The sequence below is a fragment of the Erythrolamprus reginae genome, chromosome 4, assembly GCF_031021105.1.
Source record: "Erythrolamprus reginae isolate rEryReg1 chromosome 4, rEryReg1.hap1, whole genome shotgun sequence".
In the NCBI taxonomy this organism is placed as follows: domain Eukaryota; kingdom Metazoa; phylum Chordata; class Lepidosauria; order Squamata; family Dipsadidae; genus Erythrolamprus; species Erythrolamprus reginae.
In genome coordinates this window covers 61,402,296-61,612,066 of record NC_091953.1, presented here as the reverse complement: position 1 = coordinate 61,612,066, position 209,771 = coordinate 61,402,296, and the positions used below count along the sequence as shown (strand labels likewise).

The following is a 209,771-nucleotide window of genomic DNA, read 5'->3' as shown; positions in this document are numbered from 1 at the left end:
AACAAGCACTACAAACTAATGCCATGAAAGCAGAAATACAAAAACCCACTAACATCCAAAGTGCCCCCTTTGCAATGACAAAGTTGAAACTGTTTCACATTTAATATGTGAGTTAAGCAAAATCTTGCAAACTGATTACAAAGCTAGACATGACGGAGTTGCTAAATTAACCCACTGGTCATTATGTAAAAAATACGACTTATTTGCATCCAAAAAGTCATGGGAACATGAAGTGGAAAAAGTTGTCAAAAATGAGAAGATGAAGATCTTGTGGGACTTTCAAATACAGAAAGTCATCATTTGGAACACAACACACCAAATATCACAGTTGTTGAAAACTGAAGCATACAATTTATTGATATCACCAAAGAAAAAGAACTGGAAAAAATATTGCAGCCTGGCCATTAAAACTACACTATTATGGATAAACATGTAACAGTGGTACCCATTGCCATTGGGACACGTTGTATCATGTCCAAGAATTTTACAAAATACATCAAGAAATTGCAGCTTCCTGCAATAACACCAGAACTGCAAAAAAAACCTGTGCTACTCGGAACATCGTACATTTTAAGAAGATATTTGGTTGATACCTTGGATGTTAGGCATCAGCATCAGTGATATTTGTGATACATTTTAAGAAGATATTTGGTTGATACCTTGGATGTTAGGCATCAGCATCAGTGATATTTGTGATACATTTTAAGAAGATATTTGGTTGATACCTTGGATGATAGGCATCAGCATCAGTGATATTTGTGATACATTTTAAGAAGATATTTGGTTGATACCTTGGATGTTAGGCATCAGCATCAGTGATATTTGTGATACATTTTAAGAAGATATTTGGTTGATACCTTGGATGTTAGCCATCAGCATCAGTGATATTTGTGATACATTTTTTTAATGTTCAGTTGACTGAGTTTCAGGTTTAATGAATAAAAGAAAATAATAAAAAATATATTTTTAAAAAAGGCTACACAACATTGCAATTCCATTTCTGTTCCCAGCTATGGAAGGCAGCTATAAGATGCAGTGTTTCCCAATAATCTTAGCAGCTTTAAAATGAATGCACTTCAATTCCTTGCTGGCTGGGGAACTCTGGAGTTGAAATCCACTCACCTTAAAGCTGCCAAAATTAGAAATATTGCGTTAATAATTTGCAAACAGGTAATAGTTTTTTAAGGATAGGTATTTGTTGCTAAAATTACAGTAGGAGAGGTTTAGACCTCCTTTTCTATACACTATAGTTCTGCAAACACTGTTCATTATAATGTGTAGTTTTTGTTTTTATTTTTATTAGAGAAGAGTTTGCATCTGTTATTCATTTGTTTGTTTTTATACTGTGTCTGGACAATGTACCTGATGCAAAACCATGTTATTGTTATTCCAATCTTAATGGTAAAATTGGCTTAATAGCAAGATATGTGTTTAACAGCATCTCCTTTGGGGTCTGACAGGGCACAATAATGCATATTTCAACAATCATTCAAATCAAATAATGGGTGGCTTGCATTGCTTGGAGATTTCAAATGTTATTGGGAACACAAGTCTTTCAGTTTTAGATAGCGACATAAGAAGCACTATGCTGGATCAGATCAACACTGACAGTCCCGGTCAATGCCTGAAATGCACTACCTGACTCTGTTGTTACATCCCCAAACCCCCATAGCTTTAACCTTAGATTGTCTACTGTTGACCTCACCTCATTCCTAAGAGGTCTGTAAAGGGCGTGCCTGTCCTACTGTCTCCATTTTTTCGTACCTATTTTCTGTTCTGCCGGCGTGTTTCAACTGCCTGTAATTACAGGGTAATTAGTCCAGAAAGACACACACCATATGATAAAAGGAAAACCCAAAAGTTTTTATAAACAGAAAAACAGAAACAGCTCCCTTTTTAAATGTCAAAGGGATTTTCTGGAACACATAAGGCGCAGGTTAAATCCAATTGCTCACCCAATAACAGGGAAATTGAGTCCAATTCTAAAGTCCAGAGAGTCCACACACAATCTTGAACAGCACAAAAACCACGATCTTGACGAAACAATGACTCAGATAAACTGTGCCAGGCAAACTCCTTTCAAAAAATTACATACCGGTAGTTATCTTCAGGAACTTCCTTTAATATTACTCTTCTAAATTTCCTGGGTTGGGGATAATGGAGGAAGAACAAGCTCCCATTGTAATTGCTTCTTTACCAGATCTAAAAAGTGATGTCTCAATTACCTTTTTCCTAAAACGAAAATCTACCAAACATACTAATTTTTCTAGTTTGGCAAGTTGATGATCATTTGGCAAGACATTTTCCAGCTTTGTGGTAGCCTCTTTGAAATACATTTTTTTTATTTGTGTGGGGGGGCATATTGGGAAAAATGCTCTCAGGAAAAGGAAGAGTCTTCGGAGAGGGACGGCATACAAATCTAATAAATAAATAAATAAACAAACAAACAAACAAATAAATAAATAAGAGTTACATGCTATAGCAGGGGTCACCAAACTTGGCAACTTTGAGACTTGTGGACTTCAACTCCCAGAATTCTCCAGTCAGCTATGCTGACTGGAGAATTCAGGGAGTTGAAGTCCACAAGTCTTTTTCTTAAGTTTATTTTTATTTTTATATTTCTCCTCCATACATCAAATAGTTACATCACCATAAACAAAGCATAATTTACACATCACCAAACATTGGCATCCTTTGGCATCAATCTAAATCATTACTATCAGTGTCTCCCAGTCTGAACTTCCATTATCTTTTCACTCAACCCTTCTTTTCCCTTCCTCTTCTCTTCTCCCATCTACTTTCTTTGACTTTCAATCCCCCCCTTTTCCACCCTCTCCACCCCCTCTCCCCTCCTACCTTCCTACTTCCTCTTCTTCTTGCTGTGCCCTTTCCTGAGTGATATATCTCTAATTCTAACAATCATTTATTGAAACAGACTGACAGTTTCTTTCTGCAATCTTATAGTCTTGTCAAAGCTTTTATTATTATGTTACTATTTTTAATTTAACATTAAAATTTACCTTGGGTATATAAACTTTATCGATGGTGTCTCCCTGCTCCCTGCTATTCTGGTCACCTGAGTCAATAATAATAGTTATAATGCCCCCTTTCTTTTTAACCTTTTATCAGTCTCCTTTTCTAATTAAATTTCTTATCCAGCCACACTTAGAATTTCACCCATATTTTATACTATTCAGAATCTTTGTCTTCAATCTTCATTGTTAATCTATTCATCTCTACCCATTCTAATATCTTCCTCAACAATTCTCCATCTGTCGGAACCACCTTCAATTTCCATTTTGGGGCATATGCTATTCGGGCAGCATGAAGTCCACAAGTCTTAATGTTGCCAGGTGTGAAGACCTTCTGTGCTTTAGTCTTGAATTCCTATGCACAAAAACCTCCCTTTTAAAAGACCTTTGAGATAGGAGGCAGGGGGATTCTTTCTTCTGCCTGAATTACTTCCCATCACAAAGGATTTTCCTAGGGAAGCTCTGGAATATGAACGGTCCACTTGCATTTTTAAAGGCTCCTGAGGGAGAGAGCAGGATCTAAGTGCTTAGCCTGGTTGTTGCACTATTATGCAACTGGGGGTTCAGTTGAATGACCTCTCTGATTGCTTTCCAAGTCAGTGATTCTTGACTTTGCAATTTCTGTGAATGGCTTTGCTTGGAACTGAAAATATGCTGACAGCATTCTCAGTGGGGAGATTAGCTGATAGCTTTTTTGTAGTTGGCTGAAGAAATAACCAATAACTGCTCAGGATAACAGCATGCCTTCTGTTTCCCTGTCATGGTTAGAGATTCTACGGGTGTAAATGTGTATGCAAACAGCAGAAAATGTACAGTTCTAGAGCTGTGAAACTGCTAGCTTTTCTCCTAGACATATGATTTGCAGATGTTGATTTGAATATCTGCTGGGATGTTCAATACTCCATTTACATTCCTTCCAATAATATAATATAAATATCAATTTATAGAAAGGATGAACTCACATTCTGTCATACTTTTTAATTTGCAAAAAACATTACAAAATACATATGCAACACAATAGGAACCTGAATACATCTCAAGAAAAATGATATTTGCAGCTGTGCAACTCAGGAATTCTTTTAAAAATAGTAGACAACATTGTCCCTTGCTTGCTATTTGCTGAGGTCTGATAACTGGCCACTATGGAGGTAGGAAATCATTATAGGAAATCATTGTTTTAATTGAATGCAATAATTTACAGGACAAAAAGACTACATCTATTAAATGGGATTCCCATCCCCCACAATTTTGTGTGCAACCTTTCCTAGATTAGAGCACTTATTGATAAAATCTCCTGTTCTGTAAACACATATTTTTTAAAATATTTTATTAATATTTTATTAATATTGCTTCTTCATTGCTTATTTGACCCCCTATGACAATCATTAAGTGTTCTACCACATGATTCTTGACAAATGTATATTTTATTTTATGTACGCTGAGAGCATATGCACCAAGACAAATTCCTTGTGTGTCCAATCACACTTGGCCAATAAAAATTCTATTCTATTCTATTCTATTCTATTCTATATACCGTTGTACAGACACAAAACAAATATGCTCTTCCTCACAGAAACAGATTAGAGAGCATGAAACATCAGAGAAAAAGCCCTGTGCTTTATTATTCTATACACTTTCCCAACCTTGGAAATTTTAAAATGTGGATTTGAATTCCCAAAATTCTCCAGCCTGCCATGTTGGCTGAGGAATTCTGGGAATTGAAGTCCACACTTCTTAAAGTTCCCACAATTGGCAAATATTGCTATATACAATATTCAATGACTGAAGACAGCTTTGGTTAGCAAAGCAAATGACTAAAATTGAGCAATGTTTACTCATTTCCCAAAAATTAGATTAAATCGGAAATGAAAATCCCGTGTTTTCACATTACATTTAGTTCACTGCTAATGTTAGTGAGACAGCTCATTGGCAAGTTATACAGCACACCTGGGCTTGGACATACTTTGTTTAGGACACATATAATATAAAATAATTATAATTTAATATTTAAGCATAGCTATCATGTAAAAGCGGATTTCACACAAAGTGATGGACAAATTTCTGTACATCTAAAATTGTGAATCTATTATAAAGTATATTCACTGTTAGGTAATAAAATTGGCATGTACCTAAAAAACCATTTTTTCCAACTATTAACTGGCTAAACAGCAAGTTAGTTAATAACAAAAAACTTCAAATAAGTAAAATATATAGGGATATATCTAAAGTAACTATATAAATTACTGAAAGGTGAAGCCATAATAGTTGCCTTGGCAATTAATGTACATTTTACGGATCAGTTATGTATGGATTTAATATAACAATGTATTATTGTGCATATCTAAAAAAATAATATATTGACTATGTTCAGTCTGATTGATTGCTTGAAATGAGAAGCTTAGAAATAGGGCTGTATGATTGGTTTAATTCAACTGAATGGTAGATTTATAACAGCCCAAATCCTGTAAGAATAACTTAAGAAGGATAGATAAATTAAGCTTGAAGCCTGAATGGCATGATCAGCACTTTCAACTATAGAAACACTGTCTCATAGATGAAGCAAATTTATTTTCAATTGTTCTAAAGAATCACCCAAACAATGAGTTTAATCTGAAAGGAAGGAGATTTTCACTAAATATTAGGAAATCTTCCCAATGGTATAATCTGTTCTACAATGGAATGAATGTAGTATTAGGCTGATTTGCAGAAAAAAGCAGAATCCGAGGAACCACACAAACACTAGTGTTATTGTTAAAATATGTTTGTGCTAGAAAATATAAGTAGCATGCATAATTTATTTATGTATTAAGGATTGCTTAGGTTAATTTTGTTAATTTAATATGCAATAGAGACCCATAATACAGCAGAATAGTTAAAGTGTTATTTTAGAAGTAAGGAGACCCAGGTTGTAGTCTACACATAGCCACAGAGTTTCACTATATGATTTCAGACTACACACTCTCTCTCTATTTCCCAGATGATCCTATACTGTATTACAGAATTGGGGCAGAGGGGAGTAGGAGGAAAAACTGCAGTGTATACTACTTGACATCTCAGCAGAAAGGTGGGGTATAAATTTCACTAAGAATTCTTAAGACCGATTATCTTAACATAAATATGGAGTGATACTACTAAAACTGAAATGTAATAAAAGATTTCTAATTATAAAATATTATACAATTATCATTTTAGGATTTTTACATGTTTTCTAATTAATATTTTATAATCTGGAGATAAGAGAATGCTTCATATTTTATTATGCAGTATAGAGTAATCCAAATATATTTACATAGAATTATTAATTTTCGGGGAGTATAGCTAATATCACGGTGCCATGAACATTTCCCTTGGAACCTTCAAGGGAAACTCAGAATTCCAAGCTGTTCGGGGACCTGGAAACAGGTCAGAACAGGAGCAGCAGAGGTCAGTGGGCTGGGGTGATCTGCAACCCCCCCAGGGAGCTGGCACCAGCCTCTCGACCAACAGCTGTGGAAAAGCAACTTGTGTTGCCATTACTGGGATAGCCACAGCAGAACCATTGGAACAAAGAGATTGTGGATTGCCTGGGTGAAAAGATCTAAGCATTTATGCATGAGCAAAATGTAAGTAAAGTGTTAAAACTGGGTGAGTGACTGACCAATTTAAAGATAAAAGTAAAAAATATAAAATGAAACAGTAAAAGATATCCTGGAGCAGAGATTAGTGGCTATCTAGCAATTGGGAAAACCATAGAGAGAGTTGGATAAATGGAGCTTAAAAGTCCAAGATGTTTGTGGTTGTTTTTACACTTGGATTTGGTGGAAATCAAAGAGATTGAAAAAGAATAAAGAATTTGAAGAAAATATTCCATACGTAGATTTAAAGCATTTTGGAGAGTTTTTGTTAAATAACTAGTTTGTTGCATTGGAAATTTATTTATTTATTTATTTATTTGTTTATTTGTTTGTTTGTTTGTTTATTTATTTATTTATTTATTTATTTGATTTTATGCCGCCCTTCTCCTTAGACTCAGGGCAGCTTACAACATGTTAGCAATAGCACTTTTCAACAGAGCCAGCATATTGCCCCCACAATCCAGGTCCTCATTTTACCTACCTTCTGCTGGTTGAAAGAAAACTTTGCAACAACTTATGGCAAGTTAGAAAAGGAAAGGAAAAAAACATATTGGCAGCTGTGGCGATTGACCTTGCTTATAAGAAAAGATAATTCTGAAACTGTGAGAATTTGAAAGGCATGTATGCTGCACTATGGAGTTTGATCTTGACTTACTATAGTGACATAAGACAATAAGACTGTGAACTGGAATAGAATAGACTAAAACTGGATTCCAGAATACGGAACTATAAAGAGACTATATGGATTTAAGCTTTAATTATGAGAGATTTAATTATAAAAAAGGATTAATAGCCATTAAGCTGATAGTATGGCAGTGTGTATGTATGAAGAATTAACTGCTATTTTAAAATATATTTGTGAAGACATAAACACTTATTTTTTTGAAATATCAGAAAAACGCTCACTCCTGGAAATTAGAGGTAATAAGGAAGCAGAAACAAAGTTGGAACATATAGAACCCCCAAAATGTACAGTGCTGGAAAATAAAGATGAGGAACAAGGAAAGTATATTGAAGAAAAAGAGATTGATAATAAAAAGCCAATAGTTGATTCCACTGGGATTTACAGTGACAAGAAAAGAGTAGATAGGGGGAGTATCACTTCCAAAAGAACCAATTGAAAGATAGAGGGGATAATAGGGAGAAGGGATTAGGAGGAATTGTAAGGAATGTTAAGCAAATTACATATTTAAAAGTAAGAAAGGAATCCAGAAAAAAGAATGTACCTGTATAAAAATAAAAGAAAGAAAAAGAGAAAGTTAAGAAAAGGGGAAGAAAGGGAAAAACCCACAAGAGATGGAATTTCTGAGAGACCAAAAGAGAATGGATGAAGAGAGGAAGGTTAATGGAAAGGAAGAGGGATAACAAGATATATGTTCATAGATTTACTTGTATTAATGTTATTAGCTGTGTATACTTAATTATGGTATAAGATTTTTATATAAGAATGGTATACAATGATATATATTATGAACAGTGAAAATTAAACTTTGATGATGACTTAAAAGGTGAGGAATTTAGAAAGGGAAATAAGTTATAGTAAATACAATTGTTGGGATGTTATAAAATTTGTATAATTATTTTGTTAAAAGATTTTTATATAAAGCTGGTAATGGAAAGGAAGAGGGATAACAAGATATAAATTAATAGATTTAATTGCATAAATATTATCAATTGTGCATAATTAATTATAGTATAAGATTTTCACATAAGATTGGTACATGATGATATATATTATGAAAAGTGAACATTAAATTTTGATGATGAAAAAGGAGATGAACCTAGAAAAGAAAAAAGGAAATAAATTATACTATAGTAGGTGAAATTGTTGGAATGTTATAACATTTGTAGAATTATTATTTTAAAAGGTTTTATATAAAATTCATATAATTTTTAAATTTTGAGAGAATTTTGATAATTAGTGGGTTTTTGTGTATTAGTGGTAATGGCATTAGCCAATGGATAGATATGTAGTGGCAAAGTGAGATCTTGTTTAAATATTGAGGGTGATTTAAAATAATAATAATAATAATAACAACAACAACAATAATAATAATAATAATATATTAGATTTGTATGCCTCCCCTCTCCAAGGACTCAGAGAAATTGAGAAATTACATAAGAGAAATTGAGTAACAAAAGTGAAGAGGGGCGGGTTGTGATCCAGGTGTGGGTTGCTGCCCGGACAAGGGGGAACACAGTGGGGTGGTGAAAATGGAGCTCCCCCCCCAGGGAAGGAATAAAAGGAAAGAATAGGAAGTAGAGAATGGAGGGGAGAGGAGGAGAGAAGGGATGTAGAAAAGATGGAGAGAAGGATAAAGAAGGTAGAGGGAAGAGAGGGAGTTAAAGGAAGGGGAGTGATATGGAATATTGGAGAAAACGACAGACACTAGAACTATAAAAGGTGCAAAATTAGGATGTTTGATTATGGTTTATTGGCTAGAAATGTATAACTATATATATCTTGATATGATTTATGGTATATCTATGAATGTGCATGTGGAGATTGTGAAAAACTAAAATGGAAAAAAAAAGAACTATTCGCTTCATGTAGTAGTCTAAAGCAGCTGCCCCAGCTGAATAGCACCTCATGAAATACTCAGGTGTTGATTGATGCTATCCAGATCATTGCATACTGAAGTTTTACATTCCCTACTTGAGTGAAACATCTGTTGCCAAGCAGGTTTATGTATAACAGCTGAAAAAAAATCTGAGAGCAACTGAAAATTTATAGCATATCTTTTAGGAAGAATGAGGAAGTCTGTTTATGCAGAAACTGAAGCATAGCATTATAATATATGGTTACAAAAGAATAACAACATTCAGGCATCTGTCAGTTCAGTATCCCACACAAAGAAACAGAGCTTTTCAAGGCTACTAAGTTTGCCTGAGGTAACATTGTTCATCTCAGTGAAGTGCTCGGCATCACGTCAGAGATCTCCAGAAACTCCAATAGCGCATGGAGGGGAGGCTGCAGAAAATTCACAGATACAAATTTCAGACACACACACGTTTGAAAATTCAAAACAATGTTCTTTATACCGAAAATTCAAATAAACTAAGCACTCTTTTTGTATAGCAAAGAGCACTCATCTCCAAACAAACTGGTAATTTGTACAAGTCCCTTATCAGTTCTGAGATACTTAGCTTGCAGCTGTGAGGCAATTCACAGTCCTTCTTCTTGCACAAAGGGAAACACACTTGGCTCTGGTTTAGTTTCAAAGTGGGGAAAAAGCAGCCCACAAAGGTCGTAGTCAGCAAGGCAGGCACGAAACACAATGATCAGATAAACCTCCACAATGACCAAACCCACAGGCTGCTCTTTATAGCTGCCTCACTAATTACCACAGCCCCACCCAAACACAGGTGGCCTCATTTTCTTTGATAATAATCTCTCAGTTGTTGCTGCCCATGCATCGCTCTCCGCATGCATGGCTGTATCATTAACTCTTGTTCCGAATCCAAGAAGCTAGATAATCCTTCTGAGCTGTCTGCCACACTCTCCTCCTCCCTGTCATTCATGTCTTCTTGGTCAGAGGAGCCTTCATCAGCAGATTCCACCGGGAGCAAAACAGGCCTGCGGCATGTGGATGTCTCCCCCACATCCACAGTTCTTGGGGCAGGAGCTGGGCCATAGCTAACCACAACACAAAGTAAAAGTATGATTATTTCAAATAAAACAGATAACACCTGTTATTTCTATTGGTAAGAAATGGTAAGTTCTAGTAATTTTCTAGCAGTGTTAAAAAATATTTCCGATGCTTCATGTGACTGATCAAATCTTATTTGCATTGTCATCATTCCCATTTATTTCCTCTCTCTCTCTCTCTCTCTTTAAATAATAGCTAATGTGCTGGAAGGAGACTCAATGGAGCAGGACGTGGAAAGCCCTGTTACAATTCATCCAGTCAAGTTGCCCAAACAGGCCAGAGAAGATTTGCCAAAGCATTTAAGCAAAGAGGATGCCAAAAGAAAAATCCAGAGGTATGTTAGGAAAGACGGAAAATGCAACGTCCACCATGGAAACGTGAGAGAGACTTATCGCTATTTGACTGATATCTTCACTACCTTGGTCGACCTCAAGTGGAGATTCAACCTTTTTATATTTGTCTTGGTTTATACGGTGACTTGGTTGTTCTTTGGATTCATCTGGTGGCTAATTGCTTACATCCGAGGAGACATGGAGCACATAGGAGATAAAAAATGGACACCGTGCGTTAGCAACCTCAATGGATTCGTCTCAGCCTTTTTATTCTCTATAGAGACAGAAACCACAATTGGGTATGGTTATCGGGTTATCACGGACAAATGTCCTGAAGGAATTATCCTGCTTTTAGTTCAGTCTGTTTTAGGGTCTATTGTGAATGCTTTCATGGTTGGCTGCATGTTTGTAAAAATATCACAGCCCAAGAAGAGAGCGGAAACTCTGGTGTTTTCTACCAATGCTGTAATTTCTATGCGGGATGGAAAGCTGTGCTTGATGTTTCGAGTCGGGGACCTTAGAAATTCACACATTGTGGAAGCATCAATACGAGCCAAGCTGATCAAATCAAAACAGACAAAGGAGGGGGAATTTATACCGCTCAATCAAACAGATATCAATGTAGGTTACTATACTGGGGATGATCGACTGTTTTTGGTTTCGCCACTGATCATCAGCCATGAAATAAACCAACAGAGTCCTTTCTGGGATATTTCCAAAACTCAGTTGCCCAAAGAGGAATTAGAAATTGTTGTGATCCTAGAAGGAATGGTGGAAGCGACAGGTAACACTTTTTATTCTCATATTCTATATAAATTAACTTTCTTTTTTTAAGAGGCGTTGTATGGTGTTTAAAAAAAGTTTAAGTGTAACCATTTAAGTGTAATCAACTTAAGTATAAGTATCCAAAATTGTCTAACGTATATCTATGCAGTCCCGATGGTGCAAAAGAGGAATGGAATAAAATGAAGCAAAACAGAGATAGTGCTGTGACATTCTCAAATGGGGTAATAAGACCTTTGTGGTTATAGTTTTCCTAACATTGTTTAATACAGTGTTTTTCAACCAGTGTGCCGCGAGACATGGTCAGGTGTGCCGCGAAGCTCAGCAAGAGAGAAAGAGAGAGAAAGAAAGCAAGAGAGAGAGAGAAAGAAAGAGAAAGAAAGCAAGAGAGAGAAAGCAAGAGAAAGAAAGCAAGAGAGAGAAAGCAAGAGAAAGCAAGAAAGCAAGCAAGAGAGAGAAAGAAAGAGAGAGAGAAAGCAAGAGAGAGAAAGAAAGCAAGCAAGAGAGAGAGAGAGAGAAAGAGAAAGAAAGCAAGAGAGAGAGAGAAAGAGAAATAAAGAGAGAGAGAGAGAGAAAGAAAGAAAGAAAGAGAGAGAGAGAGAAAGAAAGAGAAAGAAAGCAAGCAAGAGAGAGAGAAAGCAAGAGAAAGAAAGCAAGCAAGAGAGAGAGAAAGAAAGAGAAAGAAAGAGAGAGAGAAAGAAAGAGAAAGCAAGCAAGCAAGAGAGAGAGAGAGAGAAAGAGAAAGAAAGCAAGAGAGAGAGAAAGAAAGAAAGCAAGAGAGAGAAAGAGAGGCAGGGAAGGAGGGAGAGATAGAAAGAGAGCAAAAAAGAGGAAGGAAGGAAGAGAGAAAGAGGGAGGGAGAGAGAGAGGAAGGAAGAGAGAGAAAGAGGGAGAGAAATAGAGCGAAAGGGAGGAAGAGAGAGAGACAGAGAGAATTTTTTTTGTCCAAACTTTTTTTAGCCCCCCCCCTCAAGATGCCCCATTATTTTGTATATGTAAAAAATGTGCCGCAGCTCAAAAAAGGTTGAAAATCACTGGTTTAATATACCAGTAATTCTCCTATCACTGTTACATGGGAATGCTTTACAGCAGGGATCTCCAACCTTGGGAACTTTAAGCCTGAAGGACTTCAACTCCCAGAATTCTCCAGCCAGCAAAGCTGGCTGGAGAATTCTGGGAGTTGAAGTTCCCCTGGCTTAAAGTTCCCAAGGTTGGAGACCCTTGCTTTACAGAACAAAGATGGAACAAAAAATGAGCTTCCCCATTATCAGCACATTTTAGAAACCTTGTGTTATTATGTTTACTGATCTTATTCTTATCAGGAAAAGGAGATCGGATATATTTACTAGAAGCATGAGGCACAAGAAAGATTTAATTGCCGATCCAAGACAATTTGACAGAAATTACATTGTTGCTTTTAGTTTAATGTCTTCTCAAAATAGTTTCACATTTTCACAAATTCTCCAGGCTTAATCAGGTGCTAATTTTTCTCTATCGTAGTAGAACCATGTAATCCTGAACTCAAGCCCTCAGATTAGAAACATAGAAACATAGAAGTCTGACGGCAGAAAAAGACCTCATGGTCCATCTAGTCTGCCCTTATACTATTTTCTGTATTTTATCTTAGGATGGATATGTGTTTATTCCAGGCATGTTTAAATTCAGTTACTGTGGATTTATCTACCACGTCTGCTGGAAGTTTGTTCCAAGGATCTACTACTCTTTCAGTAAAATAATATTTTCAGTTCACGGATGGATTGCTCTTAGCTGCTGCTACCGGTGTGCTGCGCGTGCAGGATGAAGAGTTGCACACATATGCACACTTCGCTCATGTGCGTGCACACAACCCTAGTGTAATTTTGCTTCCGCGCATGCACAGGAAGCAAAAATGCACTGTAATATTGTGATGGAACGCATGCATGAGAGTGATTTTGATGCATTCCCCTCGTGAGATTTTGTTTCTGTGCATGGACAGAAAGCAAAATATACAAAAAATAAAGAAAGTAAAGAAAATAAAGAAAAAAGATAGAAACATAGAAACATAGAAGTCTGACGGCAGAAAAAGACCTCATGGTCCATCTAGTCTGCCCTTATACTATTTTCTGTATTTTATCTTAGGATGGATATATGTTTATCCCAGGCATGTTTAAATTCAGTTACTGTGGATTTATCTACCACGTCTGCTGGAAGTTTGTTCCAAGGATCTACTACTCTTTCAGTAAAATAATATTTTCTCATGTTGCTTTTGATCTTTCCCCCAACTAACTTCAGATTGTGTCCCCTTGTTCTTGTGTTCACTTTCCTATTAAAAACACTTCCCTCCTGGACCTTATTTAACCCTTTAATATATTTAAATGTTTCGATCATGTCCCCCCTTTTCCTTCTGTCCTCCAGACTATACAGATTGAGTTCATTAAGTCTTTCCTGATACATTTTATGCTTAAGACCTTCCACCATTCTTGTAGCCCGTCTTTGGACCCGTTCAATTTTTCAATATCTTTTTGTAGGTGAGGTCTACAGAACTGAACACAGTACTCCAAATGTGGTCTCACCAGCATTCTATATAGCGGGATCATAATCTCCCTCTTCCTGCTTGTTATACCTCTAGCTATGCAGCCAAGCATCCTACTTGCTTTCCCTACTGCCTGACTGCACTGTTCACTCATTTTGAGACTGTCAGAAATCACTACCCCTAAATCCTTTTCTTCTGAAGATGGCAGTGCCCAAAGGATTGGCACGTGCAAATTGCACAATCTGTCAGTCACTACCAGTGCACAGTCGCCTACTGCACTGTAGCAACCCCCCCCCCTGATTCAGTCCCCACTATGTGAAATTCAATTCAATTCAATTTATTAGATTTGTATGCCGCCCCTCTCTGAAGACTCGGGGCGGCTCACAACAATAATAAAAACAGTATAACAATGGAACAAATCTAATAATAAAATTATATAAAAAACCCCAACAAATTAAAAACCATACAGCACATACATACCAAACATAAAATATAAGAAAGCCTGGGGGAGATGTCTTAATTCCCCCATGCCTGGCGATATAGGTGGGTCTTGGATAACTTGCGAAAGACAAGGAGGATGGAGGCCATTCTAATCTCTGGGGGGAGTTGATTCCAGAGGGCCGGGGCCGCCACAGAGAAGGCTCTTCCCCTGGGGCCCGCCAAACGACATTGTTTGGTCGACGGGACCCGGAGAAGGCCAACTCTGTGGGACCTTATCGCTGGGATTCGTGCGGTAGAAGGCGGTTCTGAAGTTATTCTGGTCCAATGCAATGAAGGGCTTTAAAGGTCATTACCAACACTTTGAATTGTGACCAGAAACCGATCAGCAGCCAGTGCAGCCCACAGAAAAGTGAAAAATTTCAGAGAGTTTTACATTGATTATTTCATAAACTCTGAAAACTATTGCGAATTGGATTATACCAATGGATAGCAACTGCTAATTAGTGTCAGACTACATAGGCCAGGGGTAGGCAAAGTTGGCTCTTCTATGATTTGGGAACTTCAACTCCCAGAATTCCTGAGCCGATCATGCTAGCACAGGAATTCTGGGAGTTGAAGTCCATATGTCATAGAAGAGCCAACTTTGCCTACCCCTGACATAGACCAATGATCTGATTTAACAGAAGACAAATTTTATATACATATTGCTAGTTAAGTCATTCTTGCACAGATGTGATCTCTATTTGTGTGACACCATTATCTCATCTGTATGGGTTGACGTTTGGAGGCAGAGCCAGAAAACAGATCACCCTATTCTCTCAGTTTAAGGGAGTCATTTAAAAGATGATTCTTGTTGAAGTTCTGGTACTGAAGAGACTTGATGACAGTAGTAACAACAGCTCTTTAGTAGTAAGATCCAGCAAAGGAACCAGCTGGGAAGCTCTCTCTTTAAATCAGTGTTTCCCAACTTTGGCCACTTGAAGATATCTGGACTTCAACTCCCAGAATTCCCCAGCCAGCGAATTCGGGGAGTTGAAGTCCAAATATCTTCAAGTTGCCAAGGTTGGGAAACACTGATTTAAAGAGAGGGCTGCCGACTGGTTCAACCAATCCAAGGTTTTCATTTTCCCGCTTTGGAGAGCGAACCTTGGAGTAAACGGTTACACTTTAAACCTTAATACATAACAATCTTGATAGTCTATTGCCCTCCTCTGATGCAATAGTCACATAAATTAGTGGAACGAAAGGCTATTGACATAACGATACCTTTAAACTACAACACATGTAACCATAAGCTCAGATTACTACAGCCAGAACATGCCATGCTTCAAAGCAAAGTAATGATAGAATACTTTTTTGAGATTCACATCTCTAATGCTTAGGAAGAAGTGAATTGACTTCAGCCTCACAGAAGTTCAGGCGAATTGCTAATGGAATCTATGGATTAATTTGTTTCAGATAAATGCCCATGTCAGTAAACTAGAAATGAATATAGTGGCCCAAATGATTGACGTGCATCAAAAAGACATTGCGAAGCAGAAAGCACGTGTGGAATTACTACAAACTGCCCTTTCCAATAAAGAAAATTAATAGGTTTTTGAAATACAAAAGTTCAAAAATTCATAAAAAGGACCTCAGGAAAATGATGGAAGTAATCTGGTGTATTTGCAGTAAAAAGAAAAGCAACCACAAACACCATAAATTAGGATATCAAGGCATATATCTGGAAAAGCAGCCTTGTTGAAAAGAGATGTTGCTTTAAAATTGCTGTCAGAAAATAAAAATGTAATAATGTGTACAGCAGAGAAATGGTGATAATTATGGTAAATGTGGTTTGGAAATCATTGTTTGTTCCATTATATCTTAAAATATGTATTCCATGACATTAGTTCACACTGATAGGCAACTGTATTGAAATAAATTACAAGAAGATACTCTATATGCCCAGCCATAACTGTATTATTTATATTTAATTCTAGTGCTCTATAGACCAGTACTATTTCCTGAATAAACACCATTCTAAATAAATTTCTGGCATGAAGCATCTAGCTGCAAATAAAACCTCTCAAAATAGGAAATAGAGTATAATCTAAATGTTTGCTTTTCAGTAGATTTTTTTTTTACATGAGTGGCATAATTGGCATAATTAAGGAGCTCTTTAAGGAGCTCAGGCCTGGCAACAACGGCTGAAGACTAAATTCTTTCTCAGCATCAAATCTAAGAATCTGGAAGTGTAGAATTTTAAATATCAGTGTTGGAACTAATCTCTATAATTTCCATCTACCAGCTGATTTCCCAAGCAATAAAGTATGTCATCATTCTATGAATGAGCTTCAACCATCTGAAATTACAGGAGGTCACGGATTTAGTTCAGAAAATGTCATTACATTTTATTCACTAGCAGAGAATGAGTTTAGTTCTGTTTAAATGGAGCCAGTAGTTTGATGTCGCTCCCGCTGGAGAAAAAACAGTCACATTCTTGTCAGGCTTCCTGATTATTACATTATGTAAGCCTTCCCCAAGAGCAAAATAGAAGTAGTATTCTGAACAACCCTTTCTTCCCCACAAAAGAAAGATGTTTACACACTGTAAAAGAACAAAATATCATACAATCCTTACAAGATAAATTCCTCCTTTATAGCTAATCCGTACAAATCTGTTTGTGATTTCGTTTACGCTTCCAACAGATGAACAGTTCAAGTCCAGTGTTTGCAGAACTATTTCTGCTTACCTTTATAAAAAGAAAAGCACACTTTAGCAGCTGCAGAAAATATTCTGAGGAACAGTAAACTACATAGAGAATGCTATTTAGATATTTAATGAGACTCTCAAACAGATTACCCTTTACAAAGCTGTTTTGACTTCTAGTTTTATGGATTGATTGTTTAGTCATATGCAGGCTACATTTAATTGTTAGACTCAGTGGTATGCTTTAAAAATTCACAATATCTGTAGTACATTCAAATTCCACCAACTGTATTTTATGCTCAATTTAAATTCTGATTTATTTTGTTTTCGCCATATGAAGGAATAGGAATTTATATATAACTGAATATCTCATTATCTAGAGCAGGGGTGGGCAATTAATTTTGCCATGGGGCCGCATGAGAAATTGGGATGGTTTTAGAGGGCCGGATTAATATAATTAACTCAGTTCTACCCAATACTGTATATTATTGGGTAGAACTGAGTTAATTATATTATAATTATAAATTATAATTATATATTATACATATTATATTATACATTATATATTATATTATAATTATAAATTAATTGCCCACCCCTTCCTTCCTTCCTTCCTTCCTTCCTTCCTTTTCTAGATGGAGAGAACCTTCTGTCTCTCTGATTTTCTAAGCCTTTTATTTCTGCTTTTGGGCAGTTCTTTACTTCTCTTTCAAAATATTCCTTTCAGCTGCCTCTCTTCAACTGACCTACATTGTCAGTTGAGAAAACATAGTGGAGGCTTTGCCTGAAAGTAGCTTTGGATTCCTCTTCTTCCTCCTCCTCCTCCCTTTTTCCCCCCTGAGAGGTGCATTGGGGGGTTTGCTTTAAATTTCTTGTAAGGGCCAATGAAACCAATGAACAATTAAAAAATGAGAATTTATTGGACTTTTGCAAAAGGGCATGGAAAGAGAATTTATCTTTCCTTCCTCCCTCCCTCCCTCCATTTCTACTTCCTTCCTTCCTTCCTTCCTCCCTCCCTCCCTCCATTTCTCCTTCCGTCCTTCCTCCAATTCTCCTTCCTTCCTTCCTTCTTTCCTTCCTTCCTTCCTTCCTTCCTTCCTTCCAGGCCCACGGGCTGGTCGCAGACAGTGGGCGGGCCGCATGCGGGCCGCAGGCCGCCCTTTGCCCAGGTCTGATCTGGAGGTATTTGGCTCACACTTTATATAGTTTATTTTTCTAATATAAAGAGCTATAAAGGTGAGTCTATTTCACAGAAAAATTGTTCTCAATATGCAGAAATTGTCTTGTGTTATTAAAACATCATGTGATTTATTTTCTATTTTTTATTTTTTCCAACATTTCCACGTGAACATCCATACATATACCATAAATCATATCAATATATATATATATATATAGTTATACATTTCAATCCAATACACCATAAACAAGCATCCTAATTTTGCATCTTTTATATTTTTAATCATCCGTCTGTTTCCCCCAATATTTCATAATACTCCCCTTCCTCTATCTCCCTTTCTTCCCTCTACTTTCTTTTTTCTTCTCTCCCTCTTTTCTACTTACCCTTCTTCCTCTCCCCTTCCTTCGGTGCTTCCTCTTCTTCCCTCTTTCCCTTTATTTATTTTATTTATTATTTATTTATTTATTAGATTTGTATGCCACCCCTCTCCGAGGATTTGGAGCGGCTCACAACAACTAAAACATCTTATATAAATCCAATGTTAAAACAGTCTTTAAAGAACCCCCTATTAAAAACAGTCATACAACCCAAACACACCATCCATAAAGTCAAAGGCAGCTAAGGATATATTAGTTCCTCCATGCCTGGTGACATAGATGAGTTTTCAAAAGTTTGCGAAAGGCAAGGAGGGTGGGGGCAGTCCTAATCTCCAGAGGGAGCTGATTCCAGAGGGCCGGGGCCACCACAGAGAAGGCTCTTCCCCTGGGTCCTGCCAGACGGTATTGTTTCATCGACAGGACCCGGAGAAGGCCAACTCTGTGAGACCTAATCGATCGCTGGGATTCGTGCAGCAGCAGGCAGCACCAGAATATTGCGAGGGAATGCATGCACTTCTCTATAAGTGTTATCTACGTCCAGTCCCAACTGAGTTTGAGAATTCTGTTGCTTCAATCTTCATAATGACCGCAAACCTTAGCAGGTTGATTGATTGATTGATTGATTGATTGATTTGATTTGATTTGATTTGTATGCCGCCCTCTGTAGACTCAGGGTGGCTAACAACAATAGTAAAACAACATATAACAAATCTAATATTTAAAATAATTTAAAAGACCCTAATTTAAAAACCAAACATACACACAAACATACCATGCATAAATTGTATAGGCCTAGGGGGAAGGGAATATCTCAGTTCCCCCATGCCTGACGACAGAGGTGGGTTTTAAGGAGCTTACAAAAGGTGAGGAGGGTGGGGGCAATTCTGATCTCTGGGGGGAGTTGGTTCCAGAGGGTCGGGGCCGCCACAGAGAAGGCTCTTCCCCTGGGTCCCGCCAAACAACATTGTTTAGTCGACGGGACCCAGAGAATACCAACTCTGTGGGACCTAACTGGTTGCTGGGATTCATGCGGCAGAAGGCGGTCCCGGAAAGGTTTACCTATTTACCTACTTCAATCTCACCACATAAATCAGGATATAGCTGTAGTGAGATACAGTATTTTAAAATAGGCTGTTTAATCTGCTTCCAGAACCAATTGTCATAAATGTAGTTATTCTAATGAAAATATTTGACAACTTATCAGGAGGAGAAAGTGTTGTATAATATATCCACAGCAGTAAAATTTATCATTGGCGTAAGTATCACCTATTTGAAACACACCATCTATTTGAAATTTATCATTGGCGTAAGTATCACCTATTTGAAACACACCATCTATTTGAAACTCAAAAAAACAAAACCCCACCACTGCAGGAGGTGAATTAATATTAAACGTTTCAGAGAAAAATAATTACTGTAAAAGGAGCTGACAGAACTGTTCTGCATGTCAAAGATTATTGCTAAGCATAAGAGAGTTCTTCAATGGGAAATGTGCCCAGGTTTGCCAGTCCAACATTGCCACCTATCTGTTTCAGAACCTAATGTATGGTTTGGAGACCTCCTCCTCTGTTCTTCAAAATTACCAGAAGCTAGTAATCAAGTCTACTAACTTAGAAGAATTATATGGAGGTTGGAACAGGATAGTTACATTGCAATGTCAGGCAAAATCTGGAATCAGGGAAAAAAATCTGAATACTTCCAGTCTAAGGCAGAGTGCCTGGTTCTTATACATATCCAAATATTTGAGGTGTTCTGCTGTCACATCTGGTGATGTAATAACAGAGTTTTCTACTGCATCCTAAAATGTCCCTTTGCATCTTACAGTATTTTATATTTAACTCTTGATTTTTTTCACTTACCATGCAGCTTAGATATATATTTCTGCCATTGTTTAAATGGTACATTGATTTTCATAATGGTATTGTTTTTTGTATTGTTTGAAACAAAAATATCATTATTGGCAAAACATTCATTTTTTATCACAGAAATTCTACTCAGCCATGGCAACGGTAATTTTCCACATCTTTAACCTGTTCTTAATTTCATTCCATGTTGTAAAATAATAATCCGGTATAACATTTTAATGTTTCCAAATGTAAAATAATGCACTTGGGGAAAAGGAATCCTTAATCTGAGTATTGTATTGGCAGTTCTGTGTTAGCAAAAACAACAGAAGAAAAGGATTTAGGGGTAGTGATTTCTGACAGTCTCAAAATGGGTGAACAGTGCAGTCAGGCGGTAGGGAAAGCAAGTAGGATGCTTGACTGCATAGCTAGAGGTATAACAAGCAGGAAGAGGGAGATCCCGCTATATAGAGTGCTGGTGAGACCGCATTTGGAATACTGTTCAGTTCTGGAGACCTCACCTACAAAAATTGAACAGGTCCAAAGACGGGCTACAAGAATGGTGGAAGGTCTTAGGCATAAAACATATCAGGAAAGACTTAATGAACTCAATCTATATAGTCTGGAGGACAGAAGGAAAAGGGGGGACATGATCGAAACATTTAAATATGTTAAAGGGTTAAATAAGATCCAGGAGGGAAGTGTTTTTAATAGGAAAGTGAACACAAGAACAAGGGGACACAATCTGAAATTAGTTGGGGGAAAGATCAAAAGCAACATGAGAAAATATTGTTTTACTGAAAAAGTAGTAGATCCTTGGAACAAACTTCCAGCAGACATGGTTGGTAAATCCACAGTAACTGAATTTAAACATGCCTGGGATAAACATATATCCATTCTAAGATAAAATACAGAAAATAGATAAGGGCAGACTAGATGGATCATGAGGTCTTTTTCTGCCGTCAGTCTTTTATGTTTCTATGTTTCTATATGTAATTCATGTAAGATGTAGCAATACCCAAGTATTTCTCAAAATTTTCAGAGTAACATAGTTGGAAAGGATCTTGAAGGTCTTCAATCCCTTGCTCAAGGAAGTGATCACCTTGGGGTCCTTAGCAACCTGCCGGTATATGTGACATCAAAACTCCGCCCCAAGAATCTCTTTGTGGGATTCCCCAGCTCCTTTTGCTTGCGGCACTGCAAACAAGGGAGGTCTTTTCATGTAAAAATAAAAAAAATTATTTTTATTTTTTATTTTTACATGAAAGGACCTCCCTTTGCTTGCGGCGCCACTGCGGCATCCTTTTTCGTAAAAATGAAAATAAATAAAAATAAAAAATCCGTAAAAATAAAAAACAATGGGATTCCGGCTGCGGAGCATTGATGCCACGGACCGTTCGGGTTCGGGTTCGGCCGAACTTTGTGTGAAGTTCGTCCGAACTCACCGTTGGGTTCGCCCATCACTAGTGGTGATTTTACTTGATTTATTTGATTTATATGCTGCCCAATCCTGTGGGACTCAGGCAGGGGTGGGCTGCTGCCTGGACGAGGGGGGGGAGAAACGCAGTGGGGTAGCAAAAATGGAGCTCCACCCCAGAGCACCCAATTTGCACTGAAAGATGTTGAAAAAAATGCAGGGCATCCTGCATAAGCCACGCCCACAGTGTGGTAGTATAAAAATTGGTAGCCCTTTACTGGACTCAGGTGATACTTCTAATTCACATTTCTCTATCTTATCAAGTAGGAAACTGTGGTCTATTTTAGAAAATTCATTACTCAAGTACAAGACTATTATATCCACAGCATGTTCGCTAATTTAGTCACTTTGTCACAAAAAAGCAATAAGATTTGTCTACCATGATATTTTGGACAAACCCATTTTTTTTCTCAATCTTAAAATAATTTTTTCCATCAATTCCATTGGGTTTTTCATTTTCAATTATGTTGTTAATCTTTTTGTATGTAGTTTATTAATTTTGAAAACAGCTAACCCCCAACACTGTTTTCCATTAATACAGTATTTCTATTTCTTTCAGGGGATTTTCCAAAATTATTACTGGATATGCTTGAGAAAATATAGAAAGCATTAGCATTAAAAATCAAGACAATATTTTGTCTTGGAAGTACACAATGGATATTTTTCTCTGTCAGCCAAAATGTTGGGATGAAAGATTTTTGTCCATTCTAAGAAATAAGGCTGTGACTTGGTTTGAAGCCATTATGTAATCTCAGTGCACCCTAGCACAGCAGGTCACAATAATTTGCTATACACATTATTACACACTCTAGCCCTCACTCCCCATTTACTCTCTTGCAGCAAACCTTAATACTTCTATCGACTCACTCATTTTGCCAGCAGGCTCCGCACAGCTGAGATTTTCCTTCTTCTCCCTGCAATTTCCACATCATGGCAATGCAGCTCATTTCATTCAATATTGTAGGAGCCCCAATCATCTTGACTGTAAAGCCAATGCAATCTGGGAGCTCTGAGAATTGAAATCTCAACAACTAAATAAAGTTAGCGTAGGGATAGTTGGATAGACTACACCCAAACTAGTCGGAGATATAGATATATTTACCCACTGAGTGATCCTGCAGTCCTACAAGCATCTTTGAAATTCATCATCTATATTGGATGAATTGCTATGACACCACTACTAATGCTTAGCTAGAAACATCCATTTATCATTCTAACTGCTAAAAATGGGATCTGTCAACAATGTTCCTAGGACATCTGGAAACAAAAAAGTTGGGATTATTCTATAAAAGTGTCTCTCAGTTTCCCACCAAAACACAAAACCATCTTTTTGAAAATGACAAAGATAAACTTTTAATCTAAGAACAGTACTTTGATCAAGTTAACCACAGGAGTCAACAGAAAACATTTTGCATCCCGAGTATTTTCATATTACAGTGCTAGGATAATGTCAAATAATGACAAATGGACAAGTCCAGCCATAGTTACATGTAGCAACCCATATATCATTGTGTTCTAAATTAACATTGCTTTAGCAACTGTAATGAAATAATGAGGCAGAAAGCATATAATTTTGGGCATGTTTTGTCTTTAAGAACAGTGCTATTTGTTCTCCATTTCTGTGAGAAAAAGAAAAAAAGAAAAGCAATTTGAAGAAAGTGAATTAAAACGGTGAAGGCAACATTTTGTCATCTGTCTCCTACTTTAAATTCTACTGATTTAAATGTGCAGTTTTTCAATGCTATCCTGGCTGGGATATTTGAGGTTTGGAGGATTGCCTTTGGCAAGTAGAGAAATAAGTTAATAATCTTTACTTATTACCTTTTTGTAGGCATTCTAGTCCTCACTGAAATTAGTTTAGAGCAGGGGTATAAAACTCATGGCCCACGGGCCAGATACGTCACACACTGGCCATGCCCACATCTGGTTTAGTGAAGGGGGGAAAAGTTACAGTACGTCACATGATGATACTGTGTAATGGTGGTATTCAAATTTTTCTGTGGGTGTAGCTTGATGGGTGGGTCATGTGACTGAGGGGCAGCATCTTGCTGTCAGTACACCCACTCTGTCACATGACCCCTCCCACCAAGCCATGCCCACAGTAAACCGGTAGGGGGGAAAAGTGAATTAATAGTATATTTTTCCTTAACATCACCCATTCCCCAGGCCCCAGAATCTCTGCCCACTTGCCTCCCACTCACCTTTAAGTTTATTTATTTATTTATTTATTTATTTATTTATTTATTTATTTATTTATTTGTTTATTTATTTATTTATTTATTGGATTTGTATGCCGCCCGTCTTCGGAGACTCGGGGCGGCTAACAGCAATAATAAGACAGTGTACAATAATAATCCAATACTAAAAACGATTAAAAACCCATTAATATAAAAACCAAACATACATACAGACATACCATGCATAAAATTGTAAAGGCCTAGAGGGAAAGAGTATCTCAATTCCCCCATGCCTGATGGCAGAGGTGGGTTTTAAGTAGCTTACGAAAGGCAAGGAGGGTGGGGGCAATTCTAATTTCTGGGGGGAGTTGGTTCCAGAGGGCCGGGGCCACCACAGAGAAGGCTCTTCCCCTGGGTCCCGCCAAGTGGCATTGTTTAGTTGACGGGACCCGGAGAAGACCCACTCTGTGGGACCTAACTGGTCGCTGGGATTTGTGCGACTCATTGCCCCATTTCCCCTCCTTCAGGGGCCCCAGCCCTTAATCTCTCCACTTCCTTCCCCAACAATTTCTTTCTTGTCCCGTGGCTGTGACCTGACCTTCCTCCTGCGGCTGGCTGCCAGGGAAGGCAAGCAAGGGCTGAGTCATCACTGCTGGGCTCCCCGCCAGCCTGCATCTTGTCCCCCTTGTGGTGAGATGCCTGCAGCCACCATGTCTTTTTTTGGATGTGATGTTGGTGAGGTGACTGATAAGTCAATTAGCTGGGCTGAGTGGTGAAAGCAACATACATAAGATGGGCTGAGTGGCCAGAAGGGGTAAGCACTAAGTGGGTGGGAGGGGTGAGTTCCGAGGTAAGCACTAAGTGGGTGGGAGGGGTGAGCAAGTGGCAAGTGAACGGGTGGGGAAAGTGGTGACCGGGCAACCGGGTTAACTGGCAAGCGGGCAAGCAGACAAGCAGGCAAGCGGGCAAGCAGGCAGACACGAGGGCAGAAACGGGGCCAGCCAGAGGTCATTACCAGTTTGGCAAACACGATCAAATTTCCCTCCCATCTCTCCCCAAATGGTGCAAACCAGCTGAATACCACATCTGATGCCATGATGGTGTGAGTTTGACACCCCTGGTTTATATGGTTATTTCTATTGTACTTTAAAAGCCTCCTAATAAGGCTTTCATAGTTAAAAGTAGCACAGTGAGGTCATTTCAACAAACCCCTGAATGTTATTTGTGCCTGGTCTATCATTAACAGAATAACATTCCTCCATCTCAATTATTTGAAATAACTTTATGAATCCTGTCCTGTGCCCTTTCATTTTTTACAGGGTTGTCTTACTTCAAATTATACATATACATACATATATATATATGTGTATATATATATATATATATATATATATATATATATATATATATATATATAGAGAGAGAGAGAGAGAGAGAGAGAGAGAGAGAGAGAGAGAGAGAATATATTTATAAATATAAATATATAAATATATAAATATATTTACAGCAGCACAAAGCTTACAACTTCAGCCTGATGATGGTGAGTTACAGCCCACCCATCTTAAGGTAGCTAAGATTGAGAAACACTGATTTATACCACTGGTCCTTCCTTACAATAATATGTAAGCATGGACAGAATCAGGCTCTGAGATACTACACAACGTACTTACCAAAAGAAATCACTAGGAACAAAAATATGGGATACACAGAAGAAAGCACTATGAAGTGGAATATAGGTCTAAGTTCTATTGTTATTGGGAAGTCACCTTTGACCCACATTTTAGATTTGTGAAGTAGAAATAGCAATATTTCACATTAATACCAATATTTTACATTTTCTATTCATTTTGATAAGTGACACTTCAAATAAATATGCTAAGATTTCAGTACAGTGATCCCTCGGTTAGCGCGGGGGTTACGTTCCAAGACCTCCCGCGCTAACCGATTTCCGCGTTATACTGGATGCGGAAGTAAAAACACCTTCTGCGCATGCGCGCCCTGGCCGCACATGCGCAGAAGGTGGAGCGACGCAAATTCGGAGGCTGGCAATGCAATGGTGATTTTTCCGGGCTCCTTGCCGCTACCCCCCGCCCGCCCGATTCGCCCCGCTCACCGGCTTTCTTGGGGCAGCGCTGGCGGCAATGGCAACCCTCCCTCCTTCCCTTCTCTCCTTCCTCTCACCGGCTTTCTTGGGGCAGCGCTGGCGGCAATGGCAACCCTCCCTCCTTCCCTTCTCTCCTTCCTCTCACCGGCTTTCTTGGGGCAGCGCTGGCGGCAATGGCAACCCTCCCTCCTTCCCTTCTCTCCTTCCTCTCACCGGCTTTCTTGGGGCAGCGCTGGCGGCAATGGCAACCCTCCCTCCTCTCCTTCCTCTCACCGGCTTTCTTGGGGCAGCGCTGGCGGCAATGGCAACCCTCCCTCCCTCCCTCCTTCTCTCCCTCCCTCCTTCCCTCCTTCTCTCCCTCCCTCCTTCCTTCCCTCCTTCTCTTCTCTCCCTCCCTCCCTCCCTTCTCTCCCTCCCTCCTTCCCTCCTTCTCTTCTCTCCCTCCCTCCCTCCTTCCCTCCTTCCCTTCTCTCCCTCCCTCCCTCCCTCCTTCCTTCCCTCCTTCCTTCCCTCCTTCCCTTCTCTCCCTCCCTCCCTCCTTCCCTTCTCTCCCTCCCTCCCTCCTTCCCTCCCTCCCTCCTTCCCTCCCTTCTCTCCCTCCTTTCTCAAAAAGCACTTAAACTGTAACTGTACTGTACTGTACTGTGTAATGACAGAATAAAACCCCCCAGCCCTCACCTGTGTTTGAATTTCATTCATTCACTCAGTCATTCATTCATTCATTCTTCTGTACAGACTGTGTGCCACTCAGTCCCAACACTTTTAACCCATAAATTACCATTTCCCATCCCCTTAATTACCATTACTGTACACATTGAATAAGACTCTTAAGTTATGAACAATAACATATTTATTTACATTTTTTGGGGTGGGGTGGGGGTTAGCATAACTGGGATAACTAGGGATCTTCTTCTATCACCATTTCTACAATGGACGCTGCAGGTGATGGTGTGACAGACCTCTTGGTTTTTGTGACAAACATGGTCATGGGCAGTTGTTGGCGCCGTTTCTTTTTCTGGGCTAACATGGATCTGTATGGTGCAAAGATGTTGTCAAGGGAGGCGTTAAACTGTATAGAGCGAGTCATGTTGGGATCCCAAAGTTCCACCATGCGTTGTACATTTGAAGTAGCTCTGTTCAGTTCTGCAAGCCGCTCAAGCGTTAGGCCAACATCTTCTTCTTCCTCAGCTTGTTCAGCTTCCGCTTCCTCCTCTTCTTCACTCGCTGACCTGGTCAGCTCCTCCAGATCTTTGTCTGTCAGCGGTAGGCCATGCTCATCAAGCAAACCATTGACTTCCTCTGGTGTCATGTCAACGAAGCCTTCTCCACCCAGTGCCTGTGCCAGCTTCACAGAGGTCTGGACTGCAGCATCTTGGATTTCTTCGGGAGCAAATCCCTTGTAATCATGCACCACTTCTGGCCACAATTTCCTCCAGCAGGCATTCATTGTCTGTGTCTTCATATCCGTCAAGGCATTCTGAATGTTCTTCAGACAAGATGCAATTGTGTACTGACGCCAGTAGGCCTTCAATGTGAAGTTGTCATCAGCATCCATTGCTTCCACGATGCTTCCAAGAGAATTGCGCGTGTACAATGCCTTAGATGCACGGATAATACCTTGATCCATCGGCTGGATAAGCGATGTGGTGTTTGGTGGCAAGAATTCAACTTGCACCCCATCATGTTCATGGTCCAGGTGATCATGGCCGCCAGCATTGTCCATTAGGAGAAGCACTTTGAAATCGATTCCTTTGCAAGCCAAATACACCTCCACCTGTGGGATGAAGCAGTGATGAAACCAGTCCCGCGTGAGGGGTTTTGTAATCCATGCTTTAGCATTATGCATCCAGTACACTGGCAATGCATTCTTATTTCTGTTCTTGAGGGCTCTTGGATTTTGTGACTTATAAATTAGCCCTGGCTTCAGCAAAAAGCCTGCTGCATTCCCACACATGATCAAAGTCACTCGATCTTTCATGGCCTTAAAGCCAGGGGCTTTGGCTTCATCTTGCATCAAGAAAGTCCTTGAAGGCATCCTCTTCCAGAACAGGCCTGTTTCGTCCATGTTGAACACCTGTTCTGGAAGGTAGCCCCCTTCTGCAATTAGGTCTTTAAACGTGCGCTGGACAAAGTTTTCTGCTGCACCTGTATCTGCTGAGGCAGCTTCTCCGTGCAATGACACACTCTTCAGGCCATAGCGCCGTTGAAATTTCTCAAACCACCCTTTGCTTGCTGTGAATGTGGCTGGGGCTGAGGCTGAGGCTGAGGCTGCAGAATGACAGGAAAGGGAGAGAGAAGTGACTTGAATGAAAGCATAAAGAGTAAATGCCCACCTCCTTCCCTCCTTCCTTCCTTCCCTCCCTCCTTCCCTCCCTCTCTTCTCTCCCTCCCTCCCTCCTTCCCTCCTTCTCTTCTCTCCCTCCCTACCTCCTTCCCTCCTTCTCTTCTCTCCCTCCCTCCCTCCTTCCCTCCTTCTCTCCCTCCCTCCCTCCTTCTCTTCTCTTCCTCCCTCCCTCCTTCTCTTCTCTCCCTCCCTCCTTCCCTCCTTCCTTCTCTTCTCTCTTTCCCTCCCTCCCTCCTTCTCTTCTCTCCCTCCCTCCTTCCCTCCCTCCTTCCCTCCTTCCTTCCCTCCTTCCCTTCTCTCCCTCCCTCCCTCCTTCCCTCCTTCCCTCCCTCCCTCCTTCCCTCCTTCCCTGCTCCTTCCTTAAAAAACACTTAAATACAGTATCTAATGACAGAATAAAAAACCCCAGCCCTTACCTGCGTTTCCCTCATCTGCATCGCCTTCTTCTGTGTCTTCAAGACGGTTGTACAATTGTTGTGCCTTGGTCCTTATAGTGTTGGTATCCAAAGCAATGCTCTTTTTGCGGCAGTCTTGTACCCACAGGGACAAAGCAGCTTCCATCTTCATAAGCCGTTTGTTTCTAGGCGTCACCATTCTTTTTGCAGCCTTGTTGAATGCCATCAGAGAACTTTGCCTTATCTTTTTCTCGTCGTCACGAATGGTTCGCACACTCGATTCGTTGATCCCATACTGCCGACCAACATCTGCATAAGAGCGTCCCTCTTTCAGCATGTCCAAAATGTCAATTTTCTCTTTAATTGTGAGTATCCTCCTGGTCTTTTTAGCGTCGCCGCCAGCACTCCGTGCACAACGTTTAGGAGGCATCTTCCAACAAGTCTGAACAAGTTCCAAAAGTTCAGTTGCAAAGCTTTTTTTTGCGTTTGCAACGATTGGTCGAGATTTTGGCCAATCAGCAATCAGTATGACGTCATCGGGCGGGAAAAACCGTGGTGTAGGGAAAAAAACGCGGACTTATTTTTTAATTAATATTTTTTGAAAAACCGCGTTGCAGCGTTTCGCGCTAATCGAGAACGCGTAAATCGAGGGACCACTGTATATTGTTACCTCACAGCTTATATCTTTGGTACGTAAGATACCTGCATTTTTAAAATTTACTGTATATCCCACCTTTATTATTTTTATAACTAATTCAAAGCAGTGAACAGACCTAATATTCCTTCCTCTTCTTATTTTCCCTGCAGTTACAATCCTTTGAGGTGGATTAGGCTGAAAGAGAATGAAGTGGCCTAAATGGAGTGGCCTAACCACACCAGCACACAACAGATACAAACTTAAAGTAAACTGCAGGAAATACAACTTTAGAAACTGAATAGTTAATGCATGGAACTTGCTACCAGACTCTGTAGTATCATCACCTAACCCCCAGAACTTTACCCTTAGATTATCCACTGTTGATCTCACCCAATTTCTAAGAGGTCAGTAAGGGGCGTGCATAAATGCACCAGTGTGCCTACCATCCCTAATATTTCTCTCTTACTAGTATCAGGTATATAAACTTTATAATATCTTTGTATACTACCAATATGTACTTGATAAATTAAATCAAATCAAATCAAATATCAAATCAAATATCAAATCAAATATCAAATCAATTAAATTAAAATTACCCAGCCAGCTTTCATGCCTAAAACAATACTAGAATTCACAGATATCCACCCACCCCCCAACCTTTCTAGCCTTAATCACTAGAACAAATTGACTCCAGTTTATTACAGGTGTTCTACATTTATTGGGAAATCATTCTCTTTTTGTCTTGATGTTTAAAGCCACCTATTAAATCACATGAAAGCAACATGCAACCCATGAGTGGAAAGCAGCTGCTCCCCCTGTTGATGGACATGAGATAGTACAGTGTAATTAAGCAAAGCACAATCTCATTGCAACATTATATCATCAAGGCAAATGGAATTTGAATATGGTCTCCCCGTTTCTCCATTCCTTCACTTCCAATATAAAAGTTAATTCTGCTTGTCTCGTTACCTGAATCTTGTAAGGCTGGTATTAAAATTAAAAGCTATATTACTATAACTAAGTGATTTCCAAGTAATAAAGAAGGCAGCCAAGTTAGAAATGCTGGCAATAATCAGAACATACCTTGCTGCATTCACATAGCTGCACTTAGGTAAGGTTCATTTCATTCTTCTGTATTGCCTTAGTACAGGGCTGTCAAACTCTTGGCCCGCAGGCTGGGTGCGTCATGCCCTGGCCACGCCCGGTTTAGCAAAGGGGGGGGAGTCCGAAAATGTCACATGATGCAATTATGTCAATTTCACACCACTGCCTTAACATATTTTATTTTTGGAGGCACAGTATCATCTAATGAAGATTAGAGAACCATGAAAAAAATAAATAGTTATCCCAGGAAAAAAAATTAGCAAGGCCCTCAGAATAGTTGTGTGAAACATTGCACCATAAATTAACCCACCAACCTTTAGCTAAACCAGTTTGGGAATCCAAGTAGTGAAGTTAGTTTATGGTTCAGTACATCAAAGAAACCCAGAGAAAGGAATTAATGGAAAGCACCCGAAATAGTTTTACTATGGGTAAACATGCTTTACAAATACAGTGCGCCCTGAAGTTTTTGCCTTTCTTTCAAAAGGTATTATTGTGAAAAAATGAATGTGGTTAGGGATAGAAGGTATCATAAAAGGAAGGATGATTATACACATGTCTCTTCCCACTATGAGACACTACTCCTAATGAGAGGATGATTTCTAAGTTTACAGTCAGGATGATTGAGATTCAAACTGAGATGGAAGAAAATGATAGCCTCGTTTAACTAAACTTCACTTCTTGATATTCATAATCAAATTTACAAGATATCCTTGTAAATTTCTGAAGATTTTTCAGAACTCTTTTGAGACTGAGGCATATGTGCTCCAATCATCCATCATTGCCTTTGGGAGTTATGTTCTCCTTGCATTGCTTCTTTAATCAAGCCAGCGTCCCATGACATCTTGGTTATGTTTTGCATTCATTGTCCTCCTTGAAAGCCACTGAAAATTCTAATTTGCCATACTAATAGAAAATATTGTTGTATGGTTCAGCTATCTAAGTTGAAAACATAAACCATGATCTTGGTTTTATGCCACCTGTCAAGGTATCATTATTTCATTAATAGCTGTCTATTTGAATGAACCCTTCACTACATAGAATAGATTAAAGCCGACTGCTATAACAAGACACAGAAAGACAAAAACAGCTTTAAAATATAATAGGAATCAAAGATGCATCTCAGTTGTTGCTTTTTGACAACTAGTAATTACTTGAACTGTTGCTTTTGTGTATACTTCAAACATTATATAGAATTTATCTTTCTGATATAAAAAACTGGCTATATATAATGTAATTATTTTGAACTACATAACAAGCTCACCTGCTTTCGAACCACTTGCTGTATAAAATTTGAAAACAAAAGTTCTGATTGAATCTGTAAGTACCAACCACTTTGAGAAGCACATCTTCTCATAGTGGCTAATAGCCCTTAACATTTCTAGAAGATAAGAGCTAAGCACATATTCTCTTCAACTAATATAACTGTATTTGGATGTTGCTTTTATAGAATTACATAAGAGGTAGCATTTCACTCAAACCTAGCATCTGATGATATATTAACATTATCTTTATGTATTTTTTGCTTTCTTCTAATCTAGGAGAAGCAAGTGTTTCCTAGTCCAGTCTACAATCTTGCAAGATAGGTAGGTAGGTAGGTAGGTAGGTAGGAAGGATGGATGGATGGATGGATGGATGGATGGAGGGGTGGGTGGATGGGTGGATGGATGGATGGTGGGGTGGGTGGGTGGATAGGTAGATAGATAGATAGATAGATAGATAGATAGATAGATAGATAGATAGATAGATAGATAGATAGATATGGAGATGCTTTTACAGTTTTTTTCCCCCCTCTCCTTCTCCCTCTCCATCTCCCTCTCTCCAATCAAATGTGAAGCAACATTAAACTGACTTGCCAAAAAAGCCAACACAGTCCTAGGCTCCATTAATGGAGCGATACAATCAGGCTCACATGCAGTGATAATGCTACTTTATAATGTCTTGGTATGACCATACAGTTTTGGTATGACCATCCAGTTTTAGTTGCCATGATATAAAAACGATTTTGAGACTATAACAAAGATGATTAGGGGACAGGAAAATAAAGCATACAAAGCATGGTTCAGGAATTAGGTATGTCTAGGAGTGATTTGATAGCAGTGTTCTAATGTCTATGGGATTCTCACAAGGAAGAGAGTGTTAACCTATTCTAATCAAGGAGAGAACCAACCTAGATCTAAGGAGGAATTTCTGGACAGAGCAATTAAACAGTGGAACAGCTTGCCTCCAGTAGTTGTGGGTACTTCAACCCCTAAGATTTTAAAGAATTTGGACTACCATTCGTCTGAAATAGTATAGACTATAGAGATTCCTGCTTGAAGACAAGAAGACCTCTAAGTCCCTTTCAACTACGTTATTCTTTATCCTGCCTTTATTATTTTTAACTAATAATTCAAGGCAACAAACATATCTAACACACCTTCCTCTCCCTATTTTACCCACAATAACAACCCTGCCCGGTGAGTTGGTCAGAGAGACAGTGACTGGCTCAAGGTCATTTAGCTGATTTTCAGAGCTAAGGTGGGACTAGAATTCACTGACCTCTAAACCACTAAAGCAAACTGGCTCTCATGTTTTAATGTTTCACTGGCATCTTATTAGTTTTAGTTTTGAAAGCGGGAATAACTAAAGTGTCTATTTATTTGTGTTGTTTAACCACTTACCAAATCATGATAAATCTCCCTCTTAACCTACACTTACTAAATTTATTTCAGTATTATTTTGCACAATTGCTCATGTATGGAAATTTGCATCTGCATTCAGTAGGGTTACCCATTATTTGAATCTGCAGGTGTACTGAGTCTCCAACAAAAGAAAGGGGACTTGAGTAAAATCAACCTAATATTGATTTTTATGAGTAATCCCAAGGATTCCAAAATTAGACAAATTTAAACGGATGGCTGAAAACAGGAACATTGTCTCTCTTTATTCCAAATATTAAAGGCAGTGAACCATTATCATCCTGGCATTACTATATTTTCTAATATGTAGACATTTACAAGGAAATGGGTTTGTACCTCATGATTCTGCAAGGGAAATTATGACAGATAAAATATTTAGTAGAATATACTATTTTTTGGAGTATAAGACGCACCAAAATATAAGACAGACCTTAGTTTTTTGGGAGGAAAATAGGGGGGAAATACCAGCTATTCATCTGGCTTGCATCCTTAATCTTGTCAGCTTCACCACATTATTTTATCCCCTGCTTAGGGCTTTAAAAAACCTTATTTGGAGCGACTAGCAATGAAAAAAAGACTGCAAAGACTTAGGGCTGGGAAAAAACCCTTCTTCGGAGATATTAACAATGAAAAACCCTAAAAGCTGGTAAAAGCCAGGAAGATCATTATCACCTTGTTAGGGCTGGAAAAAAACTATTCAGAGAATAGCAATAAAAAAAGGCTGCAAAGTTTTAGGACTGGAAAAAATATTATATTTCAGGTTATTGGGGGGGTAAATAAAATAATCCATCACTGGACTTTAAAAAACACATTCATGGGGAGAAGAAAGAAGTTTGATAAAATAAAAACCATACTTTTAAAAAATTCCACAAGATATCAGACCAGCTACTTCTGTGTATAAATATATAATTAATTATAGCACTATATGTACTTTTATACCAGTCGGGGTTAAAGTTACTTCTAAAAGCCATTACAGAATGTAGTCAGCATTCTGTAATGCTGACATTTCAAATGCTGACATTTGAAAAGGCATTACTGCTTCTATGAAACACCCAATTCACAAATACAAGCATGCTATGCTACCTGAAATGGATTGAAACCTCAAGGAGAAAACATAGTAAAGTTGTCTTGAATCTGCTTGGTCAGCAGGAGATTATTAGAGGGTGCTGTTATCCTCCAAAAAGGATTATTGGGCTATTCAAACAATATGGCAAGCAGCCCTATCTTATTTACTTGTTAGTATCAACATAAGAATTGAGAGAGGGGGAGAACTCTTTGGCCTGAATCTATGTCCTAAAGTTGCATGGTAGCCAAATATAACTCAACCATCTGTTTTTAATTGTTAAAAAGTCTATAGAGTGGGGCGGCACACAAATTTAATAAATAATAATAATAAGAAGAAGAAGAAGAAGAAGAAGAATAATGTAATCTTTTTTCACTTATTCCTCAATTTATTTTAGTCAATGTTAATCAATGTTTAGTTGTGGCTACTTTTAAAATATAGTACATTTTATCACTTTCTATTGCTTTTGAACTAATTGTGTTGTTAATTGCTGTATTGTATTCATTGCTATTACTCTTACTCTACTAGGTAGAGTATGCTAACTAAACCTGTATTAAAATTTCAAATTCTTCTTATTTCCCACACTACCAGTACCTACAAACGCCTCTACTTACAACTTTTCTAGATAAGAACTGGGTGTTCAAGATTTTTTTGCCTCTTCTCAAGAACCATTTTCTACTTACAAACCCGACCCTCCAAAACTGTAACCGGAAAAGGCAGGGAAAAGCCTCTGTGGGGCCTCTATAGGAATCTCCTAGGGGGAAACAGGGCTGGAAAGGTGGGGAGAAGCCTCCGTGGGGCCTCTCTAGGAATCTCCTGGGAGGAAACAGGGCCTCCACCATCCCTGTGGTTTCCCAATCACACACATTATTTGCTTTTACATAGTTCAGGAAAAGTTAAGTTTCTCCAGCTTATTACTGCTTTTAGCCATTCTCAGATTTGGTCAGCTGCATTTCAGCAGTAAACTCATGTACAGAAACAGAAAGCTTAGTTAGAAAAAAAAAATAAATGTGCATTAACTATTTGCTGCTGGTGTATCGTTTACTAGAATGAAATACCAGAGTTTCATCTTCCCAGTAGATAATGATGTACTTCATGCATCAAAATGGATGGGTTCCCGAAAAAAACAGGTGGCGATTCACCTGATCTTTAGACCTTATGGAGTTAAGTCCCTGGGCATAATAATAGAGGACAGAAATACTGGAAACAGTGATTATTACCATATCTACAGCAATCTACAAAGAACAATTATATGTTTCCAATAGAAGGGAATATGTGTAGCTCAGAGTTGAACTGTAGAGCCATTGGTGCTCTGATCTTGTTTGCTCACTTGCAGATGTTTCATTCCTGTTCTGTCAGGCTCTCTGGTAGACTCCTCCCAAAAATTCACAGGTACAAATTTCAGACACACACACATTTGAAAATTCAAAACAATGTTCTTTATAATGAAAATTCACTTAAGCCAAGCCCTCTTTTGGTATAGCAAAGAGCACTTGTCTCCAAACAAACTGGTAATTTGTACAAGTCCCTTATCAGTTCTGAGATACTTAGCTTGCAGCTGTGAGGCAATTCACAGTCCTTCTTCTTTCACAAAGGGAAGCACATTTGGTTCTGGTTTAGTTTCAAAGTGGGGAAAAAGCAGCCCACAAAGGTCGAAGTCAGCAAGGCAGGCACGAAACACAATGATCAGATAAACCTCCACAATGACCAAACCCACAGGCTGCTCTTTATAGCAGCCTCACTAATTACCACAGCCCCACCCAACCACAGGTGGCCTCATTTTCTTTGATAATAATCTCTCAGTTGTTGTTGCCTATGCATCGCTCTCCGCATGCGTGGCTGTATCATTAACTATTGTTCTGAATCCAAGGAAGAGCTAGATAATTGATCTCCTTCTGAGCTGTCTGCCACACTCTCCTCCTCCCTGTCACTCATGTCTTCTTTGTCAGAGGAGCCTTCATCAGCAGATTCCACCGGGGGCAAAACAGGCCTGCAGCATGTGGATGTCTCCCCCACATCCACAGTCCTTGGGGCAGGAGCTGGGCCAGAGCTAACCACAACACATTCCAGACTAAGTATCATTATTAGTATGAGTGAGTGTGGTGTTTGCTCCTTGTTTATATACAGTAGCGTTGGTGGAGGTGATCGTTAGTGTTTTGGTTTCAGCTTGACTATTTGCTGAATGTTAATCTCTATTTGGGTATAAACTGCTGGAGAGGGTTTATTTTGGTCTTTTAGTTTCCTTTTTAACATTTCTCTTTTGAAGGTATCAGAGGTGGGTTCCTCCTGGTTCGGACCGATTCTTTAGAATCAGTAGCAGGAATTTTCCCTCACTCACCAAACCAGGAGTGATGGCCAGTTGCCATGCGCATGGACCAGCTATCTTGGTGGCACCATAGGCACCCCCATCTTGTTTTTCGCTTCTGCATAAGCGCAGAAGCTGTTTTTTGCTTCTGTGCATGTTCAGAAGCTGAGTTTTCAGCAGTGAGCATTCACGTGCATGAAAAGTGCAAGAGCATCCACAAGTTGCAGGAGAAAGTAAACCAGCAGCAAGGTAAGTTAGAACTTACCCCTAAATGGTATGTGTGGTATAATATGTGTGTGTTGTGCTATTGGAAGCCACAAAAGATGAAGAGGTGGAACTAATACTTCATCTCTAATGAAGGGCCTGCTGGGAAGAGAGAACTGAGTAAAGGCACTCTGTAAAATTATTGGCCAGAAAGAACCTCACGCACCAGAGGAACAAGTCCGAAACTCACCCTGGCATTTTCCAGTACAGGATAATTGTCTTGATCTGGATTTAGAAAAGAGGCATGTTTTGAAGAATCTCATGATAAGTGACAAGAACAATGGGAAAAAAATTAAGTTCTATGGCACAATTTGAAGGGGCTAAAGATTCTTGGTTAGAAGTAACACAATATATAGTTGGCTTATTTAATCAAGAGTAAAATAAATATATTATTATCTTTGGTAAATCTTTGTGAACTTTTGCCGGCACAAGAACTCAAATGACTGTGGAATATGGAAAGAAGAAATCATCAATACAATTTGCTCAAAAAAAAAAGCCATGAATGAATGAGCACTATATGTGGCACTTGCTAAACAAGGACTATCTGTAAAGTTGTTTGTTTTAATTGAATATAAGACATCGTTTTTGCATGCTATTAAACCTTGAATTTTTAAAATCTCTCACACTTTTCCTTGGAGTTTAAACCACGGTAAGTATAATTATTATATTTAAAAATGGTTTTTATCCCACTTTTCCATGAAAAAGCATTTTAAGTAGCAAAAGCAATTAAAACAATGATAAAAGATGTACTCGTACACTGCCCAGAGTCATATTGTGTGAGAGGGCCAGTTATATAAATGTGATTAATAAATAAGTAAATTTAGTACCACCGTTAATCCTTCTAATTTCTCTGTTCTTCTTCTTCTTTTCTTCTTCTTTTTTGCAGGGATGACATGCCAAGCCCGAAGTTCTTACATTACCAGTGAAATTCTGTGGGGTTATCGTTTCACACCCGTTCTCACCTTAGAGGATGGATTTTATGAAGTTGATTATAATAATTTCCATGAGACATATGAAACCAACACCCCATCTTATAGCGCCAAAGAATTGGCAGAGATGTCCAGCCGAGCAGAGTTACCCCTTACTTGGTCTGTCTCAAGCCAATTAGATCAGCATGCTGAAATGGAGGCTGGAGAGGAAGCTAAGAGCCATGAAGAACAAGCAGAAAGGAATGGTGATGTGGCCAATTTAGAGAACGAATCCAAAGTTTAGAACTGAATGAGGGGACAGAAAACATTAACACTTTCAAAAGAGGGGGAAAAACAGTCTGAAATGTTTACTGTCTGACCTTCCATCAATAAGATCATTGAAGATTTGGATTGAAGCTGCAATATTGTATATTTTCCTATTTTATTTTACCTTTTTTGTTCCTCTTTTTAGTTGGCGAAATCAATATTCTCATGCATAAGCAAGTGGCTTTTGTTTTGTTTTGTTTTTATGATAAAAAGCAAAAATACATAGATCAGGGCAAACATGAATGGAGAATCTGTAGGTAATAATTATTACTGACCTGAGCTTTAACTCCAGATTTTTATATATATATATTTCTCCAAAATAGATTTAAATGATATGCCTTTATTGCAGCTTTAAGATCCAAGATGTGCAGAAAGATCTGCAGATCAATATGATACTGTACATATGCCTTCTGTAATTTCTTTCTCTTTCACTTTAATAATAAATCCAGCATGTACAAAAGTACTGTAGTAAAGAATCTTTAAATAATGTATATTTGTGTGTAATTAATTTTAGACAGATTTAGAATTTAGAAAACAATGAGATGCAAAAAAAAATCCTTTAAAAACTCACTACTAAGAAGGCATTTCTGTTTTAAATCAATTTATTATTAGATTTTGATTGGCACCTTTTAAACTGCCCGATTAATGCATGCCATTTTCATCATAGCAGACTGGCAGCTATTTAGAGTACCTCACTGTTTTCTTAAGCAACTATTTAGTTAACTCTAAAAAGCCATAGGTCTGAATTGGGGTGGGGTTGGGGTGGGGAGTGGGCAGAGATGTTATAAAATGATTCCTGATATACTGTGAAACTGTTTACAAAATTATCTTGTTTTGTTTTGTTTTTAATGTTAAACAGTGAAAGCATTTCATGCTTAGTTGGGTCATGCAACTTTGGCTGATTCCTGTCAAAAGCAGGAGTTCTTGTATGACATTTGTCATTCACAGAAGTTTGTCTGCACGCGTGTGTGTGTATTGATCTGTTATTTCCCGCTAAGTGCAATACTTTTAGGAAGCATTGACTTTAAAACACCTGTGTCATTTTAAATATGCTGGGGAAATGGAGCAGTTGTGTAAGCACTGGAGAGTTTTTGAACATTATTTATAGCTCATTGGAAACCTCTTCAGCTGAAGTTCTGTCTGAAAGAAAATTACTGAGTGGACTACTGAGTTTCATTATTGTGGTAGAACATTGTTCGTCTTAAGTAATCTTCTGAATATATTCGCAGCTTGACAATCTTTGAAAAGGTTTGTCTCGTGAGATACCGTTCTATCTGCCTTGAACCAATATTGTTTCTGTACGTTAGTGAGCATAGCTTCTAGGCCTCATTCTGTCATCTTTACTTATAAGTAGTGCCTTGCTTGACAGAATCAGATTCTTCCAATTACTGCAACTGAATTGACCCAAAATCTAAATATGTACCATATAGCAACCAGCATATGAGTTCATCCAGTCACTAAACCTGCTGAGGCACGGTGAGCAACATCAAGTGCTATTCAATTTACACTCATACTGGTCCCATTTTTTAGCTCCACAGAAAATATTGTAAGAGTAATTGTAAGAATAATGTTGTCATTCTGTGGAGAGGGGCGGCATACAAATCTAGAGAGAGAGAGAGAGAGAGATAAACAAACAAACAAACACACAAATAAATAAATAATTAAATAAATTTCCAGCAGACGTGGTTGATAAATCCACAGTGAATTTAAAGATGCCTGGGATAAACATATATCCATCCTAAGATAAAATACAGAAAATAGTATAAGGGCAGACTAGATGGATCATGAGGTCTTTTTCTGCCGTCAGTCTTCTATGTTTCTATGTTTCCAAATAAATAAATAAATTAATTAATTAATTAATTAATTAATTAATCTCACCACATGTAGTCCTCAACTTACTACCACAGTTGAGCCCAAATTATCTGCTGCAAAGTGAGACATTTGTTAAGTGAGTTTTGCCCATTTTATGATCTTTCTTGCTACATTTATTAAGTGAATCACTGCAGTCATTAAGTTAGTAATGCAGCTGTTAAGTGAATCCGACTTCCTCATTGACTTTGCTTGTCAAAAAAGCTGGTCACACTGCCACAGTACATTGCAGACATAAATATGGGTCAGTTGTCAAGCATCTGAATTTTGATCATGTGACAATGGGTCATTAGTGTGAAAAAGAGACATAAGTCCAGAGGTGGGCTGCTAAGGTAGAACGGTGACCTGTGCTTGCCGCCGTGGCTCTGAGTGCTAGCAGAGTCCACCACAATTCTGCTACTACACCTGGACAGGTAGCGAAATCACATGCGGACACGCAGGTGTCACCTTAGCAGAGCCACAGAGGCGAGCACAAGTCACTTTTTTTCAGTGCCATTGTAACTTTAAACGGTCACTAAATTAACTATTGTAAGTCAAGGACTACCTACCTCTTTTTCCACAGGAGCTCAAAGCATTTTCTAAGAAAACAATAAAATATAATCAACAAACCTATACATAAGCTAATGATAATAGTAAAATACAGACAGGTCCCAAAACAGAGTGCTGTTTTCTTACAACCAGCAAGAATAATTGCTTTTTATTTCCATTTCAAAGAATGAAGTATGAGACCTGAAATTGAGATTTTGCTACTGAGAAGAACTTGCTCATAGGGGCTGCATCATGAACAGAAATAACCTATGAGGCTATGAAAGCGTCTTCCCAGGCAATGTTAGAGCACAGTTTGAATTATTTGGGGACAGTTATATTTTTAAGCATTTAGTTCATCTGATTTTTCCATAGCAATAATTCTATTGGCGTATCTTGTCTGATTGACACCCATTGGTGAAGACCAATGGGTGTCAATTATATTTCAGTATAATATTTGCAGCTATGCTTCCTAAGCCTGCCTCATGTGTGAAAATACTGGGAAATGCTAAACCAGGGAATGCTGAACCAGGGGAAATGGTATATTTTTCCTAGGGATAAAACTATGAAGAGCACCATATATAAATCTAAGCAGCTCCTTATGGAACTGTTCTCATCTATGACCTGTAAAATGACATCCAAATTTATTTGTTTGTTTGTTTGTTTGTTTGTTTGTTTGTTTGTTTGTTGATTGATTGATTGATTGATTGATTGATTGATTGATTGATTGATTGGATTTGTATGCCGCCCCTCTCCAGAGACTCGGGGCGGCTAACAGCGACAATAAAACAGTGTACAATAGTAATTTGGTATTGATTAAAAATCAATTAATATAAAAACCAAACATACATACATACATACATACATACCATGCATAGAATTGTAAAGGCCTAGGGGGAAAGAGGATCTCAATTTCCCCATGCCTGGTGGCAGAGGTGGGTTTTAAGTTGTTTACGAAAGGCTAGGAGGGTGGGGGCCGTTCTAATCTCTGGGGGGAGTTGGTTCCAGAGGGCTGGGGCCGCCACAGAGAAGTAATTCCCAAGTCAAGTGAGGTTAATCTAATGCTGTACCCTAAAATAATCCCAATTGTGATCATTTACACTTCAACTTTACCATAGGACAGTTTTGAGCCATTTCCCACCTTTTATCTGTTGCTGAATATTTTTACATAATAACCTATTGATGCCTTGCTGATAACCATATCTGCTGCTGGCATATGGTACAGTAATCCAATTTTTGTGTATTATGGAAAGGAAATTGATGCATTAAATGCCACATAATATTGTACTACTACAGGAACTCAGTATCACAAGTATACAATTTTTTTACCATGGCTAAGCAAGATGTCTGAAGACTTCTAACGATAAACTGCAACCAAAATTCTTGTGGATGCCTCTTTCAACAGAACTAAAGCAGTTTGATTTACATTGACATGTTTATCCCAAATAATCCCCAATAAATTCAGTAGCCATCAGTCTTCAGAGTAAATAACTGCTCACTCAAAAGAAGGCTGGCAGAAAATAAGAGAGAATTGTGATTATAGAAGGCAATTGTTGGAATTCAATAGCACGAAGTGAGCCAAAACGAGGCATTTCTGTCAAAAAAGAAAACTAATGGCAGCCTTAGTTTTTCATTAATTCCTGCCAGTGATTTTAAAAAAAAAAAAATGACAAAACTTTTTTGTACAAAAATACAGCACCATTTAACACAAATAACTCAGGTGAAATCTAGTAGGCAGGCAGAATTTTTTCACTGTGATAAATATTTCCCATTAATTTCACTTGACTGTGCTGATTTTCCCTGAATGTAGTTACAGTTGTTTTCATGAACTGATTGCTTGCAACTCCTAGAAGCCCTGCTCTCTTCTAAGCTAAGGATGCCCTACTGAATTGGACTGAACACCAGCTACACTCATTATTTAGTGTATTTCAGAAAATGTTTTATTACAAGGTGACTCCATGTGACTTGCACTACTTTGACAATTCCCCAAAAGGCATTTTGGTGTTCGCTTTGCATAAGGAATGTTGAAAAGTTTTAACAGAACACATACACATTACTTTCTTTAATTTCATCTTTTGGAATAAAAGCTATTTTCATTGTAGATAGTATGAATATGTAGTTAGATATTCTTTGTGTGCATCACTGTGTCAGAATATGCTGGTTATTTTTGTATATATAGTTTTTCCTGACCCCATAATAACTCTAGAATTGTCTTGAGATGGGCAACAAGAAGGCATACTATAGATGGGTATCTGCCTCTATCAGAGGTATCTATGGTGGATTCAGAAAGAATTTCATAAACACCAACGTTAATTTACATTAATTGCATTATGAATTTTCCTTTTATGATTGGGACACCTTTCTGTAAGGCTACAAATAGAAGCAGAAGAACATTCACATGTCAAAAAAGTGTATAAACAACATGTACAGTGTTCCCTCAATTTTTGTGGGGGATGCATTCCAAGACCGCCTGCAAAAGTCGAATTTCTGCGAAGTAGAGATGCGGAAGTAAATACACTATTTTTGGCTATGAATAGTATCCCAAGCCTTCCCTTAACACTTTAAACCCCTAAATTACAATTTCCCATTCCCTTAGCAACCATTTAGAGCATTACTCACCAGGGTTATTTATTAAAGTTTATTTAAAAAAATGTTTTTTAAAGGCAGACGAAAGTTTGGTAATGACATATGACATCATAGGGCGGGAAAAACCGTGGTATAGGGGAAAAAACATGAAGTATTTTTTAATTAATATTTTTGAAAAACTGTGGTATAGATGTTTCGCAAAGTTCGAACCCGCGAAAATCGAGGGAACACTGTATATGTAAGAAAGAAATCATTCAGATTAAAAATGATATTCAACTTTAGGTGGAGTAGGATCAGAGGGCAAAAGAACATGATAACATTTTTTTCCTGTAATGTCCGCTTTGAGCATAATTTTAATTGTTCACACTTCCAGGCACAACTTTAAGGCCTGAGAATGAAGAGCTTCTCTAAAATGGCATGGTAATGCAATAAGACCATTCATAGATAGCCTTAAAATAAAGAGGTTCAGAGGGACAAGAGGTTAGAAAGTACAGAAAGTCCCCAACTTATGAACATAATTGAGCCCAAAATGTATATTATTAAGTGAGAAATTTGTTAACTGAGTTTTGACCCATTTTACGACTTTTCTTACTACATTTGTTAAATGAATCACAAATGTTTTTAAATTAGTAACATAATTCCTTAGCAAATCTGACTTCCCAATTGTCTTTGCTGGGGAGGGTATTCATAGACAGTGAGAAGTTTCAACGCAGAACGTTTTGACTTGCAAATGAGAATTTCTATAAGGGGATAAAAGGTAAAGGAAAAACCTTGTTTGGGATAATCAGCTTTTGTTTCTATAATTTTTAGTGGGCTTCCAATATTTAACCAATTTAATAAGAAATATATTAAGATCTATAAACAAAAAAAAAAGACTTTTTAATTGAAGTTACCTGAAAACCCCATCATTTTCTTTTGGGTTCATAAATACAGAAAAATAACCTGCTTCATTCTGGCACATGCATGTGTTAAGCTGTAAAGTTGTAAACAGGATACAAAGCTTAATGTCTCTCTTGCACTGTCTTTGTTTATTAACAATTAAGCACCTGATGTAAAGTTTATGGAATCTCTTTTTTCTTTTTCTTTTGTGTAATATAAGCTGAAGAGGTCAACATTTCAGAAACTTTCAGTGGGGAAGTTTCACCAATATTTTGTACTAAGGATGCCCCACACACTTCTATTTTTTTACAATGGAGTTTAACAATGTATTTTGTGACAGTGATTTCCACTGAAATGTTGAAAACAAGGGAAGAAATAGAATGTTATTTATTAACAACAGTTTTTAAAGCTGATCAACACCGAGTAGTGTTTTTCATTCTTCATAGTGTGTTGTTACTAGTTAAACTGTTACCTATTAAAATATGAATATTATATCTTTTGGATCCTCTCCCCCTTTCCCAAGTAATTCATGTCTTCAATAAAGATGAATAAATAAATAATCAAATTAAAAGTCAAAGCCAGGTATTCAAATGACAGATTCAAGAAAAACAAAATCAATTCCAGGTGTGGGAAAACCAAAAGGAATTGCTAATCATTCTGTTTTTTTAAAAAATGGGGAAAAGTTTTTTAGTCTTTCTATCCCAGATATAAAATATTATTATTTATTAATTGGATTTCTATGCTGTCCTTCTCCGCAGACCCCGCCCTTCTTCTCATCAAATAAGTGGCCTGTAAATTATTTGTATTTAAATATGAAATGTCTAATGTCTTACTCCAACACAATTTCCACTGGATTGGAAAGGATTGGTTTTGAAGAATCGCATACAAAATTTAAAAATAAATAAAAGGGACTTAATGAAACTTAGATATGATTAAGACTATGTAATTAATTGCAATTATGCAGATGCTCAATTTCAGGATCAGGTTGAAATACCTACATTTGTATTTCCTGCAGATGTTGTTCACTGATATTTTGATTATTACGTGTGCAAATTATAAAATGCAGGGAATCAATATATGAAATATCTGAAACAGACTGTTCATCTTTCATATTCATTTTTGAGGCTTCTGGATAAAATTAAGGTTCTTTTTTTGAAGCCTTGGATTCATTTATCAATCCATAGAACTTTCCCTTTGATTTTAATGAAAAGAGTATATTATTTATTAATTGCCAACTCCATTTGCATCCTGTACAGAAACTTCTAGAATTATTCAAATTAAACTTGGGCAGGGGGACAAGCCAGACAAATCTCATTTTAACATTAAATTAAATCAAATTACCTGATATTATAATGTTAGAAATACTTATTCATGTCTATGAATTGTCTGTTTATATCTTATCATTAGAACAACTAGTCACATAACTCAGGTTCAATAAGCTTAACATCTGCAGGTTCAAGACCATGGAAGACCTGAAAGATTTCCTGGTGCACACTAGAAACATTTTTTTAAAATTAAATGAATTGTACATTGTTGATTTTGGTGCAGATAATGGTTACTGAAGTACTTCCTATTAAAATTATGTGAATAATTGATTGCCATGACAGTACTGAAAAGACGTTTTAATACCAACGATGATTCTAAGAAAGTCAAATATCTTCACAGGGATTTTTTTCATGTTGATTTCTTTTAAAAAATAAAAAATAGTTAAGATTCTGGACAAGCTATCTGGTGGTCCTGGAAGAATTTTCTTCATTTTCTCAGGCACGAAGAAACATCTTAGTAGAATTCTTAACTTTTCTTTTATTATATGAAAAGTAATACTTTGGCATAGTTACAATTTTTATCAATTAATGTAACTCAAAGTCAAAGCTTGTGAAAACTTTATATTGTCATTACATGTGCTATTCACACGAGGAAACAAATTAGCAAACTGAAAAAAGGTTCAAATAAAGAATATTTGCAGGGTTGAAATGAGGAATCCCTGTGATCTCTGAGCTTGCTTGTTATCTTACAGACATTTCATTATCCTAATTAGGTAATATTATCAGTGATAGAATAGAATGGAATGGAATGGAATGGAATAGAATAGAATAGAATTTTATTGGCCAAGTGTGATTGGACACACAAGGAATTTGTCTTGGTGCATATGCTCTCAGCGTACATAAAAGAAAAAGATAAAAAGATACATTTGTCAAGAAACATGTGGTACAACACTTAACGATTGTCATAGGGGTCAAATAAGCAATGAAGAAACAATGTTAATAAAAATCTTAGGATACAAGCAACAAGTTACAGTCATACAATCCTAAGTGGGAGGAAAAGGATGATAGGAATGATGAGAAAAACAACTAGTAGAAATAGAAGTGCAGATTTAGTAAAAAGTCTGACAGTTTTTAGTAGAGTGATGGCGTTCGGGGAAAAACTGTTCTTGTTTCTGGTTGTCTTGGTGTGCAGTGCTAGTAAGGAATGCTATTTTTCAGTTCAGATTAACTGCAAGATCAACTTCAGATTAACAATTAAGTAAGCAATACCCCAATCACGAAACTACCAAACAGCCATTAATAAAACAGCCCAACCAAAGAATCCTTAAGACCACTCCCACCCACACAGATAGGCAAGACACCCGAATATAAACTGACAGCAAACAGCATTCCTTACTAATACTGATAACGTTACATAGTTAGGGTAATGAAACATCTGCAAGAAACTTCTGCAAGCCCAGAGTGACTCACAGACCCCTGAAGAAAGGTTATTTGAGTTAAAAACCTGTAATACCACCTAAACTCTATATTAAGAAGATATTTTAAGATTTCTTAATTTTGTAAGTCTAGTACCATTCTGTTTCTTTTTTTGAGGGGGAGGAAAAAAATTTTTTATTCTCCACATACTTTTTCAATACATTTCAAAATACCTTCATATTACAATAAACCATTCTGTTTCTTGTAGAATAACCAACATTTAACACTATTCTACATCCCTTAGGATTTTAATATATTCTGACATTACACTCAATTCAAAGTAGCAAGCAATAGACCCACACGCTAGTTATGTCTCATTTGTGAAGAGGGGATGCACGTGTGAAATCTTACATCTGTGTTGTCTATAATTCTTCCTGAGGATCAGATATGTTGATCTAAGGATCAAAAACGAACTCTTCCTTACATAATGTTTCAGGCACAAAACCTTAAGAGGGCAGACGTTAGGTTCTTCTACAGCAGGGGTGACAAAGTCGATTTCATTGAGGGTTGCGTCAGGATTGTGTTTGACCCAGGGGTAAAAATCAAAATTTTTCTCTGCCGGTTCTGTGGGCGTGGTTTGGTAGCTGTGGTAGGGGAAGGATACCACAAAATCTCCATTCCCAAACCACACGGGGGCCAGCCAGAGGTGGTATTTGCCGGTTCCCTGAAATATTCAAAATTGCCACTACCGGTTCTCTAGAAACTGTCAGAACCTGTTGAATTTCACCCCTGGTTTGACTTCAGGAGGCCAGAGTGGGTGTGCCATGGTGGGCATGGCCACTTCAATATCATTCTTGTTGAGGGTACCTGTGGTGGCCCAAGTGCTTTGCCGAGTTTTTGCAACTGTCTGCCAGCATATGGTACTCCCGAACACCGGTTTTGCTGGTGGGTCAGTCCTTCCAGGTGGCCCCAGGGGTAGATCTAAGTATCACACAGCTGGATTCCCTCCCCCCCAGGCCTTGAGTTTGACACCCCTGCTGTACAATATTCCCTTCAACTTCTCAGAATGCTACTTATCATGCCAGCTGATCTGTCTCCCGTAACACACACCCCACCCAGTGGCGGGCAGCAGACGGTGCGCCCAGGTGCGTGGCTCCAGTAGAAAATCCAGGATGTGTGTGAGATTTGGCTTCTGCTCAGCAAGCCAAATCTTGCATGAGGGCATGTGCGAGAGCTAGATTTCTGTGATTTTCACCGATTTTTTGCTTCTGTGCATGCATTGAAGCAAAAATATCGATGGAAATCTCCAAAACATCGCTCTCGTGTGCATCCTCGTGAGAGTTTTCGCTTGCTGTGCATGCACAGAAGCCAAATTTCACACCGATGGGAGTGCGTGCAACCAATGGGCACTCCCGCACCTGTGATGGCCTCCAAGGGAGCTCCGGTGGGAGATAAGAAGAGTGGCCCTTCACTGACCCCACCCCATTCTCCAAGCAGGTGGGCATACCTCCAAGGAAATTGCAATGCAAGAGCTATCTTTTTTTTAAAAAAATGGGCATGTGCTCTTTTTAAAACTATTTTTAACTACAGATATGAATAAAAGTATCTCCTTATATTAAATAAAAAATTCAAATTGCACTTTGATCTGATTTATTCAATTCTATAGATAAAATTCTGTTTATAATGTCAGAGATGAAAGATACAAAAGAAGGAACTATTTTTCTTGAAGAATATCTTTGCAACTAGAACTTTCTATTGTCTTGTTCTTTACTTCTATACTATAAAAATGTTCAAAATGTTGACTTGGAGACAATTTTATAAAATTATCTCTTTTATTGAATGTTCTAGGCGAATTGCTCACATGGTGTATCAAATCATGTTTTTGAATTAATTTGAACATTTAATGGACATGCAGATGCACACATATTTTTCCGACTCTTTGGATGAACTATTTTTAACTACAGATATGAATAAAAGTATCTCCTTATATTAAATAAAAAATTCAAATTGTAGTTTGATCTGATTTATTCATCCATAATATTAGTACTTTTAAAGAGAAGTTTCCCCTATAAAACCTAAGGAAACTTGGGAGGGAGGGGGAAATAGTGGTCCATTAGACTGGTTGAAGTTTATCTTAAATAAAGTTCAAATTAAATAACTGACCAGTCCAGCCTGACTGCTGGAATTATCTGCCTGTACATCCACTTTAGTGCAATGTGGAAAATAGTCACATATTGAAGCAATTTATGCATGATGTGAAAAGAAGCTGCTCCCATGCCTAAGGGAGGATTAGGTCTGACGTTCCCTATTTCTAATCTAGCACTTTAACACCACACTAGCTGTCAAATAATTAGAGACCATTGAGCCAATTTGGTGTAGTTGTTAAACTAGAAACTGGGAGACCCTGGGTTGTAGTCCTGCCTTAGGCAAAAAATCCACCTAGCTAAACTTGGACCAGTCACTTTTTCTCAGCAATGTTAAGTCAGAAAAACAAAACTGCAAGTATTAGTCCAGGCTGTAGCCAGGTATCAAAAATTGATCAAAACCACATCCCATTCTCCAAAACTATTTATTTGTTTGTTTGTTTGTTTGTTTGTTTGTTTGTTTATTTATTTATTTAGTCCAATACATAATACACATTGAAGAGAATAGATACTGGTATGTAATAATATAGATAAAGAAAACAACAGAAGAAAAGATATAAAAGTATAGGTGAACATATTTGAAAGGAAGAAAAGATAAATGAGATAAGGAGAGACAATTGGACAGGGGACGGAAGGCACACTGGTGCACTTATGCACACCCCTTACTGACCTCTAAGGAACCTGGAGAGGTCAATCGTGGATAGTCTAAGGGAAAAATGTTGGGGGTTAGGGGTTGACACTACTGAGTCAGGTAATGAGTTCCACGCTTCGACAACTCGGTTGCTGAAATCATATTTTTTACAGTCAAGTTTGGAGCGGTTAATATTAAGTCTGAATCTGTTGCGTGCTCTTGTGTTGTTGCGATTGAAGCTGAAGTAGTCATTGACAGGTAGAACGTTGCAGCATATGATCTTGTGGGCAATACTTAGATCGTGTTTTAGGCGACGTAGTTCTAAGCTTTCTAGACCTAGGATTGATAGATTGATAAAATCAATAAAGGAAACAAGAATGATAAGAGATTTTGAATGTGCCACGGATTATTATTTGGATAATGTCAAGAGTGGAACTTGAGGGGGGGGGGAGGAAAAGGAAGAAAAGAAAAGGAAAAAGTGAAATTGAAGCAAAATAGAATGCACAGAGAAAAAAAGTATCGGTCCAGCATTTTTTAAAAATAGAAAGAATACATTTATCTTTTCAAAGAATGAATGGATAAGTGGATCATTTTAAAAAGAGAGAGACATTGAAAAATGTAGCCTAGAATGGAATGAAAAGAATTTTGTTACAAACTGTTACACAAATATGCAGCCTAGAATGCTAGAATGGGTTAAATAGTGAAAGAGGCAGGAGATTAAATACATATAAGAAAATGATTGGTACAAAGAAACTGAGCCTGAGAAAAATATATACTAATGTGCCCCGGTGGGTGGGTTGTAAAATGTAGTATGAAAGAGCAAAGAAAAAGAAAAATAGTTTAAAAAACATGATAATCTTATGATTTTTAAAAAATTAAAAGTGGATGACGAAAGCTGGACAAGGCTGAATGGAACAGTGATAAAATGATTTGGGGTGAAACTAAATTGAGGAATCCTATTGGAAACATATGAGGGAATTATATGTTAAAGAGGAGAATTGGTTCAAAAGCTATTGTCCCATTTAGTTGGTTCCAATAAATGATTATATTATAGCTTCCCCCACTCCACCCTACTGCCTTTGTGGATTGTGAGAGTGTGAAAATAGGGATGTTTTCTAATAAAAACTCTAGAGGGTGAGCTCTCCAACTCTCGCTGCTTCTTAAATTAAATTTGGAGAATTCTAGGGCTGAAATAATATAAATTTTGGTTTGCTTGTTTTTCTTAAAGTGGGGGATCTGTTATATGTTTTTACATAAATATCTAATTAAGCCTGTGTATTCCATCAAAAAACATCTGATTTATACAGATACTTCTGTAACTAGTGTGGATGTGTTTATTTATTTAATTCTGCTTTTTTAATGTCAACTACTAACTAGGTTTGCCAGAAATAATAATAATAATAATAATAATTATTATTATTATTATTATTATTTATTAGATTATTATTATTTATTATTATTATTATTTATTAGATTAGACTCGGAGCGAGCGGCTCACAACAATGCTTGCTTTGGGGTAACAAAAAGAAATTCTGAGATCAAAGTTGGAAGTTTGCTTGTACATTTTGATTTACATTGTAGTTTGTTGCTACTATTAATTCCACAAGGTATAGTTTATTATAGGGATTTGCAATGAAGCATTTGCTACATCTCGAAGATAAAATCCCCCTTAGTAAAATTTTAGAATGTTAGAATGCTAAATCTTATGAAAGCTCAATTATTTCTTTCTTTGGGCGCTTGGAGAGGGAATAAACCACTTTGCTGTAGTGACTCCCTCGCGCTGCCTCCCACACACCCAGCGCAAGGTTGCCTCCTAGAGCACCTGGGTGCCGAAAGTCAAAAGGGGTCGCTTTGCCCCAGCCGAATGAACTCGGCTTCAGCCAAACTAAGGAGTCACCCCAGGGAAGGAAAGGCACCGACTACAAAGCGAGCGAGCAAGAGAAGAGGGGAGCCCTTCAGCACGGGAAGGAAGAAGAAGCAGGTAGCAGCAGGAGCTGCCTTTCAGTCAAAGGGGTGGGAGGTTCCCCCCTCTCGCCTGCCTGGGTTTTTCTCTCTGGTGCAGTGTATGGGAGACAGCCTCGTGCCGGGTGTATGGGAAGTGCGTGCTTTTCCCCGCCACCTCAGAGTCCCTGTTTTTTTTTTAAAGCATTAACGTTTTGGATTTTTTTGATTCCCCTCCCCTCACCTTCTTCCTTCAGCAGTGACTGTCCTCCTCTTCTTCCTCCTTCTTCCACCCAAATTCCGAGCTTTTGTTTCCTAAAGGGTTTGCATGCATTATTTGCTTTTACATTGATTCCTATGGGAAAAATTGCTTCTACTTACAAACTTTTCTGCTTAAGAACCTGGTCATGGAACGAATATCACCTCCTTCTGAAACTTCTTGCTTTATGCAAAGACCTATTTCAAAATTTTGAAAGTGCAACTTAGGATCCCAGCTTTCATATCCACTACTTCCAACAGTACCACCATCTAAAATTTTGAGGTGAACTTCTCAGGGTCAGCCTATTGGTGTGAACTGAGAGTAAAAAAACATGGTGGAACTCAAGTGGGACTTTGTGGTTTAATTAGCATTTGTCACTTGAACAATTGCTTTTCATCAAAACAAGTGTGGTTTACTGTTCAGTTCACTAACTCAGGATTGCCTTAATATATCTCTACATATTGACAGCATCTATTAAATGTAATGGAAAGGTAGTCAACAAGTAGAAACATAGAATTGCAGACTTGGAAAAGAACACAAGGATATTCTAGTTCAACTATCTTTATGTGCAGGGGAGAAAATTAACCATTCTTAAAAATGGTTCGCTAGCCTCTTCTTTAAGGACAGAAAGCCAAAATCTGCATCAATGGTAAAATATATCAGGAGCTTTATTCTTATATTTAAATAAAATTGGGATATTTTTAATTTCTATCCATTATTTCTAGTCCTAGTTTTTCTGGCAATGGAAAATATTTCCTGAACATCTTTCCTATAGTACTTTTTTATGCACATGAGCACTGATACCATGTCTCCCTTCGATCTGTTTTTTACCAGGTCTTTTCATCCTTCATCATCTTTCTAGTCCATCTCTAAACCTGTTCTAACAATTCTGGAAATATGCCCAATTTCCAGTCGTTTAGGTCAGTGTTTTTCAACCAGTGTGCTGCGGCACACTAGTGTGCCGCGAGACATGATCAGGTGTGCCGCGAAGCTCAGAGACAGAAAGAAAGCAAGAGAGAGAGAAAGCAAGAGAGAAAGAAAGCAAGAGAGAGAGAAAGAGAGAAAGAGAGAGAGAGAGAGAAAGAAAGCAAGAGAGAGAGAAAGCAAGAGAGAGAAAGAGCAAGTGAGAGAGAAAGAGAGAAAGAGAACAAGAGAGAAAGAAAGCAAGAGAGAGAAAGCAAGAGAGAAAGAAAGCAAGAGAGAGAGAAAGAGAGAAAGAAAGAGAGAGAGAGAGAGAAAGAAAGCAAGAGAGAGAGAGAGAAAGAAAGCAAGAGAGAGAGAAAGCAGGAGAGAGAAAGAGCAAGTGAGAGAGAAAGAGAGAAAGAGAACAAGAGAGAAAGAAAGCAAGCGAGAGAAAGAGAGGGAGGGAAGGAGAGAGAGAAAAAGACATAGAGGGAGGTAGGGAGGGAGAGAGAAAGAGAGCAAAAAAGAGAGGAAGGAAGGAAGAGAAAGAAAGAGGAAGGAAGGGAGAAAGAAAGAAAGACGAAGGAAGGGAGAGAAAGAGGGAGGGAGGGAGAGAGAACTAAAGCAAAAGGGAGGAAGAGAGAGAATATTTTTGTCCAAACTTCCCCCCCCCCCCACTCAATATGCCCCAGGGTTTCGTAAATGTAAAAAATGTGCCGCGGCTCAAAAAAGGTTGAAAATCACTGGTCTAGGGATTGCTCAACTTCACTTGGAAAGGAATAAATACTTCATATGACTTCAATCAATGCTGGTACTGGTGGAGCCCAAAACAGCCTTTCTGGAAGCTGTCGCATATTTTTGACTCACATCCAATTTGCTCGTAATTCATCTCTGATGTTGTGCTTCCAAGTCAAAATTCCCCATATTATATGTGTGCTCTATATTTTTCCTCGCCAGATGAAATATTTTAAATTTCTCCCTCTTAGAGGGTATTTTGTTCCTGTCAGCATACCATATGTTTTGGAGTATAAGACGCATTGAAGTATAAGACATAGCTTAGTTTTGGGGAAGGAAAACAAAAGAAAAAATCCTGTCTCTGTCTCCCAGCAATTTTGCTCTGTATTTCTGTGCATGTGTGCCTGACTTATGGAAACAGCAAAGATTTGGAGAAATGTACATTATGGCAATATATTAAGCCAGAAAGTTTTCTTAAATGTAATCACACTAACTCCTCCCAATTATTTAAATAGATCTACTCCGAACATGACTAATTCAGAGTTTAACTCAGCTGCCTTATCTTAATACTAAACAGGACACTGTTACAATTCAGACTATACTTGCACAGATGCAGTTAAAATTTATGTGGATTTCTGGAACTACAGTGTTCCCTCGATTTCCACGGGGGATGCGTTCCGAGACCGCCTGCGAAAGTTGAATTTCCGTGAAGTAGAGATGCAGAAGTAAATACACCATTTTTTGGCTATGGACAGTATCACAAGCCATCCCTTAACACTTTAAACCCCTAAATTACCATTTCCCATTCCCTTAACAACCATTTACTCACCATTATTACTTGTACTCACCATTGAATAAGATACTTAGTGATCCTGATATTTATAAACATAATTATTTATGAACAATAATTATTATTTTTGTTATTTATTTGCAAAAATTATTAGCTTGGCGATGACATGACATCACCGGGTAGGAAAAACCGTGGTATAGGGAAAAAAAATGGGAAGTGTTTTTTAATTAATATTTTTTGAAAAACCGTGGTATAGGCTATTCGCGAAGTTTGAACCCGCGAAAATCGAGAGAACACTGTATAGTTATTCTGTACTATTGAAAAGAAAATACAATAGCACCGGGCTGTTCATATCAAGCATTTATTTTAAAAAGCTTCTTCGTTTTGTTAAGTTACCTAGAACAATAATAAAGCCGTCTTTAAAAAATAAATCTTAATAATTTGAACATTCTACAGATATTTGTAGTTATTGACTTTACCTCCTTGCATCCAGTTTCAGCAATTGACTAGCAGAAGAAAATAAAATTCTGCCTCTCCCTCCCTGCAATTGGCTTCCTTGCAGCTTTATTTTCACTTCAATTTTAACAGGTGGCCAACCGACCTGCCTCACTCAGCTGAGGGTTGGGAAGCTAATAATAAGTTGCTTGCCTTAACAGGCTCTGTTCTGTTTGCTGCAAGGAGGTAAATTGCTGGGAGGCAGAAGCCAAAGGGTGGGTGGGTAGGGGTTACATTAGGTGTATAAGATGCACCCAAGTTTTCACCCTCTTTTGAGGTGTAAAAAGGTGTATCTTATACTCCATAAAATTATTATTATTATTATTATTATTATTATTATTGTTGTTGTTGTTGTTATTGTTATTGTTATTGTTGTTGTTGTTATTTATTTATTTATTTATTGGATTTGTATGCCGCCCCTCTCCGCAGACTCGGGGCGGCTAACAACAGCAGTAAAACAGTACAACAAAATCCAATACTAAAAAACAGTTAAAAACCCATTATATAAAAACCAATCATACATACAAACATACCATACATTAAATTGTGAAGGCCTAGGGGGAAAGTGTATCTTAGTTCCCCCATGTCTGGCGGCATAGGTGGGTTTTAAGCAGTTTACGAAAGGCAAGGAGGTTGGGGGCAATTCTAATCTCTGGGGGGAGTTGGTTCCAGAGGGTTGGGGCCGCCACAGAGAAGGCTCTTCCTCTGGGTTCCACCAAGCGACATTATTTGGTTGACGGGACCCGGAGAAGACCCACTCTGTGGGACCTAACTGGTCGCTGGGATTCGTGCAGCAGAAGGTAAGTAGTTTTCCAATCTCATTGATTTAAATTACAATATTATTCTGTCTTCTTTGATATTGGCTAGATTTCCCAATTTTGTATCAACTGCATATTTTGTAAACATCCCAATAATCCCATTATCTGGATTATTCATAATAAAATTAAATGATACTTGCCCTAATCCATGTCTTTACCTGACCCAATTGGTTATTGCTTTTCAACTGTATATAGAGCCATCAGTGCCATTAGCCAGCCATTTGTGGATCTGCTACACTGGATTACTATACTACCATCTGAGTCAATGAGGATGTCATATGGAACCTATAGATTTTATCCACAGCATTACTGTTGTCCATTAATGTAGTTATCTTTTCAAATGTGATATTCCTCACATGACATACTTTTGAGAAAGCTATGCTGAGTCTTGACAGTCACCAGAATTGGTGTAAGGTTAATTGGCTGATTATTGGTATCTTTATCTTTTCCCCCCTCATTTCTCCTCATTTACTTTTCTCTGGTCTTCTGACAACTTTCTTGTTCCCCTGGACTCCTAAAATGTAATTGACAGAGGAAGACCTGATAGCTTTTCAGTATTCTGGGATATATTTCATCGGACCAGGAGAACTAGATTAGCTAGAAGATCGTTTACCATGCTCTAACTGACTTGTATCCCCCTTTTGTTCATCTTCCTTTTTTATTCATTCTGGCTATGCTACTCAAATCACTATTCTGCTTGAATGTATAGAAAGAGGCAAAATAGAAGTTGTTGTGAGTGGTCCTCGACCAATTCTGGTAATGATAGATTCTGAGGAGGAGGAGGAGGAGCCAGGCCCATCTTGGTATCCTGGGCCAGTGGTTTTGCTAGCTGATGCAGTGTTGTGGTTAGCTCTGGCCCAGCTCCTGCCCCAAGGACTGTGGATGTGGGGAAGACATCCACATGCTGCAGGCCTGTTTTGCCCCTGGTGGAATCTGCTGATGAAGGCTCCTCTGACCAAGAAGACATGAGTGACAGGGAGGAGGAGAGTGTGGCAGACAGCTCAGAAGGAGCTCAATTATCTAGCTCCTCCTTGGATTCAAAACAAGAGTTAATGATACAGCCACGCATGCGGAGAGCGATGCATAGGCAACAACAACTGAGAGATTATTATCAAAGAAAATGAGGCCACCTGTGGTTGGGTGGGGCTGTGGTAATTAGTGAGGCTGCTATAAATAGCAGCCTGTGGGTTTGACCATTGTGGAGGATTATCTGATCATTGTGTTTCGTGACTGCTTTACTGACTTTGACTTTTTGTGTGCTGATTTCCCCCCGCTTTGAAACTAAACCAGAGCAAAGTGTGTTTCACTTTGTGAAAGAAGGACTGTGAATTGCCTCACAGCTGCAAGCTAAGTATCACAGAACTGATAAGGGACTTGTACAAATTACCAGTTTGTTTGGAGACGAGTGCTCTTTGCTATACCAAAAGAGGGCTTAGTTTAAGTGACTTTTCATTATAAAGAACATTGTTTTGAATTTTCAAACGTGTGTGTGTGTGTGTGAAATTTGTACCTGTGAATTTTTGGGAGGAGTCTACCAGAGAGCCCGACAGAACATGCAGAAAATGAGAATGAGGGAGAAATAGACCTGGATAAACCTGAAGGACCACCAGAGGTGGCAGATATGCCAATGACAATAGGTCTGACGTAAAGGAAGAAGAGGAGGAGGAGAACCATGAGCCTTTGCTATTCTTGCTTTAGACTACTAAGAAAAATACAAGAATACTTGCATGGGAAAAGGAAGTAGTCTGTAGTTTGTAAGGGAATTGTTGACCATTCTCCATAGGTATTTAAGGGTGGCAGATGGGAAATTCAGGATGGAGTTTCAACGTTTTGTAATGGAGTCAGTTGATGTTTGAGATTTCAGCCAGGTTATGCTAAAATCCTTGGAGTAAAAGTGCCCTGTCTGCGGAGATGCTGGAAAGCTGTAAATGTAAGTCAGTGAAACTGGAGACTCCTTATCTCATAAAGGAATTCACAATTAGTTTTGATCTTTGGCAGCAACCTAGCTGCAGGACTGTTATCTTTTAACTCCTCTCACTGAGAAGCTGCCAAAATGAACTCACATGCATGAATTTGGCTTGTACGTATAAATGAGGCTTTCTATATAAAAAGATTGATTTGAAATATCAGCACGTGGATTCTTCCTTTGTTTTCAATCTGCCTAGGACTGGGATAGAACAGACGTTGTGTCTCTTTGCTTTCTCTTGATCATCTATTACAATTTCTCTATTTGTAACAGGTCATGATCCCAGCATCTTTCATGTCTTCCTCTATCTGTTGACATATTTGAAGACATCCTTATTAGATTTTGGTCCCCTTGCTTGTGTTAGCTCATTTTCCTCCTTTATCTTCTGGCTTCATTTCTACATTTCTTAGTTGAAGCTCTGTAGATTTCCTTGGCCATTAGCCCTTCCTTCAATTTCCAGCACTAAGCATCCTTGTCTAGTCTAAAATCTTTTGAAAGATGCTTATTCAACCATATTAGCTTCATAGATGTCTCCCAGTTTTCTTCCTCAATACAGTGATCCCTCGAGTTTCGCGTCCTCGAGCATCGCGAAAGGGCTATATCGCGAGTTTTCAACCCGGAAGTAAACTCCACCATCTGCGCATGCGTGCCCTTCCACGCATGCGTAGATGGTGGAGTTTCCCCGCCGGGCAGAGGCTTCCCTGGGTCTTCCCCCTCTTGCCCCGGTAAGACCCCAGCGGCGGCGCGAGCAACGGCGTGGGCTGGCGGGCGGCACGCGCGCGGGAAACCCCAGCTCCGCTTCCCAGCTGGGAAGCGGAGCCGGCAACAGCGTGGGCGGGCGGGCAGCGCGCGCGAGCTTGGGGACACCCCACCTCCGCCTCCCAGCTGGGAAGCAGAGCTAGGATGTCCCCACGCGCGCGCGCGTTGCTGGGGAAAGCGCGCGCGCTTGGGGACACCCCACCTCCGCCTCCCAGCTGGGAAGCGGAGCTAGGGTGTCCCCACCGCGCGCGCATTGCTGGGGAAAGCGCGCGCGCTTGGGGACACCCCACCTCCGCCTCCCAGCTGGGAAGCGGAGCTAGGGTGTCCCCACGCGCGCGCGCGTTGCTGGGGAAAGCGTGCGCGCTTGGGGACACCCCACCTCCGCCTCCCAGCTGGGAAGCGGAGCTAGGGTGTCCCCACCGCGCGCGCGTTGCTGGGGAAAGCGCGCGCGCTTGGGGACACCCCACCTCCGCCTCCCAGCTGGGAAGCGGAGCTAGGGTGTCCCCACCGCGCGCGCGTTGCGGGGGAAAGCGTGCGCGCTTGGGGACACCCCACCTCTGCCTCCCAGCTGGGAAGCGGAGCTAGGGTGTCCCCACCGCGCGCGCGTTGCTGGGGAAAGCGCGCGTGCTTGGAGACAGCCCACCTCTGCCTCCCAGCTGGGAAGCGGAGCTAGGGTGTCCCCACCGCGCGCGCGTTGCTGGGGAAAGCGCGCACGCTTGGGGACACCCCACCTCCGCCTCCCAGCTGGGAAGCGGAGCTGGGGTGTCCCCAAGCGCGCGCGCACCCCAGGCGCGAGCAACGGGGTGGGCGGGCGAAGGGCGGGCGGCAGTGGAAGTAAAAACACCATCTGCGCATGCGCAGATGGTGTTTTTACTTCCGCACCGCTACTTCGCTAAAAATCGATCATCGCGTGGGGTCCTGGAACGGAACCCTCGCGATGATCGAGGGATCACTGTAGTATTATCTGAGACTGCGCTGTTGTTTATTTACTTTTAATGAAATCCCACCATACTTTTTCTTTTAAAATTGTCATGCAATTTTCTTGTCTCCTCTATTTTAGAATCTTCAATCAAATCTTCCTTGTTAAAAGGATCAAGTACCAAGACAGCATATTCCCATGTTCTGACTTCAATCTTTCAAAACAGATTATGACATTTCAAATCAGACTCCATCACCAATGGTTAAATCAGGATGGGGAGATAAGTTATTTAATAACATGTGACGATCAAAACTTTTTGGAGATCAAGAAATACTAATTAAATGTAAATAGCTACATACAGTAGTGAGCAACAGAGTATATAATCCCATTCATATTGTATATTTCAATGAATCCTTAAGTGAAATAGAAGGTGGCACAATCTGTATAGGATACAAAAGGCATTCCAACATTGTTGTCATTCTTTCTTGTAAGCACCAGAGGTGATTTGGAAGTATGCTTTGGATTGTTGTCTTCCTGAAGTACTAAGCCTCTTTTCAGCTTTATTTTTTTTTCCTGATGGTAAAACATTAGCTGCCAGGATATGTTGACATTCCACTAAATTAAAGTGACCAAGTTTTAACATTGGTAAAGCAGGACACCATTGATTGGGGGGGGGGGGGGAGTTGTTCTTGATTAAAAATGTGGTCTAAATTGTAAACGCCTCTGTAAAAGCCTTCAGAGGCATGCAAGAGTGATTGGTGGTAAAGAAATTTGATAAGTAAGTCAAATCTAGATGATCTTTGCATTTGATAGTTAAATGTTAGATTTAAAAAAAAAGATTTTAAAAGAGGTACAGAACAATTAGAAGGACCGTTGAACTTACCTGAACGGTCTTCTCGATGCACTGCGAGGAGAGTCCAACATGGGTGATACTTCAGCCTGATTGGTTAGGAACTGAGTTAGATTAGCATAATAATTAGCTCCGCCCTGTAGCCACCCCCCTATAGCTCAGTCAAAAAAAACGAAGGAGTAGTGCAATCAACACAACTTTATTAACTCAACAAGATAACTAGACTGAGCCCCTGGGCCAAATGGCCGGGATGGGTTTGGACTCTCCTCGCAGTGCATCGAGAAGACCGTTCAGGTAAGTTCAACGGTCCTTCTCCATTGCACTGCTGCGGAGAGTCCAACATGGGATATACCCAAGATCAAGATAACAGGGCGGGAGAAGGCTGGACCAGGGGCGCATGCGATTCACACACCCTCTGCAGCACTCTTCGGCCAAAGGCCGCATCAGAGGACCCAAATGAGTCCAGTTTGTAGTGTCTAATGAATGTGTTTGGGGTGGTCCAAGTCGCAGCTCGGCAGATGTCTTCCAAGGGAGCCTGCGTTGACCACGCCGCAGAAGTTGCCGCACTCCTGGTTGAGTGCGCCGTAATATTCTCCGGTACTGTCCGTGATTTTGACGTATATGCAGTCGCAATACAGGAAGTCACCCAGCGACTAAACGTTGTGGGAGATATTTTGGCTCCCATCGTGGATACCGCAAAGGACACGAAAAGGGCCTCCGTCTTTCGGAATGTGGCCGTCCGGCGGATGTAGATTTTAACCGCCCTCCGCACGTCTAGCTTGTGCCAGCGTAGTTCCAGCGGATGGTTCCCCTGTGCGCAGAAGTCAGGGAGGACAATGTCGTTGGACCTGTGAAACAAGGTGTTCACCTTTGTCAGGAAGGTTGGGTCCAGGCGTAAAACCACTCTATTGGGGTGGAAGCGACATAAGTCTGGTCTGACCGAAAGGGCCGTAAGTTCGGATACTCTTCTGGCCGATGTGATGGCCACTAAGAAGGCCGTTTTGAAAGACAATAGTTGAAGTGAAACATTACGGAGCGGCTCGAAAGGAGGCGCTGTTAGAGTGTCCAGGACGAAGGAAAGGTCCCATGATGGAAATCTGTGTACTGTTGGAGGCCGAAGATTGGAGGCTCCCTTGAGGAAATCTCTCACCCAGGGATGATGGGAGATGGATCTCCAGTCGTTAAGTTTGACTATGGTGGAGATAGCTGCCACCTGTCTGCGAAGGGTATTCGGGGCAAGCCCTTTATCCAGACCTACTTGTAAGAAGGACAGCACGTGGTCCACTGATGCTGCTTGTGGATCCACTCCTCTAGCCCTGCAGAATTGGTAAAAGGCTGACCAGGTAGCCTGGTATATCCTCGTGGTGGAAGGTCTCCGGGCTGCCTGAATTGTAGCTATTACGTCCTCTGGAAGTGATGCTGCCTTCATCCTGTTCCCCTCAAGTGCCACGCGGCAAGCCTCCACCACTGGGGGTCTGGATGGTAGACTGACCCCTGGCTGAGGGAGACAAGGCTGATTGGAAGCCGCCATGGTGGTGATATTGACAGGTCCATCAGATCCGCAAACCATGGACGGCGTGGCCAGTAAGGAGCAATTAATATTATCTCGGCTCTCTCTGCTATCAGCTTTGCAATTGTCCGATGGATAAGACATACTGGTGGAAAAGCGTACAATAGGCCCTCCGGCCATGGGCTCCTGAGGGCATTGACCCTCTCGGCTCCCGGTGACGGGAAGCGGGAGAAAAAGCGTTGCAGGTGAGTGTTGTGTGACGTGGCAAACAGGTCCACTAGCGGTTTTCCGTATCTCCTTGCCACGGCCTGGAACGCCTTCCTCCCCAGGTGCCACTCTCCTGGATGTAGGGTGGACCTGCTGAGCCAGTCTGCCTGCACATTGTCCACCCCCGAGATATGCTCCGCTCTGAGGGATAGCAGGTTTGACTCTGCCCAGGACATGAGGGCGTTGGCCTCCTGCATTAGCCTGCCCGACCTCGTTCCCCCCTGATGGTTGATGTGGGAACGGGTGGCCACATTGTCCGTGAGGATCAGTATGTGATTGGCCTGACACTCCTTGTGGAAGGCTTGAAGAGCTAGGAAGACCGCTCTCAGCTCTAGAAGATTGATGTTGGTGTCTTCTAGATCCGCTGGAGTCCACAGCCCCTGCGCCACTTGCGTCTCCGAGTGTGCTCCCCAGCCCGTGAGGCTGGCGTCTGTGGTGATGACCAGTTCCGCTGTCCTCAGGAAGGTGGAACCTTGAAGCAGGGCCGACGAGCGCCACCATGGGAGGGAGCGTCTGACCGCTCTCGGTATTGACACTAGGCGATGAGAGTGGCTGGATCGACTTCGTTGGTAGGGAAGAAGAAACCACTGTAGGGGCCTGGTGTGGAGGCGGGCCCAAGGAATAATCTCGATGCAGGAAACAAAGGTCCCGAGTACTTGAGAAAGGAAGGCCAAGGATGCCTGCTTTTGTTGACAAAGAAGATTCACCATCTCCCTGATCTTCTGTCGACGTTCCTGGGACAGAAAGACCTTGCCTATTTGGGAGTCTATTACTGTTCCCAAGTGAGGGATACACGTAGTAGGCGTCAGATGGCTTTTGGGGAAGTTGATTGTGAAGCCATGGTCCCTTAGGGTTTGAATGGTCACCCGCAGGTCTGACTGTGCCCTCTCTGGATCCCTCGATAAGATGACTATATCGTCCAGATATGCCATCAGGCGCACTGAACTGGATCTGAGGGATGCCGTTAAGACGTCCAAGAGCTTCGTGAAAGCCCGCGGTGCGGACGACAGACCAAATGGCATTGCCTTGTACTGGTAGTGATTGTCGTTGATGCAGAACCTGAGGTATTGCCGGTGGTTTGCGTGCACTGGTACGTGGAGGTATGCCTCCTTTAGATCTATGGAGGTCATCCAATCGCCTCTTCTTACGCAGGCAAGAATAGTGCGGAGGGAATGCATTTTGAACCTGACATATTTGATGTACAGGTTGAGCTGTTTCAGGTTCAAGATCAGCCTGCATCCCCCCGAGGCTTTTGGTACTACAAAAACTATCGAATAATACCCCGTCCCCCGTTGATCTGGGGGGACCGGTTCTACAGCCCCAATGTCCAGTAGGTGAAGGACCTCCTGTTGCAAGAGAGCCCTCTTGTGGGGGCAGCTGGTCCAGGGACATTGGATAAAACGTTGAGGTGGTGGGTAAAGAAACTTGAGCCTGAGCCCCTGGTAGACTGTATTGAGGGCCCACGCATCCGTAGTTGTACCGCTCCATGCTGTGGCAAATGCCTGGAGACGGCCTCCAATAGGGATCTCCAAATCCCAGTCATTTCTGGCCACGGAATCCCCTCTGGTTGGTGTTTCCGAAGGGTTTCCTGGATTGCTGATACTGTCTACCTCTATTGCCGTATCCACCTCTGTTACTCCTGAACGTGTTCTGGTTGTATCCACCAGAGTAAGGTCTTGGATTTTGTGTGCCCGCCGTGGCAGGCTCCTGGCGAAAGGGCTGGCGGCGGTAGAAGGGAGTCTGGCGCCTATCTGCTCGCCTGGCTGATTTTGGAAGGACCTTTTTCTTGTCCTTATCTTCGATAAGGACCTTGTCCAATGACTGGCCAAAAAGTTCTGACCCATAGAAGGGTGCTGAAGCCAGGCGCCATTTAGACTTAGCGTCGGCTTGCCAGGATCTAAGCCAAAGCAATCTCCTAGACGACAGGGTCGCTGCCATTGCTCTAGAGGCGAATTTGGCTGCGGTTAAGGTGGCATCCGCTGAGAATTCGGATGCTAAGACCAGTTTGCTTAGATCTTGTCTAAGCCGTCCATCCTCTGGCCCCACTCTGGCTTGCATCTCCTGTAACCAGAGGATACTGGTCCTGTTGAAGAAGGAGGCGGCTGCAGTCGCCCTCAAGGCCCATGAAGCCATCTGGTGGGTCTTGCGAATGAGTGTCTCTGCCCTCTTATCCTCCGGCTTTAACCCTTCAGCCAGGTCCGACGGGACCATCGCGTTGGAGACTAAACTCGCAACTGGTTGATCAATGGTTGGGAAGGATAGCAAGTCCTCAATTTCCGGATCGAATGTGTAGAATCTACGATCCATCATGGAAGGCCCCTGTGCTGCCGCTGGATGTTCCCATGGGCGTTTGACGCTTTCCACAAATATCTGTGAAGATGGTATGTGGTGGGATTCCTTTTGCGGTTCGTTGAATAGTCTCGCAGCTGGTTGTAAGCCTGCTGCTGCCACGGGAGGCTTGGAAGCATCTGACACAGTGGCTACTAGTTTCGCCTTCCTTAAAAGGACATCGTAAAGGGCTGGTTTGAAAAGCATCACTGAAACAGGCTGATCTGGTGGAGGGGCTTCATCCTCCGACAGTTCGCATTCGTGATCTGTGTCCACCTCCTCCTCCTCCTCCTCCATTTCAGCCTCTTGTGGAAAAGTGGAGGCATGAGGTACAGACCAAAGGTCCCTCCTAGGTGGCCTGTTTTGCGGTCCATCCTTCTGTTGGGAACCAATGGACACGCCATGCGTATATGCAGTGGTTAACATGTCTTGCAAGGCAGGTGGCATAGACTGCCAGGTCTCATTGGCCCTAAGCCCCGCTGCTGAAGGGGTGAATGTTGCAGAAGGGGGCGCATAACGTGGTGGAGGAGGTTGGTACCATGATTGGGTCTGAGGCATCAAAAAGTCAGACCTCTGTGGTTCAGGTAGCAGTTGCGAAGCCTGTCTGTCAGGAGATAATTCTGCGCTGTGCACTGAAGCCACTGAATCTCTCTGTGCCCCTGGGGAGCAGCTAGGAAGCCATTGTGGCAAGGTTGGCTGTGTTGGGCAAGTAGTCAGTGCAGGAGGCGAAGGGATCAGCGGGGCCTGCCTTTGGGTGGCCTCCAGCTGCGCCTCTAAGGCTTTAATCTTCTTTTCTGCTTCCTTTAAAGATGAGGAAGCTTTGGTCTTGGCTCTAGAGGAATGGCCCTTGGTGCTTGACTTCGGGGCCTCCTCCCTCCCAGTTGCAGCCTCGGTAGGAGCGCTGGAAGCTTGATCAGCCATCCCCAATTTTTAATTTACTCACAGTAAGTAAGGTGAAAAAATCCGGTTTCTCGATTGCTCCTAAACTGGAGAAATGTAGACCGACTTAGCTCCGAATTCGCAAGAAAATGGCTCAAAGGAGCTCGGAAATGGGCAAGTCGCCCTCTAGGGATGCTGGGAAGTGAGGTAATTTCCGTTGCTGAAAATGGCGGGCGAAGCCAAGCGCGGGAAAATCCAGGTGGGCGTTGGTTAATTCTTAACGCCTAGCCCTCCAAAATGGCGGGCGCAACCAAGCGGGAGGAATCTGTGGCAGGCGTCCCGTTTTAATGCCTAGCCTCCTCTCCGAAGACAACGCTGTCTTGGCTGGCCTCTCCCATTCCCCGCTGCGTTATTTGCTTCTCTTTCCCTCAGCGCCGAAGCTGCAGGCGCGCCGCTCCTAAAAAGCCGACGAACAGCTGATAGTCGGCTTTTTGAATCTGCCGCCGAAATCGGCGGTCTTTCCTGCGGCGCGCAAGAGGGAAGCCTCGGGGATTTCCCCTTTAGGCTTGGAAAACGCTAGCGGTGAGCTCCAGAGGTTGAGGGAGGGGGGTGGGGTGCCACTGGGGCAGCTGTACCTTCGCCCCTCCGAGCTCGGTGAGGTTTGGCCTCGGAGGCTAGGGACCTCAAATAACTCCAACGGCTCTGGGATTAACCACTGGGCATGATGGTGGGGTTTGGCCACGGAGGTCAGGGACCCAGCCCAGGGAGAGCCGTACCTCTGGGCTGCTCCCACGGAGGGTGCGAGCCCTGAGGAGGTAATGAGTTGCAGGTTATACCCACGGAGGGTAGACACCTGAATCCTCTTGTCCTCTTCTGTTTCTGTAAAAAAGAGAAAAAGAGGGAAAAAAACAAATAGGAGAAATTAATGCATTTAATACATTTAATACATTTAAAAGATTCTCATGAAACATATATACAAATTTAACAGAGAAGTAAACTCTAGTCCCTATCACTACGACTGAGTTTTTAAGACTGAGCTATAGGGGGGTGGCTACAGGGCGGAGCTAATTATTATGCTAATCTAACTCAGTTCCTAACCAATCAGGCTGAAGTATCACCCATGTTGGACTCTCCGCAGCAGTGCATTGGAGAAATAGAAAATTACTTGGAAATCTAAAAAGAAGCAGGGATAGAAACATTCAGAAGGAACCAGAATTTAGGAGTTAATACTGGGAAGTTTAAAAACTGCATCCATAAAACCAAGGATGAATCTGGCCAATGTAGTAATAGCTTGTCTATGATAAGATGTGGAGTTGATTTGGCAGTATCAATTCAAACTGGTGATTTTTGCTTTATATTGCAAACATTACAAACATTTATATTTTTTTAAAACCTAAGAGGGCCAATCTTATTTTATTTCTGTTACACACTCTCTTAAGGTAAACCTACAAGTCTGCCTGGATTGCAAAAACCCACACGACCATTGCAAAGAGCTTAACTTTCCAGCAGTCATTCGGATTTTTTGAAATCCAGATCTTGTCACTTAATTTCGGCAGAACACTCAGAACAGAAGCTTCAGTTGACTAAACTCATAAGGCCCTCACCTCAGAGTCTTTACGCTGGTTACGATTAGGCTCCTGGCCTTTCCCTCCAGGCGACGGTGAGGGTGTGAAGCCCAAGCCCTCCGCTTCGTTTGTTGGCAATGAGCAACCTGCCGCCACCACCGGAGTCCGGCTCCATCACAATGAGCTCTCGTGTCAATCAAGAGGCATGGTATGGGAATCGCAGAGGAAACGTTACCATCTTGGGTGTGGCGGTTGAGGGGGCGGCTTTGTCAAGGTGCATCTTGAGTGTTGCTGCAGTTATCGAAGGTACTGTAGGGAGCAGAAATCTTGGTTGCCTCACGGCACCCTCAGATCTCTCCTCCTGGGGTTTCCCCGGAGCATTTTTAGGTGGAACTGTTGCTGGTCTCCTGATCTTAAAATGAGATTTATTTCTGCGACAGGTTTCTATTGGATGAAGCCCTTCCCATTCTGTAGATGTTTCCTATCTCCCCCTGACAACCCCCCCCCCAAAACCCAAATGAGCAAGTCAGCCCAGGTGAGGTGGGCGGGGGGAGCGGCGTGGACTTGCCTGCTCGCCACTTGGGGAATGATGCCAAGAAGCCTTGAGGGAGTGCCTCCCCCCCCAATGACTTGATTTGGCGGTGGTCTCTTAAGTCGTGAAGGGGTGAGCAGGGAGTCCTCATTCTGTTTACGAGCCTGGGTTTTTATTTAACAGTCTCTCTTTCAAAAACCCCTCAGCCGCCTCTGCGCTAGTTTTGCCTTCCTTTGCTCTTGACCAGGTAGCCCCTAGAATAAGGTGACCCAATCTTTCCAAAGATCGGTACATTTTTGAAGTGACTTAGGATCCGGAACAAATTATTAAAAAGCAGGACTGTCCCGCCAAAAGTGGGACGTCTGGTCACCTTACACTAAAACCATTCTTCCTTTTCTAGGTTTTCTGTACAACTAGCTGCAATAGAAACCCAAACCATCTCCTCTCTTAATAGAGGAACTCTTTTCTTCAAATGCTTCATCTTTTTTTCTGCATAATCCGAAGGGGAGAACTTCTAGACATCGTTTCCTTTTTTTAAAAAAATGTTAAGATTTCAGAAGGAAACATAGTTAGTGAAGGAACCTGCAAGTTTTACAATGAAAACACATAAGCTGTTCTGTTCTGCTGGCTCTCTGCATGAGTCTCTAATTAAATGCAAAGGTAGCAAAAACAGACATACACACGTGAAAAGTCAAGAATACTTTCTTTATCCACAGAAAAATAGAAGCAAACCCCCCTTTTTGTAGTCAAAGGGCTCACTTTCAAAGCAAACATACTTGAAAGCAGTGAAAAAACAAAAAAACCCAAAACTTAAAGCAATTAACAAGTAGCTGTGAAGTCGTCACAGCTACTCTCCTTCAGACGTTGTCCAACTCACACTTCTAACTGTGATTTACGTTCAGAGTCCTGGTATCAAAGCAGAGTCCTTGGCATATCCGGAGAGTCAAGCCACATCCACTATCACAAACAGGTAATCTTCCACACTGAGAGGCCAGCACGCTGCCCATTTAACAGCAGCCCTAATTAGTTGAACCACACCGAACCACAGGTGAACTCTTTTATCTCTTGTAATACCTACGTAGCTGCTCTCTTCTATTCATGGCCCTTCGCATGCGTGCGTCTATAACTGCTTCTTCATCAGAGTCCAGCAAAGATAAGGAGGAGGATGAATTGCTTCCTAATCGGCTGTCTGCCATGACCCCCTCTGAGGGTCCCATTTCACAGTCACTCCCTGCTTCCAACGATACTTCCCTGTCCGAAGCAGTCGATAGTAAAACAGGCCTTTTACACTGGGAGGATTCACTCACATCCACCCCCACAGTCTGTGGGGCAGGAGCTGGCCCAGAGCCAACCACATGTTCATTTCAGGAACATGTGGATTAATTTAATGTTAAATAGCTGGAATGGACATTATTCTAATGGGAATATTCAGTAAAATATAATCCCAGCTTTAATAAAATGGAATTTGATCAAAATGTATTTTTATAAAATATGAAATTGAATCATATATCCTCATCAACAGTTGCAGTATTCAGAACATATAAATAGCTCTCACATCAGGAATTCCACCATATGCCTTTGACTTTCTTGCAAGATGAAGATGAGAATTCATTGCTCTCCTACCATTGTTCCTCTGCAACTATTTAACAGCATACAGCCTCCAACTTTCCATAGTAATAGACCTATCTCTATGAATGTATTAATTTATTTTAATGCCATTAGAAACCCAACTACATTTTGTCATAATAAATTTCACCAGCTAATTCTGCACACATGGAATGGTTCTAAAATTTCTTTCAATTTCATTGGGTGAGCTTGCAACAAGGATATAAAAAGAAAGAAAAACAATATGTGCACTTTCTCTATCTCATGTATAATTTTCTACAAATTGATAGCTTTTGATCACTTTTAATTCCACGCTGGAGTCGCTCAGATTTTCTACTAAAATATGGCAATATTGGCAGCTTCAATTTCAGTTCTTTTCCTAATGATTAATATAGCAAGGAATTTTCCTTGTTCACAGCTGTTGAAACTGTCTACACTGGATTATAGAATATGTCTCCAAAACTATTTTTCCTGGTTAGTTGGTGACAACCCAGGTTCTATCATGTTCAACCCATTACTGTTTCTGTGAAATAATACTTTCTAACATAACTTTTGAACTTCCCTCCTGTCACTTTGAGGTTATGCCTGTGTTCCTGATTTTTGCTTAATATTGAAAATACTGCTGTCTAGAACCTTATTCATACCTTTAATATATTTAATAGTTTCAATCATGTTGCCGCTTTCCCTTCTGATTTCCAGTTTTACCTATTTAGTTCCTCCAATCTCTCGTTTCTTCAGGCCTTGCACCATTTTTGTTGCTCATCTCTGAATTTTCTCAAGCTTATCAATATATTTTTAAAGTTAGATCTCTTCAAATGGGGTGTAACTAAAGCCCTGTACAGCAGGATTAAGATCTCCTTTTTCCTGCTGAGTGACAGGGTTAACTTGCTCATATTTAATTTACAAGAGATTTGTTAAAGTTGTAATAAAAATTACAGAAAAATGAAAAGAACGTTTTAAGGCATTTATAATTATTCATATTTGTTACAATGGAGAGATTTAAGTTCTTAATCATTTTTTCTATTTACTATATTATTTTTCTTTCTTTTCCATTTTTTCCTTCTACCCCCCCCCCCTCCTATTTTTTTGTAGTTTGGCTTATATTAATTTTTACTAGGTCTACTGAAAATGTTAACATATTTTCTTTTCCTTTTAAAAAAAAGAAGTTGCAGTTGTTCCTGCCCAAAGGAAGCACCCCAGTTACTGAAAGCAAAGGGTCACATATTTGATATGTACCTTTGGATCACTTTCCTCAATGAATAAATGAGCAATAATATTTTGATTCCTTTATTTCTCATTTAATTCATTTTTGGACTCGGGGAGACAATGTTTTAGGTCATATTTATGCATAAATGTTGAAGAGGGTTCACAAACTTTTAATCACCTAAGTTCAGATAGATCCACAGGAATGCTATTAGTGGATGAATGGGGCAGGAAAGAACAGTAGCAATGAACAACTTCTGACTAGCAGCCTTAGCAAAGGTTGGCCATACTGAGAAATTGGTGGTTTTTGGTCAAGAAGACATGCTGAGATGGATCCCAGGTAAATGATCTTCCTCGAAGACCTTGGAGGAAAACAATCTGGAAGACCAGGAATATTTCCTAGATTTTTCCAAAGGAGGGGCATTGTAAACCAGATGGAGGGTTGCTGGATGAGGAAGGGGAGGCAGCTTCCCCTTTAAAATTTGCACTGGCTTTGAGCCAATTGGAAAGTTGCCTGATCCAGTAGTTTGTTTTTGTTTTATGTCCCAGATATAAGAAGTGATGGCACCAACAGTAATTAACTCATTTTGTGCTTCATGTGAATTAAACATCTAATTGCCAGAACTTCTTTGCTTTGTTTTACTGAAGTTCTTTTTGGAGTGTATTTATTATTTGTATTCTGTGCCACAAAATTGGGCAGATTCTCATTTAATGTAAATTTGTAAAATTTAAATAAATAAAATTTATTCAATAAAATAGCCTTTTTTTCTTATCTGAAGTAACCAATTCATTATTGCTTCAGAGCATTTGTAATTTGACATTTTTTCTTATATCATTTGTCCATACAAACAAAGCATTGTTCTTTGTAGTTATCACTTTTTTTTTTGCTGTTGTTGTGAATCGTATCATATTGAGCAAAATGAAACACATTCCATTAGATTAAATTTTATTCTCTCATTTATAAAACTGATCTTCCCCCTATTCCTTGGATGAGCTTCTTGGATGAGAAGTGCGATATCTTCAAATAAAAACTAGGAAGTCCAGTTACCTCTTGAAAAAGTACTTCTGGGACAACTATGATCTGGATGACTGAGAATCTCCATAGATATCCCTTGAATGTCCAATGTGGCCTTCAGACCTGGCCCTCAACTTCCAAATGCTTGTAGACCCCTGGCCTAAAGCATGATTATCTAATGGCATCTGAAAATATGGATGGTCTGTTTCATATCTTGGGCTGCCCAGATATAGATGCATTGATGGAAAGCTTAATGCTGGAAGGACCAAGCAGAATGGATACACAACTCACGCAGATTGACATTGGAGATGACCTGTAGAAACACAGTAAGCATAATGTAGACAACAATGTCAGTGGAATGGGAATATTGCAGCTCTGACAATTCCATTTAGGGTTGTCTGGAGCACTCATGTGTGATTTGGTGAAATCTTTCCAAGATGGATTTCCTTGCCTGAAGATGAATCAGCAAGGTTGGAGAATTTGAATCAGGGCAGCACAATACAAATTGAGGAATATGTGTGAAATTGCAGAAGACAACAACTTTTCAATGCTAGTTGAAATCAGACCTTCAGTCTCATGTGGGATTCTAGAGAATCTTTGCAATAGCTGTTGGAATTTATACCACTCCAACCTTTCCTGGCAAGCTTATTTCCAGTGCAAATGAGATCAATTATGATGTACCTGCTTTGCTGCCTTACTTAAATAAACATAACTGATGAACTTCATCAAGCTAAAAAAAAAAAACATTTACACCCATCAGAAGTGAGTGTTTCATCTGTGCAAACAATTTAAAGCAGTTCAAAGAATTGGAGGGAAGAAAAAAATCCAAAGAAAATCAGAAAGACTATTCTACTTTAGGTCAAAGTGTTAACACCGTACAAGCTAAAAAGAGATTGGAAGCTCAGTAGTAGCAATGCATAGTCAAAAAAAATCTTATAGATTTTAGCAGATTCAGAACAGATTTTGTTGTTAGCTGCCCCGAGTTTGTTATTAGCCGCCCCAAGTCTACAGAGAGAGGCGGCATACAAATCTAATAAATAAATAAACAGGTTTCTGTGCAGATGCATAACCCAAAAGTTCAAATCAAACTTGAATGAAAACAACAAATACGTTGTCATTTGAACTTAGACATTCTTCAATTTAAGGATTTAAACCAGTCTTCAATGAGTCAGATTATGCTGCAAGCACAGAACTTAATTTCATTACCAGTAATCTTGATTGGGGCAAGAAATAACTTAACTCCTCCTTCCTTAAACAATATTAATAAAAACAGGTAATGTGAATTTGCAGTTCTGCAAACACTTCCAGTTCGTATGGTTTCTTCTTTGTCCTCAACTTATTAAAGGACTTTTACAAAGTGTTTTTTCCTCCTGTGTTCAAATAGGTGTAGTTTCAGGTCGAATCCTATCTCAACATTATCGGTTATTTACATTTAAAACAATAACGGGAAACTGCTATACAACAAAAGCTAAACTGAATTCCCTCATCTATTTTTTGTGACCAATCCCCATCTGAATGTGACAAAATGTAAACTGACTGATAACCTTGTAACAATAATACATCAACTAGCTATGATCAATCCTCCTGTGGTTTCATAGGTCCTTTATGTGTGCAAATTTGGACATACAAAAGCAATGTATTGTGCAGCCTTGCATTAAAACTAGTCATAACACATATTACTTTTTAAAAGTTATTTGGGCACAATGAGTAATTGAAATAAAAACCATTGGTATAAAGTCTTTTATCCTAAAAAAGGATAACCACCATTTCACATTCTTAACATTTTAGAAGAAATTAGGCTAAAACCCAATTATTCGTGATAAATTTTGCATTATTTATTAGTTTAGACCCTGTTTTGTAAAGATAAGCCCATGCAAGTATATTTGCATGGAAAGCCTACAAACAGCCTCACCATAGTTATGTTCTACCCTTCTCTTCTTGCTACCCACATACTACATAGAGAAGAAGGGTTTCATGAAGAATGTACTTGCTTCTTGCAGCAATATCCATACATACTATAGCAGGCAATTGAGGGAGCGAGAGCTCTATTGATTTCTTTGCCAAGTGCTCCAGGTAAGAACAAAATTTGGTCCTGTATGGCAGTGGTCCCCAACGTTTTTTCCACCAGGGACCAGTTTCAGCAAGACAATTTTGCTATGGCCCGGTGGGAGCGGAAAGGGGTGTGGTTGGGGGCGGGATTAAGCATGGGGGTGCTGGTCCTCCCCACCCCTCTTTACCGCCATCGCTCTATGGCTGGCAGAACCTACTCCCAAGCCCTCGTGCCCAGCGGGAGCTAAGCGCTGGAGAGAGGGGGTCAGGCTGGCCCTCCTGCCTCTCCCCAGCCAAAAACGCAAAAGCGCCCCGCGGCAGAAGCCAAAAGAGGCTTGAGCCTCTCGGTCCTTCCCGACCCTCTGTCCCGTCCATCGTCCTGTGGCCGGCAGAACCTGCCTCCTGAAGCCTCTTGCCCGGCGGGAGGCGAAGCGCTGGAGGGAGGGGGTGGCGGCATGAGGGCCGGCAGCTGCTGACTCCACGGACCGGTGCAACATGCCCCGCGGCCCGGTACTGGTCCGCGGCGGTGGTTGGGGACCCCTGCTGTATGGGGCCTAATTTTGTTCTTAATCTTTCTTCCTGATTAAGATATGAATACTGAGAATGTCCATGGCCCATTTTCTGAACATTGCATACAAGAGACTAAACAAGCATGTTTTGACTTTTGGTTTAACAGCTTCTCACAGCCATAAACAATACAATGATGCAGTACAATACGTCCCTGCACATTACCTCATAATGAGGTATCAAGTGAAAAAGGATCATCAATTTTAAAAACCAAAGAAAATTACGATGAATGGATTAAGAAATTCTAAATGTATCTTTTTTTTCCAAAAATGTATTTCTAATTTAATACTTTAACTTAGTTCGGGGAAGTACATTCCTGTAGTGCTGTGGCTGGTTTGTAAGCTTGTTGGCAGTATCAGAACTGTTTTACAGTTTTGTACAGCTGTGAGATCACTCTTGTTTAGGCACTATATAAATAAAAGAAATATATGAAAAGTACTTAATGTAAAAATGTATACAATTAAAAACTAAAAATTATGCTTTACAGTCAGAATAAAACAGAGAAGAGGTGTGGGCATTTCAAAAAATGTCTTGCTATTTGAATTAAAAACTCAAAATAATATATTACACCTCCAAGTTTTACTTCCATATTCTTAAAATCTGTCTCAAATGTTTCTAATATTTACATGTTACTATAATCATACCTAGCAGACCAGGCCTTGAAGTAGGTTAATTGCATAGGAAGATTTTACTATGTTTACATTTTATCTTAAGTTATTTTTTTAAAGCACAGTAAAGAGTCTGAGGACAAATTATTCAACTGTTTATCATACATAAGACTGCATGACTATAATACAAAGGGCTTGTCTTTTCATTTAACGTTACAATATACACAGCAAGTCCGGACTAGATCTTACAATCTGAACACAGGTATTTAACCTTTTTTCCATGCTGTTTATGTTTACAATGCACAGAAGTCCTGTAACCAAACTGTGTAGTAAAGCACACAAAACTGGACTGTAACATAACACAGTATGCAGAAGCACTGGAGTTTATGATTTTTCTTTATGTAAATTTAAAAACAGAATTTTTGGTGCTTGTTAAGGTATGGCAACCAGCACAAGAAAAATTACCCATATTTGTTACCCTTATATTCCTAGACAGCAGTACATATTGGATTCTGTTTTGTATTGCTAAGCTCAATGCTCCACTGTTGTGACGACAGCCTTTTGCCCAGCAAACATTTTTGAACTGCAGAAGTTCAAAAACATCAATTCATAGGCTTGAGATCGCAATATAAAATAAATATGGATACCTTGATAAAAAAAGTTGCTTTACAAAAACTCCTTATTTCTAAAGCATTCTTTCATACTTCCACTGCATTCAGCCTCTGTTGCCAATATAAGGAATGATTATAAAAAAGAAAAAAAAAATTGTTCAGAAGAACCGACCTAGTTTGCTATAAGGATTAACCAGTCTGAACTCCATAGTATTTTGTTTAACGGCCTTTTTAACTGGTTTACTGGCAGAGGTAGATTACTGCTTCTGTTCGTGTAAAGGGCGAAAAGTGTTAATCTGGAAAGATAACCACTTTATTACCCTAATTCCTCAATTTTATTCACAATGTTCGTATTAGTAATTTTAAAAAAATCTTCCAAAGGGTTCTGAAATTTAGCCAACTGCCAAGCTGATTATGTTAAATTAAGGCAGCAGACCTCCTGTTAAGTACAGTCTATTCAGTCTCAGATTTCACTTAGCCTTTTTGTTTTTTTTACTTCACTCATCTTAATGTTTTGGATCTGTTCATGCAATCAAGGTCTTGCCTTCAGGTATACATTTATGCTAATAAGGGATACAACAAATTAACTGCTGGTTTCATAGCTTCTGGCTTTACTGTCCCTTTTACTTTCAGAAGCTTGAACACATTTATAATGCAACAGATGTTATAGTGTTGAATTAGATGTCCTATCTATCATGTTCAATACACAGACTGTTGTAAATGTATTGGCTATGAATAAACAACAGTTCCAGTTTTGTTTAAGCAATAGTACAGCCATAATTTTCAACTGACATTTAAAAATGGTCTAGTTACACCTTGTGTCAAAGTGCAGAACTGCTACATTATTGGTTACAGACATCTATGTGCTATAAAAACAGCTTTGGTACAATAAATTATCAAAAAAGAAAAAAATTTGTAAAATTCACAGCATAATTGTGAGGCAAAAAAGCAGTCACATAAAATTCTGCATTTTTAAAAATGTTCAGGTTGAACAGAAGACATCTTTGTGCAGAAGTAACAGTGGAGAAACCACGTGCCCAGAAAAAGCAAAAAGAGGAAAAAGACTTAGGAGGAAGAGGGGAAAAAAAAGAAAGTGAAAAGCAGAGAGGAACACAGTTGTAGCTATTTTCATCAAAAGCAAACCACTACTCCTGTGACCTTCAACCAATAAGGAAGTCAGCTTTATGACACACGCAAAGTGACCTTGCAATACCTTACAATAAGTGGGTCACAAAGTCTATTTTAAAAGAAAGGCCTCTTGAATTACCCATTCTCTGTGTTTTCAGCATTAAGGACTATCTGCAAAAGCATGTCCAAAAGTGATTGCATCTGAAATGGTAGGCTCTTCTAACTTAGAGTCCAAATCCATAAGGCCAAAGGTTATCCCAAAGACCACCACTTAAGACTTCCCCTGGACTGGTCAAGACCAACCTGCTGATTGCTTCTCAGTGCACCTTACTTACAGGACCAGTCTTATTTCAATACTAACTGATTGTAGCCTCAAACATGAGACACAGAATCCCAATATAATTGCTGCTTTGATTCTCAGTAGGTTCAGATAAGAGTCTTAATCACCGCCACTTAGCATGCTTAATGTGTCTCATGAACACCATTACAACCATCCTTTTTACAGCTAAAGATTCTGTTTTGTAATCTTAGGGTCCCTCTTCCTTACAGTACTGCTTTTTGTGTTCATGTATGTTTGGGGAATGGAAATTCATTATTACTCCCCACCCCTCCCCCTTTAATATTTTTTTAAAAAGAAAGAAAAACCTCAAAATGCCCATTTATATGATTCTGGGCATGCCCTAAAATATGCTTGCAACTAAGATCAACTCTTGAATGCTCATTCTGTTGAACAAGGGGAAAAATATATGTGACTTGGTTGTAATAATTAAAATGGGCAAAAAGGTGAGAAATCTTCTCAAAGCTATCTAGGATAGGTATGAACATGGCTCTAAAAACTTCACTGCAATCTGTTCAAGTTTAAAAAAATAGTTAGCTTTGCCCTTCTGTAGCGGTTCAATAAGTCTATCTCCTCCTGATTCAAGCAGCTTTGCACTTTTTTTTTTTTTTTTTGAAAAACACCACTTCTATAAAAACACACAAGAAACAAATCTGTTTCAGTTTAGTCACGAGCTGGCCACAGGACTTTGCTGAACACAAACTCCTGTCATGGGAGATTCTTCCCTATCAATTCCCTGTCTCATTGTAAGATGTCCTTCAGTCATGTAATGAGCAGGACCTGTGTTAGCAGAAAACTGGTACGTTGGGTGTCCTGCTATGCCAGTTTCTTGATGTGGATTAGAATAGACCGTTAAATTGACGTCCATAGCTCCATTTTGTCCAAAGTCTAACGCGTTAGCAGCCACAGGACGGTTCTGATAGGCCTGATTGCCTTGATTACCAGTTGAGGAGGAAGATGTAGAGGAAGAAGTTGTTGAGGAAGACAGGGATGTCATGGAGTGGTGACCATGGCCCACTTCCATGGAATCTTGGGTGGACGAGCTGTTTGTTGGAGAATTGTAGACCCTTGGCCTGGTCCGACTACCTAAGGCCTGCTGTCCATGATGATGGTGGTGATGAAGGTGGTGGTGATGGTGGTGGTGGGAATTATTTCCATGATGATGGTGTAATGCATTTTGTTGCTGAGGAGGAACATGGAAAGAGGTTTCTTGAACTGGATGGGTTTCAACAGTGACTTGTGTAGGAGCTTCACTTCCTGGCCAACCAAGAGGAGGAGGAAACGGCTGTCGAACCTATAACAACAATACATACAAACACACACACACACACACACACACAAAGGAGGAGTAAAGTTATTTTATGTCATAAAATCTAAACAAAGCAGTTAATATTTGTACTACACTGAACTTGATTTATCTGTTGCCAAAAGTATAACTTAAAACTATGAAAAAATGAAATATGATCATTACTTATTAGTATCAACTTCTTGCAGTATTACAAAAATTCTTAGATCTGATTATCAAACACGCATAAGTCAACTCTTCAAACAATTTTAACATTGTGATTTTGGCAATTACAGTGATACCTCGTCTTACAAACGCCTCGTCATACAAACTTTTCAAGATACAAATCCGGGGTTTAAGATTTTTTTGCCTCTTCTTATAAACTATTTTCACCTTACAAACCCACTGCTGCCTCTGGGATGCCCCGCCTCCAGACTTCTGTTGCCAGAGAAGCACCTGTTTTTGTGCTGCTGGGATTCCCCTGAGGCTCCCCTCTATGGGAAACCCCACCTCCAGACTTCCGTGTTTTTGTGATGCTGCAGGGGAATCCCAGCAGTGCAAAAAAAGGTGCTTCGCTGGCAATGGAAGTCTGGAAGTGGGATTTCCCATGGAGGGGAGCCTCAGGGGAATCCCAGCAGCGCAAAAATGGGTGCTTCGGCTGGCAAAAGGGATGAATTTTGGGCTTGCACGCATTAATCACTTTTCCATTGATTCCTATGGAAAACATTGTTTCGTCTTACAAACTTTTCACCTTAAGAACCTCGTCCCGGAACCAATTAAGTTTGTAAGACAAGGTATCACTGTATTTCGGTTTTAACTAAATTATCAAATAATTATCTGAACAATAAAAATAATAGTTGCAGAATTGGTAAAAGATTGTGGATCATGAAGCAGAACTATTTGGGTATTTAAGCATACCAATAATTAGTTAACAGAGACATCCTTTCAAAACTACCTGAGGACTGTGTGTTTCACAATCCATAGCTTGTACAGCAGCAGTGAAGTGTCCACTACTATGCCGATGCTGGTGTGTTGGATCTGACCGTGCTCTTCCACTGTTGCTTGTCCCCGAAGAGCCACCTTTAATCATAAGCAAAACAAACATGTTGAAGATGATATAATCAGAAATTTTGATGTTGACAACGGGAAAGCATAATAAATATGTTCATTACAAAAGGAAAAAGTCTAGCTAAAATTTTTAAAAGGAGAAAGAGAGCCAGATTTAAAATAATATAAAAACATTTTATGCATATAATAAATATTCTTCTAATGACTTCATTTCAAAAATGTTGTAGGAATCATGAGTGTACCTGAGCTTGAAGATGTGCTAGAAGTGGTTCCTGAAGACTGCGACTGTTCCATAGCAGGACTTGTAGAGACACTGTTACTTGTGTTTGTACCTTCATCTGCTGTTTTCTTAAAGAAACTATGCTGAAGAGCATAATAAGGTTGAATTCGGGTTTTTGGATCATAATCAAGCATCCTTAAGATGAGGTCTTTAAACTTCAAGTAGTCAGCTACAGTATGACCCGACTCCCCAGCACGACGCGCTCCTGGTCCTCCTGTTTCAACTCCAAGTATATTGTGAAGTTTACGGGTTCCAGGTGGTTTGTACTCCTGTTAAAAAATTAGAAATTATTTACATTTTTAAAATATACAGTGGTACCTCGGTACTTGAACGCTTTGGTTCTCATACATTTCGGATAACGAACAAAATTTTCAGCAAAAATTTGCTTCGGTATCTGAACAAAAATTCGGATACCGAACAACCACAGAAAATTTTGTTCATTATCTGAAATGTTACTGCCAGGGGCTGCTGCAATCCCAGCAGCTTCAGGGGGCTGAGGAGCTCTATAAGAGCTCCAAGCTGCAGGAAGGGTGGGGGTGGCTGCAATCCAGGCAGCTTCGGGGGGCTCCTTTCCTCATTGCTTCCTCTTATTACCTGTAAGCAGCTGCAAAAACTTTCTTCTTCCCGGCGGCGGCAACGGTGGTGGCTTCCCTTCGAGTAGCAACAGCGCCAGGAACGTCACGTGATGAAGGGAAGCCGCTGGAGCCATCTCAGCAGTTGCCGCCGCTCCAGCAGCTTCCCTTCATTACGTGACGTTCCCGGCGCTGTTGCTCCTCGAAGGGAAGCCGCCGCCGTGAAGGAGAAAGTTTTTGCAGCTGCTTACAGGTAATAATACGAAGCATTGAGGAAAGGAGCCCCCCAAAGCTGCCGGAATTGCAGCCGCCCCCACCCTTCCTGCAGCTTGGAGTACCGAATTTATTTATCCCATAGGAAATAAAGAAAATAGATTTAATTGGTTCCCAGCGAGTTAACACGGGCTAGGAACCAATTAAATCCATTTCCATTATTTCCTATGGGATAAATAAATTAGGTACTCGACCAAATCGGTTCTTGACCACACTTCTGGAACGAATTGTGGTCGAGAACCGAGGCACCACTGTAGTTGCATTTTTTATTATTTCAGATCAGTGTGCTAGCAATACTTCCAGTTGTTTGTTTGTTTTTTAAAAAACACCTGCCCTTGATTTAGGGTATTTTGGTTTTTATTATGGTGCTTGTTTTTGTTTTTGACTCCTGTTGACTGCCTGGATGAGTCCCTGAAATATTCAGAGCCAGTTTAGTGTACAGATTAAGGCATCAAGGTAGAAGCTGAGAGACCTTGAGTTCTAGTCCTGCCTTAAACACAAAGCCAGTTAGGTGACCTTGGGTGGAATGTGTCAAGAATTAAAAATCCCTAGGTAATACCACAATGCAGAAAGTAGGCCTCAGTTAAGAATGCTGAGTCATTCAGAGGCAATTGAGCTACCTGCTCTTTCTGTCTGTTCGCTGTTAACTGTGTGCTGTTGCTGTTCGTGAGAAGTGTGCTCTGAAGAAGCTGTAATGCTGTATAAGTTGGTTCCTGTGAGTTTTTGAACTAAGACAGTTGTAGCAAGGTACTAGTAAGATACTAGTTTATTGTATGTATAGTATAGATAGTATTAGTACTAGTAGTATAAAGAAGTAAATATATTTTCCCACAACTTCCTACTGCTGCTGTGTTTCATTGAAGACTTCAACTCCATTTCTACGGGTCTGTGGCTGGCTGGTTGGGTTGGTAGACTGGCTGGACTGGTTTGCTGCTTGGGCACAAACTGGCTAATATCCGCAAATGCAACTCTGATAGAATGGCACTTTTCATCTCCATTCATTCTCCTTGGGTGATTATTCTCCAACTTATCTCATCAGGTGACACGCCTCTACCCATTTGCCCTGGGCAATAGATCACCAACATCTACGTCCCACATCCTTTGACATAGCTGTTTCACAGAAAGAGGGTACATCCTGGGTGTTCTGCCTTCCCAATGATTTAATAGAGAACAATTGAAATTGTTCACATTTAAACCAGGATTATTAAATGTTTCCCCCTCTCCAGTTGATTCTGATCCTAGGGAACAGTGTTCATCTCTGTTTCTTAGCCAAGGAAGCCAACATAGCTACAAACAGATTAATCTAGATCAAAGATCAAAATAGCTATTTACCCTTTTCCCATCTTTGGTCTTTTTTAAGGTCCAAGAGCCATCTGGCAACTTCTCAAAAAACTTTTTTGCTTTTGGTGCTTGGTCAAGAATATGAGCAGGCGGTACACCCAAAACCTCCACTATTTTATTCATCTGATCAACCTGTTTCAAACGAGGAAAACAAATTAGAAGTGTAACCAAATATTTAAAACTTACGAAATATGCAACTCAACATAATAAAAATTCATATGAATATCAACGTACCTCATTTGCTCCACTGAAAAGAGGTTCTCCAGTGTGCATTTCCACTAAGATACAACCAAGGGACCACATATCAATTGCAAGATCATAAGGCATTCCCAATAGCACCTCAGGCGATCGATAAAAACGACTCTGGATATATTGATATATCTGCATTTTATAAAAACAAAGACATTAAATAATCCCAAAAAAATTCTACTTACAAAGTAATGACTCTATATTGCACATAATTTGTTTGAAATACAAAATGAGAGAAAAAATTTAAATGCTATAAAACTTGGTAATTAAAAAAGAAGCTTAAAGTTAAATATACAATTTATACAGCAGAAAATGTTAAAAATACTTTGCTTCATAGATTGCAATTCTGTTTCCTTATTTGTGGAAAGATTCATATGATATTGGGAAACTACCAACCAAGCAAGAAGGAGGAATCAGGAAGGGATTACTCCAGTGATGGCAAACCTTTTTTTCCCTCTGGTGCTGAAAGCGCATGTGTGTGCGTGCTATCACGCGTGCATGAGTGCCCACCCCCATAATTTAATGCCTGGGGAGGATGAAAATGGCCTTCCCTGCCCGTCACAGGCTCTCTGGAAGCTGGAAACAGCCCATTCCCAGATTTCTGGTAGGCCTGAGGCCCATTATTTGCCCTCCCCTGTCCGCTGGAGACCCTCTTGAAGCTGAAAACACCTTCACAGAGCCTCCGCGCAAGCCAAAAATCAGCTGGCCGACGCACACATGCGTGCTGTAGCTGAGCTAGGGCAACCGCTCATGTGCCAGCAAATATGGCTCTGCATGCCAACTCTGGCACGCATGCTATAGGTTTGTCATCACTGGATTACTCTCAAGTCATTGTACAGCTTGGACTGACACCCCCCCCCCCACACACACACACAAACGCACATTCCGTATAACCTTATCTGGAGAGGGCAAGCTGTCTGGAGAGACCCTTCTATTATATATAGGTTGAAATAAATCAGTCTACTTCAACCCTTCATATGGAGATCGGTTTGCTTGGGCCCGACATATGTAGAATTATACTATAAAAACTATAATATAAATTTGCTACTAGATTCTAAACAACACAATAAAATAAGCCTCCTTCAAGTAGAGTTCAACTTCAGGTGATGCAGGGACATATCGATATATTTCAGCAAGATAATCTATTTAACTCAAGGTTGAATGATGCAGTTGTTTGTTTCCAGACATTTTAATACCCAAGCAGATAACATCGCCAGTATTAAATAAGTGTGGAATTTGCTGCCTATTTATTTACAGTAGGAAACCAAAAGATTAGAACATATCCTCTCCAACAACCAACACTCAAATAATCAGGGATATATCAGGAAAATAATTGACTAGAAAACTATACTTCAGGATTGACAAAGGAAAAAATCATACCCGCACCAATATTGGCAGGGCAATATACAGTACATAAACCAATCTTACACTCACCAGCATAGATAATATTGCTTAACTGGGTAATGAGACTTATACAAGCAATCAATCCCAGAGAGTAATAAGGACTCCACATCTATATAATTTATTGACAATATGAAAGTTTCAAGTTTCAAGTTTATTGGATTTATATGCCGCCCCTCTCCGAAAACTCGGCGCGGCTAACAGCAATAAAGTAGTTTACTGTGACCTCTTTGGGATGGTTTTTTTAAAAAAAAAAATGCTAACCAGATCAGTCTACAGATTTAGAATTCCATTAAAGAATCCTTGACTCAAACCTAAAAAGCATAACTTCAAGAAATTTTAAAAACAAAAACAAAACTGTGTCCTTCTGCTTTCTGAAATAGAATTATTCTGCTATTTGAGCTGTCAAAACTATGCACTGGCAAATATATGTTTTTATTTTATTTAAATGCAAAACTAACATTCTGGCTTTGATTTAGTAAACATTTCAACAGAGCTTAACTGTACAATACACTGCAAACAGAATTATCACTTACTACACTGCAGCCGCATGGATATATACTGTACATTTTGAATTCTTAGTTAGGAAACATGCAGAAATAGTGGCAGTCCCTTTATCGCTAAAAACATTTTGTCCTTATGTAGTAATTAGGAACATATAAAATTATTTTTGGAGTATGTTGATTTATTTAAAATTATAAACAAAACAAAACAATAAGCAATACTGAAATATCTTGTTGTGATAATACTTACCCGCTGTCCAAGCTGGCAAGAACTGCCAAAATCGACTATTTTGATAGCGCTTCGTTTGGGGTTACACAGCAAGATGTTCTCAGGTTTTAGATCACAGTGAATGATACTAAGTTCAGGAGTTGCAAGAAAAAGCAGTGCAGTACACATCTGTTGTGCAAACTTTCGCGTCAAGTTCAATGAAACCCCTCTGAAATTTGTATTCCGCAAAAGGTCATAAAGATTATAGGAGAGCATTTCAAAAACTAAACAGAGATGGTTTCGAAACATAAAGTGACGCTTCAAATGCACTGAAAGAAAAAAGAGGGGCGGAGGTGTTAAATTATAGGTATACAGTGATCCCTCGATTTTCGCGATCTCGTTCCTCGCGAAACGCTATATCGCGATTTTTCCCACCCGATGACGTCACTCTCTTCCTTCCTTTCTCATCTTTCTTTCTCTCTCTCTCTCTCTCTATCTTGCTTCTTCCTCTCTCACACTCTCTTCCTCCCTCTCTCATCTCTTTCTTTCCTTCTCTCTCTTTCTCTATCTCTCCCCCTCTTGCTGGCGGGCGGCGGGCGAGCGGGGGCATCAGCGAGGAAGACCCAGGGAAGGTTCCTTCGGCCGCCCAGCAGCTGATCTGCTCGGCAGCGCAGCAGCAGCGAGGAGCCGAATCGGGGTTTCCCCTTTGCGTGGGCGGCGGGGAAACCCCGATCTTTGTCTGCTCGCTGCTGCTGCGCTACCGAGCAGATCAGCTGCTGGGCGGTCGCAGCAGCAGCGAGCAGACAAAGATCGGGGTTTCCCCGCCGCCCACGCAAAGGGGAAACCCCGATCTTCGTCTGCTCGCTGCTGCTGCGCTACCGAGCAGATCAGCTGCTGGGCGGCGGAAGGAACCTTCCCTGGGTCTTCCCCGCCGCCCACGCAAACTCCACCATCTGCGCATGCGCGTCCATGAAAAAAAAGGGTGCGCATGCGCAGATGGTGTTTTTACTTCCGCAACCCTACATCACGAAAAATCGATTATCGCGAGGGGTCTTGGAACGGAACCCTCGCGATAATCGAGGGATCACTGTAGTCTCAAATCTTTAAGCATCTTCCTAAGAAAGCTATTGCTTCCAAAGTTTGTCCAAAAGTCTGTCAATTTTTTTTAAAGTATAACTGTCCTTTTAGTTTTCTATATTCAGAAACAAAAAGTTCCTTTTGGGAAAAAAGTTATAGGTAATTTCTTTCTTTGAAAATCACATGGTGCTAACATTAAAATTGTGGCACTTGCTTTTTCTAAAAACTACAAACTATAACCCTTCATTTATAGACTTCCTATGCTTGAGGCTTCAGGTTTCTGATAATCATACAACCTTTTTTCTTGAACTATTTTAAATTAGACTAAAATTTAATTGCACTAAATGCAACAATTAAAGAAGAAACATACTGCTGCTATTACAAAGATAATGTGCGCCTTTATTTTCTTGTCTAGAATCAAGTATGTACAAGCAAATTTTGTTAGTGCTGCTTTAGAATCACTTATGCATTATATTTGATTCTGCAACAGAATGCATAAAATAATTAAATCATTCTGAATTACGAAAAGTTAATTTTAGTTACAGAACTGTCATTAGTTCAGAAAAGGCTACTTTTTATAATTTCACAATTATAAATATAATGGTTGATCATTACAAAAACTGAATAGTCAAAAGCTATCTCTTGAAAAGATATACCTATGTAATATTTCATTTCTGTGTCATGTTTGTTCATAAGCTCGAGAAGTCGCACTTCAATTTGGGCTTGATTTAGGAAAGCCTTCTTGTTCTTTATAATTTTAATAGCTACCCACTCCTGTTCCACACGGTCATACGCCTTTACAACCTGTAGAAATGTAAATGCAGAAATATAGAAAAGAAAAACACAAAATAGATACAACTACATATTAAAAGAAAAAGACAAAACAATTATTGAAATAAAACACCTTCTATAAACAACAGAACTTCTTCAATACATATGTATTTGTGTAGATGATAAAAACAGTCCAGATTTTTGAAAGGAGGAAAAGAACTTGAAAATTTTTGGAATTAATTAATGATTAAAAGTTTTCTAAAATTCTATATTTGTCAAATCACATGAAAGCTAACACTTAAAACTACTTGCATAATCAGAAGTAAAAAGAATTGAAATAGAACTTTGGGTAAATCTACACAGAATTTATAGTGAGTAGTATCTGTGATGATACTGTTTTCCCTAAAATAAGCCCAATCAGACTTTTGAGTGCACGGCAATAAGGCCAAGCACTAGAGTTAAATAAAGATAAGACAGGGTTTTATTTTCGGGAAAACATGGGTACATGCATACCATATTGTTGCATTATATATTAGTAGGTTGTTAAGAAATAGAATGTAGTATCTGGCTATCAATATCTATAGCTATAGTATATGTGCACATCAACACATTAAAATGGGGTTTTCTTCCCCACCACCATCATAGTAAAAAAAAAAAAAAGGATTGTAAAGAATATATTAAAAAAAAACCATCCATATATGACTTTGATAGGATATCACTTTACGTTGCTTTTATTCAAATATTGAATCATTACCTGTCCAAATGAGCCTTTGCCTATTAAAGAATCAATTTCATAACGATCCATCCATTTTTCCCCATTTTTCACAATGTAGTCATAGTTGTCATCATCGTATCCATCATTATAAACTTTCCGCTCTTTTTTGTGACTAGAATCATCTCCTTGTCCCTGTTGATGTCGTCGCTTCTTTTTTGCATAGTAAACCTGAGATAAGGAAATGCAATTATTGCATAGTCACTTTGTATCATACACTATTGCTCTTTAATGGCAGAGAAAAGGGGAAGACTGTAGAAAAGTTTAAGGTGATTTTAGTGGTTTAATGATGGCTGGAATCTGGACATAAGCAAGAAACATTTTTCTACTCTCTGGCTTAGAGAAAAGAAGAGAAATCTCTAAGATCCAGTGTTGCAAAGCTTTGCAAATAAGAATATTGGCTATGTTCTATGAAAGAAAGTTGTGCTATGATGATGATGAACACTTTTCTACCCTCTCAGAAACAAGTCTAAGTGACTATCTGTCATTCAAGTGAAGTGGATAAATTAACTTTATAGTACAGTGATACCTCGTCTTGCAAACGCCTCGTCATACAAACTTTTCGAGATACAAACCCGGGGTTTAAGATTTTTTTGCATCTTCTTACAAACTATTTTCACCTTACAAACCTACCACCACCGCTGGGATGCCCCACCTCCGGACTTCCGTTGCCAGTGAAGCACCCGTTTTTGTGCTGATGGGATTTCCCTGAGGCTCTCCTCCATGGGAAACCCCACCTCCAGACTTCCGTGTTTTTGTGATGCTGCAGGGGAATCCCAGCAGCGCAAAAACGAGCACTTCGCTGGCAACGGAAGTCCAGAGGTGGGATTCCCAGTGAGGGGAGCCTCAGTGAAATCACAGCATTGCAAAAACACAGAGGTTTGGAGGTGGGGTTTCAAGGAGTTCAGTGTCTTTGCGATTCTGCAATTTCACTGATACTCCCTTCGCTGGGAAACCCCACCTCCAAACTTCCATTGCCAGCAAAGTGCTCGTTTTTGCGATGTTGGGATTCCCCTGCTGGGATTCCCCTGCAGTATTGCACGGAGGTGGGGTTTCCCATGGAGGGGAGCCTCAGGGAAATCCCAGTAGCGCAAAAACTGGCGCTTCGGCTGGCAAAAGGGGTGAATTTTGGGCTTGCACACATTAATCGCTTTTCCATTGATTCCTATGGGAAACATTGTTTCGTCTTACAAACTTTTCACCTTAAGAACCTTGTCCTGGAACCAATTAAGTTTGTAAGACAAGGTATCACTGTATTTTATTGCATCTCCCACTTTTCATCCATAAAAAAAAGACAGTAGCTTTTCTTTTCTTTTAGCAGATAAGTACTTTTGCCTACAACAAATTTGCAACAGTAAGAATAATTGCAAAGAATAATTTTATTAATATAAGCATTTATATTAATAATACTGTTGAGTGGTGATATAGTCTTCAAGGCCATATCAACAGTATAAATTTAGAATACTTTTTCTTTCAATTGTACATTTAATGTCCAAAAAATGCATTACAACAACAGAGTAAAACTATAGATTTAACTTGCATTTTAGTATTAGTAAACACATTCTAGTCACAATAAAAAAAACTTATATGAAAAAAAAGTTAACAATGAATTATGCAAAGTTTACCTCATTAATATGTTTATAGGTTTTGATCAAATCCACAGACAGTTTCCTTAAAGGAGCAGCTGCTGGATCACGGAACGTTAGTGGCATTCGCCTCTGTAAAATAACAATATCATATATAACCTTAATCAGATAAAATCTAAAAAAATTGATCAGATAAAATTTAAAAATTAAGGATTATACATTATATATTCATCAAAAGAATAACCAGAAATATATTTAAAAAGCAAAACATTTAAAATGACAGGTGCTAAAATTTATTTTTTTAAAAAACCTTCAGCTTTTATTCAAAGTTAAAATTATGGTATGATTTTAATGGTTTGATTATACCCAAAAAGGAATATTTATTTTTCATCTATGAATGTATAGTCGATTTTGGTTTATGCACTCTTTTATGAGATTGTTCTGTTAAAAATAGAATAAAATTAAATTGCATCTTTGTTACAAAATATAGGGCAACTGTTTCTAAAGCAGATGAATATTCTTTTGAAGAAATCCTTTCAAATGATAAAGGTATCCTTTTCCAGTCTAACTTGATATTACACAAAGAATTTGAATGAAAAGATATGAACACTGTCCTGAAAAATGCAGATTGTCCTTAATCCTTAAATTTTGGAATATGGCCATTATTCAATAAAGATAAGCAATGAAGAGACTTGGAGATAGTGACTGTTAGTAGTTTTCCCTGATGGATTTCAACAGCAGAATCTTCGGCCTAAACATCTACTATCCACTTGTAATTTCTACAAGCTTGCATTACAGTATCTTGAAAATCCATCTACAGTTCTACATGTTACTTTTTTCCAAGCACATCAAATTCTGTCCAGAGATGACTTCCTGCCATGACAAAGTATTTTATAAAACAGGGCCTTCAATTCAGAGGAATGCAGAATGGACATTATAAGGTGCAACCTCAAATAATTTGAATATAGAAGCAGAGACTTTGAAATTTGACAGACAAAATATAGTTTTACTGTATCATCCAAGTGACTATTGTCAAATCTAAAACATAGCATTGTACTTTCTGTAAAGGAGTGGTTTCCTTCTAGATATATTACCATGTGTATTAGTTTTGTTCCATTTTCCCCTTTTGGTAGACTGATGAACACTGACATCAGAGAATGTGTGAGTGGCCTATAAATTTTTGTTGGTAAAAGGGGTTCTTTGCAGCTTCTTGAGCATTATATTGTGTTTCATTTACACACACACCCTTTTAAAAGAATATACAGTGATCCCTCTATTATCGCGAGGGTTCCGTTCCAAGACCCCTCGCGATAATCGATTTTTTGCGATGTAGGGTTGCGGAAGTAAAAACACCATCTGCGCGTGCGGGGAAACCCCGATTCGGCTCCTCGCTGCTGCTGCGCTACCGAGAAGATCAGCTGCTGGGCGGCCGAAGGAACCTTCCCTGGGTCTTCCCGGCCGCCCACGCAAAGGGGAAACCCCGGCTCCTCGCTGATGCCCGCCGCTCGCCCGCCAGCCAGCAAGAGGGGGAAGACCCAGGGAAGGTTCCTTCGGCCGCCCAGCAGCTGATCTGCTTGGCGCAGCAGCAGCGAGCAGACGAAGATCGGGGTTTCCCAGCCGCCCACGCAAAGGGGAAACCCCGGCTCCTCGCTGATGCCCCCGCTCGCCCGCACGCCGCCCGCCAGCAAGAGGGGGAGAGATAGAGAAAGAGAGAGAAGGAAAGAAAGAGATGAGAGAGGGAGGAAGAGAGTGTGAGAGAGGAAGAAGCAAGATAGAGAAAGAGAGAGAAAGAAAGATGAGAAAGGAAGGAAGAGAGTGACGTCATCGGGTGGGAAAAATCGTGATATAGCGTTTCGCGAAGATCGAGATTGCGAAAATCGAGGGATCACTGTATAGGGTATAAATATATTTTTCCTATATATAGGAAGCTGGACAGGAAGAACATTAAGGTGGTTTTATAATTGAAGGAAGAAAGTGGAAGAACATGAATATGGTTTTAGAATTTGTTGTGAGTGCTCCTTATCCACCTCTTTGCCACTGTGCCACTGTGAAGTGGCATATAGGTGTGAGTGCTATTGCTACTACTATTGATTTGGTTCCATAACTGAGGGTAGCATATTATTTTGGCCCTGAAGCCCACACATACTAAACAGGATTGTATAATAGTGTGCAAGCGAGGGGGCCAAAGGTCTTCCAGGTTTTTTCCCCCTTTAAATTTTTGAGGTAGTTGTTCAAATTGTGTTTAAAACTTCAGTCCCATTCTATATTTTATAACAACTAGGGATGTTCAAACTGGCAATTTATCTGTGTACTGGGTACACAGGGTTTCCTTCCTTGCATTAGAACATTTAACATCATTGCTAATACTGCTTAAAATTGCTATATCTTTCATTCTGTGACAAATAAGTTGTACTTTTTAGCATTAATGAGAAATACATTTGGTCTTGTCAGATTCTGGTCTTGTCAGATTCTGAGGAGTATGAGCCAGGCCCCTCTGGAGTATGAGCCAGATTCTGAGGAGTATGAGCCAGATTCTGAGGAGTATGAGCCAGGCCCCTCTGGAGTATGAGCCAGATTCTGAGGAGTATGAGCCAGGCCCCTCTGGATACCCAGGGCCAGGGAGGTTGCCAGCTGAAGCAGAGAGTGAGAGTGAGGGAGAAAGTGACCTGTGTGAGCCCGAGGGACCACTAGAGGGGCCTGATATGTCAGTGGAGGAGTGGACCCAGTCAGAGAATGAGGGAGACATAAGAGTGGATAGCCCGTGGATAGACCCTCGCTAGAGGAGATTGCTCAGAAGGCAAGAGGAGATACATAGTAAAAGGTACTGGTGAATTGACTTAGCCCCTTTGTGGGGTGATGTCACTTCCAGGTATTATAAAGTCAAAGGATCTTGGGAAATGGGGTGTGGAGTTTCAACGTTGTTCAATGGAAGAGATGCGAAACGGGGGGGTGCTTGAGCGAAGCTTTAAAACCATGATTTCTGCCTCAATAGCACTAATTCTCAGGTGGATGCTTATTGCCAGGATTCTGGTGAGCGAAATTCATATGCTTAAATGATAAATGGGCTTTGTTATCTATTGGAATGCTGATTAGACGGACCTTGGCGTTTTCCTGGACCTTGTTGACATTTAGCTCTCAAAAAGAAAATCCTCCTTTCTCCGAGTCTTTTAAAACCTGTTTTTCATTACGTGTGTTTATATCAATAAAGAGTTTGATTTATTCATAAAATAAAGGATTTTTGAGTTGGGGGTTTCTCTTCGAGGGCTGTGCACAGAACAGAATTGGAGGAAGAAACATGAATAATCTGCTTATTATTATATTGATGACATTACGCTGATGGCTGAAAATACGTAGGACTTATAAACTATAATAGAACTTATGGAGCCCAGACAGCAAGTAAAACAACCAGCGTTAGAATTGATAAGGGTTGACTCAGCCTTCCATCCTTCTCAGATTAGTAAAATGAGGACCCAGATTGTTGAGGACAATATGCTGACATGGTAAAACAGCTTACAGAGGGCTGCAAAGTACTGTGAAGTGGTATACAAGTGTAAGTGCTATTGCTACTACTATTGATTTGGTCCCATAACTGAGGGTAGCACATTATTTTGGCCCTGAAGCCCACATATACTAAAGAGCAGGGATCCCCAAACTTTTTACACAGGGGGCCAGTTCACTGTCTCTCAGACTGTTGGAGGGCCGGACTATTAAAAAAACGTGTGAACAAATCCCTACGCACACTGCACATACATTATTTAAAGTAAAAAACAAAATGGGAACAAATACAATATTTAATATTTATTCTTCCTCTTTCTCTCTCTCTCCCTTTCTCTCTGTCCTTCTGTCTTTCTAGTTCTCTCTCTTTCTCTCTGTCCTCTCTCTCTCTTTCTCTCTCTTCTCTTTCTCTCACTCACTCTCTTTATATCTCTCCCTCTTTCTTTCTCTCTCCCTCTCTCTGTCTCCTCCTTTCTCTCTCTCTCCCTTTCTATCTCTCCTCTTCCTTTCTCTCTCCCTCTCTATCTTTCCCTCTTTCTCTCCCCCCTCTCTCTTTCTTTCTTTCTCTCTTCTCTTTCTCTCACTCACTCTCTTTCTCTCCCTCTTTCTCTCTCCCTTTCTTTCTCTTTCTCTCTCTCCCTTTCTCTGTCCCTCTTTCTTTCTCTCTGTCCCTCTCTTTCTTTTTCTCTGTCCCTCTCTTTCTTTTTCTCTGTCCCTCTCTTTCTTTCTCTCTGTCCCTCTTTCTTTCTCTGTCCCTCTCTATCTTTCTCTCTGTCCCTTTCTTTCTCTCTGTCCCTCTCTTTCTTACTCTCTGTCCCTCTTTCTTTCTCTCTGTCTCTTTCTTTCTCTCTGTCCCTCTCTTTCTTTCTCTCTGTCCCTCTTTCTTTCTCTCTGTCCCTCTCTTTCTTACTCTCTGTCCCTCTTTCTTTCTCTCTGTCTCTTTCTTTCTCTCTGTCAATCTTTCTTTCTCTCTGTCCCTCTCTTTCTTTCTCTCTGTCCCTCTTTCTTTCTCTCTGTCCCTCTCTTTCTTTCTCTCTGTCCCTCTTTCTTTCTCTCTGTCCCTCTCTTTCTTTCTCTCTCTTATCTCTGTGTGGGGGGGAGGCGGCTGCTTGAAAACCCCTGACCTCCATCGCCTCCCCCCCACGGCACAAGGCGAGCACACCTCGCCGCTGACATAGGCGGCGGGGACTGCCCTGTCCCCCTATCCCCCATGCGCAAAACTACGCAGCCCCAGATCGCTCGCTTCTCCAGCCAGCAAAGCCGACTGCCCGGCTTTGCTGGCTGATGCAGGAAAGGAAAGCGTCACATTTAAAAAGCACGCCACTTTCTGGGACTGCGGCGCCGTGGTGGCCTTCAAGCGCGGCCCTTCGCGGCGCCCCACCACCCGTTCCTGCAGGAAGAGATCGGGCACTTTACCGGGAGGTGGAGGCGGCGTGGGGACGGACGCTGGGTGCCGGGGAGGGCGAAGGAGTGGACGTGCCTCTCAGCTGCAGAGCGGAACGGGGGTGGAGATAAGCGGCGGAGTCCGGCATTGGGGGCCTGGGGCCATGCGGGACCGCTCATCCAGGCTTGCCGGTCCACACGCGCCTGGATGAGCGGTCCCGCATGGCCCCAGCGCCGGACTCCGCCACTGATCTCCACCCCCGTTCCGCTCTGCAGCTGAGAGGCGCGTCCACTCCTTCGCCCTCCCCGGCACCCAGCCGCCTCGTGCCCGATCTCTTCCTGCAGGAACGGGTGGTGGGGCGCCGCGAAGGGCCGCGCTTGAAGGCCACCACGGCGCCGCAGTCCCAGAAAGTGGCGTGCTTTTTAAATGTGACGCTTTCCTTTCCTGCATCAGCCAGCAAAGCCGGGCAGTCGGCTTTGCTGGCTGGAGAAGCGAGCGATCTGGGGCTGCGTAGTTTTGCGCAGGGGGGACAGGGCAGTCCCTGCCGCCTGTGTCAGCGGCGAGGTGTGCTCGCCTTGTGCCGTGGGGGGGAGGCGATGGAGGTCAGGGGTTTTCAAGCAGCCGCCTCCCCCCCACACACAAACTTAGCCATGGTGCACTTAGCTGTGACTTTCAGAGGACAGTTTTTCAATTGCCTATCGCCTTTTCATGAATTTCGCGTCCACTCACCGCGGAGGAGGAGGGGAGGAGGAGGTGGAGAGGCAAGGGGGCGGGGAGGAAAGCGGGCCTGCAATTGGCCAATTTCTTTCTCGCCTTTAGGGAGAGGAACTGTTGCTGCTCTGCCATAGGGCGCTGCTAAAGAGCGCTGCTAAAGAGGATTGTATAATAGTGTGCAAGCGAGGAGGTCAAAGGTCTTCCAGGTTTTTTTCCCCTTTAAATTTTTGAGGTAGTTGTTCAAATTGTGCTTAAAACTTCAGTCCCATTCTATATTTTATAACAACTAGTGATGTTCAAACTGGCAATTGATCTGTGTACTGTGCTATTAAGCAGTGTTGGTTAAGGTTTCCTTCCTTGCATTAGAATGTTTAACATCGTTGCTAATACTGGCAGTGTAGTCTGCTTAAAATTGCTATATCTTTCATTCTGTGACAAATAAGTTGTACTTTTTAGCATTAATGAGAAATACATTTGGAGAAAATGAAACACTGGATTTCAACTAAGAATACTGTACCCAACTGTGAAGCACACAGCTTCACAGTTGTGTACAATATGTATGATGACTTGGAATCTCAAGACCCAAGTATTACAACTGAGAGAACAATGGATTCTGGGTTGCATTGGCAAATTTGAAAGGAGATTGTCCAATTATCTCCATGCAAAGTTAAAAAAAATATGAACACAACAATGAATCTAAAAACATAAATACATGTAGTATACTGCAGGTGACTGTAACAGAAGAAATAACATGTTTTGGAATAGCTGAGTTAAAGTCTCAGTTAGCTTGCAAACGAAATGCTGTGCTACGACTGGAAGCAGGGAGTTACTGCATAAAGCCCAAAGGTTAGTTGTGTCTTGAGGCCACTTTTTAAAATAAATTAGGCCAAAACATCTCAAGGATGCTGTGCAGGACTGATCAGCAGGTACAAAAAAGTTTTCAAAGTCACAGCTCTAATAAGTAAGGAGGTATTACCAATTATTACATATAAAGCTTCCAATACTTTTTCCCAACAAAAACAGTGACTGTTGGGTTTCTAAGTTCAATAAAAATGCAACACAATAAACTATTTTATGTGTTGTTTAATCACAATCAACACAAAGATAACACTTAGATGACAGTGTCATCTAAGTCACTGTGCCAAGTGACACTCTACATCACAGTACTACAGAATTATAATTCTAAGGGATTTACAAACTTTCCTTTTTCTATTGGTGTAGAAAGCAAAGATACTATGGTCACAGTCCATAAAAATCCATCTCTCTTTCCACAAACTCTGACAACCTTATAAAACTCGAATGTTCATGTTTAAGGTCTGGCTGTCCAGAACAGTGTAGGGAAATTCTACCAGTATGCAGTCGTCACACAGCACTGGAGTTTAACATCTTGATAAATATGAGTTAAATGTGTTGCCAAACATTTTACTTTTGACATTTTGAGCATAAGATGCGTGACTCTTCCCTTTCAAATTCAAAAACTGGTGTTTTGAACGTGAAATAAGACTGGAATACAGTGATCCCCCGGTTATTGCGTTCCCGATCATTGCGAACGGGCTAATTTGCGATTTTGCAACCCGGAAGTAAAAAACACCATCTGCGCATGCGCACCCTTTTTTCTATGGGCACGCATGCGTAGATGGCGCCGGGCAGATCAGCTGCTGGGCGGCTTCCCTGGGTCTTCCCCCTCTTGCTGGCGGGAGGGCGAAGCCCCCCCAGCACCCGTTCGCCCGCCCTTCGCCCGGCCACCCGCCCTTCGCTGCTCGCCCGCCCTTCGCCCGGCCACCCGCCCTTTGCCTGGCCACCCGCCCTTCGCCGCTCGCCCGCCCTTCGCACGCCGTTCGCCCGGCTCGCACGCCCTTCGCCCGGCTCGCACGCCCTTCGCCCGGGTTGGGGGCTCGGGGGTTGCTGGAAAGCCCCCCCAGGCCGGCTCCGATCTTTTAAAACAGGCGCGTGGCTTCTCCGCTGACTCCTAAAGCGGGGAAGTTCGCCAGGAGTCAGCGGAGAAGCGGCGCGCCTGTTTTAAAATGATCGGAGCCGGCCTGGGGGGCCTTTCCCTTTCAGTTGGGAAGCTGTGCGGCTTCCCAACTGAGTCCCGAAGTCAAAGGCGAACTTCAGGACTCAGTTGGGAAGCCGCGCGGCTGTTTTAAAACGTCGCCGCCGGCATGTCCCGAAACCAAACGAACCCGGGTGGCCGGGCGAGCAGCGAGCGAACGGCGGGCGAAGGGCGGGCGAGCGGCGGGCGCGGCAGCAGCGAGGAGTTTGCGTGGGCGGCGGGGAAACCCCAATCTTCGGCTCCTCGCTGCTGGGAAGTAAAAACACCATCTGCGCATGCGCAGATGGTGTTTTTACTTCCGCAGCGCTACTTCGCGAAAACCCGCTCGTTGCGGGGGGTCCTGGAACGGAACCCTCGCAATGATCGGGGATCACTGTACTGTATTTTAAAATGAATGCTCCAGCCTTGGAACACCTTTTTCAGGTTTATTTACATCTGTAATCATGCTACATCATTTTTTAAAATTGAAATGTTTCCAAGTTGAATGTTTTGCATACTTCTCAAGGTTTACCTCTAAATGCCAGTGGACTATGAAGACTGACACTTCATGGCATTTAAAAGGATTCTCTCTCCATTGTGTCAACACAGAACTCGCTTCTTCTAAGTGTCTATGTTTGGTACTGGTATTACAAGGTGTATATGTTTTGTATAATATGCTTCTTTGTGCTGATAGATATTGCCTTATCTTATAGAAGTGGAACAAGTTATCCCAATACTTGTTTTGTCTTAATATTGCATTGGGTGTTAATCTTTTTGTCAATTTTACCATCATCCATGAATGTTGTTTACAGATATTGAACTTTTGATATTTGTTTTATGCTTGTTTCTTCTGTTACTATGTTTAGGGCATGCTTTGTTCTTCCAATTATCATTACTTCTGTTTTCACTTTGCTAATTCTCATACTATTTGTCTTGTGATTTTGGTCATAAAATGTTATTGCAGCTTCTTAGGTGTACTTACTATCAATGCCTAATCATCAGCAAAAAGTAGTTCATTGATATTATTTTCATTCCTGGATTTGGCTTCTTTGCTTCTGCTCTCAATGTAGGTGATAAACAATAGTGGTGATTGTATATAACTCTGCTTTAGTCCAGATGTCATTGTGAAAAACACGGGTTTGCTAGGGGTGGGTGAGATTTGGTGTGACCTTATGCCATAGGGCCATTATGGCAGCCATGAAGGCAAGCCTGGGACATCCTGAAACAATCTTCCTAAAGGAGCTCAGGTGAAGTTATGACAGGCCCAGAAAGCCAGCAATGGATAGAAATTATAACAAGATACAAATGGCCTGATCAAACCAAAACAATCTTGGTCTATCCAAACTGGGTAAATACAATTGTTTTGATAGCTGAAGAATGAAGTTATATTTGTTGATTATATTTCATCTGAATAATATGTTATAGGTTTTTATATTTCATCTGTAGAATATGTTATAGGTAGTCCTTGTTTAAATTACCTATTGTTCAGAGTATAAGACGCACCTTAGTTTTGGGGTAGGAAAATAGGGAAAAAATAATCTGCCTACCAGGTATTCATCTGGCTAGTCCTTAGTCTGGTCAGCTTCAGCATGTCAGTTTGCTGGTTTTAAGTGCACATGCTTGCTTTTTAACCCATGGTTGGGGGGAAAAAAAAGTTTATAAGAGAAGCAAGCAGGCAAAGGGAAGATCACTTCGCTAGCAGATCACTTCATTCGTTAGCACCGAAAAGGCTCAGCTGATTGTCAAGGGAGCAGCAATGAAAAAAGCAGGCTAAGGGAAGATCGTTTAGCTAATAAAGCATGGAAAATCACATTAGCACCTCCTTAAAGCTCAAAAAAAGCATAGTAAAAGCTACCTTCGATGTATCAGATGCACCCAAATGTTCAGCCTCTTTAACTTTATAGCTTTAACTTTGCCTCCTTAGTTCCAAGTCCTCACTGATTTAATTTTGTTTTGTGGCTTTAAATATTTGTCTGTAAGCAGGTACAAGATGAATCATGCAATGATCAGAGAGGCCCACAGCTGCTCATGATAAGGACCAATAAGCATCTTTTAGTGTTCTGTAGCAGTAGTCTAAAGTACTATTGTCTCTGGTAGGACAATTGATATGCTGAAAATATTCTGAAAGCTCTTTCCTTATGTTACCTTTGTTGAAATCACCTAGAATAATGGCCAGTGAATCTGGGTGTTTGGCTTCAGCCTCCATAATACTGTATTTGCAAATACAGTACACTAGCATTTCCTTTACATTTTTATCTTAAATGATTAGAGAGTGAATTGTATTAAACTTAGTACTTTTAATTTCCCATAATAATAAATACAATCTGTGAATGAATTTCCGTCTGACCACCAGATGGAGCTGCAGTATTAAAAAACTATTTTAATCATATTCTTCTGATCAAGTCTTCTATTGAATAAAGATACATTTATAAATGTTCCCAACTTTGCTCACTCAGCAACTTTAAACTAAGGAATTCAGCAAGAATCTCTGCTGTTTTCAGTAGTTTATTCACAGTAATACTGCAATGATACAATTTAAGAGGTAAGACAACATTGCAGGTGGACAGTGGTTGATTGGTCTAATGCAGTGATGGTTAACTTTTTTGGTGCCAAGTGCCCAAAGTATGCATACGCATGTATGTGTGCGTGCCCAAATCCCCAAAATGCAATGTGAACACACACACCCATGCACCCCGTTCGTGTGCTCTGCATCCCAGCGTATGCATACCCCTCACACTTCATTTTGGCTTCCAGGATGGTGTGGGCAGCAGAAATGGCAGAGAAAGGGTGGGGTGCGCTGAAACGTAGGAATCTGCGGAGATCAGGGAAGGCACGAGGGAAGAAATGTAGGAGAAGTTAGGGCACACTAAGGGAATGCGCCCCCCCGCGCATGCGCAACAGAGACCTGAAGACTAGCTGGCTGGTGGGAGGCGCGCATGCATGGATAGTAGAGCTGGGCGGGGAAGAAAGCTGGTATACCCGCAGAGAGGTCTTTGCCTGTCACCTGTGGCATGCATGCCATAAGGGGCGGCATACAAATATTATTATTATTATTATTATTATTATTATTATTATTAAAGTTCAATATCACAGGTTTAATGGATGTTCATTTGCTGAGTGATAAGTAATAACAACACGAGACATGAAGATATTAGAGAAGTTGATAAACTGTACCGCACAGTACAATACTGTCAGCAAATCCACATGTAACCAATGATTCCCACCCATTGACTTGCTTGTCAGAAGGCTGGAAAAGATGATCACATGACCCTTGGACACTGCAACTATCATAAACACATGCCAGTTATCCAGCATCCAAATTTTCACCACATAACCCCGGGGACAGTGCAAAGAAAAACAAGTGTAAATCATGTGAAAAACAAGTGTAAATCAGCTTTTTCAGTAGTCTTGTAACTTCAAGTGGTCACTAAACAAATGGTTGTAAGTTGAGAAGTACCTGTATCTAATTTAGATTTGCTATCTAACAGAAAGGAATTAAGTTCAACAAAAAGAGTAAAGATAATTAAAAACAAAACTATGCAAACATAAAATTGAGATGTGATCCTAAGCATTCCATAGAACTCCAATAGAAATACCAGTAAATAAAAACAATACCATTGCCAGTTGATGGACTCCAAGTCTACTTATTTTGTTCTCAAATCTTTTATAAAACAGAGCAAATATAATGAAGGTATTGGCTAACCATTTGTCTGAAGTGGTGCAGGGTTTCCTGCCTAAGCAGGAGGTCGGACTACAAGATTTCCAAGGTCCCTTCCAACTCTGTTACTGTATTTTTCTATAATTTACATTAGGACCCTGTTTTCCCCAAAATAAGACCTCCCTGGATAATAAGCCCAATCAGGCTTTTGAGCACCTGTGCTAAAATAAGCCCTACCCCGAAAATAAGCTTTCCCAAAAAATATTTAAACAGATGTGCAGCCGGTCCCCGCCATTTACTCTGGTTGCTTGCCATGCAAACAACATGAGGTGACACCAGAAGGGAAGAAGGGTAGGGGGGGGATATGCCCCACACACCCTTACCTAATGGCTGCTCCTGCAACCCTAGCCACTGTGCCCCTTCTGTCATGCTAATGGCCACCACAAAAGCCATTAGTGAAGAACAGGGAGGTGACAGCAGCGACAGGACCTCCAGTTGGAGCAGCATGGGCAGGCCAATGGCATGGTGCAGAGACCTGAGAAGCATGGTTGGGAGCATATGCACAGCCTTAGGGGGAACAGCTGATGAGCAGAAACAGCCATGAGTTGTCCATACTCGCTGCCCCCTGCACCTCAAAAATAATAAGACCACCCCCAAAAATAAGACCAAGCGTTTATTTCGGGGGGTCAAAAGAAAATAAGACCCTCTCTTATTTTCAGGGAAACATGGTACTTTACAGTTGCATTTTCAGATATGAATGATATAGAAAAATGAATAAAAGCTGAGTCTTGACTACGCTAGAGTGATGGGTTTCAATTACCTGTGCCACCATTACAGCTTCGCCTGATCTGGGTAGCAACCTACCACTGCTACTATTTTTGCTAAGCAACCACTTTGGCAAAATATTACAAATAAATTATGTTGCAAAAATAATGTGCAGTCTACTGCAATCAGAGTTATTCATGGCAATATAAATTAAAAACATATTATTCCTTGCAGAAAATGAAATATATTTCTAACAAAATTTGTATGCTATTTCAAACCAATATTTCCAAATGCTTAGCAGCAAAGATGAGTTGAATTATACAGAAGCTGTTAATAGAAGAATGTGCCTTATTTTAAGCAAAATACTATCTTAGTACAAGAGTTAAAGTCAACATACCTGGTTAGTAGGAGGCTGCTGAAGCTGGTCAGCATATGGTAAGGCAGAAACTTGTTGGTCGCTTAGGTTCTGCTGTCGACGATCACTGTACTGCTGATGTGAATGGGACATCTGTCCAGCCATCTGAAGGCCGGCAGCATGGAATGAAAATGATGGTGCAAGTCGAACAGTTGAAGGTTTGCATGCTGAAGTCTCTCCTCCTAGAAATGACAGTACAATAGTTCAATATAGTTTTCTTATATCAGCTATCAGCTATCTTTACATTAAGCATACCAACAGGCATGAGATATATTTATCTAAGATTTGCTTAAAACAAACAAAAACAAAATGAGTTAAAACTGCATGCCCACAAATTAAGTGTATTTTTTTAAAAAAATAAGTGGATGGGATGCAATGATATATGCACTCAATATAATTATGAATTTTATGTTTGCTATCAATTTTTCTTCTCCATAAATTTTCCTCTTTTCAATCCTATCACAGCAGATAATTCTCACATGGTTAGAATATGATTGAAATGGCATTTATTTTAAAACAAATTCATATTTGAAAGAAAAAAATGAAGTTTTGTTTTAATGGACTATCTGAAGGAAGTTCAGTTACATATAGTCCTTGCCTTATGTCCACTTTTTAAACAATGGTTCAAAGTTATGATGGCCTTGGAAAAACTAACTTACAACTTATGTTCGCACTTATGACCATTGCACCATCTCTGTGGTCATATATTTGCAATTTGCACTTGACAACTGTGTTGAACTTTTTGACCACTTGCAGCATCCTACGGTCATATGATTGCCATCTGTAAACTTTTTGTAAATTTCTGACACAAGATGCCTATTGGGGAAGCTTAATTTGCTTAATAACTGCAATGTTTCATTTAACGACCATCATAACAATTGTTCCAATATCAGTCCACTCGACTTATGACCGCAATGACTTGTGTTGGAAATTTTGGTCCCAATTGTGTATTAACAAATTTCATAATTACTGAATTATTAACTATTGATAACTACAGTATCAATAAATTTCTCAACTACTCAGTTGAAGTGATTTGTGTTATATAATTAGACAAATAATACAAATTATGCTGTTTGTATTGTGGCACCACTGCACAGATGAAATTATAGGTAGTCTTCATTTAATGATGCTAATTGGGACCAGAAGCTTCATCATTAAACCAAAAAATATTGTGACAGTGCTTAACAACAGCACTTCCAGCAGTTAAAGGAGGATTGTGCAGGTTGTTAAGCAAGGACCTCATGTGACTTCCAACTTCTAGTTGGCTTCCCCTTGACTTTGCTTGGCAGAAAGCATCAGGGAAGATTGCAAATGATGGTCATGTGACTGTGGTAATGCTGCAACGGTGTTAAGTACGAGTTCCAGTCATAACTACCACTCATTCGGTGCTTTTGCAAGTTCAAATGGTCGATGAATGAGTAGTTGTTAAATGAGGGCCACCTGTAATCAATCAGAAAATTGATTCATTTGATGCAAAGTCAATTGCAATTGAGGTCTGAAAAATCAAGATTTTACTGTAATAAGTTGAAAAGTGATAGGCAACCAACATACGGGTGTTTTCTACAAAATTTTCTCCCAATCCCCTAGCCCAAAACACCACTCCCCAAAGTAGGAAGTTTTGCTGAGTGCCACACATTATGGCTAAAAAGGCAGGAGAATCTCCAAAGATTAGATGGAAGCATTCCCATCTACTTGTCATTTTTCTACCAATCTTTCAAGCTGTCATCTTCTACATACTTTTATCTGGATCCAACCAGATGTTTTTCATATATGCACTGAGCTTTAGCAAAACTGTACATAGGAAGAAACAAAACCTATCCCAACCAACCAAGAAACTCTACAGTTGTCAGCCCTACTAGATAGACAACTCCACAGTAAGGCTGAAACTACTTTTATTAAGATTAGCTCTAATAATATTCTTTCCAGCCTGATTACGCTGTGCCTCCTCCCCTTCTCATAGTTCAGTGAATTAGACAGGCATCTATCTACCCGAATCACTTTTGAATGTTATCCTGCTATTCTAAGCTTATAAAATGTGCAGCCCCTTTTGCCTAGGCAGTGGCTCTTGCATACCTCCTCCAAGATCATCCTTCCTTACTCTCTACAAGAGTGATGAAGCAGTTACTGCCTTCAATTGGTATTTGCTGCCACAATCTTCTTTTCCTCCCCTCAACCAGTGGTATAGCAGCAAAGCTGAATAAAGGGAAATGACTTCCCCTGCCAATTAAGAAACACAAGGTCACTTAGCTTAGCATCTGGTGATCAGTTTAGAGAGGTCTAGCTATCCTGAAGTATGCTCCAGACTACATCCCTCTCTAAGATGTAAATGTATATCAAAAAATATTTATTTAGTATCGACACTATATTAATAAACATCACCACCATGTTAAGAATTATGTTTAAAGAAAGAATTACCCTTTCAAAGAGACGGGAGAACAATTAATGGTGGTCTTGAGTACATAGGAAACAAAATAACTTCACTCAACTCATTATTCATTACAGCTAGGATGGTGTGTGGAATATTCATACACACAATTATGTACACATCAACTGAGAAGGTACTGAATTTTCAACTTAAGTACAGACCTGCTTTAGTTGGTTGTAAAACAAGAGGTTTTATTGGAGAATTTGGTACATATTTCCATTAACAGCCTTTCTGTTTCACATTTAGGTGAGAAACTTGCTTAAATCCTCTTCATTTTTCTTTATTAATGCTTTCCAACTTACGTTTTTCAATTTAAATGTTATTTAATGTTAACAATCTTGTGGCAATCTGGTTCTGCTGTTCCATTCCATAGTGTATCGACTTTTAGCTAAACCTTTTTATAAAGCATGACTCTGTTAAAATATGGAGACAGTATTCTATTTTTTTAAAAAAATAGAAAATGATATTATTTCAATATGGTACTTATTTTGAAATTCTTGAATATTAAAAACTTCTTAACACAGAAATTGGGGAGCCAATTGTTTACTGAGGTGGCTCCATCGCTGTTAATATCTACTGTACTCCCTTAGCTTTTAATAATGGGCTTTTAAAAAAATTCAGATTGTAAATTTTAAGATACTGTATACTTATTGTTTAATAGTTGTATGCCATTCAGTCACTTTTTTAGCAGCCCCATAAATGTGATGGATGGGTGGATGGATGAATGAATGAATGGATAGATTGACTGACTATAAAAATATTTTAAGGGATTGCCAATAATAATGTGACAATGCTCTGCACTGAAAACAGAGATGTACTATTTCTGTGAACCATTTAAGCCCAAATATCTAAAATAGCATATAGCATTCATTTCAGAAAAAGTAGATTATCTTTGCCCAGCTTTTCTCCACATAACATTAAGCATAACACAATATCTCCATTACATTTTTTTTTTTACAATTTGCAGCATAGAATGGAGGTTCTCTGGAGGTCTTTGAAGTGCAGAACAAGATGAAACTTAACCACATGTAACTAAAATTAGGTACAGCATCAAGACTTTCACTAGTTAACAGTTACATAAATTTTGGACCTGTCGTGCAAAGAGCAAGCACATTTAGTCAGTGGTGGCAGGGCTAAAAGTACTACTGCTTTTTTATGGGATGTTTCAGAGTTTAGTTATTACTTTTTAAAAATCTGATTAACATTTATATGAAGCTTTCAGAAGAGGCTGTCTACTATGGTGAAATATCCACGTGTTGATGATATCCATCAATTTATCTCTAATCGGTCCTAATGGAGATGTGAAAAGTACTCACTCATTGAGAAACCTATCTCACCCTAATCCCAGAAAATGTCAGAATTTGAATGGGGAAGACTAGTCTTAAACACAACCCAAGCAAGCAGGAATACTTATTAATTCTAAGATTATACCTACATTATATCCTACCCTCAAGAAAATGGGCTAACCTTCGAGCAGCGGTCTATTGAAGAGTCACAGCTCTTAGTAAAAGAAAATATGATAGAAGGCGGAACAAATGAGCGCTAGGTTTTTGCTCAGCTTGTGCTGGTACATCAATTGTGGCTCTTCTTAAAAGAGGATGTATTGGGGACCATCACTCATGTTTCTTGCAATATACAGTGGTCCCTCGACTTGCGCGTTCTCGATTAGCGCGAAACGCTGCAACGCGGTTTTTCAAAAAATATTATTTAAAAAATAAAATATTAAAATATTATTTTAAAAAAAAATTATTTTTTTAAAAAAAAATTTTTTTTTTTTAAAAAAATTTTTTTATTCTGTTCCCTGAATGGAGACCGCCGGCCGCTCAATCGGGCCGGCAGGGAACAGAATGGAGCCTTCCGCGGCGGGGCTGGTAAGGGGGGGAGCCGAGGGGGGAGCCGAGCCCAGCCCCGTGGCATTCGCTTTCCTCCCTGCCCCGGAAGCTCTCCGAGGTTGCGAAGGAGCCCACAATCAGTCTCGGCTGCGGGTGGGAGGAAGGCGAATCCCCCGTGGGCTCCGTTACATTTTCCGCTGCCAGCCAGGCCATGCTGGCGGCAGCGGAACAATCGCTGGGTGGAAGGCGTGCTCGGCTCCAGCCGCTTTCGGCCGAGCCTCCCCGGCCAAGCAGCCAGGGAAGTCGAGCCAGGCGTGGCGGCGGCCTGCGCCGATGTTCCCCGCTGCGACGGAAGGCAGTCGCTTGGCTAGGGAGGCTCGGCCGAAAGCGGCTGGAGCGGCAGAGCCGAGCACGCCTTCCACCCAGGGAGTCCTGCCCTTTCATTCCCGCTGACCACAGGGGCGAGGGGTGGGGATGAAGGGGCAGGACTTCCCGGGCGGAAGGCGTGCTCGGCTCTGCCGCTCCAGCCGCTTTCGGCCGAGCCTCCCTAGCCAAGCGACTGCCTTCCGTCGCAGCGGGGAACATCGGCGCAGGCCGCCGCCACGCCTGGCTCGACTTCCCTGGCTGCTCGGCCGAAAGGGGCTGGAGCGGCAGAGCCGAGCATGCCTTCCGCCCGGGAAGTCCTGCCCCTTCATCCCCACCCCTCGCCCCTGTGGCCGGCTCATCCAGGGGGGCGTGTGTGGACTGGCAAGCGGCAAGCGGGAAGACCAAGGGACATTCAGTTCCTTCAGCCGCCCAACACCTGATCCGCTCCGCAGCGCGGCAGCAGCGAGGAGCCGAAGATGGGGTTTCCCCTTTGCCTTTACCCCATCTTCGGCTCCTCGCTGCTTCCGCGCTGCGGAGCAGATCAGCTGTTGGGCGGCTGAAGGAACCTCCCCTTGGTCTTCCCCGCCGCCCACACGCAAACTCCACCATCTGCGCATGTGCGGCCATGAAAAAAATGGCGCACATGCGCAGATGGTGGTTTTACTTCCGCATCCAATATAACGCGGAAATCGGTTAGCGCGGGAGGTCTTGGAACGTAACCCCCGCGCTAACCGAGAGATCACTGTTATTGTTTGGTTTAGCTGTTGGCAACTCGTGGCTCTGGAGCCACATGCGGCTCTTTGGGCCCTCTGCTGAGGTTCCCTATCGGGTAATCCCACCACTGGCTTGCCCCACCCCTTGCCCTCCCCTCCCAGTCACTCCTCTCCTGAGAGCATAAAGGTGACGACAGCAGATGGAGACTTGCTCTATATTCCAGAGTGGGAGCGCCCCTGTATTGGTCTCTTGTTCCAGCCCTTACTGGTGCTACACGCACCTGTCACTTGGGCAGATGCACAACTTTCTCTCTGCATCTGACATTGCTGCTCTCGCCACCTCCATGTCTTGCTCGCTGCTGTTGCAATGCCTTGCACAGCACACTTAAATTTAATGTGCTTCACAATGGGCAGATGACGTTCCCTCCTCCTCCCGGAGCCCATTACGATGTGGAGCAGCATCGGCTGCAGCTGGGCTGGGGCATAGAGAAAGTTGTGCATCTCCCTGAACTAGAGGTATACAGTGTTCCCTCAATTTTCGCGGGTTCGAACTTCGCGAATAGCCTATACCACGGTTTTTAAAAAAATATTAATTAAAAAATACTTTGCGGGTTTTTTTCCCATACCATGGTTTTTCCTGCCCGATGATGTCATACATCATCGCCAAACTAATATGTTTTGCAAATAAATAACCAAAAAATAATTATTGTTAATAAATAATTATGTTTATAAATATCAGGATCACTAAGTGTCTTATTCAATGGTGAGTACCAGTAACAAGGGTGAGTAAATGGTTGTTAAGGGAATGGGAAATGGTAATTTAGGGGTTTAAAGTGTTAAGGGAAGGCTTGTGATACTGTCCATAGCCAAAAATGGTGTATTTACTTCCGCATTTCTACTTCGCGGAAATTCGACTTTCGCAGGCAGTCTCAGAACGCATCCCCCGTGGAAATCGAGGGAACACTGTAAATATATTTTTCCCACATAGATTCTACCCACCCACCACAAAAACTTATTTTATAAGACAATAAAATTTGCCATGTCGATATTGGGAACCAGGCACCAAGAAAAGCTATCTAAAAATACAACTCCCTTATAGGTATGTAGTAAAAGATTGCTGTCACAAACATTCTTTTCTCTTATATAATAACTCTATGTATATTTACAATGATGTAGATGTAGAAGCTTTAAAATAAGTTTTCTCTTTCTTTATAAAATATATCCTCGTTTCCTCATAAAAACAAAGAACACTTTATTCAGACAATTATGAATTGATTGGCTGAATTGGTCTTAAATTGTTTTCACTTTTCATGACAAACTGTTGAATCACAATGAATGTAAGCATTTCTTTCATTCTGCAGACTGACTACTGTAAAGGTTAACAGTGAAAAAAGAAGAGTCAAATGATAAAAAGTTATATACTCCATCTTCCAATATATTGAAGGTTCTTTTTAAAAATATCAATTTGGAGGGAGGGGGAAATAAAAAGATGTAACAACAACAACAACAAGAGTTGGGAAGGACCTTGGAGGTCTTCTAGTCCAGTGTTTCCCAACCGGTGTGCCGCGGCACACTGGTGTGCCGCGAGACATGGTCAGGTGTGCCGCGAAGAAATAAGCTCAGCTTCTGGTCTCGCAACTTTTTGCAAAGAGAAAAAAGTTGTGAGACCGGAAACTGAGCTTGCTTCTTTGCGCCTCCCAAGTTTTCCAGCAGTTGAGGCGCCCCACCCGGCTGGAGCTTCCCTGTCAGCAGGTGAGCTTTGGGGCTTGGTGGGAGGGCAGCGGCAGCGGGAGGGCGGCGCGCAGGGGGAGGGTGATGGCGGGGCGGCAGCGGGCAGGAGCCATGCCGTGGGGCGGTGGCAGGGTGGTCCCTCTCTCTCTCCCCCTCTCTTGCTTTCTCTTTCTCTCCCCCCTCTCCCTCTCTCTTTCTCCCAGTAGCCGCGGGGCGACGTCAGGGTGATCGTCGGTGCCTCTGTTCCTCTGTTCCGGAGGCGGAGCTCCGGAACAGAGGAACAGAGGCACCGACGGCGGCGGCTGGAAATGCTGGAATTGCGTGGCTGGCACTTGCCTGCTGGCTGGACCAGGACGGAGGCTCAAGCCCCACGTCCATGCCCAGCGCAATGCCAGAAATGTACGGCGTCTAGCCACCGCCGTCTGTGCCTCCGTTCTGGAGCTCCGCCTCAAGCTTATCACCCTGCCGTCGCCCCACGGATACTGGGAGAAAGAGAGAGGGGGAGAGGGGGGGAGAGAAAGAAAGCAAGAGAGGGAGAGACAGAAATAGAGAGAGGAAGAGAGGGGGGGGAGAGAAAGAGAGAGAAAGATATAGCAAGAGAGGGAGAGAGAGAGAAAGAGAGGGAGAGAGGGGGGAGAGAAAGAGAGAGAAAGAGATAGCAAGAGAGGGAGAGAGAGAAGGAGAGAGGGAGAGAGGGGGGAGAGAAAGAGATAGCAAGAGAGGGAGAGAGAGAGGAAGAGAGGGGGGAGAGAAAGAGAAAGATATAGCAAGAGAGGGAGAGAGAGAAAGAGAGGGAGAGAGGGGGGAGAGAAAGAGAGAGAAAGAGATAGCAAGAGAGGTAGAGAGAGAAAGAGAGGGAGAGAGGGGGGAGAGAAAGAGAGAGAAAGAGATAGCAAGAGAGGTAGAGAGAGAAAGAGAGAGGAAGAGAGGGGGGGATAGAAAGAGAAAGAAAGAGATAGCAAGAGAGGGAGAGAGAGGAGAGAGGGAGAGAGGGGGAGAGAAAGAGATAGCAAGAGAGGGAGAGAGAGAGAGGAAGAGAGGGGGGGAGAGAAAGAGAGAGAAAGATATAGCAAGAGAGGGAGAGAAAGAGAGGGAGAGAGGGGGGAGAGAAAGAGAGAGAAAGAGATAGCAAGAGAGGTAGAGAGAGAAAGAGAGAGGAAGAGAGGGGGGATAGAAAGAGAAAGAGATAGCAAGAGAGGGAGAGAGGGGGAGAGAAAGAGAGAGAAAGAGAGAGAAAGAGATAGCAAGAGAGGTAGAGAGAAAGAGAGAGGAAGAGAGGGGGGATAGAAAGAGAGAGAAAGAGATAGCAAGAGAGGGAGAGGGAGAAGGAGAGAGGGAGAGAGGGGGGAGAGAAAGAGATAGCAAGAGAGGGAGAGAGAGAGGGAGAGAGGGGGAGAGAGAGAAAGATAGCAAGAGAGGGAGAGAGAGAAAGAGAGAGGGAGAGAGGGGGGAGAGAAAGAAGGAGAGAGAGGGGGTAGAGAAAGAGAGAAAGCAAAAGCGAGAGAGAGAAAGAGAGATAGCAAGAGAGAGGGAGAGAGAGGGGGGAGAAAGAGAGAAAGCAAAAGAGAGAGAGAAAGAGAGAGAGAAAGAGAGAGGGAGAGAGAGGGGAAAGAGAGAAATAGAGAAAGACAGCAAGAGAGAGAAAGCAAGAGAGAGAGAGAAAGAGGGGGGAAGGAGGGTGAGGGAAAGACAGAGAGAGGGAAGGAAGGAGGGGAGAGAGAAGGAGGGCAAAAAAGAGAGGAAGGAAGGGAGAAACAAAGAGAGATGGAGAGGGGAAAGAAAGAGGAGGGAAGGGAGAGAGAGAGAAAGAGGGAGAGAAAAATAGAGCGAAAGGGAGGAAGAGAGATATTTTTTGTCCAAACTTTTTTTTACACCCCCCCCCCCCCCCGCTCAATGTTCCCCAGGATTTTGTAAATGTGAATAATGTGCCGCGGCTCAAAAAAGGTTGGGAAACACTGTTCTAGTCCAACCCTCTGCTTAGGCAGGAAACCTTACACTACTTCAGACAGATGAATATCTAACATCTTCTTAAAAACTTCCAGTGTTGGAGCATTCACAGCTTCTGGAGGCAAGCTGTTCCACTGATTAATGGTACTAACTGTCAGGAAATTTCTCCTTAGTTCTAAGTTACTTCGCTCCTTGTTTAGATTTCATCCATTGCTTCTTGTTCTACCCTCAGGTGCTTTGGAGACTAGTTTGACTTCCTCTTCTTTGTGGCAACCCCTGAGATATTGGAACACTGCTATCATGTCTCCCCTGGTCCTTCTTTTCATTAAACTAGTCATGCGCAGTTCTTCCAACCGTTCTTCATGTTTTAGCTTCTAGTCCCCTAATCATCTTTGTTGCTCTTCTCTGCACTTTTTGCAGATTGTCAACATCCTTTTTGCATCGTGGTGACAAAAACTGAATGCAGTATTCAACGTGTGGCCTTACCAAGACCTTATAAAGTGGTATTAACCATGTGATCTTGATTCTATCCCTCTGTTAATACAGCCTAGAACTATGTTGGCTTTTTTGGAAGCTGCTGCACACTGCTGGCTCATATTTAAATGGTTGTCCACTAGGACTCCAAGATCCCTCTCACAGTTGAGCAATGTACCGCGCATACTGTACCTGTGTGTTTTATTTTTCTTGCCTAAATGCAGTACCTTGCTTTTTTCACCATTGAATTTCATTTTGTAAGATAGGCTCATTATTCAAGTTTGTCATGATTCTTCTGTATTTTGCTTCGTGACGTCAAAGCTCCGCCCATGGAATTCCCTATTGGGATTCCCCACCTCCTTTCCAGCCTCCAAATCGGCCGAAAATGCTGCTGCCGATTGCAAAAACAGCGCTCTGCTGAGCGCCGCCGCCCAGCTGTAACCTTCTGAAACAGCCGGGCGCTTCTCGGCGGCCTCCGGAACCCGAACCCCCGAGTTCGGCATTCGGGAGAATGCCGAGAAGCCCCCCCGGTTGTTTCAGAAGGTGACAGCCAGGCGGTGGCGCTTCTCGGCGGCCTCCCAAACCCGAAAAGTTTGGGTTCGGGTTCGGGAGAACGCCGAGAAGCCCCCCGGCTGTTTTAAAAGGTGACAGCCGGGCTGCGGCGCCCAGCGGAGGACCATTTTGCGATCTGCGGTGGATTCGTAAGCCGAAAAAAGTTCGTAAGAAGAGGCAAAAAATTTCCGAACTCCGGGTTCATATCACGAGGGGTTCGTATCACAAGGTACCACTGTATGTAGATATTTTTTTGAGCTTTCTTTTTGATCCACGCAATATACAGATCTTCAATGGAAGGCAGGCTGGTTGCAATGTTTTTTTCTGCAGTTCTAACTACCCACTGTACCTGTCCTGTTTAGTTGCTGTACCAAAGCAGAATGTTATTGAAGTATAGATGGCAGACTCAATAATTTCTCTGTAGAACAGCTCCTGAAAGAGTCTGAACTTCCTAAATTGATGGAGAAAGAATAGTCTTTGTTATGGATTTTTAATGATGGTTCTGCTTAATGATGGTCTATTTAAATTCCTGGAAGATTATAGAACCAAAAACTTGAAGGATTCTACTGCTGATACAGTGCTGTCAAATATAGTAAGGGGCAGAAGAGTAGGAGAGCTTTTCCTAAAATTCATTCTCATCTCTACAGGTTTTAAAAGCCTGTTCAGCTCCAAATTGTTCCAGCTGCACCTTAGGGCCAGTTGTTCAACCTCTCATCTATATGCAGACTCATCGCCATCTTGAATAAGACCAATGACTGTTGTATCATCCACAAACTTTCGTACTTTAACAGAATAATCCTTAGAGATGCAGTCATTAATGTACAGAGAAGAGCACACTGCGCTGAGGGGCATCTGTGCTAACTGAATGGTTGCTCAGTATGATTTCCTCTAGCTTCACCTGTTGCTTCCTATGGCCCCAAGGCTGTGTGTTCTCTCCACTTCTCTCTCTATGCCAAAGACTGTATCTCAAAAGATTCCTCAATTAAAGTACAGTAGTACCTCTAGATACGAGCTGCTCCACAGGCGAGTATTCCAAGATACGAGCCACAAGGGGAGAGAAATTTCTTTTCGAGACCCGAGCTCAAATTCGGGATACGAGCCAAGCGTCCACTAGGTGGCACAAGAATCCTTGCTTCTGGTTATCTCGGCGGGGGAAAACAAAGTCTAAAGCCATTTGTTCCAGATACGAGTTGTTCGACATACAAGCTCCCTTCTGGAACGAATTAAACTCGTATCTAGAGGTACTACTGTACTGAAGTTTTCAAATGATACAACAGTCATTGGTCTCATTCGAGACAATGACAAATCTGCATACAGATGGGAGGTTGAGCAACTAACCTTGTGGTGCAACCAGAACAATCTTGAACTAAACACAGTCAAAACCATAGAAATGGTGGTAGGCTTTAGGGGAAAAAATCCTATACTTCCACCTCTTACAACACAGTATCATCAGTAGATACTTTCAAATTTCTAGGTTCTATCATATCACAAGACTTAAAATGGACCCCAACATCAAAAATGTCATCAAAAAAGCACAACAAAGAAAGTTCTTTCTGCACCAAGTCAGAAAGCTCAAACTGCCCAAGGAACTGCTGGTTCAGTCCTAGAGAGAAATTACTGAGTCTGTCATCTGAACCTCTATAACTGTCTGGTTTGGCTCTGCAACCAAAAAAGACAGACACAGGTTTCAATGGATAATTAGAACTGCAGGAAAAGCAACTTCTACTAACCTGCCTTCCATTGAGGATCTGTATAATGCACAAGTGAAAAAGAAGGCTGTGAAAATATCTACAGATCCTCCCACATTCTGGACATAAATTGTTTCAACTTCTACCCTCAAAACAATGCAATAGGGCATTGCACACCAGAACTACTAAGACACAAGGGCAGTTTCCTCCTGAATGCCATCACTCTGGTAAACAACTAATTTCCATAACACTGTGAAACTATTTACCAAGACTGTATTATTCTTCCCATCTTTGCTGTTACCTCCTCCCAGTTATGCCTATAATCTTGTGGCTTGTATCTCTTTGATTTATATTGTTTAGTTTATTATTTTATTTATTTATTTATTGGATTTATATGCCGTTCCTCTCCGAGAGGCATTGTTTCCTAGTATGATTTGATTGCTTATTTAGTAAGCTATGACTATCACTGTGTGCTGTATCTTATGATTTTTGATGAATGTATTTCTTTTTATGTACATTGAGAGCATATGTACCAAAGACAAATTCCTTGTGTGTCCAATCACACTTGGCCAATAAATTATTCTATTCTATTCTGTCAAAAAACTAATTATCCAACTAAATGTATGGACAGGTAGTTATTAATTTGGAGTGAATAATTTAGGAATTATGGTATTGAATGCTGAGCTGAAATCTATCAATTTTTTAAAAATGACAACTGTTAATGAGAAATTCAAAGCAAACTAAGAAAGCAAAGCAAAACAAGCCGAATTATGGCACATGTCACTTTGCCACCTATTTATTAGTGATAGACCAGCCTTCCTCAAGCTGAAGGAACAATTTACAGAATTTTCAGGCATTTCATGGGAATTGTCAACTACTACTGGAGTACAAAAGGTATTAGGCTTTTGGCTCTGAAAGGCTTCTGTATTATAGATTTTGGTGTTTTTTTACCAAAATTACAAAAGATAAGTAAGTTGTAAATGGCTCGGAATAATTTTTAAAGAATTATTTTTCCAATTGCATTTTTTCAAAATTAAATTAAGAGACTCATATGCAGTTCTTATGCACTGAGATAATTTGCATTACTGCTGTTTTAATATTGCATTAAGTTTCTCATATATAAGCAACTTCCGAGTTTTATCTGATAATCATAAATACCATACAAAATACCAAACAAAATCCTACACTTTTAAAGAATATTTTATCTCCATAAAATTCTAGCATACAGTCTTAAACTATGTTTTCATTGCAAGCAAGAGAAATTAAATCCTTATTTCTTCTCCTGTTCTAAAATCTCTATCTGCCTGCAGTAAGTGGAAACTGCTGCAGATCATTAAATACTCATTTATCAATGTCTCTGGCCAAGCAACACAATGCAGCAGAATAGCACAGAGAAAGCACCCTGAACCCCAGCAACAGCAGCTAATTAGCATAGCCTACCACTAAAACAACACCATATGATTGGAAGCATTTGGCAGAGAGCTGGCCAATCAACGCAGGTTATGCAAATAGCAAGCTCTGGTTGCCAGGCTAGAGCTGCTTCTCTTTGTCCAATAGGAAAACAAGCAATAAACAAGAAATGAAATTGAGCTTTGTCACATTTTCTAGTTTGTATTAACACTTTCTAGTTTAAAGCAAAATTAGTAGCAACTGCGCTGGATTAGAATAATGTTCAATGTTTCACTCCCCCACCCCAAAAAGGGAAGGCAATAATAAAACTCTATACAGGAAGTAGAACGGCAGGAGAAAATTTCTCTGTAACTATAAAATTCTACTATAGCAAGTTGCCATAATAATATAATAAATTATAACAAATCTTGCTGGATAGTTTAGCATTTAATTTCAAATGTTTTAGAATGCAAGAACAGTGGCTTGTAGGGATATAGTAGAAAATTTCAGTATCAGAAATTTTAGCTGTTTCCTCACTCTCTATTCCATAAAGATGAAAAGTAGGATACCTATATAAATCAACACACACCAAACATTTTAACTTGACTATGTAAAATTTTCTTCATGGACATTTGAAGACTACATCTTTGGAAGGATGATGAAACAAGTTCAATTAATGAATAAAAGCAAATAATGTTCTTGACCACCAGGTAAGGGGGGGGGGGGACTATAAATAGTTTTATAATTCAAAAGGAATAAAAAATGGTTGAGCTTCTATAAAAAGTTTCTAATCTAATTGCTCCACAACTGAATTTAGACATTTCATTTTTCCATGTGCAAACTGGCTTTCATTAGCTATAGAAAACTGTCTAAAAGGAAAAACAGAAGGCACAAGCAATGCTACATTTGCCCATCACTGACCAACACAAGAAATTGAAGAAGAAAATATGATACATCTAGAATTATCTCCAGTCTGATGGCCTACTATTTCCATCTGCATTAAAATTGTTATAATTCCACATGCACAAGCAAAGACAATTATAGCTGAAGGAGGAAGAATATGAACAGACAAGACAAATAATAAACGAAAGCCAATACTTGTGAATCCCCAAAACAAACAAATGAGCCTGATGATTAAGAGCACCACCTTAATAATATGAGATTGATTAAAAATTGAAGATCAGCTATTGAGTATACTGCAAAAATGGCCATTTTAATGTTATGCTAAATATTCTTAAGCACAGAACAGTACCACTATGTAGTGGAAGGACAGTTTAATGAAATCCATCAACATTTAAGTTTAATCAACATTTAAGCTTAATCAGAAAAGGAAAGGCATAATTCTAATGAATAAAATATTAGGAACCCAAAATAATTTCCTCCCATGTTTTTCCAGCATAAAATGTAAAACAAAAATCCACACATATGTGCATAATGTCCAGCAGGGGATGCTTCGTACTAAGGTCAAGAAAAGCAAAGATCTCTCCAAGCACATAACACTGACCACAATGTTATTTAGTAGTTATGCTTCACTTTTTCTTGTTTCTTTGTTCCCTACTCATGTATGTGTAAACTTACCTAATGTTTTGCATTTTCTCAGACCAGATAAGAAGAGTTGCATATATATTGACTATGCAAATCTAATGAAAGAAGTGTTTTGGAATGCATGGGAATACATGCAAAGCATCTTTTTCGAATTGTTATAATACCTATATATTTTTTCTAGGCTTTCATTGATTGCTTCAAATATACATATACTGGATCAAAGCAAGACTGGCCTGAAAAGATCTAGCTGCTTTAACAATTCAAAGGTGTTCCTTATGTGCTCCTATAGTTTCAGAAGTATCTCTTTCAAGTAGAGTGGTACCTCTACTTAAGAACTTAATTCGTTTTGTGACTAGGTTCTTAAGTAGAAAAGTCTGTAAGTAGAAGCAATTTTTCCCATAGGAATCAATGTAAAAGCATATAATGTGTGAAAACCCATTAGGAAAGAAATAAAAGCTAAGAATTTGGGTGGGAGGAGGAGGAGGAAGAAGAGAAAGAGGGCAGTCCCTGCGGAAGGAAGAAGGTGAGGTGAATAAAAAAAATCCAAACCTTTAAGGCTTTAAAAAAAAAAAAGGACTCTGAGGTGGTGAGGAGGAGCACTCGCCTCCCCCACACCCAGCACGAGGCACTGCGCCAGAGAGAGAAATCCAGCTGGGCGAGAGGGGGGAACCTCCCGCTCCTTTGACCGAAAGGCAGAGACTGCTGCTGCTGCTACCTGCTTCCTCTTCCTTCCCATGCTGAAGGGCTCCCCTCTTCTCTCAATCCCTCGCTTTGTAGCCGGCACCTTTCCTTCATTGTGGTGACTCCTTGGTTTGGTTGAAGCTGAGTTGATTTGGCTAGGGCGAAGTGCCCCCTTTTGCCTTTCCATGCCCAGACGCTCCAGGAGGCAACCTCATGCCGGGCGTGTGGGAGGCAGCATGAAGGAGTCACCACAACGAAGTGGTTTATTCCCTCTCCAAGCACCCAGAGAAAAGAAAATGCTCCGTTCGCTCTGGACTCCCAAAGCCTCCTTAAGCACCACCGAAAGGCTCCTCTGGTAGCCCAGAAAAGCATGAAATGGCCGGGATTAAAGGGGGAATGGCAGGAAACTGGCCGGGCTTTCGTGTCACTCTCAAATTTCCTGAGAAATTTTTCCAGGCTTGGGTTTTTAAGTAGAAAATGGTTCTTAAGAAGAGGCAAAAAAATCTTGAACACCCAGTTCTTATCTAGAAAAGTTCTTAAGTAGAGGCATTCTTAAGTAGAGGTACCACTATATTTGGATAGGACTAAAAAGCTGAGCAATTCACCTCACAACACTGTATTTCCAATGGAAAAATAGCTGAATACTGCACTATAATTTTCCTCTTTTCCTAGATTATGTTTTATTAGCTGAGGAGGGTTTGTATTTACATTGCAATTTCCCCTCTTTTTTGATGTTTGAATTTCAACGTGATATTGTTCTGCTCTGCAGGTTGCTTGTGGTTGGGTATCCGCTATACCCTGGAATACCTTTTCATTACTACATTGCAATTTATAGTGCTACCCATCCACTTGCTAATATTTGGGGATTATGGGGTCTGTATAACCAAACCCACTTGGTGTCAGCCAGCATACCGGTAACTCATGTGTTATAGATAAATTTCATAATAATAAAAACTCTTTCAGATTCTGAATAGAATATTAAGTGCATTCCAATTTCCATTTAGGCTCTAAAAATCCAGCAAATTGGAAATTAAGTGTTTAATATCCACACAACAAAACTCATAAATATTTTGATGAGCCCTGTGTTATGGATTTAGAAATAACAGGCCCTGCCAGATCTGTATCGACATAATTCATTATTTTAAACAGTTCCTGCTTCTATAGTTTAATATAAATCAGTAATGGAGCAAATCCACAATTATTTTTTACACATATATATGGTAGATAGTTTCCTCCAACGCTTCATGCATTATGCCAAATAGGTAGATTTTTACGCTAAATAGGTAGATTTCCTGGAAAAATCTGAATTATTTTTTTCCTGTACAAATGAGAATGATTTCTGTTATTTATCTTCCATATCCATAGTCTGTTTAAGTATTTCACATAATTATTTAATGGGGGAGGAGGGAGGAGAGAACTGTTTATGAGGTTTAGATTTAAAAGAAACAAAACCTTTGGTGCATGGGAAAAAAATATTTTTATTGGAAAGTTAGAAATAGTATCATGCAATATGCAAATGCAATAAATGTGTAACACACTTTTTGCTTCTCAGTTGTTAAAACAATCACATCCCTCTACCTTACACTTTTTTATATACATTGATGTTCATGATTCCTTTTCTTGGCTGGAACAGGCTGAAAATGGGGCATGCAGAGGCAGCGACTGGTGGCAGCGGTGATGGGCAATGGCGATCCCTGAAGCCTGGAACAGTATTCTGGGAGGCAGATCCAACTACCAATCAGCTGTTCATGCTAAATCAGGTATTTTTATTTCCTCTCCCCAACCCCCAATCTTGTGGTTCAGGAGACTATTTGCATATGAGGTATGTTTAGCTGGATACTACAAATCTACTGTCTATAGGTAGTCCTTTACTTATATCCATTCATTTATCAACAGTTTGAATTACAACAATATTGAAAAAAATGACTAACAACCAATCTTCAAATTTTCAATATTTGCTACATCTCCCATGGACACATGATCTAAAATTAGGGCATTTGTTAATTGGCATGTACAGTGATACCTTGTCTTACGAACTTAATTCGTTCCGTGACCAGGTTTGTAAGTAGAAAAGTTTGTAAGATGAAACAATGTTTCCCATAGGAATCAATGTAAAATGCTTCCTACGCCACCCCAAATCGCTCCTAAAATCACCTCTCCAAAAGCTTCCTACGCACCAAATCGCTCCCAAAATCAACTCTCCAAAAGCTTCCTACGCCACCCCAAATAACTCCTAAAATCACCACTCCAAAAGCTTCTTATGTACCAAATTGCTTGCAAAATCACATCTCCAAAAGCTTCCCATGCCACCCCAAATTGCCCCTAAAATCACCTCTCCAAAAGCTTCCTATGCCACCCCAAATTGCTCCTAAAATCACCTCTCCAAAAGTTTCTTATGCCACCCCAAATCGCTCCTAAAATCACCTCTCCAAAAGTTTCTTATGCCACCGCAAATCTCTCCTAAAATCACCTCTCCAAAATCTTCCTACGCCGCCCCAAATCGCTTCCAAAGTCTTCCAAAATCACTTCTCATTTCAAAATGCCTCGTTTCTCCTTGCTTCCTTTCTTCACTCCATTTGCCTTCGATTTGGGGTGGCATAGTAAGTGAAGAAAGGTGATTTTAGGAGCGATTTGGGGTGGCCTATGAAGCTTTTAGAGAGGTGACTTTGGGAGCAATTTGGTGCATAGGAAGCTTTTTGCTTCCAAAAGCAAAGTCAATAGTTATAGTTTATTAGATTTGTATGCCAACCCTCTCCGAAGACTCAGGGCGGATCACAGCATAACAGTAATACAATACATTACAAATCTAATAATAAAACATTAAATCAATTTAAGAAGGCATTAATAACATAATAAAACCCCTAACTATGCAGTCATACATATTCAACCTAATCTATCATACAGTAAGGCCAAAAACATAATAAAAAAGGGGAGGAAAGATGGTAATTATCCCCACGCCTGGTGACAAAAGTGGGTCTTCAGCATTTTATGGATGACGAGGAGGGTGGAGGCTATTCAAATCTCTGGAGGGAGTTGATTCCAGAGGGCAGGGGCTGCCACAGAGAAGGCTCTTCCCCTAGGTCCCGCCAGCCGACATTGTTTGGTCAACAGGACCCGGAGAAGGCCAACTCTGTGGGACCTAATCGGCCGCTGGTATCATTTAATAACCATGTAGTTCATTTATCAACTGCGATGATTCACTTAATCATGGCAAAAAGGTTAAAAAAATCAGAAATAAATTCATTTAACAATGATCATGCTTAGCAAAGAACTTCTGGCCCTAATTTTGGTTGTAAGTCAAAGATTGTATTGCTTTTCTTTTGTAAACTGTAAGCCACCCAAAGCTGTTTTGAAGTCAGGCAACCTTTGAAATCAAATCAATCAATCAATTTTCATTTCTTTATTCATGCAAGAATACGTTACATCTGCCAACTACAATACTTTCTAAATGCCTTTTGGTAATGATGTACAAATTGATATTCAACTAGTAAAGGCATATTTTGAATTAAGCTCTTCACTATTCACCAGTGCCCTTCCTACTCCCTCACCAAACCAACTAAATGAAATATTCATAAAGAAGAGCAAGGTCCAAGGTGGATCAAGATTTGTTCCGGAATTGTTTTACAACTAATGGTAAAATTATACTTAAAACTTTTCAAAATTCAGGGACTGTGACTTTTAAATCTCTAATAACATAAGTGGAAATCTATAAATTATTTTGTATAGATATTAAATACTCAGTTTCTAATGCACTGGAAACTGAAGAAGAAATGAAAATCAGAATGTGCTTAACAGTCAAACTGTTTATAACAGCATCTTTAACTATCTATAAAAGCAGTCTCTGTCTGTAATCATAGATGGTGGATATAATCAGATAGCCCTTTGTAGAGATGAAGCCCCCATCCTTCCAAAGAAATTGAAACTTTAGAACATGTCTGAGATGCAGACTTTACAAGGAAATGCACTCCCACAACCTTTAATATCTATACTGTATAAAAATATAGCAACATATCAAGAATAAATTGAGGAAGATCTAGCTCTGTTACCAAAACATAGAAATGACATGCAATTTAACTGAAAGCTATATTCTTCCTATGCAAATATAATCAATCACAACTTTTATGAGGCAAAACTGACATTTATAGAGACTAGACTTAGAAACAGGGTTTTTATACCCATTTAATGAAGAGCATTTGGTAGAATTTCCTTCTTCAATAAATCCAATAGTAAAAGCAGTTACTTGTTAAATTAAAGAGTAATAAAATTCCAGTCTCCTTTTCATTGTATAATTTTCTCTCTTCCAGTCCTTGGAAGTTAAATCTTCAGTCTCATCGAGTTAGAGCTAATAGGTCTTATGTATAATTTATTGTTTATTAATTGGTTAACAACAACATCAAATCATAACATAGTGTCAAAACAATAAAATAGAGTAAAACTGTTTCAAATATTGAGATTCAGAAAGTGTTCCATAAAATTCAGATTATTATCTGGACATTGACCCCAATATGATCGAGGTAGCGAATTCTCTGTTAATACCCAAGATGAGGAGGAAGGCCCGTGCAATAGCTATTCTTATACAAGGCACACCATCAGAAGATTCAAAAAGCTACAGGCCCTATCTCTTCTCAGTCATTTATACAAGGTATTTGAACATTTAATAGTGAAGACTGTAATAGTAAAACCGTTGCTTGTATCACCCAGCAAAAAGTCTGCAGACTAAATTCTTAACCTAACACAATACAAGGAGGACAGCTTTGAACTGAAAGAAATCACACGAGTGCGGTTCATAGGTCTCATCAACAAGCGGTCCTGTCATTTTAAAAGGATTTTAAATTTTAAAAAATTATAGAATGCCTAATAGAAAAGGGATTTTATGCCGTCTTTCAGGAACAACAGTCGATTTGAGAATCCCAAGAAATGGGCCGTTGGTCCTACCTGATATACTCCTTCTCATTGATTCAGGGAAGATAATTCAAGAATAGGAATGAGTAGACTTCCACAAGGCAGCATGCTAGCTCCTATGCTGTTTAACATGTACACTAATGACCAACCACTGCAGCAAGCTACTAGGAGCTTTGCTTACATCAAGGATCTGAAAATAGCATAACAGTGCAGGGCATAACTTTCAAGGTTGTGCAGGAAAAATTGACCAAGGTTTTGAATTCAATGACTACACAAATGAAGGCAAACATTTGCAACACATGATGTTTCAGGATCCAATATGGGTTGGTCATTGCAAACAGAGATGAGTCTTCCAAGCCCATCTTTAATGACTACATACTATAGCAGGGGTGTCAAACTGGATTTCATTCAGGGCCGTATCAGGGTTGTATTTGACCTCACAGGCCTGTGTGGGCATGACAAGCTTGATGTCACTTGTGTCGGGAGTGCCTGTGGTGGCCTGAGCACTTTGCCAGCAAAAAAAGGAGCTCAAGAGGGCTGTGCGTGGCCCTCCCGAGCTTCGTTTACACTGGGAGAAGCACCACGGGGCAGTTTTTTGCTGTTTCCAGGACAGCCCCCTGGGCCAGAACTAAGCATTCCATAGGCTGAATCAAGCCTGTGGGCCTTGAGTTTGACACCCATATACTATAGGGATAAGCAATTGAAGTCAAACTGCCTAAAAAAAATCTGAGCTATCAAGAAATTATCAAATTATTCAAATGAAGATTGTACAAAAAAGCAGAAGAAAAGTTCAGTTTAATTTATTGTAATCATAGCATTACAATCAATATGCTGAATGAATGAATATATACAATACACAAACTATCTCAATAGATGATAAACAACATAAAAAGTTTACGAGAAGAGTAGATTATACACCCAGGTGCAAGATCGCATAAAGTGACACAAGTACATAAATCTTGGCACATAACACAGCAAATATAAAAGTGGTTGAAGAGAAAAAATGTATGGATACTTGATGTGGCAATGTCAGGATATAGTGGAATAGAATACAAATCACTGTAAAAGATCACAAAACCTAAGAATTGAAATTGAAAGATTATAGCAGTAATTGTGGAACATGTTTGCGCGTATGCGCGTCAGAGCATCAGAAACCCGAAGACCAGCTGGCCAGCGCACATGTGCGTGCCAGAAACCAGAAGACCAGCTGACAATGGCACGCATGCCCACATAGGGCTCTACGTGCCATCTCTGGCACACATGCCATAGGTTCACTATCACGGGATTATAGCATATCAGATATAATCAACCCAATACTTTTGGATGCCATACAAAAAAAATCTTGTACAGCATTTAGAAAATCTGTGCATTGACAAACATATCAATTCATCAATTACAAAAAGCCACACTACTTGGATCTAAATACTACATTAATAGGTTATGATATCCTAGCTTCTTGGGAAGAATTCAATGTGAATGCAGGCCAACACCAACTAAAGAAATAGTAGCTGTGATTTCATATTACTGTGTAATAATAAACATTATTATTGCTAGTATCAGAATTACATATTTTGTAGAAAGCAAATCTAGAATATTTTTCAGAATGATGCAAATATCAGGAGTTGGGGAGTCCTTGCAGAGCAGTGCCGAGGATTTTAACACGTTTTTCACTGATAAAATCGCTCAGATCCGGGCCGATCTCGACTCCAATTGGGAAACAGAGTCGACTGACAACGAGTCAGTTGAGGTGACTGGGGCACGTACTTGTCCACCTGTCTGGGAAGAGTTTGATCTGGTGACACCTGATGAAGTGGACAAGACCATTGGATCTGTGAGTTCCGCCACCTGTTTACTGGATCCGTGTCCCTCCTGGTTGGTCTCGGCCGGCAGGGAGGTGACACGGAGCTGGGTCCAGGAGATTACCAACGCTTCCTTGGGGAGGGGAGTTTTTCCAACTCTCTATACAGAGGCGCTCGTGCGCCCCCTCCTCAAGAAGCCCTCCCTGGACCCAGCCTTCCAGTCTCCAACCTTCCCTTTATGGGGAGGGTTGTTGAGAAGGTGGTGGCGCTCCAGCTCCAACGGTCCTTGGAAGAAGCCGATTATCTAGGTCCCCAGCAGTCGGGCTTCAGACCCAGTTACAGCACGGAAACTGCTTTGGTCGCGTTGATGGATGATCTCTGGCGGGCCCGGGACAGGGGTTTATCCTCTGTCCTGGTGCTCCTTGACCTCTCAGCGGCTTTCGATACCATCGACCATGGTATCCTTCTGCACCGGCTGGAGGGGTTGGGAGTGGGGGGCACTGTTCTTCAGTGGTTTTCCTCCTACCTCACCGGCCGGTCGCAGTCAGTGTTAGTGGGGGGTCAGAGGTCGACTCCGAGGTCTCTCCCTTGTAGGGTACCTCAGGGGTCGGTCCTCTCCCCCCTGCTATTTAATATCTACATGAAACCGCTGGGTGAGATCATCCGAGGGCATGGGGTGAGGTATCATCAGTACGCTGATGATACCCAGCTTTACATCTCCACTCCATGTCCAGTCAACGAAGCAGTGGAAGTGATGTGCCGGTGTCTGGAGGCTGTTGGGGCCTGGATGGGTGTCAACAGACTCAAACTCAACCCGGACAAGACGGAGTGGCTGTGGGTTCTGCCTCCCAAGGACAATTCCATCTGTCCGTCCATTACCCTGGGGGGGGGGAATTATTGACCCCCTCGGAGAGGGTCCGCAACTTGGGCGTCCTCCTCGATCCACAGCTCACATTAGAAAACCATCTTTCAGCTGTGGCGAGGGGGGCGTTTGCCCAGGTTCGCCTGGTGCACCAGTTGCGGCCCTATCTGGACCGGGACTCATTGCTCACAGTCACTCATGCCCTCATCACCTCGAGATTCGACTACTATAACGCTCTCTACATGGGGCTACCTTTGAAAAGTGTTCGGAAACTTCAGATCGTGCAGAATGCAGCTGCGAGAGCAGTCATGGGCTTACCTAGGTATGCCCATGTTTCACCATCACTCTGCAGTCTGCATTGGTTGCCGATCAATTTCCGGTCACAATTCAAAGTGTTGGTTATGACCTTTAACCCTGCTGTTCTGTTTTTAAAAAGTTACAAATCTTCTGTTCCCGGGTCACCCTGACCCGGACCGAAAACTCTTCATTTGCAGTGCTTATGTTTGGTCAATTTGAATACTTTTTTCACTTGGAAAGTAGTCTGAACATTTCTGCACACAATGATATGAAAATTGAACTGAAGAAATTAATCCTTGTTGGTTTATTTTGCACATAAATATGCCTCCCCCCCCCCTGTTTTTGTGAATTTTTTTTAGGTTTATTGATAATTGTGCCTGCAAAATACATTCTATTTTACTAAAGTTGGTGTGGGATTGGTAGCTTGAACATTTCTGAACATAATGATATGAAAATTGAACTGGAAAAATTGATGCATATTGGTTAATTTTGTTGATGAAATGCACGCCCCCGCCCCCCGGTTTTTTAAAATAGTCTTCACTTTATGGATAGTTTTGCTAGCAAAATACATTCTATTTTACTAAAGTTGGTGTGGGATTGGTAGCTTGAACTTTTCTGAACATAATGATATGAAAATTGAACTGGAAAAATTGATGCATATTGGTTTATTTTGCACATAAATGTATGCCTCCCCCCATGTTCAATTATTTCAATTTATATAAAAATTATGCTGTTAATTTCAAACTTACATACTTTTTTTTAGTAAAATGGATTTGTTTCATAATGTGGTTGATTTTCAAAAGGATATTCCAAATATTTCTAGCCAAATATGTATAAAAAGTGACAATAATGGCACACAGCAAGGCCGAGGGGGGGGGGGTGTGGCCCTTTTGTGGCAAAAATAAACCAAAAAGAACCATTTTTTCCAGTTCATTTATATTTTCCTTATATTCATAAATGTTCAATTTAGTATATCAAACCTTTTGGGGGAAAATTCCTTGGGGATTTGTAGCCTTAAAAAATAGAAATTGACACGAAATTCAGAAAGGATGGGGGGAGGGGCTTTTTGATCAAAATAAAAATATAAGTCTCAATTTTTCCAGTTCAATTTTCATATCATTATGTTCATAAATGTTCAAACTAGTTTTCCAGTTGAAAACGTTTTCAAAAAGACCAAATTCAAGTACCTAAAAAAAATCATTTTGGTCCCGGTCTATATGACCCGAACAGACTAAACGTGACTTTTTTTTTGCCCAGAAAAAAAATCCCCCCCCCACCCCCACAAATATTTTTTTGATGATCAGCATTGTTAAATTGAGTAAAGGAATGCCTAAGATTTTAAAGAATATTTCAGATTTGGAGCATAAAATAATAAAAAGTGAAAATGGTTGCAAGCAGCTGAGGGGGGGGGGCTTATTTCTGATGTTAAAAACCAGTAAGAATCATTTTTTTCAGTTCCTTTATATTTTTCTTATATTCAGAAATGTTCAAGCTACCAATCCCACATCAACTTCAGTAAAATAGAATGCATTTTGCAAGCAAAACTATCCATAAATTGAAAAAACTTTCACAAAAACGGGGGGGGGGTGCATTATATCAGCAAAATAAACCAATAAGATTTACTTTTTTCATTTCAATTTTCATATCATTGTGTGCAGAAATGTTCAGACTACTTTCCAAGTGAAAAAAGCTTTCAAAAAGACCAAACATAAGCACTGCAAATGAAGAGTTTTCGGTCCGGGTCAGGGTGACCCGGGAACAGAAGATTTGTAACTTTTTTTGCCCAGCAAAAACTAAGCCCCCCACCCCCCCAAAAAAATTTTCATAGAGAGAACCCCTGAAATGATGAACAGTCATGAAATTTCAAGTTTCAGATATGCAGGGAAATTTTTTTACAGGGACTCAAACTTGGCTTCGGGTCAAATAGACCCGAAACAGAACAGCAGGGTTAAAGCCCTTCATGGCATTGGACCAGAATACCTCCGAGACCGCCTCCTGCCGCACAAATCCCAGCGACCGATTAGGTCCCACAGAGTGGGCCTTCTCCGGGTCCCGTCAACTAAACAATGTCGGTTGGCGGGCCTCAGGGGAAGAGCCTTCTCTGTGGCGGCCCCGACTCTCTGCAACCAACTCCCCCCGGAGATTAGAACTGCCCCTACTCTCCCTGCCTTCCGTAAAGTTCTTTGTCGTCAGGCATGGGGGAACTGAAACATCTCCCCCGGGCACGTACAATTTATGTATGGTATGTTTGTGTGTGTGCTTGTTAGTATATCGGGGTTCTTTTTAAAACTTTTTTAAATATTTAAATTATTTGAATCTATTTGGATTTGTACGATTTGTTTATGCCTGTTGTGAGCCGCCCCGAGTTCACGGAGAGGGGCGGCATACAAATCTAAATAATAAATAAATAAATATTTATTTATTTATTTATTTATTTATTTAGATTTGTATGCCGCCCCTCTCCGCAGACTCGGGGCGGCTCACAGCATAACATAACAGTTTGTAACAAATCCAAATATAATTTAAAACATTTAAAAGAACCCCATTTTGTTAACAAGCATACACTCAAACATCCCATACATAAAATGTGCATGCCCGGGGGAGGTGTTTCAGTTCCCCCATGCCTGACGACAGAGGTGGGTTTTAAGAAGTTTACGGAAGGCAGGGAGAGTAGGGGCAGTTCTAATCTCTGGGGGGAGTTGGTTCCAGAGAGTCGGGGCCGCCACAGAGAAGGCTCTTCCCCTGGGGCCCGCCAACCGACATTGTTTAGTTGACGGGACCCGGAGAAGGCCCACTCTGTGGGACCTAATTGGTCGCTGGGATTCGTGCGGTAGAAGGCGGTCTCGGAGATATTCTGGTCCAGTGCCATGAAGGGCTTTAAAGGTCATGACCAACACTTTGAATTGTGACCGGAAATTGATCGGCAGCCAATGCAAGCTGCGGAGTGATGTTGAAACATGGGCATACCTAGGTAGGCCCATGACTGCTCTCGCAGCTGCATTCTGCACGATCTGAAGTTTCTGAACACTTTTCAAAGGTAGCCCCATGTAGAGAGCATTACAGTAATCGAACCTCGAGGTGATGAGGGCATGAGTGACTGTGAGCAATGAGTCCCGGTCCAGATAGGGCCGCAACTGGTGCACCAGGCGAACCTGGGCAAACGCCCCCCTCGCCACAGCTGAAAGATGGTTCTCTAATGTGAGCTGTGGATCGAGGAGGACGCCCAAATTGCGGACCCTCTCCGAGGGGGTCAAGGATTCCCCCCCCAGGGTAATGGACGGACAGATGGAATTGTCCTTGGGAGGCAAAACCCACAGCCACTCCGTCTTATCCGGGTTGAGTTTGAGTCTGTTGACACCCATCCAGGCCACAACAGCCTCCAGACACCGGCACATCACTTCCACTGCTTCATTGACTGGACATGGGGTGGAGATGTAAAGCTGGGTATCATCAGCGTACTGATGATACCTCACCCCATGCCCTTGGATGATCTCACCCAGCGGTTTCATGTAGATATTAAATAGCAGGGGGGAGAGGACCGACCCCTGAGGCACCCCACAAGGGAGAAACCTCGGAGTCGACCTCTGACCCCCCACTAGCACCGACTGTGACCGACCGGAGAGGTAGGAGGAGAACCACTGGAGAACAGTGCCTCCCACCCCCAACCCCTCCAGCCGGTGCAGAAGGATACCATGGTCGATGGTATCGAAAGCCGCTGAGAGGTCAAGAAGCACCAGGACAGAGGATAAACCCCTGTCCCGGGCCCGCCAGAGATCATCCATCAACGCGACCAAAGCAGTTTCCGTGCTGTAACCGGGCCTGAAATAAACCTCTGAAGTCTAAGAAAAAAAGAAATACAGGCAATTTAGGAATTATAATTGTCTAGAACAGTGATTTTCAACCTTTTTTGAGCCACGGCACATTTTTTACATTTACAAAATCCTGGGACACACCACCAACCAAAATGACACAAAATGACACTCTAACACAGTACATATTATATACACCATCAGGATAGATATAACCAGCTGAGTCTGAGGCTTCATCTAGTGGTGGCAACATTTACCTCCAGTCCTGACCAAGATTAGAAATCAGGACCATGGGGAGGAGTAGCAGCTTTAACTACTCGCTGCAGCCACACAAAGACAAGTGTGCAGCAGCAGCCCCAGCGGGGACCTTCCTGGGTGTGGATGAGAGGCGGCCTGCTATTGGTTCATCGCTAGTGGTCGGGATGAATCCTAGAAGGTGATTGGTCAGTGCCTCCACTCTTCCTGTCGCTGATAGCTGGAGGGATTGTGAGGAGAATGTTTATGTTCAGATGGAGGCGGCTGGTGGCGGACCGGACAAATGGCCTCCATGGGCCGTATCCGGCACACGGGCCGTAGTTTGAGGACTCATGTTTAATTTCTCCATGGCACACCTGACTATGTCTCACGGCACACTAGTGTGCCGCGGTACATTGGTTTAAAAACACTGGTCTAGAATTAAATGCATGTGAAAAAAATTCCCGATTTAAAAACCCTATTTTGCAAAAAATCACTAATGTAAGCTACAGATTTATACTTGGAATGTAAGAGAGAATCTTTCAATTTTTTCATTCTAATCTTCTAAATCTGTTGTTCTGTTTGTCAATATAGATATGCAGCTATTTGAATCTAAAGTGGCAATGATATAGAAGGGCTATGGAAATACTTGCAGCACCAGATTGTGCTCTTTGAAGAAGCCAAATATGATGTATTAAAATGAAGTGCCAACATGTGCAATGAGCATATCTATATTCTCTCTGAAACAACTTTTCTGCTTCATATCTAAATAGTTGCACATCCGTTATTGAGGTTAAGCTGTTTTTCAAAACTGTATTTATTAAATACGGTAGATATAGAAATATACAATATTTGAAGAATACAATAAGTATATAATCCTGATAAATGCCGGGTATAAATAAGCAATCAAAACATATTAGGAACCAGTCAATATAAATTGTAAGGATATAAGCCACAAAGTTACAATCATACAGTCATTTGTAGGAAGAGATGGGTGGTGAAAATTATTTGTTTAGCACAGTGATGGTGTTTAGGAAAAAACTGTTCTTGTGTCTAGTTGTTCTGGTGTGCAGTACTCTATAGGGTATGAGTTGAAACAGTTTGCCTCCAGGATGTGAGGTGTCTGTAAATATTTTCACAGCCCTCTTTTTTACTTGTGCACTATACAGATCCTCAATGGAAGGCAAATTAGTAGAAATTGTTTTTTCTGCAGTTCTGATTATCCTCTGAAGTCTGTGTCTGTCTTGTTGGGTTACAGAACCAGACCAGACAGTTACAGAGGTGCAGAGGACAGACTCAATAATTCCTCTGTAGAACTAAATCAGCAACTCCTTGGGCAGTTTGAGCATTCTGCGTTGGCACAGAAAGAACATTCTTTGTTGTGCTCTTTTAATGACATTTTGATGTTCCAGCAGATCCTCTGCTCTCAGGAGGTTCCCTTCAAATGCCAGTCAACCGGAGTCATTGGAGTTCTGGGTGGAGTAGAGTCCCCTGGCTGAGGGAGACCCTGGAATCAGGAATTCGCCAAGGCACAGATATCGAGAGCTCCACTAGATCCGCATACCAGGGTGGCTGGGGCCAAGAGAGTGCGACAAGGGGAATTTCTGCACCCTCCACCAGCAACTTCCGAATTACCCGAGGTATGAGGGAAAGAGGGGAAAATACATAGAGCAATCCCTGAGGCCAAGGACTGTGTAGGGCGTTGACTCCTTCTATCCCCTGCACTGGGAAGCTGGAGTAAAATCTCTGTATTTATGTGCTTCTGGGAGTGGCAAGCAGGTCCACTTGTGGATGTCCAAACTTTCGGCACAGGTCCTGGAACAAAGCAGGGTGGAGGCGCCATTCCCCTGGGTCTACCATTGTTTGGCTCAGCCAATCCGCCTGCAGGTTGTAAACTCTGGAGATGTGTTCTGCCCGGAGGGACAGGACATGCAACTCTTCTCAGGAACCTATGCTCTCCGCCTCCTGCATGAGGCGCCTTGATTTCGTGTCCCCAATGTCAATTGATATGCAAACAGGCTGATACATTGTCCATGAGGACCAGAATGTGTTGATCCTGCAAGCTGGATGCCAAGTGACACAGAGCTAGATTCACCGATTTAGCTCCAGTAAGTTGATATTGGCATATGACAATTCCACGTGTCACCAATGTCCCTGGGCCCATAGAGCTTCTAAGTGCATTCCCCAACCAAACAGGCTGGCGTCTGTTGTCACTGTCACCCTGGCCATTAAGGGAGTGGAGCACCTGGGGTGACACCAAGACCAGGCAGTTGGAATAACTGTTGCCGCGACACTGGTATAGAAGGGAAACCCACTGGAGCGGTTGAGAATTGAGACGTGGCCAGGGAACTATTCCAATGCACAAAAGTTGGGAAAGCAAAGATAAATTGTTGTAATTGACTCAGCTTGGTTATGAGGGAGACGATACTGATCCTGTGGTCTAGAGTTAGAAACACTTCGCAATTCACTGTGTCAATGATGGCCCCGAAGTGCAGCAGTGATCAGCATCAGGTGGCTTTTCATGAAATGGTATAACAGAGATCGTCCTGGGAACAATGGGTGGACTTTTGATTGGACTATAATGTCCAAATAGCACTGGAGATGTAGAGGGCGAGTTCGCAGAGTTGCTGCCACCACGTCCAACGATTTGGTAAATGTCCTGGGGGCTGAGGACAGGCCGAATGGTAGGGCCTGGTATTGGTAATGGACTCCCTGGTAACAAAACCGCAGGAACTGCCGATGGGACTGGCAAACTGGAACATGGAGGTATACTTGGATTATTTATGATTTGTACTATTTGTTGTGAGCCGCCCCGAGTCTTCGGAGAGGGGCGGCATACAAATCCAAATAATAAATAAATAAATAATAAATACTGCTTTAAGATTGATGGACGCCTGATGCACACCAAGATGGAAGATAGGGAGTGCATCTTGAAGCGCTTGTATATGATGAAACATTTAGCTGTTCCAGGTTTAGGATAGCTCTCCATCCCCCTCAGCTCTTGGGGACCAGAAAGAGAATGACATAAAAGCCGTGTCTCTCTCGACCTGGCGGCACCTTCTCTATGGCCTCTATGTGGAGAAGATGGTCAATTTCTGCCTCCATTAATGTTTGTCTGGTGACCTCGGTTGAAACTGAGCATTGGATGAATCTGGTGGGGATGGGTGGGTTACAAATTGCATCCTGAGCCTGGATTGGATTGTCTGCAAGGCCCAGGCACCCAAAGATGTGGCCTCCCATTCAGCAAAATACTGAAGCCTGCCTCCAATGGGAAGGTCCATAACAGAGTTACTTGGACCTTCTGAATCCTCTGGATCCAGAGCCCTGGAAAGGACATCTGGACTGGGAAAAGGAGTGACCTGTCTTGATGGTCTGACCCCTGGTAATACAGCCTCTGGGGTTGGGGACCCCCAAAGGAAGGGTCCTGTCGAAAGTGCTGCCGATGGTAGAACAGAGTAGAGTCTCTGTTTGCCCGCCTTTGACTCTGGAGGAGGACTTTTCATTTATCTTTGTCCTCCACAATTATAGCGTCAAGGTTCTCCAAACAATTTCGAACTGGAATACGGGGCCGCTGCAAGTCACCATTTTGAACTAGTGTCAGCCTGCCAGTTGCGAAGCTGTGGCATATGATGAGAAATGATACTTGCCGCTATGGCTCAGGAAACAAACTTGGTCACGTTGAATGTTACATCCGCAGAGTATTCTGCTGCTGCCAGCAATTTGTTAAGATCCTGGCACAGTCGGGCATCTTCGGGGCCAAACGTGACTGCATCTCCCTAATCCACATTATGGATATTCAATTGAAGAAAGAATCATCTGTGGCCGCTTGGTGAGACTTTTGCAGGACTGTCTGTCGTCTGGTTTGAGGCCTTGTGCCATTTCAGATGGCAACAAAACTGAAGATACAAGGCTGGCTACATGGGTATCTACATAAAGTCTGCATTCCACTGAAGTGGGGCCCAGTGAAGCCACATGATTACTCCAGGGCTTCTTGATGTTCTTGACAAACAAATTTGAAGAAGGCAAAAAATCCATTTCCTTCTCTGGTTTGGAGAACAACTGTAATGGCGGTTCTCATAAGTGCATCAACTAAACAGCACATTCTTTAGCAATTAGAAAATACAAACCTTGACTTTATTAAAGAAGAGTCCAAGCGATAGCAAAAATTAATAGGTAGAGCTAGTAATAAACATATCCCTCTTTCACCGACTGAGTTTTGAAACTGGCAGGCGTCTCCAGCGGTGCACAGTGGGGGTGTTTCAATTATGTTAATCAACTCTGTCCCCAATCACCTGACCCAGATTTAACCCATTGCTTAGACTCTTGCAGCAGCGCACAGGAGAACCTAGAAATTTGAAGGTCTCTACTGTTGATACTATGTTGTCTAGTATTGTAAGAGGTGGAAGTATGGGGGGGGGGAATTTCCTTCTAAAGTCTACCACCATTTCCATGGTTTTGAAGAACGCTTCTATTTACGAACTTTTCTAGATAAGAACTGGGTGTTCAAGATTTTTTTTTGCCTCTTCTCAAGAACCATTTTCCACTTACAAACCCAAGCCTCCGAAACTGTAACCGGAAAAGGTGGGGAGAAGCCTCTGTGGGACCTCTCTAGGAATCTCCTGGGAGGAAACAGGGCCTGGAAAAGGCAGGGAGAAGCCTCTGTGGGGCCTTCTCTTGGAATCTCCCGGGAGGAAACAGGGCCTCCACCCTCCCTGTGGTTTCCCCAATTGCACGCATTATTTGCGTTCAATTGATTTCTATGGGAAAAAATTCTTCTTACAAACTTTTCTACTTAAGAACCTGGTCACGGAATAAATTAAGTTCATAAGTAGAGGTACCACTGTATTCAGTTCCAGATTGTTCTGGTCGTACCACAATGTTAGTTGTTCAGCCTCCTGTCGGTATGTGGATTCATTATTGTCTCGAATGAGTCTGATCACTGTTGATTAACAATGTTATTCTTAGCAAATGACATGAGCAGCTTCCCTTTGAGAGGGCTGGCTGTTTGCTGGTGCAGGAAAACACCAAAAGATTTGTTTTAATTATTAGTTGTTATATTTATTTTCAAAAATACTGAGCAAACTGAAATATGCCATTCATTAAATCAGGAATATTTGAAAGTGCAGGACATTACTTTGTTGGAAGATTTAAAAAAATAAATAGCTATAGAAATATACAATGTACTAAATAAACTCTAAATAAATTTGAGCCCTATTTAGTGATATTAATGTTTACACTAATTGTTTGTACAAATGTTTCAAACAGAAACAATAAATAGAATAAGTTTTGCATTTGTCTTCACAATGACCTATATCCAATTTGCTGCCTCTTTGAAGCGCAAATGGCTAGGAGATGAATGAACATTATACATTGAACTCTAGTGTCGAACAGGTTATTGTATTTTATAACTTTTATTTCGTTCAACTCTGTGACTTTAGCTTATACCACAATGGCCAAAGTGGTAACTGGGAGGTACTGTTGAACCCTGTCTTGTTTCTGTGTATACTGAATATCACTTTCACATTCTATGAAAACACCAGCCAAGGTATCCACTCAGAATATAAGAAACTTGGCAATGTTATCCTTTGGGAATTTGAAAACTGTAATATAATCTATGAAAATGTTTTGAAAAATTTTAGCCAGTACAAAACACATTTCTTTTCTATTGGAAGTATGCTTCAGTCCTAAATAAAGGAGTGCTCCTCTCCAATAAGGCATACTTACACTCACCTCTACTTCATTTTCTAATTTCCTGCAAGGAAATGAGATGTGATGCTTTTTCAGAGGCATCCTGTTGCTCAAGAATTTTCTCATGAAAGAAGCACAAGTTTACTACCATCTTTTTTTCACATATATTAACTTATTTTAAACCATAAAGCATTTGATGCTTCCATGTGTACTGTTTTTTATTTTTAACTTATCCTTCTTTCATTATATAACATTACAATGCATATAAGAAGTCTACACACCCACACTGAAACGGGGGGGGGGGGGGGGGGCTAAGATAACTGACCATTTCAGATCCCCGCTCCAACTTTAATATAACCTTTAAGCAGAACAATTCAATTAAAATATAAACTGAAATATTTTAGGTGGAAAAATAACAATTAAAAAACTAGAATAATGTAGCACTGGAAGTGTCCACAGCCTCTAATAAGTAGGGATGTGGCTGTATTTAGAATTAACCAAACACATTCAAAACTGCCGCGCTTGGATGGTTGTGCCTGGAGAGGAAATATTACATCCCCCAAAGATATTTTGTTGGTCTCTCCTTGGGATTCTGGCTGCTGCTCTGGCTGCTAACAAGCAAAGATAGGCATCTGAGGTAGACAAAGCAGCAACAGTGGTTGCAAAGAAGCTCCCAGCCAGGTCTTTTCTTCAAGCCCGGCAAAGTGGCAGTCAGAAGGAGAAGGCAGGTGACCAGCAGGGCAGAGGAGCAAAATCCCCAGCACAGCACAGCAGCAAAGTGGCAGCACGAGCCAAGTATCTTCTCTTCCTTCAGCCCCCACCCATCCACTTCTTCATTTCCTTTTCCAAACAGGAAACAACTAAATAAACAACAGGAATTTTGTTGTTTACAAAGAAATGGTGTAGAAGCGGAAATTGGTTGCAGCCATGTTTGATCACCACCCGAATATGTGTTCATGACCAGATTCAAAAATTTTGTTAAAATTTTTGTTCGGAACCAGGTTTGGCTGTGGTCAGAAGCACTTGTGACCGGAAGATCTACTCTTTGCTTTTAAAAATTTCATCTCACACACACACACACACCCCGGGTTTTTGCAAAAGTAATTTTAAGAACTGGCTGCAACTACTATTTGTTTGGCACTAACTCTCTATATCTCTTTTTGATGCACAGTAGTACCTCGTGATATGAACCCCTTGTCATATAAACTTTTCGAGATACGAAACCGGGGTTCGGAATTTTTTGCTTCTTCTTATGAACTTTTTTCGCCTTATGAACCCGCTGCTGCGAACACCGAACCCGGAAGTTCGGCAAATGTTTGCTGAACATCCGGGTTCGGCGTTCGGGAGAACGCCGAGAAGCCTCCCCCCCCCGGCTGTTTTGGATAGTGATAGATGGGCGGCGGTGCTTCTCGGCGTTCTCCCAAACCCAAACCCGAAGTTTTGCCGAACTTTTTGGGTTCGGCATTTGGGAGAAATGCCCAGCTGTTTCAAAAGGTGACAGCCGGGCGGTGGCGGCCAGCAGAGCGCCATTTTTGCAGGGGGGGGTGTTGCTTACACGCATTAATCAGTTTTACATTGTTTCCTATGGGAAACATTGTTTCGTCTTATGAACTTTTCACCTTACGAACCTCCTCCCGGAACCAATTAAGTTCGTAAGACGAGGTATCACTGTATATTGACAAACATTTTAATAGGAAAACAATACATCAGAATATATTTTATGTGAATAAAAAGGCTAAACATATACTACAATGATTAAAATAACAAATGTGACAAAAAGGTTCATAAAATCATAAATAAAATGTTAATTCAACTATTAAAACGTATTGTTAAATATTGACCATATAGAAAGCTACTGTCTCAGTTTTAGAAAATAGGCACTTATCAAGTAATAAATTCATATCCAGGAAATTAGGAGGTTTTTCATAATCTTTCCAATTATATAATAATATTCCATTTGCTCGTTTTTATTTATTTTTTGCTAATTGTAATTATTCTGTTTGTAATTATCATGTTTAGCAGAACCAAACCTCTTTATCAGATGACAAATTCTGTATTTTAGCAATATAATTTAACAATATACCCAAACTCTTGCAGTTTTTTCTTCCAAAGTTTATATTAACAGAACTGGTAATTTTAATTCAAGACAATGTTTCAATAGAACAATATCCAAATTATATAAGCATTAATTTAAACTGAATTCCATTACTTTTAAAACATTCTGTGAAGAATTCAATAAATATATAAAATAATATTTTCAGATTAACCTCATTTTAAAACAATGAATATATTTCATATTTTTGTTTAGTACCTAATACCTAGTTACTGAATATGTACAACTATGTTTAATATTTTTGCTACATCTTCAGCCCTTGAAAGGTAATATTATATTACTATTTGTAATACACCATGCAACTAATTAAGTTACAAAATATTACACTATTCATCTTTCAGGCTGCTTGCTCAGTTTTGAACACAGTATTTTTACTGTTAGTAAATCCAGAGCTGTTGCTTGTTTCTCTGCTGAGCCTCAGTTTTGATTGAATTATAAAAGATGCATTTTTAATGTTGGGGTTTTAGAATGAAAATTTCTTTTGGGGGGGGCATGATAGGTAATAACAGCACGGACTACTATCCCACGTGCTTCTGTAGTTGTAGGAGAAAGACCAGAAAACATCAGGCTTGCTTTGAATTCTACTGTTTCAATGGATAAACATAGATGCTGATTGACTTTTAATTTGAACTTATCCTGATCCTCTAGAAAACTGAAACAGTTACGAACCAGATGGGAAATTTTTCTAAGTTGGGGTATTGAGATACGGAGTAATCCAAAAACCAGGAGGAATTTGATGATACTTTTTCAAATGAATGTATTTTATTTAAAATCATATATTACTTCAGTTAATCTGATGGGTTTTTGGCTACTACAGATTATACAGTTATCCTTCAATATGATTAGTCCACTGTTATCTGTAAAATTTAAGGTCAGATTGGGAATTAAGTCTAGATTTTCCCACTTGTAATCATGACACCCTGATTCTCATTATATAGATTTATATCTTTAAAATATTCCAGTTTCTAATAAAAACCTTTAAATCACATATCCTTATTAGTGTCTGATTTTTGACTGAACACACTAGATATTAACTGATGGTACTAGATATTCCATAATTAAGACATCTTTTACTGAGGGGAAAGAACTATTTCTTACTACGAAGTATATTTCAGGCAATGGAGACACATAAAGAATGGCCTCTGTCCATCTCAATATATGGATAAATAAACATCGATGAAGTCCCCTCATTGGATAGTTAAAATAAGAACTCTAAATTAGACTTGCAGCTGTGCTATCCATGCCACAGAAATCACTTGCACCTCCAGTAAGCAAAGCTGGTTTGATCAGTTTTAAAACTGAGGTCCATATAATCATTTTTTCACAGGGAAATCCTTATCCAAGAGAAATGTAGTATTGCATATTCAATATTTGTTGAAGAAAGCAATTGACATCTTTCAACAGGGGTCTGAAAAAAATAAGTGTCTAAACTGATTAATCTACCTACAGGTTTAAAACTCTCAAATGTTTGCATTTACCTTGGTTTAATGGTTTCAATTAGCTTTAATTTATGTATTAGCGTAAATGGCCTATGTGTGGACTGTGTTCCAGACTTCATAAAACATGAGTTACAGAAAATAGGCGTTGATTGCTTACCTGAACGCCTCTTCTCGTACGATGAGTGGGTACAGCAGTCACGTGGGTTGCTCGCTGTCCAATCTGTTGAGGACCGAGCCTAGTCTTTAAAAAGCCTGCTGGATCCGCCCCTTCCCCAGAATTCGCTCGGTCCTGCGATCCAGCAGGACATGTGGTGGCTCGTTCCTCTCATAAAACACCTTCCCTTCGCCTTCTTTCTATTCAGATAAGTAAAATTTAATTCTGTCTTTTACTACAGCTTGCCTTGGTTGCGCGCCAGCCTTACTGCGCTCGGCGTCAAGGGAGAAGCCACGGCGCAGCTCCTGCGGTTTTTTTTACAAACGCCTTGCTCGCGCTGCTGCCAGATTGTATTTACTGTACAAGTAAAACTACTCAGCCAGGATGTTTACTGGCAAGCTATAGATTGATTTAAAAAGGAAAAAAAGGAATCTTTTTCCTCCTACGGAGTGGGACTGTTAGCAAGTTTCCCTTGATTGTCCCCCGGACTTTAGACTCCGCTCCGTCTTTAAAATCTCAGAGCCGTTTATTTTGGCATGAAGGCCCTCAGCACCCAGTAATTATCGGCCCTTGCGAATCGCCCACACGCATCCCGTCTGGCACCAGTAAGTCCGCTGCTTGGCCCTGGAGTAAGTTTTGAGTCCCTCAGGCCTTTTCTCCCTGGCTAGGCCTCCAAACCAGTGTGCCTTGGTTTACTTATTTGATTAAGGTTAGCAAGGCCTGCCCTTCTGCACTCTCTGGCACAAACTCTGGTACTGACCAGATTGACTTTGAGTCGCAGACGCTCGTGGGCCTAGGAGCAGGGGCCCCTTCTTCTTGGGAACATTGCCCTATAAGCTTCTCCCATCAGATTTTGGCTCAAGTCTTGTCCCTGTAATTTGTTTCGCAAGAGAGGCACATCTAATTTGTTTCGCAAGAGAGGCACATCTAAAGGTCCCAGAGAGGTTAGGCCTACTGGTGATGAAATTGATAATATCCCCCAGGCGTCTTCCTCGGGAGCCCTTACAATGGCTAGACCTACCATGGCTGAGAAGAGAAGGGCCCCAGCATTGCAGAGAATCCATGAGAAATCAGCTAAACATTTAAAGGTGCAGGCCCAAGTGCCCTGATCCCCCAGAGGCTTCTAACCTGCCTCCCTCTGGGGTCCCTGTGCTTTCTCTGGATGAGCCAAACCTAAACAGACCCCAACTTAACTTATGGGGCTTAAGTCCAGAGGAGCCAGATATTATGGATGATCCCTTCGAGCCAGACCCATCCCAGGCCTTCAGGGAATCTCCATCTTTACCTGCAACCATTACTAATCTGCCTCCAGAGTTTCAATCTATGTTTTCTGCCTTGTCTAAAGCCATTGATGCCAAGCTCTCGGCTATCAATGTGCCCTCTCACTCTCGTCCCCTTCCACATGCCCCCTGACCCGTGAATTCCCTCTCATCCTACAGAGTTCTAATTAATGAGGATTTGGATTTTGGCATGAAGGCCCTCAGCGCCCAGTAATTATCGGCCCTTGCGGATCGCCCACACGCATCCCGTCTGGCACCAGTAAGGCCATCAAAACTCAACCTTTTCGACATCCCAATCGTCAACAGGATCAAGGGTTCGCCTTCCAGAGAAACTCAGGTCAGTATTCCCCTCGTTTTTCGCTCCCAAGCTGGCAGAAACCCCAGGGGTAGAGGATCCCGTTACCAAAGAGGTTCCTCCTCGACCAGAGCTTCCAGAAAGCCCAGATGGTGAGTTTCATTCCAGTCCCATAGGGGGGCACCTGGCTTGGTTCTCCTCCAGATGGCGCCATTCCTAAGGACCCCTGGGTTATTGCTACTGTGGAATGGGGTCTTCAATTGGAGTTCATTCCCATACCTCCTAAACGTTTCATTTCTTGCCCATCCCCCAGGTCTTCCCCATCTCATCTCCGAATGGAGGAAGCTATTCAACATCTGTTGTCTATCAGGGCTATCCAACCTGTTCCTTTTTCCCAAAGAGGTCTGGGCTTCTACTCCATCCTCTTCATGGTCCCTAAGACATCTGGAGGATGGAGAGCCATCTTGGACCTTAAAAATTTGAACCAGTTTATTAAATATAGGAAATTTAAGATGCATTCTTTGTCATCCATCCTAGCCGCTATCCATCCTGGGGACTTTATGGCCTCCTTGGATCTCACGGAAGCCAATCTCCATATTCCCATTGCCAAAGGTCATAGGAAATTTCTACGCTTCACCTTCCAGGACAAGCACTATCAATGTAGGGCATGCCCTTTGGGCTCTCCTCGGCTCCTCGAGTCTTTACTAAGCTCCTAGGAGCCCTGGCGGCTCACATCTGAGCCACGCCCATTCATATTTTATGCTATTTGGATGACATATTAATACATGGGGCCTCTAAAGAGGACATCTGCTCAGACCTCAACATTACCACATCTATCCTACAGGATCATGGTTTCTCCATTAATCTCAAAAAAAGTCAGCTCCATCTGTCTACTTCTATTCAACCCCTGGGGGCCATCATAAACTCGGATCTCTCTCAGGTTTTTCTCTCTACTGAGAGAAAAGTCAGTATTAAGGAGCTCATTTCCCAAATACAATCTCAGAGAAGGACTTCCATCGCTACCCTGTCTTCTCTACTGAGAAAGATGATATCCTGCATTGGCATTATCACCAGGGCCCGTCTTCACGCCAGGGATCTCCAATGGCTTCTGTTACTGTTCTAGAGATCGGAGAACAGCAACTCGACATGCCTCATCACCGTCCCATCCACAGTTTTAAGATCCCTTACGTCAGGGGTCGACAAAGTTGTTCAGAATCTAGGAGCCAGCCAAAAAATTTAGGAGCCAGAATTTTTTTTAAGCAAACTTGGTTTTTTGCCGAGTCTCCACCTGACATCGCTTTCACCCCCTCCCCCCCGGCGCAGGCCTGGCTCCGCCGAGCCGGCTCTGCTGTACTCCCGTCGGGATCCGAGGGGAGACCGTTAGTCAGAAACCGAAACAGAGAAGAAGGAAAGGGAGACCGGGCCGGGGACGCGGGTGAGGGGGTGAGGGGGGAGGAGGGGTTACTGGTCGGAAGTCACCGCGCACGCGGCCGGAGGAGGAATGAACAAAACCTCACGCCGGGAGGGGAGGGGCTTCCGCTTCTCTCCGAAGGCGGGTGAGCGGCCAAGATCGGAGCGTCTGTGTGCGGTGGGGGGGGGGTGAAGGGGTTCGAGTAGGAGGCGGAATGGAGGCAAGGGGGGGAGGGAGAGACGCACGCAAGCGCAGGGGACGCTGGGAAAGCAGCTCGCTCCGAGGTTGATGGGCGGAGCTACGGAAGCCAAGATGTACCATTTCTGGGCGTAAACACAAGGCGGGAAAAATATACTGTATACATACAGTACAGCAGTGTTTCCCAACCTTTTTTGAGCCGCGGCACATTATTCATATTTTCAAAATCCCGGGGAACACTGAAAGGGGGGGGCGGGGCGGGGGGGGGGAGGGCTAAAGAAAAGTTTGGACAAAAAAACCCTCTCTCTTCCTCCCTTTCGCTCTATTTCTCCCTCTTTCTCTTTTCCTTCCTTCCCTTCTTTCTCTCTCTCCATCCCTTTCTTTCTCTCTTTTTTGCTCTCTTTCTCTCTCCCTCCTTCCCTTCCTCTATGTCTTTCTCTCTCCTTTGCTCTCTCTCTCTCTCTCTGTCTCTCTTGCTATCTCTTTCTTGCTTTTCTCTCTCTCTTGCTCTCTCTCTCTCTTTCACTGTCTTGCTATATGTCTCTTTCTTTCTCTTTGCCTCTCTTGCTATCTCTCTTTCTTTCTCTTTCTCTCTTTCTCTCTCTCTGTCTCTCTTGCTATGTCTCTCTTTCTTTCTCTTTCTCTCTCTCTCTGTGCCTCTCTTGCTAAGTCTCTCTTTTTCTCTTGCTATGTCTCTCTTTCTTTTTCTCTCTCTCTGCCTCTCTTGCTATGTCTCTTTCTCTGCGTCTCTTTCTTGCTCTGTCTCTCTCTCTCTGCCTCTCTTGCTATGTCTCTCTTTCTCTCTGTCTCTTTCTCTGCCTCTCTTTCTTGCTCTGTCTCTTTCTCTGCCTCTCTTGCTATGTCTCTCTTTCTCTCTCTCTCTGCCTCTCTTATATGTCTCTCTTTCTTTCTCTCTCTCTCTCTCTCTCAGCTGACTGCAAGCGGGAGCCCTGACGGCGGCAGCTGGACATGCTGCTGGACACCGTATATGCCAGGCCCGCAGCGCCAGCATGTACGACGTCTAGCAGCACGTCCAACCGCCACCGTCAGGGCTCCCGCTTGCAGTCAGCTGAGAGAGAGAAAGAGAGCGCTCCCTCTCGCCGCCGCCATCTCCCCACGACTGCCTGCGGCCACTGCGGCCGCCCCCGCCCCCCGCTCCCATCGCCAGTGCCCTCCCGCCGGGCCACAAAGGAAACTTGCCGTCGACGCAGGAGAAGCTCCAGCTGGGCGGGGCGCTGCCGGTACTTCCTCTTGGGGCTCCCGCTCGCAGCTGTCAACCGACTCCTGCTCGATGCCGCGGTTTTCGGCGCTCTCCTGCTGGGTCCCAAAGAAGGAAGGCGGGGAAAAGGCGCGAAGAATAAAGCTCTCCTTCTTCCTGCCTTCCTTCTTTGGCGCCCAGCAGGAGAGCGCCGAAAACCGCGGCATCGAGCAGGAGGCGGGGGACAGCTGCGAGCGGGAGCCCCAGGACGGAAGTACCGGCAGCGCCCCGCCCAGCTGGAGCTTAGCGGCACACCTGGCCATGTCTCGCGGCACACCGGTGTGCCGCGGCACACCGGTTGGGAAACGCTGCAGTACAGCAGGCAACATTTTCTAGGCGCCAGACAACATTTTCTAGGCGCCACTGGCGACCAGGCGCCTGGGTTTGTCGATCCTTGCCTTACGTGGTGGACCTCCCCCGCTCTGGGCAAAGGATCTCCCTTTCGGTGTCCAGATCAATTCACCATCACCACGGATGCCAGCTTATCGGGCTGGGGAGTCCATGCCCAGGGCCTGATAGCCCAAGGCACGTGGTCAGCAGAGGAGGCTTCCAGACCTATCAACTGGCTGGAATTGAGGGCAGTGTCCTTGACCCTAAAACAATTCAAACCGCACATCATCAATCAACATGTTCTGATTCTCACGGACAATATAACTACAAAGAGTCATATTGGCAGACAAGGGGGCACCAGGTCCATGGCCCTGATGAGAAAAGCTCTGAAGTTGGGTCTCGGGGCAGAGAGGCATATACGATGCACCAACTTTTCCATCCCCTTTTAGGTGTGTCTTATACTCCAAAAAATAGGTATGTAAGATTTAAAGACCTCTTCAATATTTAACTAACTGCAGCAGTTCTATACAACTGTCTTATGATTTATATTTTTATTGACACATCAACATTTTATCTTTCCAAAAGATAATTTATTGCAACATAGAATGAGATATCAATCATAAACACAATGTGTGAAATCCAAATTCAAACATAGTTACTGATACAATTCCCAAAAGTAATGTAAATTCCACTAGAATACAAACCCTAGAATCTTTGAACAATTGGGTTTATTAACTATTTCACATTGAAGCTTCACAAAGACATTAATGATCTAGTAAAGGAACAGATGAACTCATTAATTTCACATCTCTGAAAATTACTGTATGAACTTAGAACCCATTTGTGATTACAGTACTAATAAAACCAAGTGTCAAGCTGAAGCCATTGTATTGAGTTAGAGACTTTGGCCTGCCACAAGTAGAATAGTAGTGTGTTAATTGGGAGGGGTGGTTGCATGAGGGGGAAAGATACTAGCCACAACAAATTCCTTCCAGAAGATTCAAAGTCATCCTTTGTTTAGCACCAGCGAAAGTTTACAGGGGAGGACAATGCACATTCAGAGAACTGGAGTGGTCCACGTGATGACCTTGTGGGTCTGGAGATGAAGGATGAACCTTAACATGGGTGGGGAACTGTAGGAAAAGTTAGTATCGGTTTGACCAGTTCATATCCCACATGGCTTCGTTAATAAATTGGAACTTGGAAGAAGGACAAGACTTGGACTCTGATTTATTTCTTGGAAGGTTATTGGGACACTGACATCAAGAACCACTATTCTTCTCCTCTCCCTATTCACATTTCTGTTTCTGAACAAACAAAAGTGTGATGCAAATTGGGATGCAAAAGTGTCTGACTAACTGTTGCCCAATGAATTCTATAGATGTGTAGGACATGGATGGGAATCTATATGTCTATATTCTAAAAATTCCTCAATACCAGCTTCTGTCCATTACGCTGCTTCTAAATCATCCAGAAATAGTCCTGTTATATGGAAAGAGTTTAATCCGGTGACACTCAATGAAGTGGACAAGGCCACTGGGGCTGTGAACTTCTCCACCTGTTTATTGGACCCGTGCCCCTACTAGCTGGTTTCAGCTAGCAGGGAGGTTGCATGAGGCTAGATCCAGGGAGAGGTCCTTTTTGGCTCCCTTAAAGCAGAGGTCCCCAACCGCCGGTCCGCGGACCGGGACCGGGCCGTTGGGGCTTTTCAGCCGGTCCGCGGCGCCAGGGCCCCCTCGGCCTTTCCGCACCACCAGCGGCGCTCCCCCCGCCAGCCAGCCAAGCCCCGCGCCCGCCGGAACCGGCTCCTCGCTCTCCCCCCGCCGCCCGCCGCGTTTGCAGGAGGTGGGGAGGGTTGGGCGGCCCGCCAAGGCCAGGAGGGACGCCGCTGCCCCCCCCTTCCCTCTCTCCGCCCGCCGCTGCGCCTCCTTGACGCCGGGAGGAAATGCCGGCAAAGGCTTTCCTCAGCGGAGGCCGGTGAAGGTGATATTGAATGTCGGGGGAGAACGGGCGTTTGCACGCGCTCCCTATCTCCCTGCTAGCCCACTCGGAATATTCAAAATAAGAAAAACCTTTGCCGGCGAAGGCTTTTCTTATTTTGAATATTCCGAGTGGGCTAGCAGGGGGATAGGGAGCGCGTGCAAACGCCCGTTCTCCCCCGACATTCAATATCACCTTCGCCGGCCCCGCCTCTCCTGCAAACCCCCTTGCTGAGAGCCCGGGGCGAAAGTGCTCTCGCAAAGGTGAGGCGGGCAGGGCGTGCGCGCGTCATCGCTGAGAAGAACGGAGAGAGAACGAGAGTGAGTGAGAGCAACAGACAGCAAGATAGAGAGAAAGTGAGAAAGAGAGAGTGAGAAAGGGGGGAGAGAAAGAGATAGCAAGAGAGAGAACAAGAGAGAGAAAGAGCGTGAGAAAGAAAACAAGAAAGAGTGAGAGAGAGAAAGCAAAAGAGACAGAAAGAAAACAAGAGAGAGAAAGTGAGAAGAAGAGAGAGAAAGAGGGGGAGAGAGAGAGAAAGAGAGGGGGGAGAGAGAGAAAGAGAGGGAGAGGGAGAAAGAGAGAGGGAGAGGGGGGAGAGATAGCAAGAGAGGGAGAGAGGGAAAGGGGGAGAGAGGGGGGAGAGAAAGAGAGAGGGAGAGAGAGAGGAGATAAAGGAAGAGGAGAGAGAGAAAGGAAGAGAAAGAAAGAAAGAGGGATAGAAAGAGAGAGAGAGTGAGAGATGCTCAGTGAGCCTTTCTTTGAAGTTGCCTTTCTTTCTTTCTCTTTCTTGCTTTCTTTCTTGCTCTTTTTCTTTCTCTCTTTTACCTTCCCTTCCTCTATTTCTTCTTTTCTTTCTCCTTCCTACCTTCTTCCCTTACTCTCCCCTTTCATAAGTTTCCTTGCTTCCTTCCTCTGTTCCTGTCCCTTCCCCCTTTCTTTCTTTCTTTCCTTCCTTTCCTCCCTCCATTTCTTGCTTTCCTTTTCCTTCCTCCCTTCTTTCCTCCCTCATTCCCTTCTTTCACTCCTTCCTCTCTTACTCTCCCCTTTCACACCTTTCCTTGCTTCCTTTGCACCCTTCTTTTGTTCCTGTCCCTTCCCTCTTTCCTTCCTTCCTTCCCACCCTCCGTCCATTCATTCACCCATTCCTCTCTTGATCGCCCCTTTTACGGCGCCGCTGACAGCTAGCTCCCCCCCCCCACCGGGCCATGGAAAACTGGTCTAGCTTAAAGCCGGTCCCTGGTGCAAAAAAGGTTGGGGACCTCTGCCTTAAAGGATGCAATTGTGCACTCCCTCCTCAAGAAGCCTTCCCTGGATCCAGCTATTTTGAATTATCATCCTGTCTCCAACCTTCCCTTTTTAAGGAAGGTTGTTGAGAAGGTAGTGGTGCTCCAGCTCCAGCAGCCCTTGGAGGAAGCCAATTGTCTACACCCATATCAGTCCAGATTCGGGCCCGGCTACAACACGGAAACTGGTTTGGTTGCACTGATGGATAATCTCCGGCATGCCTGGGATAGGGTATATTCCTATATTCTGGTGCTTCTTGACCTGTCAGCGGCTTTCAATACCATCAACCATGGTATCCTTCTGCACCGACTGGAAGGTTTGTGAGTGGGAGGCACCATCCTACGTGGTTCCCCTCCTAACTCTCTGGTTGGTCGCAGTCAATGTTGGCAAGAAGACAGAGATTGACTTCTAGACCCCTCCTTTGTGGGGTATCTCAGGGGTCGGTCCTCTCCCACCTTGTAACATCTACATGAAACCATTGGGTGATATCATTCAACAGCACATGGTGAGTTTCCATTAGTACGCTGATGAGACTCAGCTGTACAACTCCACCCTGTGTCAATTCAGCGAAGCAGTGGAAGTAATGTGCCGGTGCCTGGAGGCTACGAGGGTCTGGATGGGTGCCAACAGACTCAAGCTCAACCCTGACAAGTCTGAGTGGCTGTGGGTTCTGCCTCCTAAGAACTGTCCACCTGTCTGTCCATTACCCTGGGAGAGGAAAATCTGTCCCCCTCAGAGAGGGTCCACAACTTGGGAAACCTTTTAGATCCACAGCTGAGGCTAGAGCAACATCTCTCGGCTGTGGCTAGGGAGGCTTTTGCACAAGTTCGACTTGTGTGCCAGTTGCGGCCTTATTTGAACAGAGTGTCTCTACTCACAATCACTCAGGTCCCCATCACCTCGAGGCTCAATTACTGCAATGTGCTGTATATGGGGCTATCTTTGAAGAGCATTCGGAGACTTCAGTTAGCCCAGTAAGCAGCTGTGCAAGCAGTCATGGGTGTACCTAGATACACCCATGTTACTCCAACACTCTGAGAGCTCCACTGGCTCCCGGTTGATCTCCGAGCACAATTCAAGGTGTTGGTTATTACCTATAAAGCCCCACATGGTTTAGGACCAGATTATTTACAGGACCGTCTCATACATCCCCGTGATCAATCAGATCCCACAGTTGGCATTCTACGGGTCCCTCAGTCAAACAATGCCTGCTGGCGGGACCATGGGGAGGGCTTTCTCTGTGGTGGCTCTGGCACTCTACAACTAGCTTCCTTTGGAGATTTGTCCCTCCCCCACTCTACTGGCCTTAAAAAGACAACTCTGCCAGTAAGCCTGGGAAAGTCCAATGAGCATTGACATCTTGCTACAGCCTGATTGTTGTATGATTGTGGATGTTTTACTATGAGATTTAACTTTTTGCATCACATTTTATTGTTGTTAGCCACTCTGAGTCTGCAAGGCGATGGGCGGCATATAAATGTAATCAAATCAATCAAATAGCGATCTATTTCTATTCTTTAAAATTATTTCTCAAAAAACCTTTCTAGTCCAATATCTAGATAATTTAATTATAGAAGAAAGCAATCAACTGTCCTCTGTGACAGTAAATGTTCTGGGCACTCTACTAGGCTGAACATGAACTGTATTGACCGAACATAAAGACATAGTATTTTCTGCTCAGTTCAGTGTGGGAGTCTCTCTGAAGAAGCTGCTAGCACAACTAGTGATATGAGATTATGTATGCTGGAGCATCATCCAGAAGTCATTCCATCAATAATATTCCATAATTATGCTCAATGTAATTCACATATTATATGCAACAAAATTAAATTTGAAATTAGTTTCCTTAAATTACTTGTAAATATTTTGACATGACAACTCAATAGCAAAACTTCATTTTTACTTTTTTTGAAGAAGATACTAAAAACATTTAATATATTAATGGAATATCTGAAAAGCTGTGGGTTCATATGTAAGATGGATAATTAAATTACAACTCTGAAAATCACCAATGTGATTTGTGTGCAACTCAAGTTTCATTATGTAGTATCAAGGAAAAAATGTTTGCAGAAATTGTTGTAGCAAATTTAATGCCCACATCATTGTGATAATCTCCATATAAATATGCCATAAACAGATGTGACACATAAAAAAGCAGTGAGGCAGAATAAACATTAGAAAATTAGCTAAGAGTTAACCAAGCAGTATAACCGAAAAAAGAGCAAGCCTTCAAATCAGAGAAATTACCCCACTATGTGCCCTATAAAAATCATACTGACAAGAAAATTACAAAAGGTATTACCTGCAATAATTCATATTGCACAAGAATTTTTCAAATATTACAATCAAAGAATTTGTATATCATCCACAAGCTTTATTAAAACAGAAAAATAATTAGTTTAGCGGTTAAAATTATTTCAAAATGTATTATCTAGGGGAAAAAGAAGGTTCAGAAGTAGATGATAATTCCTTAAAGTTTGTGGAGAAAAAATAATAGTGCGATGATAAATTTCAGACTAAGAGTGATGTATACTTTGAGACGAATGCCTATGGAGGGTGCTATTTAAATATTTTAAACAGTGAATTATTATATGTTTATGAAAAGAACAAATATTTAGGAAACATGTCAACTCTTGGCTTTCATCTAAGGCAGAAGACCAGACAATGATTCTATCTGATCAAAGCTCAATTAATTGTTTAAAAACTGAATTATTGAAAAACATTATACAGTGCTAGCTCTACTTAAGAACTTAATTCGTTCCGTGACCAGGTTCTTAAGTAGAAGAGTTTGTAAGTAGAAGGAATTTTTCCCATAGGAATCAACGTAAAAGCAAATAATGCGTGCAAACCCATTAGGAAAGAAATAAAAGCTCGGAATTTGGGTGGAAGGAGGAGGAAGAGGACAGTCGCTGTCCAAGGTGAGGTGAGGGGAATCAAAAAAATCCAAAATTTTCAAGCTAAAAAAAAAAAGACCAACTCTGAGGTGGCGAGGAGGAGCACGTGCCTCCCACACACCCGGTGCGAGGCTGCCTCCCATACATTGTGCCATAAAGCGAAACCCAGGCAGGAGAGAGGGGGAAACCTCCCACCCCTTTGACCGAAAGGCAATTGCTTCTGCTGCTACCTGCTTCCTCTTCCTTCCTATGCTGAAGGGCTCAGGGCTCTCCTCTTCTCTTGCTCGCTCACTTTGTAGCCGTCCCCTTTCCTCACTGTGGTGACTACTCGGTTTGGCTGAAGCCAAGTTGATTTGGCCGGGGCGAAGCGTCCCCTTTTGCCTTTCCATGCCCAGACATTCTGGGAGGCAACCTCGTGCCGGGTGTGTGGAAGGCAGAGTGAGGGAGTCACTACAGCGAAGTGGTTTATTCCCTCTCCAAGTGCCCAGAGAAAGGAAAACACTGCCCAGAGCGAAGGGAGCGTTTCTTTTATCTGGAAGCTGGCATAGGTTTATTCCCTCTCCAAGCACCCAAAGACTACCAAAGCCTCCTTAAGCACCACCGAAAGGCTCCTCTGGCAGCCCAGAAAAGCCAGAGATGGCCGGGATTAAAGGGGGGATGGCAGGAACCTGCCCAGGCCTTCGTGCCACTCTCAAATTTCCTGGGAAATTTTTCCGGGCTCAGGTTCTTAAGTAGAAAATGGTTCTTAAGAAGAGGCAAAAAACCCCTCCCCCTCCCATATTTCCACCTCTTACAATACTAAGTAGAGGCGTTCTTAAGTAGAGGTACCACTGTATAAATTTAATGGCCTGCTAAATATTCTTATTAAATGATATATTTCAGATATATTTAGAAGTTTAGATGGAGGAGAGGGATTACTTCCCAGTTTTCTATACAGCTGTTTTTTACTATGTTCATTTAATATGGGGTTTTCAATATTATCTAGTTTTTACTTAATAGGTTTTTAAAATATAGAGGTAGTCTTCAACTTAGAACCACAATTGAGCCTAAAAATAAAGGTTAATTAGATGTTCTAATAAATTACATTACATAAATGATCAAATTTACAAAGGATGAACTTAATCCGCAAATTATAAGAAAAGAGACCACAGAGGCAATGTAAGAAGTAAAACAATAAATACCTACAAGTTAGGCTCTTCCAGTCTACTACAGTGATCCCCCGGTTATTGCGTCCCCGACCATTGCGAACAGGCTAATTTGCGATTTTTCAACCCGGAAGTCAAAACACCATCTTCACATGCGTGCCCTTTTTTTCTATGGGCACGCATGCGTAGATGGCGCCCGGCAGATCAGCTGCTGGGCAGCTTCCCTGGGTCTTCCCCCTCTTGCTGGCGGGAGGGCGAAGCCCCCCCAGCACCCGCTCGCCCGGCCACCCGCCATTCGGCGCTCGCCCGCCCTTCGCCCGGCCACCCACCGCTCGCCCGCCCTTCGCCCTTCGCCCGGGAAGTTCGCCAGGAGTCAGCGGAGAAGCGGCGCGCCTGTTTTAAAACGATCGGAGCCGGCCTGGGAGGGCTTTTCAGCAACCCCCGAGCCCGGGTTGGGGGCTCGGGGGTTGCTGGAAAGCCCTCCCAGGCCGGCTCCGATCGTTTTAAAACAGGCGCGCCGCTTCTCCGCTGACTCCTGGCGAACTTCCCCGCTTTAGGAGTCAGCGGAGAAGCGGCGCGCCTGTTTTAAAACGATCGGAGCCGGCCTGGGGGATCGGAGCCGGCCTGGGGGGGCTTTCCCTTTCAGGGCGGGCGAGAGGCGGGCGAGGCAGCAGCGAGGAGTTTGCGTGGGCGGCGGGGAAACCCCAATCTTCGGCTCCTCGCTGCTGGGAAGTAAAAACACCATCTGCGCATGCGCAGATGGTGTTTTTACTTCCGCAGCGCTACTTCGCGAAAACCCGCTCGTTGCGGGGGGTCCTGGAACGGAACCCCCGCAATGATCGGGGGATCACTGTATATGGTATTCAGGGGTGGGCAATTTTCATGGCCTTAACCTCTACAACAAATTGGCTCTCAGTGTCACATAGACTTAACGTTTTTATTGAATGGTGATTATAAAACCAGTCAGTTTCCATGTTCTTCAACATGTGGCCATCATTTTCAAGAACATCTTTGAAACCCTAAACTCCACTGATAAGAAAATTTCCCTTTTTCTTGATATCAAGAATACACAGTACTTGCTGAAATAAGTTAATTTTGGGGTAAGACAGTTTCCATGCTCACCCTCCACTACTGTAAAGTCAAATCTAATTAATAATAATAATAATAATAATAATAATTATTATTATTATTATTATTATTAGCACCAACCAACCCTGACCTTAGATTCCGCATTAATGGTGGTTTCCATCAGTGGTTTCCAACATGTGGCCCACGCCCCACCGCGGGACAATTTTATTTTTAATGGGGGCAATTGGAGCCTTGTTTACACCAGGTTAATGGTCTTTTAGGCTTCCTCTGCATGTGTAGAGTTCACGTTTTGAATAGTAAGAACTATATGTCATGGGGGGGGATCAGGATTTTAGAGATGCTTGGATGGGGCCAAAAAAAGGTTGTGAACTCTTAGATCTAAGTTCAGAAACAGGTTATCAAAAAAAATTATCTCTGAGATACTAGGAAGAAGATTGCTGCTAAGTCTATTATCAATGTAGAATTTCTTATAAAGAGATTAACAATCAAAGAAGGACTTGTCCGGGTCTACTAGAGAATTCACCAATAAAATTATTAATGGGCATATTCAGTAAATACAGCAGCTCCTCATTTAGAAAGTATCTTGTTTAGTGATTATTCACTAAATAGTAATTTTTTAAGGAAATCATTTAAAAATACATTTTCTGAGATCTAGAGGTCCTTAACGACCTGCTGTAGCACTCTCCTCCCAAATGAAGCCTTGGCCAAGGCATACACATCAACTTTATTGTGATGCACAAAGACAGATGGTGTAGACCAGCAGTCCCCAAACTACAGCCCGCGGGCCGCATGCGGCCCGCTGAGGCCATTTATCCGGCCCACGGGTGACAGGAGCAAAGGATGCACCTGCATCCTGTGCTCCTGGCCAGTGTTCTCTCTAAGGTGCACAGCTGCGTGGCCGCGCATGAAAAAACCAACCTCCCCTGCAGCCTTTTCCTAGGCTGCGCAAAGGAGTCGGGCGTTGGATTTGGGGACCGACAAGGAAAGTGCGGAGGCCAGCAAAGGTTTTTCTTGTTTTGAATGTCGCGTGCTCCATCCCACCAGCTTGCCGGGGGAAGAGAGGCCACAATCGGGAGGCTTGGCACTGGCCCATCCGCGGCGGGTGGGGGCGGCCACGGCTCTCGGGTTCCTCAGGTGAGAGCTGCTACTTCCCTCCGGGCACCCAGCCAGGCGGCCGTAGAAAGTGCAGAGATTATTGCTGCCGCCTCTGCCTCCACGTCGTGCCTTTTCCTCTCTCTCTCAGCTCGACCACGGTGGCTCCCTGAGTGGAGGCAGAGGCGGCTGCAATAATCTCTGTTTCCTAAGTAGACAGTTTGATTGCACAGAAGTTTGATTTACTTGGAGTTATATTCTGTTGTTTAAGTGTTCCCTTCATTTTTTTGAGCAGATATAAAATTGAGATATACAGTTGTACCTCTACTTAAGAACGCCTCTACTTAAGAACTTTTCTAGATAAGAACCGGCTGTTCAAGATTTTTTTGCCTCTTCTTAAGAATAATTTTCTACTTAAGACCCGAGCTAGAAAAAATTCCCAGGAAATTTGAGAGTGGCACGAAGGTCCGGCCAGTTTCCTGCCATTCCCCCTTTAATCCCAGCCATCTTTGGCTTTTCTGGGCTGCCGGAGAAGACTTTTAATGGTGCCTAACGAGGCTTTGGCAGTCCAGAGTGAACTAAGTATTTTTCTTTCTCTGGGCGCTTGGAGAGGGAATAAACCTCTGCCAGTGCCCAGAGAAAAGAAACGCTCCCTTCACTCTGGGCAGTGACTGTCCTCCTCCTCTTCTTCTTCCTCCTCCCACCCAAATTCCGAGCTTTTATTTTTTTGATTTTTACGGGGGGAAATGCTTCTACTTACAAAGTTTTCTACTTAACAACCTGCTCATGGAACCAATTAAGTTCTTAAGTAGAGGTACCACTGTATTGCTCAAAACAGGCATAGCATTAAATGGTTAAAAAGCAAAGTGATTTTTAGTCCATTCTGGCAGGGTTCCCAGGATAATGACCTTCAAATAAGCACTGTATTGGACTGGAATCCAAGAGCTCATTAAAAAGTCTCTTTGAACTTCTGTCAATGACCCAACACACAGCATCTCGGCAGAAATGTCTGAAGAAGCAGGTTGCAGTTTTCAAAGATATTTTAGGCAGGAATGATTTCTAAGCCGCGGAGCCTGCATCCCTCCATTGTTAGAATGTTCTTGCTCACACTGATTCATTGTGAGACCTTCCCTTATATAATCACAAGATTTGACCATCTGTTCTATAGAGCTATTAACACAAAGACCCCTTCCTCCTCAAATACTCCTGTCTGCTAATACTTGTTCTCACTCTTGCATCACTCAATACCACCTATGGAAGATGCCATAGTCTCTAGTTGCCTTTCCGTCTCTAACTCCTCATCTTCTCCACTCTCAGACTCAGGTGCCAAGGACACTGGCCTAGGTTACCAAAACGTATCTGTCTCTTGATCCTCAAAATCCGTGATCAGCTGAGCATGACATGACCAGTCACAACAGTTTCCAATCAATAAATGCAGACAGCACCTCTTGGTTTCCTTAATATATTTCTCCCATGTAAGGGGAAAAGATGAGGCATAGTGAAATTATGAAATTAGAAGGTGCCGCGTGTATTATGATCTAATGTTGAGGTTGTATTAGTAACATAAGCATCTCTTTTTGTCCTTTATTTTTTCTAGTTATTTGGGGCAGGGGGAAGAAAAGAATGATAGACCAATAAACTACAATATAATGCATTTTTTTCTCATTTTCCCCTATTTTACTATAAGGAATTTTGACCATAAAACATGATACTATAAAATATATTTTAAATATTAATGTTACAAAGGATCATGATAGCAAATTAAAAAAATGAAATTGAATTGCATCTAACATACATGTAATTTAACAGATAACTCTTATGATTCCTAGTCACGTAATACAACCAAGATCTCTTTACTGAGAAAGTTATAAATTAATTTTAGTAGAAAATATGCCAGACTGCAAGATAGTTAACTATTTTGTAATGTTTTGATGTGATTTAAATGTGAGGGGGAGTATTTACTAACACAGAGTAAGAATAAAAGTAAGTACTATTTGTCAGAACTTTTATATAGCCGTATATAATCCATAAACAGATTTACAGTGATCCCCCGCTCGTTGCGAGGGTTCCGTTCCAGGACCCCCCGCAACGAGCGGGTTTTCGCGAAGTAGCGCTGTGGAAGTAAAAACACCATCTGCGCATGTACAGATGGTGTTTTTACTTCCGCAGCGCTAGCGAGGAGCCGAAGATTGGGGGCGGCGCGGCTGTTTTAAAACGTCGCCGCCGGCATGGGGGGCTTGCCAGCACCCCCCGGACCCCCAACCCGGGTTTGGGGGGCTGCTAGGAAGCCCCCCATGCCGCCGCCGGCGACGTTTTAAAACAGCCGCGCCGCCCCCAATCTTCGGCTCCTCGCTAGCGGGCAGGCAGGCGGCTCGCTCTCGCCGCTTTCCACCTGAGTCCTGAAGCGAATTCGCTTCAGGACTCAGGTGGAAAGCGGCGAGAATGAACGGCGTGGGCGCGGGACGCGCGAGCGAGCAGCGGACAAGCATTTCGCTAGCGCTCGCTCTCGCCGCTTTCCACCTGAGTCCTGAAGCGAATTCGCTTCAGGACTCAGGTGGAAAGCGGCGAGAATGAACGGCGTGGGCGCGGGACGCGCGAGCGAGCAGCGGACAAGCCGTTCGCTAGCGCTCGCTCTCGCCGCTTTCCACCTGAGTCCTGAAGCGAATTCGCTTCAGGACTCAGGTGGAAATAGGCGTTGATTGCTTACCTGAACGCCTCTTCTCGTACGGTGAGCGGGTACAGCAGTCACATGGGTTGCTCATGTCCAATCCGGTGGAACTGAGCCTAGTGTTAAAAAAGCTTGCTGGATCCGCCCCTTCCCCAGAATTCACGAATCCGTAGACTAGGCTCAGATGTGAAGCTCTTTAGTGTTCAACTCTCATAGATAGAGGAAAGAAGGTTACAGAAGATAGAAAATAGAGAAAACACAAACAAGGGCGGGAAGTGACTGCTGTACCCGCTCACCGTACGAGAAGAGGCGTTCAGGTAAGCAATCAACGCCTATTCTCCGTACTGAAGGAGCGGGTCCAGCAGTCACATGGGACATACCCAATAGATTGGTCCCTAGGGTGGGGTTAGATTGCTATCGTGAGAGATAACGGATTGGAGTACCCTTCTGCCGAAGGCAGCGTCCGCTGAGGCGTAAGAATCAATCTTGTAGTGCCTGATGAAGGAATTTGGAGAGGCCCATGTGGCTGCTTTGCAGACCTCCTCCAACGGGGCTTGAGTCGCCCAAGCGGCCGAAGTGGCTGCGCTTCTGGTGGAATGCGCTGTGATGTTCCTTGGAACTGAGAGGGAGGCGGACGCAGATTTTAGGGGTTCGTAGGGTGCCTGAGTGAGGGAATGGAGAACCCGTGGCAAATCCCAGGAAGGATATCTGTGAACCTTGGAAGGTCTGAGATTGGCTATACCTTTGAGGAATTCCTGAACTTCTGGAAAGGAACGGAGAGGCTGTCTGCGGGGCCCCGCTAGGACAGAGGAAATGGCCGCCAGATGACGCCGGAGGGTGCTGGAAGAGAGGCCTTGAAGGAAACCCTGCATAAGGAAGGAAATGATCCTGTGTATTGGGATGCACAGGGGAGAAAACCCTTCCAGGAGACACCACTGGTGGAACTTGGACCATGTATGGTCGTATATTCGATTGGTCGAACCTCTCCTGGCCTTTAAAATGACCTCCACTGTGTCGGGGTCGTGTCCACGCAGTTCTAAGTCTCTCCTGATAACAGCCAGGCGGTGAGGTGGAACCACTCCGGGTCTGGATGGAATGAGGCCCCCTGCCGTAGCATATCCCCCGAAACGGGGAGTCGCCAGGGGTCCTGGACGGACAGCTGTTGTAGATCCGCGAACCAGGGCCGGCGGGGCCAATGAGGGGCGATTAGGATTACTCGAGCCCTCTCGCTGAGAACCTTGTGAATCACGTCCGGGAGAATTGGGATTGGAGGAAAGGCGTACAGGAGTCCTGGAGGCCAGGGGCTCCTGAGGGCATTGATTGCTTCTGCTCCCGGGGATGGAAATCTGGAAAAGAAGCGAGGGAGTTGGGCGTTCGCTTCGGTCGCGAAAAGATCCAGTACTGGTAGGCCGAATTTGAGACTGATTTGATGGAACAGGTCTTGATGGAGATTCCACTCTCCTGGGTCTATCGTTGCTCGGGAGAGCCAATCCGCCTGGACGTTGAGGCTCCCCGAGATGTGGTCGGCTAGGAGCGACTGAAGGTGTTTTTCTGCCCAAAGGCCTAGCTTGAGGGCCTCCCTCATGAGGGCCTTGGATCTCGTGCCCCCCTGTCTGCAGATGTGGCTTTTTGTGGCTATGTTGTCGGTGAGAATGAGAACGTGCCGGTTGGGGATGCGAGGAGAGAATTGTTTCAGAGCCAGGGAAACGGCTCTTAACTCCAGCCAATTGATTGGCTTGGAGGCTTCCTCCGGGGACCACGTGCCCTGGGCTATCATCCCCTGGGCATGGGCGCCCCACCCCGATAGACTGGCATCTGTGGTGATGACGAATTGATCCGGGCACCTGAAAGGGGATCCTTTGTCCATGGCCGGAGACATCCACCACTTGAGAGATCTGCGAACAATCGGTGGGATGACAATGCGCCGACTTGAGTTGCTGTGCCCCGATCTCTGAAAGGGTAATAGAAGCCACTGTAGTTCCCTAGCATGGAGGCGAGCCCAGGGAATGATGCCTATGCATGACACCATCTTCCCCAAAAGAGAATAGGCGTTGATATGCTTACCTGAACGCCTCTTCTCGTACGGTGAGTGGGTACAGCAGTCACATGGGTTTGCTCTGTCCAATCCGGTGGAACTGAGCCTAGTATTAAAAAAGACTGCTGGATCCGCCCCTTCCCCAGAATTCGCGAATCCGTAGACTAGGCTCAGTAGTGAAGCTCTTTAAAGTTCAACTCCCGTGTTAAAAGAAGTTAGAATAGAAAGTGAAGAAGACCACACAAAGGGAGGGAAGTGACTGCTGTACCCACTCACCGTACGAGAAGAGGCGTTCAGGTAAGCATATCAACGCCTATTCTCCGTACTGAAGGAGTGGGTCCAGCAGTCACATGGGACATACCCAATAGATAGGTCCCTAGGGTGGGAGTACATGGCTACCGTGAGAGATAACGGATTGGAGTACTCTTCTGCCGAAGGCAGCGTCCGCTGATGCGTACGAATCAATTTTGTAGTGCTTTATGAAGGAGTTTGGTGAGGCCCAAGTGGCTGCTTTGCAGACTTCTTCCAACGGAGCCTGAGTTGCCCAAGCGGCAGAAGTGGCAGCACTTCTGGTGGAGTGCGCTGTAATGTTCCTTGGAATGGAAAGGGAAGCTGTCTCGTAGGCCCTAGAGATGGTCCCTCTAATCCAACGGCCTATTACTGTGGAAGACACTCTAGATCCCCGGGATCTGGGGTGGTAAGCCACGAAGAGTGCTTCTGACCTTCCTATGGGTCCTGTGCGTTGGATATAGATCTTTAGCGCCCTAGTGAAATCCAGAGTGTGCCAACTAATTGCCAGGGGATGCTCTCGTTGGAGACAGAAGGAAGGTAAGACGATATCCTGAGATCTGTGGAACATGGAACTGACCTTTGGGAGAAAGGTGGGGTCCAGTCGCAGAACCACCTTGTCCTGGTGGAACTGACAGAGGTCCCGTCTGGTAGAAAGGGCTGCCAACTCAGATATGCGTCGGGCGGATGTAATCGCCACCAGGAATGCTACCTTGAAGGGTAGGTACCTGAGGGACGCAGACTTCAGGGGTTCGTAAGGTGCCTGAGTAAGGGAGAGGAGAACCCGTGGCAAGTCCCAGGTAGGATATCTGTGGATCTTGGAAGGCCTGAGGTTGGCCACTCCTCTTAGGAATTCTTGGATTTTCGGGAAGGAGCGGAGGGGCTGCCTGCGAGGCCCCGCCAGGGCGGAAGAAATGGCTGCCAGGTGACGCCGGATGGTGCTGGTAGAGAGGCCTTGGTGGAAACCCTTCATGAGGAAGGCGATTATCCTGTGTATGGGAAGACACAGGGGAGATAAGTCCTCCTGTGAGCACCATTGATGGAATTTGGACCAAGTATGGTCGTAGATCCGATTGGTAGACCCCCTTCTGGACTACAGGATGATTTCCACTGTGTCCGGGTCATACCCTCGCAGGTCTAGGTCCCTCCGGATAATAGCCAGGCGGTGAGGTGGAACCACTCCGGGTCCGGATGGAAGGGGGCCCCTTGCCGCAACATCTCCTCCGAAACGGGGAGTCGCCAGGGGTCCTGGATGGACAGTTGTTGGAGGTCCGCGAACCATGGCCTGCGAGGCCAGTGAGGGGCTATCAGGATTACCCGGCTTTTTCCAGAAGAATTTTGTGGATCACGTCTGACAGAATTGAAATTGGAGGGAAGGCATACAGTAGACCCGGAGGCCAAGGACTCCTGAGAGTATTTATTGCCTCTGCTCCCGGAGACGGGAACCTGGAGATGAAGCGAGGGAGCTGGGCATTGGCTTTGGTCGCAAACAGATCTAACCCTGGGTGGCCGAACCTGAGGCAGATTTGGTGGAACCGTGACTGATGGAGATTCCACTCGCCTGGGTCTATGGTCGCTCGCGAGAGCCAGTCCGCTTGGACGTTGAGGCTCCCCGAGATGTGATCGGCTAGAAGCGACTGGAGATGTTTCTCTGCCCAGAGGCCTAACTTCAGGGCCCCCTCATGAGGGCCTTGGATCTTGTGCCTCCCTGTCTGCAAATATGGCTTTTGGTGGCTATATTGTCCGAGAGGACCAACACATGCTGATTGGAGATGTGAGATTGGAATTGTTTTAGAGCTAGAGACACGGCTCTTAATTCTAGTCAATTGATGGGCCTGGAAGCCTCCTCCGGTGACCCTGTGCCCTGAGCTAAAAGACCTTGGGCGTGGGCTCCCCAGCCCGAGAGGCTGGCATCTGTGGTGACTACGAACTGGTCGGGGCCCGGAAGAGAGATCCCTTTGCTAGGGCTGGAGACGACCACCACTTGAGGGATCTGCGAACCGCAGAGGAATGGAAATGCGGCGATTTGAGTTGCTGTGGCCCGAACTCTGAAACGGTAACAGAAGCCACTGTAGTTCCCTGGCGTGAAGGCGGGCCCAGGGGACAATACCAATGCATGACACCATTTTACCCAAAAGGGAAGATAGGGTGGCAATGGAGGCAGATTGTTGGGGCATAATGCGAGCAATGAGATCCAAAAAACTACGTTTTCTCTCAGTGGAGAGGAAAACCTGGGCTATCTCAGAATTAATGATAGTTCCCAGATGCAGAATGGAAGTGGAAGGAACCAGGAGGCTCTTTTTGAAATTTATGGAGGAACCATGATTCTGTAGAACCGACATGGTAAGGGAGAGGTCTGCAGCCACTCCAGTTCTGGAATTCCCATGAATTAAAATGTCATCTAAATAACCTAAGATATGAATGGGAAAGGCTCGGAAATGAGCCGTCAAGGATCCCAAGAGTTTAGTGAGGACTCTGGGAGCTGAGGAGAGTCCAAATGGCATAGCCCTATACTGGAAGTGCCTGCCTTGAAGGGCGAAGCGCAAAAAATTTCCTATGGGCCTTGACAATGGGAATATGGAGGTAGGCCTCCGTGAGATCCAGAGACACCATAAAGTCTCCCCGATGAAGGGCTGCTAGGATGGAAGATAAGGAATGCATTTGAATTTCCTATAGTTTATGAACCGGTTCAATTTCTTTAGGTCCAAAATGGCTCTCCGGCCTCCAGAGGCCTTAGGGACCCTGAGGAGGATGGAATAGAAGCCAGAACCTCTCTGGAGAGAGGGGACCGGTTGAATGGCTCTAATAGCCAACAAGTGGGAAATAGCCTCCTCCATTCGGAAACGATCTGAAGGGAGGCTGGGAGAAGAACAAGAAACAAGCGGTTAGGGGGAGAAGAAATGAACTCTAATCTTAGGCCCCTGTTCACAGGGTCAATGACCCAGGGGTCCTTACAAGAACGGTGCCAGGCGGAAGAGAACCAGGCTAGGCGACCGCCTATGGGGAAAGAGGAGGACTTACCATCTGGCTCTTTTGGAAGCCCTGGTAGAGGAGGATCCTCTCTGATAACGGGAACCTCTGCCCCTGGTGGTTCTAGATTGGGATCGAAACCGAGGGGAATACTGACCTGGACTCCTTTGAAGGGTGAAGCCTTGATCCTGTTGCCGTCCTGTGCGCCGAAAGGGCTGCGGCTTAGGGGCCTTCTTGGTGGTGGGTCCTAAGACCTTTTTCTTGTCTGTGGTCTCTGTAAGGAGAGGATCCAGGAGGTCTCCGAAGAGCAAGTTGCGTTTCAGCGGACCCATGGCTAGCTGCCACTTTTGTCTTACTCCCGCCTGCCAAGGGCGGAGCCACAGAAGTCTTCTGGCCGTTGTTGAGGCTGCTACTGACCTGGCTGCAAATCTTGAAGATTGGAAGGTAGCATCTGCTACGTATTGGGCAGCTGCGAAGACTTTGTTGAAATCCTGTTGGCCCCTTAGATCATCTGGAGGCAGGTGAGATTGGAGCTGACGGAGCCACAAGAGCATAGCTCTAGAGAAGAAGGATGCCGCTGCAGCACTCTTAATGGCCCATGAATCTGCGAAGAGGCTTCTTTTGAGCATCTGCTCAAGGCGTTTGTCCTCCGGCCGGAGGACCTCCTCTGCTTCGCCAGGCATGGCGGCCGTTGAGTGGAGTGTTTTCACTGGCTCATCTGGCCTAGGACATGTTAGGAGCTCCTCATAGGAGGGAGAAAGCTTGTAAAGCTTCTTGTCCTTGGAAGTGGGAGTGAGGCGAGCAGTTGGGTGGTCCCACTGTTTGAGCAAGGCATCCTTAAATAATTTGGGCATAGGAATTACCTCATTGTCTTCCTGTTCTTCCATGAAGTAAGGAAGATTTTCCTCCGGAGGGTCTGAAGGAGTAGTAGCCTGTTTTTCCTGTCCGGCTAGCCCCGTGGATACTCTTGCTTTAAGCAGGAGAGATTTGAAAAGCTGAGAAGGGAAGATAGCAGCTGGGGCTGGAATCTTGATCTGGGATTCCTCGTCTTCCGACAGCCCTTGAAAGGGGTCATCATCCTCTGCTGCATCCACGTCCTCATCCTCTTCCTGAGAGGAGTCAGAGACCTCCATGATTGGGGCTCTGTAGGAAGGAGCAGAACTCACGGGACGGGAGGAGCGTGGGAGGGGATGAGACAAAGAAGACACATTGAAAGATGAGAGTTTAGCGTCCATGGTGTTAGTCAAAATAGTCAAGATAAACTGAAACTCCGGAGGCAAGGAAGAGACATCAGCCGGGAAGGAAGGAGGATCCCTGAAGGCCTGAGCAGATTCTGGCTGGGAAGGATCCTCAGTAATATCTGGCTCCTCTGGACCTAAACCCCATAGGTTAGGTTGGGGTGGATTTAGGTTTGGCTCATCCAGGGATATCACAGGAACCCCAGAGGGAGGCAGGTTAGAGGCCTCCGGGAGGGGTGTATTGGTATGCACTTGGGCCTGCATTTTAAAACGTTTGGCTGATTTATCATGTAATTTTTGTAGGGCTGGGTCCCTTCTCTTCTCAGCCCTGGTGGGCCCGGCTAAGGAATGGGCGCCTGAGGAAGAGGAGGAAGAGGCCTGGGGAACTTCAGTAGAATTATCAGTAGGCCTAACCTCTTTGGGACCCTTAGTAGTGCCTCTCTTGGGAAAAGAAGCCATAGTCTGAAACAAATTACAGAGGACAAGGCTTGAGCCAATAAAATAGGGGGGAGAAGAAATTTTTTGTGAGCTTTCCCAAGAGGAGAGGTGACCCTGCTCCTAGGCCCAGGAGCAGCTGCGCCTTAAGGGGCAATCCTGGACGGTACCAGAGAGTTCGTGTCCCTAAGTGCAGCGTGGCAGGCCTCACAAACTAACTTTAAGAAAAACCAAGGCACAACTGGTTGGAGGCCACTTCCGTGGAGAATAGGTTCGAGGGAACTCGAAACGACGACTCCAAGGGTCAAGCGGCGGGCTGGAAGCACTAATGGCCGACCTCTTAGGGCAGAACCGAAAGTGCAATTACTGGGCGCGAGGGCCTTTGGCGCCAAAAACAAACGCTCCGTTAATTTATGATCGGAGACACTAAGCCCAGGAGACAATTCAAGTCCCACACCGCGGGAGGTAAATAGCCCTTAATAGTTTGTTTATTTTAGTTAAAGAAGGCTTGCTCTCGGCGGGACCTCCAGACCGTAATAGTAAAATAACGGCCGCGGCAGCAGCACGGAGGAAAAAACCGCGGGGGCTGAGCCGCTAACTTCTCCCCCAACTCAAAGCCCAGGAGGGCTGAGTGGAATCCCCTGCCGGCAAGCTTAATACAGAAATGGAAAATTCTTACTGGTTTTGAAGAGAGATCGAAAGGGAAGGTGTTTTGGGAGGAACGAGCATTCACACACATCCGAAGGAATGCGAACTGAGCGAATTCAGGGGAAGGGGCGGATCCAGCAGTCTTTTTTAATACTAGGCTCAGTTCCACCGGATTGGACAGAGCAAACCCATGTGACTGCTGGACCCACTCCTTCAGTACGGAGAAGACAGGGTTACTATGGAAACTGACGGTCGAGGTAAAATGCGTGAAATCAACTCCCCTATACTGATTTTTCTCTCAGGAGAGAGGAAGACCTGGGATGATTCTGAATTAATAATGGATCCCAGGTGCAAAATGGATGTGGAAGGCTGGAGGTGACTTTTGTCAAAATTGATGGAAAAACCATGGTCCTGTAGAACTGACATGGTGACAGAAAGATCTACTTTCACTTTCTCTAGGGAGTTCCCATGAACCAAAATGTCATCTAGGTAACATAAGATGTGGATGGGCGAAGCCCGGATATAGGCCGCCAGCGACCCCAAGAGCTTTGTAAAGACCCTAGGGGCCGAGGAGAGGCCAAATGGCATCGCCCTATACTGGAAATGCCTGCCCTGGAAGGAGAAACGTAAGAATTTTCTGTGGCATTTGGCTATAGGAATATGGAGGTAGGCCTCAGTGAGGTCTAATGAAACCATGAAATCCCCCGGGTGGATGGCGGCTAAAATGGATGGTAAGGAGTGCATCTTAAACTTCCTATATTTGATGAAAAGGTTCAGCTTCTTTAAATCCAAAATAGCTCTCCAACCTCCGGAGGACTTAGGAACCATAAATAGGATGGAGTAAAAACCTCGGCCTTTCTGACCGGGAGGAACCGGTTGAATGGCTCTGATGGACAATAAGTGGGAAATGGCCTCCTCCATACGGTTACGATCTGAGGAGGACCTAGGAGAAGGGCAGGAAATAAAACGTTTAGGGGGAGGAGAAGTAAATTCTAAAAGAAGACCTTTTTGAACAGTGTCAATAACCCAGGGATCCTTGGAAGTGAGACGCCAGCTAGAAGAGAAATATGCTAGGCGACCACCTATGGGAATCGAGGAAGAACTACCATCTAGGTTTTTTTGAAGCCCTGGTAGAGGACGCTCCTCTTTGGAAGCGAAAACCTCTGCCCCTAGAGTTCCTACCTTGGGGACGAAAGCGGGGGGAATACTGACCTGGGATTCTCTGATAGGTAGCCGCTTGGTCCTGTTGACGCCCTGGGCGACGAAAGGACTGCGTTTTGGTGGCCTTTTTGGTGGTTGGACCCAATACTTTCTTCTTGTCCGTGGTTTCCGTGAGGAGTGGATCCAGAAGATCTCCGAAAAGCAGATCGCGCTTCAATGGTCCCAGAGATAACTGCCACTTCTGACGTACTCCTGCTTGCCAGGGGCGAAGCCAAAGGAGTCTTCTCGCCGTTGTGGAAGCCGCAATAGACTTGGCTGCGAATCTGGTAGACTGTAATGTGGCATCAGCCACGTACTGAGCAGCTGCAAATACCTTGTTGAAGTCCTGTTGACCTCTTAAATCATCGGGAGGAATATGCTGTTGAAGTTGGCGAAGCCACAGAAGCATGGCTCTGGAGAAAAAGGAAGCCGCTGCGGAACTTTTAATAGCCCAGGAGTCTGCGGTGAACCCTCTTTTGAGCATCTGTTCAATCCGCTTGTCCTCTGGACGGAGGACCTCCTCTGCTTCACCTGGCACGGCAGCCGCCGAGTGAAGGATCTTGACAGGTTCATCCGGTTTGGGAAAGGATAGGAGATCCTCATAGGAAGAAGAGAGTTTGTACAACTTTTTGTCCTTGGTAGTGGGATTAAGCCCAGAAGCTGGGAAATCCCACTGCTTAAGTAAGGCATCTTTAAACAATTTAGGCATAGGAATTACCTCGTTATCCTCCTGTTCCCCTGTGAAGTAGGGTAAATTCTCCTCCGGAGGGTCAGTGGATGTGGTGGCCTGCTTCTCTTGGGCCGCTAATCCTGTGGAAATTCTGGCTTTGAGGAGGAGAGATTTGAACAATTGAGAGGGAAAAATAGTAACTGGAGAAGGAACCTTTATTTGGGATTCCTCATCGTCTGAGAGGCCCTGAAATGGATCCTCATCCTCTTCCATATCCTCATATTCATCCTGAGAGGAATCTGATTCATCCTGAATTGGAGCTCTAACCGTTGGGGAAGAACCCAAGGGGCGGGAGGGACGAGGAGGTGGATGAGGTAAGGAGGGCGCATTGATGGCAGAAAGTTTAGCATCAATGGCCTTGGATAACACAGAAAAAATAGATTGGAATTCTGGAGGTAAACTAGAAATATCAGCAGGAATGGCAGAAGAATCCCTGAAAGCCTGAGAGGATCCTGGCTGGGAGGAATCTTCAATAATATCTGGTTCCTCTGGACCTAATCCCCATAGGTTAGGTTGGGGTCTGTCTAGGTTTGGCTCATCCAGAGATAACACAGTGACCCCAGAAGAAGGCAGATTAGGAGCCTCTGGGGGGTCATGACTACTGAGCACTTGGGCCTGTACTTTCAATCGCTTTGCTGATTTATCATGGATTTTTTGTAGGGCTTGGTCCCTTCTCTTCTCAGCCCTGGTGACTTTGGTCAAGGGGCGGGCCCCTGAAGAAGAGGAGGTCGAGGCCTGGGGGATACTGGTAATCTCATCGCCTGTAGGCCTGGCCTCTCTGGGACCTTGAGTGGTGCCTCTCTTGGGAAAGGAAGCCATAGTCTGACAATTAACAGAAGACAAGGCTGAGCCAAATAAATTGAATTATTAGGGAGAAGAATTCCAAAGTTTTCCCAAGAGGAAGGGATCCTGCTCCTAGGCCTCGGAGCTGCTGAAACTTGAGGGCAATCTGGGCAAACCCAGAGTTCGTGTCCCCAAATACAGCGTGGCCAGCCTCCCTAAACTTTAACTAAAGTAACCAAGGCACTCTGGTTGGAGGCTTAGCCGGTGGAGAATTAAGCCTGAGCGTCTCAAAGCCCACTCCAGGATCCGAGCGGTGGACTAAGGCACACGCGGCTGGCAGAAGGCCAACACGAGAGGCCTAAATTAAAAAGGCGTGAAGGCCTTCGCGCCGAAAAAAATCGCTCCGTAACAGTAATTTTAAAGGGGAAGCGATCGACTAAGTCCAGGAGACTAGAAAAAAGCGTCTCGCACCGCAGGAGGTATTTCTCGAGCCCTTTAACAATAGCACTATAAATAAATAAATATATAATATATAAATACTTGCACAAGGACCTCCGGGCCAAAGGATTGAAGGAATCCACAAACGGCAGTGGGAATCGTAAACGGCAAAAAGCCGCGGGAAAACGAAACCGCTACTTCTCCCAAAGGAAAAGCCGAGCCGCAAACGGCTGGCGCTATTAAGGCAAGTAATCAAATAAGAATAGTAATATCTTACTAATTTTGAAGGAAAGATCGGAGGGAAGGTGTTAGAATGTTGAACGAGCTTATCACAATACAACCGCAGGATGCGAGAACTGAGCGAATTCTGGGGAAGGGGCGGATTCAGCAAGCTTTTTTAACACTAGGCTCAGTTCCACCGGATTGGACATGAGCAACCCATGTGACTGCTGGACCCGCTCCTTCAGTACGGAGAAGCGGCGAGAATGAACGGCGTGGGCGGGCGAAGGGCGGGCGGCAGCGAGGAGTTTGCGTGGGCGGTGGGGAAACTCCTTGCTGATGCCCGCCACTCGCCCTCCCGCCAGCAAGAGGGGGAAGACCCAGGGAAGCCGCCCAGCAGCTGATCTGCCGGGCGCCATCTACGCATGCGTGCCCATAGAAAAAAAGGGCACGCATGCGCAGATGGTGTTTTGACTTCCGGGTTCAAAAATTGCAAATTACCCTGTTCGCAATGGTCGGGGACGCAATAACCGGGGGATCACTGTATTGCTAAATACTTCCAACACTTTTCTTGTTTTCAAAATTTCATAGTTGCCATTTTAATATACTTTTATCAATAATGTACCACTTTAGTAGTTTAAAATGTCTTGGAGATAAGTATTTTTAAAAAAGCTTTTAAGATCTACAAACATATAAAATAGAACATATACAGTGGTACCTCAAGATACGAACCCCTCGTCTTACGAACAACTCGTGATACGAACCCGGGGTTCAGAAAATTTTTGCCTCTTCTTACGAACTTTTTTCGAGTTACGAACCGGCGTTCGGAGACTGCTGGGAAGCCGCGCGGCTGTTTTAAAAGGTGACAGCCGGGCGGCGGGGCTTCCCAGAAGCCTCCCGAACGCTGGTTCGTAACTCGAAAAACGTTCGTAAGAAGAGGCAAAATTTTTCTGAACCCCGGGTTCGGTTCGGGAGGTTGCTGGGAAGCCCCCCAGGCCGGCTGTGACCTTTTAAAACAGCCGCGCCGCTTCCCAGCTGTCTCCCGAAGCCGAATGCGGAAGTTCGGCTTTGGCGTTCAGCTTCGGGAGACAGCTGGGAAGCGGCGCGGCTGTTTTAAAAGGTCACAGCCGGCCTGGGGGGGCTTCCCAGCACCCCCCCGAACCCTGAACTTTTGCCGAACTTCCGGGTTCGGGGTAGATGCTGGGAAGCCCCCCAGGCCGGCTGTGACCTTTTAAAATAGCCGCGCCGCTTCCCAGCTGTCTCCCGAAGCCGAACGCCAAAGCCGAACTTCCGCGTTCGGCTTCGGGAGACAGCTGGGAAGCGGCGCGGCTGTTTTAAAAGGTCACAGCCGGCCTGGGGGGCTTCCCAGCACCCCCCCAAACCCCGAAGTTTGGCAAAAGTTCGGGGTTCGAGGGGGTGCTGGGAAGCCCCCCAGGCTGGCTGTGACCTTTTAAAACAGCCGCGCGGCTTCCCAGCTGTCTCCCGAAGCCGAACGCCAAAGCCGAACTTCCGCGTTCGGCTTCGGGAGACAGCTGGGAAGCGGCGCGGCTGTTTTAAAAGGTCACAGCCGGCCTGGGGGGCTTCCCAGCACCCCCCCAAACCCTGACCTTTTGCCAAACTTCCGGGTTCGGGGGGGTGCTGGGAAGCCCCCAGCCCGGCTGTCACCTTTTAAAACAGCCGCGCGGCTTCCCAGCAGTCGCCGAACGCCGTTTTTTTGCGGGGGGGGTTTTGGTTGCACGGATTAATTGACTTTACATTGTTTCCTATGGGAAACAATGTTTCGTCTTACGAACCTTTCGACTTACGAACCTCCTCCTTGCACCAATTAAGTTCGTATCATGAGGTATTACTGTACTAGCATTATTAAGTAAAGAAACAGTATTACTGCAGCCAGCAGCCAACAAATGGAGTATTACTTATTAAATGCATCTGTAATCATTACATTATAATAGACAACATCCAATAAACGAAATCTGGATTTGTAGAGAGTTGACGGGCTTTCAGAACTGGTATATTATGCTTACAGTCCAGAATGGAATAGTTATCTCTATATCTCTGATCTAGTATATGAATTTTTTAAATACAGTAGTCCCTCACCTATCGCGGGAGTTACGTTCCAGACCTTGCCGCGATAGGTGAAATCCGCGATGGGGAATTTATCCTCCTTCCCACCAGCTCCGGATGCCTGGAGGCGAGCAACGGCCGGCTAACCTTTCCCCCCCACTACTACTTACTCTGTTCTTTGCAGCAGTTCGGCCAAATGTTGTGTTTTTTGCCTTGCCCCGGCTGTAAAGTCCCTGGTGAGCTGCCCCGGCTGTTTCTTTTTTTCTCTCTCTCTCTTCCGCCCTCGAACACTTCCTCTTCCGCCCTCGAGCCCAGTCTGGAAATCCCCGCCGCGTCGCGTTCCTTTCTTTTTTTTCCTTTCGGCACTGGCGAGGGGGATTGAACGAGGGGACGGGCCTCCGCCGGAGCTCAGTCCCTGCCCCGTTCATCATTTGGGAGTCCCGCTGGGGGATTCTAGCGCTGGCGAGGGGGATTGAACGAGGGGACGGGCCTCCGCCGGAGCTCAGTCCCTGCCCCGCTCATCATTTGGGAGTCCCACTGGGGGATTCTAGCGCTTGTTTGTATGGCAAAATCATTCAAATGAAGCTGACTTCAAAACCCGCGATGAAGTGAAGCCGCGGCAGGTGAAGCGCGATATAGCGAGGGACTACTGTAGCTCGTATTTCAAAAAACTTTCATGAAATCTTTTTGAATTATTTCAATTATTATTTTTAATAATTATGTTCTATTTAATTTTGGAGTCTTACAGAACCAGATATCCTTTAAAAGTGTCATGGGTGTGACATTGCTATATTCTATGATAACTAATATGTGGCACATCAACATCATGTTAAAAACAACTGGTTCCACCACATATGCTACATTCTGATGATTATATTTTTAAAAGATTCAAACAAACCAGACGAACTTTAAAGTATGGCAATAACTATGATCAAAGAACTGAAATTTAAATCTTACACGGAGAGACTGAAAAAATTAGATATGCATTTGATCTCACATAAGAAAAGATGAAAATTTGTTTTTACTAGAGGGTATCACACAGAATAAGGGTTTTAAGTTACAGGTAGCCATATTGGAGATGAATGATTGTTTTTAAATACCGTATTTTTCAGAATATAAGATGCACCTTTCCCCCTTAAAAGAGGCTGAAATTTGGGTGTGCCTTATACTCTGAATATAGCTTTTTCAAAACTCCCCACACACACACACACACTCTAACGAGGTGCTAATGATCTTCCCAGCATTTAATGGCTTTCAGGCTTTTTCATTGCTAATCTCTCTGAAGGTTTTTTTTCAGCCTTAAGTCTGCAGGCTTTTTTTCATTGCAATTTGCTCCCAATAAGGTTCTTTTCAGCCTTAAGTAGAGGATAAAATAATGTGCTAATGCTGAAGAGACTAAGGATGTTAGCCAAATGAATACCTGGTATGCAGTGTCCCACCACCACCACCATTTTCCTCCCCCAAAACTAAGGTTTGTTTTATACTCCAGTGTATATTATACTCTGAAAAATAGGGTAAATGCTCATAGTAATAACAATTTGACAACAGAATTGAATTACCAAAAAAGATAATGAATTCCTCTTTCCTGGTTATCTGCAAACTCTGAAAAAAATGCTTTAACTTAAATTTCTGTAAAAAGCAATATATTGAATTCAATGTCTGCTTCCATAAGTACATTAAACTATTCAAACAATAACTTATTTATAACAGAAAAATAGCTATTTATGAGCTAAAATTCAATAAAAGCAAAGTATAGTATAAATAATCTCAAAACATTTTTACAGATTTCTTCTGAAATTTAAAAAGTTACCTGTATGCATCGTCCTCTTTGAAATCTCATACCATCCTGTAGGGTGGGGGGAAGAGGCCAGCAGCAAACCCTTTAACATAAAGAATAATTAGTTAGATGATATCAGGAGAGTTCTTTAACAGGCTATGATCCTGCCTTTAACAAGTCATGCAAATGCTAGTTACTATGAATGAAAGCAACTGTCCAAGGTCTCAGGAAGATTTTCAACACATCTGTGTATTACATTGAATTAGACAATTTTTCTCCATATTATTAATTTGAAAATTCATGACCTCCATATGGGGAAACACAAGTTATGCTTCAAGGGTATTAAAACATACTACATCAGGGAGATAAAGTTTGGCAAAGCATTACTTATAGAAAATCCAGTGTGACATAAGGTAACATTCAATAATATTTTCAAAATAAATATTTTTAATTTAAAAATATTTTTAAATGGACCTCAATTGTTATATAATGTTTCCTTCTTCTGATGCATTATTATTCCATTCAGTTTTAATGCCTATTATGCATGTTTTCATACCATAGTATGACTCTGAAATTACAATTTTTTAATGGAAATATATTATTTTTGACTAAAATTTTGCGTGGACGTTATATTTCAAACTCATCTTGGTCACACTTCAACTAATAACATAGGTAGGAGACGTACTAAAGGGATTGTAAAATGTTTTTGTTCTTTTTTATAAGAACCAACTAACTACTTTACATTGATAAAGTAAACAGAACCTAGTAAAATTAGGTCCCAGTTTTATTGATATCATTTTGCACTACCGTTATAATCTATTCTTAGTAATACTACCATACAACCACAGAATACTTTGGAGAACTTGAGTATATGAACAATCAGATCTTTCTACTAAACAGAAGGTTCTTGTTTCATATATTCAAAGATTTTTCTAATTTTATGATTCATGTGTACAATGCTAAAAAACTAAAGTCTTTACTTTTTAGCAGGATAGTAAAACTTCATTCTGACTTGGCAAGCAAGGAAAATCAAGTTAGAGAGTGTGGACGAAGCAAGAGCTTTTTTTGCTCAAAGTGGACTGAATAAAATTGACCAACTACAGATAGAACTTAAGGATAAAGAAGAAGTACGGGGAGCCACCAGTAAGGAAAGGGGAGAAATGCAAGATGTCAAAAAGAAACAACCACAAAGTCAACAAGAATTGGTGTTAGACAGTAGATTACGTGAACCAAAAGAAATCCAAAAATACTACAAATAAAAATGTCACATGATTTAAAAAAAAATTCAGTTAACGTTAATGGTTTGAATAACCCCAGGAAAAGAAATCAAATATTGGCTAAACTTAGAAAACAAAAAGCTCAAATAAATATTTTACAAGAAGTTCACATTAAAAAATCAAAGAGAAGCCTTCTTAATAATCCAAAATTGGGGAAACTTTACACTAGTTTGGCAAATCAAAAGAAAAGAGGGGTAGCAATGTATATCGACAAAATAATTGAATGAAAACAAATACAGTATACAGTGACAATGAAGGCAGAATTTTAATGGTACAATTAGAGCTAGAAATGAAACCTCTCGTAATCATTTCAATTTATGCACCAAATGACAACCAAAACCAATTCTATAAAGAATTGCATGACAAAATAATTGAACTAGCAATAGAAAATATGATAATAATAAGTGGTTTTAATGCGATTTCAGATAGTCAAATGGATTATACAGGGAAGAAAAAAGAAAAGAAAAAAAAGGTAATTCTACCTACAAAATTTTGGAAAAAGAGAACAGAATTATTATTAAAAGATATATCGACCATGGTATCCTTCTGCGCTGGCTGGAGGGGTTCGGAGTGGGAGGCACTGTTCTTCAGTGGTTCTCCTCCTACCTCTCTGTTCGGTCGCAGTTGGTGTTAGTGGGGGGTCAGAGGTCGACCCCGAGGTCGACCCCTTGTGGGTTACCTCAGGGGTCGGTTCTCTCCCCCCTGCTATTTAATATCTACATGAAACCGCTGGGTGAGATCATCCAAGGGCATGGGGTGAGGTATCATCAGTACGCTGATGATACCCAGCTTTACATCTCCACCCCATGTCCAATCAACAAAGCAGTGGAAGTGATGTGTCGGTGTCTGGAGGCTGTTGGGGCCTGGATGGGTGTCAACAGACTCAAACTCAACCCTGATAAGACAGAGTGGCTGTGGGTTTTGCCTCCCAAGGACAATTCCATCTGTCCGTCCATCACCCTGGACCCCCTCGGAGAGGATCCGCAACTTGGGCATCCTCCTCGATCCACAGCTCACATTAGAGAAACATCTTTCAGCTGTGGTGAGGAGGGCGTTTGCCCAGGTTCGCCTGGTGCACCAGTTGCGGCCCTATTTGGACCGGTAGTCACTGGTCACAGTCACTCATGCCCTCATCACCTCGAGGCTCGACTACTGTAACGCTCTCTACATGGGGCTACCTTTGAAGAGTGTTCGGAAACTTCAGATCGTGCAGAATGCAGCCGCGAGAGCAATCATGGACTTTCCCAAATATGCCCATGTTACTCCAACACTCCGCAGTCTGCATTGGTTGCCGATCAGTTTCCGGTCACAATTCAAAGTGTTGGTCATCACCTATAAAGCCCTTCATGACACCGGACCAGGGTATCTACGAGACCGCCTTCTGCCGCACGAATCCCAGCGACCGGCTAGGTCCCACAGAGTTGGTCTCCTCCAGGTCCCGTCAACTAAGCAATGTCGGTTGGCGGGACCCTGGGGAAGAGCCTTCTCTGTGGCGGCTCTGACCCTCTGGAATCCGCTCCTTCCAGAGATTAGAACTTCCCCCACCCTCCTTGCCTTTTGTAAACTCCTTAAAACCCACCTCTGTCATCAAGCGTGGGGGAACCGAAACATCTCCCCCTGCCTATGTAGTTTTTTGTGTATGATATGACTATATGTATGTTTTATATATTGGGGTTTCTTGTTTTTTAGACTTTTAAAATGTATTATTGTTATTTTAGATTCTAACTATTAGATTTGTCATTATATATTGTTTTTATCATTGCTGTAAGCCGCCCCGTGTCTATGGAGATGGGTGGCATACAAATCTAATAAATAATAATAATAATATGGCGTAAATGCCACCCACAAAACAAACAATACACTTTCTACTCTAATCCTCATAAAACTTGGTCTAGGATTGATATGGCCTGGGCACACACGATGGAAAAGATCAGAGATATTGAGATTGAAACTAATAGCTGGGCAGATCATAATCCATTAGTTATATACTGGAAAGGTAAGAGAAAAGTAAATAACTGGTCAATGAATAGAAACATATTACGTGACACTGAATATAAAGAATGGATAGAGAAAGAATTGGAGGCCTTTTTCAAAATAAATAAAAATAATGATACTACCCCACAAAACCTTTGGGACACAACAAAGGCATATATACGTGGGTTAACAATTTCCTATATGGCGAAAAAGAATAAAGAGAAGAAGTCGCAATATCAAAAGTTAGAAGATGAATTTAAAAAATTAGAATTAGAAATGCAAAAAGATGAACATGATGATAAAGTTAAAAACCAGAGAGATGTATTAAAGCATAAAATAAGGTTGATAGAACAAGAATCAATGGTGGAACAAATAAAAAGAGCAAAACAAGAATACAGTGATCCCTCGATTAGCACGGTCTCGATTAGCGCGAAACGCTGCAACGCGGTTGTTCAAAAAATATTAATTAAAAAATAAGTCCGCGCTAGTTCTCTCTCTCTTTCTCTCCCTGTTGCCGGCGTGGTATATGAGAGAGAAAGAGAGAGGCAGAGGTCGGGCGCATTACCGGGAGGTGGAGGCGGCGTGGGGACGCTGGGTGCCGGGGACACCGAGGAGGGGGTGGACGTGGCCTCTCAGCTGCAGAGCCGAACAAGGGCGGAGGCAACGGCGGAGTCCGGCGCTGGGGCCATGCGGGGCCGCTCATCCAGGGGGGCGTGGACTGGCAAGTCGCCCTCCTTTCTCTTTCTTTCTCTCTCTTATACCACACCGGTAACAGGGAGAGAAAGAGAGAGAGCGGAGGGCACCTTGCCGGTCCACGCCCCCCTAGATGAGCGGCTCCGCATGGCCCCAGCGCCGCCCAGGCAAAGGGGAAACCCCAAGATCGCTTGCCGCTTGCCGTATTGCAGCGAAGGAGGCGAAGCAAGGCTCCAAGCTGCAATACGGCAAGCGGCAAGCGATCTTGGGGTTTCCCCTTTGCCTGGGCGGCGGGAAGACCAGGGGAAGGTTCCTTCATCCGCCCAACGCCTGATCCGCTCCGCAGCGCAGCAGCAGCGAGGAGCCGAAGATGGGGTTTCCCCTTTGCCTTTACCCCATCTTCGGCTCCTCGCTGCTTCCGCGCTGCGGAGCAGATCAGCTGTTGGGCGGCTGAAGGAACCTTCCCTTGGTCTTCCCCGCCGCCCACACGCAAACTCCACCATCTGCGCATGTGCGGCCATGAAAAAAATGGCGCGCATGCGTAGATGGTGTTTTTTACTTCCGCACCACTATAACGCGGAAATCGATTAGCGCGGGAGGTCTTGGAACGTAACCCCCGCGCTAATCGAGAGATCACTGTACTTTAAACATGCAAATAAACCGGGAAGATGGTTGGCATATAAACTTAGGAAAGAGAGAGAAAATAAAATTATTAAAACGTTAATAGATAGCAAAGGTGTAATAAGACATAGAACAGATGAAAAAAAGAAAATAACATTAGAATTTTACAGGAAACTATATGGAAAAGAAGAAATAGAGGAAGATTTAATTTTTGATTATTTAAGTGCTGTAGATTTACCGGTGTTAACGGAAGTTCAACAACAAAAACTAAACAAATCTATTACAGAAATAGTATTACGACAATCTATTAAAAATCGGAAAAATAATAAAGCTACTGGTTCAGATGCGATACCAACAGAATTTTATAAGTTAGATATTGAAATATTATTCTTAAATATGTTAGAAATATTTAATCAAATAATAGCAGATGGTAAACTACCAAAAGCATGGATAGAAACTTTAATAACATTAATACACAAAGTGGGAACTGAGAAGGAAAAAATTGAAAATTATAGACCGATATCATTATTAAATATAGATTATAAAATTTTTATATCAATATTTGCCACTAGGTTTAAAAACATTATAAATGGAATAATACATGAAGATCAGAACGGATTTTTACCAGGTAGACAAATTAAAAATAACTTAAAAACAATAATAAATACATTAGAATATTATGAACAACATCCTGAAAAACAAATGTCACTTATATTTTTAGATGCTAAAAAAGCATTTGATAATGTAGATTGGAATTTTATGAAAATACAATTAAATAAGATGAATGTAGGAACTAAATTTTTTAATATAATTGATGCTATATATTCTAACCAATCAGCTAGAATTATAATAAACAATGAACAAACAGGAAAATTAGAAATACAAAGAGGAGTGAGGCAAGGATGTCCAATATCACCATTACTATTTATTTTAACACTAGAGGTGTTATTAATAAAAATAAGAGCAGAAAAAGAAATAAAAGGGTTGAAGATTAAAAAAGAAATATACAAAGTCCAGGCCTTCGCAGATGATGTAGTTTTTATAATAGAGGATTCTTTAACATCAATATTAAAGCTAATAGACCTTATAGAAGAATACAGGAAAGTTGCAGGTTTGAAAATTAACAAGGAAAAGACACAGATACTAACAAAAAATATGACAGAGCTACAGACAAAACATCTTGAAAAATTAATAAATATGAAAGTTATACATACAGTCCACATACAGTACATATATACATACATAACTTCCCATAAAGTAAAATAAATGAGGAAACTGGTAGGGAAGGTTGCAAGTTACTCTGGTAAGTCCTTCTGGCTTTCCTAAACTAGTGTTGTGCCTTCCACATCCTTCCTATACACACATATCCCACATCCTAATTTTCTACATTTACTGTGCTGCAATACTCCAATTCTCATTCCCCACATCCTTGCATATTGGGTTTACAATGGTAACCAGGATTGCTGAGATGGTTTCCCTAAGTAATGTCATCGTGTGAAATCATGCTTTATGACTGAATCATTTAGTGACATTAAGCCTGGCACCAATTCTTGTGATAACCCAACAACTGCCTATAATACAAATTTTTCTCCATAATTTCACACATATTATATACAAGGATTTTTACACTAACATAATCTAAAAGCAATCTGAACATCAGCAATCCATGTAATTTGTTTTAGCTTTAACTATTTTAATGAATTATCACAATACACAGTATATTCCTAGTTCTACAAAGATTTTAACAAAACCAAATGTTATAAATTTTTGTCATTTCAGATGTTACACATTAACTTTCATTAACTAGGATATATTAAATACTACAGGCGTAAAGCTTTCAGAAAAAGTTTAAAATATTATGGCATAAACATAGAAATGAATTAAAAATGCAATCTAAAGCTTCTCATACTTTCAGTGAGTAAGATCCTATGGCAAGTGATGGCAAACCTTTGTTTCCTTGGGTGCTGAAAGAGTGTGGGCGTGTGCTATCGCACATGCGTGAGTGCCCAAACCCATAATTCAATGCCTGGAGAGCGCGAAAACATCTTTCCACGCCCTCTGGAGGTCCTCTGGAGGCTGGAAATGGCCTGTTTCCCAACTTCTGGTGGGCCCAATAAGCTCGTGTTTCACCCTCCCCAGGCTCCAAAGGCTTCCTTGGAGCTGGGGAAAGGTAAAAACACCCTCCCCCACCCTCCTGGAGGCTCTCTGGAAGCCAAAAATGCCCTCTGTGTAAGCCAAAAATCAGCTGGCCAGCACACACATGGACATTGGAGCTGAGCTAGGGCAACAGCTCACGTGCCAGCAGATATGGCTCCACGTGCCACCTGCGCCATAGGTTCGCCATCACTGTCCTATCCAAATGAGACATTTACAACAAATATATAGCAATAGCACTTAAGACATCACTTCATAGTGCTTTACAGCCCTGTCTAAGCGGTATACAGAGCATTTTGCCCAAACAATCTGGGTCCTCATTCTACAACCTTGGAAGGATGGAAGGCTGAGTGAACCTTGAACTGCTGATCTTCTAACCCCTGTTAGTCAGCAGAATTAGCCTGCAATAATGCATTCTGCACCACAATCGCTCCTATATGGCACTTTTACTTATTAAAAGTAGTGGGTTGATGTTAGTTCTGCCTCATCAAATATAACATTTATCAAAACATTTGCATATAGTTAGAAAATAATACATTTACATATAGAAAGAGGATGCTACTAAAGAAAATGATCATTTTTTTCTTCTGCCTCTGAAATTAATTGCTCAAAATATGGGGGCTTTGTAATTTTCATTTGGGGATTGTTCTTAACAGTAATAATTACCTTTTTATGACCCTACAATCCCTTATTCAGGACAGAATCGAAGCAACTGGATGGAGCTGAGCACTTACTGACTGGATGCTGACTGGGTGAAAAATAATCACCTCTGACATAAACGGCACTCTGGTCGGCGAGGTGCTCCAGAGTTGACGGGGAGAGCCAGTCTGCCTGCACATTGAGAACTCCCAAGCTGTGGTCGGCCCATAAGGACTGAAGATGTCTCTCTGCCCAGAGACCCAGTTTCAGGGCTTCTCTCATCAGGGCCTTGGACCTGGTGCCCCCTTGTCTGCAGATATGGCTCTTTGAGGCTATATTGTCCATGAGAATCAGGACATGTTGATTGATGATGTGTGGTTTGAATTGTTCGAGGACTAATGACACTGCTCTCAATTCCAGCCAGTTGATAGGTCTGGATGACTCCTCCGCTGACCACGTGCCTTGGGCTATCAAACCTTGAGCATGGGCTCCCCAGCCCATCAGGCTGGCATCCATGGTGATGGTGAATTGTTCTGGACTCCTGAAGGGGGATCCCTTGTCCAGAGCGGAAGTCCAGGAGACAAACAAGAGCGCTTGTTAAAGTGTCCGACACCGCCTGTGGGAACTCTTGCTTTGAATAGAAGAGATTTGAAGAGTTGGAAAGGAAAAATTGCAGGAGATGGAATCTTGATCTGTGATTCCTCATCCTCTGACAGGCATTGGAAGGGGTCATCCTTATCCTCTACATCCATATCATCATTCTCATCCTGAGAGGAATCCGAGTCTTCTTGAACTGGAATCCTGTAGGTTGAAAAGGAACTCAAGGGCCTAGGGGCGTGTGAAGGGGGCCAAGAGTGCGAAACCAAGAGCTTGGCATCTATGGCTTGAGATAAAGCAGAATACATAGTTTGAAGCTCTGGAGGTAGGTTTGTAATAATAACAGGTAGTGAGGGAGATACCCTAAAGGCCTGGACTGGATCTGGCTCGGAGGGATCTTCCATCATAATATCTGGCCCCTCTGGACCTAAGCCCCATAGATTAGGTTGGGGTCTGTTTAGGTTTGGCTCATCCAGAAAAAGCCCAGGGACACCAGAGGGAGGCAATTTAGAAGCCTCTGGAAGGTCAGAAGGGCTAACGTGCACTGGGACCTGCACTTTTAAACGTTTAGCCAATTTCTCATGAATCTTTTGAAGAGCTTGGTCCCGTCTCTTCTCAGCCCTGGCGGGTCTAGCCATTGGAGGGGCTCCCAAGGAAGAGGAGGAAGAGGCCTGGGGGATATTTTCAATTTCATCGCCAGTAGGCCTAACCTCTCTGGGACCCTTAGAAGAAGTGACTCTCTTGGGAAACTAAGTCATGGCCTGAACAAATTACAGGTACAAGACTTGAGCCAAAATGGTGGGAGAAGCTATAAGAGGGCAACGTTCCCAAGAAGAAGGGGGCCCAAGCTCCTAGGCCCAGGAGCGTCTGCAGCTCAAAGGCAATTTGGAGGGGCAGGCCTCACTAATTTTAAATAGTAAACCAAGGCACTCTGGTTTGGAGGCCTAGCCAGGGAGAAAAAGCCTGAGGGTCTCACAGCCTACTCCATGGCGTCAGGCTGGACACGCGTAGGCGATCCGCAAGTGCCGAAATTACTGGCGCTGAGGGCCTTCACGCCAGAAATAAACCGCTCCACCGTTTTTAAAAAGGGAGGGGTGACTAAAGTCCAGGAGACAAACAAGAGCGCTTGTTAAAGTGTCCGACAATGCCTGAGGAAAAAAGAGGCCTTTTTTCCACTAATTTTAGCTTGCCGGTAAAACCTCCTAGCCGATTAGATTTATTGTAAATACAATGCGGCAGCAGCGCAAGCAAGATGATTGCGAAATTCGTGGCTGTAGCCGCGCCGTGGCTTCTCCCTTAGCGCCAAGCCCAGTAAAGCTGGCACTAACAAGGCAAGCTATTAAGTAAAGGCAATTGCAAATTTTACTTAGCTGAAATTGAAGAAGGAACGAAGAGGGAAGGTGTTATTGAGAGGAGCGAGCCACCACATGTTCTGCCGAATTGCAGAACCGAGCGAATTCTGGGGAAGGGGCGGATCCAGCAGGCTTTTTAAAGACTAGGCTCGGTCCTATGCGGATTGGACAGCGATCAACCCACGTGACTGCTGGACCCGCTCTTTCAGTACAGAAAATGCAGCTGCGAGAGCAATCATGGGCTTTCCCAGATATGCTCATGTCACATCAACACTCAACATCAAAAGTGTGCCATGGTTGCCGATCAATTTCCGGTCACAATTCAAAGTGTTGGTTATGACCTATAAAGTCCTTCCTGACATCGGACCAGAATAACTTTGGGACCGCCTTCTGCCACACAAATCCCAGCAACCAATTAGGTCCCAGAGACTTGGCCTTCTCCGGGTCCCGTCAACAAAACAATGCCATCTGGCGGGGCCCAGGGGAAGAGCCTTCTCTGTGGCAGCCCCGACTCTCTGGAATCAACTCCCCCCCAGAGATTAGGACTACCCCAACCCTCCTTGCCTTTTGCTAACTGCTAAAAACCCACCTTTGGTGCCAGGCATGGGGAAATTGATTCCCCTCAGCCGCTCTGTTTTATGTATGGTTTGTTTGGGTTGTATGAGTGTTTTTGAATCAAGAGTTTTTAACTGTTTTGCTTTTTTAATCATTGAATTTGTATTTTGTATTCCTGTTGTGAGCCGCTCCAAGTCTTTGGAGAAGGGCGGCATACAAATCTAATAAATAATAATAATGATGATGATGATGATGATAATGATGATGTAGCTTTTTTAAAATAATAAAAATAAAAATAAAAAAAATAGCCCAAGCTGAACAATTAGACATGGCACTCACAAAACAAAAGGAAGTGATCACTAACCAGCCCTTTTCTTCAACTGGAATCAAGAGCAGCATCTGAGTTGAACCCCGGAACCAATCAATGAGAAAAAAAGGCTTCAGAAATTATGAGTTTTTTATACACACACACACATACACCCACTTCCACTCCCCAATAGGTACAAACAGCACAGAATTTAGATGCCCCTCTCTTCCCCTGAAATCTAATTTAAGGAGTTGAAAGGAAGAAAGGACCTTTAGGAGCAGACAGGACTTCCAATGCAACCTCTCCCGATCGCCACTCTTGGTCATCGTCCGACGTACGAAAGAACTGAACAAAACTCCCCAAGCCATCCACGTGGGGCTCGCCGGAGGGAGTGGGTAGAGAACACACTAATGCATGCCCTACACCAAGTCACGCTGAAAGCCTTGTCAGGCGACTCAGCACATCACAGCAGGGTCCCTGCAGCATGCCCTAGCAAAGCAAGTGAGCAAGCGGATGGGTGCTCCATTACTGTTCACTCCCCTTTGGCCCATTTGCAGCCTTTCACTGCTGCTGCTACAGTGGGCTGGGGAAACCTTAGGGTCATCCCAATGGGGGACAAAGAAAGGGGACTGGGGAAAGCGCCAGATCCTCGAACTCAGGAGAATGGCACACCAGTGGGTCAAAGCAAGGGTCACTGCCTGGCTGGGTAAGGCTTGGTATTGCCTCATTTCCGGTTTCATCCTCTGAGTCTTCCCCCAGGAGTGTCGGGGGGGGGGGAGTTGTTTGTTTGTTTATTGGACTTGTATGCTGCCCATCTCTGTGGACTTGGGGCAGCTTATTGGTTAGAGGACAAGAGGGAAAGGTTAGATAGGGAAGCGGTACAAGACATCCAGGGAAAAGGCAAGGCTTGAAGGGAGAGCGAGAGTCGAAGCAGCCTTGGCCCTCACGCTTACCTCAACCCGCAACAGCAGCAAAATCCCTGCCGCAGCCAGCAAAGGAGAATGCCTGCAGCTCCGCACCGACCACATCCTGCCGCACTCCCTGAATCTTCATGTTCAGCCCTGGGACATCCAGTTGCTGCCCCTCTCTGCCCCAGAACAACAGCAGCTGCATCCCTACCAAAGGCTGCTCACCCACTCGCTGGCCAGGCTGGACGCTGACTTCGGAAGGCAAGCAGGGGTGGGGGACCACCGGTAAGGCTAGTGGCTCTCTTCTCTGCAGCCGCCCGACATGCTTGTCTGCCTTCCATGCGGCATTCCACTTGCCTGTCTTGACAAGGTGGCCTTGGGAACTTCAGGAAGGCTGCATGGAAGCCAGGCAAGCATATTGGGGCTGCGAGTCGTGGTGAATAGAGTACAGAAAGAAGCCTGGGAGGGTGGTGGAGGAGCAGGGGGAGCAGGAGCAGCTAGGTAAACCAGGACTTTTCAGGCTTAATTGGCAGGCAAATCAGGTGTGGAGCATTTCAGGTAGGCAAGCTGCAGAGACTGGATGGAGGTGGGCAAGTGAACAGAGACCGGGGAACCAGTTTGGGGGCATGGCTGGCCAGCCAGCCAGCCATCACAAGTGGTTCGCCAAACCAAGCCACGTCCACTAATAGTTCTTCCGAACAGGTGCAAACTGGTAGCATTTCACCCTCATTAAGTCATCTACCTATTAAAATTCTTTAGAGGAGGGAACTCTCAGGTGGGATCAACCCTTTCAGAAACCACAATTCCAAAGCCAAGTAGCAATATACATAACACTAAAAACTATGTTCAAAATTGCCAACACTTGTCCCAAAGACAAAACAGTGAACTTTATTTTAAATTTGAAACAAAACACTCATAACTTACGATTTTCTTCTCAGTTTGAAACAATCAGGCTTTTGGGGGGTAAAAACTTTTTTCATACTATTATTGTTTTCTAAATAGATATGTAGAAGGAGGGACATTCAATCACAGTAGTCACCACTTACAATCAGAATAGCACAAATATATAGGACTACAATCTCCAAGGCAACTAGAACCTATATTAACTATATACATATTAAATACAGACTTTGCCTATGCTTGAATCATTAACTTTTTTATACTGTTTGGATTACCTTTTAAAAACTACCTTCAGATTGCTTCTCCAAAGAGTTTTGTGACATCGTTCAGTTAATCAACCAGATAAATTAAAAGACCAACATTTTAAAATAAACTCTAGTTTAATAAAAGCAACACATGACTTCTTTAATAAATTTAATTTCTTAATGTATTATACTATTAAGTATTAAAGATGAAGCTTCCTTCAAATGAGGTGCAGAGTAACTTCAAGGACACATTGATTATGGGTTTTTGGCAACAATATAGAATTGATTTTCCACTACCTTCTTCTGGGATAATTTTGATTTCCCAGTGTAACCTACAGCCCTGGTACTCCCCTATCCAAGTACAAACCAGATCCTAATTTATCTTGCCTCTATGCCAAGAAGGTCAACCAGGCTCTACAAATCATGTCAACTGCAAAGTCAAATATGCAAAAGTGAGGAAAGTCAGCCAATGGGCAATAGATGTATTTACATACTTAATTTTTAACATACATTTTAAATATATATTTCTAATACCAATGAAATTGAAATTGAAATCTTTTGATTTTTAATTTCCCCATAATTCTGGGTGATGATAAATCACAAAACAAAAATGTTATAGCTAAATATAATAGGTAGACAAAATAATCAGGCAAGTACAGTGGTACCTCTACTTAAGAATTTAATTCGTTCCGTGACCAGGTTCTTAAGTAGAAACGTTCTTAAGTAGAAGCAATTTTTCCCATAGGAATCAATGTAAAAGCAAATAATGCGTGTAAACCCATTAGGAAAGAAATAAAAGCTCTGAATTTGGGTGGGAGGAGGAGGAGGAAGAAGAGGGAGAGGAGAGTTAATGCTGGAGGAAGAAGGTGAGGTGAATCAAAAAAATTCAAAACTTTAAGGTTTTTTTAAAAAAAGAGGGACTCTGAGGCGGCGAGGAGGAGCACGTGCCTCCAATACACCCGGCGCGAGGCTGCCTCCCATACACTAGCTGCTGCTGCTGCTACCTGCTGCCTCTTCCTTCCCATGCTGAAGTGAAGGCCTCCCCTCTCCTCTCGCTCACTCGTTTCGTAGCCGGCACCTTTCCTTCGCTGTGGTGACCCCTCGGCTGCCCAGAGCAAAGGGAACGTTTCTTTTCTATGGGCGCTGGCAGAGGTTTTTTCCCTGTCCAAGAGCCCAGAAAAAGGAAAATGCTTCATTCACTCTGGACTGCCAAAGCCTCTTTAAGAGCCACCCAAAGGCTCCTCTGGCAGCCCAGATGGCTGGGATTAAAGGGGGAATGGCAGGAAACTGGCCGGGCCTTCGTGCCACTCTCAAATTTCCTGGGAGATTTTTCCCGGCTCAGGTTCTTAGGTAGAAAATGGTTCTTAAGAAGAGGCAAAAAACCCTTCCCCTCCCATATTTCCACCTCTTACAATACTAAGTAGAGGCGTTCTTAAGTAGAGGTACCACTATATTTGATACAGAATTTGTTTCAGTGAATGCTTATTTTAGTTTATCCAGTACGTCTTATTCAAGTCAATGATTAGTTTAAATTATTTAACAACTCACCATTCCCGATCTTCTACCATAATTCCTATAAAGTATAACTGAGAACCCAAGTGAGCTATCAACTCTGGAACAGCAAAAGATCCATGAGTCCAAGATAGAAGTTCCTTGTAGGTGACATTTTGTGGGAAACAAGGAGAAAGTAATATAAGTAGTGCTTACTTATTGACTGCCATATGTAATAACAGTCTGTAATTATAATAGTGCTAATCCTACTAGTACAGTGGCTAGAATGCAGTATTGCGGGCAAACCCTGACCAAGGCCCGGAGTTTGAACCTGATAGGCTCAAGGTTGATTCAGCCTTCCATCCTTCCAAGGTCAGAAAAAGGAGAACCCAGATTGTTGGGTGTAATGTACAAATAATAACTGCCCCGAAAGTGCTATAAAGTACTATGGGCCAGTATATAAGCTTAAAATGCTATTCTATGCTATATGTGCAACCAATCTCTGCAGTTACAATAATTGCAACATCCCACATTGTTATTCGTATGCTTTGCAGACAACCTTGGAATGAGCAGTTAATAGAGAAGGTAGAAGTAAATAAGTTGTGAACATAATTTTTTGCTTAATAACTGCAGCATTTTACTTAATGGTCAAAGAAGAACTAGGTGGTAAGTATATGGCAGTCACATGATTTTCTGTTTAGCAACTATAGCACTAGCAACTTGCTGGTTCCAATTACAGTCACTAAACAAGGACTCTCTGTAACGGAATCAGAAATACAAACATGGATAATTGTGAGGAACAGAGGCCATGATAATCATACAAGCATTTTATCATTGAGCACATAATATTTACATAATAAAGCATTATCAATTTGTAGCCTGCTAACTTTATCCCCCACCCCCAAGTACTGACATGTTGCCACACTGCAGCAAGCAAATATTCCTGGGATGGATGAGTGAAAAACATCAGAATGTATGCCAGGAGGAAATTAATAGTCATTAAAAGCATGTCAAAAAGAGGATCAAAAAGAACACATTTATAGGAAGTTGCTGGAGACATGTTAAAACTATATTGACAGTGGCAAAGCTTACATTTATGCAACATGGGAGAAGGCAGAGGTAAAACACTCCTGTATTTTTATTGTGGGGGAGGGGGGGAAATCACTTTAGAAAATATAAAAAGTTTAATAATATAATGTCAGATAATGGTCCTTCAAGTCAGATGGCACTCAACACGCTACTGAGGAAGAGCTGAAGTTATTTTAGACTACTAATGGTGTTCATGACAGGGCTAGATTAAAGTCTTCAGAATGGTTTAGTAGCTAATGTTGCTATACAGAAAATCTGAACTACAAAGAAAGAATTACAGTTGGAACATGGAATCTAAGAAACATGAACACATGAAAGCTCAACACAACAAAAGATGAAATGAAACTATAAATTAACATCTTAGGCATCAACAAAAGATAGACTGAGACCAGATGCTATCAGTCAGAAGACTGCACTGATTACTCAGGACATGAAAAACAAAGAAGGAATAGTATTGCTTTTAGATTTAGGAAAGGAGCAACAAGAATAGTACTTGACTACAGTGCAATCAATAACCAAATAACATTGTTTAGACTTTGAGGATAAACCTTTAATATGATGATAATTCAAGTTTATGCTCCAATCACCAATGCAAAAAAAAGAGATCAAGTTTATGAACAAGTTTACTGTATTTTTCAGAGTATAAGGTAGAGGCCGAAAATGGGTCACACGGAGATGGCAATAGGCTATGGCAATCCCTGCACCTCTTTCTAGCTTGCGTCAAATATATGGCAAGGCGCTGACTGTGTAATACCAACTGCTCGTGTGCAAGTTCAGCTACAGAAGAATGCCAATCAGTTTCCACAATATACCCTCCATTTTCAAGAACATCAGGAATAATTTTATTTTGATTTCATTGATAATCGGATGAATTATGGAATGAAAAAGAAATCGTTAAAGATAAATGTGAAAAGATACTGCCAAAAATGAAATAGAAGAGAACAAATTGGATATAAGAACCATGTTTGCAGAAAAGACAATACCAAGAAACATCTCAGAAAGAAACTTAAAAGAATTTCAGAAAGGTGTTAGAAGAAACAAGAAGCAGTATTAGAAGGGGTGTTGGTCTTAACTGTGCTGAGAGAGGAATGGTTTAACCCTGCTTTTCCACTCTGAATCTGAGGCTGTCAATCTTCTGTGTTTACACCTCTCTTGCCTGTGTCCCGTTTTGATGAAGGAATAGCTATTGACTTGACATTTCTGTACTGATTTGGCCATCCTGGACTCTGGACCAGACGGTTGCCTGAGAAGGGTTGGGTTATCTCTCAGCATAGCAAGAAGGAGTGTTATCAGGTATGAGCAACACCCCTTCACCAGTATGCTGAGGAGAATCGAAAGAATGGGACACACCAAAGCCAGCTTGTCCTAAGGGTGGGCAGCAGTCTGGTCCCGAATCCCTAAATCTGTGTGCACCTTCTGGAGAACTCGCATGCCGAAGGCTGCTTCAGCCAAAGCGAAGGCATCCAATTTATAGTATCTTATAAACAGGGATGGAAATGACCATGTCGCTGCTCTAATGATTTAATCGATGAAGGCCTGTGTTGCCCATGCAGCCGACATGGCCTCACTTCTAGTGGAATAGGCTATCACTTGCCCAAGTAAACGAAGAGCGTGAAGCTCGTATGCTTTGGCTATGCAGGCCCATATCCACAGGCCTCAAGTCAATGCTGTAACCTTGTTATCCAGTATAGGGGGTTGAAAGTCCACAAATCGGGACTCTGTCCTTCTAAGAGGGTGTTCTCTTAACATAGATGCAGAGGGCCATCCTAACATCCAAGATGTGCCACTTTTTCTCCCGGGTGTGAGCCTGGCCTGAGCAAAAATCTGGCAAGATTATTTACTGTGTCCTATGGAACAAAGAATTAACCTTGGGAAGGAAGGAGGAACCCAACCACAGAACACCCCGTTTGAATGAAATATGCACATGTCTTCTCTTATATAAAGGGCCGCCAGTTCAGATATTCATTTGGCCGAAGTGATGGCCACAAGGAAGGCTACCCTGCAGGTGAGAAAACGCAGGCCGGATGACTTTAGTGGATCAAAGGGTGCAGAGGAGAGAGCTTGTAGGACCCTGGGATCAGTTCCCAGGTGGGATACCTGTGCACCGTTGGAGGCTTTAAATTATTTGCACCTCTGATAAAGCTGCACACAATAGGATGTTAAGTGAGGGTCTCCAAATCTCCACATGATAATACTGAGGACACAGCTGCCACCTGTGTGTGTATCATATGGGGTGACAAGCCCTTCTCTAGTGCTTCCTAAAGGAATTCCAGGATCTAGGCCACAGATACAGAGAAGGCTTTCCAGGTTGAGTCATAAATTTGGTTAGTAAGAGGCCTCCTAAAGGCCTTGATTTTCTGTATTACTTTGCTGTAGAAATTATCCAGCCTCAGAACTCTCCACTCAAATGCCAAACGGTAAGATGGAGCCATTGCTGTTCTAGGTGGCTAAGTGCTCTTTGACTGAGGGAGATTCTGTCTGGAGGAATCTTCCAGGGCCTGGACATCAACAGACCGACCAGATCGGTGAACCATGGCCTTCTGGGCCTGTAGAAAGCTAGGAGCAAGATCTCTGCTCTCTCCGCCAGCACCTTCCTGATTAATCCTAGAATGAGGGGAAGTGGAAGAAAGGCATATAGGTCTTGGGGCCATGGACTGCATTGACCCTTTCAGCCCCCTGTATTGCAAACCTGGTATAAAACCCGGGTAGCTGACTCTTTAATGGTGTTGCGAACAGGTCCAGGATCGAGGAGCCGAACTGTTCCGACAGTTCCCTGAATAGGCCAAAGTGCAGGCACCACTTTGAGTAGTCAATTGTCCGTCAGGATGAGTACATGGTGGCCAGATATTATGTTCTGAAAACATCTAAGAGCCAAACCTTGCCCTCCAACCAGTTGATACTGTTCCTCAGGTCTTTCTGAGTCCACTGTCCTTGTGCCATCTGGGACTGAAAGTGGGCACCCCAGATGAAAAAGCTGGCATTCATGGTGATGGTCAGGTGGCTGGGCTCCTTGAAGGCACATCCCTTGGCTATGGCCCGGGATCTCTACCACCGGAGGGATTGGAGTACTTCTGGTAGAATTGTACTTTGGTAGTTAAGTTGCTCCTGCCAGACCTTTGGGAAGGCAGCAGAAAACAATGTAAGATTCTGGCATGCAAGCATGCCCAGGGGATGATGGAAATGCAGGACATCATCTTGCCCAGGAGTTGCAAGAGGAAGGCCAGGGGCACTGTCCGGTCTGTCTGGATCCGATTCATCAAGGCCCTTATGCTGGCCTGGCGCTCCTGAGATAGGAAGACCTCACACAACATATTATCTATAACCACTCCTAGATGAAGTAAGCAGTCAGTAGGAGCCAGGTGGCTCTTCTTGAAATTTATGGAGAATCCATGATCCTGGAGGGCCTGGATTGTGACTTGCAAATCCTCTATCACTCAAAGGTGGGAGGAAGAATGTATCAAAATGTATGTCATCCAGGTAATACTGGATACAAATAAGGATCGAGGTGTGCCAACAGCATCACCAGTATTTTGGTTAATATCTTGGGCTCTGAGGAAAGGTCGAATGGTAGGACCTTGTACTGATAGTGTCCAATGAAGCAGCTTCTTCTCCTAAGGCCAGAAGACTTGCGAGCCTGTCTAACCCAGAGAGATAGAGGGCCAGCTTTCTGGAGCAAACTTGTGGGCACTGCCCTGATCCACTGGGTCCTCGGAGAAGGGCGGCATACAAATCTAATTAATAATAATAATAATAATAATAATAATAATAATAATAATAATAATAATAATAATGGGAAATGACAGCTTCTCCCCTGAGGGAATTTGCCTGTCTCCCCCACTTGACTTCTCTGTCAGCTTTTGCAATTTCTTTTTTCCAGGGCCTTTTGATGCCTCCTTGCATCTTTCTCATGGACTTAGAGGCCCATTTGGGAAGAAATGGCTTTTGCCCTAATTCAGGCAGCTGCTTTTTGTGGAAATCTGGGGCTGGATTGGGAAACCCTGATCTTCCCTACTTATGACTGGTTCTTTGCAGCTGCCTTATGCCATGGAAGCCTACACTTTGAATATTTGGCCCTTTCTTTGACCGGCAGACACATTCCAATGGAACACTGCTGCCACGACTTTCCTTAGCCGTTAGAGTATGCACCAGATTCAATCCAGCAGTGATCTAGTCCACTTTGCTGATTGCAGGAAGCTGCCAGGGACCTCAGCTCTGTCAGGCTGAGTCGGAGAGGCAGCTATGCTGGACGGACCGGGGAGCCAGCCAATTCATTTGCCATCCTTGCAAATGTTTTCAGACGTTCAAATGCCATCCTGTCAACTGAGTGAGAAAGGAATTAACTGTCTTTTCGATCCTCTGAATAAGCTTTCTGTAAAAAGTCTCACTGAGTCAAAAACTGGAGACACAGGGAAGAGAGGCGTGACCACAGAAGAGTGACAGACTCAGTCTCAGAGCAGAAAGATTCACCTCAGCACGCTGGAGAACAACATATTTTTAAAATGAAGATGGAAACAGATGAAAAGGGTACATTTCTTAAAAGCTCCAAACTCAAAAGGTTTCAACCTTGAATTATTATGCCAATGGATACTAAAGCCAAATAATAACTGGTTCAAAAAAAGATCAAGCAAAGATGGAAGGAATATACTAAAACACCGTATAGCAGATGTTCAACATTAAAAATAACCTAAAACAGGATTTCATGAAGTATAGAACATAGAATAGTGTTGGAAGGGACCTTGGAAGTCGTCTAGTCGCTCAAGCAGGAGACCCTATACCAGTGATGGCGAACCTATGGCATGGGTGCCACAGGTGGCACAAGGAGCCATATCTGCTGGCACGCGAGCCATTGCCTTAGCTCTGCTCCAATGTGCATGTGTGTGCCAGCCAGCTAATTTTTGGCTTGCACAAAGGCTCTGGAAGGGCATTTTTGACTTCCAAAGGGTCTCCGGGGAGATTGGGGAGAGCATTTTTACCATTCTCTGGCTCCCAAGAAGCCTTTGGAGCCTGGGAATGGCAGAACACAAGACTACTGGGCCCACCATAAGTTGGGAAACAGGCCTTTTCCGTCCTCTAGAGCAGTGTTTCCCAACCTTTTTTGAGCCGCGGCACATTATTCATATTTTCAAAATCCTGGGGAACACTGAACGGGGGGACGGGGGGGGGGCTAAAGAAAAGTTTCTCTTCCTCCATTTCACTCTATTTCTCCCTCTTTCCTCCCTCCCTCTTTCCATTGTATCTCTCCCTCCCTCTTTCCTTTCTATCTCTCCCTCCCTCTTTCCTTTCTATCTCTCCCTCCCTCTTTCCATTGTATCTCTCCCTCCCTCTTTCCTCCCCCCTCTTTCCTTTCTATATCTCCCTCCCTCTTTCCTCCCTCCCTCTTTCCTTTCTATCTCTTTTCTTTCTAGCTCTCCCTCCCTCTTTCCATTGTATCTCTCCCTCCCTTTCCTCCCTCCCTCCCTCTTTCCTTTCTATCTATTTTCTTTCTATCTCTCCCTCCCTCTTTCCATTGTGTCTCTCCCTCCCTCTTCCCTCCCTCCCTCTTTCCTTTCTATCTCTCCCTCCCTCTTTCCTTTCTATCTCTCCCTCCCTCTTTCCTTTCTATCTATTTTCTTTCTTTCTCCCTCCCTCTTTCCTCCCTCCCTCTTTCCTTTCTATCTCTCCCTCCCTCTTTCCTTTCTATCCTTATCTCCGTCCCTCAGCGGCGGCAAAGAAGAAGGAAGGCAGGCTGCAGAGGGCACCGAGGACAACAGCGCTCGCTCGCTCCCTCGCCCTCTGACTTCCCTCCCTCGCTGCTGAAGGGACGAGCGCGGGCACGAGCGCGCGTGCGGGCCCGTTGCAAGAAGTTTTTGTTTTGTTTTGTTTTCCTTGCCCCGGCTCACGGGAGAGAGAGAGAAAGAAAGAGCGCAGCCAGGGAAAGCAGCCTCGAGCCGAGTGCGAACTGCAGGATGCGGCAAAGGACTCCTTGCCAACCAAAAAAGGGGTGGGGGTGGTGAAGGCAAAGCCTGGGAGGCGGGGAAGGGAAGAGCGGAAGACCCCCAGTCCCCAGACAGAACGGCTGAGGGGAAGGAAAGACGGAAGGAGGGAGGGATTGAGAAGCGAAGCCAGGGAGGGCTGAGAGAAAAGGGGAGCGGCGCGCGCGCGAGAGGGGGGGGGCGGGCATTCCCGAAACGGACGGAGAAAGCCCTCTCTCGCAGCGAAAGCGCTCCCAGCCAGGGGGCTGCAAGAGAGGGCATTCTCCGTCCGTTTCGGGAAAGCCCGCGGCACACCTGGCTGTGTCTCGCGGCACACTAGTGTGCCGCGGCACACCGGTTGGGAAACGCTGCTCTAGAGGGCTGGGAGGGGGAGGCGGAGGAGCTATTTTCATCCTCCCTGGGCATTGAATTATGGGTGTGGGAGCATGCACACAAGCTATTATGCATGTGCGAGTGTCCACACCTGTAATTCAATGCCTGAGGAAGATGAAAACAGATTCCCCCACCCCCCTGGAGGCCCTGTGGAGGCCGGAAATGGCCTGTTTCCCAACTTCTGGTGGGCCCAGTAGGCTCGTGTTTTGCCCTCCTCAAGCTCCAAAGGCTTCCTTGGAGCTGAGGGTGGGTAAAAATGCCCTCCCCTATCCCCCTGGAGGTTCTCAGAAAGCCTCCCAGAGCCTCTGTGCGAGCCAAAAATCAGTTGGCCAGCACACACATGCATGTTGGAGCTGAGCTAGGGCAATGTTGGTTATGCCCTTCATGGCATCGGACCAGAATATCTCTGGGACCGCCTTCTGCCGCACGAATCTCAGTGACCAGTTAGGTCCCAAAGAGTTGGCCTTCTCCGGGTCCCGTCGACTAAACAATGTTGTTTGGCGGGACCCAGGGGAAGAGCCTTCTCTGTGGCGGCCCCAACTCTCTGGAACCAACTACCCCCAGAGATCAGAATTGCCCCAACCCTCCTCGCCTTTCGTAAGCTCCTTAAAACCCACCTCTGTTGTCAGGCATGGGGGAACTGAGATAACTTCCCCTAGCCTACATTGTTTATGTATGGTATGTTGTGTGCATGTTTTTTAAATTATGGGTTTTTCGTTTTAATTATTAGATTTGTATTGTATACTGTTTTTCTATTACTGCTGTGAGCCGCCCCGAGTCTACGGAGAGAGGCGGCATACAAATTTAATAAATAAAATAAATAAATAAATGCCTCGAATGCCAGCAGATATGGCTCCATGTGCCACTTGTGGCACCTGTGCCATAGGTTCGCCATCACTGCCCTATACTATTTCAGACAAATGGTTGTCCACCCTCTTCTTGAAAGTATCCAGTGATGGAGCACTCACAACTGAATGCAAGCTATTCCATTGGTTTAGAGGTCTAATTGTGAGGAACTTTCTCCTTAGTTCTAGGTTGCTACTCTCCTTAATTAGTTTCCATTCACTGTTTCTTGTCTTGCGCTTTGGTGTTTTGAAAAATAGTTTAACCTACTCAGTTGTAGGAGCCCCTCAAATATTGGATCAGTGCTATTTTCCTCATAATCCTTCTTTTCATTAGACTAGACATAACCAATTCCTGTAACTGTTCTCTATATGTGTTAGCCTCCAGCCCCCTAAGCGTTCTTGTTGCTGTTCTCTGCACTTTCCAGAGTCTCAACATAATTTTTCTATTGTGGTGACCAAAACTGGATGCAGTATTCCAAGTGTGGTCTTACTAAGGCTAATATTAATATTTCATGTGATCTTGAGTCTATACCTCTATGATTGCTGCATAGGACTGCATTACTTTTTTGACTGCTGCCACACATTGTTGGTTCATATTTAAATGATTGTCCACTAGCACTCCAAGATCCCTCAGAGTTACTGACATTAAACTAGATTTCAACTAGTCTGCACCTAAACAGTTGGTTTTTCTTGTCTAAGTGTAAATCCTTACTTTATCTATATTAATTTTCATTTTGTTAGATAAGGCACAGTGTTTAAGTCTGTCAAGATCTTTTTGAATCTTGAGCTTGTGTTCTTGGGTGTTGGCTACACCTGCCAGCCTTGCATCATCCATAAATTTGATTAGTTTCCCTTCTATTTCCTCATCTAGATCGCTTATGCAGTTATTGAAGAATACTGGTCTAAAATGGAATATTGCTTACCCCACTGCTTACTTTCCTCCATGTGGCTGTAGTTCTATAGCCCTACATGGCTTAGGACCAGATTATTTACAGGACCGTCTTCTGCCTCACAGGTCTCATTGACCAATTAGATCACTCAAAGTTAGCCTTCTCCAGATCCTGTGACCAAGCAATGCTGGCTGGCGGGGACCATGGGGAAGAGCCTTCTCTGTTGCAGCTCCGTTCCTCTGGAACCAACTCCCCCTAGAGATTCATATAGCCCCCATTCTCGTTGCCTCCTGAAAGGCTTTGAAAACACACTTAAAACGGTTGAGCAATAGTTTTCCGCTCTGGCCAGTAATATGAATGAGTGATGATTATATGACGTTCATACTGGGTTTTAATTTTTCTACTTGTTTTTATTTTATGTATAAGGAGTATCTTAATTTTGTAATCATTTTATTGTTTTAAGTTGCCCTGAGTCCGCTAGGACAGAGGTCCCCAACCGCCGGTCCGCGGACCAGGACCGGGCCGTTGGGGTTTTTCAGCCGGTCTGCGGCGCCGCTGACAGCTAGCTTTGGCTGCCGGGGGGGGCGGGGAGGATTAAATCCTCCCCCCCTCCAGGAGCAGCAAAAGCCTAAGCGGCGGGGTGCATTTCGGCAATGCTTTCCCTCCGCGGTGGGGGGTGCAGGGCAGGCGCAGGCAGCCCCAGGAGACGCCGCCGCTATCCGGGCGCGGCGAAAGCGAGTCGGTCGAAAGGCTGCCCGGGCTTGTTGTGGCTGCCGCGCGCCGCTTTGCCTCCCTCTGCTGCGAGCCTTCGGGGCTCCGGGGCGGCGCGGCTGGCGGGAGGGCAGCTTCCAGCGGGACGTTGATGGGTCTTGGAAAGTTTTCTCGTGGCGGTGGCTCTGGCGCGGCTGCAGAGCGTTGGTGGGAGCGGGAACTCCGTCGGATCGCCCGAACTCCAAAGCCTCAGCGAGGTTTGGCTGCCGGGGGGGCGGGGAGGATTAAATCCTCCCCCCCTCCAGGAGCAGCAAAAGCCTCAGCGACTGATCGCGTCGTTTGCCTTTCTGCTCCATCGCTGAGGCTTTTGCTGCTCGTGGAGGGGAGAGCGCCAATGCCGAAATGCAAAGGGCGCACCCCGCCGCTTAGGCTTTTGCTGCTCGTGGAGGGGGGGTTGGCGGTGCCGATACCAAATGCTTTCCCTCCGCGGTGGGGGGTGCAGGGCAGGCGCAGGCAGCCCCAGGAGACAAAGAGTGAATGAGAGAAAGGAAAGAGAGAGAAAGGGAGGGAGAGAAAGGAGTGAGAGATAGAAAGGATAGAGAGTAAGAGGGAATGAGAGAAAGGAAAGAGAGAGAAAGGGAGAGAGAGAAGGAAAGAGTGAGAGATAGAAAGGATAGAAAGAGGGAATGAGAGAAAGGAAAGAGAGAGAAAGGGAGGGAGAGAAGGAAAGAGTGAGAGATAGAAAGGATAGAAAGAGGGAATGAGAGAAAGGAAAGAGAGAAAGGGAGGGAGAGAAGGAAAGAGTGAGAGATAGAAAGGATAGAAAGAGGGAATGAGAGAAAGGAAAGAGAGAGAAAGGGAGAGAGAGAAGGAAAGAGTGAGAGATAGAAAGGATAGAAAGAGGGAATGAGAGAAAGGAAAGAGAGAGAAAGGGAGGGAGAGAAGGAAAGAGTGAGAGATAGAAAGGATAGAAAGAGGGAATGAGAGAAAGGAAAGAGAGAGAAAGGGAGGGAGAGAAGGAAAGAGTGAGAGATAGAAAGGATAGAAAGAGGGAATGAGAGAAAGAGGAAATGAAGGAAATGAACCCCACCCCCATATGACCAAAGCGCGCCCCCCCACCACCGGGCCATGGAAAACTGGTCTAGCTTAATGCCGGTCCCTGGTGCAAAAAAGGTTGGGGACCTCTGCGCTAGGAGAAGGGTGGCCTATAAATTTGATAGATAAGTAAATAAATGTTGAGTATGCTATATCAGCCATCTCTAAATCTATCTAGTAAGGGTTTTGTCTATCCCACATTTTCTAGCTTGTCTAGAAGTAGGTTGTGGTTTACTTTACTGAAATCTAAGTATATTATGTCTACAGAATTTTGCTGATCCATTAATTTAGTCACCTTGTCAAAGAATATTTGGCATGATCAGTTTTTGATGAAACTTGTTTGTTTCTAGGTATTCAAAAATTTGTTGATTATCTTTTCCAAGATATTCCCAGGTATTGATGTCAGGCAGACTGATCTGTAATTTTCCTGGATCTGTTTCCCCCCCCCCCTTGGGGGGGGGAGGTCCCGGCAAGACACTCTTAGGAATCCACAAGATTAAAATATCAAATATTGCCAAAATTTAAAACTATGTCACATCTTATGTTTTCAACTATGTTCTCAGTGTAATTTTTAATTTGTAGTAAATTTAATTTGTACCAAATTTATAATTTGTTAACATTAGGGATTTCTCACAAAATATATTTTATTAATATTAATATGTGATGTAGTTTAAATTGTTATTTACATGTCAATAAATATTCTATGGATGCATTAATTTTATTTTTTAATATGGCAAATATCAATAAATATTACTCAAAAGCTCTTTTGGAATCAAAAGGGTCCTGACAGCAAAAAGTTTAAGAAACAATAGCCTAGAACAGTGATTTTCAACCTTTTTTGAGCCGCGGCACATTTTTTACATTTACGAAACCCTGGGGCACATTGAGCGGGGCAGGAGGGGGGCTAAAAAAAGTTTGGACAAAAAAATTCTCTCTCTCTCCCTTCCTTCCTCTTTCTTTCTCTCTCTCCATCCCTCCTTCTTTCTCTTCCTTCCTTCCTGTCTTTTTTGCTCTCTTTCTCTCCCTCCTTACCTCCCTCTATGTCTTTCTCTCTCTCCTTCCCTCCCTCCCTCTCTTTCTCTCTCTCTCTTGCTTTCTTTCTCTCTCTTGCTCGCTTTCTCTTGTTCTCTTTTTCTCTCTCTTGCTTTCTTTCTCTCTCTCTCTTTCTTTCTTTCTCTTTCTCTCTCTTGCTTTCTTTCTCTCTCTCTTTCTCTCTCTGTTTCTTTTTCTTTCTTTCTCTCTCTCTCTCTTTCTTTCTCTTTCTCTCTCTGTTGCTTTCTTTCTCTCTCTGAGCTTCGCGGCACACCTGACTATGTCTCGCGGCACACTAGTGTGCCACGGCACACTGGTTGAAAAACACTGGCCTAGAAAGTATTTACCTATTTTTAACAATCTTTTACTACAAGAAAGTGAAGTTAAAACAGCACTGTCATTACCAAGTAGGAAGGCTATAGGAATTGATGGAATGCCCACTGAAATAGAGCAGGCAAATAAGTAAGTAAGTAAGTAAGTAAGTAAGTAAGTAAGTAAGTAAGTAAGTAAGTAAGTAAGTAAGTAAATGTTGTAACTACTGTATTTTTTGGAGTATAAAAGGCACCTTCCCCCCTAAAAGAGGCTAAAACTTTTGGTGTGTTATAGCTTCCCCCCCCCCCTCCACCTGGCCTAACAAGGTACTACAATCTTCCCGGCTCTTCCCGGCTTGCAGGCTTGTTTTCATTGCTACTCCCTCAGAAAGAGGTTTTTCAGCCCTAAGAAGTTGCTAATGATCTTCCCGGCTTGCAGTTCACTGCTACTCCAAAGAAGTTTTTTTCTTCCCCAGCCCTAAGTCTTTGCAGGCTTGTTTCATTGCTACTCCCTCCAAATATTTTTTCCCAGACCTAACCAGGGGATAAAATAATGTGCTGAAGCTAACCAGACTAAGGACGCTAGCCAGATGAATACCTGATATGTAATTTTTCCCATTTTCCTCCCCAAAAACTAAGGTGTGTCTTATACTCTGGTGCACCCTATATTCTGAAAAATACGGTATGCTACACCACCAATCTGGAAAATGACATTATGGTCAGCAGACTGGAAGAGGTCAATCTATATCCAACACCAAAAAAACAGAAAACTTAACTGAAAGTTCAAATTATCAGACAATATTCCTAATTTCACATGTTAACAAAATAATGCTTAGGATCATCAAACCAGATTAGAGCCATACATGGAGAAAAAAAATGCCAAATGCTCAAGTCGGCTTTAGAAAAAAAGACATTATTGCTGATACATACTGGATAACTGAGAAAGGCAAAGAATACCAAAAAGAAATCAGTATGTGCTTCATAGAGGACAGAAATGCTTCAATTGTGCCAATCACACCAAGCTATAGAATCTATTCAGAAAAGTCGTAATCCCAGAAACTTCCATTGTCCTCACGAGAAACTTAAACACGGGTCAGGAAGGCAAGTACAGGGAGAACATGGTGCAACAGACTGGCTCCCAGAAAATGAGACAAAACTACATACTTTCTCCTTATTTATTCATCCTATATGCAGATGAAGATTGGAAAAATATGGTTTTAATATGGAGGAAGAAACATGAATAACCTGTACTATGCTGATGACACTATCCTGATAGCTGAAAATGCAAAGGATCTACAAGCTCTAATAATAAGAGTCAAGGCCAATTTTTAAAAAAATGAGATTAAAACAAGACTAATGAACACAGACAGAATGATCAGCCCTAGAATTCACAATGAAGATACGTACATGGTGGATATCTTCTTCCTGTTTGGATAAACCCTCAACAATCAAGGAAGCAGCAGTCAAGAAAGACTAGAACTTGGTAGAGCATCCGCGTAAGCCTTGGAAGATATTCAAACCTATGATTTATCTATACATACAAAGATTAGATCATTCAGATCATGGAATTCCCCTTGACACCCCATGGAAATGAAAGTTGGAAGGATAGGAAGAATATTGATGCTTTTGAATGCTTATTTATTTATTCGATTTTATTTATTCAATTTTTATGCCACCCTTTTCCTTAGACTCAGAGCGGCTTACAACATGTTAGCAATAGCACTTTTTAACAGAGCCAGCATATTGCCCCACAATCCAGGTCCTCATTTTACCCACCTCAGAAGGATGGAAGGCTGAGTCAATCTTGAGCCGGTGATGAGATCTGAACCGCTAACCTACAGATCTACAGTCAGCTTCAGTGGCCTGCAGTACAGCACTCTACGTGCTGCGCCACCCGGCTCTAGATAGAATGTTGGTGTTAGAAAAAACTCCTGAGAATATTATAGGCTACTAAGAAAACTAATGGGTTATTGAACAAATCAACCCTGGGTTCTCATTTGAGCCACAAATGACACATTATGCCACTTTTCATACACATTATGCAAAGCCTAAATCTGTATAAAAGGCTCTAATGCTAGGAAAGATAGAAGAAAAAAGACAACTAGCAGGAAGGCGGATGGACTCATTTATGGTGATGATGACTGGCACTTTTGAAAGACCAGATTAGGGACAGATTGTTAAAATAATAAATAAGTGGTCACTAGGAACTAAAGTTGAATTTCGAAATGCGAAAGTTGAATTTCCGCAAAGTAGAGATGCGGAAGTAACTTAGGAAGCAACCATCAATTTCACATGCTGTTGTGCACATTGCATTCATTCATTCATATCTAGGATGTGTTACTTCCGCATCTCTACTTTGCGGAAATTCAACTTTCGCGGGCGGTCTTGGAACGCATCCCCTGCGAAAATCGAGGGAACACTGTACTGTGGAAAAAAATAAAGGGAACGCTCAAATAACACATCCTAGATATGAATGAATGAATGCAATGTGCACAACAGCATGTGAAATTGATGGTTGCTTCCTAAGTGGACAGTTTGATTTACTTGGAGTTATATTGTGTTGTTTAAGTGTTCCCTTTATTTTTTTTATCAGTGTATATTCTATGTGTTTAGAAATGAAATCAATGTGTTAATAAATGTATGCTAACTGAAGAAATAAAGTTTGCTTATGTGCCATCATGTTTCTAGTTCCTAGTGACCACTTATTTATTATTTTAACAATCTGTCCCTAATCTGGTCTTTCAAAAGTGCCAGTCATCATCACCATAAATGAGTCCATCCGCCTTCCTGCTAGTTGTCTTTTTTCTTCTATCTTTCCTAGCATTAGAGCCTTTTATACAGATTTAGGCTTTGCATAATGTGTATGAAAAGTGGCATAATGTGTCATTTGTGGCTCAAATGAGAACCCAGGGTTGATTTGTTCAATAACCCATTAGTTTTCTTAGTAGCCTATAATATTCTCAGGAGTTTTTTCTAACACCAACATTCTATCTAGAGCCGGGTGGCGCAGCACGTAGAGTGCTGTACTGCAGGCCACTGAAGCTGACTGTAGATCTGTAGGTTAGCGGTTCAGATCTCATCACCGGCTCAAGATTGACTCAGCCTTCCATCCTTCTGAGGTGGGTAAAATGAGGACCTGGATTGTGGGGCAATATGCTGGCTCTGTTAAAAAGTGCTATTGCTAACATGTTGTAAGCCGCTCTGAGTCTAAGGAAAAGGGTGGCATAAAAATTGAATAAATAAAATCGAATAAATAAATAAGCATTCAAAAGCATCAATATTCTTCCTATCCTTCAACTTTCATTTCCATGGGGTGTCAAGGGGAATTCCATGATCTGAATGATCTAATCTTTGTATGTATAGATAAATCATAGGTTTGAATATCTTCCAAGGCTTACGCGGATGCTCTACCAAGTTCTAGTCTTTCTTGACTGCTGCTTCCTTGATTGTTGAGGGTTTATCCAAACAGGAAGAAGATATCCACCATGTACGTATCTTCATTGTGAATTCTAGGGCTGATCATTCTGTCTGTGTTCATTAGTCTTGTTTTAATCTCATTTTTTTAAAAATTGGCCTTGACTCTTATTATTAGAGCTTGTAGATCCTTTGCATTTTCAGCTATCAGGATAGTGTCATCAGCATAGTACAGGTTATTCATGTTTCTTCCTCCATATTAAAACCATATTTTTCCAATCTTCATCTGCATATAGGATGAATAAATAAGGAGAAAGTATGTAATTTTGTCTCATTTTCTGGGAGCCAGTCTGCTGCACCATGTTCTCCCTGTACTTGCCTTCCTGACCCGTGTTTAAGTTTCTCGTGAGGACAATGAAAGTTTCTGGGATTACGACTTTTCTGAATAGATTCTATAGCTTGGTGTGATTGGCACAATTGAAGCATTTCTGTCCTCTATGAAGCACATACTGATTTCTTTTTGGTATTCTTTACCTTTCTCAGTTATCCAGTATGTATCAGCAATAATGTCTTTTTTTCTAAAGCCGACTTGAGCATTTGGCATTTTTTTCTCCATGTATGGCTCTAATCTGGTTTGATGATCCTAAGCATTATTTTGTTAACATGTGAAATTAGGAATATTGTCTGATAATTTGAACTTTCAGTTAAGTTTTCTGGCTTGCTTTGCTTCCGAGCTGATGCAGAGCCGGCCTGGCTTGCTTTGCTTCCGAGCTGATGCAGAGCCGAATAAAGCGTCACGCCCCTCTGACGCTTGCGGCGGCTTCCGAAGCGATGCTGGGCTCTTTTGCCGCCAAAAGCGTCAGGGGGGCGTGACGCTTTATTCGGCTCTGCAAAGCAAACCAGCCTGGCTCTTCTCCGTTCGTATCCAGCGCTTGGTGAGTCCTTGGCTTCTGCTGGGGGTGGGGGGATCTGAACGCTTTCTGCTGGGGGTGGGGGGATCTGAACGCTCTCCCTGGCTGGGAGCACTTTCGCTGCGAGAGAGGGCTTTCCCGAAAGGGACGGAGAAAGCCCTCTCTCGCAGCGAAAGTGCTCCCAGCCAGGAGGCTGCGAGAGAGGGCTTTCTCCGCCCTTTCGAGAAAGCGTGCCTGTCTGAAAAGATCGCCGCCGGTCTGGTGGGATTTTGCAGCAACCTCCGAGCAACCTGGGCTCGGAGGTTGCTGCAAAACCCCACCGGACCGGCGGTGATCTTTTCAGACAGGCGTGCCGATTCTCCGCTTTTAGCAGTGAGCGGAGAATCGGCGCGCCTGCCTGAAAAGCTCGTAGCTGGCATGGGGGGATGTTCCATGCCAGCTACGAGCTTTTCAGGCAGGTGCGCCGATTCTCCGCTCACTCCGGGTGAGCGGCGAATCGGCGCATCTGTTTAAAAAGATCGTAGCCGGCATGGAACATCCCCCCATGCCAGCTACGAGCTTTTCAGGCAGGCGCGCCGATTCTCCGCTCACTCCGGGTGAGCGGAGAATCGGCGCATCTGTTTAAAAAGATCGTAGCCGGCATGGAACATCCCCCCATGCCAGCTACGAGCTTTTCAGGCAGGCGCGCCGATTCTCCGCTCACTCCGGGTGAGCGGCGAATCGGCGCATCTGTTTAAAAAGATCGTAGCCGGCATGGAACATCCCCCCATGCCAGCTACGAGCTTTTCAGGCAGGCGCGCCGATTCTCCGCTCACTCCGGGTGAGCGGCGAATCGGCGCATCTGTTTAAAAAGATCGTAGCCGGCATGGAACATCCCCCCATGCCAGCTACGAGCTTTTCAGGCAGGTGCGCCGATTCTCCGCTCACTCCGGGTGAGCGGCGAATCGGCGCATCTGTTTAAAAAGATCGTAGCCGGCATGGAACATCCCCCCATGCCAGCTACGAGCTTTTCAGGCAGGCGCGCCGATTCTCCGCTCACTGCTAAAAGCGGAGAATCGGCACGCCTGTCTGAAAAGCTCGTAGCTGGCATGGGGGGATGTTCCATGCCGGCTACGATCTTTTTAAACAGATGCGCTGATTCGCCGCTCACCTGGAGTGAGCGGAGAATCGGCGCGCCTATCTGAAAAGATCAGAGCCAGCATGGAAAGCCCCCCCATGCCGGCTCCGAAGCACCGGGCACCCCTCAGCCGACGTCTTTTCCCCTCAGCCCTCGGGCTTGCACGCATTAATCACTTTTCCATTGTTTCCTATGGGAAACAATGCTTCGACCTACGAGCTCTTCGACATACGAGGTTCCTTCTGGAACCAATTAATTTCGTATGTCGGGGTTCCACTGTATCTCTTTTCTATAGGTGTAATAGCTGTGCTAAAACTGATGATCTGTACTGTTTTTCTTTTGAAAACTAAGATCAGTTAACTGTCATTAGTATAACCGCAGATCAATCTATTTTCTATGACTATGTCTAACAGGATGTATGAAATAAAAGTATTAAAATCTGAAACCCTCTCATCACACTTATTTGGATGAATTATTTCGGATCTCTGAATTTAATCAATTTTAAAAACCAGCTTCTACCATCATCATCAACTTTTTCTGGCCATGTAGCCCATAAATGTTTATGTGCAGAACTTCGGAATGTAATTAATTGAGTTTCTTATGGTTTTAAGTAAGCCTGTTTGCCTATCACTTCATGTCAAGTAAACTGATTTAGAATTGACAGTTTCCTAGTATGGTATGATGCTTAATTAGTATCCTATGACTATCACTAAGTGTACTATCTTATGATTCTTGATGAATGTATTTTTATTTACGCAGAGAGCTTATGCACCAAAGACAAATTCCGTGTGTGTCCAATTACACTTGGCCAATAAGAATTATATTCTAATTCTATTCTAATATACAGTGATACCTCATCTTACAAACCCCTCGTCCTACAAACTTTTTGAGATACAAACCCGGGGTTTAAGATTTTTTTTGCCTCTTCTTCCAAGCTATTTTCACCTTACAAACCCAAGCCGCTGCCATTGGGATGCCCCGCCTCCGGACTTCTGTTGCCAGCTAAGCGCCCATTTTTGCACTGCTGGGATTCCCCTGAGGCTCCCCTCCATGAGAAACACCACCTCCGGACTTCCGTGTTTTTCATTTATTCATTTCATTTCATCGATTTGTATATTGCCCTTCTCTGGAGACTCGGAGCGCAAAATCCCAGCAGCGCAAAAATGGGCGCTTCGCTGGCAACGGAAGTCCGGAAGTGGGGTTTCCCAGCGAGGGGAGCCTCAGTGAAACCGCAGCATCACAAAAACACGGAAATCCAGAGGTGGGGTTTCCCATGGAGGGGGAGCCTCAGGGGAATCCCAGCAGCACAAAAACGGGTGCTTTGGCTGGCAAAAGGGATGCGTTTTGGGCTTGCATGCATTAATCGCTTTTCCATTGATTCCTATGGGAAACATTGTTTCGTCTTACAAACATTTCACCTTACAAACCTCATCCTGGAACCAATTAAGTTCGTAAGATGAGGTATCACTGTACTATATTGGTTTCAAATTTATTTTGCAACAGAGCATTTGGGAGCTTCAAATAAATTATTAAAATCAATTCAGGTAAGAATACTTCATGAGTTATGATGGCAACTGGGACCAGAACTACTATTAATAACTGACACAGTCATAAAGTGTGATATAACATGACCAGGTTGCTTAGCAATAGTAATCATAGCAGTTATGGTTGCCCATTTCTGAATGAGAATCAAACGATCAATAAATGAGGATCCGACATAACTATGATTACCAACTTCCTGACAATCTTCCCACTGACTTGCTTCAAGGAATTCTGCAGAGAATATCACAAAACATGATCACGTGATGCAGGAACATTGTGACAGTGTGAAGTATAAAGACTAGCTTTAAACAGTCACTAAACAAATGGTCATAACCCAAGGACTACCTGTATATTTTAAATCAGAAATAGATTTTTATAATGAAAATTTTGACTAGAATGTGTTAAAAATTTTAAGTGTTACCAAGAAAAACTTAGTGATTAACATTCATAAACCTCAATTAGTTTTAAAGCACTTTATGTTTGAATTCAATAAGAATGCAGGGTTGACTTCATATCATTTTGAACAGGATGACTATTCTTACTTCAGTTTATCACAAGCCACAGTTTATCACAAGCCACAAGCCACTTAATGTTACAAGTAATGATGGAAATTTGGATTCTATAGCATTAAGTCCATGGAGAGGGCCCAAAAACAAGTCCAATTAATAAATAATTAAATTAAGTCAATTTATTTCTTTTTTTTCTAATCCTCAACTTATTGATCACAATTGAGCTCAAAATTTCTGCTGTTAAGTGAGACATTTATTAAGTGAGTTTTGCCCCATTTAAAAACCTTTTTTTGCCTCAATTGTTAAGTGAATCACTGCAGTTGATAAGTTAATAACATGATTGTTAAGTGAATCTTGCTTCCCCATTGACTTTGCTTGTTAAGAGTTTGCAAAAAGGGACCACACAGCCCTGGGACATTCCAACCATCATAAATATGAGTCAATTGCTAAGCATCTGAATTTTGATCACATGTCACAAAGGCTGTAACTCTGAAAAACGGTCAAGTCACATCTTTCAGTGCCATTTAACTTTGGTCAACAAACTGTTATCATGTCAAGGACTATCTGTGCACTGTACACTCTTGAAATTAGGTTGCTCCAAAATTCATTTAGTGGAACTTTCTTCAGCTGAGTATTAGAAATTAATACAAGAAATTAACTTTGATTCTCAAATATATAGCTACTAAGCAAGCTGGTCTAACAGTAATTACAAATACATTTTGCACTCAAGTACTGTTTGTCAGTCAGAAATATCCTAAAAAGAATAAAGCAGAAATCATGCACCTACTCTAAAATGGTCCTGCTAATACAATCAGTCCTTGTTTATCAACTTCTGGAGCAAACATTCACAAATAAGATAGTAAAAAAAAATTTTTTAAATCATTTTCCAACCAATGCATACATTTATGATCAAATTATGTACCAAACCCTCATTGCACACTGAAAAGAGAGTAATACTGTTGCTGCTTCACAAGAGCTTATAAAAACATGTTTTTTGCTGAATTTTTAAAATTAAGGGAGACTAGGATCTATTTCGGCCTTGTTTTGGCCTCATCAGATAGCCATACCCTTACGCTTACTGGGATTTGATCCTGGGGCTTCTGCCTTGTAAGGTACAAATATATATTTGTTTTCACGAGTACAGGTATGAAAGTCTTGGCATATTCGGATTTCTTCCTGTGTAGGATTGAGATATTTCTGCAAATGTTTGGACGAGGTCCCAGTCGTCATCTTCAGGCTGGTGCTTCTGTCCTTGTTCTAGGGCAAACACAACGAGACCTGAGCTACCTTCCCTCTATAAATACTGCTGGGTGAGTGTGGTGTGCTGGGTCAGCAGCTGCAAGTTATGTTGAAACTTCCTGGTGAGTCAATGGGGTAACACCTGAGGTCGTTGGTGAAGAAGAAACCCAAATATGCCAAGACCTTCATACCTGTACCCGTGAAAATCTACGAAAACACACACACACACACATATATATTCATAGATTTTCACAGGCATAGGTATGAAGGTCTTGGCATATTCGGGTTTCTTTCTTTCTTTCTTTCTTTCTTTATTTATTCAACATAAAAATCAAATAAATAAATAAATAAATAAATAAATATACACATCCCCCTCTCTCCTCAGTAACATTTTTCTGGACTAAACTGTCTTTGCCAAGAGAAGACCTAGCCTCAACTTTTAGAAACACTGGACTGGACCAGATCACCCAAAGAACATCAATCATAGGCACCAATAATCACATTGTGTCTGGGACAGGAAATTCTAGAATAAATTCTTGACACTGTTGCCAAGAAGCCACATAAGAATTTTTTTTTTCATACAATCATTATTCAGTTCTTGTGGAATACAGTACTCTGAACAAAGTTTGGGGAAACTGTTCAACTGAGTTCTTTATAGAGACTTCAAATCAAATCTCCACAAGATAATAGCTACAGATTTGATTGTAAGAAAATGCATTTAGGACCGAGGTGTTAAATATCTGTTAGAGAACATGCAAATATAACAGATACTATTGGAACATACCGCACTTTGTTGCACTTGACCCTTGACAGCAGTATAATGTCCTTTCAAATATAATGGTCCAAATTTGCAGCTTTTCAAATGCTCAAAAATCTGCTCAAACTCAAAAAAATATATCCCGCAACTGGCATTACTGTTGAATTTACATGAAGTACAATCGTCCCTAAGACTTTATTACTACCGGTAGTCCTCAATTTACAACCACAATGAAGCCAAAAATCTACGTTGCTAAATAAATGTGAGTTTTACCCCATTTTATACAGCCCTTCTTGCCAAAGTTATTAGATGAATCACTGCAGTTAAGTTAAAACACAGTTAAATGAAGCTGACTTCCCTATTGACTTTGATTGTCAGAGAGTTGCAAAAGGTGATCAAGAGGACCCTAGACACTGAAATTGTTGTAAATATGAATCACTTACCAAACATCTGAATTTGATCACATGACCATGAGGCTGATCCAAGAGTTTTAAGTATGAAAAACAGCCATAAGCCACTTTCTCAATGCCCCTTGTAACTTTAAACAGTCATTAATGTGGCTGATGTAATAGAGCCAGGGTGGTGCATTGGTTAGAGTGCAGCGCGGCATGCTACTTCAGCTAACTGCTAGCTGTAGTTCAGTAGTTCAGCAGTTCAAATCTCACCACCAGCTCAAGGTTGAATCAGCCCTCCATCCTTCTGAGGTAGGTAAAATTAGGAGCCAGGTTATTGGGGGCAATATGCTGACTCTGTAAACTGCTTAGAGTTGTAAAAGCACTATGAAGCAGTATATAAGACTAAATGCTATTAAATGAATGCTTCTAAGTTGAGAACCACCTGCAATTATAAGACAATGCACCACTTCTGAATCAAAGGTTGAAGCTAGTTTAAAAGTATAGCAAAGCAGACTGATATACACCAGGGATGCTCCTCTACTGATGATGAAAGTCTTTCATTCCTGGGACCACAAACAATTGCTCTGCCTATTTGCCTATACTGAAATCCTCAGAACAAATAACTTAAATGAAGTAATGAATGGGAATTTAGTTGGGCTCCAACCCAATAGAAAAATAATCTCTGACTTTAGGAAAATTAGAATTCTATTTGAAACTTTTAGTAAACATATACATACCCAAAATCAGATATCCCCTGATAAGCCCAATCTGACTTTTGAGTGCATGACAGTAAGGCCAAGCACACACACACCAGCAATAACTTTAAAAATGAATTTGACTTTGTACTGATTTACCCCTTTCAGAATCAGCATTACAAAACTGAGCTTTCAGATTTTCATATGGTTTATTTACAAACAATTTTACTAAACAAAGTATTCAAAATTGTAAACATTATCGTTGCATAAATATCCACATCATGCCAAGTAGGCTGTCAAGCTAAGTTTTGAAAGTAATACAAGAGTAGTAGCCATTTAATTATTATAAGTACTTTTAAAAATTGTATTTAGAATGCAGTCTTACACTTCCCAGCATTGTCAGATTTCTCCTATAAGTTATTGGTAAAACAGGTTCAATCTCAAATAGGAAAATCCAGCTGCAAAAACTATCTGCTAGATTCCTCCAAATTGGAGCACTCCAACATACATTTTAGGATTGCCCTACTTGTATGCAACATTATACATTTACTAGAAAATAAATTTCTCTTATTACAAATAAATTCACTTCTGAAAAGACAAATACAGAATTGTGCCACTAACATTCAATATAAATCATGTACTTTTACAGGGAGAGAGAAGAGATCAGTGAATTCATTAAGATTTACTTTCAGAATAAAAATATATCAGTCTGACCTCTGAATAATGTCTGTCAGTATTCCATCTTGTATAAATTTATAATAATTTGAATTCCTGATAATATATGTGCATATACACACATGTATATATTATAGATACACATTTTCTTTGAACATCTGCCATATAAGAATGATTCCTGCTATATTTCATCACTCTACAATTAAGAGCACTTTTATACAAGTGCAGGTAGCTACAATGTAGCATCAATATCAATCTATGTTCTGCATTTAATCATGTTATTCTGTACTAGGAAAGGAACTTTTAACTTTGAAGACTTAACCTACTCTTAACATGATAGTTATGTATCACATATTTCAAAGATAAAAAACATTTATTATAATATTTGGATAAAGTGATAGGGCTAAAATTTAATAATATCCATTATCATTGGACTCTAGATAGTTTATATTAATAAAATAATAGAACAATGTAAGATATAGACAACAAATCTTCCAATATGCAAGTCATTCATTACACATATAATAAATAACCAATTGGAAAGCAACTTCTAGAAAAGTTGGTTAGGAAATCTAAAAAGAATTGAGTTACATTTCACTGTAAGGTACCTTGTTTTACATCTAAACAACATTAAAGCATTTTTGTCTAATAAAATAGAACAGTGTACTGTACTCCAAAAGAAGACAGTCTATGTTTATACATATAAATTCCATCCTATATTTTATTTTATTTAGTACACTAGGCTCAACGGATTTACTTCTAACACATGCAGATAACATTGGGAAGTTAGGCTCCAATTCCAAATACAATACTAAGAAGAAAAATGCACCTTTAAAAGTTTGATATATTGCTAAGTAAGCACACATAAAACTATAGTACATTGATTCTACATTCCAGCAGCAAATCATTTTTCCTTCTTGCATTTCTACAAAACAAATATTTTAAGAATTTATAAATTTAGTTCAAAACTAAGTAAGATTAAATTAAACAAACTCATAATTTTATTAAAAGTCTAATAAAGTACACTATACTTAGAGCTGCAAGATGAACCAATCTGTAAACCAGTAGGACTGATCTTGAGAATTACAATAGCTGTAATTTTCAATAGTGCATACCATTGACATAGCACTTTTAGAACTATAATTAAATCAACTTTAGAGTTAAAATATTGAAATGCACAGCATTTTATATAAGACATTTACTACAATAACACCTACATTTTCCAACAATATGGTTCACAAGAGCATCACTTTCTAGACTTCTTTTTAACCAGAAATACAATGCAACACACCCATCCTAAAATTTTACTTTCAAGCAAATGTAATATAGGATGTCAGAAAATGATAGTTGTGCTACAGTAACTTCTTTCAGGAAATTATTCAGAATGAAAACAACTACTGTACACACATACAATTGTTTGGAATTGAGATTGAGTCCTTTTTACATGGCCTAATCAATTTGCTTTACTGCTCTCCCATAGTCCTAATCAGTTATTATGAAGTTACACCGGAAGAGGTTCAATTTTTTTTCTAATCAAAGAATTGATTGATTTGGAAATCAAGACATATCCAAGTCCTATGTGTGCAGGATTCATATTTAGATTTCATTTCATTTCTTCATTTCAACAGGATTTGCTCCTTGATAAAGTGTATCCTTAATGAGTTCAATTTCTGCTTATGTGGAATCCAGGTCTTAAAATTTACATAAAACAGTATGTGTAGTCAAACAATATATTCAGTATATGTAGTTAGGCAAAACCATGGAGTATTGATTTAGAGTTTACAGAAGATAAAAGTACATTTTGTGTTTTCTGGTTAAGTTAATTAAAGTATGATAAATAACCTAGTCTCCATGGAGAAATAATCTGATTTGACTGGAATGTCCAGTCTTATTACAGACTTCTGTACAAATCAATGCTTATCTCTGAGTAGGTGTAGTTAAAGATAAAATGTACTTTAGAAATCAATTGAATGCCATTTATTCCAGTGAAATTCTCTTTTTAGCTGACATTTGATACTAAATCTATTTTTAGTTCTTTTTATATTAAAGACCTTCCCGTGTCAAGACTCCACAATATGTATATACTGCAATGACCCCAGAGGAATAAAAACAGAAGGCTTGTCGTGATTATAACCAGCACCTTGCAGGTTCAGACACTAGTCCCTACATTCGTCTCTTCTTATAACAGGTGCTAATTCAAACCTGCCGATTTTTCCTGCCTACCTGGCCCGAAAGGTTACGGAAAGAGCAGAACTTCTTCCTCCTCCTCCACCACCACCACCTCGGGCCAGGTAAGAGCAACGCCGAGTTACCAGAACCAATCGATTACCCAGGTGGGGAAAAGGCCTCAGCTTCACCTTCCCAACTTAGAACTGAACTTCCCCGCAAAGCTTAACCGGGAATAAAAGGGTACAAGAAACCGGCGTCTGCTTCCCCCCCCCCCCCCCTCTCCGCTAGGTCGGCCTCCTCGTTTGCCTAACCACCGAAGCGGCCCAGGCTCCCTCTTCAAGATGGCAGCGGCCCCCCTCTCCCAATGCCATTGAGCCGGCGGCCCACTGCTAGAGGCCCTACCACTTACCGTATATATCGGGGCGGTGGCCGCCTCTGGTTACTGTCCGGGCTGCCGCAGTTGTCCTATGCTGACCAAGGCCTCCCTCCTGCCTCGGGATTCAGGAGGGGGAGGGAGGGAGGGAATGAGTGGCGGCAACGGCGACTGGGTTCAGTTCATTACCCTCCTCAGCCAGCGGGCCCAACCCAGCAGCCTCTCCGCAGTCTTTTCCCACCCGGCGTGGCTCCGTTTGCCCGACACGCTCGGGGCCCCCGTGCAAAAAGGAGCAGCAGGGCCTTGCCGCCCCCCCAAGCGGAGCCAATCGCGCACCTCCCTCTTCTCCTGGAGGAGGGCAGCCCGGCCCGGCGGGCGGATCCGCGGCGTTTCCTGGCCGGGCAGATTTTCTATCGCTCACAAAATGGCGCGCGTTCCAAACCTGCGCAGCGATCGGCAGCAGGGCACGGGGCAGAGCTCGGCGGTGGCGGCGACTTCAGCTGCTGCTGCTTGGAGCCCAGGCCGGGGAGAGCGGAGGAGAGTCAGAGCGGCACGGGCGAGAGAGGGGAGCGCGGCGCAGCGCCGAACGGAGCCCCCGGGAACTCACTCGCGCCCCCTCCCTGCCTGCTCGCTGCCAGCCAGCCAGCCGCCTGTTCTCCTCCCCCTTCTGAGCGCCGCCGCCGAGCCGGCTTCTCAGGAACTGCGCTTCGGATCACTTCAATATACTGCACACGCGCGCCACCGGAGATGTCCCGCTTCGTCCCGGTGCAATTGTCCAAAACGAAGGTACCCCTCCGTCGCCGAAATCCAAAGGAAAAAATAATCCACGTAAAGTTATAATTCGGGCGGGAAGAAAAAATATTTTTTTTAAAAAGCCCAACTGACAAAATGGCGACGAGAAGAGCCTGTTACTATAGCAACTGTCAATCACTCCGCAAGAGTCCCGCCCAGGCTAGGCGGGAATCCGTGCTGAGAAGAGAAGAGAGAAAGGCATGGCTGAAGGCGGAGCTTGGTCGCCTTGGCGACTGCTGCTTCATTCCGTTCCCAATTCTCTTGATATGAATTCCGAGACGGGTTTCTTTCTTGGTCCTTAGCGCTTGGTGGAAGAACGCGGTCGTGGATTTCTTTCGGAACGGACTGAACGAGGAGGAGTTTAAGTCTTTTCAGTATTAATCTGCGAAGAAGGCTCCAAGGTTAGAATTGAACCTCTTCCACACGAGCAATAGCTGCTACCTTTTTCTTCGTCTGCTTTTGGATTTGCTATGGATGTGGATGGTGGGAAGCAGTCAAAATAACTTCAGCCACAAATATCCGTCGTATGTGTAGATCGAGTCCGGAGCTGGAGATTACAGGAAAGTGAACACAAGAACAAGGGGGCACAATCTGAGGTTAGTTTGGGAAAAGATCAGAAGCAACGTGAGAAAATATTATTTTACTGAAAGAGTAGTAGATGCTTGGAACAAACTTCCAGCAGACATGGTTGGTAAATCCACAGTAACTGAATTTAAACATGCCTG

General features: G+C 42.3%; 3 protein-coding genes across 4 annotated transcripts in view; 1 reads left to right on the top strand and 2 right to left on the bottom strand.

Moving 5' to 3' along the window:
* Positions 1 to 38,659, top strand: part of KCNJ6 (potassium inwardly rectifying channel subfamily J member 6) — a 142,625-nt gene extending 103,966 nt beyond the window's left edge. The window contains exons 2-3 of the mRNA XM_070750420.1: positions 10,492 to 11,412; positions 37,888 to 38,659. Coding sequence (XP_070606521.1) covers positions 10,515 to 11,412; positions 37,888 to 38,213 — 1,224 coding nt within the window. The 5' untranslated portion in view covers positions 10,492 to 10,514 and the 3' untranslated portion in view covers positions 38,214 to 38,659. The remainder of the gene's footprint in view (positions 1 to 10,491; positions 11,413 to 37,887) is intronic.
* LOC139167055 (tigger transposable element-derived protein 1-like) lies at positions 23,533 to 29,594 on the bottom strand. Its single transcript, XM_070751485.1, has 4 exons — positions 28,972 to 29,594; positions 27,829 to 28,473; positions 25,778 to 25,789; positions 23,533 to 23,549 (listed from the first exon to the last, which is right to left on the bottom strand). The coding sequence occupies exons 1-4, from the start codon at positions 29,378 to 29,380 to the stop codon at positions 23,533 to 23,535; spliced, it is 1,083 nt and encodes a 360-aa protein (XP_070607586.1). The 5' UTR covers positions 29,381 to 29,594.
* A 35,595-nt stretch (positions 38,660 to 74,254) lies between the features above and the next one.
* DYRK1A (dual specificity tyrosine phosphorylation regulated kinase 1A) lies at positions 74,255 to 209,203 on the bottom strand. Of its 2 annotated transcripts, XM_070750418.1 has the most exons (13): positions 208,291 to 209,199; positions 182,199 to 182,302; positions 168,462 to 168,531; positions 100,022 to 100,221; positions 87,616 to 87,708; positions 85,973 to 86,161; positions 85,104 to 85,251; positions 83,413 to 83,699; positions 81,244 to 81,390; positions 81,001 to 81,141; positions 78,786 to 79,092; positions 78,431 to 78,555; positions 74,255 to 77,484 (listed from the first exon to the last, which is right to left on the bottom strand). In XM_070750418.1, exons 2-13 carry the CDS (start codon positions 182,199 to 182,201, stop codon positions 76,858 to 76,860), a joined length of 2,337 nt encoding a protein of 778 aa, XP_070606519.1. In that variant the 5' UTR covers positions 182,202 to 182,302; positions 208,291 to 209,199; the 3' UTR covers positions 74,255 to 76,857. The 2 variants fall into 2 exon arrangements, with proteins under 2 accessions (XP_070606519.1, XP_070606520.1); XM_070750419.1 differs by lacking the exon at positions 182,199 to 182,302 and having other exon boundaries at positions 208,291 to 209,203.
* Between the last annotated feature and the right edge of the window lie 568 nt (positions 209,204 to 209,771).

Bases quoted from the DNA above. Each gene is read 5' to 3' on its own strand.
- DYRK1A (XM_070750418.1), bottom strand. The intron at 100,222-168,461 runs GTAACTTTTTAA...TGTCATTTCTAG, and splicing joins AAAGAGGACGATGCATACAG to GAGGAGAGACTTCAGCATGC. The intron at 81,391-83,412 runs GTAAGTATTATC...TATAAAATGCAG, and splicing joins CTTGCCAGCTTGGACAGCGG to ATATATCAATATATCCAGAG.
- LOC139167055 (XM_070751485.1), bottom strand. From the start codon at position 29,380: ATGCCTCCTAAACGTTGTGCACGGAGTGCTGGCGGCGACGCTAAAAAG. The intron at 28,474-28,971 runs GTAAGGGCTGGG...CTGCAGCCTCAG, and splicing joins TGCAGATGAGGGAAACGCAG to CCTCAGCCTCAGCCCCAGCC.